This window comes from Pongo abelii, chromosome 20, assembly GCF_028885655.2.
Source record: "Pongo abelii isolate AG06213 chromosome 20, NHGRI_mPonAbe1-v2.0_pri, whole genome shotgun sequence".
NCBI lineage: Eukaryota > Metazoa > Chordata > Mammalia > Primates > Hominidae > Pongo > Pongo abelii.
This window is the reverse complement of record NC_072005.2, coordinates 38,903,993-39,192,350: the sequence shown is the minus strand read 5'-3', so window position 1 is coordinate 39,192,350 and position 288,358 is coordinate 38,903,993. Positions and strand designations below refer to the sequence as shown.

At 49.3% G+C, this 288,358-nt stretch overlaps 2 protein-coding genes and 1 long non-coding RNA gene across 14 annotated transcripts; 1 reads left to right on the top strand and 2 right to left on the bottom strand.

Moving 5' to 3' along the window:
* Window positions 1-47,183: 47,183 nt before the first annotated feature.
* On the bottom strand, window positions 47,184-66,891 carry KCTD15 (potassium channel tetramerization domain containing 15). Of its 9 annotated transcripts, none has more exons than XM_063719441.1 (8): window positions 66,409-66,615; window positions 64,186-64,281; window positions 63,248-63,364; window positions 62,446-62,538; window positions 61,643-61,818; window positions 55,904-56,048; window positions 51,402-51,707; window positions 47,184-50,158 (listed from the first exon to the last, which is right to left on the bottom strand). In XM_063719441.1, exons 4-8 carry the CDS (start codon window positions 62,509-62,511, stop codon window positions 50,000-50,002), a joined length of 852 nt encoding a protein of 283 aa, XP_063575511.1. In that variant the 5' UTR covers window positions 62,512-62,538; window positions 63,248-63,364; window positions 64,186-64,281; window positions 66,409-66,615; the 3' UTR covers window positions 47,184-49,999. The 9 variants fall into 9 exon arrangements, with proteins under 9 accessions (XP_063575511.1, XP_009230673.1, XP_054394830.1 ...); XM_009232398.4 differs by lacking the exon at window positions 66,409-66,615 and adding an exon at window positions 65,939-66,076; XM_054538855.2 differs by lacking the exons at window positions 63,248-63,364; window positions 66,409-66,615 and adding an exon at window positions 66,835-66,891.
* A 31,949-nt stretch (window positions 66,892-98,840) lies between these two features.
* On the bottom strand, window positions 98,841-251,991 carry CHST8 (carbohydrate sulfotransferase 8). 3 transcript variants are annotated; one of them, XM_054538851.2, is made up of 5 exons: window positions 251,615-251,991; window positions 206,580-206,656; window positions 185,022-185,237; window positions 100,902-100,939; window positions 98,841-100,393 (listed from the first exon to the last, which is right to left on the bottom strand). In XM_054538851.2, exons 3-5 carry the CDS (start codon window positions 185,149-185,151, stop codon window positions 99,287-99,289), a joined length of 1,275 nt encoding a protein of 424 aa, XP_054394826.1. In that variant the 5' UTR covers window positions 185,152-185,237; window positions 206,580-206,656; window positions 251,615-251,991; the 3' UTR covers window positions 98,841-99,286. The 3 variants fall into 3 exon arrangements, with proteins under 3 accessions (XP_054394826.1, XP_024094189.2, XP_024094190.2); XM_024238421.3 differs by lacking the exon at window positions 206,580-206,656; XM_024238422.3 differs by lacking the exons at window positions 206,580-206,656; window positions 251,615-251,991 and adding an exon at window positions 189,184-190,934.
* Window positions 136,832-143,263, top strand: LOC129051764 (uncharacterized). 2 transcript variants are annotated; one of them, XR_008516226.2, is made up of 3 exons: window positions 136,832-137,069; window positions 142,636-142,840; window positions 143,010-143,263. It is a non-coding gene; the product is annotated as an uncharacterized LOC129051764 (long non-coding RNA). The 2 variants fall into 2 exon arrangements; XR_008516227.2 differs by having other exon boundaries at window positions 136,833-137,044.
* Window positions 251,992-288,358: the final 36,367 nt, after the last annotated feature.

Below are 288,358 nucleotides of genomic sequence, written 5' to 3'. Positions count from 1 at the left end.
CAGGAAGATTATTTGAGGCTGAGTGTTAGAGACTAGCCTGGGCAACACAGCAAAACCCCCTCTCTACAAAAAATAAAGAAATTAGCCATGGTGGTGCACACCTGTAGTCCCAGCTTCTTGGGAGGCTGAGGTGGGAGGATCGATTGAGCCCAGGAGTTGGAGGCTTCAGTGAGCTGTGATCGTGCCACTGCACTCCAGTCTGGGTGATAGAGTGAGACCCTCTCTCCAAATAAAATAAAATCACAGCAGGGCTCCATCTCCAAACTGATTTGGGATTGTTGAAGTTAGAGTGCATGGGAAGGAGAAAATAGATTTCTTTTTTGGGAAAAAAGGTTACGACCTACAAGCTACTCAAACACCTGTTCTTTAGAAAACAATGGGCAGGTGGAAAGTTAGGAAGTCAGTTTCTTTAGGAAGTCAGTTTCTTTGGGGGGGGGGGTCTTTTTTTTTTTTTTTTAAATAAGGATTTGATGCTGGAGTCTTCAGAATCTGAGTTTATATTAAAAATGTGGAAGTGCCAAACCTCAAAGCAAGTCTGTGGAGCCAAAGTGAGTGGGATGGTAGCAGAGAAGAAAGACGCAGGCGAGGCTGTGATGCGGCACAGAGCTGGAGGCCCTGTGGGCTCGCTCATCTCGCATTCTGCACTGCGCAGGTGGTGTGGGATCGCAGCGCTTGCGAGAGCCTGTTCATAGCTTATTGCCACGGGGGAGGCGCGCGGGCAGCAGCAGCCCAGGCGTTCAAAAGATCTGCATCGCTGTCAGAGAGCTGGGGATTGGGTATCTGTAGAGACACCCCAGAGTCTGGGAAACTCCTTATTTGCAGGCAGTTTTCAGCTGTCCACTTGCTCCAACACTGCCCCCTTTTATGGGGCTGCAGTGGGAACCCTTTCTTAGGGTCCTGCTGAGCACCTCTCTTTCTGGGCGGTATATATCCTTCTGTAGCGCATTCTCTTTCTTGCTATCTGGCTCTCTCTCTCTGATATATATATGACTCACCGTGTTGATACATATAGATCTAGATCTAGTTTATTTATTTTGATTCTTCAATAGTATTCCATTGCATATCTATACTTTTTTTTTTTACCTATTGCTCAATTATTAGAAATTTAGGATATTCCCACTTCGGGGCTAACAATGCAAGCCTGGGCAACACCGTGAGACCCCGTCTCTACAAAAAATATCCAGGCATTGTGGAGCATGCCTGTAGTCCCAGCTACTCAGGATGCTGACGTGGGAGGATCACTGAGCCCAGGAGGTCAAGACTGCAGTGAGCCGTGATCACGCCACTGCACTGTAGCCCTGGGCGACAGAGCGAGATCCCGTGTCAAAAAACAAAGTAAAGGAAAAAAAACAAGGCAGTGCTCAACACATTTTGAGCACCTAACCTGGTGCACATAACCTTGAGCATTGCAGGGCAAATAGCTAAATGAAGAAATGTCAGGTGATGTGGCGATGTGCATCTTCAAATTCCCTAACTCTTGCCAAATTCTTCATCAATTTGTTCTCTGAAGATACACTACCATTAGGAACACAAAACGGATCCCATTTCCCCACATCCCTGCCAACAGCCTGTTATCTGACGATCACATTTTGCCATTTCTAATTTCTATTTTCCTGGTTGAGAGTGAGTTGACATCTTCTCACATGCTTGTGGATGATTTCATTTTTTTCACTTATGATTTGCCCAGAGATATCCCAGCCATTTTTCATTAGATTGTCTGTATTTTTCTGATTGCTTTATAACAGTTTATAAAATATTCTGGATACTAATCTTTTGTTGTTGTTGTTATATGGGTTGTAAATATCCTCTCCCAGTCTGTCGGAGTTTTTTGTTGTTGTTGTTGTTGTTGTTGTTGTTTTTTAAGACAAAGCCTCGCTCTGTCGCCCAGGCTGCAGTGCAGTGGTGTGATCTGGACTCATTGCAAACTCCGCCTCCCAGGTACAAGCAATTCTCCTGTCTCAGCCTCCAGAGTAGCTGGGATTACAGGCGCCCACCACCACACCTGGCTAATTTTTATATTTTTAGTAGAGACGGGGTTTCACCATGTTGGCCAGGCTGGTCTTGAACTCCTGACCTCAGGTGATCCACCTGCCTCGATCTCCCAAAGTGTTGAGATTATAGGCGTGAGCCACCGCACCCAGCCTGTCGGTTGTTTTTTAATATTGAGGTTGATGTCTTCTGATATGCCGAAGTTGTGAATTTTAATGTAGTAGAATTCTCTTTGTCTTTTGTGGTTTATAGTTTTTATATCTTATCCAAAAAGAACTTTCTCTACCCCCAATGGCATAAAAATATTTTTTCTTTCTTTTTTCTTTAATTCCAACTTATTGAGGCATGATTTTTACAAAATAAAATGCACCCATGCATTTTGACAACTGTATACAACCATGTAACCACCCTACACCCAAAAAAGATACAGAACATTTCCACACCTATAGCTCGTTCCCTGCTCCTGCCTAGTAGATAATCTGCCTTCCTAGCCCCTGCTCTAGGCAGTGACCAATCTGCTTTTTGTCACTATTTCTATTTCATATCAACAGAATAGTACAGCACATACTCTTTTGTTTCTGGCTTCTTTTGCCCGGCATCATGCTTCTTTTTTTTTTTTTTTTTTTAGTTCTAGGGTACATGTGCAGGTTTGTTACATAGGTAAACTTGTACCATGTTTACCTACATGGTTTGCCATGGTGGTTTGCTGCACTCAGCCTCATAATTTTGAGGCATCATTTTGTTTTGTTTTTTGATTTTTGAGATGGAGTCTTGTTCTGTTGCCCAGGCTGGAGTGCAGTGGCATGATCTCAGCTCACTGCAACCTCCACTTCCTGGGTTCAAGTAATTCTCCTGCCTCAGCCTCCCGAGTAGCTAGGATTACAGGTATGCGCCACCATGCCTGGCTAATTTTTTTTTTTTTTTTTTTTTTTAGTAGAGATGGGGTTTTTGCCTTGTTGGCCAGGCTGGTCTCGAACTCCTGACCTCAAGTGATCCACCCACCCTGGCCTCCCAAAGTGCTGGGATTACAGGTGTGAGCCACCTCTCCCAGCTGAGGCATCATTTTGAGAGATCACTTATGCTTTTGAGAATCAGCCATGCCATTGCACATATCAGCAGTTTATCTTCTTTGTGCTGAATAGTGTTCTGTTGTATGGATATACCACAATTTGTGTTTTCACTTATCTGTTGTTTGGATTGTTCCAGTTTTTGGTTTTTATGAGTAAAGCTGCTATGAATATTTGTGTACAAGTCTTGTTATGGGTATATGTTTTTCTTTCCCTTGAGTAAATATCTAAGTGTGGAATCTCTGGGTCATGTGATCAGTGTATTTTTTTTCCCCCTGTTCAACTTTATTTTTATTTTTTTATTTCAATAGGTTTTGTGGGGAACAGGTGGTGTTTGGTTACATGCATAATTTCCTTAGTGGTGATTTGTGAGATTTTGGTGCATCCAACACCCGAGGAGTGTACACTGTATCTAATGTATAGTATTTTATCCCTCACCCCCAACCCTTTCCTCTGAGTCCCAAAAGTCCATTGTATCATTTTTATGCCTTTGCATCCTCATAGCTTAGCTCCCACTTATGAGTGAGAACACACAATGTTTGGTTTTCCATTCCGGAGTTATTTCACTTAGAATAATGGTGTCCAATTCCATCCAGCTTGCTGCAAATGCCATTATTTCATTCCTTTTTATGCCTGAGCAGCATTCCATTATATATATATATATATATATATATATATAACATTTTCCTTATCATGTGTATGTTTAATGTTATAACCACTGCTAAACTGTTTGCAAAGTAGCTGAGTGATTTTACACTTCCTTCAGCCAGGGATTTGAGCTCTAGCTGCTCCACCAGAGCTCAGAATTATCTGTCTTTTTAATTTTAGCCCATTTTAGTGGGGATGTTTATTGATATCTTATTGTAGTTTTAATTAATATTTTCCTAATGACTAATAATGTTGAGCATTTTTCATGTGCTTCTTAGCCTGAGAAATGTCTGTTCAAATCTTTCACCCATTTTAAAATTCAGTTGTCTTCTTCTTATTTAATCTTTTGTAAGATATTATACAAGTCTTTCTGTAAGATCTGTGTATTGACAATATTGTCTTATACCTTTTGTGTTGACTTATTTATTTATTTATTTATTTATTTAGACAGGGCCTCTCTTTGTCACCCAGGCTGGAGTGTAGTGGTGTGATCCTGGCTCACTGCAACCTCCACCCCTCAAGGCTCAAACAATTCTCCCACCTCAGCCCCCCAAGTAGCTGGGATGACAGACATGCACCACCATGCCTGGGTAATTTTTTGCATTTTTAGTAGAGATGGGGTCTTACCATGTTGCCCATGCTAGTCTCAAACTCCTGACTTCAAGACTTTATTTTTAAAGTGCCTTTCAGAAAACAGTTTTTTTTATTTTGATGAAGGAAAAAAATTGTCAAGTTTTTCCTTTATGATTAGTGCTTTTATGTCTTGTTTAAGACATCGCCTGTGCCAAGCTCACAAAGATTGTCTCTTCTATTCACTTATAGAAGTTTCTTAATGTTATATTTTGCATTTAAGTCTACTACTCTGTTTCGAGTTAATTTTTGTGTAAGGTGAGACATAAAGGTTGAGGTTCACTTTTGTCTATGGATGTCCAAGTGTCTGGGACCATTTTCTATGAAGACTGTCATTTTCCCAATGCTAAATAACCTTAGCATCTGTGTCAAAAATCAGGTAACCTGGCCGGGCGCGGTGGCTCACATAATCCCAGCATTTTGGGAGGCTGAGGTGGGTGGATCACTTGAGGTCAGGAGTTCAAGACCAGGTTGGTCAACATGGTGAAACCCCGTCTCTATTAAAAATAAAAAAAATTAGCTGGGCATGGTGGTGCACGCCTGTGATCCCAGCTACTCAGAAGGCTGAGGCATGAGACTCGCTTGACCCCGGGAGGCGGAGGTGGGAGTGAGCTGAGATCACGACACTGCATTCCAGCCTGGGCAACAGAGTGAGACTCCATCTCAACAAAATACAAATAAAATAAAAATCAAGTAACGAGAGAAGGGTGGGTTTATTTCTGGACCTCTATTCTGATCTATATTTCAGAATCTATATTCACTGATCTATCTGTCTACTCTGACACTAACACCACACTGTCTTAATTACTATTATTTTTATTGAAAGTCTTGAAGTTAACTGCAAGTCCTCCAACTTTGCTTTTCTTTCTTAAAAACTGTTTTGGATATACTAGGATTTTACATTTCCACGTAAATTTTACAACTGGCTTGTTAAATTTGATCCCCCTCCCCCAAAAAAAGGCCTGCTGATATTTTGTTGATTGGGATTGTTTTGAACCCATAGATCCACTTCAAGAAAATAGACATTTAGTAACATTGAACATGAACATTAACTGTCTCCGCTTATTTAGGTCTTCTCTTGTTTATCTCGTTTTGTAGTTTTAAGTGCAAAGGTCTTACCTATTTTTTGTTGAACTTATTTCTATATAATTTCATTGTTTTAGACACTACAGCAAATTTTTCAAAATTTCATTTTTCAGTTGTTTCTTGCTTGTATGCAGAGAAAAAGTTGGATATATATATCTTTATATATTATATATTACGTAATATATAATATATATCATTATATATTACGTAATATATAATATATATTATATATAAAGATATATATTTATATATTATATAGAGATATATAATATATAAAGATATATATATGCTGGATATATCTATTTATATATTATCTATAAATATAAATTATAAATTTATTATTATAATATATATATTATATATATAAATTATATATAATATATAATTATATATTATATAAATATATCTATCTTTGCATATATATATATAAAAGCTTGTATCGTGAGACTTTACCAAATTCATTTATTTCTAGTAGGCTTTCAGACATTCCTTAGGATTTTCTATGTATAGTATTATGTCATCTTTGAAGAAATAAAATTTTACCTCTTTCTATAGGGTTCATATATTTTTTATTCCATTTTCTTGCCTTATTGCATTAGCTAGGATATATAGTACGAAGCTGACTAGAAGTGGTGAGAGTAGATGTCTTGTTATTCCTAACTTTAGGATGAAAACATTCACTCTTTCATGATTGTGATGTTAACTGTAGATTTTTCACAGATTCCCTTTATTGGGTTGAAGAAGTTCCTTTCTAGTCCAAAAAGAAGTTTTTGCTGAACTTGTTTTTACATGAAAGAATGATGAATTTTGTCAAATGCTTCTTCTTGCATCTATTGAGACTATCATATGAATTTTTCTTCTTTATTCTGTTAATGTAGTAAATCATATTGATTGATTTGAAAATGTTAAGCCAAACTTTTGTTCCTGAGATAAACCCTATTTGGTCATATATTATTAAACTTAATTTGCTAATGTTTTGTTGAAGACTTGTACACCTAATTTATTAAGCATATTGGTCTGGAGTTTTTTTTTGTTTGTTTTTGTTTTTGTAATGTCTCTGTCTGGTTTTGTTGTTAGAGTTATGCTTGCCTCATAGAATGAGTTGGGAAATGTTCTCCCCTTCTCTACTTTCTTAAATAATTTATGTATGCTTATGAATGACTTACTCTTTCAGTGTTTGATAGAAGTCCCCAGTGAAATCATCTTGGCCTAAAATTTTCTGGCTGGGCATGGTGGCTTATGCCTGTAATTTCAGCACTTTGGGAGGCCAAGGCAGGCAGATCACCTGAGGTCAGGAGCTCAAGACCAGCCTGGCCAACATGGTGAAACCCTGTCTCTACTAAAAATACAAAAAAATTAGCCGGGTATGGTGGTGCATGCCTGTAATCCCAGCTACTCAGGAGGCTGAGGCAAGAGAATCACTTGAACCAGGGAGGTGCAGGTTGCAGTGAGCCCAGATCGTGCCAGTGCACTCCAGCCTGGGTGACAAAGAGAGACTTTGTCTCAACAAAAGAAAATAAATTAACATAAATACATAAAATTTGCCAGAAATTTTAGAAATTATGAATTAATTAATTAAAATTTCAAAAACAGATGATGGATTATTAAGACTTTCTATTTCTTCTTGAGCCAGTTTTCTGAGCTTTTTTAAAAAAATGCTACATAATATTTTACATATTTATGGGGTACATATGATATTTTATTGAGTGCGTAGAATGTGTAATGATCACGTCAAGGTATTGGTGGTATCCATCACCTTGAGTTTTTATCATTTCTTTGTGTTGGGAACATTTCAAGTTCTCTCTTCCAGCTACTTTGCAACATACAATACAGCCGGGTGCGGTGGCTCACGTCTGTAATCCCAGCACTTTGGGAGGCCAAGGCGGGCGGATCACCTGGGGTCAGGAGTTCGAGACCAGCCAGGCCAAAATGGTGAAACCCCATCTCTACTAAAAATACAAAAATTAGCCGGGCGTGGTGGCAGGTGCCTGTAATCCCAGCTACTTGGGAGGCTGAGAATCACTTGAACCTGAGAGGCGGAGGTTCTAGTGAGCCGAGATCATGCCATTGCACTCCAGCCTGGGGGACAACAGAGAGACTTCCTCTCAAAAAAAAAAAAAAAGAAACATACAATACATTGTTGTTAACTATAGTCACACTACTTTGCTATTAGAGTATTAACATTAGAATGTATACCTCCTATCTGTCTGTATGTTTGTAGCATTGACCAACTTGTCTTCATTTCCCTCTCCTCCCTACCCTTTCCAGCCTGTGGTAAACACTACGATGGCTCATGCCTGTAGTCCCAGCACTTTGGGATGCCAAGGCGAGTGGATCACTTGAGCTCAGCCTGAGCAACATGGCAAGACCCCATCGCTACCAAAAATACAAAATATTAGCCAGGCATGGTGGCGTGTGCCTGTGGTCCCAGCTACTTAGGGGGCTGAGGTGGGGGGATCGCTTGAGCCTGAGGGGTGGAGGATTCAGTGAGCCAAGATCACACCACTGCACTCCAGCCTGGGTGACAGAGCAAGACCCTGTTTATATATATATGCAAAGAGCAACAATTTGACTTCTTATTTTCCAATTTGGATGCCTTCTGTTTCTTTCTCTTGTCTGATTACTCTGGCTAGGACTTCCAGTACTATGTTGAATAGGAGTGGTGATAAAAGGCATCCTTGTGTTGTTTCAGTTCTTAGGGGAAAGGCTTTTACCTTTTCCCCATTCATTATGATGTTAGCTGTGGTTTTGTCATATATGGCCTTTATTATATTGAGCTATATTCCTTCTATGCCTAGTTTATTGAGTGTTTTTATCAAATGCTTTTTCTGTATCTATTGAGATGATCATATGGGTTTTTTTTGTCCCTCATCCTGTCGATATGATGTATCACATTTATTGATTTGTGTATGTTGAATGATCCTTGCATCCCTGGGATTAATTTTCATGTATTTGTATAGTTTTCAAAGTTCCACTTGATCATGGTGTTTTTTGTTTGTTTGTTTTTGTTTTTGTTTTTTAAGACGAAGTCTTGCTTTGTCGCCCAGACTGGAGTTGAGTGACACAATCTCAGCTCACTGCAACCTCCACCTCCCGGGTTCAAGTGATTCTTCTGCCTCAGCGTGCCAAGTAGCTGGGACTACAGGTGCCCACCACCATGCCCAGCTAATTTTTCATGGTGTAATTTTTTGTTTGTTTGTTTGAGATGGAGTCTCACTCTGTCACCCAGGCTGGAGTGCAATGGTATGATCTCAGCTTACTGCAACCTCTGCCTCCCGGATTCAAGCGATTCTGCCACAGCCTCCCAAGTAGCTGGGATTACAGGGGCCCGCTACCACGCCAAGCTAATTTTTGTATTTTTAGTAGAGACAGGGGATTTCACCATCTTGGCCAGGCAGGTGTTGAACTCCTGACCTCAGGTGATCCTCCCACCTCGGCCTCCCAAAGTGCTGAGATTACAGGCATGAGCCACTGCACCCAGCCCTATTTTTTTTTTTTCATGTGCTGCTGGGTTTGGTTTGTTAGTATTATGTTCAGAATTTTTGCAATCGTGTTCATCAGGGATATTGGCCTGTAGTTTTCTTTTGTTGTTGTGTCTTTCTCTGCTTTTGGTATCAAGGTAATTTTGGTCTCATAGAATGAGTAGGGAGAATTCCTTACTCTTCAATTTTTTGATTAGCTTGAGGAGAATTGATATTAGTCCTTCTTTGGAATCTTGGTAGAATTTGGCAGTGAAGCCATCCTGTCTTGGACTTCTACTTACTGATTCAATCCCATTACTCATTATTGGCCTGTTCAGGTTTTCTATTGCTTCCTGATTCCATCTTGGTAGGTTGTATGTGTCCTGGATTTATCCATTTACTCTAGGTTTTCTAGTTTGTTAGTGTATAGATGTTCATCACAGTCTCTCACAATCTTTTGTATTTCTATAGTATCAGTCGTAATGTCTCCTTTTTTATTTTTTATTCTGTTTATTTAGGCCTTCTCTCTTTTTTTCTGTTTAGTCTAGCAAGTGGTTTATCAATTTTGTTTATCTTTTCAAAAAACCAACTTTTCATTTATTTATCCTTTGTAATTTTTAAGTCTCTATTTCATTTAGTTCTGCTCTGATTTTTATTATTTATTTTCTTCTATTAATTTTGGGTTTGGTTTGTTCTTGATTTTCTAGTTCCTTGAAGTACATCATTAAATTATTTATTTTAAATTTCTCTACTTTTCGATGTAGGCATTTATTGCTATAAACTTCTCTCTTAGCACTGTTTTTGCTATATCTCAAAGGTTTTGATATGTTCTGTTTTGATTTTCATTTATTTCAATAAATTTTTAAAATCTCCTCTTTATTTCTTTCTTGACCCAATGGTCATTCAAGAGTATGTCATTTAATTTCCATGTATTTGTACAGTTTTCAAAGTTTCTCTTGTTATTGATTTCTAGTGTTATTTCATCATGATCTGAGAAGATACTTGATATAATTTTAATTTTTAAAAATTTATTGAGACTTGTTTTGTGTTCTAACATATGGTCTATCCTGGAGAATGTTTCATGTGCTGATGAGAAGACTGTGTATTCTGCAGCTGTTGGATGAAATGTTCTATAAATTTCTGTTATGTCCATTTGGTCTAATGTGCAGTTTAAATCCAATTTTTTTTCTTAATTTTCTATCTAGATGATCAGTCTAATGCTGAGAATAGGGTGTTGAAGTCTCCAACTACTTCTGTGTTGGAGTCTATCTCTCCCTTTAGATCTAATAATATTTGCTTTATATATCTAGGTGCTCCAGTGTTGGGTGCATATATGTTTAGAATTGTTATATCCTCTTGCTGAATTGATCCCTTTTTCATTATATGGTGACCTTTTTTGTCTCTTTTATACTATTTTTGACACAAACTCTGACTTATATAAGTATAGCTACTCCTGCTCACTTTTGGTTCCTATGTGCGTAAAATATCTTCTTCCATTCCTTTGTTTTCAGTCTTGTAGGCAGCATATAGTTAGGTCATGTTTTTTTTTTATCCATTCAGCCAGTCTGTGTAAGTGGAAATTTAAGCCATGTTTATTTATTTATTTATTTTTTATTTTATTGTTGTTATAATTTTTTGGGAGATGAAGTCTCTCTCTGTTGCCCAGGCTGGAGTGCAATGGCTCTATCTTGGCTCACTGCAACCTCCGCCTTCCAGGTTGAAGCAATTCTCCTGCCTCAGCCTCCCAAATAGCTGGGATTACAGGTGCTGGCCACCATACCTGGCTACTTTTTTTGTATTTTTAGTAGAGACAGGGTTTCACCATGTTGGCCAGGCTGGTCTCAAACTCCTGACCTCAGGTGATCCACCCACCTCAGCCTCCCAAAATGCTGGGATTACAGGCGTGAGCCACCACATCTGGCCAAAATTTAATTCATTTATGTTCAAGGTTATTATTGATATGTAAGAGCTTATTCTTGTCATTCTATTACTTGATTTCTGCTTGTTTTCTATACCCTTTGTTCTTTTCTTTCTCTCTTTTTGTTTATCACTATGGTTTTGTGGTATTCTATAGTCATAACATTTGAGGTTTTTTTCTCTTGTTTGTGTGTTTGCTCTTCCAGTGGTTTTTATATTTTTGTGTATTTTCATGATGCTAGTATTGATCTTTTACTTCCAGGTGTAGGACTCCCTTATGCATTTCTTGTAGGACTGGTCTAACAGTGATGAATTCCCCAGCTTTTGCTTGTCTGGGAAAGATTCTATTTCTCCTTCATTTGTGAAGGAAAATTTTGCTGGGTAGAGTATCCTGGGCTGGCAGGTTTTTTTTTTTTTCTCCATCACTTAAAATATATCATCCCATTCTCTCCTGGCCTGTAAGTTTTCCCCTAAGAAATTCGCTGTAAGTCTGATTGGGGTTCCTTTCTAGGTGACTAGATACTTTCTCTTGCTGTTTTTAGAATTTTCTCTTTGTTTTTGACTCTCAGCAGTTTGACTATAATGGTACACGGAGAAGATCTTTCTGAATTGTATCTACTTGGGGATCTTTGAGCCTTGTGTATCTGGATGTCTAAATCTCTTGCTAGTCTTGGGAAATTTTCATCTATTATTTCATTAAATAGGGTTTCTAACCCTTTCATTTTTCCTTCACCTTTTGAGATACCAAAAATTTGAATATTTGCTCACTTTATACTGTCCCATATGTCATGAAGGTTTGGCTCATTCCTTTTCTTCTTTATTTTTATCTGACTGGGTTATTTCAAAAGACCTGTCTTCAAATTCTAAGGTTCTTTCTCTCTCTCTCTTTCTTTCCTCTTTTTTTTTTTTTTTTTTTTTTTTTATTAACAGAGATTCGCTCTTGTTGCCCAGGCTAGAATGCAATGGCGCAATCTCAGCTCACTACAACCTCTGCCTCCTGGGTTCAAGCGATTCTCTTGCCTCAGCCTCCCAAGTAACTGGGATTACAGGCATGTGCCACCATACCCAGCTAATTTTGTATTTTTAGTAGAGATGGGATTTCACCATGTTGACCAGGCTGGTCTTGAACTGCTGACCTCAGATGATCTGCCCACTTCGGCCTCCCAAAGTGCTGGGATTACAGGCATGAGCCACCTCACCCAGCCAAATTTTAAGATTCTTTTTCTGTTTGATCTAGTCTATTGTTGAAGTTTTCAAATATATCTTGTATTTCATTGAATAATTATTCAGTTCCTGAATTTCTGCTTGGTTCTTTTTTCTGCTTGGTTTTTTGGTAAATTTCTCATTCATATCCTGAATTGCTTTTCTGATTTATGTTGTTTTTCAGAATTCTCTTGTTTCTCATTGAACTTCTTTAGTATCAATATTTTGAATTCTTTCTCTGGGATTTCATTAATTTATTTTTGAGATCTGTTGCTAGAGATTTCTTGTGTTCCTTTGGAGGTATCATATTCATTTTTCATTTTTCTTGTGTCCTTACATTGATATGTGCACATCTGGTGTAACAATCGCTTCTTCCTTTTCATTTTTTTGAGTTTGCTTTCATCAGGGAGGAGTTTTTCCTTAAGAGGTATCTATGGTGTTGGTAGGTAGGGCACTTTGGTTTAAATTCTGGGTGTGTACAGTAGTGTAGTCTCTGTATGATTTCTTTGGCTGTAGACATTGCCAGTGGTGTCTGCAATTTCTTCAGTGGCTTAGGGTGTGGTTGTTAATGGAGGCTGTGGTGAAATTTTGTTGAGGACTGGGGTGCTAAATGGGCCAGTCTTCAGTCCCCAGTGGTGACAGCAATGGGCTGAACATGCCTGTCCTTGGGCCTCAGGGTGGCATACACTGGTACTAGTGTTAGCAGGCTGATTCTTGGGCCTCCTGCTGGCTTTCTTGGGTGCTAGGAATGGCAGCAGTCAGATGCATGGCAGGCTCTTGAGCCCCTGAGCAATGGAGGTAGCAGTGGTGAGACAACCCTCTGGGACCCAAACAGTCCACACTGGAGTTGGTAATGGCTGTGACAGGTTGGGCAGGCTGGTCCCCAGACCCACAGATGACACATGCAGATGAGTACCAACTGTGGCAGTAGTGGGAGCTTGAGTGGACATGACCTCAGATCCCAGGGGGAATGCTTAGGTGCCACCAGTGATGGACTAGGCTGGGCAATCCCTAGGACCCTGGACAGTGTGCACAGGTGATCCCCAGGTCCCTGGATGGCATGCTTGGATACTTTAAGGTGGGTGAAGACAGGCCAGGTGGACCTGTCCTCAGGCCCTCCAGTGCTGCATGGAATCTCTGGCTGTGGTAGGCAGAGGTAGAGTGATCCCCAGGCTGCTCATGGAAAGCTCAGGTCGGGACATCAGCTGCTGCACTGTGGCCTTGCTACTGGGGAGGATGAGGTTGGTTTCCCTGGCAGCAGCCGTAGGCATGCAGCTGTGGGGCAGTGTACAGGCTTTGCTCACACTCATGCCTCAGCCCTGGCAGCCCTCAGTGGCAGTGGTGTAAGCAGTGGAATTTGTCCTTGGGGTGCATGAAGATATGCTGCCGTCCCTCTGCTGGGGGTAGGGGGCTGGGATTGTTGCCTGTGGCTCCTGCCTCAGTACAGTGCCAGGGCAGGACTGAGTCTGGTGGGGCCTGTGCTCTCAAAATGGTGCCATGCTGCAGCTGCTCAAGACTCAAGAGTTGGTGGGACCCAGCATGAGTTATCTTTCTGGATTTATACCTTTGCATAGTCTCTAGGCAGCTCCCTATACTCGTCTTGGGGCCTGCAAGGGTCGAGGGGCTCTCCCTTGGCTAGGATTATAGAAGTCCACAGCAGGAATGTGGATCTAGGGTCTTTCACTTACCTTTCCCTGCATTAGAGAGCTGCTCCAGACTTCTAGCCAATCTCAGCTGAATAGGCTGCCTCATTTCTTTCTCCTCCCTTACTTTCAGTGCTTCTCTGTTGAATTCAGTGTTCTCTCTTAGATGATCTATTCAAAGTGTGATTATCTGTGGGCTATTTTGATTCCTCTCCATGGAAGAGACGAATACCAGATGTATCCAGTCAACCATCTTTCTGAGTCAGTTTTGATACTTTGTATCTTTCAAGAAGCTTGTCCAGTTCATCTATTTATTAATTTATTGGCATACATTTGTTTACAATACTTCTTTATTATTCTTTTAATGTCTATAGGATCTTTAGTGCTGACTTCTCTTTCATACCTGATGTTGGTCATTTGTGTCTTCATTCTTTTTTGTGATCATTTTAATTAGATGTTTATAATTTTATTGATCTTTTAAAGAACCAGGTTTTTCTTTCTTTGATTGTCTCTATTATTTGTACATTTTCAATTTCATTGATTTCCACCCTGATTTATATTATTTCCCTCAATTTTTTTTTTTTTTTTAGATGGAGTCTTGCTCTGTTGCCAGGCTAGAGTGCAGTGGTGCAATCTCAGCTCACTGCAACATCCGCCTCCTGGGTTGAAGCGATTCTCCTGCTTCAGCCACCCGAGTAGCTGAGACTTCAGGCACGCACCACCACACCCAGCTAATTTTTGTGTTTTTAGTAGAGATGGGGTTTCACCATGTTGGCCAGGATGGTCTCGATCTCTTGACCTCGTGATCCCCCCCACCTTAGCCTCCCAAAATGTTGGGATTACAGGCATGAGCCACCACGCCCTGCCTATTTCCTTCTACTTCTTTTGGGTTTAATTTGCTCTTCTTTTTCTAGCTTCTTATGATGGAAGCTTAGATCAGCTTAGATCAGGCCCCACTGGTGACGGTCACTTGAGACTTTGCTCCTTTTCTAAATGTTTTTAAGTTTTCCTTTAAGCACTGTTTTGGTGCTCTCAACTCCACTTTAACTGTGTACTAATAAATTAGTGTGTTGCGGTTCCATTTACTCAGTTCAAGATATTTTCTAATTTTCTGACTGATTTCTTCTTGACTCATAGATTATTTAAGACTGTATTGTTTAACTTCTAAATATTTGGGGATTTAATAGCTATCTTACTGATTTTTAAGTTAACATTCTATGGTTAGAAAACATACTCTATGATTTCAATCCTTTTAAATGTGTTGAGAGTTGTTTATAGTACAGTATACCGTCTATTTAGCAAATGATCCGTGTGCACTTGAAAAAAATGTGTATTTCACCATTATTAAGTGTAGTGTTCTGTAAGTGTCAGTTATGACAAGTTAGCTGATAATATTGTTCATGTCTTCGGCTCGGCACGGTGGCTCATGCCTGTCATCCCAGCACTTTGGGAGACAGAGGCGGGATGATCACCTGAGGTCGGGAGTTCGAGACCAGCCTGGCCAACATGCTGAAACCCTGTCTTTACTAAAAATACAAAAATTAGCTGAGTGTGGCAATGTGCACCTGTAGTCCCAGTTACCGGAGAGGCTAAGGCAGGAGAATTGGTCAAACCTGTGAGGTGGAGGTTGCAGTGAGCCAAGACTGTGCCACTGCACTTCAGCCTGGGTGACAGAGTGAGACTCCATCTCAAAAAAGAAAAAAAAATTGTTCACGTCTTCTATATTCTTACTGATATTCTGTCTACTTATTTGATCAATTAATAAAGAGGATTCTGGAAATCTCCAACCATGATTGTAATTGTATCTGTTTCTGCTTTTTAATTATGTTATTATTTGCTTTGCACATTTTGCATCTCTGTTATTAAGTGCATAAAATTTTAGGTTTTTAATGTCTTCTTGATGAATTGAGCCTTTCATCATTATATAATGCTCTCGTTTATTTCCAATAATACTCTATCCTGATGTCTACATTATAATATTTTAATATAGCTACTTCAGTTTTCTTATAAGTATTTATAGGATATCTGTTTTTCCTTTTTTCGCATTTATCTGTGTTTTTTATTTAAAGTGTTTTTATTTTTATTTATTGATCTATTTATTTTTCTTTTCTTGAGACAGGGTCGTGCTCTGTGGGCTGGAGTGCAGGAGCACAATCATGGCTCAATGCAGGCTTAACCTCCTGGGCTCAAGTGATCCTTCTTCCTCAGCCTCCCGAGTGGCTGGGATTACAGGCGTGTGCCACTATGCCTAGCTAATTTTAAACATCTTTTTGTAAACATGGGGTCCCACTATGTTGTTCAGGCTTATCTCAAACTGCTTGGACTCAAGCAATCCTCCTGCCTTGGCCTCCCAAAGTGCTGGGATTACAGGCATGAGCCATTGTGCTGTACCTTAAAGTGTTTCTTAAACAGCATATGATTTCCTCTGACTTTTTTATCCAGTTTGACAATTTCCACCTTTTGGCGTTTAGACCATTTACATTTAAATTAATTATTGATATGGTTGAGTGTTGGTGCACTGTCTTGTTTATTTTCTTTTTGTTCCATTTTCATGGTTCTTTTGCTCCTCTTTCCTGCCTTCTTTTAGATACATTTTTTTTTCTTTATTCCACTTCTATGTTGGCTGATTAGCAATACTTTTTCATTTTACTTTTAGTCATGCTCTAAGGTTTACTTTATGCATCTTTAACTTACCATAGTCTGCCTCCAAGTAGCATTATATTACTTCATGTATAGTATAATAACTGTACAATAGTATACTGTATTTACCTCCTGCTCTCTGTATACTTGCCACCATATAGTTTACTTCTGCATATTTTCTAAACCTCAAAATGCATTTTTACTGTTTTTCTTTAAATAATCAAATATATTTTTAAAGTTAAAAAAAAGAAAAGGCTTAAATTTATTTACCTATCTACCATTTCCACCTCCCTTCCCTTATTTGATTTTTATTTTGAGGGAGTGGGGGTGGGGCAGCAGGGCAGAGTCTCACTCTGTTGCCCAGCCTGGAGTGCAGTGGTGTCATCTCGGCTCACTGCAACCTCCGCCTCCCAGGCTCAAGCAATTTTCCTGCCTCAGCCTCCCGAGTAGCTGGGACTACAGGCGCCCACTGCCACGCCCGGCTAATTTTTGTGTTTTCAGTAGAGACGGGGTTTCACCATGTTGGCCAGGCTGGTATCAAACACTTGACCTCAGGTGATCCCCCCACCTCGGCTTCCCAAAGTGGTGGGATTACAGGCATGAGCCACCACGACTGGCCCTTTATTTAATTTGATCCAAGTTTCCTTATTTGATTTGATCCAAGGTGTCATATTCCTTCAGCCTGAAGAACTTTCTTTGCTATTCCTTGAGGTGAAGGTCGTTAGTGACATATTTTCTCAAGTGCTAAAAGGAAAAAAAAAGTCAACCAGTAATTCTATATCCAGCAAAGGTGATCTTTTTTTTCTTTTAGCACCTGAAGATGCTATTTCATTTTCTTTTTGATTGCATTGTTTCTGACAAGTCAGCACTAACTCTTATCTTTGTAAGCCTTGTATGTAATGTGCCTTTAAAATATTTTAATATAACTGCTTTTAAGTTTCCCTTTATTACTTGTTTCAGCCATTTAATTATGATTTCTTAGTGATTATCCTGCTTTGGGATGTCAACATTCTTTGATCTATGAGTGTAAATATTTCATCAACTCTGGGAAATCTTGGACCTTTATTTCTTGGGAAAAATCTCCCCCACTTCCTTATGTATCTCCTCTTTTACTTATTTTAGACTATTTCATATTGTCTCATATATCACTGAGACTGTTCATTTGTTAAAGTCTTTTATCTTTCTTCTTCACTTTGCTTCTATTCTATGTTTTCTGCTGCTATGTCTTCAAGTTTGCTAATTTTGTATGTTTAAAATTATGCTCTTTGGCCTGGAGCGGTGGCTCACGCCTGTAATCCCAGCACTTTGGGAGGCTGAGGCGGGCAGATCGCCTGAGATCAGAAGTTTGAGACCAGCCTGGCCAACATGGCGAAACCCTGTCTCTACTAAACATACAAATATTATGGGCGTGGTGTCGCGTTCCTGTAGTCCCAGCTACTCGGGAGGCTGAGGCAGGAGAATTGTTTGAACCTGCAAGGTGGAGGTTGCAGTGAGCCAAAATCATGCCACTGCAGTCCAGCCTGGGTGACAGAGTGAGACGCCATCTCAAAAAAAATAAAATAAAATAAAAAATAAAATAAAATTATTCTCTTTTTCAAACTTGCTGGGTTTTTTTTTTCTTGTAGACTCTAATTACTTTATTATAATTCCCAGTCCTTTTATCTCTTATCGTCTTACACCTTTGGAGCCCTTTCAAATTGTTCTTTTACAGCATTATTTTGGTCCCTTTTAATTTGTTCTTTTGTCTTGAATTCTCGGGGTGATACTACTTTGTATGTTGTGTCTGCTGACTCTCCTTCAAAATGAATTATTTCTTCACACATGTACATTTTAGAGCTGTGAGCTCATCGTCAGTGGAGATTGTCTTGTCTATGGAATCAAGCTCTGTGTACTTGGAGTTACAGCAGTGTTGCCACAGAACAGAACTATGCTTTTTTTTTTTTTTTTTTTTTGAGACAAAGTCTCCCTCTGTTGCTCAGACTAGAGTGCAGTTGTGCGATCTCGGCTCACTGCAACCTCCTCCTCCCGGGTTTAAGCAATTCTCGTGCCTCAACCTCCCGAGTAGCTGGGATTACAGGTGCACACCACCATGCCCAGCTAATTCTTTTGTGTTTTCAGTGGAGACAGGGTTTCATCATGTTGGCCAGGCTGGTCTTGAACTCCTGACCTCAAGTGATCCTCCTGCCTCAGCCTCCTAAAGTGCTGGGATTACAGGCGTGAGCCACCACACCCAGCCTGAACTATGCATTTTAATGCCAAGAAAGTCCAGAAGTTTCACTACTCTGGGCTAGGTTTTGAATCTCCTTACCTTGGGGCTTATATAATGTGCGTAGTATTAATTTGGATCCAGTACCTACACATACACATTCTTGGTTTTTATTTTCTCATGAGAGGTTGTGGGGGGTTTGTTCTTTTGTTTGCTTTGTTTTTTTTTTACCATCTAGAGGTCCAGGCAAAGACAGACTTTCTTGTTGCCTCCCTCCAGTGGTATTTCTCTAGTTTCTTCTCACATTAGGGAACAGCCTTTCCAGAGCCCCAGCTTTACACACATACTGTGGTTCCAGCTCCCCACCTGGGGTTGTCCGTGTCCTCGTCCTTTATTTCGGCAGATGTTACCCCCCAGCCCCTGGCCCCTAGCTCTGCATCTAGTCTGATAGGCTCACAGCTGCTTCAGCTTCTGCCATGAACTCAGTTCTCTGGCCTTGAGTTGTTGCTCCATTTCTGGTACTCAGGGATTTAAATTTCTTTTGTTCTTTCATGATCCGCCATGCTTTTTTTTTTTTTTTTTTTGAGACAGGGTCTCACTCTATCTCCTAGGCTGGAGTGCAATGGTGCAATCATAGCTCACTGCAGCCTCGACCTCCTGGGCTCAAGAATCCTCCTACCTCAGCCTCCCAAGTAGCTGGGACCACAGGCACGTGCTACCATGCCTAGCTAACTTTTTGTATTTTTTGTAGAGATGGGGTTTTGCCATGTTGCCCAGGCTGGTCTCGACATCCCAGGCTCCAGCAATTCACCTTCCTCGGCTTCCCGAAGTGCTGGGATTATAGGTGTGAGCCACTATGCCCAGCTGCCATGCATTTTAAAATGCTTTAGTAATTATTATTAACTACAGACTGAGTATCCTTAATCTAAACATCTGAAATCCGAAGTGCTCCAAACTTTTTGAATGCTGACATGACACTCAAAGGAAATACTCAGTGAAGCATTCTAGATTTCAGATATTTGGATTAGGGATGCTGAACCAATAAGTACAATGCAAACATTCCAAAGTCGGGAAAAAAAACCCTGAAATTCAAAACATTTCTGGTCCTAAGCATTTCAGATAAGGGATACCCAGTCTATATTATTACATTTTACCAAATGTTTCTGTATGTGTGTGGTGGGCAGGGGGTTCTGTTAGCTCAGCCCATCATGGTGCTGGGATTGAAGGCTCTATATTGGTTTTTTGACAATCATTTCTTTTCCAGTGATTCTGCTTTGTCTAGCTGAGAGCTATCTTCAGTCAAACTTCATATGTATTATTTAGTCTTTTATATGTCTCGGATTTTCCCTGGGAGAATTTTTTGATCCTGTATTCTAATTCACTGCCTCAGTTTTCTTTTTTCATTATCGAGTCTGTTGTTCACTGCCTCCTGCCTCTTTTGCATTTTATTTTTTTTATTTGACACTCAAGCTCTCTTGCATATGAAAATTCAGTGATCAGCTTTTTCATCTCCGAGAACATTTCTGTCCCTAGATTGTTCCATTTTTGTGTTTTTTTTTCTCTCATGTTTTAGATGCAATTACTTGTGAAAATTGTGAATATGAATTAGATTCTTTATAAATTTTACTCTTTCTTGCATATCTCTGTTGGACCACTGTGGGGGTCATCCCAAATCCTAAATTTGGCGGTTCCAGAGTCCAATATACTTCTTTTTTTTTTTTTTTTTTTTTTGAGACGGAGTCTCGGTCTGTCGCTCAGGCTGGAGTGCAGTGGCGCGATCTCGGCTCACTGCCAGCTCCACCTCCCAGGTTCACGCCCTTCTCCTGCCTCAGCCTCCTGAGCAGCTGGGACTACAGGCGCCCGCCACGACACCCGGCTAATTTTTTGTATTTTTTAGTAGAGACGGGGTTTCACCGTGTTAGCCAGGATGGTCTCGATCTCCTGACCTTGTGATCCGCCCACCTCGGCCTCCCAAAGTGCCAATATACTTCTTAGAAGTTTTAATAACTGCCATATAGCTCACCCTCATCCCCAGCCCCTGAAGTTCTGAGGTCTTAGCATCATTCTGCTAGTCTCTGCTATCCATCGGCTCCTCAGATGAGATTTCCCTTTGCAGGAATCATGGGCTAGTCTCATGCCATTTCCTAGTTTCTCACAGTGATGCGGAGTTTTCCCTATCATGTTAAACAGCAGATGTGATGCTGAAAATCCACGTTAGGCCTGTGACAATGCGAGTATAGATCATCCTTTTATCATCCCCACTGTCCCTACCTCCCTGCGTCCTCTCCTGTCCACCTAACTCCGAATGCCCCTCTCTTACCCACACCTCCTGACACATGTGTTTTTGCCCTCACCTGGTTTCTAATGCACTTCAACAACCAAAACAACCTCTATTCAATGTGCTCTGTAGAAGGATGGGGAATGGCCCCTCCACATCCAATACAGTGAGGACTCTGCATTGCCAGGGAGAGAAAACCCAGTTCAAACTGGCATAAGCCAATGAAGGAAACATATTTGCTCACATAAACTGAAAAGCTCAGAGGTCTTGGAGCAGGCTGTTTCAGGGGTAGCTGGAGGGCCCAGTCTCCTGCCCCAGCCCTCAGCTCTGTTTGTCTCTCCTGGGAGTCTGTTTCCTTCTTGGTCTTTCCCAGAGGTGAGAAAGTAACTGTCAGCTCCAGCAGAAGCAGGAGATCCCATGCACACAGTAAAGTTCCCTCTGGAGCTGCCTGGGTAACACTTCCAACTCTGAAACAGTCATTGTGGGTGGGGACGATGGTGACATGCTCCTAGTCACTGTCCTCAACCAGAGACAGTCCCACATTGGGTGCCAAGAACTGAGATGAGAGCACAGGGTCCTCAGAACAGGTCTGATTTATAGTTTGGGAGGCACTGTGTGCTGGGCCCATGCGAAATGGCCACTCAGATTGACGCAGGACAGGCAAGCCCCAAAGTGGAGCTTAGCCCATTAGGGCTCTTGGCTTTGCCCAGGAAATAATTCAAAGGCAAGCCAGGGACTGGGTGCCGTGACTTACACCTGTAATCGCAGCACTTTGGGAGGCCCAGGCAGGCAGATGGCCTGAGGTCAGGAGTTCGAGACCAGCCTGGCCAACATGGTGAAGCCTCGTCTCTACTAAAAATACAAAAATTAGCTAGGTGTGGTAGCGGGCGCCTGTAGTCCCAGCTACTCGGGAGACTGAGGCAGGAGAATTGCTTGAACCTGGGAGGCGAAGGTTGCCCGTCAGCCGAGATCGCGTCACTGCACACCAGCCTGTGTGACAGAGTGATACTGTCTAAATAAAAACAAAACAAAACAAAACAAAACAAATAAAACAAAGGCAAGCCAGAGGTAGAAGAAAACAGCTTTCCTGAAGTGGCAGTGTTGCAGCTCCATCCCTGTTGCAGCTCTGTCACTGCTCCTGAGAGCAGGGCAACCCCATAGGCAGAGAGTAGCAGCTCAGGGCAGTTTTGCAGTCAGATTTATACTCACTCTTATCTGCATGCAGATTAAGGAGTATTTTATGCTGAAATTTCTAGGAAAGAGGTAGTAACTTTTGGGTCATTGGGTCATTGCCATGAAAAGACAGCGGGTATCTTCCGGGTGTTGCCATGGCAATGATAAACTGACATGGCATACTGGTGGGCGTGTCTTATGGAAAGCTGCTTCCACCTCATCCCTGTTTTAGCTAGTCCTCAATCTGGTCCAGCATCTGAGCCACACCTCTGGAGTTGAATCCCGCCTCCTACCTCAAGACCTTCTACTCCTACCTCCTCAGTATCTACTCACATCTATTGTGACATAATGGAGCCCGTGTTACGTAAGTGAGAGAAGAGAGAACAGGAGGTGATGCCATTATGAGGAAGAAAGAGAACAGAGAGAATGCAGAAAATACTTCCCCGCCACCCATAGACAGGGCATAAGCCCTGAGGCTTAGGGGATGGGGTCTGGAGGCAAGAGGGCTGCCCCACCTGGGGCTGTGCCTGTGGCTCAGAGGTGTGAACAGCCCCACCTGCCAGAGCTGTGGCTTCTCTCGTGGCCATGCTGGGACAGACTCCACCGTCCCTACCTCCCTGCCTCCTCTCCTGTCCACCTAACTCTGAATGCCCCTCTCTTACCCACGCCTCCTGACACACTTGTGTTTTTGCCCTCACTTGGTTTCTAATGCACTTCAACAACCAAAACAACCTCTATTCAATGTGCCCTGCAGAAAGATGGGTAATGGCCCCTCCACATCCCCAGCACCTTAGCTGTAAGGTCTTTTCACCTCCTGCCTTTACTGAAGTTACTGAAGGAATAAACAAACTCCAGCTTGGTGTCATTTCATGTACCCATTGCTGGAATAATGCAAGCTCTCTTCCACACCTAGAGCTTATTTAGGTGACCCCTGGTATAGACACACATTAAGGCCAACACAGGCTGGGGAGCTGGGCGTCCGGGGCTCCCACTTCTCCCTGAGGAGTCCCAATGTCCTTATTCCTTACCATTCTTGTTGGGCAAATATTCATTGAGCACCCCATAGGAGTCAGGCGCCATGTAAGGACATAGAATAAAACTGACATCTTGTTCCAGAAGGGGAGCAGAGCACAGAGACAGGCCTCCCAGAGTCCAAAGTGAAGTCCTCCATGGGCTCAAAGTCTCAAACTTTATTTATTTATTTATTTGAGATGGAGTTTCGCTCTTCTTGCCCAGGCTGGGGTGCAATGGTGCGATCTCGGCTCACTGCAACGTCCGCCTCCCGGGTTCAAGTGATTCTCCTGCCTCAGCCTCCCGAGTAGCTGGGATTACAGGCATGCACCACCATGCCCAGCTAATTTTGTATTATTAGTAGAGACAGGGTTTCTCCATGTTGGTCAGGCTGGTCTCCAACTCCCAACCTTGGGTGATCCGCCCACCTCAGCCTCCTAAAGTGCTGGGATTACAGGTGTGAGCCACCATGCCAGGCCTCAAGCTCTATTTTTTAAAACTGCTTATTTTGAAATAGTTATAGATTCACAGGAAATTGCAAATAAATGTATAGGGATGTCCTGTGTACACTTCACCCAATTCTCTGCTATGGTAATATCTTATATAACTATAGTACAATATCAACACTAGGAAATGGACATTGGTGCCATGCACAGCTTATTTAGATTTGACTGATTATCCATGCCTTTGTGTGTGTGCACGCATGTGTGCGTGCAGGTAGCTCTATGCAATTTTGTCACATATGTAGCTTTGTATAACCATCATCCCAATCAAGATATTTAATTGGGCTGGGCGTGGTGGTTCACACCTGTAATCCCAGCACTTTGGGTGGCTGAGGTGGGTGGATCACTTGAGGTCAGGAGTTCGAGACAAGCCTGGCCAACATGGTGAAACCCTGTCTCTACTAAAATATAAAAACTAGCCAGGCGTGGTGGCAGGTGCCTGTAATCCCAGCCACTTGGGAGGCTGAGGCAGGTGAATCGCTTGAACCTGGGAAGCGGATGTTTCAGTGAGCTGGGATCACATCACTACGCTCCAGCCTGGGTGACAGAGCAAGACTCTGTCTCAAAACAAACAAACAAACGAACAAACAAACTTAACTGTGCCATTACAAGATTCCTAGTACTGCCCTTTTATACAAATACCCATTCCTTCTTCCCCATCCTCCTTCAACCCTAACCCCTGGCAACGACGAATCTATTCTCAATCTCTATATTATTTTACAAATGTTATACAAGCAGACTCACGCAGTATTATTCTTTTGAGACTGGCTTTTTTCAACATAATTTTCTGCAGGTTCATTCATGTTGTTGTGTGTATCAGTAGATCATTCCTTTTTATTGCCAGTAGCACTCCATGGTATGAATCTATCACAGTTTGTTTAACCATCACCCACTGAAGGATATTTGGGTAGTTTTCAAGTTGGAGCTATTATGAATAAAGCATCTATGAACATTTACGTACACACTTCTACATAAAAATAAGTTTTCATTTATCTGGAAAAAAAAATGCCCAAGAGTATAATTGCTGGGTCATATGATAAGTTCACTTTTAGTTTTCAAAGGAACTGCCAAACCATTTTCCAGAGCGGTGGAATGATTTCACGTGCTCCCATCAGCAATGTGTAAGTGATCCAGCTTTTCTACACGCCCACCAGCATTTGGTGTTATCACTACTTTTTTATTTTAGCCATTCTGATAGGTGTGCTATAGTATCTTGATAAGTTTTAATTTGCATTTCTCTACCAGCTAATGATGTTGAACATCTTTATTTGCCATCTGTATATCCTCTTCAGCAAAATGTCTGTGCAGATTTTATGCCTATTTTCTAATTTGGATTGTTTGAGAGTTTTGTTTAGTTTCATTTTTTACTATTGAATTCTGAGGGGTTTTTTACAGTCTAGATACTAGTCCTTGGTCACATATGGGATTTGCAAATAGTATCTCTTAGTCTCTATTTTGCCTCTTCATCCTGAGTCTTATGCAAAGCAAAAGTTTTTCATTTTAATGTTAATAAGGTCTGGTTTATCAAATTTTCCTTTTATGGATCATGTTTTTACAGATAATACTCAATCTTAGATTCTGAACATTTCCATATATACATATTATATATATATATTTTTTTGACAGTCTCCCTCTGTCACCCAGGCTAGAGGGCAGTGGCATGATCTCGGCTCACTGCAACCTCTGCCTCCTGGGTCCAGGCAATTCTCCTGCCTCAGCCTCCCAAGTAGCTGGGATTATAGGCACCTGCCACCATGCCCAGCTAATTTTTTGTATTTTTAGTAGAGACGGGTTTTGCCATGTTGGCCAGGCTGGTCTTGAATTCCTGAACTCAAGTGATCCGCCCACCTCAGCCTCCCAAAGTGCTGGGATTACAGGCGTGAGCCACCATGCCCCGCCTCCTCTTATATTTTCTCCTATATGTTGATAAGTATACATTTTACATTTTAGTCCATGATCCATTTTTAATCTTTGTATGAGGTGAGAGACAAGTTGAGGTTCATTTTTCTATCTATGAATGTCCAATTGCTCCAGCAGATTTAGTGAAAAGTGTATTTCTCCTCCATTAAATTCCTTTTGCTCCTTTGTCAACTGTTAGGCATCTTTATGTGAATCTACCTCTGTATTCCCTATTCTGTTTCATTGATCCATATGTCTATCCCTAGGCAGTACCACATTGTCTTACTCACTGTAGCTATGTAGTAAAATCTTAAAATCTTAACACCAGTAGAGTGTTTCCTTCCACCATATTCTTTTTTCTTTTTTTCAAAATTGCTTTGGCCAAGCTAGGTCTTGTGTCTTTTCCTATAAATTTTATTATTTTATTTTATTTATTTATTTTTTTGAGACAAAGTCTCACTGCAGTGTCCAGGCTGGAGTGCAGTGGTGCGATCTCGGCTTACCACAACCTCCACTTCCTGGGTTCAAGCAATTCTCCTGCCTCAGCCTCCCGAGTAGCTGGGACTACAGGCATGCACCACCATGCCCAGCTAATTTTTGTATTTTTAGTGGAGACGGGGTTTCACCATGTTGACCAGGCTGGTCTCAAACTCCTGACCTCAAGTGATCTGCCTGCCTTGGCCTCCCAAAGTGCTGGAATTACAAGCATGAGCCATCGTGCCCGGCCTAAATTTTGGCATAAGCTTGTTATGTCTACAAAATTCTTGCTGAGAATTTGGTAAGAATTGCATTAAACCTATAGATCATTTAGAGAGACTTGACATTTTTACTATGTTAAGTCTTTCAATCCATGAATTTAGTATGTCTCTCCAACTATTTAGGTTTTCTTTTATTTCTTTCATTACCATTTTGTAATTTTCATCATACAGATTCTGTACATGTTTTGTTAGGTTTATACCTAAGGATTTGATTTTCTCTGGAGCAGTTTTAAGTGGTATTGTGTTTTTTATTTTGATTTCCACTTGTTTGCTGTCAGTATATAGAAATGCAATTGATTTTGTATGTTAATCTTGTATACTGCAATCTTACTGAACTCACTGAACTTTTTAATTAGTTCTAGGAGTTTTTTGTAGATTCCTTGGGATTTTCCTTGTAGACAACATGTCATCTGCAAATAGAGACAGTTTTATTTTTTTTCCATTCCAATTTGTATGCTTCTTTCTTTCCCTTGCCTTATTGCAGTGGCTAGAACTTCCAATATTATGTTCAATAAAAATGATAAGAGTGAACATTCTTATCTTGTTTCTGACCATAGGGGAAACCATGCAGTCTTTTGCTATGAAGTATGATGTAAGCTTTAGGTTTTTTGTAGATGCCCTTTATGAGGTTGAAGAAGTCCCCTTCAATTCCTAGCGTACCAAGGGTTGTTATCATGAATGGGTGCTGAATTTTTCAAATGCTTTGTCAAATGCATCAATTGACATAATCATATGATTTTTCTTCTTTAGCCTGTTAATCTGGTGGATGACGTTGATTGATTTTTGAATAGTGAACCAACCTTGCATACCTGTAAGAAATTCCACTTGGTTGTTGTGTATTATTCTTTTTATACATTGTTGAATTCAATTGCTAAAATTTTGTCGAGAATGTCTCTAAGTTCATAAGACATATTAGTCCGTAGTTTTCTTTTTTTTTTCTTTTGAGACAGAGTCTCGCTCTGTTGCCCAGGCTGGAGTGCAATGGTGTGATCTCGGCTCACTGCAACCTCTGCCTCCTGGGCTCAAGCAATTCTTCTGCCTCAGCCTCCTGAGTAGCTGGGGTTACAGGCACAAGGCACCATGCCTGGCTGATTTTTGTATTTTCTGTAGAGACAGGGTTTCACCATGTTGGCCAGGCTAGTCTCAAACTCCCAACCTCAGGTGATCCGCCCACCTCGGCTTCCCACAATGCTGGGATTGCAGGTGTGAGCCACCGCTCCCAGCCTTGTAGTTTTCTTTTTTGTCAAAATTTAGTATCAGGGTAATTCTGGCCTCAATAAAATGAGTTTGGAAGTGTTCACTCCTCTTCTGCTTTCTGAAAGACATTGTGCAAAATTGATGTTTATGAATCTTTTGAAACATTCATTTTTGAATGTTTGGTACAAGTCTCTAATGAAACATTCTGGTCATAGAGATTCCTTTTTCAGGAGTTTTATAATTATAAATTCAATTTCTTTAACAGTTATAGAATAATTCAGGTTATCTATTTCATCTTGGCCCAGTTTTGTGGTTTTTGAGGAATAACCTTATTTCTTCTAAGTTGTTGAATTTATGAGTGTAAAGTTATTTATAGTATCCCATTAGTATCCATTTAATGGCTGCAGGATCGATTGCAATATCATCTGTTTCATTCTTGATATTGATGATGTGTGTCTTCCCCCTTTTTCTGTTTGTCAATCTTGCAAGAGTTTTATATATTTTGTTGATCTTTATGAAGAGCCAGATTTTGGTTTAATTTTCTCTATTGTTTTCTTTTTTTAATTTTGTTGATTTCTGCTTTTGTGTTTATTGTTTCCTTCCTTCTACTTGCTTTGGGATTAATTTGCTCTTCTTTTTCTAGGTTATTGAGAAGGAAGCTTAAATGATTGATTTGAGTTCCTTTTTTCTAACATAAGACTTAAATGTTCCAACCTCCTTCTGTTACCATTTTCTTTCTGTTTGGGGAGCTCCCTCCAAAGATAGAACCACTAACAACAATTCTCTTAGTTTTCCTTTGTGTGCGAATGACTTTATTTTCCCTTTATTCCTGAAGGATGGTTTCATTGGATAGAGGATTTGCAGTGGGAGGTTCTTTTCTTTCAGCAGTTAAAAAATGTTGGACTGGCCAGGCACAGTGGCTCATGCCTGTAATCCCAGCACTTTGGGAGACCAAGGCAAGAGGATCACCTGAGCCCAGGAGTTCAAGACCAGCCTGGGCAATATTGTGAGACCCTGTCTCCATAAAAACCTTAAAAAATTAGCAAAGTCTGGTGGCATGCACCTGTAGTCCCAGCTACTTGGGAGGCTGAGGTAGGAGGATCACTTGACCTCAGAAGGCAGAGGTTGCAGTAAGCAAGATTGCACAACTGCACTCCAGCCTGGGTGACAAAGTGAGACCCTGTTTCAAAAAAAAAAAAAAAAAAAAGTTAGGCCACTTCGTTCTGGCCTCCATGGTTTCCGGTGGGAAATTCATTATCATTTGAATTGATATTCATTTATAGGGAACACATTGTTTGCCTGGCTATTTTTAAGATTTTTGTCGTTGTTTTTAGTTTTCAGAATTTGATTATGATATATCTTGGGGTGGATTTCTTTTCATATTTCTTTAAATACTTTTTCAGTCCACACTCCCTTTTCTCATTCTGGGATTCTGATTACATATAAAAACATTATATCTTTTGTTACTGCCCCACAGAACACTGAAGCTCTTTTTCCTTTTTTTCAGTCTGATTTCTTTCTATTGTTTAGATGGAGTACATCCTATTGATCTGTTGCAAGTTTATCATTTCTATCTTGTGTCATCTCCTTTATACTATTGAGTCCATCTAGTACATTTTTAAAAATTTCAGTTATTGTATTTTTCAGTTTTATAAGATCCATTTGGTTCTTTGTTTAAATTACTGCTATTTCTTTGCTGAGAGTTTTAAACATTTTTTTTTCATTTATTTCAAGAGAATGTATAAGTGTTTGTTGAGGCATTTTTATGAGGCTGCTTTAAAACTCTTGTCAGGTAATTTCAACATTTGATTTATCTGGGTTTTGGAGACAGTTTGTCTTTTCTCATTCAAATGGTGGTTCTTTGGGATGATGAGTGTTTTGCAATTGTATTCTGGATACTGGATATTATGTTCGCACACTCTTGATCCTATTTAAATCTGTTTTAGGGCTGCGTATGTTGTCTCACACCTATCATCCCACAACTTTGGGTGGCTGAGGTGGGAGGATTACTTGAGCCAGGAGTTTGAGACCAGCCTGGGCAACATAGCGAGACCCTGTCTCTACAAATAATAATATGAGAAAAATTAGCCAAACATGGTGGTGTGCACCTGTGGTCTCAGCTACTCGGGAGGCTGAGGCAGGAGGATTACTTGAGCTCAGGGGGTTGAGGTTGCAGTGAGCTGTGATTGCACCACTGCACTGCAGCCTGGCAACAGAACAAGTCTGCCTCTTTAAAAAAAATGTTTTTTTTAATATGTTTTAGCAGGCAGTCACTCTATTTAGCTTTAGTATATAGGTTCTGACATATATTTGTAGGCATTAGTTCCAGGGACAGTTTGGTCATCATCAGAACACTTTCTTTCTGTTTTTTTGTTTTTTTTTTTTGAGATGGAGTTTCACTCTTGTTGCCCAGGCTGGAGTGCAATGGCGCAATCTCAGCTCACTGCAACCTCTGTCTCCCAGGTTTGAGCGATCCTCCTGCCTCAGCCTCCCAAGTAGCTGGGATTACAGTCATGCAGCACCACGACCAGCTAATTTTGTATTTTTAGTGGAGACGGGGTTTTCTCCATGTTGGTCAGGCTGGTCTCGAACTCCCGACCTCAGGTGATCCACCCACCTCAGCCTCCCAAAGTGCTGGGATTACAGAAGTGAGCCACCACACCCGGCCCATCAGAACACTTTCAATGTGATTTGGAACTGCTTGATTCTTCTAGCACTGCTGGGGCTGCTTCTAGCCCTGCCCCATCTCTGTCGATGTCATTGGTTAAGGCAGAAGGCACTTCCCAGAGCTGCTTGGTGTTTGTGGGCTACATTCTTCTGCTAAATGGTTTAGAGGGCCTGGGTCTTCTTATGCCACTGCATGGAGGGCAGATAGACACAGAGCTAAGCTGACGCTGCCACTGAAGGCTGTGATTGCAGATGGGTCAGGCTGCCTGCCAGTGCTTCCTTTGTGGAGGGGGCATGGGACTCCCCACTAGGCGTCTTTCGGGTTTTCCTTAAGTTGTTCTTTGTCCATTTGTCCAGAGAGAGCAAGATTTTCTTATCTTTTTTTTTTTTTTAAAGTGCTTAATGGAATTTCTAGGTTGTGGGAATCTTCAGCACCTGGTCTAGGGTATATGGAAGATTAAAAAAAGAAGACACGGCCAAGAATGGTGGCTCATGCCTGTAATTTCAGTACTTTGAGAGGCTGGGGCAGGTGGGTCACTTGAGGCTGGAGTTCGAGACCAGTCTGGCCAAAAAGGTGAAACCCCGTCTCTACTAAAAATAAAATTAGCCAGATATGGTGGCGTGTGCCTGTAATCCCAGCTACTCGAGAGGCTGAGGCAGGAGAATCGCTTGAGCCCAGGAGGTGGAGGTTGCGGTTGCGGTGGGCCGAGATCACACCACTGCACTCCCGCTTGGGTGACAGAGTGAGACCCTGTCTCAAAAAAAGAAAAAGAAAAAAAAATTTCAGGGAACTCACTACATTATTTTTCCATAGCTAGCTCACCTTTCTCTTTGCAGCTTTAAGTCATTTTTATCGCTGTCTGTTAAATAATTCCCATGATATTTAGTTCTGTTTAAAGGGGAGTGTTTTAATTGCCTCCTCTTCACCCCCTTGGTGGGGGAGGAGAGGAATTCCTGCCCTGGGGTTGTGGGAATGGTCAAACATACAACTGGTGAGACTGGACAGATGACATCAACAGTTAATAGTCACATATACTCATGGCCTGGGGGCGGAGAGCACCACACGCCCCACAGAATCACATGGGTGTTGGGAACAGAAGGAGCAGCCAGGGTCTGTGGGAGGCAGGCTTTGCAGTATCAAGAGAGTGGGGTGCTCCATGGTTTCCAAGGGAGGTTGTGACTGGTCCTTTTAGACAATTCCATGGGCTAACGGGGAACAAAACCCAATACTCAGGGACAAACAAGAACTGCTCCTAGTGTCCCTGATGAGAAGGGCTGTTTGGCTACAGGACCCTATCACTGAGAGCAGAGTGAGGAGGGAAAGTTGCAGTTAGGCCACTCGAGGCCCTCCTGGTTTTACCAGACGTAAGGTAGCACATGGGAGTGAGCCTTTATACCAAAGGGAGAAGCAAGGAAAAGTACCATCTTGTTCCAGAACCAGAACTCAAGTATTAGTTTTAAAATCCAGAGGAACTTTGTATTCTGATCCAGGCTTATTTTTATTTTTGTTTTTTTGAGACAGAGTCTCTCTCTGTCACCTAGGCTGGAGTATAGTGGCCTGATCTCGACTCACTGCAACCTCTGCCTTCTGGGTTCAGGCAATTCTCCTGCCTCAGCCTCCCAAGTAGCTGGGATTACAGGCACCCACCACCACACCTGGCTAATTTTTGTATTTTTAGTAGAGACGGGGTTTTGCCGTGTTGGCCAGACTGGTCTCGAACTCCCGACCTTAGGTGATCCACCCGCCTCGGCCTCCCAAAGTGCTAGGATTACAGGTGTGAGTCACCACTCCTGGCCACACGATGTTTTTGAAATTTGTCCATGTTGTAGCATGTATCAGCACCTCATCCCTTTTCATAGCTGAATTAAATATTCCATTGTGTGGCTATACCTTATGTTGTTTATCCATTCATCTTTTGATGGGGATTTGGGTTGTTCCACCTTTTGGCTATGGTGAATAACGCTGCCATAAACATTTGTGTGGAAGTATTTGAGGCCAGGCATGGTGGCTCACACCTGTAATCCCAGCACTTTGGGAGGCTGAAGTAGGCAGATCACTTGAAGTCAGGAGTTCGAGACCAGCCTGGCCAACATGGTGAAAGCCCATCTCTACTAATAATACAAAAATTAGCCAGGCACAGTGATGTACACTTGTAATCCCAGCTACTCGGGAGGCTGAGGCATGAGAATCGCTTGAACCCGGGAGGAGGAGGTTGCAGTCAGCTGAGATCGTGCCACTGCACTCCAGCCTGGGGGACAGAGTAAGACTTGGCCTCAAAAAGAAAAAAATTCGTTTCAGCACCTGTTTTCAGTTATTTTGTATGTATCTAAGAATGGAATTGCTGGGTCACATAATATGACCTTATCATTAGAAAATACCAGCCCAGCCCAAATTGAAGGACATTCTACAAAATAAGTGACTTGTAATCATCAAAAGTCGTAAGTCAGAGAAAGACCGAGGAACTGAAGAGATGTGACTGCTAAATGTGTTGATCCTGGGCTGGATGCTTTGCTACTAAGGATGCTACCAGGACAATTGGTAAAACCTGTATGGTCGGAAGAGCAGGTGTTAGGAATGCAGCTGTGTGATTTCCTGGTATTGATGACTGTATGTGGTTACGGAGGGGAATACCCTTGTTTGTAGAAAACACAAGCTATTTTGGGGATGAAGGGGCATCATGTCAGTAACAATATGAAATGGTTCATCAAAAAATAGTATTGGGCTGGGTGCAGTGGCTCACACCTGTAGTCTTAGCACTTTAGGAGGCCAAGGCAGGCGGCTTGCTTGAGCCCAGGAGTTCCAGACCAGCCTGGGGACAGAGCGAGACTCCATCTCAAAAAAAAAAAAAGAAGTTTTGCTTCCGCCAATATCGATAATAAAAAAATCACAATTTTGGATCAACCACTCTAGAAGAAATGCAAAATTGCTTCTCTATTCTCTCTATAAAAACATATATTATTGTTGCTATTTGAAGAAGTGATCAGGGTAGACAGTTAAATTATGTAGGAAGCATGTTTCATCAGCCAGTTTTTTAATAATATGGGAATGAAATACTAATATGGTATTGTTCTGAATTTTGTGATGTTCATAGTCTTTTATTTTTTAGAGATAAGAGTCTTGCTGTATCACCTAGACTAGAGTGCAGTGGCATGATCAACAATTCACTGCAGCCTTGACTTTCTGGGCTCAAGGGATCTTCCCTACTCGGCCTCCAGAATAGCTGGGACTACAGGCACACACCACCATGCCCCAGCTAAATTTTGCTACGTTGCCCAGGCTGGTCTCGAACTCCTGGGCTCAAGCAATCCTCCTGCCTTGGCCTCCCAAGGTGCTGGGATTACAGGCATGAGCCACCATGCCTGGCCATTTTGTGGTATTTTAAATTTGTAATATGTTGTGACTTTTCTCATTCTAAATAAATACTTTTGTTCATGGTGAAACAAAACAAAACAGTTTTGTACTGTCCTTGCAATTTTTTTGGTAAATTTGTGATTGTTTCAAAATACACCAAAATTAATTAAAAATATTTTATCAGATAATTTTCCATCAAGTGTGGTCCATTCTTGCTTCCAGTTCTCTCCTGTTCTCTCTTTCCTCCCACTCTGGAGCCACTCCTTCTCTCAACCCTCTGCTGCACCCTTCTTCCCTCTCCCAGCTTCCAAACACCGAGTGCCCAGGGCTCATCCCGGAAACTTCTTTATTTATTTATTTTTTTTTAATGTGGTTTTTTTTTTTTTTTTTTTTTGAGATGGAGTCTTGCTGTGATGCTCAGGCTGGAGTGCACTGGTACGATCTCGGCTCACTGCAGCCTCCGCCTCCTGGGTTCAAGCGATTCTCCTGCCTCAGCCTCTTAAGTAGCTGGGATTACAGGTGCCTGCCACCACGCCCAGCTAATTTTTGCATTTTTAGTAGAGACAGGGTTTCACCATGTTGGTCAGGCTGGTCTCAAACTCCTGACCTCAAGAGATCTGCCTGCCTCATCCTCCCAAAGTGCTGGGAGTATAGGCGTGAGCCACCGCACCCAGCCAGTCTCTTCTCTTCTTTTGACACTTACTGCTTTGGAGACCTTATCCAGTCTTGGCTTTGAGTGCTGTCTAACTTGTGAGGACCCTCCAATGTACACCTGCAGCCTGGACTCCCTCCTGAGTTCCCGAGTACCTACCTGTCTCCCAGTCCAGCTTTGCCAGTCCTGTGCTTAACAGGCATCTTAACAGCCTGCCCCGTCTGCCCAACACCATCAGTCTTCTCATCCCAGCAAAAGGCAACTCCATCCTTCCTTTGCTCGGGCCCAAGCCCTTGTAGCCACCCTAGGCACCTCACTGCCTCCCACATTTCACATCTAAGCAGGCATCAAGTCATGTTGGCTCCTCCTTGCAAGTGTACCCAGGATGGAACTGCCTCTCCCTATCCCCGCATCTCTCACCCTGCTCCAGGCCACCTTCAGCTCGCTCCGAAGAATCACGGTCGCATCCATCTGGTTTCCGTGCTGCTCCCCAGCCCCCTTCAGTCTATGTCCCTCCTCTCCCCACCACTGGGTAGTGGCCACTGCTCTCAAGCTCAGGAAAAGCCCAAGTCCTGGCCGGGCGCAGTGGCTCATGCCTGTAATCCCAGCACTTTGGGAAGCCAGGAGTTCCAGACCATCCTGGCTAACACGGTGAAACTCCATCTCTACTAAAAATACAAATAATTAGCCATGCACAGAGGCACATGCCTGTAGTGCCAGCTACTTGGGAGGCTGAGGCAGGAGAATCAGTTGAACCCGGGAGGCAGAAGTTGCAGTGAGCCGAGACCACACCACTGTACTCCAGCCTGGGAAACAGAGCGAGACTCCGTTTCAAAATAAAAATAAAAATAGAAGCCCAAGTCCCAAACATGGCCCTTGGCAGTGTCTTAGATTGGGATGCTCCAGAAGCCGATGCCGAGACAAGGCCTTGAACGCAGCATTCACTGAGAGGTGATTCCTGGTATATAGGAAGAGAGAGAGGGAAGTAAGACAGGGCAAGGAAGGAAGCCAAGAGAGGGAAGGCTAGTAAGGGAGCTACTTTTCTGGGCACGGCAGCTCATGCCTGTAATCCCAGTGCTTTGGGAGGCTGAAGTGGGAGGACCACTTGAGGCCAGGAGTTTGAGACCAGCCTGGGCAACATAGAAAGACCCCTCCACCTCTACAAAAATAAAAATTGGCCAGGCCCTGTGGCTCATGCCTGTAATCCCAGCACTTTGGGAGGCAGAGGCTGATGGATCACTTGAGGTCAAGAGTTTGAGACGAGCCTGGTCAATAAGTAGAGATGGCAAAACTCCATCTCTACTAAAAATACAAAAATTAGCTGGGTGTGGTGGTGCACATCTGTAATCCCAGCTACTTGAGAAGCTGAGACACGAGAATCGTTTGAACCCGGGAGGTGGAGTTTGCAGTGAGCCGAGATCATGCCACTGTACTCTAGCCTGGGCAACAGAGCAAGACTAGGTCTCAAAAAATAAAAAAATAAATAAATAAAAATAAAAAATTACCCAGGCACTGTGGCATGTGCCTGCAGTTCTAGCTACTAGGGAAGCTGAGGTGAGAGGATCGCTTGAGGCCAAGGAGTTCAGCTTTACAGTGTGCTATGATCTACAACTGCACCCCAGCCTGGGCAACAGAGCAAGACCCTGGCTCTTAAAAAGTAACAAATGAGGCAGGGCATAGTAGCTCACGCCTCTAATCCCAGCACTTTGGGAGGCCGAGGCAGACGGATCACCTGAGGTCAGGAGTTCGAGACCAGCCTGGCCAACAGGGTGAAACTCCATCTTTACTAAAAATACAGAAATTAGCCAGACATGGTGGCATATGCCTGTAATCCCAGCTACTTGGGAGGCTGAGGCAGGAGAATCATTTATACCTGGGAGGCAGGGGTTGCGGTGAGCCAAGATCATGCCATTGCACTCTAACCCCACTGGAGGCCCCTGAGAGAGCCTAGAGCAGACCTCCCCATTGTCAGACGCAAAAGGCAAGACACCTGGGTGTTTATTCGCCATCTCCACAATAGTAGAGAGCTAAGGGGGCATTGACTTCCTGGCCTGCCCCACGCATGAAGAGCTGTTGCACTCCTCGCCAGCAAAGACCCTCAGGCAGAGAGCTACAGGAGCAGTAGGAAGCCATAGGGTCTGTGTGCACCCGAAGGCAAGTGCTAAGGGGAAATCGGTGGAGTACTGGCAGCACGTTTTTCAAAGACCCTACATGATCTGACTTCCCTCCTACCCCAGGCACCCCTGCGACCTCACCTTCTGCAACTCCCCAGCCCCTCACACACACCAGCCACATAACCTCCTTCTTGCTGTTTCTCAGACACATCATGCACACTCCTACCTTGAGGCCTTTGCACTTGCAGCCCCTCTGCCCCAAATGCTCTTCCGCCAGGAATCTGCATGTCTCCCACCTTACCTTCTTCTTTTTTGCCGGGGGCGGGGATGGAGTCTCGCTCAGTCACCCAGGCTGGAGTGCAGTGACGCCATCTTGGCTCACTGCAACCTCTGCCTCCGGGGCGCAAATGATTCTCCTGCCTCAGCCTCCCGAGCAGCTGGGACTACAGGTGCAAGCCACCATGCCTGGCTAATTTTTGTATTTTTATTTTATTTTGTTTTGTGATGGACTCTCGCTCTGTCGCCCAGGCTGGAGTGCAGTGGTGCCATCTCGGCTCACTGCAATCTCTGCCTCACAGGTTCAAGCAATTCTCCTGTCTCAGCCTCCCAAGTAGCTGGGACTACAGGCGCAGGCCACCATGCCCAGCTAATTTTTGTATTTTTAGTACAGATGGGTTTTCACCATATTGGTCAGGCTGGTCTTGAATTCCTGACCTCAGGTGATTTACTTGCCTCGGCCTCCCAAAGTGCTGGATTACAGGCGTGAGCCATCCAGCCCAGCCTCCTGCCTTACCTTCTTTGGGGCTTTATTTAAATTTTACATGCGGCTCAGCGAGGCCTTCCTGGTGAAAACAGACAGCACTCGCCAATTAGTAAAGTACTATTGGCTGAGCATCCCTAAACTGAAAATCTGAAATCCAAAATGCTTCAAAATCTGAAACTTTTTGGGTGCCACCCTGATGTCACAAGTAAATTCCACAGTTGACTTCATGTAATGGTTTAGAGCCAAAACATGAGCATACAACACACAGTTTATTCACTGTCTCCAAGGAATCAAAGACTTCCCAGCTCCCATCAGCGGCAATATGTCTTTTCCACACTCACCCAGATCCCTACACAAGCACGCCCACAAAGCGTAATAAAACAGCTCGTGTTCAGGCTGGATGCGCCAACGGCAGGTTCCTCACAATGTCTCACATGGGGCCAAGACCTACGTGCATTACTCACAGTGTTCTTTTGCTCATTCTCTGCTCTGTAGTATAAAGATATGATTAAAAAGTTCAAAAAGCCCTGCAGATACCCCTCAGGGTAACAGCAATAAGAAAAAAAGGAGCATTTATGTATATCTGTAGCACAGAAAGCCAAGCTGTTGGAGAAACTGGAGAGAGATCCAAGTGTGAAACATTTTACAGAAGAATGTGGTGTTGGAATGACCACCATGTATAGTTGCTATATATGCATATATATATATATATATGCACCATGCATATGTATATGGCTGGGCACAGTGGCTCACATCTGTAATCCCAGCACTTTGGGAGGCTGAGGTGGGTGGATCACCTGAGGTCAGGAGTTCGAGACCAGCCTGGCCAACATGGTGAAACCCCATCTCTACTAAAAGTGTAATAATTAGCCAGGCATGGTGGTGCGTGTCTGTAATCCCAGCTACTCTGGAGGCTGAAGCAGGAGAATCACTTGAACCCAGGAGGCAGAGGTTGCAGTGAGCCAAAATCGTGCCGTTGCACTCCAGCTTGGGCAACAAGAGCAAAACTCAGTCTCAAAATAATAATAATAATAAAGATTAAAAAATGCAATGTATAGTAACCTTTTAAAATTTACTTTTGTAAAATTAATTTATATTTCATCTTTTTTTTTTTCTGGAATTTCTGCTGAATGCAAATATAGTAACCTTTGAATCAAAACACAGCATCGGAGGTAAGAGACTGAAAGCTTTGCCATTGTTGGTCTCTGCTGTTTAACCACTGATGCGGTATTCTTGTGATGCTACCATGCTGCTTAGGTACCCTAAATACATTATTTTTTTTCATTTTATGAATGGCATGCCAAATTTTTTACTGTTAAGTACTTGTGTATAAATAGGCGCAAGAAATGGATTACTTATTGATAGCATATAATTTCAGAGTCAGGAATGGGCGGGCGCGGTGGCTCACGCCTGTAATCCCAGCACTTTAGGACGCTGAGGCAGGCAGATCACTTGAGGCCAGGAGTTCAAAACCAACCTGGCCAACATGGTGAAACCCTGTCTGTACTAAAAATACAAAAATTAGCTGGGTGTGGTGGTGCATGCCTGTAATCCCAGCTACTCGGGAGGCTGAGGCAGGAGAATCACTTGAACTCAGGAGGTGGAGGCTGCAGTGAGCCAAGATGGCACCACTGCACTCCAGCCTGGGTGACAGAGTGAGAGTTGGTCTAAAAGAATAAAAAAAGGAATGGTGTTGATGCCAACCCACCACAGATTGTCCATCCGGGTGGCTGAGATAGGGACACCTTTGCTTTCTGCTGCTCCATGTGCACAAACTTTGTTTCATGCACAAAATTATTTAGACCATTCTATACAATTACCTTCCAGCTGTGTGTATAAGATGTATAGAAAAGAGATAAATTTTGTGTTTAGACTTGGGTCCTATCCCCAAGAAATCTCATTACATATAAATTTGCAAATATTCCAAAATTTAAAAAAAGCAAAATCCAAAACACTTCTGTCCCCAAGCATTTCCAGATGAGGGATACTCAACCTGTATTTACAAAGGTGAGGGCAGGGTATAGAGCAATCAGGGGTAATGAGTCCTGTCGGGGGTAGTATAGCCAACCATAGTTACCATCCCTAGGCTGGAAGGGGAGAATGGAGAGGTATTCTCAGAGCCAGGTGGGCTGTGTGAGAAAAGTGTCTGGCAGGGGCTGAAGTCTTTGTTATTTATTTTATTTATTTATTTATTTATTTATTTAGAACCAGGGTCTCGCTCTGTTGCCCAGGCAGTGAGCATGCAGTGGCATGACCATAGCTCACTGCAGCATCAAACTCCTGGGCTCAAGGGATCCTCCTGCCTCAGCCTCCCGAGTAGCTGGGACTACAGGTGTATGTCAACATACCCATTAAAAAATATTTCTTTATTTTTTTTTAATAGAGATAGGTTCTTGCTATATTGCCCATGATGGTCTCTAACTTCTGGACTCAAGCAGTCCTCCCACCTTGGCCCCCCAAAGTGCTGGGATTATAGGCAATAAGCCACTGGGCCTGGCCCAGGGCTGAGGTCTTTAGAGGAGTGATGAGAGAGGCTGACTTGCCTTCTGCCCTCCAGTCTCCTGAAGATGCTTCCCATCAGCCATGCCCAACAGGAAGCTAGAGGGTAAGGGAGCCCCTTCACACTGTTCACAGTGTCAGCTTCCAGGCCCAGGGCAGGGGGCGGGGTAAATGGGAGATGTCCAGCACACTGTCCAAAATAGCAACACACACACTCCTATTCCCCTTCCTTGCTCTATTTTTAGCACTATTTAACCTATGACACATTTTACTTATTTTTGTTATTGGGTTTTTGCTGTTTATTTTTTGTTTTTCTTTTTTGAGACAGGGTCTTGCTCTGTCACCCAGGCTGGAGTGCAGTGGCGTGATCATAGCTCACTGCAGCTTCGACAGCCTTAAGCAATCCTCCCACTTCAGCCTCTGGATTAGCTGAGACCACAGGTGCATGCCACCACACCTGGCTAGTTTTTTTTTTTTTTTGGAGAGATGAGGTTTCCCTGTGTTGCCCAGGCTGGTCTCAAACTCCTGGGCTCAAGCGATCCTCCCACCTGGGCCTCTCAAAGTGCTGGGATTATAGGTGTGACCCACCGCACCCAGCCTTATTTTTGTTTCTTGTCCATCTCTCTTCACTGGAGTGTAAGCTCCACAAGATTGGGGCTTTTCTGTATTCATTCACTACTACATCCTAGCGCCTGAAAGAGGGCATGTGTTCAATAACAATTGTTTGAGTAGATAAAGTTGCTACCTAGATGTGGCAGGCAGAATAATGCCACCAAATATGTCCACATCCTAAACCTGGGATCTGTGAGTATCTTAGGTTATGTGGCAAAGGGGATTAAGATTGCCAATGGAATTAAGGTGAATTAGTAGACCTTAAAATAGGGAGATTATCTGCGGGGTGGAGGGTGGGCAATGGAATCACTAGAGTCCAGAAAAACAAGGGTGAGGGGATCTAAAGGTGCTACACTTCTGGTTTTGGGAATGAAGGAAGGGACCACAAGCTATGGAATGCAGGTGGCCTCTAGAAGCTGGAAAGGACAAGGAAAGATTCTCCCCTAGATGTCCAGAAAGGAGCACAGCTCTGTTGACACCTTGATTTTAGCCCAGTGTGACCCACGTCAGACTTCTGACATCTGGAACTGTAAGATGAAAATGTATCATCTTAAAATCAGTGTTGGGCTAGGCATGGTGGCTCACACCTGTTATCCCAGCACTTTGAGAGGCCAAGGTGGGAGGATTGCTTGAGTCCAGGAGTTCAAGACCAGCCTGGGCAACACAGGGAGACTTGTCTCTACAAAAAGAAAAAGAAAAAAAAAAGTGTTTTTCTAAGCCACATTTGTGGTAACTTGTTATAGCCACAAGAGGAAACCAATACACTAATCTCTGTTTTTAATCCAGGAGCACAGCCTCTGGAGCCAGTTGAGGCTGCTTTTTGGCTCTTCCTTAGGGAGAGAGCTTGCACCTTCTTTTTCTGTGTAAATGAAACTATTAAATATTGTTTCTTCCTGGGGGAGGTGGGAAATGGGTGGTGTTAGATGTCAGGGTTTGGAGAGCTGGTGATTCATGGGACACTCACGACTCAGAGCCTGGCCTCCAGTAACCAGGCTGATTGCAGACACTCAGTAGACATTTGTGGAAGGATAAATGTATTTCATCAACTGATGTTCCATAATCGATTTCATCTCTCCTGGTTTTAGGACACTAAGGGGCCCCCTTCCTTTCTTTGCCAATAGTAAATACAATTTGAGAATCTGTGCATACAGGGGTGCTTTTGTTTTTGTTTTGAAATTAGTTTTCTGGCTGGGTGCAGTGGTTCACATCTGTAATCTCAGCACTTTGGGGAGCCAAGGAGGGTGGATCACTTGAGGTCAGGAGCTCAAGACCAGCCTGTCCAACATGGTGAAACCCCATCTGTACTAAAAACACAAAAATTCATGCTCACTTCAGCAGCACATATACTAAAAACACAAAAATTAGCTAGGCGTGGTGGTGGGCGCCTGTAATCCCAGCTACTCGGGAGGCTGAGGCAGGAGAATCACTTGAACCTGGGAGGCAGAGGTTGCAGTGAGCCAAGATCACACCAGTGCACTCCAGCCTGGGTGGCAGAGCAAGACTCTATCTCAAAAATAAATAAATAAATAAATAAATAAATAAATAAATAAATAAAAATAATAATTAGTCTTCTATTTCTTCAAAGCAAGAGCCTCGCCAGGCTGCAAGGCTGGTGCTCTCCACACATGTAATGTGTATGGTAGTCAGCTGCCTTCTGTGCAGGGCTGCTCCCTCACCCGGCAGGCTGGGCACTGCTTGGCACAGGAGCCCCCCACGTGGCTAGCCAGGCTGAGGCTGGAAGGTGGGAGTGGAGAGGAGGCAAACTAGAGGCTGTGTGGGAAGGTGCTTTGATGAATTCCCTTCTTGGGCTGGGCTTCTACACGGGTTCCTCCACCTGGGCATGAGAACTGGGGGAGGCTAAAGGGAGTGGGAAGGAGGAGTGCCAGTGATGGTGCCGGAAGCCTCTCCCTGATGCAAAAGAAGCCTTGAGGCCAGTTCAGCAGCTCAGAGCGGTGCTGGCCAGGGCGAGAGCATCCAAACCTCCCTCCCTCCTCATGCGCCTCCAGGATCTGCAGTCCGGAGGCTGCACACCACAGCCTATGCAGGGCAGTGGGGGTTTCCCCAGACGTCTGGGGAGGTGGGAGAGCCTGGGCCTTGAGAGGGCAGGGAACTAAGGAAGCAAGAAAGCAGCTGCAGCCTTCTACAGCCCGCTCTCCAGGTGGCACCCAAGCCCACCTCTGTGCGCCTGGGAGCTTGGTGCCCCTAAAACCCTCAAGGTTGCAGCTCAGAGAGGATTGGGAAGCAAAGCCAGCAGGAGAACAAAGGATGCTTTGCCGGAAAGGGAGGCACCTTCCACGAAGGCCTCCGGGGCCTGAGGAAGTGACTCACTGGGCCCGGGGATGGACCCACCCATGGGGGCTCCGCGGGCCCACAATAGACCCATAGGATAGGAAAGGGACTGTCAGCCTCCGGCCTCCGGCAGGCGCCTCCCAGCCTACTCCTGCGAGATCTGGTCTGCGTCCAGCCCGGGGCCCTTGGGGATAGGCCCTGTTCTCGTTAGGCTCTGCCAGTCGGGACCGCCACCGCCGCTGCTGCCACCTGGGGCTGTGGGCGCGGCCCCTTCCGCCAGCCCTCCCTCCCCTTGGCCCTGCGGGGACCTGGGCTCTCCAGTCCTCGGCAAAGCCACACTACTCCTCTGCCAGAGCGAAGCCATCGATGTCACCCGAAGGTGGCGTCAGGCTCTGTCCTGAGGCTCCCTGGAGGCCTGTGATGGGGACTTGGAGAGAGCCCTCGTTGCGAGCCCCGGCTTCCCGGGCAGTTGCACAACCTCCCCCAATTATGCTCCGTGTAGTGTGTGGCAACCGGGCGAGAATTCCAGGACCTTGTACCTACTCGTACCAATCTGCCTTCCCGCTGTTTGGCTGCAGGGCCAGGCGTGGCTCTGTGGGCCCGGGGAAATGGGGGTGTGTCCGCGTCCAGGAGGGCGTGGCCCGCGTCAGCCCTGGGAGCAGCAGCCCGGCCCTGCCGGTGCAATCGGCTCGCCCCAAACCGCAGCTTCCTCGGGGGCCCTGAACCGGGTCCAGGACACAGAAAAGGAAGCTCTGGTGACATCCTAGACACGGGCTTCGAGCAGCAGGCCTGGCCCAGCTACGGCTGGTGATGCCGTCCAACCCAGGGATGCGCGGCCTGGGTTCTCCCGCGGGCAGGGCTGGAGTCCTCCCGGGCCCCAGCGTGGCTTGGGCGTCCCTGCCCCTCCCAGGCTCTGCTTTTTAAGACTTTGGCCTTGTTTGTGATTTCTGTGTTAAGAAGGATCCTAGGAGGAGGCCCTGATGACCTAGCTCTTATTCCACGGCCATGGCTCCGGGTCCAGGAACAGCATTGTCCTGTGGGGCCTGGGCGCTGTCGGGACTGGCTGTTCTGTGTAATGGAAATAAAGACAAAACCCCAAATGCAGCTGACCCCTAACCCCTCTCCTTTGTGTGTCCCCGGGAGTGTGCCTGCCTCTTTCTCTGGGTCTCTCATTAGAATTTCACAGAAGCTTCCTTTGCTATGGAGACACTAGTCTTGAGGTCTGAGAGGTGGTTCTCTCTACATGCAAATCAATGCATTTGGGGTAATCCATGTTCAGTGTCATGACGAAGTGGAAAACTGCAATGTAGTCTCTCTTCCTGTTAAATTTACAGAGCTTCAAGTACACAATTGAAAGTAAACAGTTCCTGGCTGGGCGCAATGGCTCACACCTGTAATCCCAGCACTTTGGGAGGCCAAAGTGGGAGGCTCACTTGAGGCCAGGAGTTCAAGACCAGCCTGGCCAACAAAGCAAAACCCCGCCTCTACTAAAAATACAGTAATTAGCTGGGCGTGGTGGTGCACACCTGTAATCCCAGCTACTCAGGAGACTGAGGCACAAGAATCGCTTGAACCCAGGAAGTAGAGGTTGCAGTAAGCCAAGATTGCACCACTGCACTCCAGCCTGGGCAACGGAGTGAGACCCTGTCTCACAAAAAAAAAAAAAAAAAAAAAAAAGGAGAAGAAAAAAAGTGAACAATTCCTGTGCATAAACAAATGTCTGCTCCAAGCCTCATGAGCTATCTTGCCCTCCCAAGCACCTGCAGTGCTTGGCATATGCTGGTCACCAATAAATGGTGCTCTTGGGTGGTTGTGAAGATAAGGATCTTTGCAGGGAAGCAGGGACCCTTTGCAAATCAACATCCAAAGCCTCAACAGATACATCAGCGCCCCTTTCCAAATCATGACTTTTCCTCAAAAAGCAAAAACTCTGCTCAACATATCCTTCCACTGGGGGTGGAGATAACACAGAAGGTTCTTTTTCCCTGTGGGTAAACAGCTACCCCTGAGGTTGTGCCTGGATGCACAACCTCAGGGGTGGGCCCCTCCCCAGGAACGAGCCCCCAACCCTGCCTGCAGCTCCTAGGTCTGTAGACCTCACCATGGGCCTGGCAGGGCTCTGCTTGTCTAGCTTTGGGGCTTGCAGGAAGAGAGCTCCTGAACCAGATCCAGGGATTAGCCTGGGATGTGGCGGGGTAGGCTTCTCTGGGGCTGGGGTTTCCCTTCCAATGAAAGCTCACAGAGAAATGTCCCTGGGCTTACAGAGGCTATGGCTGCGAGAACTCGCTGGTTGTGAGATCCAGAAAGAGCAGGGACGCGCTCTTCTTTTCTGACCTTCAACCTTCCCTGGGGTTGTGTTCCATTTGGGTCACCTTAGAAAACTCTGGTGCTTCTAAGAGAACATCAGCGCTAGTCTTGGTGCTGGCAGGAAGCTGTCCTTAGCTGTCACCAACACTTTTTTCTTTCTCTTGGTCCACAAAGCATTACCTTACCTCACCGGTCCTCCAGAGAACATCGGGGCTGCCTAGAATGTGGTGACAGGAGTGAACTCTTAATGGAAAGGGGTTCTGGAGGGAATGTTTCTGTGCCTCTCTGCCCTAGTTGGTGAATTTAGCAGTTCAACCTAAATACAGTTGTTCCTGGATAACCTTCCTCCAAGCAGGTGCCCTAGACCATCTTTTGTCTCGGGCTTTATGTTGGACATTAGAGCTTTATCTTTGTGATGCCTTTGTAGGTTTCTCTGGATACTGACAAGAAACTTCATTTGATCTAATGAGAAACCTCCCACTAATAAATGCAGGAGCTGCTTTTGACACATATGCATTAACATCATCTTTCTATTCTTACCATTATTTTTTTTTCTGTTTTTTTGAGAAGGAGTCTCACTCTGTCACCCGGGCTGGAGTGCAGTGGTGAGACCTCGGCTCACTGCAACCTCTGCCTCCCAGGTTCAAGCAATTCTCCTGCCTCAGGCTCCCAAGTAGCTGGAACTACAGGCACGCACCGCCATGCCTGGCTAATTTTTGTATTTTTAGTAGAGACAGGGTTTCACCATGTTGGCCAGGCTGGTCTCTAACTCCTGACCTAAAATGATCCACCCACCTTGGCCTCCCAAAGTGCTGGGATTACAGGTGTGTGCCACTGCACCTGATCCTATTCTTACCATTCATTCTAAGCAGATCCATTTGTAGATAATTTTAAAATTTGTGGCAGTTAACGATGTGGGCTTTTACCCTATAGAGTGACCCAGACTCTTCAATGCAGGTAACTCCACATCAAATCTCCCATCAGAGATAAGATGGCTGCCAGCCCCTGATCTCCAGGTGAGGGCAAGCCCTCTCTCTACAAGGAAACTCCTCCTTTGGGTGGGGTTGGGGTGAGCAAAGAGAGCCACCCACATTCTCGTCACACATGTGACAAGACCAATATTACTTGGCTGACTTGAGCCTTGTGGCTAAACACATTGCCTACCCCCCTTGAGATGGCCATCAAACTGTGACATCCTACTTCCTACAACAGCTACATCAGCCCAGATGTCAGAATCCATCCAGGCCAGCGGCTGCCTTCTCTGGCCATCAGTTGTTCCTCTAGCTCTGTCTAGACCTCCCCATTGTTTTGAACAACTGAATATCCCCTGGCAGTTTCCCATTTTTGTATTTTCCACCTTGTCATCTACTTAGGAGAAATTGAGTATCTTCCAGGGCTAATGCAGCCATTTTCCTGTCTCTGGAGAATCAGGAGGGAAGGCAGGGCTTGATGGGATGGGGCCATCTTGGCAGACAGCATTCCCCCGAGAACGTGGGTTGGCCTCTAGGGAGGGGAAGTGGGCAGGCTCTGCTGGGCTTAGTCAAGTTAAATATTATCTTGGTCAGTGGCTCAATGGATATAGTTTCCCCATTTCTCACATCTGTGCTTCTTTTTTTTTTTTTTTTTTTTTTTAAGATGGAGTCTCGCTCTGTCACCAGGCTAGAGTGCAGTGGTGTGATCTCGGCTCACCGCGACTTCTGCCTCCCGGGTTCAAGCGATTCTCATGCCCCAGCCTCCTGAGTAGCTGGGACTACAGGCACATGCCACCACGCCAGGCTAATTTTTTTTTTTTTTTTTTTTTTGTATTTTTAGTAGAGATGGGGTTTCGCCATGTTGGCCGGGCTGGTCTTGAACTCATCACCTCGGGGGATCCACCCACCTCGGCCCCAAAGTGCTGGCATTACAGGTGTGAGCCACCACACCCAGCCGTGCTTTCTCTTTTTAATTTTATTTATTTTGAGACGGGGCTTGCTCTGTTGCCTAGGCTGGAGTGCAGTGGTGTGAACATGGCTCACTGCAGCCTCAACCTCCTGAACTCAAGTGATCCTCCCACCTCAGCCTCCTGAGTAGCTGGGACTATAGGCACATGCCACCATGAGTGGCTTATTTTTAAATTCTTTTGTAGAGATGGGGTCTCACCAAATTGCCCAGGCTTGTTTTGAACTCCTGTGCTCTAGCAATCCTCCCGCATCAGCCTCCCAAAGTGTTGGGATTACAGGCATGAGTCACTGTGACCCGCCCACTTTCCTTCTTTTAAATGTTAGTGGTTTGCTTCACAGATATATACGTATGCAATACCAACATAGTGCAACATGCTCATCACAGCCTGAACACTTGAGTGCAGGCTTGGGGGTCTGGAGAGGTAAAGGGAGGCCATGCCTGTACCACCTTCCCCCCAGATCTGCCAACAGCATGTGCACTGAGCGCCTAGAGACAATGCTGCTGCTCTCTGGTCGGTCCTCAAATCAGGAAGCTTTGGGATTTGGGACTTGGGATGTTAAGGTCCTACTCAGTAGCCACACCAGGTCCCAAGTGTGGGGAGTGGTGGTTCCCGAGGACCAATGCTGGAGTACCTGATTGTGGCTGCTTCCGTGAATTACAAACCAAGGGCTAGAGCTGTAATTTATAAAATATCCTTTATTTATTCTAAGGAACAGTCAAGCAGTAGCTTTAAAAAAAAAAAAAAAAAAAAGACACATTTTTTGAAAGATATTCTTAGTGTTGTGACCTGGCATTGGGCCCCCTGTGAGCGGGACGGTGGCTGAGGCCGCCTGCTGTGGCTTTGCGAGTTCTCTGCACTCACTGGCAGGGGTTTGGCGGGAAACTGGGAAGCTTTGGCATGGTTCTGTCCAGTTGCTTATAATCAAGAATAATGAGTTTTGAGGTTTACAAAGAGCAGAAATAACATTTATACTGCTGGCATTTGACAAAAGATTGCTTATAATATACTCATTCCAGGAAGTGTAAAAATGCTTTAAAGGAATGATAATTTGTACTTACTGTTTATGGGGACTAGATATATTAGAATTATAGCATCATTATGGGAACATAGTGTTTCCCTATAAATTCAGAAATTCTCTGGTTGATGTAAAATCGTACTTCCTGGTTTTACTTAATCAGTAAAGAAATAAATAAATTAGAGTAACATTTAGTCAAGTAGAGTTACTCCTTTTTCCCCTTCTTTATTAATAAATTTTATTTTTAGCACAATGATTTACCCAAAAAGAGAGTTTGAGAATGTTCGAGAATCTCTACCACTCGGTAACCATGCTGGCTGTTATATCAGAAAGATCCATAAACACACACAGCAGCGAGCTGTTTTCACAAGACTTCCTTGCTAATAAACACAACACTTTCTCCTCCACTCAGATGGGAGCCTCAGATGCCAAAACGCAGATGTGCCAACTATAGGCTCGTTGCTAAGCAGAGAAACCTACCAAGTTTGTCCAGCAAATTCAATTGTACAGTGGGATGGCGTCTGCTCTGCGGCCTTGGACAGGGAGCGGCTGGTCTGTGCTGCCATCCCCTGAGGCAGGTCGAAGCTGGTGGCCCTTAGGGGGCAGGTAAAATGGTTCTCATGGGTTAGAACATAAGGGCTTTGAGAAAAAATGCAAAAGGTCTCATTGAAATTGGAGGCCTATGTGAATCTGTTTACATAGAGGCATACTGAGATCTCATTCTGTGCTTAGGTGAACTGCAGGTCTCACGCTGGCTGCATGACTCAGTCCCCCCTGGCTGGCTGAGCCACCGCCTGCCACCTTCTCATACCATTACGTGGGGGTCTAAAGAGGACATCATCCCCAACCAAAGAACAGTGAGACAGAAAATCCCAAACATTTGAGACAGGGTTCAAAAGCACCCAGACGCCTTCTGTCTCTTTCCAAGTTCCCATCTGGCTAGGGGCTGTGAATCAGAATTCAGAATCTGTGCTGCCCTGAGGGGACAGGCACCCAAATGCAATTAATAACACCAAGCTCAGGACCCAGCCACTGACCTTCCCCCACCACCGCTGCGGGTTATTCCTCGATGTGAACTGAAGGATCCAAGGGAGGAATCCGTTCCACCCCCAAACCTCCCTGCACAACATCGAATGCGGGAGTCCGGCTGCTGCTTCTGCACAGGACTGAGCCTCCAGTCTTTTGCTTGAGAGCATCATTTATGGCATGGACTAGGAATGCAATGTGTTCACACAAACGCACGACAATTGTACATCAGCATCTTTACAGTATTAAAGGAGCCATATACAAGTCTACAGCCATTGTACACAGGATGGTGATGGCTGGGGAGCCCCGCCCACCAGTCCTCTGCAGTTTCTCCACTGGAGAACACTTGGGGAGCTGTCACAAGGCCGGGGGGGAGGGTCCATCTTTGGGCCTGTCCTGGGGGAGGCAGCAGGTCTGCAAGGACTCCTCAGGGCCAGTCCTCACTGGAATCGGGGGTCAAGAGCGCCAGGTCTGCCTGTGTCTGGGTCTCATCGGCAGGCTAGCGTAACAACGTTAATTAAAACTGTGCATATTCACATGAGAAAACTGGAGCTGGGGATGGCTCCCTGAGCTGGGGACCTAGAAGACGCTGCTGACAGATGGGCCCCTTCATGGTGGGGCCCATTCCTGAGGTAAGGTGCAGCCCTGAGGCTGGTCCGAACGGGAGGAGAATTCTCCAGTAGCCCAGGTGCCAGTCCACAGACAGGACCGGAAGCCCCAGGGCAGCAGGAGCTCAGGTGACCTGGGGAGTGCAGCCTGAGCCCCCAACGGCAGCAAAGGTGAAGGTCTCAGGTGGTTACAGAGTCACTCAGCCCTCAGGCCCCCACCACTCTCCTCCCAGCAGCCCTGCAGCACACATCCCTGCATCTGTCCCGAGAGCCCCAGCCCTGCAGGCATCTGGGCCTGAATGCCAGGCAGCTGGTCCACCCTGCAGCCATGCTGCACGTCCGACTGAGAACTGAGCACCAGATAAAGAAGCGTTGGTCCTTGTCGGCCTCTCTGACTTTTGCAGTTAGGGTTGCATCCATTTTAAATACTGTAGAAAAATAAGCCATCTCAGACGCTAGGAGACCCGCCAGAGTCTGCCCCGCGTGGAGAGGGATAAACAGCTCCTCTGAAGTAGGTGCAGACGGCTCTTCCGACCCCGCCCCAACAGGCCCCGGGGCCTCAGAGGCTGCTGCGCCAGGCTGGGAAGCTGAGGGGCTGGGAGAGCTGGCAGCCGAGTTCCCACCGCTGCATCTTTGGGTCACATCAACAGTCCTTCTGCAGGCATGCCTCCAGCATCCTACGTTCTGTTGCCATGACACCTGGGGCCCTGGCACTCGCTGGGCCAGCTTTGGACCCTCCAGCCTCACCCTCGGTCTCATGCCCACGGCCAAGTATACACAGGCAGAACTCCCCAGCACTGTTTCCAGGTCCCTGGGGGGTCCCAGGTGGGCACTGAAGCAGGGCCTAGTCCAGGGGTTCCTGCTTGATTCGAACAGCAGTGGGGGTGGGCTGCGGCCGCCGCTCCTCCCGGCAAAGCACATACTCGCTGAACTGGGAGGAGTCCACGCCGCCCCCACAGGACGCAGCCACACTGAAACCCCTCTGGAACAGCCGCTCCAGGACCTGCCCAGGAAGAAACAGAGGTCATCAAGGCCAAGCTGCAAGAGGACACCTGGCTTGGCCTGGCAGGCAAGTGGGTGCCTGCTGGGGCAGCCAGCCAGAGCACCTTCTCCTGTGACGATCTCAGTCTCGCTCACCGACAAAGGTCCCTACAGAACCACGTGCTGGGTTCCACCACCAGAGGGACAGAAGTTGCCAGGCCCAGTGACCCCTCAGGTTACCAAACCCAGTTGGACGACCCCACCCAAGCGACCATCCTGCTGCCCTCAGGGCCTTGATTCCGGGAGGCAAAAAGAGCCTCTGGGTCCCTTCTTTATTCTGTAGGGTGTAACCTACGCCCTCTCTCCAGACACATGGCCCCAAGCGTCCTCCCTAACTGAGTCCTGCCCCAATAATGGAGAGTTCCCTGTCCTTCAGCCTCTAGGCATCCACCGGCTTCCCTGAGCTGTGCATTCCAGGTGGTTTGAAGCCTGGGGGTGCATCAGCTCGTGGGAGCTCTGGAGGGAGAGAAAAAAGAGAAGTCCTCTAAATATTTGAGTCTCTGCAGGCGTCCACAACTATGTGGGTTTGTGCCTCTGTGAGGGTGAGGTCTGATGACTGCGTGTAACACCCGCCTCCTGCAACTAGCAAGTTCTGACCGACAGGCTGTGGAATGCGTGCACAGGGGGCCCTCTTCCCTGCAAAGCCCATTCCACCCTAACCCGGAAATGTGCCAAGCTCTTGGGTCTGCGAAGAGCTGTTGGAAAATAGGCCCTCACTCCATGTGAGCTGTCCAATTCTTGGACCCATCCAGGAAGAGCCGGTCCAGGGATTCTCTTCGCAGCTGGTGGGTGCCTGCGACTCCCAGGTCAGCAGGGAGAGAGAAGGGGCTCCAGGCCACCTTTCCACTCAGCCTCTGTCCTGCCTCGCCTGTTGCCTGGGTTTAATTCGAATCCAAAGTCAGACTCTGGGTGTCAAATGAAGCACGCTTTGTTGAAAATACTCTGGGCCATTTTTATAGAACATCCTTTTGGAAAAAAAAAAAAAAAAAGTACAGATCGATTTTTTTAAGCCCATCCCCCAGGCGCCATCATTTAATTATGAGAGGGACATAAATTATGCATCGACACATTGTTGCCTTTTTTGTAGGATGGCACGGAGGGCTTCACCATTTCAGGGATCGCGCCTCCCTCCAGCTCACTCTGCCCCTGGAGGGCTCCGCGGACGCCGGGGGTGCAGCGGGGAGGGGGCAGCGCGCAGCCCTCACCTGTACCGAGTTGAGCCGGCAGTAGCCGTTGAGCGGGAAGCGGATGACGTGCGTGGGGTCCTGGTTCCAGCCGGCGTTGACGGAGTTGCACATGACGTCTCCGGTCTCAGGGAAGACCTCCTCGATGAGGGCCTTCTCGCCGCTGAGTGCGATCCGCTCGCCCAAGTCGGGCGTGACGCGTACCACCAGGCAGTCACAGGCCCGGCTGCGGCGCCGCTGCTCCTGCTCCTGCTGCCAGCGCTCCAGCTCGCGCACCATGGGCTGGAGCTGATAGTAGCGCGCCTCCTCGTACAGCAGGCTGAAGTCCTGGGGACAGGCGCACAAGGTGTTGATGTAGGTGTCGGGGTAGGGGCGGTGGGGGAAGGGGGAGAGGGGAGGCGGCCTGCCGGTTCCAGCCAATTCTGCAGGAACTGCGACTCCCAGGGCATTGTGTGGACTGGGCCGGTTGCACCCATTGTACAGATGGGGCAACTGAGTGGTTTGCAAGTATAAAGAACCTAGCCTTGTCCCAAGGGCAGCCGCTGATGTGCACCTGTGCCAGCCCCCCTGAGCCCTTCCATCTGGCCCCAGGCACTGGGCAGTGAAGCCTCCCCATGGAAAGACCCGGAAGCTCCACTAAAGGACGAGGCTGTGCCTATGCCTGGGGACCTGCTGCTGCCTTAGAATCCCACCGAGAGAAGAGATCATGCTGGGCACAGAGCAGCTGGGCCTGTGCCGATCCTGGAGGAGCTCACAGCCTACCCGGAAGCAAAAAAAGTTCTTCTCCAGCCAGGCCTGCCTGGGTCAGATTTTCAGCTTCATCATCAACCTGCCCTGAGACCTCTAAACCTCTATACCTCACTAACTGAGCGTCTCAGTTTTTTTTTTTTTTTTTTTTTTTTTGAGACGGACTCTCTCTGTCACCCAGGCTAGAGTGCAGTGGCTCGATTTTGGCTTACAGCAAACTCCACAATTAACGTGCCTCAGCCTCCCGAGTAGCTGGGACTACAGGTGCCTGCCACCACACCCGGCTAACTTTTATATTTTTAGTAGAGACAGGGTTTTGCCATGTTGGCCAGGCTGGTCTTGAACTCCTGCCCTCATGTGATCCACCTGCCGCAGCCTCCCAAGGCGTGAGCCACTGCGCCCGGCCTCAGTTCCCTTATGTATAAAATGGACATAAACAACCAGCTCAGAGAATGAAAGTGAGGATCAAAGGATGCAAAATGTGCCAAGTGCCTGGCCCAGCCCCTGCCCAAACAGGCAGAGTGTGATAAAGTGTCCAGGGAGGGGAAGCCCGCCCCCTGCCAGGCAGCCCTCTTCTGGGCTGAGCAGGCTCACACAGACTGTCCCTCAGGCGCTGATAGTGGCCCCAGGCCTTGGGCCACATATGCACACCATACATGCTCACACACGCCCAATCCCCTGGCAGTGGCCAAGGTCCCATAGGTCCCATGACTCACGCCTGAGGAAGAGGCAAGGAAGCCCAGCCCCCTGACCTACAGGCCCTAAGTCCCTTCCACCTGCTGGTCCTGGCTTTTGGAACCGCCTGGAGGGAGGCCTAGATTCTAACCCTGACCTCTGGGCCTGTCATTGGTCAGTGGCCCATCCTGCCTCTCCTGCCCCATACAAGGGCTCCTCAGGGCTCTATCCTGGGCCTCTGCTCTCTCCACTCTCACTTGCTCCTGAGATTTTTATTTTATTTTTTTTAGACAGAGTCTCATTCTGTAGCCCAGAATGGAGTGCGGTGATGTGATCATATCTCACTGCAGCCTTGAACTCCCAGGCTCAAGGGATCCTCCTGATTCAGCCTCCCGAGCAGCTGAGACTACAGGCATGAGCCATAATGCCAGGATAATAATAATAATAATAATAACAATAACAGGGTCCAGGCTGGTCTGGAATTCCTGGTATCAAATGATCCTCCTGCCTTGGCCTCCCAAAGCACTGGGATTACAGGTGTGAGCTACCTCTCCTGGCCATTCGCCTGAGATTTTAAATGACAACTGCATGCCAGACAACCCCATCTTTTGTCATGGCCCAGAATTTCTCCATCTGATGCCCCACCAGCTCTCCCATGCAGGGGCAGAAACCCCACTCCCACAGCCTGGTCCACCCCGGGCCTCGACTTACCAACTCAGAATTCAAGCCACAAGCCCTGGGGCACCTGCAAGAGGCCCTTTACACTATCACAACCATGTGCTTTTGCTGCTTGCTTGCTTGCTTATTTATTTATTTACTTATTTACTTACTTACTTATGAAATCTCGCTGTCGCCCAGGCTGGAGTGCAGTGGTGCGATCTCAGCTCGCTGCAACCTCCGCCTCCTGGGTTCAAGCAACTCCCCTGTCTCAGTCTCCCAAGTAGCTGGGACTACAGGTGCACACCACCATGCCCGGCTCATTTTTGTATTTTTAGTAGAGATGGGGTTTCACCATATTGGTCAGGCTGGTCTCGAACTCCTGACCTCAGGTGATCCACCTAAATCAGCCTCCCAAAGTGCTAGAATTACAGGCGTGAGCCACCGCGCCCGGCCTTTTTTAATTAAAAAAAAAAAATTTGTATAGACAGGGTCTTGCTATGTTGCCCAGGCTGGTCTTGAACTCCAGGCCTCAAAGGATACTCCCCACTCGGCCTCCCAAACTGCTGGGATGATCAAGTGAGCCACTGTGCCTGTACTAAACAGAAGTCTGAAGTGCCACCTTGCTCCATCTTCTCTATCTCCATCCTGGTCCACCCAAAGCCTCCACCCAGCCTCCCTTGGCCTGGGGAAGGGGCCTCATTCATAATTGCCTCACTGCACCCACCCCCACCCCTCCCTCCCTCCTTCCCCACCCAACAGCCAGAGAGATCGTCCCAATTTGCAGATCTGACTGCCCTTCCCCTGCAAACACCCCTTCCACTGCATTCAGAGTTAAATGCCAGGCACTGGGCCACCCGCCAAGGTCCTGACATCAAACAGCAGCCTCCTTTCCTGACCTTCCCCTCCCAGTCCATAAAGCTCCAGGCTTGACACCTTCTTTCCAGTTCTGGAACGCATCAAGCCATCTGCCGCCCCCACCCCCTGCACCAAGGCCCTCACACCTGTTTGGCCCCGTTCTGCCTTCACCACTCAGATGAACATCATTTCTTTCAAACTCGCCCAGCCCAGGTCACATGGACTTCCAGTTCAGTATCTGTCTGCCCACTAGACTGTTCAGTGTTGTGTGGCAGGTCCTAGTGTGTGTGTTTCACTGTTTTCAGCCTGAATTCAGTGGCTGGCACCCAGCAACTGAGTTGGATGAAAAACAAGGCCCCAGGGCTACTGGTCCTCTGGATAGAGGAAGGAATGAAGGAAGGAAGGACAGACATTTGCTAGTATTAATACATGCCAGTGTACCCCAGGCCTGAGTTTCCTTCCTCCCAGAGTCCCTGACATGTGGGAGGGACTCAGCACTGAGGCATGACCCAGGGAACCAGGTCACCTGCCCTGACGGGCTCACCCTGAGACCTGGGGGTTAACCTTTTGTTTAAAGGGTATCTGTTCGGTCATCAGGGCTTTTCTCCCTGCAAATTGCCCAACACAGAACAGATTTTTTTTTTTTTGAGAGAGAGAGTCTTGCTCTGTCATCCAGGCTGGAGTGCAGTGATGTGATCTCGGCTCACTGCAACCTCCACCCTCCACCTCCCGGGTTCAAGAGATTCTGCTGCCTCAGCTTCCCAAGTGGCTGGTATTACAAGCAACCGCCACCATGCCCGGCTAATTTTTGCATTTTTTTTACACTTTATTTTTTGAAGTCTAATTACAGCCGTCCTTTTCTTTCTCTTTTTTGAGATGGAGTGTTGCTCTGTCGCCCAGGCTAGAGTGCGGTGGCACAATCTCGGCCCACTGTAACCTCTGCCTCCTGGGTGCAAGTGATTCTCCTGTCTCAGCCTCCCGAGTAGCTGAGGATTACAGGCCTGCCACCACACCTGGCTAATTTTTCTATTTTTAGCAGAGACGGTGTTTCACCATCTTGGCCAGGCTGGTCTCAAACTCCTGACCTCGTGATCCACCCGCCTCGGCCTCCCAAAGTGCTGGGATTACAGGCGTGAGCCACCACGCCAGGCCTAATTTTTGTATTTTTAGTAGAGATGGGGTTTCATCAAGTTGGCCAAGTTGGTCTCGGACTCCTGACCTCAAGTGATCCACCCACCTTGGCCTCCCAAAGTGCTGGGATTACAGGCATGAGCCACTGCCCTCAGCGGATGCAACAGATTTATGAACCTCTAACTGCTATAACCCTGGCACGCGCCCATCCTTAAACATGACAAATGTTCAGCTGGGGTACGTTCTGCAGCTTAATTGTTGTTATATACCCTGATAAATAAGCTAAAAATGTGAGAAAACAAAATTAGTTTAGAAAAACTGATTTAGCCCTCGGCTTCATCGTTTAACTTTTTATGGTTACCATGACAACCAGGGGTCCATTTATTAAGTCACAGCGTCCCCCGTGTAATGCCATCACACAGGCAGTGCAGGGGGGCCACCAGCCATGGACTTACCTTAAAGTCATCCGGAAGCAGCAGCTTGGACGTCCGCAGGAAGCTCAGGACGTAGCGGAAAATCTCCCCATCCCGGTCAATGAAATAATGTTGCTTCAAACTGTCCAGGACGATGGGTTCAGTGCCATTGAAGAGGCGGCTTATCCTGGGAGAGACAGGCGAGGTGGGATGTCTGAAGGGATGGGGACAAGTCTGCCTGTCTTCCCACACCCCGACCCCACTCCTTAGGGCCCACACGGCTGGAGGGGCGAGGGACCTGACATGGGTGACTGGAACTGTTCCAGGCCTGACAACATCTGCACACACCTGGGGCAGCCAGGCTACAGTTAACAGGACACACCACACATCCTGCCTACACCCGCAAGTCACAGCCAGAGAGGGACACACCCAGCTGTACACACCAGCCTGCCAACACATGTTATGTTACAGGCCTGGAAAGCTATAGCAAGACACAGGCACCTTACCCCCTACACACAAACCAGCTGGTCACAGGCCTGGTGCACACACCCTTGCCAGACAGACCCACCCAGAAAATGCACATGAACCATCCAACACCCCGGCCAACAGCCACACACCCAGTAAACCAGCCAGGACATACATCCTCCCCACCCAACCCATATAAACGAGTGTGAGACAACAGGCCTGTGCAACAGGCACAGGGTCACACGGTCCCTTCCTTCCCAACACACACATATCACGCAGACCCAGACACATCCAGGAAAGGACACACACCTGTCAACACCAGGCACCCAGAGACATGACAGCACAAATCTCCCACTGCCGCTCACTCAGGGAGCCCACGGGGAGAAACAGAGGCAGACAGGAGGAATGGCAAGTGTGCCACAGCACGCACATGCAACAGGGCCCTTGCACACATGCCACAACATAGGCATACACACACGCCAGTGTGTACGCACACAGAAACCGTGCACACACATGCGCCACAGTGCATACATATGTACACATATGCCAGAGCGTATGCACACCACACCTAGTAGTGGCGGATGGGGATTGGAGAGAAGGCAGGTGCCCCGGTACCCTGTCCTCTGAAGGGCAATGGTTCTAACAAATGCAAGACCAGGAGAAGGGTCTTGGGGAGCCCCTGATGCCTGTCCCTGTCCACTCCAGGGAGAAGGAGCCAGGCCTCAGAGCCAGGGCTGATACCACCTCCCCAGTACCCAGGGTGGCTGGCTCTGGTTTGGCAACTGCCCTGGCAGACCCCAGGTCAAGCTATGGATAACTAGGAACCCTAAAGAGGGGTGGGAGTAGCCAAGGGCTTGGTTTGGGAACAAGAGGGAAGTTGGCATCATTTCCCCAAAGGCAGCACCACCACATCCTTCAGCAGGCAGGGCCACACTCCTGCCCAGCAGGACCCTACCAAGGTGGCAGCTTCTCTGCACAGCTGGGAGAACAGAAGCTCCAACTTGGGACCTAGGCTTCCCAGCCCAGCCTGCACACAAGCTGGAGCCTAAGCCCCTCACTCTCTGCCTGCACCAGCAGGGACCCCTGCAGGGATGCCCCCTGTTCCAACAGCAGCCCACTCCTCTGTCCACTCCAAGTCAGCCGCCTCCAGGGCCCTGCCCCACTGCCACTTGCACCCAGGACACACTAGCTGGGCAGGAGCTGAGGGGGTCAGAGCCCCCAAGTCTGCCCTCAGGGCCTCCCGTCCACACCATCCTATGCTCTGATGGCCTGGCACACTCAATGCATCAGCCATGATGGTCTGCCCGGGTATGGAGTCTCTGGGAACATGGTGCAGGTTTCTGTCCTAGCAGGGTAGTATAAAGGGCACGGTTTAGCTGGGCACCGTGGCTCACACCTGTAATCCCAGCACTTTGGGAAGCTAAGGTGGAGGACTGCTTGAGGCCAGAGGTTCGAGACCAGCCTAGGCAACACAGCAAGACCCCATCTCTACAAAAAATTTAAAAATTAGCTGGGTATGGTGGCATGAATTTGTACTCCACTTGGGAGGCTGAGGTGGGAGGATCACTTGAGTCCATGCGTTTGAGGTTGCAATGAGCCGAGATCATACCACGTACTCCAGCCTGGCCGAGAAAGACAAACGCTGTTGCTTAAAAGAAAGAAAGAAAAGGGCAAGGCTGTCTCGTGGATGGGCATGGGGAGGTCAGAGTCTGCTGTGAGCCCGAGTCTGTGGAACCAGAGCTGCAGCCACCCAGATACAACTCATCTCGGAGCTCCAAAGGCCGACGAGCCCTGTCAGCCCCCTAGGCCTGCTGACAATGGCACTGCAGGTCACAGCCCCTGCTGGAAAGGCTGTGGGTTCCACAGCTGGCTCCAGTTACAAAGGCCCTAGGACCTGGCCTAGCAGAGCGTGGGCATCCAGATGTCAGAGTGAGGGCCACCCAGCATTCCTGGAGACAGATGGGTCTGGCCCAGGCTGCCAGATACCATAGGCAGTGGTTGGCAGGTGGCTGAGGTCCATGTGTGGCACCGGTGGGAAGTAAGAGCTACATCCAAGGTGAGTCAGCAGATCCAAACCCTCGGCCTCCCTGGGAACTCTCCCCACCCTTCCCAGTGGAGCTCCAAAGTCCATGTAAGCAGGCAGCATTCTAGGCCTGGCTGAGTTCCCAACTCTTCTGACGTCAGGTCTGGCTGAGGCTCTAGCTGGTCCTGTTGGTCTAGAAGACTCCTGATGCACCCACATTCCAGGGCTGGATGGGTTCTAGGTTGTCTCATTGGTCCAAGTTTAGAAGGTTTTCCATCTGCCTTATTTCAGGATAGGCTGATTCTAGATCTTTCCATGGTTCAGTATCGGCTCCTGGATCAAGCGGCAGCTGTACAGCCTCTCCCAGGACAGAGGCCTTTCATGCCTTCGGCGTCTGAGGCTGCCAAGGACGTGAGCAGGTTGAGGAAAGGTGAGGATAATCACCATGGAGGAGCCCCCAGCCATTCTCGCCCTGCAGGTATGAGTTCCCAGCTCTGTCAGGGGCTCCATGTTCCCTGTGGAAAACGGCCCAGGCCACCCTCTGAGAGAGGTTGCAGGGTTTGAGGGGCCGGCTTCCGAAGTCCTCCATGGAATTAGGTGGCCAGTTCACGCTGCAGCAGCTGGGACCCTCAGGGGCAGAAAAGATGCCTCCAACCACCCGCCCTGTGTGCACAAGCGGGAGCATCAGGATGGCCTTCGTCTTCTTATTTCCTTTTTTTTTTTTTAAGCTCTGGCTCCAATTTCCTGGCTGTTTCAGGCACCAGGTTTTAAGAGTTCTGAAGCTCCTGGCCATCTTCATTTGAAGCTTCCCATAGTCAGAATGGATGTCAGAGTGTGGCTGTGATGGCGGCAGCTAACGGGGGTCAAGCAGGCAGGACACCAGCAAGGGGGCCGGCCCAGGGAATCCACTCCCAGCCCCGGCTGCGCTCGGCTGTCTCGGGTGAGGACCAGTGACTGCTCCTAGGCAGACCAGAGGAGGCACCCAGCACAAGACTCTCCAGCACCCAGGCCACCCCAACCGCCGAGACCCAGAGGCCCAGGCAGAGTTCTCAGGGGAGCCGAGGGTGGAGGTCCCAGCTTTTACAATGCTGCCTAGGACAGGTCATCTCCACCATCCAGAAACCCCCTGAGGACCTTAGCACTCTTAGTCCTCCATCTCCAGGTGTCTCCTAGATCAGTGACACTAGGTGAGATTGATTTTTTCCAGAATTGGTGGAAAACTGCTTATATTATAATAATCCACTACAAGAAGGACAAGAGAGATCTGAGGGGCTCTTGCCAGCACAGCTGCCTGACCCACTTCTCAGGTCCCCCTGGCCCTGTCCCGATTGTCCTACAGGTCAGCCATCCCTGGCCTCTAGTCCAAAGCCTCAGGCCTGCAGAGTGCCCCCACGGCAGCCAGAGGCCATCCAGGCAGAACAACAGATTCACCTTGAGCCCCAGCCCTGAGGAAGAACGAACATAGACTGCCACCCCTTGGGCACACCAGGAGGGTCCCAAGTGCCAGATCACAGGGCCACAGGGGCCCTAGCTCCCCATGAGAGCACATCCCACACCGCAGAACAAAGCAACGGGTGAGCAGCACAGTGGGGCTGGGTGGGGGGAGATGGCCCCCTGCCTTCCTGCTCTCAGGCAGCAGCCAAGAGCCCAGAATGAGAAGCCTCTCCCACCCGCCTCCCCCAGGGCCTGGGCTGTGATTACTCCAGACAGGCAACTCTCCGATTTCGGGAAACACTCTTCAGAGAGGGTTGTGGGCAAAGGTTTTATGAATTTCACTCACAAACGTCGTCAACCGATTAAGGGATGATCTATCTCAAACAACTCGGAAATGCCGCAGAAGGCAAAATGGAAATTAAATAAGCAGAATCTATCTCCCATCCTAGACAGGGCTCTGTGAGTGAGCACACAGGCCAACACTGCTGACCTGGCCCCATGGCTCTTGTCCCCACCCCACAAGCCCCAAGGCCACAGGGCCCCAGGCTGAGTCTCTGTCCACCTGGGATACTAGAACACCAGTCACCATCTGTACCCTGGCTCTCTGAATTTGGAACTAGACACTGCACCCATTTCCAGTTTTTCCTCCTCAAAGGACCACGCCTGCCCCTGCACGGGTTCCCCTGCAGCCCCAACAGGCTTGGAAAGCCACCTCTGTGTACTACCATCCTCCCTGCTCTGAGGAACCACACCAGTGACAATGCAGCCTGCCGTGTATGCTCCCCAGAGATGATCCCTCAGTATCTGGGGGATTAATTAACTCCTCCTGTTATTTTAAATGCATAACACAGGGGTGATGCCCACAGCCTTGGCCCTCCCACGCTCAGCCTTCAGCAGCCCCAGGGGAGCGATGACCGCCTCTCTGTGCCAGGAGCAAACATCCTCGGCTGAGCAAGCTGCTCAAGACCCACCCTACTCGGGTCAGCCCTGCTGCCGTGCCAACAGGGAAAGCAGGTCCCTCACCCAGGAGAGAAACACCCTGCAGGGAAGAGCAGGAGAGTTGGCAGCACCCAGTACCCCGCACCTCTCACAGGCCCAAGGGCCTGGGCAGCCTGTAAGTTCAGCAGCATGGAGGGTGCCTGTGAGCCCCCAACCAGGGTCCTGGCCAGAGACCCTTTATCCACTGATGAGGTATGTGGTTCATTCCTAGCTAGTCACTGCAACACCAGCTCCAAGGGAAGCCTGCTGCTAGCCTCTAGGGCCCAGCAGTGGCCACCGAAAATGACAAAGACGGCACACTGCAGCTCACCACAGCTCCTCCTCCCTCCCCTTGTGAATTTCCCAGGGGTGGAATAGAAAATAGGATTAAATACCCACCCCCATACCCCCAAGACTTACCTACTCAGTATCACTCACAAATGACCCCCTGCAGAGGCCAGGCCTAAGTCTTGCTCCAGAGGAACCTTGAAGGTACGCGAGACTCCCCAGCCCGCTGCACATGAGACTTGAAGGCACGTGAGACTCTGCAGCACGCTGTACGTGAGACTCCCCTGCCCGCTGCCAGCAGGCTCAGGCAGGGCTGGCTCTGAATAAGCCTTAGTCCCCTGCAGGTGGGTCAGGAGCTCCACCTTGCACTACCAATGCCGCCAAGTCAGGGTCACAAGCCTCTGTGCATAGCAGCTTTCAACAGGCAGACTTGGACTCCCCAACCCTAGCTCCCTCAGGCTGTGTCAGCTTGTGCACCCTGGAGACCCTGGTGGGTGGAGTGACAGGGGGGAGAGACCCCACCCCTCAGGCAGCAGATTACAGATGCTGCCCTGACCCACACATGCCTGATGTTTCAAGGGGCTTACTCTTACCTGGAGTCAGGGTACTTGGTGAGCGTGGCCAGGCTGCTGGTGTACATGTGGCCACCCACATCGATGTGCACAGGTGCATTGGACTTGGTGAGCTGGGCTGGCAGGGGGATGCCCTGGGCAGCCAGGGGAGACACAGGCGACCGGGTGAGAGACAGCCTGGACATGTTTCCTCCCTCCTAGAGATGGAAACAAAGCGGAACACAAGAGTTTCTCCACAACACGGCCATGCACTCCCTTTATTGAGAGTGTGATCACAGATCTAATCAGATCACTTCTGCCGGTGCCTGATCACATATTCAGCTGACAAATTATGGCCACCACTGTAATTAAGTGTATTTGCATCATTTTCTTCAAAGTACCAGAGGGAAAAAGAAAGATGCTTATTAGCAATAAGAAATCAAGAAAAAAAAAATTTTTCAAGGTGTCAGCCTCCAGGGGCATAAAACAAACTGCAAAATTCTAATTAAAGGTCGTGGGCTTTTGTGTTAGATGTGAAATATCCCCTGACAAACGAATCACCAATTTGTGAATTGGGATTCAGGGGTTTTTTGCAAGTTGGTCTCAGTAACGAGACACCTCTAAATTAGTGACTTCCTCAGCACCTAAGGCGTTGAGTTTTATACATGTAGTAAATTTCACATCAAATTAAGAGCGTTTTTGTTTCAAAAATACATAATCCTACAGCCAGTCAACAGCCACCTTGAGTGTCATGGCCCCAAGGATGGACAACCAGTGAACAGGCGCTGGGGAAGAAGGGAAAAAGGGAACCCCCGGCAGGGACCCAGCCCACTCTGCAGGCTCACCGCGGTGCCGGTGCTGCCGTGTGTGTGAAGCGAGGACCCACTCGGCCGCTCCTTGCGGTGAGGCATCTAGGCTTCCATCCCTGCCCAGAGTATCTGCGGGAGGCATCGACAAAACCAGAGAAGGCTTATTCCTCATAGTCATCTACCATGGGGTCAAAGACACTTAGAATCGTCCTTTCTGCATGCTCTCTGAGACCCTGCAAGGTCCATGCAGCCTTCCCTGATTGACTCCACCACCACTATCTCTCTATCTGTCTCCACACCCCAAAGCAGGCCTCCAGGCTGTAGCAGATGACACACACACACGTGCACACACACACAGTCACACTCACACATGTGTTTTCTGGGCAGCTCCATGTCTCCTAATTCGGCTAATGACAGCACTGAAACATATGCTCACCATTATTGCCCCAAAATGTTTCAGAACAAATCAGATTTTCTTGGTATTTTTGTTTCAAGCCATGTTACCAAGCATGTCTCCTCTTGTAACAGCCTTGTGGACCAAGGCTCAGAAAACACCCCTCACCCTCCATGGGCCAGGGAACCTAGGACCTCTCTTAATACCATCCCCATGGGGATAAGATACAGCTTGCATCTGGCCAGAAGCAGGGAAGCCTTTCAGCAGAAGTCCAGGCACATGGATGAGGGCAAGTCACTTGGGAAGCCACCTCTTCTCTGTGGCTCCCAAGAGCAGAGAAAACCTGTCTTTGTCTGCCTAGTCTGTACCTCACAGTTTCTCCCCAGACTCCCAGAGTGGTGTTGTCTATGCCTAATGCATTCCAGACCCCTCAGGATCACATACCCCCGAGGCATCAGGAGATGGCCAGGAGGAAGCAGAGAGCAAGCAGATCAGCCAATGGACCCTTTCTACTGCTCCTCCCCAGAGGCACTCAGTAACTCTCCTCTCTGCCGTAGTCACCTGAAATAAGATTGTCCCTCAGTCCCTGGAAGCCACACCCAGGGGCGCTTTGCAGGCCCTATGCAGGAGGGGCAGAATTCTGCAGCCCCGTTCACTGATTTACAGCTGTCTCAAAAGGGAGGAAGGAGATTTGCACGTGAATAGTCACCCCCTTCACACATCCACAGACACTGGCTTCCACAAACCTACCCTAGACATCTCTCGAAGGTTTAACCTTTAAGAGAGAAACCACTTGAAATTCTTGGGACCCATGGGATTGCTTTTTCCCATTAAAACTCTGGGATCAAAATTTGTGCCTTGAAATTCAATATCCAATTTTAATACAACGAGAATCAAATCCTGCAAATGTAAGCAACATTGCTCTCCCTGAGTGCCCGGGCAAGTTTCCTGACATAAAACTAGGGTGGGAGGTTGCAATGGGCAGACAGTGATGTTTAATATATACCCTCACTGGGGCCTGTGCACTCAGAATCCACTGCTTTTGGCATTCTTGAGTTCTAGAAGCTTAAAAAAACAAAACCAGGTCACTTAGCTCAAGGAGTTGAGAACCAAAACAGACCTCAGGAATGGATTATCCTGCCCTAGGAGGCTCTGCTGGGGGAGGAGTCAGAAGGGAAGACGCGCTGAGGATAAACGGAACAGGAAGGAATTCTGGCTGAAATTCTATCAAAGCGGACTGCAAGATGTTTTCCCCAATACCAGGACACTATTCCAAAGTGACATGAACACCAAGCCTCTATCACAGAAGCCGCTCCACCCTGTTCTTAGCCCCTTTTCCCTCCCAAGCACAACCTGATGTTCATGGCAAACCAGAAACTTACCGCTGGAAGCCCCAGGCTTTACGCCTTGCCGTGAATCTCCAAGGTTTCCCCCAACAAGCGCATCCGTGCGGGACCACGACCCTCTTTCCGAGACCACTGCTTAAGTCAAAAGCACAAAAGTGGGTGCAGTGACAGATACAAGTTCATTCCACCAGCACCAGCATCAAACCCACCACCCAGCCCCAGTGCGCCCTGGCCCGCCTGTTGCAGTGGCCTCAGCGATAGCGGTCGGGAGGGCCCACAGGTTTCCAAACTGGCCCGGTAGTGACCCGCTTCTCCAGCTGCGGCGGGAGACCCGGGTCCCTGCCCGCCCGCCGCCGAGCCCCGCCCGCCTGATCAGAGAGAAGTGAGCAGAATGCCACGCTCATTTACACACAAAATGATTTTGTGTCCCATTGCGCTCGCAGTTGTTCGGCTCTCTGGGGGTGATTAAACTGGCTGAGCGGCGGCAGCTTGAGACGATTTCACTAAATCGCTTCTTCGTGAAGTCGCTTCTTTGCTAAGCTGTTATTTTAACCATAAAAGGTAAACAGAAGGCGCCTCTCGAGCTCCCTTCGGCTCCGCACTCAGGGCGCTGGCCTGGGGCGAAAGTCCTGGGGGCCTGCACAATTGTCCCGGGGTGGCCCCGGAGAGGCAGGCGGGCCACCTGGTGCGAGCCAGCCTCCCCACATCCCCGCTCCGCCTCCGCCGCGGAGCCAGCCGGCCGGTGTAAACTTAGGGGCGACGGGAGACGGCTGGGCCAAGGCTGGAGGCGCCGCGGGGCGGGGTGGCCGCGGCACCCGAAGCGCCGGGCTGGGCTGGGAGAGGTTGTCGCGGAGGCGGGGCGGGGACAAAGTTAAATCAAGAGGCAGACACTTGGAGACCACAGATGGGAAGCTCGCCTAATTAAGGACGTAAAAGCGCTTTTGTTCTCAAAGTTTATTGTTGCCGGGATTTAAAAAAATTAATTGAAACTAATGCTGTTATTCACTTGTGCAGTTAAATTCCTTCATGTACATTTGAGATACGGAGCGAAAACTTGAAGCTTATCTTTCTGCAGTCGGGGGTGGGGGCCGCCGGAAGACAGAAAGGCGCTGCAGCGGCGGGGGTCCGCCCCCGGGTGTGTTTACGAGCGTGTGCCCGGTGCGCGCGTCCAGGTCAGGGGGTGCGGGCGGGCAGCGGGGAACCGGATCTGCAGGCGGCTATCCCGTCTCATCGCGGCCCCTCTCCCAGCCCCATACCCTGCGCGCCCGGGACCACCACCAGCGCGACAGCCCCTCCTGCCAGGTTTCGGACTCGGGGTGGGCGTCAGAGAACGCACATCTGTCCCACTGGACACTTTCTTTCTCTGATTTTGGGCGCCAAGCCGGGCCTTGTGCACCCCGAAGCCCCAGTTGCGTTAGCCCGTTTCTGACCCCGGAAACTCGCCAGCTCTGCAGGGCGCTCGGCCCAGAACAGGGGCCAGAGTGCGGGGACCTGCACACGCGCGCGCGCGCGCGCACACACACACACACCGCACGGCAGGAAGCTCCGAGCCCGCCCGCGTGGGGAGGGTCCACCCGCGGCCAGGACCAGCCCACGTGGGCAACCCCGCTCTCGCACCAGGCCTTTGTGCTGGGTGCCCCCGTGCCGCCAGCCCCCGCCGCCCAGCAGAGGGACAAAGCGGCCGCCCCCGCCCAGGTCCGGACCCCGGCCGGGCGACTTTCTCGGTATCGCAGCCACTTCGGGGCAGGGGTGCGCGGCGCTGAGCGGTGGCCGCCTGCGCTGGGCTTACCTCGGAGCCGGAGCGGCAGATCGGGCTTGGGCGCAGCCCCCGCCCCCCGCAGCCGCCGGTCTCGGGCGCCGGGCGCAGCTTCGCCGCCTATGCTCGCTGCGCGGGTCGCTCCGGTCTCGTCCTGGAGTTACTTTCTCTCTCGCCCCCAACCCTCCCCCCACCCACCCCTCCCGCCCCGGCCCCCGCTTCGCGCGGCCCCTCGCGGCGCGGCGCGCCGGGGCCTCCCCTCCCCACCCTCCCCTCGCCTCCTCCCCTCTTCGCGGCCGCCGCCTCCGCCGCCGCCGCCGCCTCCTCTTCGCGCCGCTCTCCGTCTGCCCTCCCGCCGCTCCCACCTCTTCTCCTCCCTCCTTTCTCTCCGGCGGCCTCCCTCGTTTGCTGGAGAGAAAACCAGCCCCCCACTCCAGCCCCTAGCCTGCGCCTCGCCGCGGCCCAGCCCAGACTCAAAGGGCAGCGATCCGGCCCCAAATTACCCAGCGCGAACGGGCGCGCGCGGCGACTCCTGGCTCGGGGCTCGGCTGCGCCGCGGGGCAGAGGATTAGAGTCGCAATTAGCTCCGCGCGCCCGCGCCTGGCGACAAAAACGCGCCGTTTCCCCTCCTTTCGCCGGGCGATCCCCACCCGCCTCTCCCGGAGCTCGCGCCTTCCCGCCGGGGCCGCGGCCAGGACCCTCCAGGGAGCGGTGCGCCCAGGCCCCAGCGCCCTCCGCGGCCCAGCCCCCCGCCCCCCGCCGGCCGGCCAGCCACGCGGCGCCCGGGCCTCCTCCGGGCTCGGGGAGGGGGCGGGGAAGAGGCTGATTTTAATCATTGTCATTTCATCTGATGTAATATTTCCCCGGGCGCTTTCAGCTGGGCATAAATTTTCGGCTCCCAAATAAGTAACACAGGGCACGTTTCTCACATTTTTTGACTCCTCGGTTACAAAGAGGAGAGCAGCCGCCGCCGCGGCGCCCGGGGCTGGGGGCGGGACTTGGGAAAAAACTGGGCTGCGAGTCGGTCGGGGCTGGAGCGGAGCCGGGGGCCAGGCCGCCCCTCCCCCGCTCCCTGGCCGCCCTCCCAGGGTCCCTGCCCCGCTGCCCGTCTCCCGTGACGTCTGCGGACACGCGGTCGGCCGCCGCGGGGGACGCGCGGGGGCACCGGGCCGACCGCTCGCGGCCAGACGCGCCATTTCCTTTACGCGCGCGGCGCGATGGAGACGGCGGCAGCCAAGACTCCCCGCGGCCGAGGTCCGCGCCCCGGGCGCCCCTCCCAGTTCTCCGCTTCGGCCGCCCCTTTCTCCTCTTCTCCCACTCCCACTCCTCCTCCCCTTCCTCTTCCTCCTGTTTCCTTTGCGCCCCGCCCGTGCCTCCTCCTCCTCCTCGGCGACCATTTCCCCGCTCCTAGGAAACGGAGCGTGCGACTGGCCGGCACTGCGCCCCCGCCTGGCTCCCGGGACTCCCGGGCCGGAGACCGGCTGGGACCGCGGGGCGGGTGCGCACGGACCGGAACGGCGCCTGGGCCCCGACCGCGGGCTCTGGCCGGGTCTGGGCGCCCCCTAGCGGCCGCACTCCCGGGGTGGGGGGCGCTCGGGGTCGGCCTGGAGCTGGGGTGAGGGGGACTAGAGGTGCCAGTGGGAGGAAGGTGAAGTCGGGGGGGGGCCTTCTCCCTCGACTAGAAGACCTCGCGCGCGTGGAGAGAGCGTCCAGACCGCGCTTCCGTAACTTCTTCACGCGGGAATCAGCCGAAACTTTCCTCCTAAGGGAACGTTTTATTTATTTATTTATTTTCAAGTTCGAACTACAGGAAAAAGGGGGAAATTTTCTCATTAAAGTTACATCCCTGCAGTTAGTTCAATTACTTGATATATGCAGAAGATGTTGTAAATTTATAGATTTAAATAGCTTACAAAGATGCCGTAGGCCCCATCAGTTAATTTCCTTAATTTATGGATTTTGAGCTGCTCCTGGAACAGAAAGAGGCCCTGGAAGTAGGTCAGGGATCTGTGCAGGGGTTGGGAGGGGCTCCGGCGAGGCCCAAGGGCTGCCCACTCTGCTCCCTACGCCCCGGTACCCCCGGGCTTCCAGCTCCCAACTTCGGATCAGCAGCGCGCTCTCTGTGCATTCGGCATCCTGGCCAGGCCCTGCCCGGCCTTAGAGGTCAGCCCAGCTCTGTGGCCGACTGTCCCAAGCATGACATGGGAACAACAAAGCCCTCCATCAATGCACATCCCACTCAGCATTGAGGGACCAGACCCAAATAGAAAGTGAAGCAAGTATTCAAATACTTTGATTTCCTGAATCCACACTTAAATGCTGGCTAGAATCACAATCAGAGGAGGTTGTGTGTGTGGGTGCCCCCAACTTCATGGACAGAAACGTCCTCCCCCGCCCCAGGCCTTTGAGGAGGATGGAATGAGGGAAAATGGAGCAGGCTTCTGTTGGAGGATGAGGGACTCACTGAAAATCCGCTTGTCATGGCCCCTGTGGCCCCCAGCGCCCCTCACACTTCTTTTGTCCCTCATCCTAGGTGGCTGCGGGAACGCCTTTGTTTTGTGTTCAATATGGGTGAATATATACATATAAATTAATACTTGAAAGATCGGTATAAGCGAAACTGTTTCAGGAAGCCACATTGCAATGTGATTAGTATTGGTATTCATGATTTAACATTTATTTTCCCACTAGATGAAGTTTCTAAGATTTGCAAGGTACATGTCAAGGACGGGTGTATAAATGGATTTTTATTTATTCACAACTCCAAGACTAATTGCTTCTCTTTGCCTCAAGGCCATGAGATTGGTTTTAATATGACACTTCAAAAGTATTCATGGAACTACAGAGATACTAAGTGTCATTGTTTAAGAGACAAATCTCACCATGGTACTGATGACCCTGAAAGTAGGATATTCTACTTTATTTTAAATTCCTACGTGTTTTTTTTAAGAGTTTCACTTTATACCAATTATAATAAAAATGTACAATTTAGTGGAAACAAGAACTGGACGACTTTTATTTCCTTAATATGGCTGGGGACTTTGTTTCTGTATTCCTGAATCCTTTTATTTAAGAGCTGAGCTTTATACGTGTCATTAAGAACAGTAAGTTTGGGTCACAATTTATTCTCAAGTGTTTTAAAAGTTCCTAGCTAAATGTCACCCATCTCTTCCACTGGGAGACTTGGATATGGACAGCGATAGGTATTTAATGATCTGTGGTATATAATGCAATGGTGATGCATTTTTTAATTGAAAGATGTAGAATTTGGACTGAGAACATATTGAAACATCTTGTGGAGTACGTCCTGTTTCATTACTGTGGTTCAAGAGATGACATCGGATGTGAGTCCAATCAGAACTTGCTCTATCATTAAGAGTTGACTGGCACTTAAGCCATTACAGTTCATGGTTTAAAAAGCAGATTCAAACCTGTGCTCTCACACAGTGGGGCATTTGCAGGATGTAAAACCCATGGCAAGACCTCAGGTTTCCAGATGTTTCAAGGTGGCTTCCAATGTGATGTTGTTCTTTGTTGCTATTGCTCTTTGCAGGCTATGTTTAAAAATTAGGATCTTAATAAGGAAGGGAAAATGAACCCAAAATGAGATCACAGACTCTGCTGAACCCAACCTTCTCAGCAAGGCTATATTCAGACAAGCAGAAGAACAGACTGAGAGACCTGCCTGCTGCTGTCTCCAGGAGGGAGGACTGGGGTTTTAGCACAGGGTTGTCTCTTCCCCCACCCCTAGGCTTCCTGGGGTGCCGGTCAGTCCTTCTTAGATCTGTGCTCACCTCAGGCTCCAGAGATGGCTCCTGTACAGGCTAGGAATAAGCCAGCCTGGACAAGAGCTCACGGTCACACCCACCTGGCCTCCACCTCTACCCTGGGAATTCCCCCAATCTTCCCTCGTAGTTAGGACCCCAGAGAATCTGGAGACTAAAGGGAGTGATGAAACATGGGACTGTTAGTCCCCTCACCTGTCCCCCCACCCAAATTGCCCCTGCCCAGTCCCTGGCACCACGTTCAGTGGGCACTCAGGGCTCCTAGTGGGCAGGAAGGCAGGGGTTGCCTTTCTACCTTCTGCCAACAGCCTGGGTGTGCCATTCAGAACCAAACCAACCCTGCCGGCCCCGGGAGCCAGCACTGGGGTGAGAACGAGACGAGACCAAGACCTCCTGACCAGGAATTTTAACATTTTTGCAGCCTGTGGGGGAGCCAGCAGCCCCCTAAATTGCTCAAAACTGCATTTGAGCCTTTCCCATCAAATTCTCAAATGCTATATGGATTTGGGTGCAAGTAGCAAAGGCTGCAACAGAATAGCTTCATGATAGAACATCTGATTCACTGAATGCGCCTAGAGGTGAATCAGTGGATTGGAATACTATTCAAGGATCAGCTCTCCCCAAATTTCCTCCGCCATCCTCAGCACATTGGCCTGTTCTCATGCCAGCACTTCTCTGGTCTCAAAATGAACAGAGCTCAAAGCTTCACACCTGCCTGGACACCTATGGAAAACAAGGGAATTATCCTAGTGGCTCCCACAGCCCTCCTTGTCATGTCCTATTGGCAAAAACTGGGTCACATGCCAAGTTGCAAGCCAATGGGACCGCTGCCCTGAACCCCTGGGAGGGAAGTGGGTACTGGGCAAAGTCAGACTTTCCCTGGGGGTGGGGGTGGGGGGTGGTGGGGAGGAGAGGATGGATTCTGTGTTGAGGGCTGGGGCCCCTGAATGTTTTAAGCACAGAACCCTGAGCTGGCCTGACACTGGGGAGAGTTCAAGAGCACTCCCAGGGACCCGTAGCCCTTCTTGTGCAACAGTGCTGAAAAGATTTTTGGAACAGATTAGGCTGTTGCAGTCAAGGGATGCCAGGGAGGCCCTCTCCAGGGGGGTCAGGGGAGTCCTCCGCTTTTCTCAATCAATATAAGCCCAGACGGGATCCGTGGGAGAATGGCTTTCCATAGAGTCTTGCCCCAAGTGACTGTGTGTGGCTGCCACTCTGGCTCCAAGTGACCACCTGAGGCTCTGCAGATACATTTGCAAGGGTCCAAAGAAGTTTTTCCCATGAAAAAAGTTTAGACAATGAGAGTGGCCTTTGTTCCGTCAGAAACCCAGGGCTCTCCTTCCTTGGACCCAAGCCCAGTACATGGAGCCTAATTCCTTCTCCTTGGGCCTGCCCTGTAGTAGACAGTCTGTGCAGGGCATCAACTTGAGAATCTTGAGTGCAGCTGGTTGACCTTGGGCTTTGCCTTTCCGGTCTCAGTGTCCTCCTATGTAGTGTGGGAACAGAGATAGGACCTAACGGGTGGGGTTGCTGGAAGAATTAAATGGGAGAACACAGCAAAGCAAAGAACTCGGCCCAGCCAGTGCGAGTGCTCTGTAAGTAGCAGCTGTTGTTTAGAGCTGATGGCTGATTTCCTCTTCCAACATGCCTCCCGTCAAGCCATGCTTTCAGCCCCACCCCTCAGGTACCGTTGCCCAGAGCCCACCCACAAGAGGTGCACAGGAGCACAGGAAGCTGAGTACAGCAGAGTCCCCTTTCACTTTTTTTGTTTGTTTAAGAGGATGGGGCTGACTCCATTGCCCAGATTGGAGTGCAGCAGCATGATGATAGCTCCCTGCAGCCTCAAACTCTTGGGCTCAAGCGATCCTCCCACTTCAGCCGCCTGAGTAGCTGTGACTATAAGCATGCACCACCACATCAGGGGCCAATTTAAAAATCTTTAGTAGGCCAGGCACAGTGGCTCATGCCTACAATCCCAGCATATTGGGAGGCCAAGGCAGGCGGATCACCTGAGACCAAAAGTTCGAGACGAGCCTGGCCAACGTGGTGAAACCCCGTCTCTACTAAAAATACAAAAAGTTAGCTGGGCATGGTGGCGTGTGCCTGTAATCCCAGCTACCTGGGAGGCTGAGGCAGGAGAATTGCTTGAACCTGGGAGACAGAGGCTGCAGTGAGCCGAGATTGTGCCATTGCACTCTAGCCTGGGCAACAAGAGCAAATCGCCATCGTAAAAAAAAAAATCTTTAGTAGAGAAATGAGGTCTTGCTATGTTGCCCAAGCTGGTTTCAAACACCTGACCTCAAGCGATCCTCCTGCCTTCTCCTCCGAAAGTGCTGGGTTTACAGACACGTGCCCAGTGGAGTCCATTTGAGTGCCTCCTTGACTCCAGAATTGACAAACAAGTCAGCAAGACAAACATGCATACATTACAGGGGAGAACGTAAACTCTGCCTAACATTTAAAGATAAAATACAAGACTCCAGAGAAATGTCATGATTGCTTTGGGCTGTGCCCCTGGGGTTGGGCCGGGAAGTGTCCCCAGGCTCCTCTGTCCCCAGGGCCCTTGCAGGTGGGTGGGATGGATGATCCAGGCCCCGGAGGCAAAGCAAAGTGCGGCTCAAGGGAGGAGCCCCAGAGCACAGTGCAGAGTCGGCTGGTGAATTCTTATTTTTCAAGCTGTGAAACTCTGTACTGTCTTTTATTTTATTTTTATTTTTTGAGACAGAGTCTCACTCTCCCCCCCGGGCTGGAGGGCAGTGGCACAATCTCAGCTCAGTGCAACCTCTACTTCCCAGGTTCAAGCGTTTCTCCTGCCTCAGCCTCCTGAGTAGCTGGGATTACAGGTCTGCGCCATGACACCCGGCTAATTTTTGTATTTTTAGTAGAGATGGGGTTTCACCATGTTGGCCAGGCTGGTCTCAAACTCCTGAGCCCAAGTGACCCGCCTGCCTCAGCCTCTCAAAGTGCTGGGATTTCAGGTGTGAGCCACTGTGCCCGGCCTCCATGTACTGTCTTTTAAAAAAGTATTTAAAAATATAAATAAAGAATACATCATCATCATCATCAAAAAATAATGTATTACCATAAAATGTACAAAAGGGAAACAAAAGTCCTCTGTCTCCCCTTCCCAGAAAGAACTGTGTCAATGATTTGACGTTTGTCCATCTAGTTTTTTTTTCTATTTATATACACACAGGTGTGCAGGCACACACAGACACACAACTACACAGACTCACACAGATACACACATGCAATGGCCCGGTGTGGTGGCTGATGCCTGTGATCCCAGCACTTTGGAAGGCTGAGGAGGGCAGATCACTTGAGGTCAGGAGTTTGAGACCAGCCTGGCCAACATAATGAAACCCCGTCTCTACTAAAGATACAAAAACTAGCTGGGCATGGTGGCAGGCACCTGTAATCCTGGCTACTGGGGAGGCTGAGTCAGTAGAATTGCTTGAACCCAGGAGGTGGACGTTGCAGTGAGCCAAGATCTCTCCACTGCACTCCAGCCTGGGTGACAGAGTTTTTTGTAAAACAAACAAACAAAAAAAAAAAACACACACACACACGTGCAAATACACACAGTCAATGACACACATACAGAAACACAACTATAGACACAATTGCACAGACACAGACATGGACACACATACTAACAAATATGCAGAGACAAGGACATACAGTTGCACAGATACGCAGACACACATGTACACACATACAAGCGACACAAAGAGACACACACGTACCCATACCACACCCACACACACAGTCTACAGACACAGACATGCACAGAACCATAGGTAAAAAGACACCTACACACACACCTGAGCACACAGACGTGCACACAGGCACTCACACGTGTGCTTTTAAAGTATGGGATCAACCTATTCATACTGATTCACAGCCTGCCTTTCCTCTATCATGCATGCATTTCACAATGTAAAAAATAATGTAACAGACACCCAGATGTAACAAACCATTTTGAATATTTGCTTCAGATTCCTCTTTAAAAAACAATAAGAAATGATACAGATGTGTTAAACCCCTCCCTTCCTCCCCAGCCAGTTGTATCTCTCCTGTGCACCCTTTTATACTTTTTGCAACATTGGAATATGTTCATAAACAATGGTAACATTTGTGTAGGTTTTAAACTTGTACATGAATGGGGTGGAAGTGTGTATCCTTTTGTATCTTGTTTGTTGCCTCTTGCTGTTCTCACATCACTGAGCATGGGAGGCACCCTCCCTTGTCACTCCTTTGATCCACATGGGGCCTCCGTCTCCTGCTCTTTGTCCCCTCCCTCAACCAGCTCCCTGTCACCCTTCTCTCCCTCCTCCCTTCCCTGTCCTCTCTCTCTTCTTCTTCTCCTCCTCCCCCTTCCCTCCTCCCTCCCTCCTTCGTCCTCGTCTCCCTCCCTCCATCCCCCACCACCTCTAGGCAATGCAAGCCTCTGGCTGAAAAGCTAGAAGGTCACCCAAGGAAGTGCAAAAAAGAAAAAGCATCTTGATATGTTTCATAATATTATCGCCCTCTGAATTTTTACAGTTCTGTTTTTACATCTAGGTCTCTCATTCTTTTGGAATTAACTTCTGCCTATGGTTTGAGGTCTGCATCTAAAAAAGAATTTATTTTTCAAAATGGCTAGGCAGTCTTCCAAAGGAATCAACTCGTAACAATTGTATTTATTAGGATTTTAACTGGAATTGGGGAGAATTGAGGGCTTCTGATTTTTACTTTATTACAGAAAGAATATGGGAATACAGATACTTTGTAAAAAATTAAAACATCGATTCTTTTAGTAATTAGAACTAATTACAAATTAATCCCCCACACCCTGGCAATCTCATTTTCTTCTTCCTAGGGAACCTCTGTTTGGTGTGTGTGATAGGTTAAATTATTGATTCCAATTTTTCCCTGCCCTGTAGTACCTAGAGACAACTGCACCCTTGCCACAGCTTCGTGGTTGGCAGAAATAACTTCTCCACACCCTGATACTGGGCTTCACCAAGCGGGAGTTAGTAGGTAGTGGCTTTACGGAGAGGCTTAAAGTGTGCTTCTGTGGCTGGACTTGGAGTTTCTGCTGTGGCCATAAGAATAAGCTCCAGGCAGCTGCAGACTGGAGCCATCGAGTGGGATACACAGGGTGGGGTTGCATAAGCCTCCCACAGACACAGGAGAAATTCGTGCTTATCACTGTATGCCACTGAAATTGTGTGTGTCTTTGTCACACGGCAATAGCTGACTACTATAAACTATATATCTCTGTGTGTGTGTGTGTGTGTGTGTGTGTGTGTGTATACGCATCCATACACGAATTAGACTGGGATGATATACATGTTACTCTATTATTTATAATTATATATAATCATATGTTATATATACTATAGATATTATGTAAAGTTATGTATGTGTGTGTATTACATATCTTGGCCCACCCCTAACATTTTCAGGGCCGAAAAGAAGAGGATAAATAGAGATCCACATATCATATGTCTAAATACCTAAAAGGTGTAAATCAAGCTAGCAACTATTTAATAACATACATTATATTCTCCCACCTTGACGAATATACCTTCATAATGACCTGGAAGACCGGGTTCAGTCTGGAATTCTTGGATTCCTTGGAGTGGGGTGCTGGAATGTGCTGACTTGGGAAGAGCTGGCTGTATTAGTCCATTCTTGCATTGCTATAAAGAAATACCTGAGACTGTGTAATTTATACAGAAAAGAGGTTTCATTGGCCCACAGTTCTGCAGGCTATATAGGAAGTATGGCTGGGGAGGCCTCAGGAAACTTATAATCATGGCGGAAGGTGAAGGGGAAGCAGACACATCACATGGATGGAGTAGGAGCAAGAGAGTGAGGGGGAAAGGTGCTACGCACGTTTAAACAACCAGATCTCGGGAGAACTCACTCACTATCATGAGAACAGCACTAAGAAATGATGCTAAACCATTCATGATAAACCACCCCTGTGATCCGATTACCTCCCATCAGGCCTCCCCTCCAACACTGGGGATTACAATTCAACATGAGATGTGGTAGGGGTTACAGATCCAGACCATATCACTGGCCCTTTCCATACATGGGGAAACCGAGGCCCAGGGAGGTGAAGCAGCTCCCCCCAAAGCCCAAAGGTAAGTCCAACATGCCTTTCTCTTCCGACCTGCTGCATAGCCACACTGTTTGGAGGGGTTGGTTCATGTGTATAGTTTGGCTGCTATTGAAGAACTCTAGGAATGACTTAAGGAGGGCTAATTATTTCTTAGAACTCGTTGAGCTGAGGCCATCATGGGTTAGAAGGCATGCAGCCAGGGTCTGCCTTGTGAGCTATTTAACGATGTCCTTAAAACCCTGGTGCCTGTCCCCACGATCTGCTTTTCTGGACCTAAGTGACCACAAAGTCCCAGCCAACCAGCCCCAATTCCAGCAGGCTGTCCAGCTGACCAGGCTAAACCCTCTCTAGAGAGGCAGGGAGAGAAAAGGGACCCAGCTCCTCCAGGATTCTGGTATGCCTCTCCCTGGGGGATCTTAGAAGAAGATTAGATTATACAGCTGTCTGGGCACAGTGGCTCACACCTGTAATCCCAGCACTTTGGGAGGCCAAGGTGGGTGGATCACTTTAGGTCAGGAATTCAAGATCAGCCTGGACAACATCTCTACTAAAAATGCAAAAATCAACCAGGCATGGTGGCACATGCCTGTAATCCCAGCTGAGGCAGGAGAATTGCTTGAACCCAGGAGGCAGAGGTTTCACTGAGCTGAAATTGTGCCACTGCAATCCAGCCTGGGTAACAGAGCAAGACTCTGTCTCAAAAAAAAAAAAAAAAGATTACAGCGTCCACTGTCACAGTTGGTCTTGGAGCTGAAACAGATACTCAGCTTCTCTCCTCCTTATTATCTCTTCAGGACTCCTGCACCGTCCGCAAACAGCAACCTGGTCTCAGGGGCTTACCTGGTGGAGAAACCAGATCTTCATCCCTAAGGGGTCTGAGACTCTGGCCAACATCACCTTCTCAGGCCAGAGTTGCTGCACTTGCCCATTCACTGTCAAAACTGGGCAGTGGAGTACTGAAAAGCATCCAAGTGGACTAACCAGGCACCAAATAGATTTCTCCCAGCCCCACTGTATAATAAAAATGCTCCCTCTTGCTGATGATCAGGGCTTGTGGTCTGGCTCAGATCCTGTGGCAGGAAACGCAAACCTATGCTCAGAATATGTATTTATTCCTGACAAAATGAGTCACTACTTCTTCCAGGATGAAAGTAATCCAGTATGGTCAGCTTACCACCAAGTGAAGGGTGGGTGTCCTCATGGAATGGTGGTGCATTCCGGACTTAGCATCGGTCTCTGCTGCTGGAGAATCGGAGATCTGGCAGCAGCAACAGCAGCTAGGTCAGCCATGCTGAGTGGGAACCCATGCTGTTGGACCCATACATAGCCTCCATCCCTGTCACCACGTCCTCCTCGTGTGTGCTTTTTGTACCAGCCATGAAGAGGCCAATGACAGAAGCTGGCTGATGTCACTTAGCTAAGTTGCCAAGAGGGCAACTCGTCTTGCTTGCTGGTGTCTTAGCCCAAGCAGCCTAAAGTGTCCAGGCAGCAACCACAGCTTACAGTTCCACAGGGCTCTTGCTGTGTACATTGACAGATACATTGCTCATGTGGGAAGCAGGATTTCCAAAGCCTCAGAGCCCAAGTCTGTGGGAACAAGAAGCACATGTTCTCCAAGTGGGCAGATGAGCATGAGGGCAAGCAGGACCTCTTGCATCTACTCTTTGGTTCCCAGACCCATCTTACCTAGGACATAGGGCACTGGTTTCCTATTGCTGCTGTGAGAAACCACCACAGATCTGGTGAGTTAGAACAACATAAATCTATTACTTTATAGCTCAGGAAGTTGGAGTCCAACATGAGTCTCCCAGGCTGGAAATTAAGGTGTAGGTAGGGCTGCATTCCCTCTAGAGGCTCCAGGGAGGAAGATGTCCTTGTCTTTCTCAGCTTCAAGGGGCCTGTTGCTCCCTTGGCTCATGGCTCCCTCCATCTTCAAAGCCAGCAAAGGCTGGTTGAGTCCATTTCACACTGCATCACTCCCACAGTGACTCTCCTGCCTTCCTCTTGCAGCTAGGAGAACCCTTGTGATTACATTAGCCGCCCCTCACCCCCAGGTAATCCAGGATAATTTCCCCACGTCAAGATCCTTCACTTCATCACATCCTGTCAAGATGGTCCTCTTTGCCATGTAAGGTTACATAACCATGGGTCCTGGGAGTCAAGATGCAGATCGCTCTGGGGGAAAAGGGTGGTCATTCTGCCTACCACACCCAGGTAGACCCATGTCCACCTGTTGTTCATTTAAGGTACCTACTTTTATCTGGAGAACGGCACCTCATCTTTGCAAAAAGTTGTGATTTTTAACAGGCCCTTCCATTGCTTATCAGATTAGCAGATTCGGAGGGATACAGTAGATGATATGACCAGCCCACCCTTGCACCTCCTTTCTGTAAAGTGAGTCCCTTTATCTGATGCAATGGCACGTGGGATGCTGCGCCGTGCATCAAACACTCTGTAAGCCCTTAGGCTTGTGGTCTGGCTCAGGCCCTGTGGGCAGGAAAGGCAAACCCATCCTCAGACTTTGTGTTTATTCCTGACAAAATGAATCACTGCTCCTTCCAGGATGAAAGGGATCCAGTGTGGTGGGCTTGCCACCAAGTGATGGGTTGGTGTCCTCACGGAATGATGCTGCATTTGGGACTTAGCGTGGGTCTCTGTTACTGGAGAATTGGAGATTTGGCAGCAGCAATAGCAGCAGCTAGATCAACCATGGTGAGTGGGAGCCCCTGTTGCTGGACCCATGCATAGCCTCCATCCCTGTCACCACATCCTCCTTGCGTGTGCTTTTTGTACCAGCCATGAAGAAGCCAATGACAGAAGCTGGCTGATGTTGCGTACCCAAGTAGTTCTGCCTACTTGGTTGCTTGGTGCCTCTTCCAATGAGTGCTAATGTGAGAGACAGACATCGTCACACTTTGTGCCAAGTCCCATCCACATGACCTCCCCTTGTCTCCTAACTTCTAATCTTTCTCCTTCTAGGCTCCTGACTATCTGGCCAAGCCATTGGCCACTGCCTATGAGTCCATGTATATTCTGAACTCAGGCCATTTCCCTTTTCACCAAAGTGGATGACCAGTGTCTAAAGCTCTACCCAGTGGGAGGATTTCACTTTACCACCATCTTTCCAGGCCACTCCTGGGTGGAGCTGTGGTGCACACACCATCCACTGCTGCAGTGCAGACACCATCAGCTTTTATTTTGAATTTTTATTAAAAAAAAAAAAAGATATAGGGGTCTTGCTGTGTTGCCCAGGCCTGCCTAACTCCTAGCCTCGAGCAATCTTCCTGCCTTGGCCTCCTGAAGTGCTGGGATTACAGAGGTGACCACTGTACCCTGGTCACCATCCACTTTTTTTTTTTTTTTTGAGACGGAGTCTCACTCTGTCGCCCAAGCTGGAGTGCAGTGGCACGATCTTGGCTCACTGCAACCTCCGCCTCCCGGGCTCAAGTGATTCTTGTACCTCAGGCTCTGGAGTAGCTGGGATTATAGGTATGTGCCACCATGCCTGGCCACCATCCACTTTTTACCTGCTTCTGCACAAGCCAACACATCTGTGAAACAAGCTCTAGCCTTTTCCTCTTTCATTAGCTGATCATGCCCCTCACCATATGGCTTCAGAGGTAAACTGAGGAAGAGGTCTCAGTGCAGCAGTGGGGATCCCAAGGGGCCCAGGCTCCCTGCTCACATAGCTCACTTGTGTCCTCCCACCCTGCTCACACTAGATCCTGGGTGTACCCCTTCTATCTTATTATTACTATTTAGAGACAAGGTCTTACTCTGTCACCCAGGCTAGAGCGCAGTGGTGCAATCACAGCTCATTGCAGCCTCCAACTCCTGGGCTCAAGCAATTCTCCTGCCTCAGCCTCCTGAGTAGCTGGGACTGCAGGTGTTCACCACCAAACCTGGATGATTTTTTACTTTTTATTTGTAGAAACGTGGTCTTGCTATGTTGCTCAGGCTGGTCTCAAACTCTTGGCCTTAAGTGATCCTCCTGCCTCTGCCTCCCAAAGTGCTGGGATTACAGGTGTGACCGCTGCATCTGGCCAACTTCTGTCTTTTGATAGGAGGCTGCTGAGTCCACTTGGCCTTTTGACTTGGTGGTTCTGACATGACCCAACTCATGACGGGCAGCTATGGCTGCAGTTTCATTGAGATCCCACGGTGATATGGTTTGGCCGTCTCTCCACCCAAATCTTATCTTGAATTGTAGTTCCCATAAGCCCCATGTGTCATGGGAGGGATCCACTGGGAGGTAATTGAATCTAGGGGGCAGTTACCCGCATGCTGGTCTCATAATAGTGAGTAAGTTCTCACAAGATCTGATGGTTTTATAAGAGGCTTTTCCTCCTTTGCTCAGCACTTCTCTCTCCTGCTGCCATGTGAAGAAAGACGTGTTTGCTTCCTTTCTGCCATGATTGTAAGTTTCCTGAAGCACCCCCAGCCATGTGGAACTGTGAGTCGATTAAACTTCTTTCCTTTATAAATTACCCAGTCTCGGGTATTTCTTCATAGCAGCATAAAAATGAACTAACACAGTAAATTGGTACCCGGACTGGGGCTGTATCCTGCAAAGCCATAGGGTGGAGCTGCCCAAGGCTACGGCAGCCCACCTCTCACATCAGTGTGACCTGGATGTGAGACATGGAGTGAGAGATCATTCTGGAACTTTAATTACTGGCCTATTGGATTTTGGACTTGCACGAGACCTGTAGCCCCTTTGTTTTGGCCAATGTCTCCCATTTGCAATGGGTGCATTTACCCAATGCCTGTACCCTCATCGTATCTAGGAAGTAACTAACTTGCTTTTGATTTTACAGGCTCGTAGGTGGAAGGGACTTGCCTTGTCTCAGATGAGACTTTATATTTGGACTTTTGCGTTAATGCTGGAATGAGTTAAGACTTTGGGGGACTGTTGGAAAGGCATGATTGTGTTTTGAAATGTGAGGACATGAGATTTGGGAGGGGCCAGGGGCAGAATGATATGGTTTGGCTGTATCCCCACCTAAACCTCAACTTGAGTTGTAGTTCCCATAATCCCCACATGTCATGGGAGGGGACTGATGGGGGATAATTGAATCATGGGGGTGGTTACCCCCATGCTGTTCTCATGATCCTGAGTTCTCATAAGATCTGATGGTTTTATAAGGGGTGTTTTCTTCTTTGCTGGGCACTTCTCTCTGGTACCGCCATGTGAAGAAGGACATGTTTGCCTTCCCTTCTGCCATGATTGTACGTTTCCTAAGGCCTCCCCAGCCATGTGGAACTGTGAGTCACTTAAATCTCTTTCCTTTATAAATTACCCAGTCTCAGGTATTTCTTCATAGCAGTGTGAAAACAGACTAATAGGCATAGGCAGAAACTCTGTCTATACCAGGTCCTGGAGCATGGCAGGAGCTGCTTTTCCAAAGGTTTATAATTCTCTGCATGGAATGGCTTTGTGCCAGAAAATTAGGAGTCTGCCTTGTAATTCTTCCTTTGAGGCTTGCCAAAAACTCTACGTGGTGTCTTTCCCCAATACTGACACCTCAGCCACCATGAGGTCCTCTGGGTCGTATGGTCCAGGAGTTAGTACCTCTTGCACTACAGTCCTGCTCTGGGCTGACTCCAATCTGGCAGCTTCTCCTGTATCCTCAGATGTGGTCTAGGGAGTGTTTCCATGTGTGGACAATGCCTCCAAAACCCACAAAGGCCTACAAACATCACACTTCCTTCTTTGAGGTGGGAGGTGCAAGATGCCATTATTAATCTTTTGTTTGGGATATCTTAGCATGCTGCAGACCACAAGGGCTCCAAATATTTGTACTGATGTGACAAGACCCTGAAACTTCACTGGGCTTACCTCCCATCCTCTGGGGTACGTGGGTCTCACTAAGGTCTACAATGTGCTTGCCACTTCTTGCTTATCCTTTCTGATTAACATGAGGTCATTGATATGGCAGAAAAATACGATGTTCTACAGGATGTCTGGATAATCCAGGTGTTTTCGAACTATAATGGGACAGAAGACTGAAGAGTTAACATATTTCTGGGTCAAGACTGTAAATGTGTACTGTTATCCATTCCAAGTGAATGCAAACTGTTCTCTGATAGGGATGGAAAGGAATGCATTTGCCAGATCAATAACCAAATATCATGTACTGAGGTCCTGATAATTTGCACTAGCAAGGATGCCCTATGTGGCACAGCAGCTGCACTTTCGACCACTTCACTGAATTTCCACTGTCATCTCCAGGTTCTGTCTGGTTTTTGCAGGAACCAAATCAATTATTTCAATGGAGATATAACAAGGACCCTACCCTTGCGTCCTTTAGGCCCTAAAGGGTAGCACCAATATCTACTATTTCCACCCCCCAACCTGGGATGCAATATTGTTTTTACTTTTTATTTATTATCTTGGTAGGGGTCAGAGGGCAGTTTCAGAGGTTTCCTCTTTGCCTGTCCTACTACGAAGCTCTTACACTATGGGTCACAAAGTGAGTATAAGAATAATGACAACCACTAATATGTCTATTTCAGTTATACATTTAGGGAATGGGGAAATGGCCAGTGGGTGGAACCATGGATCTGGAAGCCAGACTTGGGCTAGCATATGCCTAACTCTAGTGGAACACCACCATGACACATGAGATCTCACAGTGTCTATATCAACTCAGACCCTCCCCAACAGTTCTAAATTTGCCTGGGTGTTCCCTGTTCCCAGTGTACCTACTGGAGAAGGACTGGAGGGTTGATTACTGTGTGTACTCGTTTTGGCATTGCAGAGTCATCCTGGTGACCCGACCTTTCCTTTGGTCACTGGGTTCCTGCTCTGAAAACTGGCTCAAGTCTGGAAACTGGGAAAGGGATCCTGACTTTTTTTTTTTTAAATCAAGGTAATTGCCATTCTTGATTTCTTTTGATTGCACAGACCGAGTAGCCTAAGTGCTGGCTCCCCATCCATTTTGCTACCTGGGAATGCCTTGTTCCATTAGCCATTTCCATAGCTCTCTGCAGCTCAAGTTTCCCTGGCTCAAGTCTGGAAACTGGGCAAGAGATCATGACTTTTTTTTTTCTTTAAATCAAGGTGATTGCCATTCTTGATTTCTTTGGATTGCACAGACTGAGTACCCCAGGTGCTGGCTCTCATCCATTTTGCCACCTGGGAATGCCTTGTTCCATTAGCCATCTCCAAAGCTCCCTGCAGCTCAAGTCTCCCTGGCTACCCCTCTGACCTTGCCACTTATTACAATAATTGTATCCCCCTCACTGCTGGTGGTTAAACGACACCCCTGGACCTCTGTTGTTTCGAGGTTCACTTTCTCTCACTGCTGCCCATGATCCAAGTCCCACGAGAGCCTCTGTTGCCAGCACCCTGGCCCACAGAAGCGAACCTTCAGTTAACCCCTCGGTGATGTCACTGCTCCCCTCACCAGCACATTCCCTGTTGCCCTGGTCAGTGGCGTATCCTGCAGGCCCCTGGAGAACAGGCCCTTTGCTTTCTTCCTGGCCTTATAGCATGGCCACTTCTTTGAGTCCTGTATCCCCCATTTCCGCCACCAACGCCACAATCCTGACATTCCCACCTCACTCAGCATGGGCCATTACATTTTCCATGCTTCTTTGTGTGTGTGTGTGTGTGTGTGTGTGTGTGTGTGTGTGTGTGTGACGGAGTCTTGGTCTGTCACCCAGGCTGGCGTGCAGTGGCATGATCTTGGCTCACCACAACGTCCACATCCCAGGTTCAAGTGATTCTCCTGCCTCAGCCTCCTCAGTAGCTGGGATTACAGGCATGTGCCACCAAGCCCGACTAATTTTGTATTTTTAGTAGAAATGGGGTTTCTCCATGTTGGTCAGGCTGGTCTCGAACTCCCAACCTCAGGTGGTCTGCCCGCCTTGGCCTCTCAAACTGCTGGGATTACAGGCGTGAGCCACCACACGCGGCCTTACATTTTCTGTGCTTCTAAGGGCTAGCCTAGCAGTCTTGCACTAGGATGGCCCACCTTCTGTGGTCCTCATCAGATATTGAATCCTGTATACCAGGGAATTGTTCTCATATTGATAAACTCTACAGCTTATTGCAGCCCTATATGCCACCCCTACTGAATCAAGCACCTTCCAAATGCAGTCCCCCTGTGCTTTCCTGGCTCCTGCTATGCATGTGGGCAAGGTAGGTCTTGGAGCTCCTTTGGGTATAGTTCTTCCTCCTTTATTGAGCCCAGCATCGCCCCTCTAATTATTGGCCTAGGGGCCAGAAAGGGAAATGGGGACAGATCCTGAAGGGGGTGCACATCGTCTTGCAGGGCAGAGACCTCTGCATTTCTTCAAGGAATGAGGGAGCACTAACCATCAAGAAAGAAGAAGGGAGCTGGGTGCACTGGCTCACACCTGTAATCCCAGCACTTTGGGAGGCCGAGGCAGGTGGATCACAAGGTCATGAGTTCGAGACCAGCCTGGCCAACATGGTGAAACCCCATCTCTACTAAAAATAGAAAAATTAGCTGGGCATGGTGGTGGGCACCTGTAATCCCAGCTACTCAGGAGGCTGAGGCAGGAAAATCATTTGAAACCGGAAGCCTGGGCAAAAGGGCAAAACTCCAACAAAAAAAAGAAAGAAAGAAAGAGAGAGAGAGAAAAAGGAAGGAAGGAAGGAAGAAAGGAAGAAAGAAAAAGAAAAGAAAGAAAGAAAGAAAGGAAAGAAAGAAAAAGAAAGAAAGAAGGAAAGGGAAAGGAAGAAGTCACTCCTGTAGGCTCAGAGAGCTCAAGGCAATTGAGACATTCAGGATTAGGGGACATATTGACTCTGATGTCCCATCTCAAATGTCAGGGTGCCATTCTTTCCCAACCAGCACCTGACCTTGGCATAGCAGGCCTGCTTAGGTTGAGAGTTTAATCTTTGGAACTTGGTCATTGTGAGGTCCTCAGCTTTCTCTGCCCTTCAACTGCAGCAGATGAGAGCCTCCTTAGATGCTACCAAGGAGGCCTTCTGGCTTCATATTTACCTTTTTTTTTTTTTTAAGAGAGTGATTCTCACTCTGTCACCCAGGCTGGAGTGCAGTGGCACAATCACAGCTCACAGCTGCTTTGAACATCTGAGCTCAGGTGATCCTCCTGCTTCAACCTCCTGGGTAGCTGGGACTACAGGCATGAACCACTATGCCCAGCTAATTTTTAAAAATTTTTTTGTAGAGACAGGGTCTTGCTATGTTGCCCAGACTGGTCTTGAACTCCTGGGCTCAAGCAATCCTGCTGCCTCAGCCTCCCTAAGTGCTGAGATTACAGGCGTGAGCCACATGCCTTGCCCACACTCAGCTGTTAATTGCTCTCAGTCCTTTGCTATCTTTCCTCAAAGTGTCAGTCTAACTTAGCAGTAGCCACCTCATTCCACTGACTTTGCATTTCCTGGAAAGTTTTCAAACACCTGATACATTGCCCCCACATCGCACTGCCTTCCAGGGGTAAACCACCTCAACTCACCAGTGGTGAAAGTTTCATCGATTATACTTTCATCTAATGATGGGACTGCCAGGGCTCCACCTACCGCTGTTGCCAGGCAGACAGGATAGTGACCAAGCTCCAAAATCTCAACGTAGCCTCTGCCTTCTCAGGCTGGTGCAGGTCAGGTTCCCTGGGAGTGCAACTTGATAGATATCGGCATGTGGGACATTATAAGGAGGGCTCCCAGGATCAGCATCTGTGGGACGGAGAGGGTCTGGGCAGTAGGATTAGGCAGAGGGAGGGGCCAGGCTCTGAGGCTGGATTAGTTTCCTCTTGCTGCTGTGACAAATTAGCACAAATGTACTGGCTTAGAACAACACAGATGTATTATCACACGGTTCTAGAATCCAGGGGCCTAAAATAGGTCAGCAGGGCTGTGCTCCTTCTGGAGGCTCCAGGGAAGGCTCTGTTTCCTTGCCTTTTTCTTTCCTTCTTAAAGACAGGGTCTCACTCTGTTGCCCAGGCTGGAGTGCAGATGGAGAGATCTCAGCACACTGCAACCTCTGCCTCCTCTGCCTCCTAGGCTCAAGCAATTCTCCTGCCTCAGCCTCCTGAGTAGCTGCGATTACAGGTACCCGCCACCATGCTCAGCTAATTTTTCTATTTTTTGTAGAGACAGGGTTTCACCATGTTGCCCAGGCTGGTTTTTTTTTTTTTTTTTTTTTTTTTTTTGAGACAGAGTTTCGCTCTCGTTGCCCCAGCTGGAGTGCAATGGCACGATCTCGGCTCACCGCAATCTCTGCTTCCCAAGTTCAAGCAATTCTCCTGCCTCAGCCTCTCGAGTAGCTGGAATTACAGGCATGCACCACCATGCCCGGCTAATTTTTTGTATTTTTAGTAGAGATGGGCTTTCTCCATGTTGGTCAGGCTGATCTCAAACTCCCGACCTCAGGTGATCTGCCTGCCTCGGCCTCCCAAGGTGCTGGGATTACAGGCATGAGCCACCACACCCAGCCGCCAGGCTGGTCTTGAACTCCTGGCCTCAAGCAATCCACCCACCTCAGTCTTCCAAAGTGCTGGGATAACAGGCATGAGCCACCACGCCCGGCCTCCTTGCCTTTTTCAACTAGGCTTCCCTCATTCCTTTGTTCCTGGCCCCTTCCTTCCAAAACTCTCCATCACTCAGAGCCCTGCTTCCATTGCTCCACCTCATTCCCCAACTCTATCCCTCCTCCTGCCCGGTAACAAGGACCCCCGTGATCCCATGGTGTCTGCCTGGATATGCCATGGCAGTGCCCTCATCCCAACATCCTTAATCACCTCTGAAAAGTCCCTTTAGGCCGGGCTCAGGCCTGTAATCCTGGCACTTTGGGAGGCCGAGGCAGGCGGATCACTTGAGCTCAGGAGTTCAAGACCAGCCTGGACAACATGATGAAACCCCATCTCTACTAAAAATACAAAAATTAGCCAGATATGGTTGTGCACATCTGTAGTCTCAGCTACTTAGGAGGCTGAGGTGGGAGGATTGCTTGAGCCTGGGAGGTCAAGACTGCAGTGAGCCGGGCCACTGCATTCCAGCCTGGGTGAAAAAGTGAGTCTCTGTCTCAAAAAATAAAAAATGAAAAAATGAAATTCCCTTTGCCAACATAAGGTAGCACATTCCCAGATTCTGGGGATTGGGATGTGGACATCTTTAGGGGGCCACGGGTCTGTCCACATAGATGCAGGCTCAGCAAAGGCTTCAGCTGATTGCACATGGAGCCTTGGAGCTGGGGCCCCCCTGTAGGGGTGAAAATACCTCCATGGCGATTAGTCATTGGGTGTGGGTGTCACCACAGGCGAGCAGCGGTCTTTAGTTTGGCAATCCACTAAGAGGCTGACAGCGGCACTCCCGGGCCTCCTGGGGGAAGTGCTTCATTCCTGTAGAGGGTCTGGGTGGCACATCGATGGCACCTACACAGCCCCTCTTCTCCAGCCCCACCACCTTCTCCGGTTCCTCGCCTGGCCCCGCAGGCTTTCAACCCAGGACATTTGCACATGCTCCTCCCTTTCCCACTTGTCCTTCTGATCTCTGCTGCATCACCACTTCCTCCAAGAAGCCTTCCCTGACTTCTCTGACAAGGTCGTCTCCATCACAGCCCTTGTGATGGCCGTGCTGCTACAGTTGCAGGTCTTACTATCCTTATTAATTAGAGTCAGACTCCCCTGGTAGACTGAGTTCTGCAAGGCAACAGATGGGGTTTGTTTTTGTTCAGTGGTGTTTTGTTTTGTGTGATTTTTTGTTTGTTTGGTTGGTTTTTTTTAGATGGAGTCTCCCTCTGTCACCCAGGTTGGAGTGCAGTGACACAATCTTGGCTCATTGCAACATCCGCCTCCCGGGTTCAAGCTATTCTGGTGCCTCAGCCTCCTGAGTAGCTGGGATTACAGGCACCTGCCACCATGCCCAGCCAATTTTCGTATTTTTAGTAGAGACGGAGTTTTGCCATTTTGATCAGGCTGGTGTTGAACTCCTGACCTCAAGTGATCTGCCTGCCTTGGCCTCCCAAAGTGCTGGGATTACCTTTGCTCTGTGTTTTATGCCCTTCACTGGGCACAGTGTCTCTCACACAATAGGTGCTCAGAAAGTCTTTGCTGAACAAAGGAATGAAAGACCCTGCTTTCTCTTTAAGAGGATACATGGTATTTGGTAGCATGGGTGGATCCTAATTTGTTCACCCATTTCCCTCTTGATGAATATTTAGGCTGTTTCCAGTCCTCTGATAGTTCACATACTTGATGCTGCACTGAATATTTTCCACCCATGTTCCTGTCCCCCTGCCTAGAGTTTCTGTAGGACAGATTTCTAGAGATGAAACTCCTGGACCCATGAATCTCCCTAGGGCTGGGGCTGGGGCTGGGACGAGGGATGGCAGCAGGGCCTATAGTGTGTCCCCATCTATGTGTCTGCCATGACACAGAAAGGCCAGAGGAAATGGATCCTCAATGCGACAGAGGGGCATGAAACAGAAGGTGCAGAGGTGAGACCGGTAGAGAGCCTTGGCAGCATTCGAGGTCCCAGGCCCTGGTTCCTGCCACCCTGCCATGTGTGTCCCCATTTTACTGGACCCCTCAGTAACTGCACTCCTCCTTCACCGAAGTTGGTGCCAATGGGTTTTTTAAATACTTGCTACCAAAGGGCACCAGCTGTAACAATTTCCAATTGTTATCATTGTTGATTAAAGACGTGGCTTTCAGATTCCCTTCTTGGGAATTCACTGAGGTGTATGTGTGCGTGTGATCTATATAAACCTTTTTTTTTGAGACAGAGTCTGGCTCATCGTCCAGGCTGGAGTGCAGTGGTATGATCTCGGCTCACCGCAACCTCTACCTCCTGGGCTCAAATGATCCTCCTGCCTTGGCCTCCCAAGTAGATGGGACCACAGATGCGTGCCACCACACCTGGCTAATTTTTGTGTTTTTTGTAGAGATGGAGTTTCGCCATGTTGCCCAGGCTGGTCTTGAACTCCTGAGCTCAAGTGATCTGCCCGCCTTGACCTCCCAAAGTGCTGGAATTGCAGATGTGAGCCACCCTGCCCAGCCTATATAAACTTTTATATATATTTCAGAGGCCTCTTATAAATGATTGATATGGTTTGAATGTGTGTCCCCTCCAAATCTCATGTTGAAATATGATCCCCAGTGTTGGAGGTGGGGCCTGGTGGGACCTGTTTGGGTCATGGGGATGGATCCTTCATGAATGGCTTGGTGCCCCCACCATGGTAATGAGTGAGTTCTCACTCTATTAGTTCACGCAAGAGCTGGTTGTTAAAGAGTCTGGGACCTCCTCCCTGTCTTTCTTGCTCCTGCTCTTGCCAAGTGATCCACCTGCTCCCCCTTCACCTTCCACCACGATTGGAAGCTTCCTGAGGCTTCACCAGAAGCAGATGCTGGCACCATGCTTGTACAACCTGCAGAACTTTATAGTCAATTAAATCTCTTTTCTTTATAAATTACCCAGTCTCAGGTATTCCTTTATAGCAATGCAAACAGACAAACACAATGATACATTCTCTACTGGCTGCAAAGCTCTATTTATGTGAAAATATACATATATCAGCTTGAGCCCATTTGTTGGCCTCGGCCCTGGAACAGGCTGGGCCTCTGTGCCTGTCTCTGGTTCCGATCATGGTAAGGAGGGAGGAATGGGGAGCAGGGGAGGGGTTCACATACACGATGGAGGTTGAAGTGGGTGAGTGCATCCAGCAGCTCAGTCCTGGGGCCAGACACTGTGGACGCAGCAGGCAGAGATGTGGCCCAAAGTGAGGGTGGGTGTTGCTACACAAAACTGCCTGCAATGAGGTTGAGGGGTGCACGGCTTCAGAGTTTGTGCAGCTTCCAGGGTTTGTGGCTAAGGCTGGCAGCAGGCTGGCATTCCTGCAGGGGCATGGAAGCTCTAGTGACTATCTGGGTGGCAGAGGACCTTGTGGGGGACTCTTCCCGCTTCTCTGTGGTCCCAGATGCTCGATGCTCAGCTCTGTTCCGAGCTGGGGGCACAAGGGTACCACCACCCAGGTCTAGCACAAGGCCTGACACGTGTGCCCGCTCTAAGTGTTGGATGGAGGTGTGCTGGTAGCCTCTTCTATGCGCTGAATGTCCCCCGACAATATTGTGTCCTACGTTGAAATCCTCAACCCCAAAGTGATGGTGTGAGGAGGTGGGGCCTTTTGGTGGTGATTAGGTCCTAAGCGTGGAGCCCTCGTGAATGGGATTAGCACCCTGATAAACGAGGCCCTGGGGAGCTCCTCACCCCTTCTGCCGTGAGTTCACAGCAGGAAGAGGGCCCCCTATGAACCAGGAAACCGGCCCTCCCCAGCCACTGCATCTGCTGGCACCTTGATCTCAGCCTCCAGAACTATGAGAAATTGTTTGTTGTCTGAGCCACCCAGTCTATGGGATTTTTGATGTAGCAGCCCAGACAGACTAAGATGGATGAAGACAGCCCCCCAGCCTCATTCTGGATCCTTCTGGGCATGGAACTTGACCGTAGTACACCTCTCCTTCAATGGTTCCGCTGTTTCCAGCACAAAATCCAATCTCCTTATCTCTTATCCAAAATCCAAGTGACCCCCGTTCCCAGTTGCCCCGTTCCGTGATCCGTAGATATCTATGTGGGGCTCACGCAGTGTTTGTGCCCGCTCCCCTGGGCTCAAGCCTGCTCCTCCTTCTGGTCCTGATTCATGTCCTGAGAGCCAGTGCTAGGAGGTCGCATGCTCCATCAGTCTTTGGGCACTCAGCGGGTGTCCAGGCCAGGGCCCCCCACCCTCAGCCGTGTTCCTTGGTCACTCTCCAGAGCCTTGGGTCACTCTCCGCTGACTGTTAGGCCAGCAACCCTGCCTGCAGTTCTACAGAGAGCCGAACCTTGAAAAATGATGACGAGCCCTTCTCCTCGTGTCATTAATCCTCTCATGACCGAGGCATTTCCCCCAGGGTGGGCACAGGCCCAGGGTGACTGATGGCACCTGCCCAGCCTCTTGAGGACTTTGGCCAGTGGGAGGTGTTGACAGCATTTCCCAAGTGAAATGCCACATGGAGATTAATGACCCCAAGCTGCGGGCTCTGGGTGGGCAAGGCTGGAGCGTAGCGGGGCCCCCTAGCCTGCCGGGTCTGTGGACCGCTTCCTGCACCCCGATCCTCCCAGCCCCTGCCAGGAGCAGTGCTGTGGGTTCGCTACATTTGCCCAGGTTCTCAGGATCTCTCAGAAATGGTTGCCTCAGCTTCACGCCTGAAACCTCAAACACAAATAATTTTCAATTTGCCTTGGAGTTTCAATCCCACAATCCGATGTTAAATAATAGATTAGCTGCCTCAGGGAGAGAAACAGGATTTAAGAAGAAGAAATAACTAAAAGGAAAAGTAAAATTCAGCACATCGGTTTGGAGAGCAAGAATGCAGCCTTCCCTCCCGGCCCAGATTTGCCAGCCCCGTCCCATCCTCCCAGAAGAGGCTTGCTTCCGGGTCTTTGGGGACTGTCATCCACACAGCGTGGTCTCCCCAGGGGCAGGCTGGAGGCGTCAGCAGTCCTGGGCTCATCTCCAGCTGGTGCGGCCAGATTGGCAGACTCCGTCTCCCACTCCCCTGCTCTCAGGCCCTGCACGCAGAGGAGGGGGCTGACCTGTAGCCCCGAAACCACCACCCACCAAGGCAGAGAGAGACAGATGGGTGCAGGTGGCCACAGGCAAACTCAGGTAGTCACAGGCAGGTGGATACAGGTTGGAACAGGTGACAGCAGTCAGGTGAGTGGGCAGGTAGCAAGTGTGAACTGATGGAGCCAGATGCAGGCACAGGTACAGGACAACCGTGTCACCAGACCCCAGATGAGGCTGAAGAGGGTCCCTCTGTGGGGCGTGACTTGTTCACAAGCCCTGGAACCGAGGTCATCTCCACCCAGGAGATCTTCATGGTGGGCAGAGGTGAAAGTCATCATCACGATCCTGGCCACTGCAACCCCTGGCCACAGTTTGCCTGTCACCACAGGAAACCACACCATCTCCAAGGTCACGGGTCCCCAACTCCCGCCTCACTTCCTCCACAGACCCCAGTGCCTTCTCTCTGCCTATCAGCCCTTCCTGTCTTGATGCCCTTCCTCATCCAGCCTTGTCCTGATTGGGTGACTATTCTCTGTGCCCTTCACTTCTCTGTCACACATGCCTAGGAGAAGCCCCGCTGTGACCTTGCTCATGCTGCAGCAGGAAGGCACATTGGTGCCCTGCACGTCCATCATAAACTGCAAATGGGTGCACAGCAATGCCTGAGACACTCCCTCTCTTTCCCCAGAGAGCTTGTCTTTCCCTTGCCCTAGTGACCATTCAATTCCTTCTCTGCTGTCGCAAAACCTCCTACCCCATTGGAACACCAGAGAGCCCGTAAGAACTGTGCACTTATGGGCACACAGAGCCAGGGCCAAACCATCAGGATCTGAATTCTGGAAGATCCCCATAATAGCTGTGTGGCCTTGAGCAGATTACTTAACCTCTCTGTGTCTCAATGTCTTCATCTGCAAAAAATGGAGGGGATGATAACCATCTTACAGGGTTGTAGTAAGGATTAAATAAGCTCATATATACGACATGCTAGCTAGGCGAGGTGGCTCAAGCCTGTAATCCCAGCACCCTGGTAGGCCGAGGTGAGTGGATCACTTGAGGTCAGGAGTTCGAGACCAGCCTGTCCAACATGGTGAAACTCCATCTCTATTAAAAATACAAAAATTAGCCCGGCATGGCGGTAGGCCCCTGTAATCCCAGCTACTCGGGGGACTGAGGCAGGAAAATTTCTTGAACCCGGGAGGCGGAGTTTGCAGTGAGCCTAGACCATGAGGGGCAGGGTACAAAAAATATGAAATACTTAGAGCAGTACCTGGTAAACTGGTAAATTCCATAGTTACTTATTACTTTAGGTGCCAAGGCAGGAGATGCTAGTGTGATAATGGCTTGGGTTAAATGACAGCCCTGGAGACGGAGAATGGACATGGATTCAGTATGCCCTTGGGAGGCAGGGCGAAAGGGACAATCCAGGCCTTGTAGGGAAGGCTGAGCCGGGAAGCCGGGAGAGGAGGGGCTTGAGGTGTGAAAGGTGTGCGGCTCAGGTGAGACGTTCAAGTGGAGACACCCGCTGGACGTGCCGACAGCTGGGGATGAGGCGGCTGGCCATGGGGGTCTACCGATCAGGGCTGCAGGGGCAAATCCGAGAGTCTAGCATAGGGGTGATGTTGGGCTCGCCCAGGGAGTGTGTAGGCAGAAGAGCGCCTGGGATTGCCAGCGTGCGGCAGTGGAAGGTGCCTTGTCAGCGGACTCTGCGGGTGGCAAGATTGGAAGGCAGGCCAGGGTGGGGTCCAGAGTGGAAAAGGAGGTGAAGCCATGGGGGCTGGGGAGGGGGGGGGGTTCTGCCAGGAACGAGAGGAGAGAAATGGGCAGACGCTACAGGGGCCATCTGGCTACGGCTTCCCGGTTTTTTAAGATGGGGCATTGACAGCTTGTCTTCTGCTGATGGGAAAGCCTGCTGTGTGTGCAGAGAGGACGCAGGTGCACGCGGGAGGTGCTTAAGGAGTAGGCTAAGGGACTGGGATCTGGTGTGTGTGTGTGTGTATTTCGGGGGTGACCTCTGGCCAGTGCAGGAGGGGAAGTGGAGGACAGGGCTCAGCGTGGGAAGTGCATGCACTTGGCTGAGACAGTGAGGGACCTTCCGGTTCTTCCCATTTATTTCAATGCAGCAAGAGGCCCCGTCCTGAGCCGTGCATGTTTCTGTGTGTTTACATGTGTGTCTGTGTGTCTGCGTGCATCTGGGTCTGTGTGCATGCATGTGTCTGCATATCTGTCTGGATGTGTGTGAGGATAGGTGTCTGGGTGTTTGTGTGTCTGTGAGTGGTTTCGTGTGTCTGTGCGTCTGTGCCTGTGTGTGTGCATGCATTTGTGTTTGCGCGTGTGCGTTCGTGTTGCGGTTGAGGTTGGAGAAGGCCTGACATCACCCTGATGGAGTGAGCAGGACAAATCCCCGGGGAGGTTGTGGATGTCACTGCTATAGGGGCACTGCGGGTGTTCGGGGGCTTAGTGTTAGCACGGGCGGGTCCCCTGGAGCTGGTGGGTTTCAGAGTAACCTCTGGAAGCCGCCCGCAGACCGTGGAGGGGCGGGAGCCCCGTGACCCCATGGTTGGGAGGGCGAGGGGACAGAGGAGCCGACCGCGCGGGGGCGAGGCTGGGGACGCGGGGCGCTCCCGAGCTGCTGCCACCTGGCGGCCCCGCCGGGGATCCCCAGGCCACTGCTCAGGAGCGGGGACTTAGCCCCACCTGGCGGCGGAGAACGGCTCTGCGCCTCTGGGCACAAAGGCGAGGGGGCCCCGCCGGCCGCTTGGGCGCAATCCCACCTCCAACTCCTGCGTCGCACAGCTCTGGCCACGCTTTTCTGTGCCTCAGTCTTCTCACCTATACAGTAGAGCGAGGCATGAGTGGACGGGGCCGCTGGGAGAGGGGCACTGGGCAACGCACACGAGGCCACAGCACAGCACCCAGCACGAGTGACCCCCGACACCCGCACCCTCGACACATTTGGGGTCCCAGTCCCTTGGTCTCCTCTTTAAACACCTCGCGCACGCACCTGCACTTCTCCACGCTCAGCACTCTCTTTCCACTTGACTCAGGCTGGCATACCCAGGTGGCGCGGCAGGGTCGCCCAGGCCCGTGACAGGAAGTGGCTCTCTCTGCCCTCTGCCCCCGCCCCCCTGCCCCCTCCCCTAGCTTCTCTTGGCACCTCCAGCTGCTCCCCTGCCCCTCCCTTCCTGAGGCCGGCCCAGGGTGAAGGAGAGGCAGGAGGATAGTCCCCTAGTAGCCCCGGTCCGGCCCAGACCCCGGGTCCCCCTCTGCTGCCATCTCCCAGCAGAGCCTCTTGTGCAAAGCGTGCCTTGGGCAGTGAGAAGGGCCAACGAGCAGCCAGGCCAGGGCGGCGGGAAGAACCCAGCTCAGGGCTCCCACGCCCCCTCCCCGAGCCTGGGCAGGGCAGTGGGGCTAACACACAGTCCTCTCCCCACACCCTGCTCCCCAGGGCACCGGCCTATTCCTCATCCAGAAGTCATGGTACCCATCAGCTGGGGGTCCCCAGAGGTAGGGGCAGTGTTACTTGAGCCCAGACTACCCCACCCCCAACTTTCACCTTTGCCCATTTCTGGATCCCGTGGTTCAACACAGCCTCTTGTGCCCAGCTCTGGGTCCCCTGGGCTTGTAGAGGGAGTGGAGGAGTGAGGGACACTAGCAGGACGCTCCCTGGGTTGGCCACGGGTGCTCCCTGAAGAGGAAGGGGCCAAGAGGAGATGGGGGCAGTGAGGTGAGGCCGCCTCCAGGCCTCAGAACCATGGGTTCCACAGGCTCCTGTCCTCCGTCGAGGGGCTCAGCCCTGAGGATGAAACTGGCAAACCCTGCCTGAGAGTAGGGGGAGGTGATGGGGGACCCTCTGTCCACTGCCTGTCTGACTTTGTCCTGGGCCCGTGGACAGGCCCTGTATGGGCCACCAAACCCCGTGGAGACAGCAGGGAGGAGGGGGCGCTGGGGGCGGGCAGAGCTGCCCGAGTTTCCCACCTGACCATCTGTGTGGATCTTGAATCCCATCTCCCGAGGAGACTCAAGGCCTTTGGGGCTCTAAGGCCCCAGAAGGGACCCTAAGCTTTGGGACATCTGTTCTCGTCACCACTCAGAGAGTGGGGCTCCCATCCAGGAGGTCTCAGCCACTCAAGGGCAGAGGCCTGGCAGGGACTTCCCTGGGGCCACCCCGAGGGGCCCACAGTGGGATCAAGCTGGGGAGGGCCCTGGGGCTTGAGCTGTTCTTCTCCCAACTCGATGGGCCTCCTTCGCCCCTGGGAGCTGCCAGCGGCCCTCTCTAGGGTCTCTAATCAGACGGCCCCTTCCAGGTGACATCCACAAAACGGCCAGCGGATGGGCAGGGAGAGACGAGAAGCAGGTGCACAAGATGGTCCTGGAGACGGGCAGGACTCAGACTGCACACAGCCCACACCCGGCACGGACATGGGCTTACACACGACGCACACCCGTCACTCCAGAAACACACACACAGACACACACGCTCCCACCGACCCCATAGCACAGGCTAGAAACACACACACACACACACACACGCTCACACCCACCCCACAGCACAGGCCAGACACCTCCCTCCCCCCACACACACCCACATAGTCACACCCATTTACCCCACAGCACAGGCCAGACACCCACACAGACACACACCCACGCAGACACACAGACCCACATTACCTGTATGCTCACACCTATCCACATAGTACAGGCCAAACATACACACACTCACACAGTACAGGCCAGACACACACAGACACACACAAACAGACATACACTTATACCCACCCACCCCACAGCACAGGCCAGACATACACACAGAGACACACACAGACACAAACACACACATGCTCACACCCACCCCACAGCACAGGCCAGAGACAAACACACACGTTCACACCCACCCACCCTATAGCACAGGGCAGAAACACACACACACAGACATAGACACAGACACACACACACACTCTCATACCCACCCGCCCCACAGCACAGGCCAGACATCCACACAAACACACCCACCCACATGAATCATATGCTCACACCCACCCACAGTAAAGGCCAAACACACACACTCACAAACACACATGCGGAGAGTATAGGCCAGACACACACATAGACATACGCGCTCACATCCACCCACCCCACAACACAGGCCAGACACCCACACAGACACCCAGACACACACACAGACACACTCACACGCGCACACATACTTCCCTACCACTGTACTGAGTCCACTCTTCCTGAGCCCTGTGAGGTTTGGGGCTGGGATTGGGGGTTGGAGTTGGGGTGGTCTCCAGGCTGGGTCTCTGGCCTTCAGTTGGAGGTCACTCTCAGGGCCGTCAAGTGGTGATCGTGGTCACTGCCTGCACCTGTCTTCTGTCATCACCACCTGCAACAAAAGCCCCCCACTGATGGATGTGTTGTGTGTCCATGTCTGTCCAGCTTGAGCCGGCATGTCTCTGAGAGATGATACAAGTGCACGCGCCTTCTCCCCACACACACACATGCAGACGCACACACACACTCACCCAGGAGAAGGGCTGTGCCATCCTCACTGTCTCCAAGCTGCTCCCAGATGCTGTCTCAGTGGAGAGTCCAGGTGTTCCCTGCTGAGCAGATGCCATAGGGGCACTGCCTCTGGCTTCACCAAATGCACCCATGACCAGGGTCACTTTCCTGCACGTGAACGTGGTCTCACGTTTGAGCACAGGGACCCAGGGCACCTCTTTCTAGGTCATCCTCAGCCAGGCACTTCCCTATCTCCTCTCACATGGACCCTGGTCCTGGCCAAGGTGCAGGGCAGCTGCTCTGGCTTTCTGGGCCCCTCAGCATCTGCTGTCTCAGCTTCCATGGGTCCCAAGAGTTCCCCAGGCCCTGACCGCAGCCTCTTCCCTGCCCCTCTGGGTCACTTCTGTCGGATGGTCCAAGCCTCTTCCAGCTGGAACCTGAGGGAGGTCTCCCTGCTTCTCAGATCTCCTGGATGGATGTTACCCCAAAGGGGCAGGAGGAAGGCTCAGTGCCTTTTTCCCCTTTGCAAGGTTCCAGGGTCCAAGGTGGAGGCAGAAAAGGAGATGGAGCAGCTCAGGTTGGTGTGAGCCTGGGGAGATTCCAGAAGCACCTCCAACTAGTAATACAGGAGCACCTCCAACTGAGGATCCAGCAGCTCCTCCACCTGGGGATCCAGCAGTTCCTCTACCTGGGGATCAGCAGCTCCTCCACCTGGGGATCCAGCGTTCATCTACCTGGGGATCCAGTCGTTCCTCTACCTGGGGATCAGCAGCTGCTCCACCTGGGGATCAGCAGTTCCTCCACCTGGGGATCCAGCAGTTCCTCCACCTGGGGTTCCGGCAGTTCCTCCACCTGGGGATAAGTATTTCCTCCACCTGGGGATAAGTATTTCCTCCACCTGGGGATCCAGCAGTTCCTCTACCTGGGGAGCCAGCAGTTCCTCTACCTGGGGATCCAGCAGTTCCTCCACCTGGGGATCCAGCAGTTTCTCCACCTGGGGATCCGGCAGTTTCTCCACCTGGGAATCAGCAGGGCCTCCACCCGGGGGTCCACCCAGGGATCCAGTGGCACCTCCACGTGGAGAATCAGCAGCATCTCCCCTAGCAAGTGGGGACAGATGGAGGACAGCCTCCTGGGAGGGCCCACAGAGCAACCCACAGAACGACCCAGGAGGGCATACAGAGGCTCCTGCAGACAGGCTGACAGAGGGCAGAGACTCCAGAGTCAGGCAGCCCTTCCCATCACAAACAAAACCCAAATGCAGCCGCACTCATGCCCACACTCAACACTCCAACAAACACCTCCTCCCAGACCTTCCCAGAACCACATTGGCTGCTGACACTTCTGGAGCCCTCTCTGGTGTGAATGTGTATGCTTTTGGAGAAGTTTCCTCTATGGCTTCTCCTCTCCTCCTCCAGAGCATATGCATCCTGACAGCCCTGAGGCGGTTTTGTCAGGTGAGTGGGGCCAGGGATCAGGGTGAGTGTCTGCAGATGACAGCCTCAGGCCAGAGTCCTGCTTGGCTCAGAGGTGCAGAAAGCCAGGGACAGCCTTGCTTCCTACTGGGAGCACCACACCCACTGAGATGCATGCCCCGTGCCCCCTGGCCCTGGCCTCAGCCCTGATTGGCAGCTTGCCTGGAGGGCTGGTCACTGCTCTGCAGTCCCCAGAGGCCCCTGCAAGGTGCACTGATAAGAAGACACCCCAGGAGGCCCCCATAGGAACAGGCCTATCTTTTCCTTTCAGGATTAATGTGCCAGGACTGAGACAGAAGCACCCCAGTTGACTGGGACCTAGCCTCAGACCCCTGCAGGTCCTGGCTGAGAGCCGCTGGGTCCTCTGTGCTCTCCTCCCAGGAAGCTGCTCCTGAACTGGACTTCTCTGCAGTGGGGCCTGCAGCAGCTGGCTCAAGCTGCCCCGGGAAGGCAGAAAGAGCCCCAGAAAGCCCAGCCCAGGGTCCACGTGCTCCCACACCACCACAGAGTACACAACGCTGCTCTGGAAACCATGTGCTTTATTTGGAACCTTAATCCAAGGAAACCTCCCCCCTGGCTCGTAGAAAAGCTGCAAACCACGTGGTTTGGTCCAAGGCAATGGCTAAGGGAGTGCGGGACATCCCTTACTGCTGGGGCCCCCATCCTCTGGGCCTCAGACTTCCCTGCTCATCGAAACTGTTGGCTGAGCTCCCGGGGTGTCTGCCCAGTTCTCAGCCTCTCCCTCAGCCAAGGAATGAGGAAACAGGTACACGCCAGGGCCTGGGGTCCCCATCCAAGGCTGGGCGCCTCTGCCCCCCACCCAGGGCCTGCTGCCTCCCACAGCGGTGGCTTCTCACGTCCTCAGAGCCCTGTTGCTCCCGGGATGAGGAGCCAGGGACAGGAGGATGCCCGGGAGCACAGGTGAGTGACCGGGGCAGGGCGGCCCCGGTCAGCTGCGGCGCCCCTCAGTACAGATCTGCAAAGGGCTTGGAGTAGTTGAACATCAGGTAATCCATGTAGTAGAAGTCGTAGGTGCGCTGCCGTTGCAGGGCCGAGAGTTGGGCGAAGTACTGGTGGGCGATCCTCGCTGTGGTCCGCGCCTCCTGCGAGTGCCGGTCCTTGAACCGGGGGAAGGTCAGGTTCCGCGGCGCGCGGATGAGGCTCAGGAAGAAGTTGGCATCGTCCTCCATGCTCTCGAACTTGCCTACGAAATCGTAGTCGATGAGGCAGGGGCTGCAGAGCCGGCTGACATGGTCCCAGTGAATGTCCATCCCCACGGGCCGGTGCACGTCCAGCAGGTACTGGACGAACTCGGGAAAACGCACCCCAGAGCCCGTCCGCAGGGCCTCCCGAGAGGCATTGGCGCGGTACCGGGCCAGGATGGCCTTGCCAAAGACCGGGTGATAGTAGCTGTTGGGGTGCTCGAACTTGTCTCGGAAGGCGGACACCAGCCTCTCGAAGGGCTCGCGGACAAAGAGCATCTTGGTGTAGGTGCTGAGACGGTGCAAGATACCCTGGCGGTCGAAGGTGTCCAGGCGCTTGAGGGCGCTGCCATAGTGGACGGTGTTGTGCTGGATGTCAGCAGTGGACGAGGCCAGGCCAGCCAGCACCATGAGCACCCGCTTCCAATTGGAGCAGCCGGCCTTGGGCACCTCGCAGTAAAGCACGCGGTGACGGTCCTCCACGAAGATACGAGACACGTGGCGGGGCGTGACGGCCCGGCGGCTGCTGCTCGCCCGGTACTTGGTGCAGGCCTCCTGCATCACCCGCTTGCGCTCCTGCTGGCTCCGGTGCAGGCTGACCCAGCGGCCATCCAGCGTCCCGGGTCCCGGCCGGATGAAGGGCGCGTCTGAGCTGTTGGCCGGGATGGTCGCCGCAGCTGGCATTTTCTTGATGAGCAGACGGCGACGGCGCTGGCGGAGCCGCAGACGAGTCCCCCTCTGCAGCGGGGGTTGAGGCTGGTCAGGCGCTGGCAGGTTGCGGCCCCTCGGGGCCCCACTGGATAAGTCCCGAGTGACCCTCTCTGTGGGTTCCTTCAAGTCACCATCCTGGGAGCCGCCTGGTGGGAGGTCCTGGGGCAAGAAGAGAAGTGGTTATCTGAGTAGAAAGGACAGCTGGGCACTGAGGGCCACACAGGTCAGACTCTCATCACCACGGCTGGGGTTCCTATCCCTCTCAGGTGAGGGAGACAGGCTGACCCTGTAGGTGAGACCCCTCCGGTCTGAGCCCTGGCCCGGCACCCAAAGGCCTCCCTCCCGCTGAGGTGCAAGTGTCATTTCGGCCACAAGATGGCGAGGTCCTCCCAGGAACCTGGGCTGGGCGAGGGTGGCGGGAATAGGTGGCCTGCAGGCAGGCTCAGATTTACGGCCTCTATTAGCACCGTGCAAAGAAGCCTTCTAACAGGGAAGAGAAATTCATGGGTTCAGAGCCCTGGGCTTTGTTCTCAAGGCTCCTGGGAAAGGCTGGACACATTTTTCTTTCCAAGAATGGATTCAACGTGAGCTCCTAATTTTCTTCCCAGCCCTCCCCAGTTTCCCAGGAGCTGTGTGCACTGAGATTTATCTGACTCTCAGAACTTACCTGGTGGGGCTGCCTTGGCCTGATGTTGAACTTTATTCCTGAAAAGCAAACAGAGGAGAGGACAGTATTAGCAGCGGATCTGCCACGTGGCTCCCAGGGAACTGCTTATGGGCTGCTGGCTGTGGACATCCAGGCTGGATGGATCTTGGGGTAAGCTCTAGGGAAAGGCAGCTTAGGGCATGGCTCAGTGCTGGAGCCCCTCCATCCCCTACCCATGTAGAAAATGGGGACGCAGCAAACATGTGGTCCCACTGGCTCGCAGCTGAGTCTCTCTTCTTTGCATCACGCCTGCCTCCTGATGTGACCTACAAGGTCTGGAAAGGCACCCTGCCCAGGTGTGCCCAGGTGTACCCACACACCTGCCCTGTGGAGCAGCCAGGACTCTCACAGGCCTCCTCCTGCACCCCACCATGTCATTAAGTCACAGGGAAAGGACCCTTCAGAAAGCTCGATCCACCCTCTCTCCACACCCCATCAGCCGTGCCCCAGTTCTGGCCACTATGGATTCTCCATGCTTGGAATATGACATATTCACACCCACACCTTTCCACACACCAGGCCTAGGAATGGAACATGCTTCTTCTCCTCTTGCTCCAGGAAGTTCCCTAACCTGGGCATTTGCTTTGTGATCCTGGCCTTCTCGGCTGGCTCTGGAGTTCTGGGGTGAGCTGAGCATATCTTGCTCGCCCTGGTCTCCCCCAAAGCCCTAAGCAGCACCCAGGTAGAGGGTAATTGTCCAGCGTTAACTTACTGATGACCTCAGGAAGACAGAGAGAGACCAGTGCATCAATGGCCATGCTCTGGAATGCCCCCTCTGCCCACCAAGGAGGCCCATGCCTGGGCTGGGGTCACCTAAGAAACAAGCTCTGGTGAGGTGAACCTTTGGCCAGAGCAGAATATTCTGTGTCATACCTTGTTTGGTCTGCTTTGGGGGAAAGTCGCAGGAGGACAAGGAGATTCCCTTTGGGCGGAATCTATTTAGAAGCTGGAGCCTCCTTCCCCAGTCCCTACCTGGCCACCGAGGAATCAGGGGCTCTTTCTGTTCTGGTACCATGTGGGTGGACATTTTCGTCCTGAGGCTCTGCCAAAAGCCATGGTCACCATCAGAGCCAGCTATCCCTTAAGGAGAGAGCTGGATCTTCTGGCTGGTGTGCCAGGGCACTGTGCCCGACCACACCTGAGCAAATCCTGGCTGCTGCCTGCGGGAGGGGGGTTCCAGTGTCCCACCACTTTCCTGGCTGTCTCCATGTCCTGGGCAGAGGTCCAGTGGCAGGAGCCCAGCTGGGGAAGGGATATCCAGGTCTTCCCTGAGCCAGAGATTCTGTGGATTTCTCCATGGGTTCCAGTTTTACAGACTCAGCCACTGCCATGCCCCAGACAGTCTAAGGCTGAGGCTGTGCCTGCACATCTCCTTCAGTCATTAGCAGGTCAGGAAGGGGATGCAAGGTCAGCCCTGGGATGGACAGCCTGAATTCCCTGAGCTTGCCTGAACCTTCATCAAGTCCCAAGAGAGGCAGAAATGCAGGCAGAACTGGGACAAATTTCATCTTTCTTCCGCTTGTCCCTTTGGGCTTGGAACAAGGGTATGCTCTCCCCTGGGCAAGGGCAGAGCGTCCACATCTTCCTGGGCACTCCCAAGCTTATGTGCACATGCGTGCATGTGGGGGATCTTTGAAACAGGCCTTCTAGACTCTTCCCTGGAGACTGAGGGGAAGCTCCAAGTAGACCTGGCTGCACCACTCAGGGTATGGGGTGTAAGTAGCAGGTGCCTGGCCTGAGAAAGGAGTCTTTAGAATCGAGCTGTTCATTGCCACCCCTCGCCATCCCCAGAGTCTATTTCCCTCCTTGAGAGCCACCCCCTCCTCTTCCCCATCCCATCATTACTGCAGCTGTCCCAGCATGAGTTTCCAGAGCTCCTTTCTCTCCCACAGCCGATGATGACAGCTCCCTTCACTAGAAGGGACCTGCTGCACCACTTGGTTTTCCTCTACTCTGCCAGATTTCCTTAATTATTTTCTTCTGGTTATGGCAGCTGGCTTTGCTAAACCACCTCTCCTCCTCAGAGTCTCAGATATGGGAAATCACTCTGCTTGTCACTCCTGTCATCTCGTCAAGGTGTGACGGTGCTTATATATTCCTTTTCTGGAGCAAATGAGTCATGCCAGATTTGGCCAAGAGTGGGGCTGAGAAGCCACTTCCAAAAGGGATCCTGCCAGTCAGGGGGAAGATGAAAGGCCATGTGCTTGTTGAGGTTGCAGCCCCTAAGGCCATGACCTCCCACTGGCACTGTCCCCACGGCCTCGGAGGGCAGTGGGCTGTGGTCTTGTTCCATTTTACCTGTGAGGACTGGACAGGGGGACACTGTCTCCTGGACCTCTGGACTCTGAGCCTAAGCTTCTGGGGCTGTCTCACTCTAATGCTCGCTGAGCTAGAGCCCTTGGCATGAACTAGAGGAATAGTTCCCTCTAGACAAAGCCTGGGGCTGGGCAAGTCTCCTGATTTCCTGTTTACATGTGTCCATAAAGCCAACCTGCCTGCAACTTCCTCCTTTGAAAGGAAAAATTGCCTTGTAGAGAATAAGAGAGATCAGTAACATCTTAAGTAGAGCCTGAGTTTGCCATAAGCTATTCCCAACCCTTAGACTTATGGCAGCTTATCGGGCAAAGATTAGACCTATCCCCACAAGCTCACTTTAACATTTTTGAAAATTTACTGCTGGGCACGGTGGCTCATGCCTGTCATCCCAGCACTTGGGAGGCTGAGGTGGGCTGATCACTTGAGTCCAGGAGTTTGAGACTAGCCTCGCCAATATAGTGAAACCCCATCTCTACTTAAAATACAGAAAAATTAGCTGGGTGTGGTAGTGCATGCCTGTTATCCCAGCTACTCAGTAGGCTGAGACATGAAAATTACTTGAACCCAGGAGGCAGAGATTGCAGTGAGCTGAGATCACACCACTGCACTACAGCCTGAGCAACAGAGTGAGACTTGTGTCAAAAAAAATAAAATAAAATAAAGAAAAAGAAAAAAAATTACATTTATTTTAGAAATAGAGATGGGGTCTTGCTATGTTGCCCAGGCTGGTCTCAAACACCTGGTCTCAAGCAATCCTCCTGCCTCGGCCTCCCAAAGGGCTGGAATTATAGGTGCGAGCCACCATACCTGGCTACAAGTTCACTTTCGAATAAAGAAGAAACATAATGAAGGAAATCTAAAGGGACCTCCCCTTTGCCATGAGCCTAGCGTCCCCACTAGGAAGAAAACTGCTCTTCCATGCACCAGTCAGATAAAGGCTGAAGCAAAGACCACTGCTGGCTCTGGGCAAGTGAAAACCAGGAGAAACTTTAGGTATCCTGGGGCAGGGGTCTGCACATCCCCAAGTGGGCTGCACGTCAGGACCCTGGACAGCTCCATGAGCACTCAGGGAAGGACAGCTAAGGGCTCACGAGGATGAGGAAGGTTTGCCACCAGGGGTCAGTGGTACCAGTGCCATGGGGGGCACTTATGGGTGGGAAGGAGTTTTGGCCTCAGTATAACCACCTCCAGCCCCTCTCCAGCCCCCAAATAAAACGTACAATCTAGATAACATCAGTGGCCTTGCAGAGCAACTCCAGCCACAACCCACCTCCTCTTCCATCCAACGCCACCAATGCTGCCACGCACCTTCCCTGCCTCCCCACCTCCACCCCTGCGACAGAATCCAAGACCAACCACGCACACCCCACTTTCGGTGTCTTGAGTTACCTCTCTTCTCCTCTCAATATAACATTCACAGTCTGTAAGAGAGCTCCATTCCCCCTCACAGTAAGAAATAAACAAGCACTTTCTCTTTCTGGACAGATGACATGCGTGGAGTGGCTGGAACACATGTGCTATGATAACAGCATCGGTGAGAATAAACAAGGCATGAGTTATGGGCACTGCCAAATGTGTTCCATGGTGTGAACTCTTCACTGGCTGAAGTTCTCAGCGTTTAGCTGAAAAGCCTCCTGATTGAGGAGAGGCAGAGGCTGATGAGTGTGTGAGACCAGTTTCTTAGTCATCAGGCCTGGGTTTGGGGCAGAGTTGGGGAGGGTGCTATACCAGCATGCCCAAGGAGAAGAGTCTCTTGCCCGCTCCTCTCTAGGCTCACAGGAGGAAGACCTGCAGGGTGCCACACAAAAGCCCCAATCCCCGCTGCCCAGGAGCCATGGAGGGTGGTAACTGGGGAGCAGCCTTTTGGTCAGGCCCTGTAGACAGGCAGCACTGACAGGTGAGGACAGGACCCAAGTGCCTCAAATGAGCCCTTGGCCTCCCCCAGCCCCAGATAAACTCTTGGGAGAGTGATGGCTGCATTGGCTGCTCATGTCCCAGCCCCGAGCCCTGATGGGCGATGATGGGAGGGTCCCGCCACTCCCATCACTGCGACAGTCCTTAAGGAGTCAAATCTGCAGAGGGACAGGCATGGGAGAGAACTGGGGAAGGAGGGCAGGAGCGGCCATGCCAGTCCCAGGTCCCTGTCTGTGGTGGAGTTTCAGTCGTGCTTCTTGGTCTTTTGGGATTTCCTGGTGGAGCCGTTTGTGTGGCCGCGTTTCCATGTGCCTGGGGCTTCTGGTGGCTGAGTCTGCTGGCAGGTTGCCCCACACCCATTGGCGCTGTCCACTCCATGTCCACTTCCATTGCCCAACAGGCCAGGGAGCCTCCAGGGCTTTTGGCTGCTTCTCTTGACTCAGGCTGGCCCGACTGGGGGCGGGGAGTTCCCTGAAGGCAAGGTCCCGACTGCATCTTGGTCCTCCGCACGTGCAGTACCCGGATTCTGAGCTTCGGCTCCACCTGGACTCCTTACAGTGACATCTGGTGGGATGAACACTGTTGTCCCGGACAGCCCAGGCTGCCGGCCTCTGCCCTGCTGCTTCCACGCCCCCATTAGGAAGAAGTGGCTCCCACACCTAAGGTGCACACAAGAAAGGCCTCTAAGCCCTGGGGCAGCCCCATGGCTGGTCACGCACCTGACCTCACGGTGCAGTGCTGAGCTACAGATGGCCTGCCCCAAGTGCAGGGTGCTGGCAGGAGAGAAGGTGGGCGGTTCGGGGGAGAGAGGCCCGAGGGAAATGCCAGGCTCCACTCCATGGGAAGTATGGAGGGTTCTGAATGGGGGTGGGGGGCGCGTGCTAGTTAGGGTTATCAGAGAGACAGAGAGCCCACAGGTGATATACATGGAGGCGGGAAAGAGACGGAGAGAAAGAGAGAGGGAAGGGAGAGGTAGAGGGGTAGGAGGGGAGAAGGAGACAGGGAAGCGAGATAGGGAGAGGAGAGAAGGAGGAAAGGAGAGGAGAAGGAAGGGGGGGAGAGAGAGAGGGAGGAGAGAGCGAGGGGGGTTGATTTTAAGAAACTGGCTTATGTGATTCTGGGGGCTGGCAGTCTAAAATCTGCCAGCAGGCTGGAGACCCAGGGAAGACCTGGTGCTGCAGCTTGCATGGGAAGGCAGTCCGAGACTCCCTCCTACTTGGGGAGCTTCACTCTTTTCTCTTCAGGCCTACAACTAATTGGATGAAGCCCACCCACATTGTGGAAGGTCACTTCCTCTACTCAAAGGCTACACATTTTATAGCAAATCACATCTAAAAAAATGCATCCCCGGCCAGGCGCGGTGGCTTACACCTGTAATCCCAGCACTTTGGAGGCTAAGGCGGGTGGATCGCGAGACCACAAGAGATCAAGACCATCCTGGCCAACATGGTGAAACCCCATCTCTACTAAAAACATAAAAATTAGCTGGGCATGGTGGCGTGTGCCCGTAATCCCAGTTACTCAAAAGGCTGAGGCAGGAGAATTGCTTAAACCCAGGAGGTGGAGGCTGCAGTGAGCCGAGATCGCGCCACTGCACTCTAACCTGGCAACAGAGTGAGACTCCGTCTCTCTCTCTCTCTCTGTCTCTCTCTCTCTGTCTCACACACACACACACACACACACACACAGACACAAAGACTGGCGTTTGTCTAAACCCTGCGGCACCACGGCCTAGGCAAGGTGACGTATATAATTAACCATCATGGGAGGTGCCTTGGTTTGTTCCTGCAGCTGCTGTAACAAAGTATCCCAAACTGGGGGGCTTAAAATGACAAAAATGTGTTCTCTCACAGTTCCAAAGGCTAGATGTCCAAAATGAAGGTGCCGGCAGGGCCACATTCCTTCCACTGCCTCTTGGGTGGGGATTGATGCTTCCTCAACTCTTCCAGCTTTCAACAGCCCAGGCGTTCCTTGGCTTGCAACAACAGAAGATCAATCTCTGCTTCGTCTTCACACGGCTGTTGCACACGTGTGTCTCTTCTCCTCTTCTTCTAAGGACACCAGTCATATTAAAATAGGGCCCACTCAACCAACCCAAATGCCCATCAATCAACGAGTGGATAAAGAAACTCTGATATATATATATATATATATACATATATGTGATGGAATAGTACTTAGCCATAAAAAGGAATGAATTAATGGCATTCGCAGCCACCTGGGTGAGACTGGAGACTATTATTCTAAGTGAAATAACTCAGGAATGGAAAAGCAAACATTGTATGTTCTCATTCATAAATGGGAGCTGAGCTATGAGGATGCGAAGGCATAGGAATGATACAGTGGATTTTGGGAACTCGGAGAAAGGGTGGGAAGCGGGTGAAGGATAAAAAACTATAAATTGTGTGCAGTGTGCACTGCTCCAGCTATGGGTACATCAAAATCTCACCAATCACCACTAACTAAAGAACTTACTCATGTAACCAAACACCACCTGTTCCCCAGAAACCTATGGAAATAAAATGTTTTTAAAAAGGGCCCACTCTAGTGGCCTCAACTTGATTACATCTGCAAAGACCCTACAAGGTCACAGTTTACAAGCACAGGGAGCTGGGATCGAGCATTTTTTGAGGGTGGGGCGGGCACCCAATTTGACTCAGTACAGACAGGGATTCATGTGATCTCACGGAGCTTTAAGAGTGTTTTTTTGTTTGTTGTTTGAAGAGACAAGGTCTTGCTCAGTCACCCAGGCTGGAGTGCAGTGGCATAATCCTGGCTCACAGCAGTCTTGAACTCCTGGGCTCAAATGATCCTCCCACTTCGGCCTCGCAAAGTGCTGGAATTACAGCCGTGAGCCACCACGCCCAGCTGGATGTTCTGAAGACAGGGCAGGATAGCCTGAAGGAGGTGAAGAAATAGCTCGTCTGCTGGTTTAGGTCGCTTGCTGATCGGTAGTGAAGGGTTGTTGGTTCTCAGTGTGTTAGGGGCAGGGCCTGTGTCGTGTCCGTCTGTGTCATTCTGGCACTATGCCCATCAATGCCTGCGGAAAGGCTGGTGCTTTCTGGACTGAGAGCTGGCCTCGGACAGGAGGAAGGGTATGGGGCTTCCCAGAAGCTGGGCCCAGGGTTCTGGCTGGAGCCTCCCAGCTGGGAAGGGCCCGCGCATCTGGGCAGCAGGTGCCAGCCCCCTGGCTAGATGTAGACGGGGGCAATCCCACTGGAGGAGTCTGTCCACCCCCAGCCCTGGCTGGGTGGCCATGAAGCCTGGCTCTGCCAGCTCCTTTCACCATCCACAGTACACCAGGCCGGGGCCATCCACAGTATGCCAGGCCGGGGCCATCCACAGTACGCCAGGCGGGGGCCTGCTTTGGGACTGGGCCACACCTTCTCTGGCTCCTCTCCCACCGGTTCAGGCTCTGCCCTTGTGAGGTCTCTGCTGGCCCAGGGCTGAGGGGCACATTGTCCCCATGGGCCTCTGACTGCCTCATTGTGAACTGCATCCTCCATCTGGGGCAGGCTCTTCATATGCAAATTAGATGCAAAACTGAAGTTTCAACACATGCAGCAATGAGCGGGCAGCCTGGACTCCTGGGCACAGAATTCGCCCGGAAAACAGCCTCACACAAGGGCTTCAATTCTCACCTGTGTTCATGGGAAAATCCAACTTCTTACATTCTCTGCTGGGTCCCCAGGGCACAGCCTGGAGACCAGCCTCTGTCACAGTCACGGCCACCTGCTTCCCTAGGACACGGGACAGGTACGTGGGGTTCCAGGTGGCAGGGCTGCCCTGGCACAGGTGCTGGCTGTTCCTGGGCCCTGATGACAGCTCTGTGGTCAGAGTGTGGACCTCGAGGGGAGGCAGCAGTCAGGCCAGACACGCCGGAGAGCTGCATCGGACTGGTCATGCATTGGCCTCTGTCCTCCGGCTTCGGCCTCGGGGTGGGGGGCTTCTTCCTCTAGGCTCTGAGATGATCAAACTCAGTCACAGTCAACTCAGACCACAGCAAAGGCTTACTCCCTCCCTCAGAGGACCACGCGGAGGACCACCCTGGAGGGTCCACGTGGAGTTGTAGTTTTTAATGCAGGCTTAGCACATCAAAAATTAGAAGACAAGCCAGGCACGGTGGCTCACACCTGTAATTCCAGCACTTTGGGAGACTGAGGCAGGCAGATCATCTGAGGTCAGGACCTTGGCCAACATGGTGAAACCCTGTCTATACTAAAAATACAAAAATTAGCCAGGCATGATGGTGGGCGCCTGTAATCTCAGCTACTCTGGAGGCTGAGGCAGGAGAATCACTTGAACCCGGGAGGTGGAGGTTAGAGGTTGCAGTGAGCCGAGATCGTGCCACTGCACTCCAGCGTGGGCGACAGAGCAAGGCTCCGTCTCAAAAAAAAAAGAGAAAACTAAGAGCGCACACACCCACTACTGTGTGACCTTGGACAAGTGCCTTGACCTTGCTGAACCTGTTTCATTGGTAAAACGGGCTAAAAATTTATTGGTAAAATGTGCCAAACATATTCATCTTGCAAATCCACAAATGTGCACACGAAATGGGGCACGAAGCCAGGCAGAGCCCGAGCCCACTGGTTGAAAGCCAGCTGCTCCTGGCATGCTGATCACCTGGTTCCCTTTGCAGGGGCTGAATCTCCCGCAGCCCAGCTCCTGCCCCTAGCGCAGCGACGCTGGGGTGCATCCGCAGAGGAGCAGAGCCAGCATCTTCCTGTCTCGGGCAGATGAGCGCCTGACGGCTCTGACCGCACTTGTTTTGTTTAGTGATTCTGTTCCCTCGCCTTCGTGATTAGGATCCACGATTCAACTGGGTGGTTCCTGTCAGCTCAGCCTTGGCCGTGAATTCCCTTGGAGCTGTCAGAGAGTCGAGCATCAGAGCTGCCTGTCAGTCAGCCAGTCAGCCGGTTAGCCAGTCTACAAGCCCAACAGCTGTCCTGCCTGCACCACATCTACCCATCTGCCCATCACTGAGTGGGTTGGGAAGGGGAGTCCTGAGCTGGTGCCCTGCCTGTCTACAGGGAGGGATCCTCAGCTCCTGCTTCTCAGAATCCCTTAGTCAGAGCCCGCAGTGACCTCTACAGTGTTCAGGGTGTGTGTGACCCCAGCACACCCGCGCCACCCACTGCATCACCCTTAGACGTGTGCATGTCACATGGGATCAGGTGTGCATGTCCTATGGTCAGTCACACCAGGCATGCTGAGGAAACGCACCACAGCACACATTTGTGCTGCACAGGTGCCTGCTTCCTGTATGTGTGATGTAGCATGCCCTGGGTGGGGAGTGTGTGGTTGTGTGCACATCCCTGTATGGTTTCTAGGAGTCCACAGCACATGACTTACAGCAGATCATGCCTCTTCTTTCCTTTATGTATCCTTTCTCTCTCTCCCTCCCCCACTTGCTTCCTTCCTTTCTTTTTTGAGACAGTGTCTCACTCTGTTGCCCATGCTGGAGTGCCGTGGTCATGGCTCACTATAACCCTGAACTCCTGGGCTCAAGTGATCCTCCCACTTCAGCCTCCCAAGTAGCTGGGACTACAGGTGTGCACCGCCAAGCCCAGCTAATGAAAAAAAAATATATATGTATGTATATTTTGACCAGGCATGCTGGCTCATGCCTGTAATCCCAGCACTTTGGGAGGCTGAGGAGGGTGTATCACCTGAGGTCAGCAGTTCAAGACCAGCCTGGCCAACATGATGACATCTCGTCTCCACTAAGTAAATACAAAACTTAGCCAGTGTGGTGGTGGAGACCTGTAATCCCAGCTACTCAGGAGGCTGAGGCATGAGACTTGCTTGAACCTGGGAGATGGAGGTTGCGGTGAGCTGAGATTGTGCCACTGCACTCCAGCCTGGACGACAGAGTGAGACTCTGTCTCAAAAAAAAAAAAAAAAAATCATAGAGGCAAGGTCTCACTATGTTGCCCAGCAACTCCTGGCCTCAAGCGATCCTCCTGCATCAGCCTCCCAAAGTGGTGGGATTACAGGCATGAGCCACCGTGCCTGGCTGCATGTCTTCCTTCAACACACGTGGGCCTGGAAGAACAAGCCAGAGCTAGTGGATGCTGCTGCAAATGAGAAAGAACGAACTGCGTGGCCCTATCTCACAATCCTGTGTCACTCCCTGGCTTGCCCTGTCTCTGCTTCCCATGTGGGATGTTGACAGAAAGACCAACTGGCTGGCCTCCACTTTGCAGCACACCACGCGGAACAGTCCTGCCATCTGCCACCATGTATCCATTCACTTCACACTGAGGGAGCACCTATATGGGCCAGTAGCATCTTAGGTACTGATGACAGTGTCTTAACCAGGAATGGGACAGTGTGGCCCCTGCCCTCATGGAGCTTCCAGTCTAGCAAGGAGGAGAGGCACTGGCCAGCAACTCCATGTGTGATGGCAGCCATGGAGGACATTGCAGGCAATGTGGGACAGTTGACATGTTAGCTAGCTCAGTGTTGCAGGTGACAGCTCCTGAAGATCGTGACAATAAATTGGCACCTGAGGGTAATGAGGACATTTCTGGCAGAGCTTCATGGCCTTCCACCATGAAAGCAAGGCTCCTGGGATGAAGGGATGGGTCCAGAGCCTGAAGGGTGTCAAGAAAAGGCAGGGCCAGGTACAGTGGTTTACACCTTTAATCCCAGTGCTTGGGAGGCCAAGACGGATGGATTACTTGAGGCCAGAAGTTTGAGACCAGCCTGGACAACATAGTGAGACCCCATCTCTAAAAAAATGAAAAAATTAGGCTGGGCACAGTGATGGGCACCTGTAGTCCCAGCTGCTCAGAAGGCTAAGGTGGGAGGATCAGTTGAGTCCAAGCGTTAGAGGCTGCAGTGAGCTAAGATTGCACCACTGCACTCCAGCCTGAGTGACAGAGTGAGACCCTGTCTCAAAAGAAAAGAAAAGAAAAGAGAAAGGAAGGAAGAAGGGAGGAAGGGAGGAAGGAAGGAAGGAGGGAAGGAAGGAAGGGAGGGAGGGAGGGAGGGGAGGAAAGGGAAAGAAAGAAAGAGAAAGAAAGAAAGAGAGAGAGAGAGAGGGAGAGAGGGTGGGAGGGAGGGAGGGATGGAAGAAAGGGCACCCATGATGGCTGGCCGGCAAGAAAGAGGCTTTACAGCCATGCAAAGGCACTAGACCTTACCTCCTAAGGCCCAGGAGAGTCTCAAAGAGCTTTAGGGTGTGGAGTTATTTTGAATTTAAGGACCGTTCTGGGATGGAGTCAAAGACACAGAGAAAGGTTGGTCAGGGGACTGCTGTCACTATCCAGGCAGAAGACTCTTGAGGCCTGGACCCGGGGAATGATGAAACAGTGGAGGGAGAGTTGAAGAACATTTCAGGAGATGGGGGTGTGCTGGGAAATGTTGAACACCTGGCTCTCTGGGTGATGGGGTGGGAGCGGGGAGCAGCCTGGTTTGCAGCGTTTGCTGATTTCCGTGGTCTGAAATCCCATCATGGCAGATTTCAAACTACTGATGTCACGTGGGGCTGGGCCCTTGGGGGCCAGGACAAGTTGGCCTGAACTCGCCACTACATCAGCAGGACCTGGGACTGGCTGACTGCAGAGGGAGACGCTGGCTTCTGACTTTAGCAGTGGTGAATGCTGATGCTATTCCCTGCACAGGAGGACAGATCCCTGTTGACTTTGAGGAGACCTGACTACAGGTTTCCCAAGTGCAGACATCCAGAGGGCAGTTGGAGGAGAGGGAATTAGGGGATCAGGGGTGGCTGGTCAGAGGTGCGGGGGCAGACGTGCCTGTGGGAGCTCATTTAGCCACCTGTGGCTCTTCTGGGCCAGTGGAGGCATGATACCAGCACTTCTCAGGTAAGAGGGGTAGAGGCAGCGGGCCTGGGCCTGGAGGCTGCCCTTCTCTGGGCCCACTGGGATCCCACCCTGGGCTCTGAGCAGCCGTGGCCACACAGCACCACGCCTGGTGGGTCAAACGGGATGGATGTCAATGCCTCCTCTTGTCTGGCTGACATGGCATGTGGTGGCCACTCTCCAGCCAGCTCTGCAGGAAGGCACCTCATGTGGTCTAAATAATGGTGAATTCCCATTGTGGGGTTACCAGCAAATAGAAGCAAGTGAGTCAGGCTGGAGCCCGAGGCTGGGGTGGCCCCATAAATGGGTTGTCTTGATGTAGTTTGGACATTTGTCCCCGCCCAAATCTCATGTTGAAGTGTGATCCCTAGTGTTGGGGGTGGGTCCTGGTGGGGGGTGTTTGGCTCATGGAGGGATCCTTCATGGCTTGGTGCCATCCCTGTAATAGTGAATGAATTCTCATGAGATCTGGTTGTTGTAAAGTGTGGCACCGGCTGCCCCCAAGTCTCACCCATTGTTCCTGCTTTCACCAAGTGACACGCACACTCTCGCTTGCCTGCTGCCATGAGTAAAAGCTCTTTGAGCCCCCCACACCCCCAGAAACCGAGTGGATGCTGGGGCCACACTTCCTGTCCAGCCTGCAGAGCCATGAGCCAATGAAACCTCTTTTCGTTATAAATTGCCCAGTCTCAGGTATTTATTTATAGCAGTGCAAGAATGCGCTAACACATGCCTGTTTACAGGAAAAGTGCCCCCTACCCACTGGCCCAGCCCTGAGACAGGCCCTCCAGGGGCAGACGTGGGCAGCACATCCTTCTTCACCCTGGAATGGAGTCGGGCAGCCAGGAGGGCAGCCTCATTACCACGGTGGCCCAGCTGCAAGATAATGATCGGTCCAGCTCCAGCTGGCCTTGGGATGCATTGTTCTGGCTGCCACGTCAATTACTGAGCTGGCCTGGAGCTGTCAAGCCTGTCACAGCTGTTGTTGTGATACCCTAAAGAGCCACAAAATTGAATCTGTCTTAAGTGATGCTTCTTTGTAGTGCCCCCCGCTGCAGGCCGCTCTGGCCTGAGGGGGGCACTGCAGACACCCTGGGGAGAGTGGGGCTCCAGACTGAAAAGGGCTACCTAGGGGCTCAGGGATGGGTGCTCTGATCCTTGGAAGAGCTCCCAGATAGCTGAGCACTGATGGTCACTGACTGTACCCACAGGGGTCCTGGAGTCTGGGTGACGGCCCTGACTCAAGCACAGTGAATGGGCAGCTACAGTTCCAGGCCCACCCCCACCCCTACACCGACATCTCCAGTGTCTTCTCTCCGGCATCTCAGGGAACACTGAGGGGCAGCTGCAGATGAGGGGTCATCCTGTGTGCCGGCCCCCCGCCCCACCCCCGGCCCCACACCACCAGAACAGAACAGAGACTCTGGCAATTCATAGATTGCAAGGACAAGTCCAGGGACTGCCTCGAGCACTCAGGGGCTCTGGCCGTCAGTCCGGCTCTTCCCTGCCGAGGGTCTGGATAGCTGCAGTCTACATTTCAGAGCCGGGGTGAATCTCCCAGGGTGGGGCCTTGAACCTGGAGTCAGGTACAGCCAAGGGCTAGGGCAAAAGCAGCTCTGGAAGGCTCTGGCCTGAGGATTACACCAGCTTCTTTGAGGGGTCAAACTTGAGCATAATACTGGCGTGGTGGTGCACATATGGAATCCCAGCTACTAGGGAGGCTGGGGCAGGAGGATTGCTTAAGCCCAGGAGTTTGAGCTCCCATGTTGAGTCTGGGCAACATAGTGAGATCCCATCTCTTAAAAAAAGACACCAAACCTGAGTATGGATGCCAATCTTGGGCTTGTCAGTGGCTGGCTGTGGGGACATCACCTCCCCTGGATACCTGTCCAAGAGCCCCTTTCTGCTCCCTTCTGAACGGCCAGCTTTTTTTTTCTTTTTCTGAGACCGAGTCTCACTCTGTTGCCCAGGCTGGAATGCAGTGGCATGGTTTTGGCTCACTGCAACCTCCACCTCCAGGTTCAAGCGATTCTCATGCTTCAGCCTCCAGAGTAGCAGGCGTGCGCCACGATGCCTGGCTAATTTTTGTGTTTTCAGTAGAGACGGGGTTTCACCATGTTGCCCAGGCTGGTCTTGAACTCATGGGCTCAAGCAATCCACCTGCCTGGGCCTCCCAAAGTGCTGGGATTACAGGCATGAGCCACTGCGCCCATCCCGAATGGCCAGCTCTTCCTCTGCCCAGCCCAGCACCCTGTAGCAGCAGGAGCCCCTACAGGGCCATGTGGGCTGGCCAGGGGGGCCCCAGACCATCATGGGAGCACAGACAGCCTGTCTTCCACTGCTCCCTCACAGCCATGCCAGATGGGGCTGGCTCCACACCCCCACACCACACTCACACCTAAACCACAGGCCCTTTGCATCTCATACCTGTACAGCCTCCAGAGCCCTGGGGTGCTGACTGCAGGGTTGGGGAAAGTGGGGAGGGCGGAGAGACTCCCGAGGGCTGCATGTTCAGAAGTCATTCTGGAGGTGACTGGGGAACTTGGAGAAGAGTGAGGCCCAAAAGGAAGTGGGAAAACAAATTCAGGTTCTTACCTTATGATGGAGGTGAGGAGTGGGGACATCTGAACTTAGGAAGGTTGGGCGGGGGTAGGAAAAGGAAATGTTGGATTTTGCAGAACAACAAAGCCAGAGGGCTAAAGGGTTTGGTGAGTCAGGGGTATGAGGGGTGAGGGTGAGGGAAATGTCTGGAGGACTCCCCCCACAGCATGCTGCCAGGACCCCCAGACAGGGAGGTCTCAGGGAATGGAGGAGCCCTTGGGGGAGAAGACCCAACCTTGGCTTATGGTGAACCAGAGACAGACTCGAGTAGCACCTGCAGGTAGCAGCTCTCAGCTGGAAACAGGACAGAGCTTGGGTGAAACTGTCCATTAGCCAGATCTGGGCCACATACCTCAGTTTGGGAGGCAGCCCAGACACACACCACGCAACCCAGCCCCGCGACTTCCAGCATCCTTCAAACAGGCCCACGTCACCGCCTAATGCCAGCCTCGTTAGCTCTGAGCACAAGAATATTAAGTAGATGTAAACACTGGAAATAGTTGTGATTTTCAAGATCTTCATGCATACTTGGAGTATTCACAGTATTCACGTTATTCAATAACATGAAGTCTTCTAAGGCAATCCATCAGCCAAGACCCAACCCCCTTCCCGTTCTTCGCTCTCCAGCATTTTGGGGGTGTCTGCTTGCTCCAAGAGGCGCCATTTGCAGGGAACTGGAAGCCGGTGTTTGCCTGGGTGGGGGTGGAGGAGCTTACTGGGCTCCTGGAAGACAGTGCCTGAGGTCCCTGAATTCCCCTTTCAAGGCCTCAAAGTCTCTGCTTAGCCCCTGCCTGCACATCTCCACCAAAGGCCCTGCAATTAGACCCGCCGGCTTTGCAAACGGAATGTGCTACCATGTAATGGCTGTTAGTAGGGCGGCTGGGGTCACCGTGAAAGGAGAGCTAAAGAAGACATCTGAGCTGTTTTCCTGCTTCCTTTGAAGTCCAACCAGCGCAGCTGCTCTTGGGACGAAGACAGCCCACCACGGACACGGAGGCAGCCCCCCCAGGCTGCGTGCATTTCCGGAGGAATTAAGGCTCCAGTCTGGAGCACCGGGCATGTGTTTTGGGAACCTCTTTGCAGTTGTGAAAAGTGCTATTCCAGGAAACAAAGAAGCCTGGCTTGTGCCTTCCGTCTTTAACGCCTGTGCGTGGTGGGGATGAGGAGCGGGCCACGTAGGTGTGTGGAGGGCTGTGTTTTCTAGAATGAATGATTCACTAGCAGGGTGAGAGGTGATTCACAGTGAGAGGTGATTCACTGCTGCTCAGCCCACCACAGCATCTTCTACAGGATTAAACGTCATTCCTTCTAATGACTTGATTTATGTCTGGAGGATTACAGCTCCAAACAAAATATGGTGATGATGGCAATAAATCACATGGGGAATGCTTACAACAGCTGCTAGCATGTTTTCTGTTTGTCTGGGAGTTGATTACACAACGAAGGGCTGCTGTGTAACAGGGAGTATGTAGCAGGGTGAGCACAGCACAGGTGTGTCAGGCGGTAGGAGCTTTGACAGGGGCATCAGAAGGTTTCCAGTGCCAGAGGCTTCTGTGAAAATCTGTGGTTGCAGACAGCAGGGATTTTGGAAATCCAGAAGTCCACAGGAAGGCACCATCCTGAGCCCCTGGGGGGTACATAGGTGGTGGGCATCCTGAGAATGTCATTTCCAGCCTTTAGCCCTGCTGCATCAGCAAGTGAGAGACTCAAGGATGGGCCAGGCTAGGGTGGTTCTGCAGAGCTGAGCTGCTTGGAAGAAGGAGGATCAGGCTGCAGACAGGTGCCCCTGGGCCGGCATCTCTCACTCAGGTGCTCAGCAGAAAGGGATCCTTTTCCATCAAGACCTGGCCCTGCAGAGCAGGATCTCAGAGGTTCACATCCTCTGCAATCAACCTCAGGGTTCACATCCACAACAGATTTGCGTAGACCCCAGCCTGGGCTCAGGAGGAAACTGGTAGCCTTGCTCTCCCGGCTCTGTTCTTAGCTGGTCTATCTGAAAGGCTGTCACTCCTGCCTCTGACATCTGGGACAGTTGTCCCTGTGAGATGTGGCAGAGGCTGGAGCTGGCGTGCAGGTGGGCAAACACTCGGGGCTGCCACACAGCACCCTGGACTGTTCCCACCAGTCCAGCTAAAGCTCCGTCCTGGTTGGAAGTCTGGGAGAGGATGAGCCTCCTCTTTGGTAAAGTCGATCGTGTCCTTGGATCAAACCAAAAGCAGAGGGAAAGGGGACGAGAGCAGGCATAGGGTTAAGATGCACGGCAAGGTCCCCTGATCCCAGCAGAACAGTCCCTTATCCTGCCTGGTGTGCTTCTTCTAGAGATAAATGTGTTCTCGGAAGAACCCCGCAGCCTAGAGTGCTGTAGCAAGGACAGTTTGCTCATAAGAGGTCATGGACCAGGGTGACTTGGGGATGCCAGGTGTGGGGATAAAGCAGTCCATTAGCAGGTATGAGGCCCCAGGCCCGGCTCATGGCACACTTGACTGCCAAGTGTGAGTGAGGAGGGGGTTTGTACCACACAAGGGTGTCTTCCATATCAGATGTGATGCACTGATGATGGGGAGATGCACACGGGGGGCACACTGATGGCAGGTAGGATGGTACACAGAGGGTAGTGGGGAGATGGTGTGGGGATGGTATATGGATGGTGGGGGATGGTGTGGGGATGGTGGGAGGTTGTTAGGGGATGGTGGGGGGTGGAGAGGGGATGGTGAGGAGATAGGGGGATGGTGGGGGGATGGAGGGGGGATGGTAGGAGGAGGGTGGATGGTGGGGGGATGGTGGGTGGTGGGGGGATGGTGGGGGATGGTGGGAGGTTGTTGGGGGATGGTGGGGGGATGGTGGGGGATGGAGGGGGGAAGGTAGGAGGATGGTGGGTGGTTGGTGTGGGGATGGTGGGAGGTTGGTGGGGGATGGGGGATGGTGGGGGATGGAGGGGTAATGGTAGGAGGATGGTGGGTGGTGGGGGGATGGTGGGTGGTTAGTGGGGGGATGGTGGGAGGTTGGTGGGGGATGGTGGGTGGGTGGTGTTGGGATGGTAGGAGGATGGTGTGTGGGTGGTGTGGGGATGGTGGGTGGTTGGTGGGGGATGGTGGGGGGATGGCAGGTGGGTGGTGAGGAGATGGGGGATGGTGGGGGATGGAGGGGGATGGTAGGAGGATGGTGGGTGGTGGGGGGATGGTGGGTGGTTGGTGGGGGATGTTGGGGGATGGAGGGTGGTGGGGGGATGGTGGGAGGTTGGTGGGGGGTGGTGGGGGAACAGAGGTGGGATAGTGTGAGGTTGGTGGGGGATGGTTAGGGGATGGCAGGTGGGTGGTGAGGAGATGGGGGACGGTGGGGGATGGAGGGGGATGGTAGGAGGATGGTGGGTGGTGGGGGGATGGTGGGTGGTTGGTGGGGGATGTTGGGGGACGGAGGGTGGTGGGGGGATGGTGGGTGGTTGGTGGGGGATGGTGGGAGGTTGGTGGGGGATGGTGGGGGAACAGAGGGGGGATAGTGTGAGGTTGGTGGGGGATGGTTAGGGGATGGCAGGTGGGTGGTGAGGAGATGGGGGATGGTGGGGGATGGAGGGGGGATGGTAGGAGGATGGTGGGTGGGTGGTGGGAGGACAGAGGGTGGGTGGTGGGAGGAAGGTGGGTGGTTGGTAGGGGGAAGGTGGGAAGTTGGTGGGGAGATGGTGGATAGATGGTGGTAAGATGATGGGAGGATAATAGGTAGATGGTGGTGTTAGAGGTCCTGACGAAAATATTGGAGATGGGGCCTAGAAAGGGCTGGGGCTGGAAAGGGGTGCTGGAGGGAGACATGGGTGGAGATGGAGAAGCTACATGCAGGCTACATAGGCAGGCTCCTGGCCGCTCCCCCTGGTGAAGGTGCAGCCTCTGGCTGTGCCGTCCCCACAGGCAAGAGTGACCTCCCTGACCTGTGTGGCCTCTGATGCCCACGCAGTGGCACAGGTGACAGTGGTGGCTCCAATTCAAATGCAAACGAGCCTTCCCCCAGCCCCCAGTGCACCCCCGTGGCTGCAGAGAGGGCTGTGGCTTCTTTCTCCACTGAACGCTGAAAGCAATCTCCAATGTCAAAAGACAAAGCCTTTGCCCACCTTTGTTGAACAAAAGGGCAAAAACAATGTTGTTTGTTTTATAAAGTCTGGTAAATTTTGATAATGAAACCATTGGAACACTAATTCTGAAACCTTTCTAATTCCAGGCAGATAAGGAATAATGGTAACGTATTTCAACTTCAGAAGCAAAAATAACCTTTTATCACCTAATTTAACAATGTTACTGGGAAAATATGTTAGGATAATGTAAAATGCTATTTAAATGATAAAATATGCTGTCTTGGATGGCAAGGATTTTAATTGCCACAATCAGAGTCCAAACACACTTGCATGCCAGCCCTGACAGACACCGCTAATGACAGGGTGTCCATAATGTGGGGCGGCGAGAAGGGTCAGATGCGACTTCCGTGACTCCCCTGGGAACCGCCTAAAACCGACAGCTGTCTGGGCTCTGCCGTGCTCTTCAGTATTGTTGCCTGTGAAATACGAGTCGGTTCAGATATGAATATTAATCGGCCAAGACATTAATATTAATCAGTTAATATATACTTCCCATGACAACAAGAGATAAAGGAATCTTATTATGTGGCAGATCAGGGAACACAGAATATCTAAGTGGATTTCCTCAGGATCCACAGCATAAAGAAGACTAAGCCTCTTAGACGTGTCATCTCGGCAGAGAGCGAAGCCCAGCTCACGCGTGGGTCGGAGAATCCCTGTGGGAGTGAATTCCTCTCCCTGGGCAGGGGGCGGTGCTTCCTCCTAGGCAGCGGGCAGGTTGGGGGAACTGCGGTTGGCATGGGCAGCCCCCACTTCATCCCAGGGCTCCCAGGCTCAGGCAGCTGGGGCGTCCAATACCCTCTAGACGGAGCCTCCCCATCGTCCTGGGGCTCAGGCAGCTGTGGCAGCAAATCTCACTCCAAGCCCTGGGCAGAAAATCTCATCCAATCCTAGGCGCAGGGTTGGTGGGCTCTGAATGGCTGGCCAAGCAGGGCCCCTCCGCTGCCCAGAAGGGGGAAACACCACGATGCCACCCCGATCCCTGACCCCTCCTGGCGCCGTTGGAGGGAAAACACTCATTCTGTCATCGTTCATTTGGGAGCTGGTGCTGCAGGCCCCATGCTGAGGGGTGTTAAAGGGTGGACAGAGAAATGATCCCACTCCCGGGGGGCTTCAGCAGGATAGGTTTTACTATCCCTGTTTGGCATGACGGCACTCACTGAGTCTCAAAGAGGTTAAGCGGGTCACCCTCATTCACATTGCTGCCCAGGTAGGCTGGCAGAGCGGGGGGTCCAGGCCCGAGCTGTCTGATTCCATGTCCTTGCTGTCACCACTCTCTGATGCTGCCTGCCAGTGCCCAGGGATGGTGGGCCAGTCAGGCAGGAGGCTGGGGGGTTCACAGAACATCTCACTATCATTAAGCTAGTGTCCACCACCAGAAAAGCTGCCAGGGTCTTGGCCTTGGGCTGCCCACACTGGGGTCCCTGGGGAGACCAGCCTGCCTGGTGGGGGCCGCTTGAGGGCAGAAGGTGACCTACCTATGCCTGCTCACTGGCAAGCTGCCGCCACAGCACAGGCATATCTGAGCACAATTAACATTTTAAGCACTAATTATTTCCCTTGGATGTCTACGTCTGAGGATCCTTCAATTTCAGTTTAATTGGAGAAAAATGGTCATCAGTTATTGAACAGCAGGAGGGCGGCTCTGTGCTTTCCAACACCGAGCCAAGCCGTGAATCCTGAGAACATATGGGTCCCTGCCGCGGCAGCTGGGCAGCCGGGCCAGGCGAGGGTGCGGTGGGCAGGCTGTGGGCACCCTGCCCCGCTATCCCCAACATCTGCTGGGAAGGCTTTTTGGCCAAGTTAATGACTTGCCTTTTTATCTTTCCTACTTTGTTCCATTTTCTGCAACAGCATCTGTTGCAAGAAAACCAACTGCAAGAGGAAATGGGATTCATTATTAAAAGGAGAGCTTGTAACTTCCCCATCACTCCCCCTTGTCCTTGATGATAATCTGAGCTCATAATGAAATCCTCAGGCCCTCCCTGGCTTGGCTGGGAGGGTTGCAGGGCTGGGTGGGGGTGGGGGTGCATCTGCCTGCTGCTGAGGGGTACCAGTGGTGAGCCTGGACCGAGCCTGGAGAGGCTCGGTCTGAAAGGGTATCAGATGCCCCAGCTAAAAGGCTTGGCCTAGGGCCCACCACTGCCTCTTCCCTCCATTGGGGGTGGGTGGCTGGTGCCTGGGGCCTTGTAGGAGAACCATGAGGCTTTGCTGATCACACTTCTGGAAAACGAAAAAGAATGCTTTATTTTGCTTTGCCTGGTTTTATTCTTTGGTTCCCTATGGGCAACCAATTAAGAGAATCAATACTTCCGGACCCTGATGGGAAACTGAGCCGCTGGTGGATGCTGGGGAGTGGCTCTCGCGTCTGGCAGCCTTCAGGGATGGCTTAGCCTGAGGCTTAGGGGTGGGGGATGCAGGGGCAGGGTGTGGGATGCAGAGGCAGAGTGGCCCAGGACACAGGGGTGTGCTAACTCTGGTGGCTTCTCCTCCTGGATAGATGGCTCTCAGATCCAGGCCCTGGGGTCCTGGGGGTAGCCCCAGAGGGGACTGAGCAGGAAACCCTGAGGTCTGTCCCAGCGTGTGCCTATGCTGGCGACCACAGCCCCTATAGCAGACAGCTAGTTAGGAGAAGCTGGAGCAGTTGAACTCAGCCAGGACCCTACTCAAGTAACAGGACCCTGCCCAAAGGTGCATCCTCCCAACCCTGCTGACCCTGCTTAACTAGCACTTGATGACCCCTGTGACCTCATGCTGTCACCACCCCCCTTAGGTCACCCACCTCTCTTGGGTTCCAGACCCCCTTGTTGCACCCCCTTGGCGAGGGGCCCTGCCTTCTCAGGGTCCTTCCAGGCCTGAGCCTCTGGCCCGTCTCTGGGTGTTTTGGTCTCCCAGCCATGCTAGCTTCCTGGACCACACCTAGCTGGGGCGCCAGGCCTCAGAGAGGACTTAGACAGTACAGCCTGTGGACAGGAGAAAGGCAGGAAACAAGGCACAATGCACCTGCCAATGGCTGCTGCACGATGAGGGCCACGACCCGGACCCTTTCATGAGCGGGGTGCTCGGTGCGCCAGCTGGACAGTGCCCAGCACGTGGCATACAACCCACCCATAGCTGAGGGCACATGTCCTTCCTCCCTTTGAAGCCTGACCCTGGGTCTCCTGGCTCAGCAGCCTGGGGCCTCAGGGAGGTGCACCCACTCACCTCTAGCACCCACAGTGCCTGGGAGGGAGGTGGGTGAGTAGCAGGAAGACCAAGGACTGCAGGACCTGCCCAAGTTACTGGTCCTAGTGACCACCCAGGGACTGAGAGGCAGAGCCTGACCCTGCCCTGTGCCCTATCACCACTGTCTTCATCCGTGATGGGGTTCATTGAGCACCCACTGATTCCAGCCACCCACGCGTTGTGAAGAGCTCATAGCATCGGCCCCTACAGAAGGCCATGAGATTGGTGGTTGGTTGGTGGGGGGATGGTGGGGAGATGGGGGGATGACGGGGAGGATGGAGGGGGGATGGTAGGAGGATGGAGAGGGGATGGTAGGAGGATGGTGGGTGGGTGGTGGGAGAAAGGTTATTATTTTGCCCCAGCTTGACACTGATGAAGCTGTGATATACACATGTTTAGCCGTTAAGGTCATACAGCTGGCCGGTGGCTGAGCCGGGGATTGAACTCAGGGATCAAACTCAGTTGTCCCTGGCTCCGAGTGTGCTCTCCTAGCCACCTGCTGCTTTCCCTCGGAGCTTTGCTCATGGCTGCAAGGCGGGACCTGTGGTGAGGTTGGGGAGCCCCGGACACAGCTGCTTTTGCTGCCGTCCTTGGGGCATGCACACCCCTTCTGCCCACCAGGGCCTCTCCTGCTGGGGGCCCCCCTTGCTGCTGTCCCTCTGGCACCACCCAGGCCTCATCTCATATGGCGTCCTGAACTCCTCTGATGCCCTCAGAGGTGTGCACCTGTGGGGTGGGAGCTTCCCAGCCTCACTCCTTGAGGCTCTCCTCCCAGTCAGCCTTCGGTCCTGATGCCTGCACCTCCCTTCTCCTCCAAGGCCTGTCACACCCTTATCCATGGTGTGGCCTCTCCTTCCTCACTGCACTGGCTTCTGGATGAAGCAAAGTAGCCTAGACACTGAGGATCTGTGCTGTGAGAGCCTCCAAAGGGCCCAGGACCAGCAGCAATTTACCTGCCTGCAGCCTCAGTTTCACTATCTGTATAATGGGAAATCAGGGCTTACTGTCCAAGGCTGTGTGTGTCTCCCGCAATAGAGGACAAGGTGAGCAGCCGGGCCTGTGGGCTTACTGAAGGAACCTGCAGGAGCCACCCCCAACACCATGTTGAGACAGTAAGAGACCCTGGGTCCCAGGTCTGGGCCAGACCTTTCATCTCCCCCTCCCCAGCTGGGACCCCGGCAGAAGCTGTGAGCAGAAGGGGAACCTCAGGCCAGGAAGGCTCAGGGGAAAGGAACCTGGGGCGACACGGCCATGAGCCTGCCTAGCAGCTCTGGCACCAACAAGCGGGTAGCCCTGTGTGATGGCCAGAGCATGGGCTGCAGGCCCCATCTGTCCTGGCAGAAGCTGTGTCTCCACTTCTCACCAGGTGTGGGGCCTCGGTCAAGTTCGGACCCATTAGGTCTTGCACTTCCGCCCTTGGAAAGTGGAGATGATAATGCGGGATGTGGAGGGTCCCTGAGCTCACCGCCATCCAGTGGAAGCAGAGTGCCTGGGCCTGGCGAGTGCCTGGGGCATAGCTACATGACTATTGATTAAGGCCCTAAATGCCGTGGATCAGACAGTGGGAACAGCCTGGCTTTGGGTGAGTGGCAGGCGGCATTCTCCTGGGTCCTTGGCAGGAGGGAGCGCTGGACGGGACAGCTCTGTGGACAGCCCCTCATCCACCTCCTCTTCCTGCCTGTCCTGAGGGAAAGGAAAATCTCCTTCCCCAGGCCATGTTCCTCCTCCACCAGAACTCATTAGAAGGGTGGACTTTGTCATCATACCCAGCAGGCAAGTGCAGGGGAGCCAGGAGACCCGCTGAGCCACCTCCTTGGTCTCCACAAAGAGCTATGAACCCCCATTGTGTGTCAGTTAAAAAAAAAATCTCAAAGCTTAAAAAGCTTCCTTAGACTTGTTTTTTGTCATGAAACATTTCATTCATGCAAAAGAAAATATATAACACTGTAAAGACGAAGAAAAAAAACAGCCAGGTATTCACCACCCAGTTTCAGAAACAGAATTCTATCAATATCATTGAGGCTCCCCCTTCGCCCCTCTTGGACAGCCCTCTCCTGCTCCTGCCGGGGTAACCACTTCAGAGAATTCTGTGTTTATCATTCCTTTCTCTTCTTAGTAGTGTGTATGTGTGTGTGTGTGTGTGTGTGTGTGTGTGTGTGTGTGTGTGGCATATGTCTATATCCCCTAAGCAACGTATTGTTTATTTTTACATGGTAGCTTAGAGCTGGATGCAGTGGGAGTATTTACACCATAGATATTGGCAAGTGCTGCAAATCACGGCTCTATTCTCTTTTTCCCTGGAGAAGGGGTTTACCAGCATGTGAATGGGTTGCAGGCCAACTCCAGGGGAAAGGTGTTGCCTTCCAGAAGAGGAGTCTCCTATCAGCTGAGGTCAGATCTCTAAGGACGGGTGCAGCTGTGAGCCATTAGCTGTCCCCACTCACGGCAGCAGGGGAAGGGCGCACCTGCCCGCTGAAGTGTGTCTGAGTGGGGCACCTATGGCTTCTACTACAACAAGTTATAGCAAGGTCCAGACCAGAAGTGACCCCACAAATCTGCCCCCTCGTTGTTTATTCTCTGGCCCATCGTATTTACAGGCCATTCCCTGGAGTCCAACATATGCTTACCAGAGCTCTCCCCAACCTGAAATTATTTATGACTTTGCATCCAGGGAGGAAAAGCAATTTTCTCAAAATGTCTGATGTCATGATATATAGTCCGTTTGACATGCATGTGCCCAAACCGATTGCTCTGCAGGTCTACCCCTCAATTACCAACGCCCTGATTTAAAAAGGAGAATTCATATTGCTTGGCAGGATGCTAACTCAAGTAGCATCCAAAGAAAATGACCAGAGCATCTTACAGAAAAATAAACGCCTTGGAAAAAAAAAAAAGAACAAAATGTACCAGTTATCTGGCCAGATCCTTGTTTTCTAGGGTCTTTTGTTAGGTGACACTGGAATGGAGTGAAGTCAGGCCCCCTGCTTCGCAGAGCTCACCTCCCACTAACTCCTGGCTGCGTGGCTGTGATTTGGTCACTCCTCCTGCCTGAAGGTCACTAAAGACAACATGGCCTGTGTCCAGGTATGCTGTGTCAGGAAACTCAAAGAACATGCCCATCAACAGGCAAACTGATAAATGAATATGGTACATCCATTCTACGGAATACTGCTTGTCTGTAAGAAAAAACCAACTACTCATATACATGACGATCATGGATGAATTTCACAAACATTACGCTGTGAAAAATCAGCCAGGCATAAAGAAACACACACCATAGGATCTAACTTATATAAAATTCTAGAACAGGCAAAATGAATCTGTAGAGATGGAATAAGATCAGTGGTTGCCGGGGGCGGTGCGGGGAGTGAGTGAGCAGGAACACGAGGGAATGTTCTGGGGTATGGGAAATATTTCACGTCTCCAATTGGGGTGATGGAATACATTTGATAAACAATGCATGTGTTTTCTTGTTTGTAAATTACACCTCAATTAAATTGATAAAAAACGATGTGAACATATTTTAGAACTCTAAGGTGCCATGTTTTTAAAAAAAATGCTATTTTAGTTTTGCAGAGATCTTGCTTGTATCTCAGTAACACCAAATGGCAACACTTGGAAGGAAAAGGCTTTTATAAAACTGAAAACTGCTGTGAGTTCAATAACACCAGCTACAATTAATTTTCAATGATCCTCGAATAAGCAAAGGAATTTGGAAAAACTGTCTCCGCCCCAGTCAAGTAAACCTCAGTCACTCCTTGTCCCATGTGGAATGGAGGAGCCAGGACAGCAGGGGCTGGGATCCAGGGGTGAAGGGTGCAGGGAGGCTGGGGTCAGGTGAGATTGTGAAATCACAGCCCTGCAGCTCGGCTGGGTCTCTCTCCAGAGAGTGGTCTCAGCTGGACAAAGCCCCCTCACCCAAGGTTGCAACTTCTCCCCTGGGGCTGCCTGCATCCAGACACTAGTTGATGTGTGGTATAAAGGCACAGCCCACTTGCATCAATTCAGGTCAATTCTGTGGGAATATCCCAGCTCCAGAGCTCCCTGTGGGACTGGCAGACTAAATCCCCACCCGGTGCACTCACCCCTGCTTCCTTCGTTCCCTTACAGGTGTTGATCAGAGGGCACCTCCCTCCCAGCCCTGTGCAATTCACCTCCTGCACTTCTTCAGAGTCTCTTTCCCAGGAACCCGATAGTCAGTGCCAGTGGGGCAGACAGAGCAGATGCTAAGATGAAATGTTAGGGGTGAATCACCTGCCAACCAGCCAGCAAGGAGGTCCCCAGCATTGGTGGTAAGTGGAGCACAGGCAGCTGTGGCACAAGGCCAGAGGCAGTAATGCCTCCGTTAAAATGTTTATTGATGATAAACTAGGATGGCGCACCAGCGGAAGAAAATGCCCTGGCATGTAAAAATAATGTATCTGGAGGCTAAGAAATATGGGGCAAATAGTAATTTAGGAACAATGGCATTGGCTGGCAATTATCTCTGTGGCAGCCTATACAGAGACTCTTACCTCCAGCAAGAGGATAGGTCTCAAGACTTAAGAGTAGCAGAGGCCAGGCACGGTGGCTCACACCTGTAATCCCAACACTTTGGGAGTCCAGGGCAGGAAGCTCTTTAAGGCTGGAGCTCAAGATCAGCCTGGGCAACATAGCCAGAGCCCAACTCTACACAAAATAAAAATAAATTAGGCTGGGCGTGGTGGCTCATGCCTGTAATCCCAGCACTTTGGGAGGCTGAGGCGGGTGGATCACGAGGTCAGGAGTTCCAGACCACCCTGGCCAACATGGTGAAACCCCATATCTACTAAAAATACAAAAATTAGGCCGGGCACGGTGGCTCATGCCTGTAATCCCAGCACTTTGGGAGGCCGAGGCGGGCGGATCACGAGGTCAGGAGATCGAGACCATCCTGGCTAACATGGTGAAACCCCGTCTCTACTAAAAATACAAAATATTAGCCGGGCGTGGTGGCGGGCGCCTGTAGTCCCAGCTACTTGGAAGGCTGAGGCAGGAGAATGGTGTGAACCCGGGAGGCCACTGCACTCCAGCCTGGGCAACAGAGCGAGACTCTGTCTCAAAAAAAATAAAATAAAAATAAAATAAAATAAAATAAAATAATTAGCTGAGTGTGGTGGCGGGCACCTTTAATTCCAGCTACTCGGGAGGCTGAGGCAGGAGAATTGCTTGAACCTGGGAGGTGGAGGTTGCAGTGGGCTGAGATCATACCACTGTACTCTAGCCTGGGCGACAGAGCAAGACTCCATCTCAAAATAATTAATTAATTAATTAATTAATTAATTAATTAATTGGGTGGGGGTGGTGGTGCACACCTGTGGTTGCAGCTACCCAGGAGGCTGAGGTGGAAGGATTGCTTGAGCCGAAGAGTTCATTTGAGGCTGCAGTGAGCTATGATTGCAGCACTGCACTACAGGGGAGAAAGGAAGAGTATCCAGCTTCTGAGGGGTGACTCTTAGCAATGGCAGGCACCTGGCTGAGAAGGAACAGGACCCTGAGAAATGCGTTGGGGACTGTAGGTCGATGCCTGTGAAAGTCTTGAATTCCCAGATTTCCTCTAATCTTCTGGGCTGCAGAAGCACGCCACCCTCTGCAATACAGGCTGGTGGTCTTCCATTAATTGAAGACACCACAGAGGTCTCTGTCCTGCAACACAACACATGCCTTCCTCAGAATCTGCCCCCACCTTTTCTCCACTAGACCAATAACTACGGTTAAATCACAGCATATCCCCACTGGGGAAGTGCTAGATTTGCTAAGGAAAGAAAGGAACTATACCCCAAAAGAAAAGAAGGATCCAGAAATCAGGTATTGGCAGGAACCAGGAGAGTACACACAGTACTCTGCTCGGGCAGAGTACCCTGCTCGGGCAGGGTGTGCAGGGTAGACAAGAGAGCAGAGAGGCTGGGTGCGGGGGCTCATGCCTGTAATCCCAGCACTTTGGGAGGCCAAGGCGGGTGGATCACCGGAGGTCAGGAGTTCAAGACCAGCCTGGTCAACATGGTGAAACCTGTCTCTACTAAAATACAAAAATCAGCCAGGCATGGTGGCAGGTGCCTGTAATCCCAGCTACTCGGGAGGCTGAGGCAGGAGAATCACTTGAGCCTGGGGGGCAGAGGTTGCAGTGAGCCGAGACTGCACCACTGCACTCCAGCCTGGTCAACAGAGTGAGACTCCATCTCAAAAAAAAAATAATGCAGAACACAAAGTTGGATAGAGGAGTAATTGATAGGGGAGGATTCTCTTGGGATAGAGGATCTGACAGTGCAGCAACGACCCCAGGAGATGATGCAGACATGATGCTAGATGACTCTCAGATACTTGCAGAAAGCAATGCCCACACTCAATGAAGCAGGGATGATAGAATTGCTGTGGTAGGCCAGGGGCGGTGGCTCACGCCTGTAATCCCAGCACTTTGGGAGGCTGAGGCGGGCGGATTACGAGGTCAGGAGATCGAGACCATCCTGGCTGACACGGTGAAACCCCGTCTCTACTAAAAATACAAAAAATTAGCCGGGCGAGGTGGTGGGTGCCTGTAGTCCCAGCTACTCGGGAGGCTGAGGCAGGAGAATGGTGTGAACCCTGGGGGGCAGAGCCTGCAGTCAGCCGAGATCGCGCTACTGCACTCCAACCTGAGCAACAGTGAGACTCCGTCTCAAAAAAAAAAAAAAAAAAAAAAAAAAAAAAAGAAAGAAAGAATTGCTGTGATAGATAGTGCAGGAAGAGATCAAAAGGCTCCCAAAGGTGGTTATGCTACAGTGGACGTGCTAAGGAAAGCTGGAAAACCCACCACTGCCTAGAAGATAACCCCACCCCTTTCTAAAGCAATATAGAACACACTGGTGAGAGGTGAAGGGAGATTAGGGACATATGTTGTGTTGTAGGACAGAGATCTCTGTAGTGTCTTCAATGAACAGAGGGCCACCAGCCTATATTGCAGAGGGCAGAATGCCTCTGCAGCCCAGAGAGTTCAGGAAGCACCAGCATGAGTGAGAAGCCCAGCAGTGCCTCTCCTCTGTAGGACAAGGCTGAATGTAGGCAGTGCCACTACAGACCTGGACACTCCGAGACTGATGGGGGACAATAGGATTGTAAAATAACAGAAGCCACATCGTGGTACTTAGCCATCATAACCAAAGTGTGCACACTTGTCCTAGTGAGTAGCAATGTTGGTGTAGCAGCCCAGAGGGGCTGATCTGCAGAGAGCTATGGAGGTGGTCACCAAAACATGGCATCCCAAAAAACAAGAAAGACAGGCGGTAGACAAGCCGATATATACAACAAAAACAAATCAAGGAGGGGTGATCAGCTGTCTCAAGAAAATGGCACAGTTCTTTGCCCACTGTTATGGTTTGGATGTTTTGTCTCCTCCAAATCTCATGTTGAAATGAAATCCCCAATGTAGAGGTGGAGTCTGGTGGGGTGTTTTGGTCATGAGGGCGCAGCCATCATGAGTGGCTTGTTGCCCTCCCCATGGTAATGAGTGAGTTCTTGCTCTGTTAACTCACATAAAAGCTGGTTGTTTAAAAGAGCCTGGCATGTCTCTTGTTCCCTCTCTCGCTATGTGACATGCCTGCTACCCCTTCGCCTTCTGCCATGAGTAAAAGCTTCCTGAGGCTGAGCAGATGTTGGTGCCACGCTTGTACAGCCTGCAGAATGATGAGCCAAATAAGCCTCGTTTCTTTTAAATTACCCAGTCTCACGTGTTCCTTTATAGCAACACAATGCAAACTAATACACCCAGTTTTCAGATCCAGTATTCAGTGACCAAAGGAGAGACCACATCCCCAAGAAGAACCCCATGGCATCATGGCAAATGCACATGGGAATGTTTTCTCAGTCTTTCCCCAACAGGACCCACAGCCATTTGTTTAAACCAGTGTACACTTGGGGAAGGAAAACACTCAGACATTTCTAGATTTTTTTTGACATTTACATCTGGGGTCTTAAGCCCCTGAGAACTGGAAGTGTTGCCATAGCACCCCGATACAGTGAGGGCACATAGGGTACCAGGTAATAAATGACCCAAGCCTGGCTCATGTTGGGTTCACAGACTCCCATCTGGTGAGCATTTCTCCCCAGTTCCCAGATGTATAATCCGAATAGATAGATGTGACAGCTGGCAAAACCCCCATGTCCTTGATCTGTGGGATAAGGACCATCACCATAGGGAATGCCAGCCTTTGACAGTGACCCTCTCCCATGAATCTAGACATTAAATCAAAGGCAATATTACTTCCTGGGGCATCACAGAGATTAGCACAATTTAAAAAAAAATCCACAGGACTCTGCTTGATAAAAGACCTCAAGGATGCAGGAGTAGTCATCACCATCAAATCACCGTGGAATTTCACCAGTCCAGTCCTACAAATCCCACCAGAATCCCATAAACTCTATCAAGATATAGCCCCAGTTGCAACCACTGTGTTGGTGGGATGGTGGTATGCTTGCTAGGGAAGATTTATGTGGCCTCAGGTACATGGTGTGTGACCACTGGTTTGAAAAATAGGTTCTTTTCCATCCCTGTCAAAGAAGACTATCAGAAACAGTTCATGTTGACTTGCAGTGGACAGTAGACACTTATATTTTTCTCCAAAGTTATTTTAACTCTTCTTTGTCATAATATAAACCCAACAAGCTTCCTGAGTGCAAATCGTTGCCTCAGTCTGCTTTCCAGGGAAGCTGACATACAACAGGCTGGAATAAAATACAGCCTTGCAGTCAGAGGCCAGTCCTTGGTCAGGGCCTGGCAGGACTGACGTTACAGGCAGAGTCAATAAAAGCAGGACCATGTAGGTACCTCAGAGCATGATTGACAGCAGCAGCAGGCCAGATTCTGGCTGGGGTCTAAGCTGGACCAAGAAGCAGAAAATTGGCAATTAGCCGATCAAAACGAGGCTGACACCACAGACAGTTCTGACCCTGACGCAGCAGCTCAGGCAACTGGAAGGAGAGGGAGTGCTGTTTTCAGAACCACGGACAGCTCCCAGTGATCTCAGCCCTCTAAGGGTTTAGCTCCAGGTTCTGTTCTCTGGGATAGGAGGACCCGGGGAATATAAGGTGTGAAATCTGTCAACACCATGGATAACCCGTGAGGTTCTGGCCATTTATATGATTAACTGAAATGACTACAATGGGGTCTCAACACCATGGACGGCCCCCCAAGATCCCGATAAGTTCAGAAACCAAGACTTGTGTGTGCACTGTCCCATATGATGCCAGTTCTGGGGGCTGATGCAAAAATAAATAACTTATCTCTAGAGAGGTTTACTCTCTAGTGGGGAAGATAGGTAGGTGGCCAGGTAATGGCCTTTAGGGCTTGCTGAACCTCCTGAAACGGAGAGCTGAAACAGAGAAAGAAGAGGCAGAGAAACTTCGTGCTGCAGTTTCAACACAGTGGTATGACAGTCCAACTTACATTGCCAGTCTGGGTCTGTTTCAGGGTGATTCTCCTTTCCCTGGGAAAGCTATTTCCACGAATTCCCTGAAGTGACCCAGTCCAGCAAGCTGTCTTTGTCCCAGATCCCACCTCGCATGGCAGATGCCACACAGGCTGCACGGCCACAGGGAAACCTGAAGATCTTCTCAGCCCAGCAGTTGCTCAGATTTCAAACTTAGTATGGCATGTGGTTTCCATGACACAGTTCTGCAAACCGATGCCCACAGCCTTGAGAAAGGTCCCTGGGGGTCACTGAAGAGCCCTCTCACCCTAAGAGATTGGGGACTTCCACAAAGACACACCACAACCCACGAGTGACGTACCCTTGGAGGGAGCTGCATGAAGTTTGCTCCTGTGAACCAGTTTGAGTTTCTCCACTTGGGGCTCCTACAGCTTGCTGAATGGCTTTAGCATAGCCTCGTATTTGCATCAAATTCCAGGACAACTTGCGGGCATCGTGGACAAATTGACTTAGAAAATATTTTAAAGTACCGACTTTCTTTTAAAAAGTAGTACGGAAAGACTCACCAGGAAAATGAAAGGGCGTCCATCCTCACCTCTGTCTCTGAGAACTGCTCTCCTCTGACCACACCAACCCGAACCATTAGCTTTTTGTGTCAGGAGGCACCACTCACCAGGATGGGGGCTGGTCTGGTTCTCTATGGCACCCTTCCTTTTCAGCAGACCTCATCAGATTCTTTGACCATCTCTTTTTGAGAGATGCCCAGAGCCTGGATGTCAGAGAAGAGAGCTCTCATTCTCCCCTCTTACCTAAGCATTCAGGGACTATTAGAAGAGACAAAAGGTGTTTTTGTAAAAAAACAGACAGGTACATGTGAGCTCTTAGGAATGATGTTTTGGGGCTGATGGAAGGAACCTTGAATTCCATTCAACACACAAGCAGATACAGTCACTCATCCACGCATTCATAAATATCAGTGAGATATCAACCACTCGAGTCGCACACTGTGATTTGAAGCAAAAAGTAAATGAGTGACTTAATTTCTGTTTATTAATCAGCTCTGAGCACACAACAGGCTAAAACAACAGTGTAATTTAGGATGAACAACTGCAAACACTCTCTGGGATATCTGAGGATGATGAAATCCTCAGGGGAGGGAGACAACTGGCCACTCAGCCCTGAAGAAAGGGGAGGAAGGCAGGGAGGGATGGCTTCCAGCTTCCATGACTTCTGCAGGGCAGGGGAAGTTGTGCTGGGGAAGTGGAGCTAATTTTCCTCTGCTTGTTAACACTTCATCTTGTGGAGGCGGGGGGAGACGGGTCAATGGAGGATGATAATAGTCATGGCTGGGACAAGGATAGGAAAGGGATTCCTTCCTGGCTGAAATTAACAGTTACAATGAGATTCTAAATCTCCCAGAACTTTCATTTTCCTCTTTCTCTGCAGGTGGAAATGGATCAAGAGTCAAGTTAAAACCGTGTAACTTTACATGGTAAACGGGTTTCAGAAGGACAGCGGGGGAGTTTTGCCTGATCCCTGTGGATGCAGCCCATACAAGGAACCCTACTGGAAGGCAAAGGATGCAGGGTCTTTCCAGCTTTAATCCTGGCAATATCCTCCCCACCCACCGTCTCCCTCTCTAGCCACAGTACAGTATGTGCACTTGCTAAAAATCTTGGACTCCGGCCGGGAACAGTGGCTCACGCCTGTAATCCCAGCACTTTGGGAGGCCGAGAGGGGTGGATCACCCACGGTCAGGAGTTCAAGACCAGCCTGGCCAACATGGTGAAACCTCATCTCTACTAAAAGTACAAAAATTAGCCGGGTGTGCTGGTGGGCGCCCGTAATCCCAGCTACTCAGGAGGCTGAGGCAGGAGAATTGCTTGAACCCTGGAGGCGGAGGTTGCAGTGAGCTGAGATCGCACCACTGCACTCCAGCCTGGGCGACAGAGCAAGACTCCATCTCAAAAGAAAAAGAAAAAAAAACTTGCACTCTCTCTCTCCAGATGTCAAAAGAGAACTAATATTTACAGCAGAATAATAGCTGTAAGGGCTCCTTTCTGGCTTTCTGCTTCATTTAGAGTCAATGACTCTTTGCTTCCGAGAGGATGGACATTTTGAAGTAATATGGGAATGTGCTTAATTAATCCCTCTCTGCCCAGGGCCTACTGGTTTGTGGTGTTTTGCTGAAAGCCCAGGGATGGGGGCTCTGAATGTGTACAGATTTGATACAAAGGACAAAAGTCCCCTTGTTTCTGCAATTGTTCTATTCTCCCAGTTAATGATTCAGTGAAAGGCAGAGGTCAAATGCTGCAAAATTTTTCCAGGCAAACATTTTCAGGGCCTTTTAGCTCAGCCAGTCCACAACCCTGTCCTCTCACAGCGGCTGATAGTGAACGGGGGTCACAGAATCCCCAAATCCACCCCTGGGGGGTTTTGAGCAGTCAGAGAATATGATATATTTATCTAGCAGAATGTTCTAGCTGCATGTCATATCCTCATCAAAAATGGGAAAAGGGTAATTGGATTTAAATGTCAAGATGTTCTCAGTGTAGGGTGGAAAGCACATATCTATTTTCTCAGCTACGGTTTTTTTTTTTTTTGGTCTTATGATAATGAAAACTGCAATGAAAACTGCAACCACTTGTGGCTGAAGATGACAGGAGAAAATTCTCTAGGGCTTGGAGATAACAGTGAGTCACAGCCTGGGGGCCAGGTACGTGGCTATCAAATGCAGAGGCAACGGGGTTGGAGGAGAGTGAGAAGTCCAGGGTTAGGCGAGGGGCATTAGCTGGGCAGAAAACACACTGGAGAAGGCTGGGGGGAGCTCAAAGGAAGGGGTGGCCAGGATGCCCATCCTAGGAGGACCTAGGAGGACAGCCATGCTTTAGAGGAGAGCCTGGCTCAGACTTCAAACTTAGTATGGCATGTGGCTTCCATGACACAGTTCTGCAAACAGATGCCCACAGCCTTGAGAAGGGTCCCCAGTAGTCCGTGGGGACAATTCCCTTCTGGGAATTCTGTCCCATGGCTTTTTTCCAGGTTTGGAAAAGCTGACAATTAGGACCTAATAGCCATTTGTCCCAGCTTTAATTATGGCCACAGTGAACCCTTAGCCCTGGTCACCAAGGCAGCCAATATCCAGTGCTAGGGACAGTTCCAAATGCATGTCTCAGTGGCCCTGAACCTGGGGATGGAATTGTCGCAGGGCAAACCCCAAAACTGGGGATCAGCCCAGAAGGCCAAGTGGGTTCTTGGCTTTGTGCAGGAAAGAATTCAAGAGTGAGCTGACACAGCAAAGTGAAAACAAGTTTATTAAGACAGCAAAGGAATAAAAAGTGGCTATTCCATAGGAAGAGAAGCCCTTAGGGCTGCTAATTGACTATTTTTATGGTTATTTTTTACTATATGCTAAATAAGGGGTGGATTATTAATGAGTTTTTCTGGAAAGGAGCTGGGAGTTCCTGGAACTGAGGGTCCCTCCCTTTTTTAAACCATATAGGATAACTTCCGGGAGTTGCCATGGCATCTGTAAACTGTCATGGCGCTGGTGGGTATGTCTTTTAGCATGCTAATGTATTATAATTAGCATCTTAGGAGCAGTAAGGGTAACTGGAGGTTGCTTCCATCACCACCTTTGGTTTTCGCGGGTTTTGGCCAGCTTCTCTACTGCATCCTGTTTTTTCATCAGGGTCTTGGGAAACTAGTCCTGCCGAACTTCTATCTCAGAATGGCAGTGACACACCACGCATTCCTTCATGAATGTTGGGGACAAAGCTGTGGGCTGCATCCTACATGGCCACAGACTCCCAACATCTGCAGTATGGGGTAGGGAGAGAGGGGTGGTGGCCATGCTGTCTGCTGGTGCTAGAAAATCTCAGGAACAGAAAGGGCATCTAAACAGAACATTTCCTGGCTGCCCCTGACACATGAGACCCCCCCCTTATTGCCCTGTGTCCCCAGAGCTGCTCACACACACTTATCTGCTGGATAAGTGGTCACCCTAGTTGGCCTGGCAGGCACCAGGCTATGCATCTTGTCTGAGCTTGAGCAGACACCGCAGAGTGCCTCGGAAGGGCCCTCTGAGGGATCCCTTCTCTGCAAAAGTGAGTTCACCATTCCCCGGGGAAGGCAGTGCTAGGCTGACAAAACAGCCTGGTGCAAATCATCCGCAGGGAGGCAGGCCTGGGAGCGGTTAGCTGGGGAGCCTTCTAAATGCCTGCAGCAAGCAACCCTACCCTTCATCCTGATTAGTAGCATCCGGGAGAGCCCAGGTGGGCTTCAGGCTGGTATAGAATCTGGCGTGATCAGTTCCTGGCTAGTCCTTCACTGTTGACCTTCAGGACAACACCTCAACTCGGAAGCACCCTCCAGTCTATCCCCTGGCCTCCTTTCTCAGTCCAAGTCTCAGTTCAACAGCATCCTGAGACTGTCCCCAGGCTGAGGGTCTATGACATCATAGTGAGGCAAGAGGTGCTTCCAAGGGCAGGCTGGGCCTGGGATCCCCACCCCATGTCTGTCTCTGTCACCATGGATTCTTAGCATCGTTGGGCTAAAGCCATCCCTGGCCTGCAGCAGGGAGCAGTCTCTTTTGTAAGGACATTGCCAGGTGGTGGGTGATGCCTTAGAAAATACACATCCTTAATTAGAAACAGGTGGAGAGGAGGCACACTCCATTTACAGGTGTGAGCAAGTCTTCTGGTAAAAGGTGGGGAACGTGATTTTGGTTTGTTTTTGTTTCTGTTTTTCTTTGAGACGGAGTCTCGCTCTGTCCCCCAGGCAGTGGCGCGATCTCGGCTCACTGCAACCTCTACCCTCCGGGTTCAAAATGATTCTCCTGCCTCAGCCTCTCAAGTAGCTGGGATTACAGGTGTGCACCAGCACGCCCGGCTAATTTTTGTATTTTCAGTGGACACAGCGTTTCACCATGTTGGTCAGGCTGGTCTTGAACTTCTGACCTCAGGTGATCTGCCCACCTTGGGCTCCCAAAGTGCTGGGATTACAGGCGTGAGCCACCATGCCCAGTCAAGAATGTGATTTTGTATGGCTGCAGTGGAGAGTGAAGAGTGTGTGTGTGTCTGTGTGTCAGAACCTAAGACCCTCTGACTGCCCTTGCAGTGGGCAGTCGGGAGAAGGGGGCAGCCTGGCTGGAGGCAGACATGGTTCCCAGTCCCATTCACACTCTCCTGCTGCCTGGGGTGCATTTGACAGCTTCCCCATCAATCTGTGAGTTTCCTCCTGAAACCTGATTGCTAACTCTGCCTGTGAGGCATTTTAAGCCTTTTCTCCAAGTGCCACCTCCCTCCCATGGAGGAGCAAGGTCGGGCCCTGAGGGTGGGAGCTATGAGCCAGCTGGGGAGGGGCCAGAGCTGACCCCCCACCACCCAACCCTGCCCTCTCTTCCATCTCTCCCCAGCCAGGCTGTTTCCAGGGATTGCCTTTGTCTCTGCCAACAGCTAGGATGTTTTGATCAAAAGCCAGGCCTGGCACTGCTGCTTGCCAACAAACACAAGCCTTTTTTAAAACCTCCTTCTTCCCTGGGCCGGGACTTCCCTATCTGACATTTGATGCAGCTTCTGGCTTTGCCCAGGCCATGGCATGGAGGACCCTCACACAGAGATCCCGTTTACCCTCTGTTCAGCTTGATGCTGGGGTCAGGGGATGTTTCAGGGACCAAGCTGTGTAGGAGACTTGGTTGTCAACAGAACCTCACCCCCAACTCACTCTGTAGTGTCTTTCCCTGTCCCCATGTCAGGAAGGTCCCTGGGGGAAGTCAGTGCTCCCAGGGTGGTATGCTGGGCCCGGTGGGAGCGGGCAGCTCTGGGATCGGGAAGGTGGGTCCTCACTCCCAACAGACCCCACTCATGAAGCTCCTCCTGGCCTGGGCACTGAGGAAGTGCTCTCTCTCCTTCCTCTCCTCTCCCTGAGCTCCTGCAGTTGGGACGACGATGGCAGGGCATTCTCCTGGGGGCTGGGGGCTGGCCCAGTGAGCTGCCACCCCATCCCTTCATATTCACCCCACCTGGGGGACAGCACCACTGTGTCACACAGTGTGGGTCCCCACTGCTGTTATAGGGAAGGGGTCCCGATCCAGACCCCCAGAGAGGGTTCTTGGATCTTGCACAAGAAATAATTCAGGGAGAGTTCATAGAGTAAAGTGAAAGCAAGTTTATTAAGAAGTAAAGGAATGAAGAATGGCTACTCCATTCTTCATTGCCCATTTTTATGGTTATTTCTTGATGATATGCTAAACAAGAGGTGGATTATTCATGCCTCCTCTTTTTAGACTATATAGGGTAATTTCTTGACGTTGCCATGGCATTTGTGAACTGTCATGGCGCTGGTGGGAGTGTAGCAGTGAGGACCACCAGAGGTCACTCTCATGGCCATTGGTTTTGGTGGGTTTTAGCCGGCTTCCTTACTGCAACCTGTTTTATCAGCAAGGTCTTTATTACCTGTATCTTGTGCCAACCTTCTATCTTATCCTGTGACTTAGAATGCCTTAACCGTCTGGGAATGCAGCCCAGTAGGTCTCAGCCTCTTTTTTCCCAGGCCCTAGTCAAGATGGAGTTGCTCTGGTTTATACACCTCTAACACCGCTGTCTGCTCACAGAGAGAGGAGGCTTGCCTCATAGATCACAGATCAATGACGGAAGTTTGTAGAGCTCTCTGCAGCAGGCTGCAGTTATGGTGGTGTGTGGGCCCTTGAGAAAGTGCTCCTAGAGGCTGGCTGTGGCTCCTAGAGGCTAGCAGTGGCTCCTATGTAGGAAGTTCTGGCTCTTATGTTGCATGTTCTTTCAGAGCTGAAGGAAGGGCCCGCAATAATCTATCTGTTACATCCCAACTTATGCAGAGAGGGGGTTTAGGATGCCATACAAGAAATGAGGGCATAAATCAGAATGGAACTGACAGATGCAAGAACAACTAGTAAAGAGATAATAAAATGGATCCCAAAGTAAGTTTGAAAGTTGCACTTCACAAGGCTGTATTCACTTGGTAATGGGCTGTGGTATCAAGAGTATATCTGGGCCAGGCATTGTGGCTCACGCCTGTAATCTCAGCACTTTGGGAGGCCAAGGCGGATAGATTACCTGAGTTCAGGAGTTCAAGACCAGCCTGGCCAACATGATGAAACCCCATCTCTGCTAAAAGTACAAAAAATTAGCCGGGCATGGTTGCGGGGGCCTGTAATCTTAGCTACCCAGGAGGCTGTTGCAGGAGAATTGCTTGAACCCGGGAGGTGGAGGTTTCAGTGAGCCAAGATCATGTCATTGCACTCCAGCCTGGGCAACAGAGCGAGACTCCATCTCAAAAAAAAAAAAAAAAAAGAATATATCTGGTCTTTGTCTCTTGGTTCCAGACACAGTGCTTCAAAAACCCTTGGAATTTCCACAGCGATAGGCATGTCTTATTATGCCAATGAGACGGGTCCTGGTGGGCTCCTAGAGAGCTTCAGTATAGGGGCTGGTCACCAGAAAGACCAACCACTTGAAGAGAGGAGGGGAGGGTGATTGGAGATTGAGTTCTGTCATGCAGCCAATCAATCATCAATCATTAATTACTCATAATCAAACCCCAATTCATAATGCAATCCTAATAAAGACTCTAGACACTGAGGCTCAAAGGAGCTCCCAGTTGAACACACTGATCTGCTTGGGAGGGTGATATGCCCTGACTCCATGAAGAAGGTACCATGGAACCTACCTTAGGGGACCTTGTGAGAATTAAATAAGATAATACAGGAATCAAGCTAAGCTCATGCTTTGTCTCTTCCTCTAAGATGCACATGCCCCACTGCCTTTCTGAGGGTCTGGTGTTGTCCTGCTGCCCACTTCGGTTCATTGGATGTGTCTTCATGTGAACAAATAATGATTGAGACGAGGTTTGGGCTCTTCACGAGGAGCCCAGAGCCTGAGAAAATTGTGTTTGGGATCCTCCCAGACCCTGTTCTATCTATGGGTATCCTTTCTAATAAAAATGCAATTTTAAGTATAGCGCTTGCCTGTGTTCTGCATCTTTAAAACAAATTTTCAAACTGGAGGGGCCCCAGCACCTACACTGCTGGCCAACTGGCTACAGATTCATAGGAACACCTGACTCTGTAGCCAGTTGGCTAGCGGTGCAGGTGGCCTGGGGACCCCACTTGCAGCCAGTGTCTGAAGTAAAGTCAGTCTTGTGGAGGGCTCTGTCCTTTACTTGTGGCGTCTGGTGCTAACTCCAGGTGGTCAGTGTCAGGACAGTATGTAGTACAGCCCAGCTGGGGGCAAAACAGAACATGGGCTTATTTATTAGGCATAAGCCTTGCAACAGCTGGTGCAGAACAACGATTCTTGGTACGAGGACCAGATAAGAGGATCTCCTGAGTGACGGCCAAATGTGCTTGACCTCATCTTTAAAGTAAGGGCAATCATGAGCCTCAGGGGGCGGCTTTTCAGAGCCCAAAAGAAAGAGGCAGCATTGCAACAGAGCACAGTCGGTATGCAGCTGAACTTATGTGGCCAAGCTCATGCAGGGCAGAGCTGGCTGGGTTGAAGTGGAGGCGCAGCTGTCCCAGTGTGAGCAGCGTGTGGATTAAGGGACTCCCTCCCCTTGCACCTCAATCTCTGTCCGTGTGGACTGAGCCATTGAGACAGGCTCTCTTGTTTCCCTGAGTCCATGAGCTTCCTGGAGTGGAAAAGAGGTCACCGGCAGCCAGCAAGGAGAACAGTGCATCCTTACACCTTTTCTCTGCCTGAGATCTTCTCTGGGCAAACCAGAGGATCTGGCCACAGCCTTGGGCACAGGCTCTGGGCTTCCTGTGAAGAACGCAAATGTCATCTCAACATTGTTTGCATATACGAAAACACATCTGTCATAGACACTGGGTAAAATAAGGCTGAGACCTACTGGGCTGCATTCCCAGGAGGTTAGGCATTCTAAGTCACAGAATGACATAGGAGGTTGGCACAAGATACAGGTCACAAAGACCTTGCTGATGAAGCAGGCTGTGGTAAAGAAGCTGGCCAAATCCCACCAAATCCAAGACGGTGATGATGAAAGTGACCCCCGGTTGTCCTCACTGCTCATTATACGCTAATTATAATGCATTAGCATGCTAAGAAACACTCCCACCAGTGCTGTGACAGTTTACAGATGCCATGGCAACACCTAGAATTTACCCTTTATGGTCTAAAAAGGGGAGAAACCCTAAGTTCTGGGAATTGCCCACCCCTTTCTCGGAAAACTCATGATTAATCCACCCCCTGTTTAGCATATAATCACAAAGTAACAATAAGTATCCTTAGTCCAGCAGCCCAAGCTGCTGCTCCACCTATGGAGTAGTCATTCTCTATTCCTTTACTTTCTTAATAAACTTGCTGTGATTATTACTATTGAGTGTCAACATGATTGGATTGAAGGATGCAAAGCATTGTTCCTGGGTGTGTCTGTGAGGGTGTTGCCAAAGGACTTTAACATTTGAGTCAGTGGACTGGGAGAGGCAGACACACCCTCAATCTGGGTGGGCACCATCTAATCAGTTGCAAGCGCGGCTAGAATAAAGCAGGCAGAAGAAGGTGAAAGAATTTGACTGGCTGAGTCTTCCGGCTTCCATCTTTCTCCGTGCTGGATGCTTCCTGCCCTCAAACATCGGACTCCAAGTTCTTCAGGTTTTGGACTCCTGGACTCACACCAGTGGTTTGCCAGGGGCTCTGGGGCCTTCAGCCATAGACTGAAGGCTGCGCTGTTGGATTCCCTACTTTTGAAGTTTTGGGACTCGGACTGGCTTCCTTGCTCCTCAGAGCTTGCAGACGGCCTATTGTGGAATTTCACTTTGTGATTGTGTGAGTCAATACTTCTTAATAAACTCCCCCTCATATATACATCTATCTTATTAGTTCTGTCCCTTTAGAAAACCCTGACTAATACACTTGCTTTCACTTGAAGAATTTGCCTTGAATTCTTTCTTGCGTGAGATCCAATAACTCTCTCTTGGGGTCTGGATTGGGCCTCCTTTCCAGTAACACATCCAATGAACTCGAGTAGGCGGCAGCATATGCCAGACTCTCGAAAAGGCAGTGGGCTATGTGCCACTTCTTTTCTTAGGGGAAAAGACCAAAGAATGAGCTTAGCGTGGTCCCTGTATTATCTCATTTAATTCTTACAATGTCGCCTGAGATAGCTTCTATGATTAACCTTACATCCACCGTACAGAGAGAGAAACTAGTTTTAGTGAAGTGTTTCTCCCAAGAGGTCTCCCTGCTTCAAACTTGCCTCCTCTGACTGTTTCTTCACAGCATCCAGTGACCCTTTTACAGTGTAAGGCAGAACATGTCATTTTGAAACTGTCCCCATGGAATTGGCAAGAATTGCACGCTGGGTTCTCGACAGGAATATACTTATAATTAAGCATCAATCAGGCTGCACTTTGGCCCACTTCCTTGTAGCAGAAAGTCACGTGGCACTAGGTCTTGACGATGCACACCCCCAGTGCTCCTATAGGTAAGACTTCTGACATGAGGGTCCTAAGACTGTTTGAGAATTGATTGGCATCCCCATTGCTCCTATAGACAGGATCTCCAACCTTAAAATCAAAACAAAAAAAAAATCAAAACCTTAAAAACAAAAAAAGGCTTTTGTTTAAGGATCATATACGATGTTTTTCTTTCAGACTGTGAATTCCAGCAAAACTAGTTTGAAGACCCCACAGAAGATGGGGATCAGCCTGAGAACACAGGTTCTTCCTCTCCCCGCCCCGGCACTTCACCCTGCACTCTTCCACCAATCGACAATCTCTATACTTCAGCCCACTCCAAAACCCTTAAAAACCCCAGCCCCAAACTCCTTGGGGAGCTGGATTTGAGGTTTTTTCCCATTTCCTTGTTCGGTGACCCTACAATTAAATCTCTTTCTCTATTGCAACCAGGTTTGGGTGTATTGACTTGCTGTATGCATTGGCCAGTGGACCTATGATGGTTACAATTTCCCTATGAAAGCACCTCAACCATACCTCACCTGCGGCAGGCAGCCTCCAAGATGGTGCCAGCAATTCCCACCACCTGGCAACATGCTCTTGCAATCCCTTCCCAAGTGGGCTGGACTTGGAGGCTAGCGTCTAACACATAGACTACAGCTACAATGATGGGCTGTCACTTCTGAGGTTGTTATACACACACTGCGACTTCCGTTTCATTTCCCTCTCCGGCTTGCTCACACTGAAAGAAGCCAGCTTCTATGCCATGAACTGTGCTATGGAGAGGCCCACGTGGCAAGGAACTGAGGGAGTTCTCTGGCCAACAGCCTGAGGTGGACTCAATCCTGCCAGTAGCCACTTGGCTGAGCTTGGAAACAGATCCTCCCTCAGTTATTGAGCCGTCAGATGAGACTGCAGCCCCAGCTGCACTTTAATGACAGTCTGTCTCCCTGTGGGCTTTCTCTGGATTTCCCTCTAAGTTCTACTGGAAACTGAGGCCTGGGGGTCTTGGGATTACTAAATTGCAGGGTATCCTGTTGCACAGTGGGGGAGTGCCCATCTCCTCTCTGCCCACGCCTGCTAGAAGCCAGCAGAGCAGCTCCCTGTGCCAGGGTCTTTCTCAACATGCCCTAGATGCTCTTCTTGCTTATTCCAAGCCCATCCCGCAGGACTCAGATGTGGTCCACAGAGGGCGGGGCCAGAAGTTAGACTAACGCAGCAGCACCCTATGGAGCTCACCTCTGTCCTCATGACTGAGTCTCCCTCACTGGGCAAGCTTGCCTTGTGTTGCGTCTTCTCCCCAGAGGACCCCAGCTCCTCCTGCCCTGGGCTCACAGGCCTCCCAGGGAGCTCGAAGAAGTGGGGTCTGCCTCCCTCTCTCCCTTCCCTGGCCTGGGCTCCCCTGCACCTCCCCGTCCTAAGCACCTGTATTCTGAGCATGTGTGGCTCTCTTCCCAGTGGGCTGGGAGTCTGCTGAGGGCAGGTGCAGGTCTGGGTGCCTGTGGCTGTCTCAGGGACGCTCATCGAACCACACCCAAATATCAGAGGCCATGCGGGGTTCTCTCTCGGGACTGTGTGAGGCCTGCAGGGCATGGTTACTTGAGGCTTGGCTGAATGTGCCCCTTTTCCTTTGCCTGGCATTGCTGGCACTGTGTTCCCCCACCTCTTCCTTTGATCTGGCAGCAACCCTGAAAGACATCACTGTTGAGGGGTGTGACGTGTAGTCCTAGGTCAAGCCTAGCAGAGACACAGCTGCTACCCAGGAAGCAGAGGGCACCACCCTGGCCACAGGAGCCGCCCCAAAAGCAGCATCTGCATATAACCACATCAGGGACATAGACGCCACCACTCGCCCAGGCCAGAGCCTGGAGAGAACTGTGAACTCAACGGGGATGTGTGAATGATGCTGAATTTGTGCAAGAAAACATGATTGGATGAAATTTACATGAAAGAGTAACTGAGTAGTCTGAAATGGGGCTGGCTGGGGTGGGGGATTTAAAAACTAACATGTGCTCTGGAAATACAGTTCTGTCTGCTCTGATGGCATGTGTGTGGACAGCCACAGGTGTGGCCGTGAACCTGCCGTGGGAGCAAAGGCGCTTGCTGGAGCCCCCAGGCTCCGCTTACCAAAGTCCCACGTTGGTGTCTCAGCTGCCCTCAGCCTGCTCTTTGGGAGCGTGGGCTGGGGCTGGGCCAGAGGAGAGCACCCACCCACAGAATGCACAACCCAGCCGAGTGAAGGGCCCAGCAGCCAGTGGAGTCCGAAAAACAGAGGCACCAGAAAGCAAGGCACACAGGTTCGTGCAAACGCCACACAGAGGCTGGCCTGGAATGCAGCCACCAGCCCACTACGGCAGGAGCCTTCTCCAGGGAGCAGATCCACTTGGCACCTGGTCACGGTAATTACTGCTGAACTTTAAAACCTAACTCAGCAAAACCGCAAATATTTAACATGTGTTCCTCCTCCTGGGGGGCCTGGAGGAAACGGGAGCAAATGGCCACATTCCCAACATGAACTCCCAAGTCAATTCACAAAACACATTAATAAAGTAGCCAGGCACAAGATGCACAGCCCCATCCAGCACTGAGGCCCCAGCCCCAAGCACGGCCTGACCACGGCAGACTCTCGGCTCCACTACAGCCCACTCTGGGACTCTGGGGCACACACATGTACATGGACACTCATGCGCATGAATGCAAGTGGCCACAGGCTTTCAGGGGCCGGAAGTACACACTCCACACACACAGACACGGGTTCACACATACGGGGACTCCTTGGGCAGTGCTGCAGCCACCACGGGAGGCTGGTCCAGCTTCCTGGGTCAGCACAAGTTGTGGTCCTGCGCTGCCTGTCCGTCCTAAGCCTGAAAGATGGAAGATTTCCAGAAGGGGATGCCCGAGGTACCAAGTTTTTCTCCTGGCAGGAACACAGGATCAGCCAGGGAGCCTCATTTGAAGAAAGGGAAGTGGTGGGAGAGGATCTCCACTACAGGATGCACCTGGGGAGCAGGACGTGTGGCCAGAAGTGGCTCCCGGGCGACTCTGGATGAAGTGCATCTTTGGCATAGAAAGGGCCGGGGAAGGGGAGGAGAAGGCTCAGGATCAGGCATCAGGGAAAGTGGCACCGAAGGGCTGGGCTTGGAAAAGTGGGTGGGACTGAGATACAAGCAGAGGAGGAGAAGGGGCAGGAGCTGGGAGGGGAGCACTGCTGGCAGAGGTGCGGGTCGGGGTGGGGGAGTGGGAGCAGCTGCACTTAGGCTGAGCACTCGGGATGGCCCTGAGGGTTGGGTTGCCAGCATGCATTGTCCCCTCAGCCCCTTTATTTGCAGCCCCTGGCCCACGTCTCCTAGCCCCTTGCCAGGGAGCCCCCTTCTTTATGGCAGTCAGGATGAAGAATCAAATCTAAACCTGTCCTCGCCATGTCTGGAGTTCAGCATTGCTGTCGAGAGGTGGGACATTTGGGTGGCTTTCCCTGCTCCTGGGACACCGATCCAGCCCCATCCTGTGAGCCACCCAGAGGGAGTTCTAGTGCCCACACCCTTCACTCCCCACCTCCCAGCTGATGCTCACACTTTTATTAATATTATTATTATTGAGACAGGGTCTTGCTCTGTCACCCAGGCTGGAGGGCAGTGGTGCAACCAGGACTTCCAGCAGCCTCCGTCTCTCGAGCTCAAGCCATCTTTCAACCTCAGCCCCTGAGTAACTGGGACTACAGGCATGCGCCATCATGCTAATTTTTGTATTTTTGGTAGAAACGGGGTCTCGCTATATTGCCCAGGCTGGTCTCAAACTCCTGAGCTAAAGTGATCCTCCTACCTCAGCTTCCCACAGTGCTGGAATTACAGGCATGAGCCAATGTGTCCAGCTGATACTCACCTTTAAAGACATCAATACCAGGTCCCAGCATGGCAAGGCCTTTAGGACCTGGTATGTGACTGGCTGGCCCTGTCCCCTGCCCCATCTACCACCACACCTTCCACTCCTGGCCACAAAGCACAGTCATCTCAAGAGGTCAGTGGCCTGAGGGCCTTCTGCCCAGTTCCTGAAGGCCTTGGGATAGAACCGGGTCAACTCAGACCCCGGTTCTTCTAGGAGGAAGAGGGAGGGTACAAGAAGCCCCTGCTGCAGCGGGCAATGACCTTCATGCCCCATCCTGAAAGCTTCCCTCTGGGCCAAGGGGAACCGGACCACTTCCAGGCGAGAGCCCTGAGCGGCCCCATTCCCAGTGTCTCCAGTGGGCAAGTCCAGCTCAGCCCAAAATACCAGCCACCTAGACCCTATGGCCAGTCTCTGGCCCAGGTCACTCTGCCCTGATCCTTCCCAAAGCACCCGCCATGACCAGATTAGAGAACATAGAAGATGGGGATAGAGATAAGGGGCTGCCCGAGGCTAAAGCCTCCAGCTCTGTTCTCTGGGCTCACCCTGGCAGCCCCTAACCCTTCTTTCATCACACCTCTGTGCCAAGACCCCCAGAGTCTCAGTGGTGAGGACTAGGGAGGCCAGAGTGGGTGGGAGAGCCAAGGCATTAAGAGTATTTTCTGCTTGCATCGTATTTGGGGCAAAGGAAGGTGAAGGCAGGAGAAGCACCCTTCTTGCTAACAAGGGAGTGAAGGCTCACTGAGCTCAGGGCAGGGCAGTGGGGAAAGGGCTGGTACTGCTGCCTCGAGGCCCCACGCAAAGCTCAGCAGGGACCCTGGGCCACTGCAGGGACCAGAGGATTGTGGCCATGGGTTTTTAATTTTCACCTTTCACAGATTTCATTACCAGGAATTTCAGATTTGGATTAGGACTTGAGGCTCAGCTCTCAGAATGAGTCGAGGAGGGGCCCACAACAGCAGGTACAGGATGCCCCTGGGGGGTGAGTGTGTGGGGAGGGGCATCAGTCTGGAGCCAAGGAGAAATGCCCTTCCCCACGGGGACCTCTTAGCCTGATCAAAGGTTTGTGATGCACAGACATAGAGTAACAGACGTAGAGACTCGGTTGTGTCCCCACAATCACATGCAGCCACGCAGCTCTGGAGACACCCTCACACTCTGTGCACACACACTTATGTTCCCTCATAACAGCGCCCCCCAGTACCTATGCTTGCACTTGCACACACAACAGTGCTGGTCTCCTGATGACAGCTGTGCGCTGCCAATGGCTCCTGGGAGCTCTGTGCCCTCACTCCCTCCCCAACCCCCAGCATCTCCTGGGTCACTCCTCCAGGGATCTGCTGGTGAGCAGCTGCGGCCTGGTCCCTGGCTGGGGTGTGCCCAGGTGTGGCCCCCCACTCTGGGCCACAGTTCACCCTTGGAGCAGGCTCTGTCAGTGCCCAAGGAGAGGTGGAGCAGCTGGGGACCTCCCCAGGCCCAACAGGGGACCCACCCAGAGCGGGCCTCTCTGTGCCACCTGGCTGGGGAGCTCCAGGGCCTGGTCTCTATGCCTGCCACATGCTAGGATGGGGAGAAAAGGGAAGGCAGGGAAGGAGAGGGGGCAGGGGCAGGGGCAGGGCCCAGGAGTGGCAGGTCTGGACCTGGTCTTTGTGCCTCTCCAGGCCTTCCGAGGCAGATGCGGCCCCAGGCAATACTGTCCAGGCTTGCGCCCTCGCAGTGAGGGAGGGCTTGTCCTCCAGGCTGCAGACGCACATTTTAATGGAGCTTCAATTATTCATGGAGCCTGGGAAGAGCAGCCCACCTGCCGCCGGCAGCCCCGCAGCTACACTTTACAGAACTGCTTACAGCTCCTTGGCAGAGCCCGGATGGGGGCCGGGGTATCCTCATCTAAAAGTGGAGGGAACACTGGGGAAGGTGAGGCCCCTAATGCAGCACCTGACCCCTGGGTGGGGGCTCGCCCAGCACCTTCCCCTTCTGCACAGTGAGAGGATGATGGAGGTCCCAGGCCCCACACCCAGGGCATGGATGCTGCCTGTGGGGCAGGGTGTGTCAGGAGGGGGCTGGGCCTGGGTGTGGGGTAACTGGTGGAGCCTGGTCAGGAGGCTAGGCTCATCTAAAGCTTGAGGCCAGAGCAGCTGCCTGTGGCTGCACGGAAGTGACTGCACAGCACCCATGTGGGGCCAGGGGCACCGAGGAGCCAGGCCCAGTGCCTGCAGGCTGAGCCCCTTAGTGCCTGAGACACAAGACCTCACACCAGGAGGAAAGTACCCACACTCAGCTTCTGTCCACCTAACCTCCCCCTTCACAACCACACCAGCACCCCTTCGCCACAGGAAGCCACTCCTCCCCACTCTCAGCCCCTGTGGTTTGGATGAGGTGGCACCACCCACACCAGGAGGGGCATGGGATCCTCCTGCCAAAGGAATTGGCTCGAGGATGATCAGGTAACACAATGGGGTGACAATGGAGGCCCAGAGATGCCAGGGCCACCCCTTGGCAAAAGGCTATCTGGGACTGAAGCCCACAAGGGGAGAAGCAGAGGCAAGGAATGGAGAAGCTGAGTTCTGACGATGCCGAGGCAAAGCCTAGATACAGCCCTACCTGATGCTGTCCCTTGCAATTGAAATGTTCCTGTCCAATCCAGGAGCCTTCTCCCTCAGACTGCCTTCCTCCTACAGGCACCTGCTTTCTCCAGTAGGAAGGGGGATGGTAGGTGAGCACAGGGTTCCACCCATCACTCCTCTCTTCTAGGCACCAGCTGAGCAGGGAGTGGCAGTGAAATGGCTCAGGGAAGGACAGCCTGCAGGGAATCCCATCTCCTAGAGAGAGGACTCAAGGGTAACCAAGGGAGATGCAGATGTTGGCATATACAGCAACACCTTGATGATGAACACAGGCCCCTCACACACCTTTGTGTAGACACACACATGCACACAAATGGTCAAACATATGCTCCTAGGTGCCTGTGCATGCACACACTCACATGGATACTGAGATCTGCATGGATGTGCCCAGACATCTACACATACGCAGTCATGCACATTCTCAAACAAATACTCAGGTACACACACACTCACAGGTATTCAGCCTCTAGGCATGCACGCACACACAAAGATCCAATCCCACCCACAGACACATTTGCTCATGAACCCAGGGCGTGCACACATTCCCACTGAGCCCCACACTTAACACAGGATCACACATAGGGAGTGGAAATGTGAGCCAGGCTGGTGCCCTGGGCTCTGCAGGAAGTGGAGCAGGGGAGCCTCTGACGTTGCCTTCTTGTTCCCAGCAGAGCCGGGCTTATCTTTGGAAGGGTGAATGCCAGGTGAAAAATGATTAGCTGTCACTCGGCACTTGATAGATGCAGACCCCCTCTTCCCCTTGCTCCTGGCAAAGGACTGACATGTTATTGATCCACTTAGTGTATTCATATCAGCAGCTGCAGAGGCTGAGCCAGGACTAACTGGAGAACATCAAAGCAGGGAGAAAAGAGAGGTAGGGGGTGGGGGATCTGGGGGTGGCTGCTAGGCTGTTCCAGCTTCCCAAGGCTCGTGATGGGCCAGGAGTTATGCTCAGGGTGGGAAACAGCTGTTTCTCCCCAGAAACCTCATCTCCATTCACATCCCCTCTAGGTTCGTGTTACCAATTGAGAATGCCCAGCCCCAGGGAAGAGGGGGAAGGGGTGCAACCAAGGAACAAAGAGGTAAGAAAGACAGGGCCAGAGGCAGCCTGATGACAAGACCACAGGAATGCTGGTGTGAGAACTGCAAGAAAATAGCTTTTGGAGATGATGTTAAGCTTTCAACCTGTTTCCTGAGAGAATTTAGTCCCCAGCAGGGGCTATGGTTCAGTCTACCAACAAATCTTTGCCTCCCCTCATGTATTTCCTTCTTTTACTACATGTACCTACCCATCCGTCTGTCCATCCAGCCATCCGTCCATCCATCCATCCATCCATCCATCCGTCTCATTCATCAGTCTGTCCACCCATCCATCCATCTGCCCATGCACCCACCCTTCTGTCCATCTTTCCATCCATCTGTCCATCCATCCATTCATCTATCACTCCTTCCCTCCCACCTTCCATCCACCCATTCATTCAGCTCATCCAGTCTGTCTACCCACCCATCCATCCATCTGCCCACCCACCCACCTATCTGTCCATCTTCCCATCTATCTGTCCATCCATCCATTCATCTATCCATCCATCCATCCATCCATCCATCCATCCATCCATCCATCCATCCATCCATCTATCCGTTTCATCCATCAGTCTGTCCACCCATCCATCCATATGCCCACTCACTACCTATCTGTCCATCTTTCCATCTATGCATCCATCCATCCAAACAGCCATCCATCCATCCATCTGCCCACTCACCCACCCATCCATCCATCTGTCCTTCCATCCATCCATCCATCCATCCCTCTATACAAACATCTATCCCTCCATCACCTATCTGCCCACACTTACATCCATTTGCCCACTCACCTACCCATCTGTCCAACTTTCCATCCATCTGTCCGTTCTTCCATTCATCTATCCATCCACCCTTCCCTCCATACATTCATCTACCCAGCCATCCCTCTATCCATTCATACATCCCTCCGTCCATCTACCCACCCACCCACACATCCATCTATCTGCCTATTCATCCATCCATCCATCCATCCATCCATATGCCCACTCACCTACCCACCCATCCATCTTTCCATCAATCTGTCCATCCACCTATCTATCCATCCATCCCTCCATTCATCCATCCACCCATCCATCCATCCATCTTCCTACTCACCATCCATGCATCCATCTGTCCATCCATCCAATCACACAACAGACATGTGTTAAGAACCTAGCATAGCAGCGTTAGGCCCTGCACACACTGTGGTGATGCAGTGTGGGAAGGCGACTGTGGGTGTTCAGAGACAGGAAGATACCCGGGCTCTGTCCTGGAGGATGCCCGATCTCAGAGGACAGAAGATGGAGAAGGACTGGGGACTGGAGGGTTGTGAGTTGGCTCAGGGCTCCATCTGCTGGTGTCAAGGCAAACGCATGCTGCTGGAGCCAATGCTGACTCCGAGGACCCTGTAATAGGGCTTCCAGGCATGGGCGTGGGCCCCCAGAGAGGGTCCTCGAGAGCACTAGCTTTCTGGTTGGGTCCATTGCCTCCCAATGAACGATTCCCTTGTGATTATATGGACTTTGATTTCCTATTTCCACAGACCAGACAGAGCTGAAATGAGTGGCCCTGAACCTGGGATGGCCAGAGGTGCAAGCTGAAGACAGCCAGGGTATCTCTGGTCAGACCAAACTGTAGCCACCCTGGCTTGGGCCAGGTCTGAGCACCACTCCTCCCTGCGTCCACGTTGGGCCAGTGCTGGTGGCCACTCTGCTTTCCGCAATGATGGACGTGGTTCTCACTGATATGGAAGCCCCTGAACTGGCCCCAGCTCCCAGGCTAGGCTGACCCCTGCAAGGGGAAGGAACTGCATAGTGGAAGGAGGATAGGGGAACGGGCGCCTGCCCTGGAGGCTCCCGACACTGCATACCACTGCCTGCCCAGTTCCCTGCCTCCTGTGTCCCCATGGTCTTGAGGGGAGAACGTCCAGCTCTCAGCAGTGTGCTCTGCTCAGCTTACTGTGGGAGCCCCAGGAAGAAAAGGGCTGCCCCTCCACTGTAAGCAGATGCCAGGGCTGGCAGAGAAGCTTTGGATGGTGGACGGAGGCCAATGGGCAGAGTGTGTGTGCTGCATGCATTCCGTGTGTGTGTGGCAAGCATATGTGGTGTGTGTGGTGTGTGCAGTGTGTATGTGTGGTGCATGTGTGTGCAGTGTGGGTATGTGTAGTATATGTGTGGTGCATGTGTGGTGTATGTGGGGTATGTGTGTATGCATGTGTGATGTGTATGTATGTGTGGTGTGTGTGTGTGCAGTGTGTGGGAGTGTGTATGTGTGTGTGGCCTGTGTATGTGTGGTGTATGTGTGGCATGTGTATGGGGTATGGGGTGTGTATGTGTGGTACATGTATGGGTGTATGTCACGTGTGCATGTCACCACCAGGCCCACACAGTCCCTCCTGTCCCTCCCCATGGTATGAGGAGCTGCCCATGCCCTTCTTCCGTGGGAGTTTCTGGGCTTACAGGGTGACTCCAGCCTGGCAGAGGAGCTGTGTGTACAGACAGCGGGGCTGCCGACACCACAGTGCTGCCTAGGAGAGAACATGTGGTGCTGAAGCTCTCCCAGAGGGGAAGCTGGAGCCCCATGGCCTTGTGTGTGGCCTGAAGCCTTTCCATTTCTATCCAGTGCCTGACACACTGAGTGTGTGGCTGCAGCAGTAGCTCTGTCACAGAGGTCACGGATGGGCTGGCTTCCCTGGCCTTTGAGAGAGCTGCTGGAGGAGACAGTGGGTATCACGCGTCATGCTCAAGTGTGAAGCTAGGCTCACTGTGCATGGTTTGGGTCCGACTGCATGTGATTTTTTTTTTTTTTTTTTTTTTTTGTAACTCACAGTAAATTGCTCCAGGTCCCCATCCCCCTCTCTAGGACCCTGTGAAGCTCCCTGGACCCAGACAGCCTGGGGTGTCTGGGGGATCTCTGCCTTCCATCCCTTCTGGTCAGATGGCTGGGAAGTCAGCCCTAGGGCTGCAGTCCAGTCTCCCTAGGTGTCCCCCCGAGTCCTGTCTCTCAGCGCCTGCCACCTCCAGGGACGGTTGCCACTCTCCAAGGAACACTCATTTTCAGCAACTCCCCATCCCCTCAGCTTTGGACGTCGTGTCTGCCTCACCTCCTTCAAAGACACTTCCCTTAGAACAATTCCTCAGTGAGCTTAGGCTTCCTAAAACAGAAGTGTCTGATGACCCAGTCCCCATCTCCCCAGCAAGGACAGAGACACCTTGAGTGGAGAAATTCCACCAGGAGTGAACATATATGGCTGTCGCCAATGACACCAGAGCCACTCGATCCTGCCTCCCAGCCCAGGGCTCCCCCACCCGGCCCACCCCATGGCTGACAGAAGGTATTTGCCTTATATCAAGGGAAGTGTAAATGTTTTACAAAACATTTTAGCAGCTTCAGCAACAGTTTAGAAAACACGTTTTATTTTGGAGATGGTAGACGCCCACCTGGGTTTGCCTGGTCTTTGGCTGCAGAGTGTCACACCTATGACATCACTGGCAGGGCGGTGGGGGAGAGGAGGCTGGGCACATCCAGTCCTGGGAGCCCAGGTCTCGGGTGGAAGCCCTGGAGTGAACAGACACCTCTCCAACAAGTCCCAAGCCCCTGTAGTGCAGAGCAAGACCTGGAGGCCTCCTTCCCTCTCAGTAGCAACAGAGATTCAAGACTTCAGGACTCCAAGGACAGATGCACAGGCCCCACCCCCAGCTCTGTCTCTCTCCCTCCTCAGCCCTAGGGGACCGTGACCTCTCCCCACTGGATCCAGCAGGGCCAGCCTCATGCTGGCTGAGCTGCCTCAACGCCTTCCTCCTCAGGCTGCGGCTCTGACCTCTTCTTGGGGAGAAGCCAGGAGGATTCTGGGTAAACACAGGGACTGAATGTGTACGTTGAGCTCATCTTTCTCCTGAGATCCCAGCATAATGACAGCGAAGGAATGAAACAGAGGGGCCCATGGTAATGAACAGAGCTAGAGAGGAACAGCAGCAGATGCCAGATTGCAACACAATTTTGGAAGATGGGAAGGGGACGGAGGGTGGGACCAGATTCTACAGGATGAAGGGGACATGCTAGCTGAGCCTGCAGAGGAGTGCGGGGAAGACTGCCTTGCCCCACAGAATGCAGCAAGGTGCAGGACTTGGAAGCACCAGGACAGGCAGATGGCAGGGGTGAAATGTGGGCTTAAAAATCTAGTGGCAGTTGTGCACAGCAGCTCACACTTGTAATCCCAGCACTCTGGGGGGCCAAGATGGTAGGATCACTTGAGTCCAGGAGTTCAAAGCAGCAGTGAGCTATGATTGGGCCACTGTAGTCCAGCCTGGGCAACAGAGCAAGAGTCTGTTTAAAAAAAAAAAAAGAAAAAAAGAAAATCCAGTGACCAGGCAACTATCCCCTACTGCACCCCTGGCAGGAGATGGAAGATGTACCTGCTGAGTAAACTGCAAATAACCTATGGACTCCAAGCTGGGAGGAGGAGCAGGGAGCACTGCTTTCAGAGGACTAACTGGGAGGCTTCAGACAGAGTGATCAAAGCCCCGGCTGCCTTCCAGTCCTGTACACACTGGGGGTCTTCGGCCAGGATGGAGACTGCAAGTCCATTTGGTATAGAATGAACTGCATTCCCCCTCCAAATCCACCTTGAAGTCCTAACCCCCAGTACCTCTGAATGTGACTGCAGATAGAGTCTTTGCAGAGGTAATTCAGTTAAAACGAGACAGGAATAATACAGGGTGGCCACAGGATAATAAAAATTCCAGGCAGTAGTTTCACATGACACCCTGAAAAACAGGGTGTGGACCAAGCTGGCTAAGACCAGCTGGGCCCAACATGGCACTAGATATGACCACGGTTTCTCCTAGGACCTCGCTGCATGCTCATTAATATCCTAACTCACTCACCCACCAGTGCTGTGACAGTTCCGAGACCACCCATGTTTGGTGTAAAAACGTGTGGCACTACAGTTCTAAGAAATCTCCACTTTTTTCCCAGGAATTTTCATGAATATTCCACCCCTGGATTAAATGAACCCATAAAGGTAGCAGCCCCTCACCCCACCACACGACTCTTAAGTCTGCCGGCACTCCTTTCTTGAGCATGTACTTTTTTTTTTTTTCTTTTTTGAGAAGGAGTCTCGCTCTGTTGCCCAGGCTGGAATGCAGTGGTGTGATCTCGGCTCACTGCAACCTCTGCCTCCTGGGTTCAAGCAATTCTCCTGTCTCAGCCTCCTGAGAAGCTGGGACTACAGGCACGCACCACCACACCCGGCTAATTTTTGTATTTTTAGTAGAGACAGGGTCTCACCATATTGGTCAGGCTGGTCTCGAACTCCCAACCTCAGGTGATCTGCCTGCCTTGGCCTCCCAAAGTGCTGGGATTATAAGCATGAGCCATCTCACCCAGCCAGAGCATGTACTTTTCACTTTGTAATAAATCCCCATACTTGTACTATTTTCTGAATTCCTTCTTGCAAGGGTGTCAAGAGCCTGGACACTGGCTGTGGTTGAGGCCCCACTGGCGTTAGAGGACCTCCCCCAGCCCACCAGTATCAAAAATGGAGTCATTAGAGTGGACCCTAATGATCCCTAGAACGGGTGTCCTTATAAAGAGGAAATTCTGATGCAGACAGGGGCAGAGGGAAAACCGTGGGAAGACACAGGGAGAAGATGGCCATCTACAAACCCAGGAGAAAGGTCCCAGAAGAAACCGACACTGCCCAATGCCTTGTTCTCAGACTCCTGGCCTCTAGGACTGTGAGAAAACACATTTCTGTTGTTTAAGCCACTTAGTCCATAATACTTTGTTACGGCAACCCTAGCCAACTAATGATTCTCCCTTGGAATCAAGAGGGCTGATTCCTCACCCAAATACCCTGAAGAAAAGCTCTTCCCCCTCCTTCCGGTTACAAAATCAGGTGGCTGGGTGTGGTGGCTCACATCTGTAATTCCAGCACCTTGAGAGGCCAAGGCAGGAGGATCACTTCAGCCCAGGAGTTCGAGATCAGCCTGGGCAACAGAGTAAGACCTTGTCTCTACAAAGATGAAACAAAATTAGCCAGGCATGGTGGCACACACCTGTAGTCCCAGCTACTGAAAAGGCTGGGGTAGGAGGATTGCTTGAGCCTAGGAAGTGGAGGCTGCAGTGAGTCGTGATCATGCCACTGTACTCCAGTCTGGGTGACCAAGCAAGACCCTGTCTCAAAAACAAAACAACACCAATCAGATGTTTAGTGCTCCACTCTCAACTACGAATGGGTAACTAGGGCTCACCAAGCATCTGAGGACAGCCTCCACCACAAGAGACATCAAATGAAGCAAACATAAAAAGATGACATCAGAGGAAGCAGAAATAATTCAGGAATAGCCGTAAAACTAGAAACAGTTTAAATATGAACCAGAAAAGAGCTGGCTAAATAAACTAATGGTGCATCTTTACAATGAACACTGTAAAGCCACTGAAATGGGTGAAAAAAATCCGTCTCAACATGGAAACAGGTTAAGAGGTCCACCCTGCAGTGTTAAGTGAAAGAAAAGAAACTGTTTTTGTTTTTGCAAATGACTCATCTATAAGAAGCATCTGGTAGACATTGGGTGACAGGCTTGCAACATTGCATGTGTTGAGAGTATCTTTCTAAATGGGCCCACACATGTGCCAGGTGCAAAACCTCTATGGACTTCCTGACCTCCCAGCTTATTCCTGTTTGACCTGGAGAGAGGGCCAGGAACTCATGGACCTGCCTGGAGAAGCTAGCATGAGGCCAGGCACACAGCAGGTGCTCAGTGACTGCTTACTGGATAAACAGATGGATGAATGGATGGATGAATAGGAGGGATAGGAGGCAGGAGCAGCTGGTTGGACATGATCGTAAGCTCATGCCGGCAGCCAGGGACAACCCAAGGCCAGCTAGCCCAGCAACGTGAAGGTCAGCCTGAGCACTGAGTCATCTGCCTGCTGAAGATCTGCACACCTCCAGGGGTCCTGTCACCTCCTGCCTGAGCAGACACTGATGCCCAGAAAAGAAGTTTAACCTGTTGAGTTGTCAAGGCAACCAGAAGCATGCTGGGATGCAGAGCTGACAGGCCCAAGGAAATTCTGCCTTCCATTTCCTAAATTACTATCCTATCAAGTTGTCTCTCAAGGTCTGATCCTATCTATCTGTTCAGAAACAGGCCCTCTGTGTCACTGATTTCTCTCCCTGACCCCAGTTTCCAGGAGAAACTGCTACCACCCAGCCAAGAGCCCCATATTACCCACATGGGTCTGAGCTCCAGCAGGGGCTGAGATCATGCTGGAGACAGCAGGACAAGGCAGGTGATGCCACGGCCAGAGAGGGGATTGGGAGCTTCTGGCATTCACATACATCCATGACCTTGACCAAACAGCAGCCCTGGGCGAGTGGGGAAGGGGAGGACCAGGGCACGGGGTGAGAAAGTGACTTGGTCAAGGGCAGGGCCAAAGTTCTTTCCTGTCTGGAGAAGTTCAGAGGGCAACAGGGCAAATATGAACAGAGCAATTGTGTGGAGGAGTGATCTTGAGGAACAGGAATGGTGGGAGAAGTGACAGTCACCATGGTGCTGGGACGGAGTCTGTGGAGGGAGGAGCTGGCTGGATCTCTCCGGGTGGGCTGCAGGGGTGTATTTGTCCATTTTCACACTGCTGATAAAGACATACTAGAGACCGGGCGATTTACAAAAGAAAGAGGTTTATTGGACTCACAGTTTCATGTGGCTGGGGAGGCCTCACAGTCATGGCGGAAGATGACAGGCTTGGCTCACATGGCAGCAAACAAGAGAAGAGAGAGCCTGTGCGGGAAATTCCGCTTTTCAAAACCATCAGATCTCATGAGACTCATTCACTATCATGAGAACAGTGCAGGAAAGACCCACCCCCATGATTCAATCACCTCCCACCGGGTCCCTCCCAGGACATATGGGAATTGTGGGAGTTACAATTCAAGATGAGATTTGGGTGGAGACACAGCAAAACCATATCAAGTGGGGATGCTGTGTTTGGAGAGACTACTATGTAGTCAGTAGGCTGCACTGTCCTCTAGGTGGGCAGGGCTACTTGGTGCCTAAGCTCAAGCTCAGAGGACTTGGGGTGGTGCTGGGGCCCTGGACTTCAGAAACCCACATCAGGGTGGGATGGGGATGGAGAAGATTGGGGGAGGGGCAAAGGGAGGACCACACCCAGCTAGGCTATCTCCCCAGAATGGACAACCCAGCCAGAGGACAGAGGACAATGAGAGGAGGAAGGAACTGTCAGAAGCTGGAAGGACCTAAGCCCAGGCTTTGTCATCTGTTGACCAAGAGTGTTCATCTGGGACCGTAGATGGGTCCCAGAAAGCATTCTCCATCTCTCAGGCTTGCTTGGGGCATTCAAGTCTTCTAAAACCAGCATTTCTCAAACTTCAACATGCATTCAAAGCACCAGAAAATCTTGATCAATTGCAGATTCTAATTGAGTTGATCTAGGGGCAGGCCTGACAGCCCGCATTTTTAGGAAGCTCCTGGGTATTGCTGATCCTATTGGTCTACAGACCACACTTTAAGTCATAGGATTCTGAATGGAAACCCTTCCTGATTAGAAATGCGGATTCCTGGGTCCCACCCAGATCTACCGATCAGAATCTGCATTTCAACAGGCAAGTGATGTGTACTCATGTAAAAGCCTGAGAAACTGAATTCGGAACTAATGGCTTTCAAACCTACTTGCATCATGGGGTCACCTGGGGAGTTTCAAAAACTTCTGATGCTTGGGGCCCTCTCCCAGAGACTGGTCTGGGGTGGAGCCTAGACACTGGGCTTTAATTTCTTTTTTTGGGGGGGGGTCAGGATCCTGCTCTGTTGCCCAGGCTGAAGTACAGTGGTATGACCATAGCTCACTGCAACCTCGACCTGCTGGGTTCAAGCGATCCTCCTGCCTCAGCCTCTGGAATAGCCGGGACTAAAGGCACGTGCCACCACATCCAGCTAACTTTTACATTTTTTAATTTTTAGAGATGAAGTCTCACTTTGTTACCCAGGCTTGTCTCAAACTCCTGGGCTCAAGTGATCCTCCTGCCTTGGCCTCCTAAAGTGCTGGGATCACAGGCATGAGCCACTGTGCCTGGCCTTAATTTTTTTGATATATATATTAGGGAGTACAAGAGCACTTTTGTTACATGGCTATATTGCATAGTAGTTGTATTAGTCTGTTCTCACACTGCTGATAAAGACATAACCAAGACTGGGTAATTTACAAAGGAAAAGAGGTTTAATGGACTCACAGTTCTGTGTGGCTGGGGAGGCCTTGCAATCATGGCAGAAGGCAAAGGAGGAGCAAAGGCACATCTTACATGGCAGCAGACAAGAGAGAATGAGAACCAAGCAAAAGGGGAAACCCCTTATCAAACCATCAGATCTCATGAGACTTACCATGGGAACAGTATGGGGGAAACTGCCCCCATGATTGAATTATCTCCCACTGGGTCCCTCCCACAACACATGGGAATTATGGGAGCTACAACTCAAGATGAGATTTGGATGGGGACACAGCCAAACCATATTACTGGTGAAGTCCAGGCTTTTAGTGTACCCATCACCCAAATAGTGTGCTTTGCACCCAATAGGTTTTTTCTTCCCTCGTGCCCCACCTATCCTCCCACCTTTGAGTCTCCAATGTCTATCATACCCATACGTCCATGGGTACCCATTGTTTAGCTCCCACTTAGTGAGAACATGTGGTATTTGACTGTTTCTGAGTTATTTCACTTAGGATAATGGCCTCCAGTTCCAACCATGTTGCAGCAAAAGACATGATTTCATTTTTTTATGGCTGCATAGTATTCCATGGTGTATATGTACCACACTTTCTTTATCTAATTCTCTCTTGGTGGACATTTAGGTTGATTCCAAGACTTAGCTATTGTGAATAGTACTGCTGCAAGAAATATATAAGGCAGGTGTCTTTTTTATAGAGTCACTTCTTTTCCTTTGGGTAGATAGCCCAGTAGTGGAACTGCAGGATCAAATGGTAGTTCTACTTTTAGTTGTTTGAGAAATCTCCATACTGTTTTCCATAGAGGACACTGGGGTTTTTAACACCTCCACAGGTGATCCTAACAAGCAGTCAAGGTTGAGAACTGTTGTTCTAAGCAATGCCTGCCCCTCCTGGTGCAGGTAGATTGAAGGAAGCCACAGTGTTCTGGCTGTTCTTGCCCCCAGCCCTGCACTCCTCAGCCAGGCTCTGTCAGGGATTCTGCAGCTCAAAAGAGTGGCAGGTTCAAAACTCCCAGTGGCTGGGTGTGGTAACTCCCGCCTGTAATTCCAACACTGGGAGGCCAAGATGGGTGCCCATTTGAAGTCAGGAGTTTGAGACCAGCCTGGCCAACATGGTGAAACCCCGTCTCTACTAAAAACACAAAAATTAGCCAGGCATGGTGGCAGGTACCTGTAATCCCAGCTATTTAGGAGGTAGACAGAGGCACTTGAACCTGGGAGGTGGAGGATGCAGTGAGCCCAGATGGTGTCACTGCACTACAGCCAGGGTGACAGAGCAAGATGCTGTCTCAAAAAACAAAAACAAAAACAAAAACAAAGAAAGCCCCAGTGCCAGCCTCCCCAGTGGCCATAACTCAGAATACTCAGGTTTTGCCTGAGAGCTATATGCTCCCAGGAGAAAGGGAGACCCTGGAGGAAAAAAGGGAAGTGGGCAGCTGCTTGGCCAACTGCCCAGGCTGCAGTGGAGTTCATGGGAATGTCACTCATCAAGCACGCCATTGCATGAGAATTGGCTCCCCTGGGAGGGCACCATTGCATCTCCCATTGCATCTCCCAGGAGATGGTGCCCTACCAGGGGAGCCAATCCTCATTCCTCCATTAGGAGATCGCGGATCTTGAAAGGAAGATGTGGCATCTCCACAGACTGCTGTGGGTGGGGAGAAGCAGCAGGTGAACTTCACCTGCACCACCCACAGAATCACACTAGGTCTTGGGATGACAGTGAGCACTGCTAGGCTACGGACCCCCTCATGTGTGTCAGGGATGGAGGGGCCTATGTCAGAGGAGGCTGGGGTTGCCTATGGCTGGTGGGGAGTATGAGTGCCAGACACCAGATGCTGGGCTCAGCACCTCATCAACGATGCCCGGCTGCTCTCCAAGGGGCGAGGGCCACATGGGTTGGCCAGCCTCCATATACATCATTGAAGGAGGAGCCACAAATGAGCCCCAGGGCTATGGATTTTGACAGCATGTCCCTCAAAGTGAAGATGGACAGACGGTAGAGACCAATATACAGACAGGCAGAGTGAGAGGGCAGAGGGTGATCAGGGCAGACACTAAGCAGGGGATCCCAGCACCAAAGTTGGGGGTGGGGGTTTTGAGACTCGGGCAAGGAGTCTCCTCCTCAACTCACTTGGCTCGAGTCAGCCCCCACTCAGGAGAGAGTGCTCTCACCCTTAGGCTCCTGTAAGACAGTCTGCTGCTGTGGTGCAAGGCCTAAAGTTAAGACCCTTAAAATTATGTGCTACCTTGACACCTGGAGCAAGTGTGGGCAGCTGCAAATGGACTAACGGCATGTTCCTCTCCCCACTGTTCCCTTGGATAAGTCCCCCAGCCAAATGACCTCCTTATCAAGGGACTAGGCACAGTGCCTGCTGATCCACAAGTAGCAGGTTTCATTCCCTGCCTGCCCATGGAATTATTCAAACAAACCCATGACATCCTCCCGCAGCAACCAGGGGTCACCTCACCTTGATACTACAAAGCCTGCCTCCCACAGCCCCTGCTTGTCCACCCTGTTTCCGAGTGCAACCCCTGCAATCCTCCTCCCCCAGGCTTGGGCATAATAACAAATAAACTGCTGTTGATCTCTTCTGTCCAGTGTTGAGTGTTGGCCATACCCATAACCATGGGTGGGAATCCCCCCTCACCAATCGGGTGAACGGGAAGTGATTAAACAGCCACCCAGCTCTAGGAGTGGGCTCTACTGGGGGGGGGGGTCAGTGCAGTGGCCAGAAAATATACATCACAATTCCAGTGACTAGCCTTGTTTTAAATAAAGTCCAAAGATGGTTTTTGTTTGTTTGTTTGTTTGTTTTACTATCCTTATTGTCTTCCCTAACAACATAAAGATCTTATAGAACTTTTCACTCCAATTATGGTTTCCTGTCTAAACTTCCACATTGTCGCTGTCCTTACACACTGGCAAAATTAGTGTTTATTATTTTTAAAGTAAATATTGGCTGGGTGTGGTGGCTCACATCTGTAATCCCAGCACTTTGGGAGGCCAAGGCAGGCGAATCATTTGAGGTCAGGAGTTCAAGACCAGCCTGGTCAACATGGTGAAACCCCATCTCTACTAAAAAATACAAAAATTAGCTGGGTGCGGTGGCATGCACCTATAATCCCAGGTACTCGGGAGGCTGAGGCACGATAATTGCTTGAACCTGGGAGATGGAGGTTGCAGTGAGCCAAGATCATGCCTCTGCACTCCAGCCTGGGTGACAGAGATTCTGTCTCACACAAAAAAAGTAAATACTTATTTACACTTAACGATGTTCCTACAATTTATTTCCTTACTACTATTTCTTGTATCCATTCTTTCTGGTTGCATTTTCTTCTTACAGAAGTACACAATAATTTATACTACACAATGACCATATCATTTATCATCAAATAAACCCACTTCTGAGAGTAAGGGGGCACTGATAATAATTACACCAGGCCACAGGTGTAAACTAGGATTGTCCCAACATACTCCACCAATGGCCGGAGGTTCTGATACCTTCTGAGGGCTCTATTTACAGAGCAGTTGCACTTCCAGCTCAGCCCTGTGGTTGAGTCAGAAACCTCATCTCCTGTCTGTGTAGACATCAAGACCCCAGTCCTAGACTTAGGGTTTCTGAAAGAGCTGAGTGAGAAGCCTGGTAGCTTCTTTCCCAAAATGAAATGACAGAACAGGAAAAACAACAACCATCACCATTTAAAAAGTTTGGGCCGGGCATGGTGGCTCACACTGGTAATCCCAGCACTCTGAAAGGCCAAGGCAGGAAGATTGCTTGAGATCAGGAGTTCAAGACCAGCCTAGATAATATAGTGAGATCCCCGTCTCAACAAAAAATAAAGAAATTAGCTGGACATGGTCGTATATGCTTGTAGTCCCAGCTACTTGGGGGGCTGAGGGAGGATCACCTGAGCTCAGGAGCTTGAGGCTGCAGTGAGCTATGATCATACCTCTGCACTCCAGCCTGGGTGACAGAGTGAGACCCTATCCCTTAAAAACAAAAAACAAACAAAAAAAAAACTCCAGAAATTGACCAAAAGCATACAACGTATCAAGAAGTGTTTATTCAAGAAAATCTACCGAACAGTGTGAGGTTATGGCATTGTAGCCTGGGGCTGCTTTCATCACCTTGCCCAGTTCACTGGGGGCTTACATTCTACCAAGGGGAATCAGGCATGAACATTGATTGATTGGAAAATTCCATGCCCAAGAGTGTTGCTGAAAATAATTCAAAAATCTTAGCTAGCCCGAGGTTGTGATAAAATTGGTAGAACCAATAGATCAGATCAGCAGATCAGACAGAAATTTAATAAGAAGATCTGGAAATCAGACAATAAAAGTTAACTAAAGCTAACACAGTGCTTAGAGGAAAATTTATAGCAGTAATGTCTATATTAGAAAAGAAGAATCTCAAATCAATAGTCTAATCTTCCACCTTAAGAAATGAAAAAAGAAGAACAAACTAGATCTGAAGCAAACAAAAGAAGAAATAACAAATAAAGCAAACAAAAGAGAGGAAAAAAGGACAAATTAAACCTGAAGCAAACTAAAGAAAGGAAATAATAAAATACAAAGCAGGAAAACAACAGACAAAAACAATGAAACTAAAAGTTGGTTCTTTGAAAAGATCAACAAAATTGACAAACCTTTAGCTAGACTTTGAAAGAAAACAGAGAGACAATACAAATTACTAAAATCAGGAATGAAAATGAGGACATCACTAGTGATTATAAGAGAATACTATGAACACTGTTATGCTAAACAAATGAGACAACTTGAATGAAATGAACAAAGCCCTAGAAAGACATGAACAAAGCCCTAGAAAGACATAAATTACTAAAGCTGACTCAAGAAGAAATAGAAAACCTGAGTAGAACTATGGTGAAGACACTGAACTAGAAATTTAAAATTTTAATGTCCGGAGCCAGGTGTAGTGGCACGTACCTGTAGTCCCAGCTACTTAGGAGGCTGAGGCAGGAGGTTCTCTTGAGCCTAGGAGTTAGAGGCCAGCCTGGGCAACATAGCAAAACTCCATCTTTAAAAAAAGTAATGTCTCACAAAGAAAAGTCTAGTCTCAGATATCTTCACTGATAAATTCTAACAAACATTTAAAAAGAAATAATGCCAATCCTCCCTAAACTATTCCAGAGAAATAAGGTAGGAGGAGGAAAAAACACTTCCCAATTCATTTTAAATCCTGTATTAATCTGATAGCAAAGCCAGATAAAGACATCACAAGAAAACTACAACTATCCCTTAAAAAAAAAAATCCACAACATAATTTGAGCAAACTTAATTCAGTAACAAATAAAAAGGATTATACACCACGACCAAGTGAGATTTATCACAAGAATGTGAGGCTAATGTATCAATATAATACACCATTTTGACAGAATAAAGGATGAAACAACATAATCATCTCAATAGATGTAGAACAAGTATTTGACAAAATCCAACACCTATTCATGGTTAAAATTTTTTTTCTAATAAACTAGTAATAGAAGAGAATTTCCTGAACGTCATGAAAGTCATTTACAAAAATCCTAGAGCAACCATTATACTTATTGGTGAAAGATGGAATGTTTTTCCCCTAAGATCCAGAATAAAGCATGAATGTCTACTCTCACCACTTCAATTTCCTACCATACTAGAGGTTCTAGTCAGTTGAATCAGGCAGGAAAAAGAAATAAAAAGGCATTCAAGTTGGAAATGATGATGTAAACACCTCATTATTTGCAGACAGCATAATTCTGTATGTAGAAAATCCTAGGGAATTTACATAAACTATTAGAATTAACTAACAAATTACAGGTTCCAAGATAAATATCAAAAATCAATTGTATTTCTATATATTAGCAATGAATGATCCCAAAATTAAATTAGAAAAGCAATTCCATTCACCATAACATCAAAAAGAGTAAAATACTTAGGAATAAATTTAACTAAAGAAAGATAAGACTTGCATACTGAAAGCTACAATATAATGGTAAGAAGAATTAAAGATGATTTAAATAAGTGGAGAGACATTCCATGTTCATGGATTGTAAGATTCAATATTGTTAAGAAGACAATTCTCTCAAGTTTATTATTACAGTCAATGCCATGCCTATCAAGTCACAGCAGGTGTTGTTCTTTTTGGCAGAAATTGACCAGCTGATCCTAAAATTTACATGGAAATGCAAAAGACTCAGAATACCCAAAATGATTTTGAGAAAGAACAAAGCTGAAGGATTTACACTTCCTGATTTCACAACTTATTATAAATCTATACTAATCAAGACATTGCACTATTGGCAAAAGAATAGACATACAGATCAATGAAATAAATTGAGATTCCAGAAATAAGCTCTTAAATTTATAGTCAATTTATTTTTGACCAAGGTGCGAAGGCAATTCGATAGGGAACAGATAGTCTTCAGCACGTGCTGGAAACTGGGATAATTGGATATTCACATGCAAAGAGAAGAAGTCAGACCTCACACAATACACAAAATGTGGCTCAAAATGGACCACAGACACAGATGTTAACAGCCAAAACTTAAAAACTTAGAAGAAAACATAAGAGGAAATCTTTATGACTAAGATTAGGAAAAAATTTCTTAGATGCAACACAAAAAAGCATAATCCATCAAAGAAAAAAAATGATGAATTGCACTTTTTCAAATTTAGAAACTTTTCCACTCCAAAAGACACCATTAAGAAAATGAAAAGACAAGCCACAGATGGGATAAGTTATTTGCAAATCGAATAATACTTATATCTAGAAAATAATTACAACACAATAAAAAGATAAATAAACCAATTTTTAAAATGGGCCAAGCCTTGAATATATTTCACTAAAGAATATATCCAAATGGCTAATAAGCACATGAAAATATGCTTAATAGTAGTCATTAGAAAGATGCAAATTAAAACTACAATGAGTCACCACTTCACACCCACTAGAATAGCTATAATTAAAAAGACAGATAATAACAAGTCTTGATGAGAATGTGGAGCAATTGGAACCTTCATATCCTGCTGGTGAGAATGTAAAATGGTACAGCAATTTTAGCCAACAGTTTGTCAGTATCCCTTAAATTTGACGTAAATTTACTATTACAACCTAGCCATTCTACTCCTAAATATCTACCCAAGAAAAGTGAAAACATAGGTTTACATAAAAACTTTCAAATGAATGTTCATAGCAGCATTAGTCCTAATAGCCAAAAGTATCAACAATCCCATATCCATCAGCTGGTGAACAGATCAACCACAATTCCATGTAATAGAATAACATTATTTGACAATAAAAAGAAATAAACTGATATGAGTAAATATCAAAAAATATGACTCTCAAAAACATTATGCAGAGTGAAAGAAACCAGATATAATAGACCACACAGTGTATGATTACATTGATATGAAATGTTCAGAAAGGGTAGCGCTATAGTGATAAAAAGGAGATTCGTGGTTGCCTGGGTTAGCCACAAAATGGGGTGGAAATGGGGAGTGATTGAAATGGGCACAAAAGATTTAGTGGCGGGGGCAATGGAATTATCCTAAAATTAGGCCAGGCTAGGTGGCTCACGTGTGTAATCCCAGCACTTTGGCAGGCCAAGGTAGGAGAATCACTTGAGGCCAGGAGTTCGAGACTAGCCTGGGCAACACAGCCAAGACCCTGTCTCTACAGAAAAATTGAGAAGTTAGCCGGGCACAGTGGCACGTGCCTGTGGTCCCAGCTACCGGGGAGGCTGAGGTGGGAGGATCGCTTGAGCCCAGGAGGTTAAAGCTGCAATGAACTCTGACCTGCACTTTAGTCTGGGAAACAAAGCACCCTACCCCTGCAACACCGCTAAAATACCTGCTTGGGAGGAGTCAGGGTGGACCCCAGAAAGTCCCCATCACCTTACTCACTGTGAGGCCCCATTGGAGCAGGGATCTTTCAGTAAACGTCTCTAAAATAAATGAGTGAAAGTGGAAAACTTCCCCGGCAGGAAGAACCCACCTCCTCCCGGCCTGTGGTCCTCCCACAATCACGGCCTGTCCTTTTTACTCCCCAGTGAAGGGACGAGGCCTGCACACATTTTGCAAGCCCTGTGTGTTGTACACGCTTGACGCGCACAGTTGATTTAAGCCCAGAAAATCCTTTAATTACTGCCGCTACTTCTGGCTGGGTTCTGGGAAGGAACTAATTCAAGCAGCGATCACTCGACCTGAAATATTATGAATGTAATTTCATTATTTGGTCTGTGCGGGTCGTGGGCAAGGGGTTACAATAATTGGCTTTGCTGAGTGCCTGCTGGAATGGCAATTTGTCACCCAGTTCTCTGGCTGACAACCGACAGACAACTCACCCTGTGGGGCCCAAGTCATTTGCCCCTGCCTGGCCCATGACCTGGCAGGTGACATTGTCAGGGTATGCTCACAGCAGCCAGCCCAGACTTCAGGGTGAAGTGCTTTCCACATGAGCCGTAAGGCACCTGTCCACCCATGGGTGTATAGTAATACTGAGGTGAGCACACATGCTTGTACACAGCTAGGATTATGGGTGAGGGCCAGATGCACACACACATGCACACACATGGGCACCTGACTCTTCATCAGGACACACACACGTGTGCACAAGAACCAGAACATGTTTGCTGTGAGCAGGAATGAAGCACACCCTGATAGTCTGCAGGGCAGTGCCGTGCAGCCCCCCAGCCTCTAACCCAGGCTGGCCCTCCAATGCCATGCATCTCATAGCATGGTGCTTGCTCCCAGCCCTGAGTGGTTGTCAGGTCACCAAGAAGACTTCAGACTTTTGGGATCTGAGGAACCAAGTTTTACTTCAAGCACTGACACTTCCTGGCTGTGTGACCTTGGGCAAGTGACTTTGCCTCTCTGTGCTTCAGTTTTTTCATCTATAAAATAGAGACGGGTACAGCGAGGCTCCGGCGTGAGGATATTGGTAAAGCATGTAAAACACAGTGCCTGGTACACAGTAGGCCCTGAGTGCTCACACCATCATCACTGCCCACACCACACCCCCAGATGCCACCTCCTCGAATGCTCTCAGGACTCTTGGGTCCCTCTCCTAGTCCCGGGGACATCGCTGGGACACAGAGGCAGCGGGGAAGGCGAATCTGCAAAGACTCCCTTGCTGGGCCGGGCCAGGCCCCTCTCCAAAGGGACCCTTGCTGGGTGTGGCTGCCATGGTGCCCTAGGGGGGCAGAAAGGGAGCCAGGGTGGCCATGCCTGCCACACCCCATCACTGTGGGAAGCAGGCTGCCAAGTCAGAAATCCTCCTCCATTTACACCCACAGGCACCCACGCCCCCATCCCCAGGTAGATACTGGAGAGAGTGCCCACTCGCAGGAAAGCTTTGCTTGAAATGATTCTTCCTTTGCTACAGCAACAGAAGCTTGCCAGTGGGTGCCAATATTTGCACGTGAGTAACTGTGCGTAAATGAAGGAGGTTTTAATTAGGTGCGCTCCCCAGAACCCCACTCTCTGGCCCTTGCCTTCCCTGTATCTCTGCTGACCAGTCACTTCTCCCAGCCCCCCAGGTCCCCTGCCTGACCTGAACGGTGAACAGGTATCTGGCAGGGCTCCCGGCTGCTGAACCAAACAGTGCCACTGAGGGGCTCTGTGCAGCCACTGTTGGTCAGCGGGGCCCAGGAGACGCTCTGCTCATGGACCGCTTGGGGTCTGGCTTCATGGGGGTCCTATGGGGCTGGAAGTAATTCTTAGAGTCCCCTTCCCACCAGGAAACCCACCTCCTCTGTGTCCTCCCAGGGGGCACAGGGAGAGCAGGCACGGAGCCAAATAGGGCCTAGGGGGCAGGTCTCAGCCCCACGGGGGTTTAGGGTATTGGAAAGATCCAGTCCTCCCAGCTCATCTAACCAACAGTAGGTGCCAAACATCACCTATTATCTAACAATAAAAAACGCATTCCAAATTAGAGCTGCCCCTTTAAAATCAGGAGAATCCACATAAATGTATGTTACCGATTCTTAGCTTTTTTTTTTTTTTAAGACAGCGTCTCGCTCCGTCGCCCAAGCTGGAATGTAGTGTGTGATTTCAGCTCACTGTAACCTCCACCTCCTGGGTTCAAGCGATTCTCCTGCCTCAGCCTCCTAAGTACCTGGGATTATAGGTGCCCGCCACCAACTCCGGCTAAATTTTGTAATTTTAGTAGAGATGGGGTTTCACCACGTTGGCCAGGCTAGTCTTGAACTCCTGACCTCAAGTGATCCACCTGCCTCGGCCTCCCAAAGTGCTGGGATTACAGGTGTGAGCCACTGCACCTGGCCAGATTCTTAGCTTTTTTAAAAAACAAAACAAAAACAAAAAGGATGACCTGGCCACTCTGGACCTACACTCCTGCACAGAGCTCTGGGCTGGAGCAAAGCAGCGGTGGCCCCTGGCCCTGGGGCCTGTCTGTCCACTTTCCCCTCACCCTCTCCGCTTCCCCCCATCCTCTGTCAGACCTACTGTCTGATGGATTCCAGTGACCCCACACAGTTCCCATGGACATCGCCTCATTCCCTTCCCTCCAGTGCAGACCCAGACCCTGAGGGCAAAGGTCAAATGCACTCACAAATGGCTGTAGCCTTTGGAGGAGGTGGGATGGGGTCTTGGGACTCCATCCAGGACCTGAGGAACGCCGGGAGCAGCCTTCCCATGGTGAAGCACCTTTGGACACAACCAGAATGTAGTGAGGGGCTCACGGATCATCATCCCTGCAGTCCCGCCCTGGTGGAGAACCAAGACCACGCACAGAGCTCGGTGGGGAGCTGGGATGGGGCCAGCCTACCCTCTCAGAATTCTTCAGGCCTTTTGGGGAGGGCTGAAAAATGCCTCAACCAGGCCTCGGGGCAAGATGACAGGCAGCCCCTCAACCACGCCTCAGGGCAAGATGACAGGCAGCCCCCGACTTCCCTCTGGGACCCCAGACGCGAACATGAGAAGCCCCCAGGAGCTCCTCCACCCCCCACTAGGAGCCTGCGCTGTGCAGGGACTCCCCAATAGCAGCTGTCAGAGGGGACAACTGAACCAATTTAAGCTCAGCTATTTTCCCCACATAAAATACAATTTCAAAATGAGCGACTCTTTCACTGACTTCCACTATGATTCAAGTCAAAACTGCAGAGCCACAAATCCTGGAAAATAAGCTTCATAATGAAAACATCAGCAGGCATATAATGGTGAAGCTTTTTTGGCTTAAATGAGATCTGCCCAGCAGCTCCCAACTTCTGCAAATATTGTGAGGAGGAGAGGGGGATCTGCAGTGACCCTAAAGGCACCACAAATGGTGTCGACCTTAATGCAAGAGCGGAATAACCCCACGGGCAGGCAGTTGGAGCCCAGCAGAAGGTGCGTCTAGCCCCAGGGTATGTGGGCCCGCGCCCACCCCTACGGACCCACCCATTTGGCCTCCAGAACCGGACCTCCAGGCTTCTGTTGTCATAACTACCACCACAACTTTTTCAGAGTTTTAAAAAACCAAGACCCACGCAGTGGCCATGGAGAAGGACAGCAATCGTAGCAACAGCCCTGTCCTTGGAGCGTGGGTGGACTCCTCACCACTTCCCTGCTGCCCGTGTTAGCAACAGGGGCTCGAGGACATCAGGAGGGTTGCCACACAGTGGGACCCCACCGGGCCCTTCTTCATGCTGGCAGTGGGTGTGCCCTGTTTCAACCTGCTGGATGTCCCCAGGCCCTCCCCCTTGGCCCTGAGACTCCAGGCCAAGTGAGGCTGGGGGAAGGGGACAGAGCCGGGCAAAGGGCCCCCTACCTCGGGCCCCTTTGGAGCCTGGTACCACTTGGGGAGTGGAGTCTCCCCTACCCTCCACCTCTCCACGGCAGCTGCCCTGGGCTGTGCGGGAGGCTTGGCTCTGATGCCAGGTGACTCTCACTGAAGACGCTCAGGCAGTGAATGGGAACAGAGGTGGGGGAGGCAGAGGCACAGGGGGAGGGAAAAGAAGTCCAGCCATGTGGCATCCCTCCCCAGCCCTCAGCCTTCAGTCCTCCTTGGGCTCAATGCCTGGCCCTCGGAGCAGTCCCAGCACTCCAGACCTGAGGTAATCCTGAGGCATCTCATGCACAGATTGTGACCTCCGCTTCCTCCTCCCCCGGTCCCTCCAATGCATTCTGGGCCAGGCAGAGTGGGAACGGGGTCACCCCACCCCTGAGACCTGCTCTGGGCCCTCTGGGCTGTGACTCACAAGGCAGATGAACAGAGCCAGATTCATCCCCCTCGGGGGTCCTCTGGGGAACAATTGGCCACTGTGGAGACGCAACCCAACACTGGGGCTACCTGGGGACGCAGGACAAGCATCGGAACCGCCTGCCCCTCCTGGACCCTGCCCAGGCCCCCACATAATGGGAGACCCAGTTTTCCAGTTGGACTGAAATTTCAGAAGGTGTCTTTGTTGTAGGTTTTATTAATCCAACCAATGGAAGAGCCTTGGGGCTTCGGTTTGGGGAGCTGACAGTTGCCACAATCTGCTGGGTGTTGGCAAGAAATGTCCTTTGAGAAAAATGGTAGACTAACATCAGAAAAGAAAAGAAATATCCAGGAGTTTGAGGCTGCAGAGAGCTATGATCGTGCCACTGCACCGCAGCCTGGGTGACAGAGCAAGACCCCTTACCTTAAAACAAAACATAGGCCGGGTGTGGTGGCTCACGCCTATAATCCCAGCACTTTGGGAGGCTAAGGCAGGTGGATTCCTGAGGTCAGGAGTTCGAGACCAGCCTGGCCAACATGGTGAAACTCCGTCTTTACTAAAAATACAAAATAAACTGGGCATGGTGGTGCATGCCTGTAATCCCAGCTACTCAGGAGGCTGAGACAGGAGAATCGCTTGAACTCGGGAGGCGGAGGTTGCAGTGAGCTGAGATCCAGCCTGGGTGAAAGAGCAAGATTCCATCTCAAAAAACAAAAACAAACAAACAAATAAACATATAGACTGTGACATTAACTAGTAGCAAAAGGAAAGAAGGACAGAGAAGGGGGAGCACAGGCTTTGGAATCAGGCAGATCTGGGATCAAATCCTGGCTGAGCCACGCAGGCTTCAGGACTTTGGGTAAATGAATGAACCTCCCTAAATTTCAGTTGAGGATAAAGACGCCTGCCGAGGAGGCGAAGGAAAATAGAATGAGTACCACGTGCCAGGCACCCAATAAACAATAACCCTGACTACATTTCATGCACATTGAAGCTTGATTACATTGTCTCATTTTATAAATTACCATCATACACGTGCGTGGAGCTCTGCGGTTTTCAAAGCCACTTTTGTCCATGACTTCATTAGATCTCCTCTTCTATTTTTAGCATGTTACTGTAGTTCCTTTTAAAACATAAGTCTCACTCTTATTGGACATGATCGTCCCAATTTTCTATTCTGCTCTCCTTTTTAATTTCCCCACTCCTAGGAACCTTTAGCATAACAATTCTGGGACCGTTTCTATTAATATCAATTTTCAGATTACAGCGATGTGATGTCTGTTTCCTAATTTAATTAGGTGGTTCCTGTTATTAGTTCCTACATGCTCATTATTTTTCATTTAGCATATTTTAATGCACCAAAGGAAAGTGAGGCTCTGGCTAGAGACCCCTAGGGTGTCTTCTGCAGGAAGAGGCAAATATTCACTCCAATTGCAGGGGGTGGAGGAACCCAGGAAATCGTGGCCACGTAGAAGACTGGGAAGACACAGGTTGGGACCACTACAGGGAACGGCCCAGGCTCGGGTGAGAGAGGCTTGAGACTGAGAAACTTTCACTGCAGAGACAGGGTCCACAGTGGGCTTCCCCTCCAAATCAGGGCCTCCCAGGGAGTGTGGCAGTGAAGGTCCTTCATGAACCCAACCCTCAAACAGCAGAATCCAATGATGGTCCCAAAGCTAGCACCGCCCGGACCCATCAAACCCACTAGGCTCGGGGTATCCAGACCTGAAGTTTCCATGTTCCGACCCTGCCTATTTCTAGCACTTGGGCAATCACCACGCAAGGAGCGCTCCATGTCCATCCCTCCATCAGTACTGGTCTTTGCACAACTCCAGGGGGCACCCTTCACACTGCAATCTATGTGAACCAGAATTAGCATAAAGCACAGTGTGGGTGTGTCCCTGCCAGGTGCAAAGTAGCAACTGGGGCTTGGCTTTCTGTGCCCCTGGGCTCTGGCCACCCTCTCTGCCCCTCCGCACCTCCAATTGTGCGTAATGATGGCTGGCCTGGCCTAGAAGGAACCCCCACAAAGACATTCTGGAGTTTATGAGAAAAAAGGAGGGCAGGATTTCCAGAGCCACGCTTGGAAGGAACACTGTGACAAGCACCCCACCCACAGCCCTGAGGCGGAGAGCCTGGTGCATTAGGTGACAAGGAGGAGGCACTCCAGGAGTACTGAAAACCCAGTAGGTGGCTTTCCCTGGAGTGAAATTGTCTGCGCTGTGGCCCAGGAAAAGCGAGGCATGGGAGAGCGAGGTGGCCCTTGCCAGCCTTGGGCGCTGTTCAGGAAGAGAGTCTGAAGCTGCAGGTGCATTGTTTAGAAACACTGGGTTCTGAGAGTCCCAGCCCTGCTGATTTTGAGATAATGTATTGCCAGCTACTTAACAGGATGGATCACTGCAATTACATGTCACTTCTGATATTCACAGTCACAACAAGGATGTGTCAGCCTCGCAAGGTTTGTAGGAAATATATACGATGTTCCGCAATGCCGTTAGAAAATGGTTTCAGGAAACAGACTCAAGAGGGTTCCAATAAAACCCACCTGCCCGGGGAAAGCAGCTGGCTCCATGGAAACTGGAGGGGCGGGTACCAGCCCAGGAAGGAGTCTGGGCTTAGACGCCCATCTGCGCGAGGACCGGACTCGCTCTGAGAGGGCCAGTAGGCTTATTTCCCCTGCAGCTAACCTGGCCCAGCTGCTCAGAGAGGGCAGGCAGGGGTGGCTGCTGCACTTCGGTTGCCTCTATCACCCTCCTTTGGGTGAGCTGTTGAGAGCCTTTTACTTAGCAGGCTTCCCTGTGGTCCTTGCCCACCCATGACATTTGTCCTGGCATTTGTCTCAGAGCTCCAGGGGGACACACTCAGAACATGACAGTCACTGTAGGAGCTGGACAGACCTTCTGACATTGCAGTTTAGTCCTCCGCACAGGCACAGGCAGGGCAGTGTGTCCCTGGTAACCCTGGGACCCAGAATGAGGGCCACACTTTCTCCAATCAACACAGCACTGCCTCCAGGAGATCAAAACAAGAGCCCTGGCATCAGGCAGACCCGCGGGCATTGGACTTCTGGCTCTGTCCATTTCTAGCTGTGAGATATTGGGCATGATGCATAGCAGCATGTGCTCTGGAGGGAGACCCCTGGCTCCACTGGAATCTCACCCAAGCCCGCTTCACTGCTTCCACTGAAGGTCAGCACCTCCTGTTCACTAGAGAGGACAAACAAGCAGCCCACAGTTCCCCTCTTCCAGGAAGTCCTCCTGACTCCTCCAGCACTCACTCCTCAAGAAAGGTTTACAACCTGCCTTAAGTGTCCCCCAGGCCCCGCTGAGCCAGGGCCAGGTCTCCCCTCCACTGCCACAAGATTGGAACCCTGCAGGGAAGGGCCTGGATAACCTCCTTCCTTGACCCCACAGATCGTGAGCTCTGGAGAGCAGAGCCCGAGCTTCCTCCTCCAGTGTCTCCATCTCCCTGTGCACCCCTCCCCTGCCTCGGTACAGCTAAGCAGCTGGGCTTGCAGGGCTTTCACACAGATGGGCACGTACAGATCTCTCCCTGTGGCTGGCAAGCCCAGGGACCCAGGCGTGGAGGTCCCATCCCAGGACAATGTGAGGTTTGGGCCGAAAAGCATGAATCTCCATGCTGGCATCCAGCCCAACAGGGAGCATGGACAGCTTCCAGGATACTGGTTTCCTGGCCTGGAAATGTGGAGTAGATGTGAGTCCAGAGCTGCCAGCCCCTCTCCCAGGGCAAGGCTCTCCCATAGCCCTCCCCACCCTGCATGGTGCCAGCGCCCAGGCCTGGGGTGTATGAGGGTAAAGGAGTGAGTGTGTCAACCTGTGAGTGGAGACGCAGGTGCAGAGGGGCTAGGGCATGGTGGGGGCTTCCTGCCTGTCTTGCCTGGTCCTTCATTCTGTGGGGGTGGACACCCCTCGGTGGAGGAGCTACAGGGAGACTCCACGCACCCTGCCAAGCATCTCAGATGCCATAAGCCCCAAATGGAACCTGTGATCTCCTGCCTCCTCACCCCAACCTCTCCCCATCTGGCACATCTGCCCCAGTGAATGGCACCCCCAACCTCCCTCCTCTAGAGCCAGAAACCCGAGTCCCCCTGAACCAAGACCACTGCCCTCCCCGCCCTCCTCACCTCCTTGTCCTCTCACTCGAAAGGTCTCCAACACTGCATGCGATATCCTTGGCTGCCCCGAATCTCCTTGCATTTGTCGCGTCTCCCTGTCTGCTCTCTGCCCACAGCCACACAACAGGCAGCCACCAGAATGAGCTTGCTTGCTTTATTTCTTTCTTTTTTTTTCTTTTTGAGACGGCGTCTCACTTTGTCGCCCAGACTGAAGTGCAGTGGCACGATCTCAGCTCACTGGATAAAGGATTGCAGTTGGCGTGATCTCAGCTCACTGGATAAAGGAGTGTAGTTATTTTAAAAGAACTACAACCTCTGCCTTCTGGGTTCAAGCAATTCGCCTGCCTCAGTCTCCCAAGTAGCTGGGACTACAGGCCCATGCCACCACGCCCGGCTTATTTTTGTATTTTTAGTAGAGGCGGGGGCTGGTCTCTAACTCCTGACCTCAGGTGATCCACCCGCCTCAGCCTCCCAAAGTGTTGGAATTACAGGCATGAGCCACTGCGCCTGGCCCAGAATGAGCTTTCTGATGCACCACTCCCTACTCCGGGGTCCCCATAGCTCCTTGTTACCAGAGGCCAAGGCTGGCTCTTCTACCACACTGCAAGGGCCTGCTGGGCCCAGGGCCAGCTGTGTCTTCAGCCAGGAGTCTAGATCCACAGGTCATGCTGCAGCCCCTAAACCACTTAGAGTTCTCCATGTGCCACATTCTCTCAGGACTCCAATCCTTTATCCACACTGTTCTCTCTGCCCAGGCTCTGCTCCAGGACCCGAACACAACAATACTGGGTGCCCCAAGTGCTGGGGAGACAGCGTGGTGCAGCGAACAACAGGCAGCCGACCAGGCCACATCCCAGCTCTGAAGCCCAGAAGCTGCGTGGCCTTGGGTATGGTTCTTAGCCTCTCTTACCTCAGTAGTCTCATTTTTCAAAGAATGTAATAATAATTAACTCATGAGGGTTTTAAAGTATTAAATAAGGCCGGGCACAGTGGCTCACACTGTAATCTCAGCACTTTGGGAGCCCGAGGTGGGTGGATCACTTGAGGCCAGGAGTTTAAGACCAGCCTGGGCAACATGGCGAAACCCCATCTCTACCAAAAATACAAAAGTTAGACGGGCGTGGAGGGGGTGCCTGTGGTCCCAGCTACTCAGGAGGCTGAGATGGGAGGATCACTGGAGCCCAGGAATTCAAGGCTGAAGTGACCTGAGATCACACCACTGCACTCTAGCCTGGGTGACAGAGTGAGACTGTATCTCAAAAAATAAATAAATAAAAATAAAGAATTAAATGAAGAGAAAAAAAAATAATCCCATCAAAAAGTGGGCACAGGACATGAATAGACACTTCTCAAAAGGCTCACAGGCTGGGCACGGTGGTTCCCGCCTGTAATCCCAGCACTTTGGGAGGCCGAGGCAGGTGGATCACAAGGTCAGGAGTTCGAGACCAGCCTGGCCAACGTAATGAAACCCCATCTCTACTAAAAATACAAAAAATTTAGCCAGGCATGGTGGCAGGCGCCTGTAATCCCAGCTACTTGGGAGGCTGAGGCAGGAGAATCGCTTGAACCCAGGAGGCGGAGGTTGTGGTGAGCCAAGATCATGCCATTGGACTCTAGCCTGGGCAACAAGAGCAAAACTCCAACTCAAAAAAAAAAAAAAAAACTTAAAAAACAATAATGTTGGCATGGATGTGGTGAAAAGGGAATGCTTTTACACTGCTGGTGGGAATGTAAATTAGTACAACCACTATGGGAAACAGTGTGGAGATTCCTTAAAGCAGCGGTCCCCAACTTTTTTGCCACCAGGAGCCAGTTTCATGGAAGACAATTTTTCCACGGTCTGGGGAAGGGAGATGGGGGTGGAGAGGTGGTGGTTTCGGGATGGTTCAAGCACGTTACATTTATTGTGCACTTTATTTCTATTATTATTACATTGTAATATATAATGTATATACATGGATATATTATTACATGTAATATATCCAGTGACAGATCATCAGGCATTAGATTCTCATAAGGAGCGCACAACCTAGATCCCTTGCATGTGTAGTTCACAAGAGGGTTCGAGCTCTTCTGAGACTCTAATGTGACCGCCGATCTGACAGTAGGCCGAGCTCAGCTTCGATAGCTCGTGCACCACTCACCTCTTACTGTGCAGCCTGGGTCCTAACCCAGGGGTTGGAGACCCCTGCCTTAAAAAACTAAAAGTAGAACTACCATCCAATCCAGGAATCCCACTCCTGGGTATCTACTCAGAGGAAAAGTCATCATATGAAAAAGACACATGCTCATGCATATTTATTGCAGCACAATTCACAACTGCAAAGATATGGAACCAACCTAAGTGCCCATCAACCAATGGGCGGATAAAGAAAATGTGGTGGCTGGGTGCGGTGGCTCACGCCTGTAATCCCAGCACTTTGGGTGGCTGAGGCAGGTGGATCACCTGAAGTTAGGAATCCGAGACCAGCCTGGCCAACATGGTGAAACACTGTCTCTACTAAGAATACATAAATTAGCCAGGTGTGGTGGTGGGCACCTGTAATCCCAGCTACTAAGGAAGCTGAGGCAGGAGAATCGCTCCAACCCAGGAGGTGGAGGTTGCAGTGAGCTGAGATTACACCACTGCACTCCAGCCTGGGAGACAAAAGCAAAACTCCGTCTCAAAAAAAAAAAAAAAAAAGAAAGAAAGAAAGAAAAAGAAAATGCGGTATATATACACAATAGAATACGACTCAGCCATAAAAAGAAACAAAATAATGTCTTTTGCAGCAACTTGGATAGAGGGAGAGGCCATTATTCTAAGTGAAGTAACTCAGGAATGGAAAACCAAATACCGCATGTTCTCACTTATAAGTGGGAGCTAAGCTGTGGGGATGTAAAGGCATAAAGTGATACAATAGACTATGGGACTCGGGGGACAAGGCTGGGAGGGGGGTGAGGGACAAAAGACTACATATTGGGTACGGTGTACACTGCTTGGGTGATGAACGGGTGCCCTAAAATCTCCTAATTTACCACAAAAGAACTTATCCATGTAACAAAAAACCACCTATACCCCCAAAACTATTGAAATTTAAAAAGTAGTAAATGAGTATTAAATACACGTAAAGTGCTTGTGATTGTGCCTGTCTCATCTTGAGGGCCTGACAGCGTTAGCTAGTATTAGTATTGTTGTTGTTTCTGTGTCTGCCCCAGGGAGTGCTGGCACATTGTCTCAAACTAGACATCGTTTATTTGTAAGAATTATACCTAGCCAGTTGTGGTGGCTCACACCTGTAATCTCAGCACTTTGGGAGGCTGAGGCGGGAGATCACTTGAGCCCAGGAGTTTAAGACCAGTCTGGGCAACATAGTGAGATCCTGTCTGTATAAAAAATAAAATAAATAGGTGGGTGTAGTGGCGTCTGCCTGTGGTCTCAGCTACTCAGGAGGCTCAGGTAGGAGGATCACTCAAGCCCAGGAGGTCAAAGCTGCAGTGAGCTTTCATGGCAAGACTACACACCAGCCCGGGCCACAGAGCAAGACCCTGCCTCAGGAAGGGAATGGAAAGGGAGGGGAGGGGAGGGGAGGGGAGGGAAGGGAAATTATATGCATTAGAACATGTAAAGCTGGGCGTGATGGCTCACGCCTGTAATCCCAACACTTTGGGAGGCCAAGGCAGGTGGATCGCCTGAAGCTCAGGAGTTTGAGACCAGCCTGGCCAACATGGTAAAACCCCATCTCTACTAAAAAGATAAAAATTAGCTAGGTGTGGTGGTGCACAGCTGTAATCCCAGCTACTTGGGAGGTTGAGACATGAGAATCGCTTGAACCTGGGAGGCGGAAGTTGCAGTGAGCCAAGATCATGCCGCTGCACTCCAGCCTGGGCTACAGAGTGGGACTCTGTCTCAAAAGAGTAAAGTTCTCAGTACAAGGCCTGGCCCATGGTAAATGTTCAGTCAATATTCATTATTATCTTCATCGTTAAATTTCCCTGTGCCCTGCAGGAGTGCCCGGAGACAGGCCACAGACCTAGGAGTCATCGGGGGCTGCCCAGTCCCATTGTCTGTGCCAGGGGTCCCTGAGGGGGATCTTTGCTGTCCACCACAGCTGCCTCCCCACTGGGCACCCCAGAACCACCACCCACAACTCCTTGACTCCAGGAAAGGCAAAGGGCTCTGAAACATGGGGTGGCCCCACTTAAAGAAAACTCACTCTGCAAAAGCCAAACATTAAAAGAACGAACTGTTTACAGTGTGCTAGCAACAGAATCTGTATGGTAACATTACATATATATATATATATATATATATATATATATATATATATATATGAATAAACTACAACAGAATCTGTATGGTAACATTGCATTTATATATATATATATATATATCTATGAATAAACTACAACAGAATCTGTATGGTAACATTGTAGTTTTATATACATATCTATGAATAAACCAATCAATCCACACCACTCATTTTGGCTTCATGGGTCACTGACAATGACTCACCTTGCCCCATTAAAACAAAATCCATTCCACTTAAAAGAATGAAGAAGGAGTGATAAAATCAGAACATTGCCACGGTGTAACCCCTAATGAATGGCCGGATCTAGGCACGATCTCTGGCGGCTGATAACACAAGACAGCCAGGCAGACAGGAGCCTCCTGATGGAATAATACAGAACCACCCGTGAATTCCTACCCCCCAAAACTTCCCTAGAACAAAACAAAAACCAATCCAAACCTGTATCTGATCAAGCTTCAAGAGTCACCTAATTTACTGGGACAACAAAGAACAGAGAACAATGTGAATCCTTATCAGACAGGCCCAATCAGCCAAATCCCAACTTACAGAAAGTTCTATAGGAACCGTGACCTGGTTTCCTCAAATACATAGTGGGAGAGAATACAGATGGAGAAGGAAACTTACAGATTAAAGGAAATTTAAAAGACTCATCCACCAACTGCCATGTGAGGACCTTTTCTGGATATTGGATGGAACAAATTGGAAATAAAGGTAATTATATTTGTGAGACAGCTAGACATTTGCACACTGACTGACTATTTGATGCTATTGAGGAATCATTAAATTTGATGTTATCAAGGAATGAGTTTAGTGGTGATGTCAATAAAACAGTTCTTATCTTTTAAACTGAGAAAATATATTGAAATATTTATGGCTGAGGCCGGGCACGGTGGCTCATGCCTGTAATCCCAGCACTTTGGGAGGCCGAGGTGGGCAGATCACCTGAGGTCGGGGGTTCAAGATCAGCCTGACCAACATGGAGAAACCCCGTCTCTACTAAAAATACAAAATTAGCCAGGGGTGGTGGTGCATGCCTGTAATCCCAGCTACTCAAGAGACTGAGGCCAGAGAATTGCTTGAACCCAGGAGGTGGAGTTTGCGGCGAGCTGAGATTGTGCCATTGCACTCCAGCCTGGGCAATAAGAACAAAACTCTGTCTCAAAAAAAAAAAAAAAGAAAAGAAAGAAAGAAAGAAAAAAGAAATAGTTATAGCTGAATTGATAGGATATCTGGTATAGACTTCAAAAATCACATGAAAGGAGGGAAGTGGATGGTGCTATGGATGGGGCCAGCCTGGTGTTGGTGGGGGGTGCTGGGTGCCGGGTATGTGGTGTTCATGGCACTATCCTACTCCACCACTGCGTGTGTTCCAAACTCTTTATGATAAAACATTCACAAAGAAAGCAGCTCGTAAAATTCAGTTTGCTCAACCAAATGTGGAGTCAGCCTTCTGCAGCCCCCAGAGCCAGTACATTGGGAGTTTTTTGTTGTTTGACACAAAGTCCGGCCCTGTCACCCAGGCTGGAGCGCAGTGGCACAATCAGCTCACTGCGGTCTCGACCTCCTGGACTCAAAGGATCCACCCACCTCAGCTTCTTAAGTTGCTGAGACTACAGGTGTGTACCGCTACACTCAACTAACTTTTTTGTAGAGACAGGGTCTTGCTATGTTGCCCAGGCTGGTCTAGAACTCCTAGGCTCAAGTGATTTTCCCACCCAGACCTCCCAAAGTGCTGAGATTACAGGAATGCGCCACCACACCTGGGCACTGGTGTTTGTTATTCCTGGTTCTGGCCTGGTCTCCAAGTCTTTCTCTTGGAGAAGAGGTGAGTCTTGTCTACTGGGTCAAAAAGCAAATTTCCTGAAAGCAGAAACTTTGGCCTCAGGGCCTGGCAATCCTGGAGACCAGAAAAGAACTATAACTGGAGAGGTGAATTCTCTGATACACAAAACCTCATCTTCGAATTCGGATAGCTTACCGGGTAGCTCTTCCTTGTTTCCAAAGATTTGATTTGGACTGTAGTAAAAAAAATGTTTAAAATGGGGTTTGATTTACAAAAGTTTGGCAACCCCCTACAATTCCATCTACTGCCTGAGCCAGGTGAGCTTGGCTGGCCGATCCATGTAAAGTTCAGATGCTGTTAACACCCGGTGGCTGTGTGGGAGAGACGTGAATGAGGCCAGGCCCCAAGGGACCTCAAGCAACAGATTTCCCGCCACTCTCCATCCCCTTTCCACATTTGTTGTGCCACAAACTGCAGCTCACAGAGAACTCCGTCTCTAGAACGGTTCACGCCACAGTGTGGAATTTCTTCCGTTCATCTCCACTCCCAACCCTCCACCCCAACACCTGCCTATCTGCCTGGTCAGGATGGCAGTGCAGCGCCCAGAATCTGTTCCTCCCACCAACAGAAATTCACAGGGAGAAGGCTTGTCAGGGGCCCTTGGGGCCACCCAGCCATGCAACTGGACACATACACTTTGTAAGCACTGGTTTCCAACAGATAAATGTAATCAAGGTTTATATGCTCAGAGAAGCCAACAGGATGGGATTGTTTCACTTGAAAGATCAGAAGAAAATTGTAACTAATGTTGTGGAAAATTACTTTGATATTGCTTTCTTGGTACCGAATCACAATTAGGCTGCCGTGAGAAGTACAGGGAAGGAATAAATGAATAGTAACAAATCAACACAAACAGCCTGTGTCAGAGGCACTTTGCTCAGGGAAAGTAACGTAAGCATTACTTAAAGTTTATGACTGTGTTTGGTGTGATTTACCCAGACCGTCAAGTCTGCCCATCACCAGGCACGTGGTGAGGGTGGTCTGGCTGCATGGACCATCAGAAGACCCACGTGTGCTCCTTGCCAGGTCTGCCAGCTGCACAGGGATGATGGCCTCGGCTCCATGCCATCTGACACCCCCTGCCAGCCTGAGGCGCCGATCTTCCCAGAAATCCCAGCCATCCCCTGGGTCCCCAGCCCACCTGTAATCCACACGTATGTGCACTCGGGAAGCTGGGCAGGGCAACAGGGACCTGCGCAGCGAGCACTCTGGCTGCAGCAAGGCAGGGCACTAGCCAAAGCCACCAAACCACAGTCCCATCCAGGAGTGTCCTACCGATGGGTCCAGGCCCTGGTCCCAGGTGGGCATCACAGGCACACTCATGCCTCCTCTCTCAGGCTCCTCCTGCAGAATGTGGGTACTGGCCGCCTGGACCCTCTGCCTACATGCACCCCCAACCACGCACACACCAAGGACACACCCAGTCAGCGTTTGCTCGCCCTTCTTCCTGAGTTTGCTTCTATGCAGATAACACACGACCATAGGTACCAGCTTGCTGTCTGCCTTGGTGGCACTGTCCTGAGGGGCCCTGTTCTGCCAATGCAGTGTCATGAGCTGTTCTGAGGCTCATGTGAGGCTGCAAAGCTCCCACAGGAGAGCCGGCTCTGCTGTGCACCTGCTGCTCCAGAAGCCTGGGAGCGGCCAGACCCACTTCTGACAGCCACCACCTGTGGGGGTCCGGCACAGGCGTGAGTCAGCACCGATGACTCGCCCACCATCTCCTGGAGGCCACCGCCTTGGCTGCCTCCCTCTGACTCTCAACTCATCTGGCTGCCCATGGGGAGCCTCTGGCAGCTGCCAGACCCAGCGTCCCAGCTCTGGCCTCCTTGTGCTCTTTTTACCTTCCTTCCTGGTGTGCACGGGCCCTCAATCTGCACTAAGGGCCACACATCATGGGTGCTCGTCCACAATGGGGGCAGAGGGGTTGCGGCATCCCTTCCTGTGCTCTGGGCTTCCGGCAGGGATTTGTGCAGGAACCCCTCTGCCTACACCTCTGGCCCCCTTCTCTTTCATCCTGTCTCTGGCTCACAGCACTGAGCAAGCAAGAGAGAGTGAGTAGGTGTCCCTGCGGAGGAGCGGTGTCTCTGGGGGTGCACAAGCCCGTCCATGCCCTACAGCATGTGGACTGTGAGTGTGTGGCTTCATGGAATTGCCCCTAACAGGGGCCACTGTTGAGACACCTCCCCTCCTCTCCCTCCAAAGCAGAGAGCTCCCAGGCCTTGGCACCCTGCCAGCTGACCTCCTGTCCTTCCATATCTCTGGGGATGGGGACCGTGTCCCGGCAGCAGAAACCTTGCCTGAACTCCCTCTCCACACTCCATCTGCCCTGAGATGCCAGAATCACCCTTCCTGCTCTGGCCTCCCTGCCATACCACCTGTTCCCAGCAACCCTCTGTGACTCCAGTGGGCCACCGGGCAGGGGTGGAATAGAAGCAGCAGTAGGGGACCGTCGGAGGGGGTCTTGGCCTCACAAAACCAGGAGGTACCCTGACCCCCTTTGTCCAGACCAGAGGGGCTAGATTCCCCAGGGCTGGGCAGGGAAACTGAGTCTTGCTTGTGGGGCATGGGCTCAGGGAGAAGTTGTCTACTTTCTGATGTCCCTGACAATGTGGAAGAGGCCTGAGAGGTGGCGGAATCCTGTTTAAATCTGAGTTTCCTCAAAGGCAACAACTGGCTCAATAGACAGCAGCCTTGCCGTGACCCCCAAGAGAGGCCACCCTGCTGCTAGGCACTGGCTGGAGGTCTTGCATCAGGTACAGCACTCCCACATTGAGACTGATGCCTTCCCCGGGAAGCCAGGACTCTGTCTGCCGGGGGTCTTGGCACAGACTTGCCCCTTTCCCCCAAGCCCAGCACACCAGGGCAGCCATGGAGGCCTGAGCTTCAGGCTGGAAAGCTGGGGGCAGTGATGGCAGGACTCAGCGCAAAGACTCACCGGGCGCCTGCTGGGGGGCGAGCTCCGTGGGGTCCTGCAGGCTGATGAAGAGGAGGAGGCCTGCAGCTCCGAACAGCAGGACGGATGAGAACATGCAGGCCAGCCGCATCGTTCCAGGTCGCAGGGTCATCCGGGGCTCGCTCAGGGGTCACCTCTTGGGTGTGGGAGGCACGTTCTTCCCTCATCGTCCACACCAGGCGTCCATCAGGCCGAGATCTATGGGGCAGATGGGGGACAGTCATCACCGAGGCGCGAGGCACCCGAGCAGATGGAGGCCCCGCACACTGCAGCAATCCAAGTGCAATCCCCGGACACCTCTGCCCTCTACAAGTTACCCAGGGGTGCCCTTTCCACCCTTTCACACCCGGGAGGCTGAGGGAAACCTGTTTCCACCTGTGGCTGTCTCCTATATCTGTGCCGCCAGACAAATCATGGAATGAGACACCCTCTGGCCCTGCCTTGAGGAGCCCAGGTGGGAACCCGCAGGCCCCCAGTCAGTAACCAGCAGCCACCCCCTGCACTGTCCAGGCCTCCAAATAAGCATGTGTGCTCCCAGGGCGGGGGCCTAGGTACTGGCGGGAACCTGGGTCCTTGTCCCTGGTACCCGGCCCGGTGGACGGAGAAGCTCTTGGATGTGCCTCCACCCTGCTTCTCTCTGTAGGGCACTGGGGAAAAGGTCTCCATAGAGCAGGCAGCTCTGAGAAGAAGCCTGCTAGGCTCAAAGGATATTCAAGCACAGACGGACTCCCCTATGCCAGCCAGGGCTGTCCTCACTGATGGACTGACAGATGGGTTGGTGGATGGCAGTCCCTCTGGACAGTCACACCAGAGGGAGCTGAGGCTCTGGCCAGACCACTGGAGTCCCTGCGCTCGAGGCCCTTGGCCTGGAGCGGAGGTGGGGCAGCTAGACCTGTGTCCAACAGACTCCAAGCTCAGAGGCGCAGAGGCTGGGTACTAACACCCCCCCTCATGTTCCTGGGGGTGGGCACTAACTGCTCCGGCCACTGCAGACCCAGAGTATATCCACGTGACTCACCCTTTACCCCGCTTCCTCCTAGAGGGCAGGGAGAGAAATTCCCCATCCCCCACATACCAGCCAGTCACGCCAAGAGGGCCAGGCTGTGCATCGAGATGGGGGCACCCCAAGGCCATTTGCCCAAAGGAAGAATATAAGTTCCTGCAGTAGTGGGTAGAGAGGGCACGGGCAGAGTACAGGGGGAGGGAGGCACAGGCAGCAGGCACCCCAGGGACCCCCCACTCCTTTGAAGGTCAGTCACTCTGTCCCCTTACTTTCCAGCGGGCCTTGCTGGCTAGGCCCGGGAGATCACCCTTTTTCCACCCAAGAAGCCCTGGAGGGAACTTCCCCACCCTGGCACAGGTCAGTGCCTGAGGGAGGTGAGGCCAGGTGGGCAGCTCCCAGTAGCCTCTGAGGCCACAGCTGGGTGGCTGGTTAAGCCCCAGGTCAAATATGCTGCTCGGCCCAAGGACATTTCCCTGCCCAGGGACAATACTTCAGCCAGGTGACTCCTCCCCAACACGGACCCAGGCACTGGGGAAAGAAGCCCCCACACCCAGTCCATGGAGCACGAGAGATGAGAAGAGGCACTCTCCCTGCTCCCCTGCCCCCAGCTCCCCATGACCAGATTGTTCTGAAAAGCTCAAGGGCTAGGGAGGGTAAATTGCAGGTTTGGGTTTCTTCCCTCTGCAGTCTCTGTAATTATTTTTTCACTCAGTTAACTTTAATTAACCCGCCCCAGGCCTCTCCGTACCGGGAAGGCACCTGACGCTGGGCTCTCTGGACTGTGCCGAGCAGGCGGTTCCTGCGGCCTTCCTGCTTTTTACAGAATCACTGAGCTGGGCCTGTTTTGTCTCTGGAGCTGGCTCCGGGGTGTCAGCTGGCCCCAACCTCACTGCAATGGCCTCTGCCCCAAAGATAAACTGCTGCTTCCTGTCATCCACCAAGGCCACCCCTGCTTTGCCTGCAGAGGGTAGAAATGGACAGTCATGTGTCCCCAAGGGCTCAGACTCAAAGCCCCTTGTGTGCGGCTGGGGCTTCTCCCTCCATGGCTGCCCTGGATGAGGCCATCCTGAGGACCTGGGGTTCACTGCCTTGCAAAGACACAGATGCAGCAGTGCAAGCCCCACAGCAGGCTGCGATGCCCTACTGTTCCCCAAGCCCTTCCCTCCGTGAGGACAGCACTGCACTGCAGAGTCCCAGCCCCACCGGGGCCAGCCCCAAAGCCTCAGGAGAGAGTGAGCAGCTGACGAGGCAGGCAGAGCTGTTCTCTCCAGCCTCACTCGGGGGAGCCCCAGGCAGTCATAGAAAGGAGTTAGAAGAATGGAAAAGATGTCACGCACCGACACAGGGGGGCCATGGCTCTCAGATGGGGACCAGGAAGAACGTGCAAGGTCTCTCGGGAGCAGCTGCTATTGCACGGTCATGGGGACGGTGTTCACATGTGCACTGCACCCACGGACCTAAGCAGACGCGGGTTCGATAACACGCATATGCATACATGCCCGGGTGCATGCCGACCAGTGCCTGCACACACACCATCAATGGTCCCCAGCAAGGCCCCAGCTGGAAAGCAACCGTCACGAGCTCCTGAGTAAGCTGGCCACGGTGTGGGCACACTCCCTGCAGCCTCCTGAGTCAGACACCAGGAAGCCAGTTTGACCTAGGGTAGCCTCCAACATCAAGACATTTTGGAAGGAGGGAGAGAGGAAGGAGAACAAGTTCATGGCTAGCGCGCAGAACTTGCCATGGTAAAACAGCTAATAAGGGGTCCCTCAATATCAGGCTCTACCTGATGAACAAAGGGGACTCGGGAGCATGTGTGATCATCATCTCATTTGTTCAGTAGCTGGCGCTGCAGAATGGTTACAAGAGAGCTGCCCAGTCCTCTCTTCTCCCCAGTCTGTCTCCATTCGAGCCAGTACCAATATCCACTGTCAAGGACTAAATGGGTCTGCTGCCAAGACCTGTCCTCGTTTCTGAACCTCCCCAAACCAAACCCACCCCATGATGCCTGGCTCCAGCCACCCATGTGCCTGGGAGCCAGGGCAAGGACCAGATCCATGCCCCCAAATCCAGGAAGGGGAAGAAGACACAGACCCAGGACCACACCTCCATGGTGGTGGAGCTTCATCTGTTCACGTTTCCCCTTTCAAAGACCCTGCATTTGCTGGCCCCCAAGAGAACACGAACACCCTCTCTATATCCAGGGAAGCTGGCATTGGCGCCATCTGTGGCTTCAGGGTTCAGCCCCTAAGCCCCAGACCCCAGCTTTTCCTCTGGGACCCTCAGCTCTGTGTTTGTTCTCACTGGGGACCATCTGACCAGCTAACTCCCTGCTCCGTGCAAACAGGAATCAAAAGGTCAGCGTGCCTCCCCTCCTGGGTAACTGGCCATCAGTATGGCTGGCCAACTGGACTCTATAGAACACTCTTTTCCCCTAAGGTATGGAAAGGAAGGGTGGTCACCGACAGACCCCCGGGCATTCCAGGGGGTGTAGAATCCTCTGTTGTTCCTCGGAGGACCCCAGGCTTCAAAGTTGCACGTTGTTTTCAAGGCAACAGTAGCTGCTGGTCTAAGAGCTGTCTGTCTCCCTCTCCTGGGAGTCCAGCTGCTGGCTGGGGAGTGGACACCACCATCTGTCACAGGCTGGGGCCTGGAAGGCTGGGGGGTGGGGCATAAACACAGTCACAGGCCTCAGCCTTCACCTGGGACTGTCCCATCCTCATCACAGACTACATCACTCTCAGCTCCGATGACAAGGGCAAAACCTACCTTCACCTGCCTACACCCATCCCAAGACCAACAGACAATAAGAAAATCCAGCCTGCCAGGGGCAGAGAAGAGGGAGGATTCAGGCAAGAAAAATAAACAGCCCCAGCGAGTTTCCAGCGGCTCCTGCCTGGCCTCACAATTCCTAGTCCTCCTGGTGACTTTTCTCCCCCAGGCCTGAATGGCGTCACCAATTTTTACTTTAAGAAAAAAAAAAAAAGATTCAATTAATCTTATAAACACCTCCTGGGACACAGGGCAGGGCGAAGGATTCCTCCCATTTCCCTATTTATTTGATTTAAAAATGTGTCTCTTTGAAGAAATTCACTTCAGGGCACAAGCAAGGACTTGGGAATTCAGCCAAAACACACGCACCTCCAGTGGCGACCGGCAGCAGGCGGACAGACGCATGGACGGCTCCAAGGACACGCTTGGCTGCAGCTGCTTCTGGGCCTGGACGCTCCCTCCAGCCGCCCAGAGGATCCCCTGTGGCCGTGGGGACCTGTCCCCGTGCCTGGCTCCAGGCAGCATGGGTGCACCCACGTGGTCAGCGGACCCCGGGCTCGGGAAAGTTCTCTGTCCGGTGGGTCTCCTTGCACCACACGGGCAGGAGAGAACAATGACGTCCCTCCCGGCTGAGGGCTCCCGGAGAAGCTGCTTGTTGAGAGAGAGGCTGCTATGGCAACTTGAGGAGAATGGAGCCAGGCACTGCCGTCACCTTGAATCCGGCACCGTGCCTTCTGCCGCGGTGGCAGCAGCGAGGACTCTGCACCGGGCGCTGGTCCCTGAGCCCCGGCTTCCCTCCTCAGCCTCCTGGCCTCGGGAACTCATCTGCTCGTCACCGATCGATCGGTGGGAGCCCACAGCCCGGTCCCCCGAGAGCACCACCTCCTTCTGTTTTGTCAGACTAGTTCTTCCCTGCGCGCGGCTCTCGCTTACTTCTGAGATGGGGCTCGTCTTGATTTCAGCTCATTAAAAATCCTGCAGCTAATTAAAACCGCTCTAATGGCAGCGGCGGCGGCGGCAGCAAACTCTGGGACGAGTCCCTCCAGTTTTTATGCGTAGGCATAAAGTTGCAATGCTCTGCAAGGATGACGGATGGGCGCGAGTGCTCAGACTTCAAGGCGGGGCTGCAGACTTTCAGGCTGGCTCCTGCCCTGCTGCTGAGGAGCGCTGGCCTGGGTCCTGAAATCCCCAGTGCCTGGCCTTGGCACACCCAGGCCCCCGTCGGGCTGCACACTACTCCCGGGGGAGGCAATTTACCTGCTGTCCGCTGCCCTGTTACAAGGCAGGGTTCTCTCCACTTCCCCCAGCCCCATGCTCTGCAGTGGGGAGAAAGGGCGTCCTGAGGTGGAGATTACCGTGTGAATCAGGCTCACAAGGTCCTAAAGCTTGCCCCCATAGCCCTACTAGGAGCACCACAGCCCGGCCTCCCACCATTAGGGACACATTGCCAGGTGGAGTATGAGGGGCGCCTGCAAACACACAGCCACAGCGAGGGGGGCCTGAGAGCGTGGCCAAAGACTGACAGGCCAAGTCAACCGACCGCACCCTGGACACTATCTCTGCCCAGGGCTTCTTACATGTTGAGGACATTTTACGCCAGTGGGGCAGGGCAGGGGACAGTCATTCTGCATGTAGAGAAACTGAGTCCCCTCCTCCTCCTCATCCTGGCAGAGTCCAGAATGCTGACTCAGTGCCCTGAATTCCCTGAATGTGTGAACCTTGGTTCCCCGAGAGCACCATCGCAGTGACAGCCCGTCCCCCACTGTGGGAAAAGCATTTGCCACCTGCCTCTGAATCGGGAATCGCATCCAGGCCTCTTCCTGTCTTTGTATTCCCAGCACCTAGCACAGTCCCAGGCACAGGGAAGGTGATCAATAGCCTCTGCTGCACGTTGAATGAGCACGAGTTAATAGATGGAAGTGTTTGGGGCCATCTGGAGAGAGGCACTCCATGAACCTGGAATTTTAAAAAGGTCATTTATGTTTCAGGGAGCTGAGGGTTTGTTTTCCTCAGAGCTGCAATGGAATCAGGTCCAAAGAGTAGCCCAATCCTATGACAGGAGGCAAGGAAGAGGCAAGGAAGAAATGGTCCCCAGAGAGCCCGATGGAGCCTTAAAGCTTGAAATACCCAAGGCCCGCTCGCCACCAGGACCTCGCTTTTGCCTCCTCATGTCAGTATGACAGACTTCAGATCACAGAGCTTGAAGACGAATATACTTTTAAAGACAAATGTTGATTCTCTCTCTACATATACATGCATATTAACAGGTGCAATGTTTACACAAAAGACACATGCCATTGAGATGCCACGAAATTGACTGATTGTCCCATGACATGGTTTGGATACGTGTCCCCTCCAAATCTCATGGTGAAATGTGATTTGCAGTGTTGGAGGTGGGGTCTGGTTGGAGGGGACTGAATCACAGGGTGGATCCCTCATGAATGGCATGGTGCCATCCCCTTGGTGATGAGTTGGTTCTCATTCAGTTCATGTGAAATCTGACTGTTTAAGAGTCTAGGACCTCCCCCCCATCTCTCTCTTGCTGTTTCTCTTGCCATGTGACCTGCGTCCTCCCATTTCGCCTTCTACCATGATTGTGAGCTTCCTGAAGCCCTCCCCAGAAGCCAAGCAGATGCCAACACCATGCTTCCTGTACAGCCTGCAGAACCACAAGTGAATTAAACCTCTTTTCCTTATAAATTACTCAACCTCGAGTATTTCTTTACAGCAACACAAAAGTGGACTAATGCATCCCCAAACCTTTAAAATATATTGTGATGCTAGGAACCCCCCCAAAAAATTACAGCTTGCATGTGTCAATCAAAAAGTCAATGATAGCAACACATGCTACAACATGGGTGACCCTCGAAGACATCATGTTAAGTGAAACAAGCCAGACACAAAAGGACAAATACTGTATAATTCCACTTGTGTGGAGTACCAGGAGTAGTCCAATTCATAGAGACAGAAGGTAGAATGCAGGTTACCAAGGACTGGAAGGAGGAACAGGGAGTTGTTTAATGGGTACAGAGTCTCTGTTTGGGATGATGAAAAGGTTCTGGAGATGGATGGTGGTGATGGTTGCCCAACAATGTGAATGTATTTAATGCCACTGGACTGTACACTTAAAAATGATTATGAAATGGGTGCATCACTAGAGGTCAGGAGTTTGAGACTAGTCTGGCCAACATGGTGAAACCCCATTTCTACTAAAATTACAAAAATTAGCTGCATGTGGTAGTGCATGCCTGTTTTCCCAACTACTAGGGAGGCTGAGGCAGGAGAATCGCTTGAACCTGGGAGGCAGAGGTTGCAGTGAGCTGAGATCGCGCCATTGCACTCCAGTCAGGGCAACAGAGCGAGACTGTCTCAAAAAAAAAAAAAAAAAAAAAACCACACACACCAGGCATGGTAGCTCACGCCTGTAATCCTAGCACTTTGGGAGGCCAAAGCAGGTGGATCACCTGAGGTCAGGAGTTCGAGACAAGCCTGGCCAACATAGTGAAACCCGTCTCTACTAAAAATACAAAAATTAGCCAGGCATGGTGGCAGCCACTTGTAATCCCAGCTACTCGGGAGGCTGAGGCAGGAGAATGGGAGGTGGAGATTGCAGTGAGGCGAGGTCATGACATTGCACTCCAGCCTGGGTAACAAGAGCGAAACTCCGTAAAAAAAAAAAAAAAAAAAAAAAAAAACCCAAAACCCTCAGTGGAAGCAGCTTGAACAAGACATCTGGATGTCACAGGGTAGCCATCAGGCTCAGAGCGGGGCACCCCAGGTTCAGGTTCTCTGGCCTGACTTCCCCTCCACTTAAGTCTGATCTTCAGGACTTGAGTTTCCCTATCTCAGAATCAGTCCTCATCCAAAATGTCTGCTGTAGATGAGTTCCCAAGTTCCCTGCAGCTCTGGTGTGAGACAAATGTCTTGAAACAGGGAAGCACCTTGTGAATTTCATTTGCATAGGGTTACTTTCAAGCATGCCAGGTGGGCTTCAGTCAAGGGCACCCCTCACCCACACCTGCTGCCTGTCCTTCACCAGGGAACTGGGTCGGTCCCATGACATGGCCTCAGGGAGGCTGCCAGGGCTGTGCCCCAGAGTTCTACACTCTAGGAAGGCCTGTTCCAGGGATAACTGGGCCCCTGTGGCCCACATGAGCCCAGCCAAGCTGTTTCCCTTCTTGACAACCCTGTCCTTGTTTGAGGGATCAAAGGCCACACTGCAAGTGTCAAACTGAAAACTGTTCTCAGGTTCTTTCTGATGTGCAAAGCCGTGCTCCCCTGAGGCCTCCCTGGCTGAGGTGAGTTCCACCTGGGCTACTCCTGACCTAGGGGACCATTCCTCTGTGTGAACTCCACTGAGCCCAGCTGGGACAGTGCCTCATTTAGTGATAGCTATTGTTTCAAGGCAGAAATCTAACAGGGTCCTTTTTCCTTCAAAAATCTTTAATTTTTAAAGATCCGAAGAAAGCAACATGAGGATCCTTGTGGGGAAGGAAATGTTCTCTATCTCGACCGTATCAATGTCAATATCCTGGTTTTAATACTGTTCTACGGTTTTCCAAAATGTTACAATCGGGGGAAGGGTGTAAGGGATATATGGGATTTCTCTGCATTATTTCTTACAACTGTATATGAATATACAATTATCTCAAAATTAAAAATTTAATTAAAGAAATCAAAACTTACAAATAAAAGTAACTGGCCTTTCAGCTTATGCAGAATGGAAGCAAATTCTAATGTTGTGCACGTAAATAATAGATAGTCATTTCCATGGATCAGCTCCAGCCCCTGTTGTATAAGAAACATTTTAAAGTTAAGGGACTATGCCTTTAATAGGAAAATTTGATGTGTTAGCAACTACTGGTTGATCTTTGTGCACTTTTCAATTGCAAATTGCACTTTAAAAATGCAAACAATTATTAATATTGATTTGGACTAAAACAATATTGAATATCAATATATTTCCTGCTCTTTTATGAATTACCCTGTGGATACATGGTGATTATGATAAAAGAGTATTTGCATGCTCAATTTCTTTTCAGTGAGGAACCTTGAAGAGGGCTGATGTGATCCATGGATAATGAACTTCACAGGGACAAGAATGGCTCTGAAGCCATCAGCCAGGATCTCAGATTTAGCTGCAGCACAGATTTTCAGGGCCACTTGCCTCGCTGGGCTTTTTCCAAACCGATATTACAGAGCACAGGTTAGGAACACCTGCTCAAGGCCCAGAATGAGATTTTGAGTCACAATTTTTAGGGAAAGAAAAGAAAAAGGAATAGGTATTTATCATTATTTGTTAACGTTCCAGGCACGATGCTGGATACTACATAAACATCCCATTTAGCTTTCACACAATAACCTTTTGAAGTAAAAATCATTATCCTTATTTGCTACAGGTTTGGTTCTCTGTAAGGAGATACTGAGATGGAGTTTGGGGTGCAAGATGTTTATTAAGGATCGATACCTGCAAAGGGAAAAGGGAGGAAGCTGGAGTGGGAAGAAGTGGAATAGGGATGTAGGCCTTGATGGTGGGCTCCGGAGTGGATTCAGCCTGTCAGAGTGTCCTGCAGAAGGAAGATAGGGCTGGACACTTACACCTCCCCCTTACTCAGTAGCTGGATGTGGGTTGCCCAGAGAAGGGTGTGATCTCAGATGAGGCAGTTTGCTGCAGATAAGGCAGCCCCTCGTGGAGCTGAGGACTAGAGGCTGGCTGCTGATCACACAATCCCCAGGTGGTCAGCAAATCCTTCTTGGAAGGAAGACCTGGGCAGCCGATCTCCAAGCCCACCACTCTGTTTTGCAGATGATGAAATGGAGACCCAGAGAGACTAAATATGGCCAAGGTTACACACAGGAAATAAGCGCCGCCCCAGTTCTGACTCTAATCCTCTCTCTCTCCACTCCAGCCACGCTTTTCCAAAACAAAAGCTTAGATCAGACTGTCCTGACCTTCAGTTACTGAGACACGAAGGTCTGACAGTCTCCAGAGGAACACGCAGAAAGTTTGGCTGTGTAAGCAAATACACTCACTTCGCCTCCTCTGCTAATGTCCCTGCAACAGATACGCATGCGTGTGCACACTCACATGGATACACACTTACTTCTTGGCAATTATCTCGTTGCTAATGGAAGAAGGTGGAAACATGAATTATTTGGGTTAAAAGTTCCCTCGACAGTACAGCCTGGAGAGCATCTCTCCCCAGCTGAGATCCCGGATCCTGCCAAGAGCACCTGGGGATGTAGGATGCGGCGTGGCCAGCTTCCTTTCGCTTCTAGAAAGCACTGAGCTATTCACATTTTCCAGCAGCTCTGACATCCGTAGCCACAGCAGGGAAAATTACAGGGAGGAAAAAATTGCATATTTACTTCTCAAAATTGAAAGTTGGGGTATAATATGGACAGAGAGGAGTCTGTGAGTAAACCCGGAATGCCCCAGCCCCTGGCAAGGTGCAGAGACACAAGGCAGTCCGTAGACTTCTGCGGAGGAGAGAATGGCAAGAAGGCTTGGCTGCCTTCCAGGGAATCTCTCTCCCTGTGGCTGGCACAAGGAGGCCCCAGAGGACTTGTCTTTGTGTTTCCAGCTGCCAACAGTGCCTGGCACAGAGCAGGTGCTTGAGCAATGTGTGGCGAATGAAGAGAAGCTAGTAAAAGGACAACGAAGGTGAAAGGAAGCTCCTGCACTGGAGCCAGCTGGGTCCTTCGGGCTGGGGGTCACGTGGAGTCCAGTGGCTGTGCTCTGTGGGTCCGCTCAGCACACAAGCATGGCCATACCCTTTGGAAGCAGGCTGGCTTCCAAAGGGTAACCTCCAATATCTTTTTTTATTTTTATTTTCTTAAAGACAGGGTGTCACTCTATCACCCAGGCTGGAGTGCAGAGATGCAATCATGGCTCACTGCAGCCTCAAACTTCCGGGCTCAAGCAATCCTCCCACCTCAGCCTCTTGAGTAGCTGGGACTACTCAACTTAACAGTGCCTGGTTAAACGTTTAATTTTTTGTAGAAGTGGGGTCTCACTATGTTGCCCAGGCTGGTCTGAAACTCCTGGCCTCCAGTAATCCTCCTACCTTGGCCTCCCAAAGCACTGGGTTTACAGGTGAACCTTCACAGTCTTGACCTCTACCAGTCCAGCATGATTTCCCCTGGAGCTCATCTCAAAACAGGCTGGTCTCTTCCAATGTGAAGGCTCAAGACAAAGAATATGGCAGAACAAAAGTCTCTTGGCCCTATCCTGGATGCTCTGTGGAAAAACAGGTCTCATTTAGGCCACCAGGAAGTGACCGGGGCTTTGAATGACCTGGAAGCACTAATGAGTGACTGTGCATGGGACAGGAACGTGCCTTCTCCATTAGTCTCTGCCTCAGGTCTCCTTCCAGCTAACATCCTGTGTTCCAAGTCTCCTCCACCCCAGTGACCCCTTGGTGCCCTTCTTTTTCCCCACAGGGTGTTGGAAAGCCAGAAATGTGGGTCCAGACTAACACTTCTTCCCTCTCCTGACACCTGAGTGCAGATCTGGCCTTCTGAACATGTGTGCTGTCTTTCTTTCCCAGTCCCTCGGTGCGGCTCTGATTCAGCACCTGTAGCCTGGACAGCTCCCCATCTCAACACCTGTCCTGCAATACATCTGTGGTCACTCCCGAGCCCCCCAGGTGCCCAGTGACCCAAGTTAAAATGTCTCAGCATGGTCCACCAGATCTGTGAATATCCTGCCTCTGCCAACCTCCCGTGCCCAGTCTCATCTCTCACCATCCCTTGATGGCCCCCAGGCCAAGTGAGGCACCCTCCTGTGTGTTCCTCCGACAGAGGGGACTGCAGGAGGGTAACACAGAGGAGACAGCACTCAGCATTCAATGTTGTCACTGGGAGATTTTGGGCATCCTCATGTTATATATCTGGGCTCCGTTTTCCCAGCCAGTAAGGAGGTCCCTGGTGGACTGGTACAATGGAGCTATTTGAGAAGATTCCTGCAGTGGTGGGATGCTGCCCTGGGGTGGAGGAAGAGGCTTGGGTCAGGTGGAATGGGCTGCCGGGTCCCAGTCCTCTCTGCAGGGTGCCTGCTTCTCCACGGCCGGTCTCACCATCTTTCCATATGGCTCTGCTGAATTATTTGCTTATCTTGAACAACATCCAAGGGAGTCTGGTTTCTCTGGTTTCTTTCCCTAAGCCTGCAGCCTCTTTTCTACCATCCTGGGTTCCACATGCCCTCATCGCTCAGCCTCAAGGACACAAGCAGAAGAGCTGTAAACCATTATGATCCCTGTACATGGGGCTCCGTGGCATCTGTCTGCCAGGCGGGGGCAGGTGGGGCAGAGATGTGGGCAGCACTCGGCTAACTGGGAGCATCTTAAAGCAAAAGAGCATCCACACAGACCCCACGCTCATGCCCTAGTGCCCCCCTGCCAGCTGATCACACAAGGGGCTGCTCGAGCCCTGACATCTTATGTGATTGCTCTAAAGAGGAATGAAGACAAGCGTTTTTATAGTGGGACTCAAAATGTCAGTCATTGGTCTTTAGTGAGCAGCTGTTTGAAGCAGCTCATTTCCTATAATAACCACATGACACTTTCATAATAAAAATTATGTTTCAAATGACACATCCAATGACCCTTGGTAGCAGATCAAGACCTTCAGATCTTCCTATTTGGAAACCTGGATATTTTTTTTTTCTTTTTTAAGAGTCTGGATCTCACTCTGTCACCTGGGCTGGAGTGCAGTGGTATGATCATGGCTCACTGCAGCCTCAAACTCTTGGGCTCAAGTGGTCCTCCTGCCTCAGCCTCCTGAGTAGCTGGGACCACAGGTACATGCTATAACACCCAGCTAATTTTCAAAAATTTTTATAGAGATGGGGTCTCACTGTGTTGCTCAGGCTGGTCTTAAACTCCTGGCCTCACGCAATCCTTCCACCTCAGCCTCCTAAAGTGCTGGAATGACAGGTGTAAGCCATCACACCGGGGCAAAAATAATAATAATAATTATTATTATTATTATTATTATTATATTGAGATGGAGTCTCTCTCTGTTGCCCAGGCTGGAGTGCAGTGGCACGACCTTGGCTCACTGCAACCTCTGCCTCCCGGGTTCAAGCGATTCTCCTGCCTCAGCCTCCTGAGTAGCTGGGACTACAGGCGTGTGCCACCACGCCTGGCTAATTTTTGTATTTTTAGTAGAGACGGGGTTTCACTGTGTTGGCCAGGCTGCTCTCAAACTCCTGACCTCAAGCGATCCGCCTGCCTCGGCTTCACAAAGTGCTGGGATTACAGACATAAGCCACTGCACTGGACCCAAAATTATTTTTTAAATGACACATCTGATGACCCTTGTAGCAATGCAGACCTTTAGACCTTCCAATTTGGAAACGTGGATTTTTAACTTGACATTTCCTGATTCTGAAATTGGCAAGCAATGCACATTTAAAAAAACTTACTTGAGCCTTATGTCCATGCTGGATTTGGCCTGAGGTCCACCACCCATTGCGCCCTCTATGATGAAAGAGGACTCAAGTGATCCTCCTGCCTCAGCCTCCTACGATGAAAGAGGAGGCAGTGGGTGGACCTCAGGCCAAATCCAGCATGGACATGAGGCTTAAGGAGGAGCCTGGATTGGGGAAAGGCAGACGGTCCTGCTGCGCTGCCACTCTGGAGCTCCCCCAACCCAGGAGCCTGGACTGGGGAAAGGCATGTGACCCCTGGATGAGAACAATGCTTCCCAGTTTAAGGACTTTTGTGCAAAATCAGCTGAGGGAGAAAAATCCTCTGGGAGGAGAGGCTGCTACAGCCTCACTGGTCAGAAGCTGGTTCCTACAGCTCTGTGACCAGATGGCACTTAAACATGGTTGTTCAAGCCCCCCAGTCTGTGGACTTTGTTACGGCGGCCCCAGCTGATGACTTCAGCCCCTGTGCCAGGAAGGCTCAGCCCTGACCTACAGGGCAGCCTCCTCAGTGGGGCAGGAAGGAGGCTGGGGTGTTGCCAGGAAACCAGCTCTTGCGTGGTTCAGTGGTTGCCATCAACCATGTGCAGTGTGAGACCACGCATTGGACACAAACTCTGCCTAGACCAGGATGTTTTTGGAAGTGAGAAACAGAAAACCCAGCTCATCAGGAAAATCGAGGCTCCACAGTGTCACTGGGGACCCAGGCTCTGCTAGTGGCTCTGCTCCTCTGCCCTTGGGGCAGGTTTTATCCTCAGAGAGCTCTCTTCATGGTTCAATGGCTACAGACATAGTCCAAGCTACAGGCATCCTCATTATGTCCAGTAGAAGGGAGGCAGCCCCCTCTGCAACCGGGGAACAAGCCCCTGGATCCTGAGCCAATAGAACTTCTTGACCCAGTGTGCCTGGGGCTGAGGGGATGCTCTGTGTTGGGGGTGGTGCAGGCCTGGCTGCTGGAAACAGTGGGATGAAACTGCCCTGGGGTCAGCTCCTCCCAGCTCAGTGAGTAGGAGACAAGAGGGATGGGGACACAGGGATAGCCACAGGGCCCACTACACATTCACTCCTTTGCTCCTGAGTGGACATATGTACACACATGTGTGAGCATGCAGGTGTGTCTCTACAGCTCCATCCTGTGTATCTGTGTGCCTGGGTGAGCACATGCTATAGACATGTGTGCACACATGTATAATCATTTCAGAAACTCCCACTCCTCTGCCTGGGGCCACCAGCTGGGAGTAGTCCAGCTACAGCCAGAACACACCCAGCTCCTGGCCAATGGGATAATGACCCTGGCAACCTTCACCCCAGCTCAGCAGGTCTTCCTCTTAGTTGCTGCCCAAGGTCAGGTCTGCTTCCTGGCAGAGGAAAGTGAGGCTCCCTTGTCTATGCAGCCTGGAGGGAAGGCGGTGGGAGGGTGGCCTGTGGTTGGGGGGACTCTGGAGTGGCGGCCCAGCAGGACCATCTGCCATCTGTGCCTCCCGCTCCTCTCCCTGCTCCATCCCCTCTCCACCCGCTCTCCGCCTCAGGGTGCATCACTCTGGAGACCCCTGGGAACTGGAAGCTAATTTTCCACGATCATTAGTGATGGAAAGACCTCAGGTTCTGCCTTTAATTAAAGTCAAACGTGGGGCTGAGGAGAAGTGCTGCACTGCATGCAATCGTCCTCTTCCCACTTGTAAAAGCCATATGCAAATAATTAAGCCAGGCATGGGAGCCGTAATTAAAAATTTCACAGACCCCTTCATTAGCTGAGCAGTCTGCACAGAGGAGCGAGACCCAGCCCCTCCCCCATGCCGATGGCAGCTCCTGCAGATGGTTAATTGGGGCTGGGGGAAGTAGCAGGCCACATCTAGCAGCGCACCTGGCAATAAGCTGACAGGGCCCCTTCCCAGGCCGGCAGCGATGACTTCCCTCCTCTGTCCAGGAGGCCTCTAGCCAGGGCCAGAGCTCCTGGGGTGAAGTGGCTGAATCCCTCCATCCCTCCATCCTAGTGTAAGGAGACCCTAACCAAAATCTCCTAGCCTCCCCTGGCCCCAGCCCTGACTTGTGCATAGCTGGGACCTGCTGACAGAAGTGAGGAGAAAAGGCTGGGTGCGGTGGCTCATGCAAGTAATCCCAGCACTTTGGGAGGCCGAGATGGGCAGATGTGAGGTCAGGAGTCCAGGACCAGTCTGGCCAACATGGCGAGACCCCATATCTACTAAAAATACAAAAATTAGCCAGACGTGATGGCGCGAGCCTGTATTCCCAGCTACCCGGGAGGCTGAGGCAGGAGAATCGCTGGAACCCGGGAGGCGGAGGTGGCAGTGAGCCAAGATCATGCCACTGCACTTCAGCCTGGGCGGCAGAGGGAGACTCTGTCTCAAAATCAAAAAAAAAAAAAAGAGTGGGAGAAGGGTCTCAGCTAGAGCCTAGAGACCCCTCCAGCTTGACCTTCTTGCAGCCCCTCCTCCCAGCATGCCCAGGAGGAAGGTGGGTTCAGCAGACCCATGCATTCTTCCAGCAAGTGCATGTCCTGGGGCCCTTCAACCCCTTCCACACACACAGACGTCCTCAGGCCTGGTGGCCACTGTGCAGGGAGTGCCACACTTGAAGACAAAAGCCCCAGACAGACAGGAGAGCCTCAGAACTGCGGGGGGGCGGAGGCAGGGAAATGTGTCTGACCACACTGTCCTACACGTTCTCTGGCCTCCACCACTCCCCCTGCCCCACCCAGGGTCCCCGGCTCCCACCTTTGGTCCCCGCCAATGTCTGGTTCACCTCATATCTGGAATTGATCCTGCCAGGCAAGTCACTACAGGCATCATCTCCAGTTACTCACTGACATTTCCAAATGAATATTCACTCGTCCCAATCACAGCTACTAGTTTTCCATCTGGCCTGATCAATGGGACTCCTCAGAAGGAGTCACGCTCACCAGAGGCACTGATCGATGTCTGGGAGGCTGCTCGGCGGGCGCGGGGACCAGCTGTGTCCTCCCAGCCATGACACCCGGACATTGGCCAGCTCACCTCGCCCACGGACCACACGGCCCTGGGCTGGGCCAGAGCTTCCACATGGCCTGGACTCCTACTCCTTCCGGTTATATACATAAACTGGAAGTGATTGCAGACCCAGGAAGTGGCTCCCCTTCTGAGGATTCAGGGGATCTCACGGGGTCACAGGAAGTGGTGGAGCTCGGCGTGTCCTGCCTGGGTCCATCCTCAGCCACAGCGTCACCCCACGTGATGTCTTCATCCAGGTCCCTGAACTCAGCCCTTCCCCATTCAGGCCTCTTCTTTCTTGGCGACTCAGAAAATGTCATTTCTCTTTCTTCCTCTCCTCTGTCAAACAGAGAGATGCAGGCTCCCCTGCCAAGGGTGGTCAGACATCCACGCCAAGCGTCCTGCTCTCAGAAGCTGGCCCAGGGCCGTCTCATCCTGGCTGACTCTCCACCTCATTTCTCATCGTTCCCCAACACTCTTGCTTTGACAGTCAGCTCCTCCGGTCCTGTGGGCCCCGACTGCCCGGCCAGTCAGAGTCCCTGCCCAGCTTCTCTTCCTGTTTCTCCGCATCTTCCCCATCGCAAACACATCTGCCTAAGAACTTGCACTTTCCGTCGCTGACATGAGATGGTACACAAGATGAAAAAATACTTTTGATGGGGGCCAGGCACAGGGTCTCACATCTGTAATCCCAGCACTTTGGGAGGTCGAGGCAGTTGGATCACTTTGAGGTCAGGAGTTTGAGACCAGCCTGGCCAACATGGTGAGACCCCATCTCTACAAAAAATACAAAAATCAGCTGGGTATGGTGGTGTGCGCCTGTAATCCTAGCTCCTGGGGAGGCTGAGGCAGGAGGATTGCTTGAACCCAGAAGGCAGAGGTTGCTGTGAGCTGAGATTGCGCTACTGCACTCCAGCCTGGGCAACAGAGTGAGATTCTATACCCCACCACACACACACACAAAAAGAGAAGAAATACTTTCAATGGAGAAGAGGATTCCACCACTTACATAAGCCATACATCTCTTTTACTTTTTGACCCTGTTTGATTTTTTAAAATTTAATATGAAACATTTCAGATATACAGAATATATATATGTATATATATATGCACGCACATATATATACATACATACACATACATATAGGTAAATAACATAAAGAAGAACCAGCACATTCATCACCCAAGCTTAAAGAATAAAACAATTACCAATACTTGGGGTTCCCTTTGCAACCCTCCTCCCCTCTGGAGGTAAACCACACATGTGGTGAATATTTAATGAGCACCTGCTACATGCCTGGCATTATTCTAGGCAACTGGGATCCATTCAGGAACAAAACAAAGATCCTGCCCTCATAGAATTCCACTCCAACCAGGAGAAAGGCAGATTATATATAACCTTAGAGGGTGAGAAATACTAAGGACAGAAGAAAAACACAGCAGGGGGAGGAGGACTGGGAGAGCTTGAGGCCAAAGGCGAGTATGTGGGAGGAGTTCTGACTGAGAAGGTAACACGTGAACCAAGGGTTATAGAGGGAATCGGCTGTGCAAGGGCCCTGGGGTGACAGCACTCTTGACACCCAGTGTGTCTGGAGAGACATAAAGAAGCACGAAAGAAGATATGGTCAGAGAAGCAATGGGGGGCAGTGATGTGGGCCACTCCAGTGATTTTGGCTTTGACTCTGAATGAGACAGGAGCGGAGGGAGGACACTCTCTGACCTGGACTTCGGCAGGACCCCTCTTGGCCTTGGAGGAAGAGGCCAGGCAGAAACAGGGTGGCCTGGGAAGAGACAACAGCAACAGGATCGGTGAGAAATCTCGGGCCAGGATGTGGAAATCTGTCCACTGTTCTCATGTGAAAATTGGTGCTTTTCAAAGAAGGCTTTATTTGGATGTTGAAAATTACATAGTTTTTACTTTGATGCTGTGATATCAACATGTGTTGATATCACACTTGCTGGCCATGAGCTTTTCTGATGTGGATATTCTGGATCTTGAAAAAACTGTAATTCACTCTTCTCGGCAAGCTGGGCCCCCGCTGCTTGTTGTCATATCCAGAAACTCAGGAAACTTAGCTGCTCATTATATGTGAGTGAAATGGAAACAGAACAAAGGAACATATAGTGATGACTGGGAGAAGGAGGCTGGAACTGCCAGGATGCCTGGGTCCAGACTCTGGCTCCACCACTTACCAGCTACATAGGCTACTTAACCTCTTCATGCCTCAGTTTCCTCATCTGCAAAATGGGAGTAATAGTATCTTGTGGCTACCTTGCAAGGTTATTATGAGGACAAAATGGGCAATAAGGGAGCAGTGCCTGGCATACAGGGAGTGTCGCTCATGTCAGTGACTACTTTGGGGAAGATGAACAGAGCCCCCCGATGTGCTCTCTCTCCGACAATTCCATCAACCTGCAGTTGGCAAAGGCTGAACACCTGCAAGTAAGGGGAGCAGTGGAAGCTTCTAATGGAGGTCTCTAGGAAATGTCTCAGGAGCTTGGGCTGCAGGAAGACCCACAGAAAAATGTGACGCTCCTGGAAAGGGCTTCCAGAAACTGGCCTGTAATCACTTCATCAAGAAGGGAAAATGAGCAGCCAATCTTGGCACCATGCCTTTGCAGCCAGCGCTGGCCCTGGGCTACCACTGCTGGTGTGCGTCAGGACAGGTGATGGGGTTGGTATTTTATGTTTACACTCTGTGTCTGCAAAACTATTTCAATCATGTCTGCTGAGTATGCCAAGCACTATTCAGAATGATCAATTTTGAAAGTTTGGTGCAGTTGGTCTTTTCTCAGATGATTAAAAATATGGTAAACTTCAGCCCATAGACTCACCCAACATCTTTGACAATTTCAGTTCCGATCAGAAGAACCCAGTGTGCAATTTGAATTCACTGATATTCAACTTCACAGAATCAGGAAAACAGCAAGGCATTCAATGCATTGGGGTTTTGTTTTCGTTTTTGTGGGTTTTGTTTTTTTCTTTTCTTTCTTTCTGCTTAATTACTTTGCTAACAAGGTTGAAGTCTTCTAAAAAACTTGGCGAAATACTAGAAGCTGATGCTTGGCAGGAAATTATGGAGTATATTCTGCAAATATCTGTAAGGTTTCCCCTTGTATTCACACACATAGAAACACACACAATCCTTGTCTTGAATTCGGCATTTCTGGAACATCCCTAATGGAAGTTTAATATTATTTTCCAATTCGGCTCACTTAGAAGAAATTTGACTCCAGTTCAAAGACATAATCAATTCTATAGTTAGTCACCAAAGCTTAAGAAAACAGCATTTCCTCAATGATAGCATCTTCGGCCATGCCTCATGCATATCCACGTTGGTTCCCTTCATCATCCATTCATCACAACTAATAGTCAAATAATAGATTTGGGCTTTTGCAAAACTTGAAGACTGCCACCCTCACTAAGTTAACAGTTTGGCACTCCAGGCTGCCCTCACAGTTTCTTTGCCAAGTTAAGGTCTGGCTGCCCTCACTGCAGGTTTCATGGAAGTTTTCCAGGAAGGTGAGGATTTGTCTCCTCCAGGACTGCCAGGGTTTTGCACAGATGGGTGGCAGGCGTTTTGGATCCTGACGAGGTGTTTCATTGCTAATTTCTCTCATGTGAAGCAGAGAATGGAGCTTTGCAGGAAGAAATAAAAACCACAGGTTTTAGAATAAATTTCACATGATCTCGATCCAACATTATTTAAGGCACGAGAGTGGTTTGGCTTCACTGCCTGGAACTTGCCAGCACCTCCAGGAAGGTGCACGTCGCCATCTTTGCAATAGACATAAATCCATCTTTGATATGAGCTGCAAGTATCATTTTCAGCTACACCCACAAGGGACAAAGAAAACAAAAACGAGAGTCCTAATGTTCATGTTTGGTTTGCAGACGGCAATGTGAACTCTGTGACAACGTGAACTCTGTGGCCAGTAGCCAAAGGGTGATGGGGCAGGTCAGGCATCCAAGAAGCAGGCTCCAAGAAGCAGGGCTCCAAGAAGCACCCGGGCTCCAAGAAGCAGGAATGCGTGTGTGTGTCTGTGGGTTTGTTTAGCACAAAAGGTCATGAGCACAGTGCACTGGTGCCTGTGGCTGATGGGAACGATTCTGCTTAGGGGGGGCCCTTTGATTTCCCTCTCATAACATTAGAACCAACTTCAACTCTTGGAAAGGGTAAAACTAAGGATGCAACACAAATACATTTCCCGAGGCTCACGGACCCATTTTTGTGCTACTCTGTTATAAATACAAAAATCAAACTTTCTTCCTCTAAGCATATCCTCACATTCAAACAGAAAATGCTTGTTTTTGACCAGTGAGGGAACCACAGTATAAATGGCGACACACACGCACAAGAGTCCGTATGTCCTAATACGAGTGTCACGAAGCAAAATCTCAGAATCTCCAAATCTCTTTTATTCAAAATTCAGCAGAGCTCTACCCCCAGGAAAAAGACGAAAAGCCTTTATTGTTATCATTTGATTACAAAAATATAACTTTATATTTTGAAGCCCCCCACAAAAAAAGCCTCTCCAATTATTCAATATTCAAGTCTTACAACTCTTCCCTTCCCTCCTCAGAGATTCTCATACACTTGCCAGAGGGTCACCTGATCTGTTCTTCCTCCTCTCCACCTCCCTGGAGAATTGCTGCACTTCATGAACACTTCTGGGGTAGGTGGTAAGATGATTCCCCTATTTTTCCAAACCCTAATTGCTCGGAGGCTATCTTTCCCCCCTCACAAAGCCCAGACACCTCTTCCCATTTGACACATCTTTGGACAAGCTCAACATCCAATATGGTGGAGGTTGTATGTTCCCCCAGCTCCATGATGAAAGCCAGCGAAGGCTCTCTCAAGGAGGGCAGAGTGTTAGGCAGTGTGCATGGCATGGAAAACCCAGGGTCCCCAAGCTATACAAGCCTCCACCCCCTGGCAACAATCACACAGATGCAATTTAGTTAATTCCCTTCCACACCATCTCAACATTCCTGGCAGCCTCTCAAATAAATACAATAGCAGAAGGGGCAGAGTTATGGGGATGAAAGGACCTTGGGACCATTCTTTCTTCAGCAGAGACAATCAAAAACGGAGTGTCAGATGTGCTGTCTGACGCATTCATTCGGGGTTAGGCTCACTCTCATTCTTTTCCTCAGGCCCTGTTGTTTTAGGATATGAAGTGACTCTAAAAATGGCCGATATTTTTCCCCCGACACAGGGGCATAAATCTACGTCTCCGGCGCTTTCTTTGTGGTATCGATTCTTCTGAGAATGAAGGCAGATGGTTCCGATATGGCATCATCTAATATTCCCTCAGCTTGATTTATAGATTTCTTTGTGCATTACCTGAACATAAACGAGTCTTGCATTATTTCTTGCGTACTTGTCAAATTAAGGTAAGATATTCTTGTTGACCTTTAAACCTAAAAAAAAATAAATAAATGTGTCTGAGACGTTTTCCAGCAAGCATTAAAATGAGCTGGGCTCTCAAATGCCCATTAAGAGGATGTAATTATGAGGGGAAGTGTCGTCTGTGCTGCGGGTAATGATTTAATTTTAGTTTTAATGCATTCGCTCAATGGAGGAAAAGAAAACAAGCTGGTTACGAATCATCTCGCAAAACAGACAAGAACAATTTGGCACCGTTTGTTCCTTAATTTACCAGAATGGGAAGGAGCTGGGGGAGCTTGCCACCCCAGCCTTCCAGAAGGAAGGAACACTTCTTGAAAGGTGCAGAGAGAAGTGGCAAAGCAAGAACCAAAATAGAGACAAGGTGGCCGTTTGCTGCGATGTTACCAAACAGAGCCAGCGCCAGCCGTCGGGCTGCGCGAGGGTGTGAATTGGATCTGACTTCAAGCAGGGGAGGAAATTCCGTTTGGGGCTGCAGGAAGGCTTTCTCCTACGTTATTTCTCCCACTTCCCTTCCCACAGCCAAACCTAGACCCAAGGAAAGGGTCTCTGGGCAACATCCACTTGTGGCTGACCACTGTTGGCCAGCACACAGGCAAAGGGGATGAATGTGCCCTTCACCCTCCGTCTGCAAACCCCATTCTTCAAGGTGAGGTGATGCCGGCTGCAGCCTCACTATGTGCAAACCTAGGTGCCTTCTCATGGGCACTCGATGCACACACACGCCTGTGATCACACAGGGGCTGGCCCCCAGGCTGGCTTTGGCATCCCTGGGGTCCTTTTCAGAAATATACCACCTAACTGTAATCCTAGCACTTTGGGAGGCCGAGGCAGGCAGATCACTTGAGGCCAGGAGTTCAAGACCAGCCTGGGCAAGGTAATGAAACCAGTCTCCACTAAAAATACTAAAATTAGCCGGGCATGGTGATGTGCGCCTGTAGTCCCAGCTACACGGGAGGCTGAGACGGGAGAATTGCTTGAACCCGGGAGGCGGATGTTGCAGTGAGCTGAGATCACACCACTGGACTCCAGCCTGCGTGACGGAGCAAGACTCCATCTCAAAAAAGAAAGAAAGAAAGAAAGGAAAAGAAAAATACCACCTAACAACTACTCTCTAATTAAGTCTATCTTCAAATCTCACTAACAAGAGGAATTCCACTGGTCATCCCACCAATACCCCCTCCTCCCACTCTCCCACCTCTCCCGGCACCCTCTTCCCTGATGCGCAGCCTCTGGGCTCCATCGGTCACCTTCCCCAGACCCTCCCACCTTCCAGTTCCTTCTCTTCTCTGCAGTGTAACTCTGCTGGTCTCCACGTAACCCCGTCCCTTCTTCCTGGACCCGTGAGCTCTGCCTCCTTTTTGTCATCACTGTGACTCTAGAAACGCAAGGCAGACAGATTTCTCCCGGTGAGGCTGGGAGGAGGAGACAGCGGAGTCCTTGTCTGCTAATGACTGTTTCTCTGCCACATCTATTTTCAGGGTCCACACACATGTACACACACACACACACGCGCGCACATGCTCACACTCAGCCTGGAGGGCTTCCACGGGCATGGAGGGGAGAAGAAAGTGCATCTTCCCTATGGGTACCCCCTGACTTTCACAGTCCTGTGGGGCATGAAGGGCTCAGTTCCAGATAAGACTGCTCCATCTCCAGCCACGTGACTAATTAGCATGGCCTACTTCGACAGGCACTAATGGGCCCTTCCTGTTGTGCAGCCAGCGTTGCTTCTTTCTCAGACCCCAAGGCACCTGCACAGACGTGACCCAGGAGAAAGCTGTGTGGGGCACAGCCGTTTCCGACACCCTGTCCCGGAGCCAGAGGCCTGCCTTTCGGCCTCCAGCTGCAGGGACGCCACTTGTCCTCTCCCAAACCTGAGGATGTCATTTTGTCCTTTGTCCACCCCAGTCTGACCTTGTCTGCTGCCTGCCCAGAGCTGGGTGGGTCAGTGGGGCCCTGATCACTTTCCCAGATGCCCACTGAGTGTGAATCATGTGCAAGCTCAGGCTTGAGGAAGGCCTGCCCACCCCCTCCACCCTCCACCCATCAGGAGTCACAGACGAAGTGTTCCTTGGGGGACCCTGCTCCTGGGTTCTGCAGTCCCAGCCTCACCCTGGTCCAGCAGGAAGAGGCTACAGGATTGTACTTGAGAAAAGCTTTTTTTTTTTTTTTCAGTTTTGAAGATACTCAAACAATCCTTTCAACACGCTAGCTCTGATTAAATGTCCAACACATTTCCATTTGCCATCTTCCTCCATTTCCATACCCATCTGTGTCTTGCAATCCATTAAACCAGTGTTCGGCAAACTGTGGCCCGTGGACCAAACCCGCCAGCCACCTGTTCCTGGAAATAAAGTTTTATTGGAACACAGCCACGCCTGTTCTGTATCATCTGTGGGTGCCTTCACGTTATGATGGCAATTGAGTGATTTCCACAGTGACCTTTTGGTCCATGAAGCCTAGAATATTTACTCCATGGTCATTTACGAAAAAGTCTGCTGACCTCTGGCCTAAACTACGAATATAATTCACTCATAAATAGTCTGTCTGGCATAACAGATGCTAGTAAGGATATGGAGAAAGGGGAACTCTTGTACACTGTTGGTGGGGATGTAAATTAGTACAGCCACTATGAAGAACAGTATGGAGATTCCACAAAAAACTAAAAATAGAACTGCCATATGATCCACTTCTGGGTATATAGCCAAAAGAAAGGAAACCAGCGTATCACAAAGATATCTACACTCCCACGTTTATTGCGGCACTAGTCACAATAGCCAAGATGTGAAATCAACCTAAGTGCCCATCAGTGGATAAACGGATAAAGAAAATACGGTACGTACACACAATGGAATAGTATTTAGCCATTAAAAAGAACGAAATCTTGTTATTTGCAGCAACATGGATGGAACTGGAGACCATTATGTCCAGTGAAATAAGCCAAGCATAGAAAGATAAATATCGTTATGTTCTCACTCATATGTGGGAACCAGAAAATTGGATCCCATGAAGACAGAGACAAGATTAGTGGTAACCGGAAGCTGGGAAGGGGATGGGGCAAGATAAAGGGGGGAAACAAGCAAATATATTCCCAACCAATTTTAGAAAATAATTTGAGATATTTAAGTACATGCATAAAAATGGCAGTATAATTTTTTTAAAATCATCTGTCAAATAACCTTTTGAGATATCCAGTGAACTTTTTTGGGTAAGCCACTTAACATAATCACTCAAAGAAATAAAAATGAAAATCCCAGAAGCTCAGGGTAAACCATATAGATTCCCAATTCTAAATCCATATATCTCTTTAAATTACACAAGTACACAGGAATGCATTCTCATAGGAAAAAACTTCAAACAATACAGTGGACGCAAAGATTCCTTTGAAAGTCGCCCCAATCCAGTCCACTCTGAACTGCGATCATTGGCATAATTCCTTTCAGACTTCTAGATATGAACTTACAAATATGTAAATAGAGGACATACAGTGTGGCTTTGTGTGTGTTTTCGCCATAAATGGTGTATATATGTACATATTGTGCTACGGTTTGGTTTTTTTCACTTAACAATACTGTTTAGACATCTTTCCCAGCAGTGCATATGAACCTACCTTATGCTTTTTATTTTACTTATTTATTTATTTATTTTTTGAGATGGAGTCTCACTCTCTCACCCAGGCTGGAGTGTGGTGGCGGGATCTCGGCTCACTGCAAACTCCACCTCCCAATTCAAGCGATTCTCCTACCTCAGCCTCTCAAGTAGCTGGGATTACAGGTGCCTGCCACCATGTCCTGCTAATTTTTGTATTTTTATAGTGACAGAGTTTCACCATGTTGGCCAGGATGGTCTCAAACTCCTGGCCTCAAGTGATCCGCCTGCCTCTGCCTCCCAAAGTGCTAGGATTACAGGCGTGAGTCACCGCACCTGGCCCCTCCTGCTTTTTAAATCTTTTTGGGGGACAGGGTCTCACTATGTCCCCCAGGCTGGAGGCAGTGGTGCCATCACAGCTCACTGCAGCCTTGACTTCCTGGGCTCAGGTGATTCTCCCGCCTCGGCCCCCTGAGTAACTGGGACCACAGGCAGGAGTCACCAGGCCCAGATAATTTTTAAGTTTTTTGTAGAGACAGGGTCTTGCTATGTTGCCCGGGCTCATTTCGAATTCCTGGGCTCAAGCGATCCTCCTGCCTCAGCCTACCAAAGTGCTGGGATTATAGGTGTGGGCCACCTGATGCTTTTTAACTGTCCAGAATATTTCAAAGTGTGGGTGTTGCAAAGTCCAATCTCCATGCACATAAACATCTGAAGCATCCATAACCAGCTGTTCTTCCCAGGAAGAAGGATCCTTTGTCCATGGGTCACTTCAGAAAGTGACTTTTCAGTGGATGGACGGCAGGCTCCGGCCACGCATCCCGTCCATTTGAAGATACCTCCACTCTGGTATATCAGAGAGTTCCTTGGTCTTCCTCTACAACTCAGACACCATCACGGGGTCTTTGTGTGACCCTGAGCCTTTCCTGGCAGAGTCCCTAAGATCCATGACTCCACACGCCCCATGCAAAGCAGTCTTTGAAAGGAGAATCACTGTGAATATAAATGACTGTCTCAGAAGCTTGACTTTTAAAAAAGGAATGTGGATCTGGCCCTTGCAAATATAAAACAGATTGAGAAGCTGAGCTTTGTGGAGTGACTTAAACAGGCATTCTGAGTTGGCACCCACTGGGAGCAGTGCAGCAAAGGTTGGCGTTCGGGAACAGGCAGAACCCAGAGCTGGGCTCGGGAACAATCCTCCCTGCCACCTTTTCCTCTCCTCCTCTTCCCCTCCTCCCTTCGCCACCTCCTTCCTCCTGCCCCTACACCTTTACCTCATCCGTTTGTTCCAGGAACCCTCACTGAGCACTCACTACGCGCTGGTCAATGCGTAACGCTGGGACTCCAGGCACCCCCTCACAGCATTCCCAGTGGGGCAAAGATAGTCCCTGAGCCAGGGACCACAGCATTGCCCTGGTCTGTGCCATGGAAGGCCCCCGTGCCAGGACAATCAAGGTGAGACCTAGAGTGGAAAGGCAGTAGGCAGGGGAGGGCACTTCCAGGCAAGGATGTAGCTGGGTGGGGAGTGATGTATGAAATTATCCTTTCAAGCTGGGTGCAGTGGCTCACACCTGTAATCCCAGCACTTTGGGAGGCTGAGACTGGCAGATCGTTTGAATCCAGGAGTTTGAGACCAGCCTGGGCAACACAGTGAAACACCATGTCTACTAAAAATACAAAAAGTAGCCAGGCATGGTGGCGCGCGTCTTAGTCCCAGCTACTGGGGGCTGATGCGAGAGAACTGCTTGAGCCCAGGAGGTTGAGGCTGCAGTGAGCCGAGGTCATGCCGCTGCACTCCAGCCTGGGTGACACAGTGAGACTCTGTCTCAAAAATAAATAAATTTTAAAAAGAGAGAAAAAAAGAAATCATCCTTTCATTTATTTATTTTTGAGACAGAGTCTCACTCTGTTGTCCAGGCTGGAGTGCGGTGGTGCAACCCTATCTCACTGCAGCCTCAAACTCCTGGGCTCAAGTGATCCTCCTGCCTCAGTCTCCTGAGTAACTAGGACTACAGGCACACACCACCATACCCGCCTATTTTTTTTTCTTTTCTTTTTTTTTTTTTGTAAAGATGAAATCTCCCTATGTTGCCCAGGGTGGTCTCGAACTCCTGGCCTCAAGTGATCCGCCCACCTCAGCCTCCCAAAGTGCTGGGATTAAAGGCATGAGCCATCGTGCATGGCTGAAATTGCCCTTTTAAAAACGCCTCTTGGACTGCTGGTGAAGAACAGGTGAGAGGCAGCTCCTCTGCCCATTCAGGGGGAGCCAAAGGAGCAAGGGTCCCCGTGCAGTGGGGGCAGGAACTGAACAGCCTGCAGGGCGGAATGTGGTGAGGCAGTGGGCATCACCTCTTTTCTGATGGTCCAGCCATGGGGGGCTGGGCCACCCACTGTGCAAAGGGCTCGATGGACCCTCCATGGGGAAAGACAGAGGGGCTCCGTGAGTGCGGAGCTTTGCTTACAGAAGTTACCTCCATAAAGGTGACCTCCACAAGGGACCAGAGACAGAGGACTCGGGTGAAAATCCCACTGGGTCGCATACATGAGCTCAACCTCAGTTCAGGGCTTTGTTGTGAGAAGTGAAAGATAACACAGTGATGTTTAACTGCTCAGAATATTCCAAGGTGCAGGTGTTGCCAAGTCCAATCTCAATGCACACAAACATCTGAGCATCCGTAACCTGCTCTCCTTCTTCCCAGGAAAGGGGATCCCTTGTCCACAGGTCACTTGGGAAAGTGAGACTACAGGTGCACACCACCACATCCAGCTCATTTATTTTATTTTATTTTTGTGGAGACAGGGTCTTCTGAACTCCTGGGCTCAACCCAATCGGGTGCTGGGCATGTCAGCCAGCCGGTCAGTGCACCAAGTCCCTGTGCCTCTCAGACAAGAGGGGGCATAAGAAGTCTCTCTCCAGAACCCAACTCCCAACCCCAGCCCACCAAACACACAGGCCAGGCTGCTAGTGATGCAGGACAGGTGGGCCCCAAAACTGGGGCTTAGCCTGGGAAGGTCTTTGGCTTCACACACCCTTGAAAAGAATTTAAAGGTAAACAGGTGGTGTTAGACAGCAATCTTATTGAACAGTACTGCTCCTTGTGAAGCAGGGCTAACTCACAGGCAGTGCACCTAAGGCATTGGCTGTTGACAACCGTATTTATATGCATTTATACCCACTTTCAATTGCATGCAAACTGAAATTGAAAGGAGGCAGGTTAATGCAAATCAAGTGGTGGGTTATTTAGAGCTTTGCAGGAAAGGGGCAGTAACCTCCGGGTTGCTGATGTGAAAGGGGCGGCAACTTCCGGGTCATTGCCATGGCATTCGTAAACTGTCATGGCGCTGGCAAGTGTGTTTTATGCTAATGGGCAATGAGGGCAGCCAGGGACTGCTTTTGTCACCATCTGCTGGTTTCCACCAGTTTCTTCACTTCAACCTGTCTGGACCAGATCTTGTTTTGGTCAGCAAGGTTGTGACCAGAAACGAGTCCTGCCCATCTCCTACCTCACAAGCACCACCAGCTCTCTGCCCCCACAAAGGGCATCAAGGGGGCTGGAAACATTCTTTCCTTCCAAGAGCGGCGCAGGAATGGACAACATTCACCTCCAGTAAGCGTGAGGCTGGAGCTAAGGAAGGAAGTTAAGCTGAGTAGTCAGGAAAAGAACTTCCATGCCTAAAAAAGCAGCTGCAGAGGGGATCTAAGAGATGGTACAAATGGCAACTAGCATCATTGATTGAATCACTTTCCCTCCCAAATTTCCACCAAAAAGAGCAAAAAGATATAAAAATGGGGTGAGGGGTGGGGCCTGTATCCACAGAGGACAGCTGGTCAGACACAGCAAGAAGCCCTGCAGGCTACCACAGACAGCCTGTGAGGAAGGCTGGGCAGCCCCTCAGGGGCCAGGAAGCCTGGCAGAGCCCAGAGCCCAGTTGTGAGGTCCCCAAAAGCTTCAGGAGGATTCCAGGGATCAGCCCCGTGGAGTGACTGCCATGAAAAGGCACCTGTACATCTCACAACATAGCTTCCAAGTCTACAAAACAAACAATTAGGGCAAAAGAAGGGGACTTGATAAATCCCGACACATAAAGTTTTTAACACTCTTTATTATTATTATTTTTTTTAAACAGGGTCTTGCTCTGTCACCCAGGCTGGAGTGCAGGGGTACGATCACGGCTCACTGCAGCCTCCACCTCCCCAGGCTCAGGTGATCCTCCCACCTCAGCCTCTTGAGTAGCTGGGATTTCAGGCACAAGCCACCTTTCCTGGCTATTTTTTTAAGTTTTTTGTAGAGACAAGATCTCTCCAACTCCTGGGCTCAAGCAGGCCTCCCAAAGGGATTACGGGTGTGAGCCACTGTGCCTGGCCTTAACACTTTTTAAATGAACAAATTGTGCAAACAAAATTGAGATTATTAAGGATTCAACAGACAAAATCTGGCACTCCCTCTCACGTTTTTGTGCTCAGCAAACAGAATATAGTTTACTTACAGATTATTTAGCAAAATGGACTTATATTGGACTACAGGAAAAAAATCTCAATAGAAGTCATTACCTGGCTGGTCGTGGTGGCTCACACCTGTAATCCCAGCACTTTGGGAGGCTAAGGAAGGTGGATCACCTGAGGTTAGGAGTTCGAGATCAGCCTGGCCAACATGGTGAAACCCTATCTCTACCAAAAATACAAAATTAGCTGGGTGTGGTGGCACTTGCCTGTAATCCCAGCTACTCGGGAGGCTGAGGCAGGAGAATCGCTTGAACCCGGGAGGCAGAGGCTGCAGTGAGCCGAGATTGTGCCACTGGACTCCAGCCTGGGCAACAGGAGCAAGACTCCATCTCAAAAAAAAAAAAAAGTCATTACCTAACCATGATGCAATAAAAATAGAATCTACCAAAAAAAGAGAAATAAAATTGTTGGCTACAGCATTGTTTTTAGTAGAAAAGTATAAATTTCCATTAGAAGAAGAATAGTTAAACAAACTATTAAAAATAATAAATGTTTAAATGAATAAATCCACACTTTGGAATCCGAGGCAATTGTTAAAAAGAAGCACCCCATTCATCTAATATGGAGTCCTAAAAGAAGAGAACAGGGTTCTGGTAGAAAAAGTAATAAACTGAGAGGACAATGGCTGAGAATGTTCCAGAAAAATGTACACAAACTGCTAAACAGTAAAAATAAATTTGTAATCTTAGTAAAACTCCAGAATATCAAAACAAAGAGAAAAACCTCAAAGTTTACAGGAAGAAAAGAGAGACTTACCAACAGTTAGAACAGCTGTAAACATTCTGGCATCAAGAGATGCCCAGGAGACAATGTAGTAATATAATATTTTTATAAAGTGCTACGGGAAAGTAAAGGTCATCCTACTCAATTATTCAGGAATGAGGGCAAAATAAAGACATTTTCAGACATCCAAAACTAAGAGGGCTTTCCCTGAAATTGAATTTTAAGGGATACATTTTGGCAAGAAGAAAAATGAACCCACAGAGAAGGAGTGAGATTTAAAATACACGAACATTGGTATAATTTATAAGTACATTTAATTAACTATCTACTGTAAATATGGGTTATTTTGGGACGGAGTTTCACTCTGTCACCCAGGCTGGAGTGCAGTGGTGTGATCTTGGCTCACTGCAATCTCTGCCTCCCGAGTTCAAGTGATTCTCCTGCCTCAGCTTTCCAAGTAGCTGGGATCACAGGTGCACACCACCACACCTGGCTACTTTTTGGATTTGTGATAGAGACAGGCTTTTACCATGTTGGCCAGGCTGGTCTCGAACTCCTGACCTCAGGTGATCCACCCATCTTAGCCTCCCAAAGTGCTGAGATTACAGACATGAGCCACCACACCCAGCCCTACTGTAAATATTAATGATACTTTTTTGTATTAAGGTGGGAAAAATTCTCAATTATAACAATAAGGAAGACAAGAGAGAATGCTCAGTGTACAGTTCTGGTGTGCAAAGGTCCTTGCTTGTTTTGGAGGATAACAGAGATAATAACTTTAGAATTGCTAAAAAATTTATAGTTAAGTATGTATGTTGGCTGGGCACAATGGCTCACGCCTGTAATCCCAGTGCTTTGGGAGGCAAAGGTGGGAGGATTGCTTGAGCCCAGGAGTTTGAGACCAGCCTGGGCAATATAGTGAGACCATGTCTCTGCGAAAATAATTAAAATATTAGTTGAGTACTGTGGTGTGTGCCTGTATTCCCAGCTATTTGAGAGGCTGCTGTGAGAGGATCCCTTGAGCTAGGAGGATGAGGATACAGTGAGCTATGATTGCACCACTACATTCCAGCCTGAGCAACAGAGCAAGACTTTGTCCCTTAAAAATAAGTTTGTGGCCAGGTGTGGTGGCTTATGCCTGTAATCCCAACATTTTGGGAGGCTGAGGTGGGCGAATTGCTTAAGGTCAGGGGTTCGAGACCAGCCTGGTCAACATAATGAAACCCCCATCTCTACTAAAAACACAAAAATTAGGCAGGCGTGGTGGTGTGTGCCTGTAATCCCAGCTATTTGGGAGGCTAAGGCAGGAGAATTGCTTGAACCTGGGAGATGGAGGTTGCAGTGAGCTAAGATCGTGCTACTGCACTCCAGCCTGGGCAACAGAGCAAGAGTCCACCTCAAAAAAAAAAAAAAAAAAAGTGTGTATGTGTATGTGTGTATATATATGTGTGTGTGTATGTGTATATGCGTGTGTGTTTGTGTATGTATGTGTATGTGTGTATAAGTATATGTGTGTTTGTGTGTGTGTATGTGTGTGTGTGTAATAAAGCAAAAAGTGGCAATCACAAGGAAAATTAACAAATCCACCATCAAAATGGAAGGTTTTAACAGGTCTCAATGCAGTAATAGAACACCCAGCAATGAGACTTGAAAAGCACAATTTCAACACTGATTTTACATAGGCCTGTGTGTGATATGCATATATAACATATAGAATGCATAGAAATATACATATTCCTGTAACTAGCAAATATAGAAGATAGATTATAAATGATAAATAATGATACATTATAAATAGATAAACGTTGTTTCACGCACCTATAAAACATTTATAAAAACTGACCACACATGTCTGTAATCCCAGTACTTTGGGAGGTCAAGGCAGGAGGGTCACTTGAGCCCAGGAGTTCGAGACCAGCCTGAGCGACACAGGGAGATGCCATCACTACAGAAATATTTTAAAAATTAGCCGGGTGTGGTGGTGTGCGCCTGTGGTCCCAGCTATTTGGGAGGCTGAGGTGGGAGGATCGCCTGAGCCCTGGATTTCAAGGCTGCAGTGAGCCATAATTGCACCACTGCATTCCAGCCTGGGTGACAGAGCAAAGCCCTGTCTCAAAAAACAAAACAAAAACCAAAAAAATGAAGCTGACCACATATCAAATACCAGGTTACAATGTATTTCAGGGAACTATTACAATACAGATCACATTCTCTGACCGCAATGCTCTCACACTGATAGACAAATAATCTCCCTATTTCACACATTCTAAGATGTACTTTATTTTTTCACATCATCTCTGAAACCAGAATGATTCTTATAACTGACGGGATGTTACAGTTTAACGAGCAATGGGTCTTTTTTTCCCTTTCTTTAGCGGTATAAAAAATAATTGGAGTCCATTACAATCAACAGCATTTTAGATTTTATGAAAATATGGTAGTTTTTAAAAAATGTATGGGATACATTACTATCTAACTAGAAATTAATAACAAAAGAAAAAATAAAAAGCTTTAAAGTACCCTCCTGAATACCTCTCTTGTATCAAGGAGGAAATAAAATGAGCAATTTTAGACTACAAAAAATTATGCTAATGACAATTTATGCATACCAAAATTTACGGGATGTGGCCAGAACTGTACTCAGAGGAAGCGTCATCAGTTCAAATGTTTTATTCGTAAAGAAGAAAGATAATACATGACCTGGACAGACGTTCAACTTAAACAATTAGAAAAAGAACAAGAAAATAAGCCTTAACAAGTCATTAAAGATAATAGGAGGAAGTCCTGATTTTTAAAAGAGTTTAACAGCAGGATGAATAAATAAATTCAACAGCTGCTTCTTAGAAAAGGCCAATGAAATCAACAAATCTCTGGTAAATTCTAACCAAGAAAAGAGAAAAAAACAACATTAATGAGAAGAGAGATAAGTAAAGATGCAAAAAAATTTATTAAAATATAAGAATACCACATAGAATTCTCTGCTAATAAATTTTAAAATCTTGATTAAATGTGTGATAGTCTAGGGAAGCAAAGTGATACAAACTGATTTAAGAAGTAGAGAAGCTGAATGGAAAATATATGTGGAAAACAGTCCTCCCCACCCCCAAAGGCACTGTCCTCAGACAGTTTCAAACCTTCAAGGAACAGACATTTTCTATGCTATTTAAAATGTTCCAGAGGATAAAGAAAAGAGAAAAACTTCCTAATTAATTTTATGAATAACACATAACCCTGGTACCAAAATCTGCCAAAGATGAAACAAAAATAAAATCACAGACTAAATCTTGCTTGTCACTATAGATGCAAAAATCCTAAATAAAAGGACATGGAAGGCTGGGCGTGGTGGCTCATGCCTGTAATCCTAGCACTTTGGGAAGCTGAGGCGGGCAGATCTCTTGAGATTAGGAGTTCGAGACCAGCCTGGTCAACATGGCAAAACCCTGTCTCTACAAAAAATGCAAAAATTAGCCAGGCATGTTGACAAGCACCTGTAGTCTTAGCTACTCAGGAGGCTGAGGCATGAGAATTGCTGAGGCGGAGGCTGCAGTGAGCTGAGATCAAACCACTGCATTCTAGCCTGGGCAACAGAGCCAGACCCTGTCAGACTCCTGGGCTCAAGTGATCCTCCCACCTCAGCCTCAAAAAGCACTGGGATTACAGGTTTGACCCACCATGTCTGACCAGATAAAAATCATTAGATACAAAGCTAAGCTTCAGGAAAGAAAAGGAAATCCTCAGAGGCATGAGCTGGAACAATGAACTGTCAGCAGGTGCTCCAGAAGTCCTGAGCACAGATGGCAGACCCTAGAGGTCAGGGCCTGGGGCATTGGTGCCCACAGGAGATTCAATCGGGGCCCTCATAAGATGAGGAACTGGAACTGAGTTACTGTACAAAGCTAGGGCTCTAGAAGGGCTCACACCTCAGTGAAATGGAAGCCTAGAAAACTCAAACCCTGTCTAAAAGAAAATATTTTTATATTTTCATTCTGGGAGGCAGGGGGAAGCGCCCCAGAATGAAAAGAATCCCAAGCCTGAACCGTGGCTGTGGAGTTCAAATTTACGTAATCAATATGGAGCCAGAAATAGTAGGAAAAATAAGTCCCAAACTGATGCACCCATGGAGGCTCCCAGCAGAAACAATTTTTGAAATGTTCTGAAGCAACATCTCCACAACCTAGGAAGCACAGGGCTACCAATGTTTAAAAGTCAACAATCTTAAATTAGTTTGGATAATTTTTGCTTCCCTAGAATATTGCACAGAAATTATAATCTACCAAAGGAAATGATTCGCCATGAGGAAAAACAAGCTGATAAACAAGCAGAAAGACTAGAATCCAAGATAAGGGAGAAACCTGATTTATGCTAATCTATCTATTGTTTATGTTAACATTTATATTTTAAATTATAAAATGAGTAAAATAGTAAAACAGGCATGAAAGAACAGGAAACTACAGGAAACACGCATGTAGATTTCAACACTCTCCGTAGAATTCCAGGAGATGAAAAATATAGTGATTAAAATTAAAAACTCATTGCTAGGATTTCAGAACAGATTAGTAAACTAGGAGATATGGTGATCCAGGGGGTGAATCTAACATAATCACCCAGAATGCAAACATGGAAAAACATGAATCTGAATTCCAAGGAAGAGAATAGAATGAGAGGGTCCAAAATAAAACTGATAATCATAGACTCTGGCCGAAATGCATCCCCAGGGACTAAAACAAAGGCAGGGTCCTTCCGGATCACTTACACTAATGACTTCTAGGCAACTGTGTCAGTGTCAGTACAGAGTCTCTAGGGCACTCAAGAGAACATTAATCACCAAGGCTTACGTAGAGCTGACCATGTGCCAGGATCCATTTTAAACACCTTATATACATCAACTTATTTAATTCTCACAACAACCTAAGAGTTTGGTAATATTATTATCTCCATTATATAGATGAGTAAACTGAGGAACTGAGTTTAAGTAATTTTCCCCAGCTGTTAAGTGTTGGAGTAGAAGTCAGATGCAAGAAACTGTCTCCAGAGTCCGTGTTCTTAACCACCGTGCTTTACTGTCCTTCATACATGTGACTTGCATTTCAAAGGCTAATATTGAGAACAGGGTCAAGGAACTGTTTGAAGAGATGATGACTGAAAAAATTTGCAGAACTTAAGAAAGCCATGAGTCCTAACAGTGAATAAGTGCCTCAACTTCCTAGTAGGAAAAATAAAACTATACACCTAGAGTTAACTCAGTGAAGCTGAAGAATATGAAACAGAGAAAAGTCACAAAAATAACCAGAAAGACATTATATACAAAGGACTGACACACTAACTCTCATCTTCTTTGAGGAGCAGAGGGGACCCAAAAACAATGAATAAGGCTTCAGAGAGCTAAAGGAAAATAACTATCATCCCAGAATTCTATACCCAGCTCAACTATGCAGGGAAAAATAATATTTAAATGAGCAAAGTCCAAGAGAGTTTACATAGGACTTCCCTGAAAGAACTACTAAGGGGTTATGTGAGGCAGTTGAAAATGGAACTCTCACACACACAAAGAAAAGAGTAGAATGCAATAAGCAAGAGTGAGAAAAGAAATTGGTAAACAGCTGTAAGTTGAAATAATCAACATTAATAATGATTTTTTTAAATTGGGGAGTTTATAAATAATATGGTACTATAATTAGACAACAAAAGATACAGGATGGGAGTATGATCAGAATTAAAGTGTTCCAAGATCATTATGTTGTTTTGAAGGAAAGTAGACATTTTTATTTAAATCATATTGTGTTAAACCAAGTGTGTATATTAGCAACATACAGGTAAACACTGGAAGAATAAAAAATAGAAAGTGTAACTTCCAAACCAGTAGAGGGACTAAAACAAGAGTAAAGTACATACAATCAATCCTTTAGAAATCAGGATAGATTTTAAAAAGAAACAGTGAAAAAACAAGTTAAGTAGGAAACACAAAATAAAACAGAAAAAAGAAAAAATATAGTCCGGGCTCAGTGGCTCATGCCTGTAATCCCAGCACTTTGGGAAGCTGAGGTGGGCGGATCCCCTGAGGTCAGAAGTCCGAGACCAGCCTGGCCAACATGGTGAAACCTCATCTCTAATAAAGATACAAGAATTAGCCAGGCGTGTTGGTGGGCACCTGTAGTCCCAGCTACTCAGGAAGCTGAAGCAGGAGAATCGCTTGAACCCAGGAGGCAGAGGTTGCAGTGAGCTGAGATTGCGCCACTACACTCCAGCCTGGGTGACAGAGCAAGAATCTGTCTCAAAAAAAAAAAAAAAAAAAAGAAAAAATATAAATAAACCAGTAACCACAAAAAAAAAAAGAAAACCAACTAAACTTACTAGAGAGACACTTTCAAAACATGATGACACAGAAATGTTGAAAGTGAAGCGACATACCAAAGATAAACCAGACAAAAGAACAAAGACAGAGTTGTTTTGTAATATTAATATATGGTAAAATAGAATGTAAGGCCAAAAAAAAAAGCATTGATGGGATTTAAAAGAGTTATTACACAAAGAAAAAGGAAATAATTCACTAGGAAGGCATAATCATCTTGAACCTATATGCACCTAATAACATTGCTTTACAAAAAAAATAGTCAAAGTTGATAAAATTACAAAGAAAATGAACAAATTCATAACCATATTGACAGATCTTAACACATCTCACTCTGATGTTGATAAATTAAGCAGCCAAAAAAAAATTAAGAATATAGAAGATACAAACAATATACGAGACTGAGCTAAAGAATGTATATAGGTACCGATCTATATAGAATTCTGAATGCAACTATTAGAGGAGACATATTATTTCCAACATAATGGGACAGAAAAATCATCATACGCTAACCAGGACACAAAGGAATTCTCCACTAAAATTAAATAATAGCATGCAATTTTATCACATTGCACCACAATCTCTGCAATTTTATCGCATTGCACCACAATGCAATAAAATTAGAAACTTGTTTTTTCAAAAACAGAAAAGAAAAAAATGCTCTTGAAGTGTTTGCATCCAAATAATTCATGAGTCAAAGAATCACAAGGAAATGATAAAACCTATTGGCTATTGAACAAGCAATATGATGAAATAATTATGTACACCAACAAATTAAGATTTAATTCAGAAATGCAGTACGGAATGGCTTAATATTAGCCATATTATAAATATTAATATGGTTTGCTGCATAAATAGATCAAAAGACAAAAAAACCACATTTATGTCTATAGATTACATACATTTGGGGGTAAAAAGAGTCCTCAATTATTTATAAACACTAGTAACATAGGACACTTTTTTTTTTAAGTTTAAAAGATCTCATCCCATAGATACAATCATGATTAATGGTGAAATATTAAAGTCAGGAATACAACAAGAGAAGCCCACTGTTATTTAACATTGTCTAGAAAATACGTGCCAATTTACCTAGAAATGAAAATTAAATAGAAAGCATAAATCTGTAGAAAACAGAAAGGAGAAAATCTTCATGACCTTAGGTGGGTCTAGACTTTCTTAGACACAATACCAAAAGCATAAGCAATACAAATGAAAATAAGATAAATTGGATTTTATCAAAATTGAAAACTTTTGTACTGCAAATGATACCATCAAGAAAATATGGCAACCCACGGAACAAGATAAAATTTGCAAATCATATATTTAATATGAAACTTGTGGCCAGGTGTGGCGGCTCATGTCTGTAATCCCAGCACTTTGGGAGGTTGAGGTGGGCAGATTACCTGAGGTCAGGAGTTCAAGACCAGCCTGGTGAAACCCCCATCTCTACTAAAAATACAAAAATTACCCATGCATGGTGGCACATGCCTGTAGTCCCAGCTACTTGGGAGGCTGAGGCAGGAGAATTGCTTGAACCCAGGAGGCAAAGGTTGCAGTGAGCCAAAAATCACACCACTGCACTCCAGCCTTGGCAACAGAGCAAGACTCTGTCTCAAAATAAAACAAAAACAAAAAAATTAACCAGGTGTGGTGGCGGGTGCCTGTAATCCCAGCTACTTGGGAGGCTGAGGCACGAGAATCGTTTGAACCTGGAGAAGAAAGTACCAGTGAGCCAAGATCACACCACTACACTCCAGCCTGGGCAACAGAGAGACTATGTCTCAAAAAAAAAAAAGAAAGAAAGAAAAAGAAACTTGTATCCAGAATACATTTAAAAAAAATCCTTCCAACTTGATAATTTACAAAATTTAACAACTCAATTAATTTATGGGCAAAGGATCTGAGTAGATCGTCTCTGAGAACCAAAAAGAAAATCCTAAGCCCCCCAACTGAATAACCAGTCCCTCTCTTGGCCAAGAGGAACCCAGAGAAACCTTAAAAACTGTGTTCCTGGCCATGCCGGGACGGGAGGTTGGACATACACCTCTCCCTTGCTAACCACCATTAGGCTTCCTCTCCTAAGAGTGACTACAGCAGGACTCACAACCCTTTTGTGGTTTAGACACAACAACTGACCAGCATGAACATTAACACAGAGATCATAAGACTCACAGAACAGACTCTTTGTGGCAGTAAGACACCAAGTTATAAACATTACCTAAGGCCATGCCAGGCAATGATAAAGTCACACACCCCTATACTTTTTATACTACTATTTATAAAAAATAAACTATGCTCTAACTGCCACAGGAGTTTCTTCTTCTCTAGCAGCTAAACAAGCACTGGTTTGGAGATAAACAATACTGAAACAATTGCAGCTTACCCACCGCCAGGCACTAACTGACCCCCTACTCCTCTGATTTACCAGCCATAACTGCAGCTTTGATTGGACAAGAGACTGATTTCAGTAACTTTCTCCTGATAAGAGACTACCCACCATGGCCTGGTTCTGGCCGGTTTACAGAGGCTGCTGTGCACTGAATACCTTCATGTCCTTTTGACATGTAGGGTCTAACTGTAATGCATTTAAATGCAAAGTCTGCTACCCAAGGTAAACAAGGTAAACATGGGACGCATGTAACATGCATGTTTGTTCAGTATGTATGCGTCCAGAACCCCCTCATGAATGTTCGTAGTTCTTCCTGTAACGTGCTGAATATGTGTATTTGGCCAGCCCGTTCAGCATAAATTCCTGTTCCACCCTGCCCTCCCTCGAAGTGCTTGCTTTCGGTTTTCAGGTGGAGGCTGCGCTTCCAGCCTGTAGGTTGTGAACCCCTTCTTAAGAAATAAAGTTCTCCTTTCTAAGTCTACAAATTATGTGTTTTTTCAGCTGACATCTCCAAAGACATCCAAGTAGCAAATAAGCATGTGAAAAGATGCATCCCCAATGAGATACATCATTACTCATTGGGGAAATGCAAACCCAAACCACAGTGAGATACTAGCACACAAACACTAGGATGGCTGTGATCAGAAGGATAGACAGGCCGGGCACAGTGGCTCATGCCTGTAATCCCAGCACTTTGGGAGGCTGAGGCGGGCAGATCAATTGAGTTCAGAAGTTTGAGACCAGCCTGGCCAACATGGTGAAACCCTGTCTCTACTAAAAATACAAAAATTAGCCAGGCGTAGTGGCGGGCGCCTGTAGCTACTCGGGAGGCTGAGGCAGAAGAATGGCGTGACCCTGGAAGGCGGAGCTTGCAGTGAGCCGAGATCATGCCACTGCACTCCAGCCTGGATGACAAAGCGAGACTCCATCTCAAAAAAAAAAAAAAAGTACTTTATTCCTTTTTATGCCTGAATAATATAGCACTGTACAGATATACACTTTTATTATTATATTTTATCCATTCATCTATTGATGGATATTTGGGTTGTTTCTACCTTTTGGCGATTATTAGTAAAACTGCTGTGTACACATTCGTGTACAAAGTCTTTGGGGACATATATTTTCATTTCTCTTGGGTATACACCCAGGAGTGGAATTGCTGGGCCATTTGGTAAATCTATGCTTAACCTCTTGAGGAATTGCCAGACCGTTTTCCAAGAGTGCTGGGATTACAGGCGTGAGCCACCACGCCCGGTCAACTTTAATTTTTTTAATTTTTAATTTTTTAGAGATGGGAGTACTTTTAATACAACACGGCCGAACCCTGAAACCATTACTATGCTAAGTGGAAAAAAAGAAGACCATGCATTGTAGGATTCAATTGACATGAAATGTCCAGAATAGGCAAATTTATAGAGACAGAAAACAGATTAGTGTTTGCCTAGGACTGGGCAGGAAGGAATGGGGAATGACTGTGAATAGCACAGGGTTTCTTTCTGGAGTGATGAAAATGTTGTGGAATTGACTGTCATGATGGGCGCACAACACTGGGAACATACTGAAAACCATGGAATTGCACACTTCAGGTGGGTGAATGGTGAGGTATGTGATTATGTCTCAATAAAGCTGTTAACAGAGAGAGAAACACAGAGGAGAGAGAGAGAGAGGACTTCTAGACCCTAGTGACCATATTTGCATCCACTGTTCTGCCCTCCCAGCTTTGACCCTAGGAGAATTGTCTGTGCTTCTACCTATAGCCAATCCCCCACATCCACCAGCTCCAATACTCTAAGCTTCTCAAGGACTGGGCTCAAGCAGTTCTCCCCTCTGAACTACCTGTTTTTCACATTCTATTCTATCAGTCTCATCAGCATACAGATATGCTGTGATTTCTCCAATCCTAAAAAAAAAATAAAAACCCCCAAAACAAAAACCTTTCAATCCCTTTTCCCTCAGCACTTATCTCCTCATTTCTTTTTTATTTTATTTTATTTATTTATTTATTTTGAAACAGACCATCACTCTGTTGCCCAGGCTGGAGTGCAGTGGCATGATCTCAGCTCACTGCAACCTCCACCTCCCGGGTTCAAGTGATTCTCCTGCCTCAGCCTCCCAAGTAGCTGGGATTACAGGCACACGCCACCATGCCTGGCTAGTTTTTGTATTTTTAGTAGAGACAGGGTTTCATCATGTTGGCCAGGCTGGTCTCGAACTCCTGTCCTCAAGTGATCCACCCGCCTCCGCCTCCCAAAATGCTGGGATTATAAGCATGAGTCACCGCACCAAGCCTATCTCCCCATTTCTTTGCCCTCATTTGCAGCAAAACACCTTGAATTATCCCTATTCACAATCTCCAATGTCTCTCTTCCCATTCTATCATATACTCACCAAAATCAGACCTTTGTTCCACCAAAGCCATTCTTGCCTGCAGCACATTGCAGAACCCACTGATCAGCCCTTGGTCCTCGCCCACCTGGCCTGCCACCAGCCTTGGGCACAAGGGACCATGCATTCCTCTGCAGTGCACTTTCCTCACTTGGCTCCCAGGACGTGACAGTCTCCTGCTTTCTTCCTGTCTCATTGGTCACTTCTTGCCTTGTTTTGGGTCTTCTTCATCTCCCTGGAGTCTTCGTGTTGGAATATTCCCGCTCTCAGTTATTGGTCCTCTTTGCGTCTCTATTTGCACTAACTCCCTCGCTGACCTCGATCAGTCTTCAGGCTTTAGAAACTATCTATATGTTGATGACTCCCAAATGTATTATCTCTGAAACCGCCTTTGCACCTTTGTAATACGACTGCGAGAGAAATCTGATAGCTGACTCCATTTTGCTCCTAACCTCACAAGCTGTCTTTGTTCATTCCTGGGCATAGGCCAAGCTAACTGTGGGAGGAATTTAGTTCATAGTTTAACTTTATTTTATTTATTTTTATTTATTTATTTTGAGACAGAGTCTCACTCTGTCGCCCAGGCTGGAGTGCAAGGGTGCGATCTTGGCTCAGCGCAACCCCTGCCTCCCAGGTTCAAGCAATTCTCCTGCCTCAGCCTCCTGAGTACCTGGGACAACAGGTGTGTGCCACCACGTCTGGCTAACTTTTGTATTTTTAGCAGAGACAGGGGTTCACCATGTTGGCCAGGCTGGCCTCAAACTCCTGGCCTCAACCGATCTGCCGGCTTCAGCCTCACAAAGTGCTGGGATAACAGGCGTGAGCCACTGCGCCTGGCCCATAGTTTAACTTGAAAACAAAGATGACAATAGTCCCTTCCTGAAACTAACCCCCTCCTTGCTCAGGGACTAAAGCCACCTTTGTGAAACTAACAAATTAGCCACAAGGTCAGAATATTTTACAACATCCCCAACTGATCCTATAGATAACATCACTATTGTAAAACCTACGACTAGTGTTTGAGATATCTTTCAGACCTTGCTTTCCGATGGACCAGCTGGTGCCACCTAAACCAGTAACCCATACCAAGAAACCGGCTCAAATGGTCTTGTGACCCCCACCCAGAAACTGACATAGCAAAATAAATGAAGAAGCTATAACTTCTACCCTCTATAATTTCATCCCTAACCCAGCCAGCCAGCATTCCCCATTCCCTAGTCCCCTGTCCACCAAACTATCCTTGAAAAACTCTAGCCTCCAAATTTTTAGGAAGGCAGGTTAAGAATTTATCTCCCAACTACTGCCAGGATTGCCTTGCAATTATTAAACTTTTGTTTTTTTTGAGATGGAGTCTCACTCTGTCTCCCAGGCTGGAGTGCCATGACGCCATCTCAGTTCACTGCAGCCTCAAACTCCTGGGCTCCAGCAATCCTCCCACCTCAGCCTCCTGAGTAGCTGAGACCACAGGCATGTACCAGCATGCCCAGCTAATTTTTTGTATGTTCTGTAGAGATGAGGTATCGCCATGTTGCCCAGGCTGGTCTTGAACTCCTGGCCTCAAGCAATTCACCCACCGTGGCCTCCCAAAGTGCTGGGGTTAGAGGCATGAGCCACCACACCTGGCCCTCACTAAACTCTTTTTCTGCTGTAATACTCCTGCTCTTCTCCGTGTATTGGCTTTTCTGGGCAGCCAGTAAGAAGAATCCATTGGGGTATAACATCTCCAGCTCTAACTTCTCTCCATAACTCCAAACTTGTATATCCAACCAAATATTCAACATCTGCCATTGCACGTGTACTGGACATCCTAAATCCTGTATGTCCTTCACCGAATGTTTAGCCTAAGCCCCTCCAACAGCTGTTCCACCGACTCTTTCCCACCTCAGTTGTGGGTCACTCCATCCTTCTAGGCGCTCAGTCCAAAAGCTATCTCTTCCTCACACCCCATCTAACCCATCAGGAAATCTTGTTGGCTCTGCCTTCAAATATATCTAGAATCAACCCATCTGCTCACATCCACTGCCAGCATCTTGGCTGGATCATCCTCTCCCACTGCCAGGCCTCTTTGCCCCTTATCATGGCAGCAACAGGGAACCTGTTTTAAAATATAATTTCAATCATTGCACTTCTCTGTTCAAAACCCTGCCGTTGCTCCCCACGCACGCAGAGTAAAGTCGAATTTCCTACTCTGTACTCTGCTCTGCAGGGCCCACATCCTCTGTCCCCCGCCCCCATACAGCCTCATCTCCAGCAGCCCTGTCCCCCAACTCCCGACTTCCTCACCGTTCCTTTCACTGGGTGCCCTCTCTGCCCACACCCATCTTTACCCAGGTCAGAATTTCTCAACCTCCACACTACGGACATTTGGGGCCAGATGGTCCTCTGTCATGGGGGCTGTCCTATACACTGTAGAGTGTTTGGCAGTGCCCCTGGGCTGTAGCCACCAGATGCCAGGAGCATCCTTGAGTCATGACCATCAAAAATGTCTCCAGCTGTTGCCAAATTCCCCCAGGAATACAATCGCCCAGGCTGAGAACCACTGGCCTGGACCCTCTGTAAGGTCCACATCTTCCCAACCTCAAATCTCATCTCACCTTCTCAGGGAGGCCCACCTTGACCCTTCCCTTCTTCCCTCACCCCACACTTCCAATCCCTCTTAGCCTACTTGGCTTTTCAAAGCAAGTGCCACATTCTAACACTACATAATTCATTTATTTTTAATTTTTTTAGAGACAGGGTCTTGCTCCATTGCCCAGGCTAGAGTGCAGTGGCACAATCATGGCTCACTGCAGCCTCCACCTCCTGGACTCGACTGATCCTCCCGCCTCAGACTCTCAAGTTGCTGGGACTACAAGTGCACACCACCATGCCTGGCTAATTAAAAAACAAATTTTTTTTTTTTAGAGATGGAGTCTTGCTATGTTGCCCAGGCTGGTCTCAAAATCCTGGCCTCGAGAGATCCTCCCGTCTCGGCTCCCCAAAGTGCTGGAATTATAAGCATGAGCCACCACACCCAGCCATCATATACTTAAGTATATTAGTGTTCACTGTCTGTTGCCCTTACCAGAACGTTGACTCCATGGGGGCCGGGATTCACCTCTGTTTCATTTCCTGCTGTATCCCCCAGTGCCTAGAACAGTACCTGACATGTACCCAGCACACATTTTGTTCTCCACAAATATTTGTTGAGTACATGGATCAGCTCAGAAGACCCAGTATAATAATAATAAATACAGTAAAGCTGGCCACAGTGGCTCATGCCTGTAATCCCAGCACTTTGGGAGGCTGAAATGGGTGGATCACCTGAGGTCAGGAGTTCGAGACTAGCTTGGCCAACATGGTGAAACCGCATCTCTACTAAAAATGCAAAAATTAGCCAGGTGTGGTGGCAGGTGCCTGTAGTCCCAGCTACTCGGGAAGCTGAGATAGGAGAACCGCTTGAACCCGGGAGGCAGAGTTTGCAGTGGGCTGAGATCAAGTCACTGCACTCCAGCCTGGGTGACAGAGCGAGACTCCATTTCAAAAAACAAAAAATTAATAAATAAATAAAGTAAAGGAGTCAATTTATCCTTATTTGTAAGGATAAATTGTAAACTTATCCTAAATTTATGTGTAAGTGAAACACTATCCTAACACTAATCTTCGCTAGATATTATTTGAAATGTGACGCTCTATATCCAAAATAATAAAAATGTGATATCACACAAGAATCATAATAGAGGGGATCTGCCCCCTAAGATACTAGAAATGCGCTCCTAAGCTACAATAATTAAAATCGTGGGTGCTGGGACTAGAAGAGTCAGGCTAGAACAGAAGAGTATAGAAGAGGCCCTAGTTAATACAGGAATTAAGCAAATGGTCAAGGTGGCACTTAAAAATCAGCAAGCAAAGAGTGAATGTTCCATAAATGATGCTGGTACAACTGGCTGGCCATTTCGCACCTGCGGCATATGTGTGTTATTTAGAAATATGGAGGCAGAACTGCAGCGCCTGCTGGGGAAATGGCTAGAAGAGTCATAGGTGGCTGCCTCCAGAACACAGGCTCAGGAGAGCTGGGGAGGGAGGGAGCAGAGAACTGGTAGATTTGTTAAAAGCCTTTTATTATTATTATTATTTATGCCTTCTTAAGCTATGTACATGCATGACTTTGGTAAAAATAAAATGTATGTTAAAAAGGCAATAATCACACCCCTCTTTAACCTATCTAATTGACACAGATTTAAAAAATAAAAAATGAAGATTCCCAGTGCGGTTGTGATTATGAGAAAAAATAGGCCCGCTCACGCACCGCTGGGTCTTTCTGGAAGGTGATTTGTTGGGAAGTACTAAAAGTTTTAAAGACGGGCATACCCTTTGAGACAACTATTCCACTTCTAGGAATTTATGCTGGGATGGCACAAAGGAATACTGCAAGGTTCATGTCAACATGCTTTAAAATTGAAAAACAAAAATGAAAACCCACAAAATGTCCAACAGGGAACCAGTTCTATAAATTATGATAAATTCACGGGAAGGGATGCCGTGTAGGTGTCAAAAGCAAGACAGAAACAGATTCATCACCATGGAAAAGAATTCATGATATGCAAAGTGATTAAACAGGTTATGTGTGGTAGGCATAAAGATTATTGCATTTTGATAAAATGAAAATGATTTACGAGTTTACATATATAAAGCGATAGAGACGTAAGATAGCCCCTTCTCCGGGACAATGTATGCCAACACCAGAGCCAGAAGGATTCAAAGGATGGTAAGACTTTAATCTTCTTTTTGCTCTTGCAAAGGCATTTCCGCAGGGAATCTGTAAGACTCCTGGCTGGGCGCAGTGGCTCACGCCTGTAATCCCAGCACTTTGGGAGGCTGAGGCAGGCAGATCACTTGAGGTCAGGAGTTCAAGACCAGCCTGGCCAACATGGTGAAACCCCATCTCCACTAAAAATACAAAACTCAGCCGAGTGTGGTGGTGCATGTCTGTAATCCCAGCTACTAGGGAGGCTGAGGCATAAGAATTGCTTGAACCCAGGAGGCAGAGGGTGCAACGAGCCAAGATCGCGCCACTGTGCTCCAGCCTGGGCGACAGAGACCCTGTCTCAGAAAAAAAAATAAAAAAGACTTATGAAGGTGGAAGCTAGAATGCTGAGGCCAGATTCCTTGGAAGTGGGAGGTGGAGTGGGGGGGTCCTCCATAGGACCCCTCTGCTGCCTACTCATCCACGGGGTCCTGGGGGGGTGGGCCAGACTCCAGATGCTCACAGAGCCCAGCCAGTCGCCCACCCATCTGCAGTCCCAGAGGCGACGGCTTTGACCCCTTCCCAGCAGACAAGGATATCCCAGAACAAAGGCCACAGTCAGTGGGTGCTGAGCCCCACAGCCCTGCAGCCATGGCCTGTGGTCTTGGTGGTTCCTGTCCCTTTCCAGGGCTCTGGCGAGATACTAGGCCCCAGGCCCTCATCCTCCAGGTGGAAATCATCCACCTTGTCAGTGAAGTTCTGGACTCCAAATTCTTCAAGCCCAGAGGCCAAAGTAATATACAGACATGTGGTTTGGTCAGTGCAGGACTTTGGTTTTAAATTCTGAATGACTCTCCAGACTTCAGAGGGGAAGCGATTTCACATAAAAATCGACCTCTGTTCTTGAATATTTGAATACCCAGCCACCCTGGAAACCCTCATCCCTTTCTGTCATGACAGCGGGAGTCCCACTGTCCCCTTCCAAAGCAGCAGGTCCTCCATCTCCACACACCGCCCCCGGCATCCCAGACCATACCCCTCTCTTGCCCTGAGGCCTGACTCCAAGGGTAGCTAAATTTTCTACCCTGGGCTGTCCAGAACCCCCTCATTTCTGGGCTGTCTGAGGCTCCCTCCTTCTCCCTACTTTACCAGCCCCCTTCTTCCCTTCCATCTTCAGCTATGGGAACCAGTTCCAATACAACACCAATCCCCAGCCGGTGTTCCACCTTGCCCCTTGGGGAGATAGAAGTTTCCTTGCAGAAAACTCCTCACCCAGGGCTGGAAGCCTGGCCCACCGCACACTGAGGTGTGGCAGCTCAGATCTGGGGGAGCCCTTAACCCTGCTGCTCCTCGAACCCTGCCCAGGGGGTGCTGGGGCGGAGATCTAGGCTGAGACTGAGAACCTGGTCAGTGCCTCACCCCCAGTCCTGACCTCAAGAAAGGGTCTCAGGGCAGAAACAGCAATCCTGTTCCCCAAGGACTCTGATCCTGGCAGAAGAGGACTCACCCAGCCGACCACGGGTTTAGGAACAGGTAAGTCCCTAAGAGCCAGGATCTTGGGCTGAGTTCCCTGGATGCTCTGGGATGGACGGTGCAGACGGGTTTGTAGGGGAGGGCTCTTGGGACAGCCACCTGAGAGGAGCTGAGGAGGGCAGGACCAGGCAGAGAGAGAAGCCGACAGCAGTGCCTCTCAGCTGAGGACTCAGCCCATCCCATAGGTGCTCTGGCGCTGGGAGAGACCTTCAGGGCAGTCCCAAATGGAGACAAGGGGCTGGGCCTTTGTGATCCCACAGCAGTAGCAGTCCCTGGTGTTGGGATGGGGTGTGACTTTGGGCAAGGAGTTCCCTGGGGCCCGGGGCAGTTCCCATCCTGGGGCGCCCCTGGAAGCATCAGCAGCAGATATTCCCGGCAGCCCCCGCACCTGGGCAGAGCAGCACCTTGGCCATCACCCAGGGGCCAGCAGAGAGGCGTCATGGAGCACCCCACCTCGCTGGAAGGAGGAGGCAGTTTCCTTCTTGGGCAAGACCACCCGGGAAGTGCCAGAGATGCAAGAGGAGAGTGCGCTGAAGATTCAGTCACATCCCCGGCATTTATTGGCAACAGAACATTAATTCCGACTGTCATTAGAGTCCATTTCAATTTTGTAATAACATAAAAAAGTTAAGAGTCTAATTTATTCGTACAAATCTTGTTAGCATCCAACTTCCACATAATGTAACATATTCCTTAGAAAGCTGACAAAGCAGGAGAAATTAAAAACATAAAAGACATTCATGGGCTCTCAAAGCCACAGAGCCAAAGGTGAGTGAGAGGTTGGGGAGACCAGGGCAGCTCCAGAAAGGGCTGGAGGCTTGGAACAGGAACGGACAGACCTGGAGAGGTGGGCTATCCACCCAAAGGAGCCACAGCTTCCACCACATCCCAGACTGAAACCGTCCCCACAGGGTTGGCAAGAATTGCACGCTAGGTTCTGGACAGAAATATAGTTATAATTAAGCATTAATCAGGCTGCACTCTGGCCTAGTTCCTTGTGGCAAGGAGTCACGTGGTGCTAGATCCTGGCCGTGGTCACCCCCATTGCTCCTATAGGTAAGATTTCTGACATTACGGTCATAAAATGGTGTAAGAATTGATTTGCTTTGCTGGGGGAAGTGGCTTATGCCTGTAATTCCAGCACTTTGGGAAGCCGAGGTGGGCGGATCACGAGGTCAGCAGTTCGAGACTAGCCTGGCCAGCATGATGAAACCCTGTCTCTACTAAAAATACAAAAAAAAATTAGCCAGGCATGGTGGTGCATGCCTGTAGTCCCAGCTACTTGGGAGGCTGAGGCTGGAGAATCGCTTGAACCTGGGAGGTGGAGGTTGCAGTAAGCCGAGATAGCGCCACTGCACTCCAGCCTGGGAGACAGAGTGAGACTCCGTCTCAAAAAAAAAAAAAAAAAAAAATTTGATTCGCTTCTCCATTGTCCCTATAGACAGGACCCCTGATTTTAGAATCATAAGGTTTTTGTTCACTTAAGATGTTGAAAAGACCCCAAATTGCCCCCAACAGTTTGAGGACCCCCTACAGAGGATGGGGATCAGCCTGAGAACACAGCTTCTTCCTCTCCCGGTCCCAAGACTTTACCCTGCACTCTTCCACCCATCAATGACCTCCACACTTCACCCACTCCAAAACTTACAAATCCTAACCCCACATTCCCCAGGGAGATGGATTTGAGGTTCCCTGCCATCTCCTCGTTCCATGACCTTACGATTAATCCTCTTTCTCTGCCGCAACCTGGCATCTTAGCACATTGACTTGCTGTGTGCATCAGGCAATGGACCTGTTACGGTTACAAGGCTGCCCCGATGCTGAGGGGCTCCTCCTCGCCACCTCTGCAGCCCCCACACCGTCCCAGTGCCATGGCCCTGCCCCTGGGCTCCAGACAGCACCCTAGCGCTTCCCTCAGCAAATTCATCCTCGAGCGCTGTAACTCCTCTTAATTACACGTCTGCGGTGTTTGCATTAGATAGCTGTCACCCTGTAATTTACCCGTACACGGGTTTTAATTGTACATTAATCTCTTCTACATGCCACTCCCCTGCTAGAATCTCGAACGGCAGCAGTTTGAGCCATTTTGTTTATTCCTCAGCCAAAAATAGCTGATGAATGTAATCGCATATTGTACCTCCTCTTTTTTTTTTTTTTTTTTTTTTTGTCAGGATCACCTGCTGTGTGCTGGGGCTAGAAAGAGGCTCCTGTCACCTACAAGCCACCTTTAAGCACAATATTTGACTGTTTCCTGGCTGACAGCAATTTTAGAAGAAAGGTCAGCAGCAACAAGAAATCTTCTGATCCCCAGCCATGCATTCTCTGGGCGCCCCCCATCCACATCCTCTCCCTCAAGCTCTTGCCTGATGGACCAGGGAGCACTCACTTGGGGAGCAATCTCACCAGGGGATGGAGGACAACGTGTGAACCTAAAAAATCCACCAGCATGCAAGTTCCAAGGTCACTTGGAGAACCACGAAGGTGAACTATAAATTACAAAGCCCTGGCTGGCTGCCAGGGGCCCCAGGAAGCTACATTTAGCATATCATTCTCCCAGCAGCAAGAGGAAGCCTTAACTCCCTTTCCGACGGAATTTGAATGGAATTGGTTACAAGAACATTGTGATTGAAATATCACCAATTGGCTTTTCATGACAACTCAGCGATAGATTGCAATTGCTGTGGAGAGCGTGTGTGTGTTGAGGGGTGGCTGTTGTGCACTGCTGCCGGCCAAGGTGGCAATGAGGGGTCCCATGCAATATTTATGAAATCCAGATGAAGTCCTACACTGGCAATGAGCTGATATCATAACACAGATTTCAAAAACACCTTGACATTTGCCTGAGATCAAATTTCCCCTTGCGAAAACCCACAAGGCTTTGTGCTGACAGCGGTCTGCGCGCTTCGCCCCCACCTGCAACCTTCCTCGTTTAAGCTTGGGTAATTAACCCTGCCATGGGAGGAGGCTGGAGGGGCTGGAGCTGCAGATACAGTAGAATAATGCCACACAAGTCCACTTCTCCTTTGAGGAAAACATTAGCGGTGGTGTTCGGTGGTGAAAGACAGGAGTTTTGATAATTTTTATTGTTAAACACTTTCCGACCAGCAAAACAAAGCTCGAGTGATATCCTGAAATTGGTGAGGCTCTGACAGCATATTTGGATGGAGACAGCTATGCAGGGAAGATCCATCACACAGTCGCCCAGGAAACAAACATGTGAGCAAGAAATCTATATCCTTCGGGCCAAAGATCTCATTTGGGCACAGCCTTTATTTCCTTTTAGGGCAGCCTTGGAGAATCTGTTAGGAAGGGGATGTTTGAGCCTTCCTGGAAAACAGGGCATGCTGCTTCAGATCCTACACTTTGGGACTTTTTTTTTTTCTTAAGAGACAAGGTCTTGCTCAGGCTGGAGTCCAGTGGTGCCATCATAGCTCACTGCAGCCTCGAACTTCTGGACTCAAGCGATCCTCCCACCTGGGCCTCCCAAAGAGCTGGGATTACAGGCGTGAGCCACCACGCCCAGTGAAAGGTTCACTTTCGACTGGGCACGGTGGCTCACGCCTGTAATCCCAGCACTTTGGGAGGCCGAGGCAGGCGGATCACAAGGTCAGGAGATCGAGACCATCCCAGCTAACACGGTGAAACATCGTCTCTACTAAAAATACAAAAAATTAGCCGGGTGTGGCAGCGTGCGCCTGTAGTCCCAGCTGCTGGGAAGGCTGAGGCAGAATGGCGTGAACCCGGGAGGCGGAGCTTGCAGTGAGCTGAGATCGCGCCACTGCACTCCAGCCTGGGTGACAGAGCGAGACTCCGTCTCAAAAAAAAAAGAAAGCGAATCTTTCTTTAGGTATCTCACACCCCACAGGGATCCTTCTGTCAGAGGCGTGTGAGCCAGAGCAACTCCATCTTGAATAGGGGCTGGGTAAAATGAGGCTGAGACCTACTGGGCTGCATTCCCAGATGGTTAAGGCATTCTAAGTCACAGGACGAGATAGGAGGTCAGCACAAAATACAGGTCATAAAGACCTTGCTGATGAAACAGTTTGCAGTAAAGAAGCCAGCCAAAAGCTGCCAAAACCAAGATGGTGACGAGAGTGACCTCTGGTTGACCTCACAGCTACAATCCCACAAGCACCATGACAGTTTACAAATGCCATGGCAACGTCAGGAAGTTACCCTCTATGGTCTAAAAAGGGGAGGCATGAACAATCCATCCCTTGTTTTGTGTATCATCAAGAAATAACCATAAAAATGGGCAACCAGCAGTGGTTGGGGCTGCTCTGTCTATGGAGCAGCCATTCTTTTATTCCTTTACTTTCTTTCTTTTTTTCTTTTTTGAGACTGAGTTTCGCTCTTGTTGCCCAGGCTGGAGTGCAATGGCGCAATCTCGGCTCACTGCAACCTTCACCTCCCGGGTTCAAGCGATTCTCCTGCCTCAGCCTCCTCAGTAGCTGGGATTATAGGCGTCAGCCACCACGCCCAGCTAATTTTTGTATTTTTAGTAGAGACGGGGTTTCACCATGTTAGCCAGGCTCGTCTCGAACTCGTAAGCTCAGGTGATCCGCCCACCTTGGCCTCTCAAAGTGCTGGGATTACAGGCGTGAGCCACTGCGCCCGGACTGCTTTCTTAATAAACTTGCTTTCACTTTACTGTATGTACTTGCCCGAATTTTTTCTTGTGCGAGATCCAAGAACCCTCTCTTGGGGTCTGGATCGGGACCCCTTTCCTGTAACACTTCTACCTCTAACTGTGGTTACTGGAGACAAAGACTCACGCACTCACGCACATACCAGGACCTGTAGTGGTGAGACGTGAAATACTGCATAGGACCCAAGCCTGAAGCCGCCAGATTGTTTACAAGTCAAGGCAAGGGCGATTTAGGTGGTTTTTGATAAACACTTCATATTCCACATCCTAAGAGAAGCAGAATACTTGTCAAGCATGCATCTTTATGAGCTGTCTGCCCATAAACCTTGCGCGAGAGGTCCGTGCTTAATGTTGGTTTGGCAGTAAATTGGCACGATGCACAGGTCTGCTGCATCAAATTAGCATCGACCCGTAAAACGTTACTGAATGATTCCTCAAATCTGCCAAGTCTTCAAATCAATTTTGGAGAAAGCGTCAAGAGGTTTTTTTGTTTTTTTTTTAACTTTGATAAACCTTTCATATTAGTTATCACAGAAAAGCATAAACCTCTCTAATCTGTCTTCCCACCAAAAAAAAAAAAAAAAAAAAAGGTGTTGTTTTTCCCAAACTGCTTTTAGCTCTTCCATCTTTGTGCGCCCGCCTCCACATTGCATAAACAATGTGTGTGCCATGGATTCATTTTTGCCCTATTTTAAAGCAAACGGTAGTTGGCTCACACTGTCCATGCCCCGTAGTCCCAAAGCTTGGAGAGAATTTCCACTGTACCCGGATAAAGTTCTCACCCCTGGCCTTTGAGATAAGCAATCCCCAGCTCGCCTCCTCCAAGAAGCCTTCCATAGCTCTCCAGTGAACCCTGACCATTACCTTATGCCCTTGTGTGTTGGGTCAACTGGACCGCAATATCTCCGGGGAACTAAGCCCACATTTTTTCCACTGCTGGCCCTCAGGGACGGAGCTCATGCTGAGTGGTTCATGAGGTGTTGTCACCTCCCCACCCATCTTTGAGGCCTAGCCTGGGCCTCCCTCCTCTGTGGAGGAGGTGCCATCATAACTCACTGCAGCCTCCAATTTCTGGGCTCAAGAGATCCTCCTGCCTGGGCCTCCCAAAGAGCTGACATTACAGGAGGAATCCCAGCCAGAATCCCTTGCCCTGCCTTCCCACTAGCTAACTCAGGGTTGTGTATATGAAACTGCCTCCCTCCTCTTGGGGCAATGACTGGGTCTCAAAACCACCCAAAGGGTCTGACCCAGAGCTCTCCTCCCCCAGGCCGTCCTGCTTTCCCAATAGCTCTGCTAGACTTGAGGAGGGAGGGGCAAGCCACACCCAAAGAAAGGAGGCTTCACCACGGTCTTCATGAAAACCCTGAGGGGCAGGAGTGGAGCAGCTGATGACAGGCATGGCCTTTCTGCCTTAGTTTGACCAAGGGCACATCAGCTATGAAAAGACGGTGTTGGAAAAGCTCAGGGGGCCGCATGGTGCAGGGATGGATTGCTCTTCTTTTAGGGGGATCAGGGGGCTCCTAAGCTTCTCCAGAGGGACCCAATAACAGATGCACCATCAGGGAGGAGGTCACCCAAGGATGCTATCAAATGGCCAGTGCCTAGAGGACTGGGGATCAGCAAGGCTGCTGGGGGCACGGCTGCAGCTCTGTTGGAAGTTGGCTTTGGAGAAGGAGGAGGTCATTCAGACATGGGACACCCCCCAGCGAGCGAGAAACCAACTTCCAGAGCCCTCACCACGGCAGCCCAGTTAACTAACGAGTCCCCGCCAAGTTAGCTGCGGTGGGAGAGGATGGAGACAACAATGGGAAACCCTTCACCCCAGCAGGCCTGCCCTGTGCAGGACTATTCTGGGCATTGTGACACAGCTGTGGACATGACAGACAGGGCAGCATCCACGCTTTTTTTTTTTTTTTTTTTTGGTCTCCTGACAAGAAAAAAAAAACAGCCCTAGAAGGACCAATGGGTCAAGGGCTGTCTGATGAGTCCGGGGCTGGGCCAGGCCCCAGCATCTGCATCTCTGACCAGCAACCCACGTGATTCTGGGGCAGGTGGCCAGTTCCCCAGACTCATCCAGAGAAACTCCTGTCTACTCCATCCCTTGGCTTCCAGCCTGGGAGATTCAAACCCGCCCAGAAGAAATCAGAAGCACCGCCAGACGTTTCCACAATGTGGGGATGGAAGTGAGTTCTACAATTTGGGGACGAAAGGAAATTTTCAAATTTGTTGAATAATGTTTCCAGGTCCAAAATATCCTTGGTAAAAAAATGAACTGCATTCGTCATCTGAGAAATAAAATTAAAACCACGGTGTGATACCTCTGCATACTCATAGAATGGCTAAAATGGGAAAGATTCACAACGCCAAGTGTTGGACAGGACGTGGAGTGGGAGAGTTACGTATGGAACACTCATGCATAACTGGTGAGGAGGTGGAAACATCAGTACGACCCCTTTAGAAAACAGTCCAGCATGGAATTGGGAGTGGTGGCTCACGCCTGTAATCCCAGGACTTTGGGAGGCCAAGGCGGGAGAATCGCTTAAGCCCAGGAGTTCGAGACCAGCCTGGACAACATGGGGAAACCCTGTCTCTACAAAAAATAACAACAACAACAAAAAAAGCTGGGAGTGGTGGTGGTGCACACCTGTGGTCCCAGTTACTTGGGAGGCTGAAGCAGGAGGACCACCTGAACGTGGGAGTTCAAGGCTGCAGTGAGCCATGATCACGTCACTACCCTACAACCTGGGCAACAGAGTGAGATCTTGTCTTAAACACACACACACACACACACACACACACACACACACACACACACGAAAAAGAAAACTGTTCGACAGTAGCTGCACCCTGGGGCCCAGCAATTCTCTTCTAAGTACCTCAGGAATGTACAGGAACTGGACATGATGATGCACACCTGTAATCCCAACACTTTGGGAGGCCAAGGCAGGAGGATCACTTGAGCTCAGGAGTTCAGGACCAGCCTGGGCAACAAAGTGAGACCCCCATCTCTACAAAAATAAAAATAAAAAATTAGCTGGCATGGTGGTGCACACCTGTGGTCCCAGCTACTTGGGAGGCTGAGGCGAGAGGCTGGCTTGAGCCCAGGAATTCAAGGCTGCAGTGAAATGTGATTGCGCCACTGCACTGTGGCCTAGATGACATAGCAAGACCCTGTCTCTAAAAGAGGAAAAAATGTGTATGTATCACCAAGAGACACACACAAGAATATCCATAGCAATACTGTCCATAAAAGCCAAAAACTCTAACCCAAACGCCAATCAACAAGAGACTGGATAAATAAATTAGGGTCTACCCACATGATGGAATCCTGTACAAAGAGGAAGGAACAAATAACAACTCAAAACAACATGGATGAATCTCAGAAACCAGATGCTGACCCAGACACGGGAGCATACATACTGCATGATTCCATTTCTATTAAGTTTAAAAACAAGGGGCCAGGTGCGGTGGCTAATGCCTGTAATCCCAGCACTTTGGGAGACCGAGGTGGGTGGATCACCTGAGGTCAGGACTTCAAGACCAGCCTGGCCAACATGGTGAAACCCCATCTCTACTAAAAATACAAAAATTAGCCGGGTGTGGTGGCATGCACCTGTAGTCCCAGCTACTCGGGAGGCTGAGGCAGGAGGATCACTTTAACCCAGGAGGTGGAGGTTGCAGTGAGCCGAGATTGCATCACTACACTTCAGCCTGGGCGATAGAGTGAGACTGTATCTCAAATACACACACACACACACACACACACACACACACAAGGAAAACCAATCCATATCATTAGAAGTAAGGGGAGCAGTTTTCTGTGGAGGAGGGAAATGACTGGAAGAGGTCATGGGGGAGTTCTGGGGTCCTGGTCATGTTCTGATCCCTGCTCCAGTGCTGGGTACACAGCACTCAGTTTGCAGACATTCACTGCATTGTATACGTAGGATCTGTTCGCTTTTCTGTATGTGTACTACACTTGGAATAAAAGGCTTAAATATGTACAATGGTGCATGTAGGACAAGAAGAAGACATCTAAGCAGTTCTAAGCAAACTGCTTAGAAAAAAACGATTTGGCTGGGTGCGGCAGCTCACGCCTGTAATCCCAGCACTTTGGGAGGCCGAGGCAGGTGGATGGCTTGAGCTCAGGAGTTCAAGACTAGACTAGGCAACATGACAAAACTTTTTCTCTACTAAAAATACCAAAAAACAAACAAAAATAGCAGGGCATGGCGATGGGAGCTTGTAGTTCCAGCTACTCGGGAGGCTGAGCTGGGAGGATTACTTGAGCCCGGGGGATGGAGGCTGCTGTGAGCTGAGATCGCACCACTGCACTCCAGCCTGGGTGACAGAGGGAGACCCTGTCTGAAAAAAAAAAAAAAAGAGAGAGAGAGAGAGAAGAAAAAGCAGAACTTGAGGGGACACTGGCCAGTGGGGCTGCCTGCCCCCTAAGCCTCTGTCACATCACCAGGCAAGGCCCTTGACCAATATGCTTCCTGACACCCAAGATAAAACGGGAGTAGTAATAATAATAGTAATAATAGCAGTAGCAGCTGCCACTGATTGTGGGCTCTTAGGCACAACAGCTCTAGGAGGTGGATTCTCTTGTTAATCCTGTTTTGTGGATGAGGAAACTGGGTCCCTAGCCCACACAGTGACCGAGTGGTAAGGCTAGGATTGAACCCAGGTGGTCTGACTCCAGGTCCCAGCTTCAGCTGCAACCTAGAGGTGGCTGCCTGGGGCGGAGGGAGGGCGGAGAGTGGTTGCCATGGCTGTGCGCTGACACATTAACTCGTGGAAGAGGGAATCAAGAAGAGTGAAATAATAGGCATAGATTGCGCTTTCACAGGGATGAATGGTCATGAAATTAAATTTGCAGATGAGGCCAAACCTCATGGGGCCCCAAATCTAAGCAGGAAACAGCAAGATGGCCCCAACCAGGAGAAATGCAATTTACCACGCACACCAAGGTGGTAATCCTCGCTAAATGACTTTTGTGAGAAAGAGGCGTGTGAGTGGCTGTCGCGAGGGATGGCGAGGTAGTGATGACCACTGACAGCAGGTAGCCTCTGCACCAGCAGCAGGCCCAGCCCCAGGCACAGCAGCAGGGAGGGGAAATCCAGGTGCGATCCCGGTGCCACTCCCAGCCCATGTCAGCCTCTGCCAAGGAGATTCAAACAGACACACGAAAGCTGAGTCTTTGGAAGTCAGAATCAAATCAGACCCAGATGTCTTATAGGAGGTGTAAGGAAGAATATTCCCGGGAGAAAGAATCACATAGGAAAAAGGGAAGGCGTCAGAAAGAACCAAGAGCTCTGGCCTCAGCAAGCCAGAGAGAGGCTGGCCGCATCACCCCCCGGCTCAACCTGTGTGGGCAGATTGCTGAATCACATGCTGAGCCCAACCAGCATAGACAGCGCCGGCTTTGTGCACTGGCTCAATCAGTGTAGACAGCCTGCCTATATCACATACTGATTCCAACCAGTGTAGACAGGCTGCGTTGCACACTGGGCTCGACCACCCCAGCTCGGGGAGACAGAGCCTGATGGACCTGGCCAACATCTGAGGGGAAGCCCGGACCCGGGCTGAGCTCAGCCACAGGAAAAGCCACTGAATCTACAGAGTTTGAGAGCTCTGAACCTTGTGCAAAGACCCCACAGAGAGTGGGGCAAGCATAGACTACATGGAATGTTCTAGTGCTCATGCCCTAGACTCAACCAAGTGTAGACAGACTGTCTGCCCCATACTCTGGCTTAGCCAGTGTAGACAGACTGCCTGACCCACGCACTGGCTCCATCAGTTAGACAGACTGCCTTCCCCACCAGTATAGACAGACTGCCTATACCACGCACTGGCCCCACCAGTGTAGACAGACTGCCTGACCCACGTGCTGGCTCCGTCAGTGTAGACGGACTGCCTGCCCCATGCACTGGCCCCACCAGTGTAGACAGACTGCCTGCACCACACACTGGCTCAGCCAGTGTAGACAGACTGCCTTCCCCACGCACCAGCTATGCTAAAGTAGACAGACTGCACAGTTTAATGCACTCCGCCTGCCCACAAGCAATCGCTCAGTATCTTCTCCATGCCGAGCTCCTCCTGGCCAACACAACCAGAAAGAGCAGCATCTGCACCAACACTGTAACCTGCTTGTGTTTGCTCAACTTCTCCAGGGCCAGGTGTACGAGGCTCTGCACATGGCAGGTCAGGGTCAGTGTTTGCTGGGTGCCTGGATGCGGCACAGGAAGCAAAGCTCCTGCAGCTCAAGGCTGGAGGAGGGTCTCAGTGCTGCAAGCCTAGGCTGATGAGTCTTGTCCCAAGAGATGAGTCAGCCCCCAAAAGAGGCAGCCTCGAAGGTGGGGACGACTTGTCTGCCACGCGCGAGTCAGTCTGTGCCCGGGCTAGGGGCTGCTGACAGAGGGGCTCTCCTGTGTCAGTTTCCCACTGATAAGTATCTGGGCATGTCCAGGGGTCCACGGTGGTGAAGGCAACAGACAGAATAGAGTGGCCAGGCCAGCCCAGGAAGGCTTATCTGGAGAGGCCGCCCTCTGGGCAAGGAATCAGCCCTGGGAGGGGGCCTAGGGGACCAAGGAGTAATGTGTAACTCCTAGCATCCTCTGCTTGGCTCTCTTCTCTCCTGTCCCCGAGTCTGGCCCAGTCCGGGAGGAGCTGGCTCAGGCCCAGGCAGTGAGGACAAGGTGATAGCGACCTGGGCTGTTGCCTGCAGCTCAGCGGCCACTCAGCTCAGGGCCTGCAGCCAGCAGCGTGGGCACAATGGGAAACGGGGTGACTCACAGACCTGCTTCCCCGCTCCCCAGCTCTGGAGGACAGAGCTTGGTAGATCGGGCCGATGTCTGCAGGGAACCCAGGGCCCGACCTGTGCTGCAGACAGCCACAGGAAATTCACCAACATCAGAGGGCACTGCGGAGCTCCCAGCCTTGGGCAGAGCCCCTCACAGAGGGTGCAGCAGGTAGAGACTGGCTCCCTTGGGGAGGAGGAAAAGGAGAGAGGGCTGAGAGTAAGAAAAGGGTATAAGAGAGGATTCTTTCTGGGGCAGGTGCCAGCCAGCTGCCAGGTTACATCAAGCGGGTGGCAGGTGAAGGAACTCTAGGGGTCCAGGAAGCTAAGTGGATGAAACACACATGGAAACCACCACTGACCAGCACTCAGCTCCGGAGGGAAGTGGGCATCCAAGCCACAGTGGGTGGTTAGCTCCATTCCCCCAGTGAAGGCCCATCCTCAATAAGTCAGGAGGCAAAAGTTGGGCCAGGACCATGGGTCTGGCTGTCGAGCAGCTTGTCCCCACCATGGAGCCATGGGCACTAGGCTGTCACTTGCCGAGTGCCCTGGACGTGCTAGGGCTGAATGGTGAGCAGACAGGAGAGGAAGGCAGTGGAAGAACCAAGGGCTCAGAGCACAGTGGGGCCACACAACCAGCAGCCTGGCCACCCAGTCCTAGGAGGATGTGACCCAGCCAGAGTGGACAGGTGCTTAGCACTCCAGGGGGCGGCCCTGTCTCAGGGAGTAGACAACTCCCAATAGCGTCCCACTGGTAACCATCCTGACCACTCCTTACCACGTCCCCTCCCACACCTAATCCAGCCGGGTACCAGTTTAGACAGAATGACTTGCAGAATGCGCTGGTTCGACCAGTGTAGACAGAGGCGTGAATGGTGTGCTGAGATCCACCAGTATAAACAGATGGCCTGCATCATGAACTAGGAGCTCAACCAGTGTTACAGTGCCTGCTTCTTCGTGCACTAGCTCAACCAGCGTAGACGCACCGCCTACACCGCCCACTAGTTTCAACCAGTGTCGACGCACTGCCTACATCACACACTGGTTTCAACCAGTGTAGACAGACTCCATTGCACATTAGGGTCAACCACCCCAGCTCCGGGAGACAGAGCTTGATGGACCAGACCAATGTCTGAGGGGAAGCCCATTCAGTCCTATTTAAGGCCACAGTGGTCTTTCTCCAAGATTCCTGCAGCTCCATCCTCGCTGGCCTTCCTACTCTGCAGCAGTTCATGGGATAAAGTCCCAAGTCCCTCCCTGGTTGTGAAGACCCTACACAGATGGGTCTCCAGCCACATGTCACCTGCTCCTTCACTTTGCTGGCCACATGGGCCTTCCCACAGCTCCTGGATGGTGCTCCTCACGCCCTCTCACACATTCCCTCCACAGGAAGCCCTTTGCATGCTCTTGCCTGTGCTTGCCTAGCATGCTGGATTCTCTCTCTCCATCCTTTCCTCTCACACTCCCCACCAACCCTGCTTAGTTCCCACTCCTCCTTCAGACCTCAGCTGAAGGGCCACCTCCTCCGAGAAGTCCTCCTAACCTCTCAGTGCAGGTCAGATTGCTCTTTGGTAGGTCTCATAGCACCCGAGTGTTTATTTCCTTATATTCTTTATATCCTTATCACAGCCTAGAATCACACATTAGTCATTCTTTTTATTAATGTCTTTGTCCGGCAGAAAATGAATTAGTGAATGAGGAATAAATGAGGAGGGTCTCCATCCCACCCTCTATAAACTCACAAGGGCAGGGACCACCCTTAACTTTGCTCACCTCATGTCCCCAGGGCCTGGTACAGTGCAAGACACCTAATACCTGCTCCATAAACATTCAGGGGCAGGGTGAGGGACAGTGACAATGGGCCTGGCACCAGGAGTGTTGGACTGAGAATCATTTGGCTCCAGGTTTCAATGCTGATGATTCTAATTTAGTTCAAATAAATGTCACTCATCAGGGCCAACACTGGCCATGGCTTGGCAGGGAAAGGGCATCTTGCCCTCAGTCACCAGCACCAAGAAATACTATTTCCCAGAAATGTATGGTGTTCTACATGCGGAGTGTGGATGTAAGACCCAGGCCACCAACCTGGGAGGACAGCTATGTCTGCTGCCCCCAGCCCCAGGCCTGCATACAGACTGTCTTAGTCCATTTCTGTTGCTGTAAAGGAATCCCTAAGGCTAGGTAATATATAAAGAAAAAGGGTTGGGCGCACTGCCTCACGCCTATAAACTCAGCACTTTGGGAGCCCGAGATGGGCAGATCACTTGAGGTCAGGAGTTCGAGACCAGCCAGGCCAACATGGTGAAATCCCATCTCTACTAAAAATACAAAAAAAAGAAAAGAAAAAAATTAGCTAGGCATGGTGGTGCGTGCCTGTAATCCTAGCTACTTGGGAGGCCGAGGTGGGAGGACTGCTTGAACCTCGGAGGCAGAGGTTGCAGTGGGCCGAGATCACACCACTGCACACTCCAGCCTGGGTAACAGAGCGAGACTCCATCCCCCTACCCCGCCACCCCCCCAAAAAAGAGGACAGGCGTGCTGGCTCACATCTGCAATCCCAGCACTTTAGGAGACTGAGGCAGAAGGATTGCTTGAGGCAAGAAGTTCAAGATGAGCTTGGACAACATAGGGAGACCCCATCTCTACAAAAAAAAATTAAAAATTAACGGACACAGTGGTGTGCATCTGTAGTCCCAGCTACTCAAGAAGCTGAGGCAGGAGAATTGTTTGAGCCTGGAAGTTCAAGGCTGCAGTGAGTTATGATGGCACCACTGTACTCCAGCCTGGGCAATAGAGCGAGACTCTGTCTCTAAAAAGAAAAAAAAAAAAAGGAAAAAAAAGAGGCTTATTTGCCTCACAGTTCTGCAGCCTGTACAAGAAGCATGGCACCCGCATTTGCATCTGGTGAGGGCCTCGTGCCCTTCCACTTAAAATGGAAGGAGAAGAGGAGCCGGTGTGTTCCGAGATCACAGAGGTTGGGGGTAGGTGCTAGGCTCTTTTTAACAACCAGCTCTTGTGGGAACTAATAGAGCAAGAACTCACTCCGTGCCTCACAATAGCACTAATCTATTCATAAAGGGGCCACCCCATGACCTACCTCCCATCAGGCCCCACTTCTAACACTGGGGATCACATTTCAAGGCAAGATTCACAGGGGACAAACATCCAAATTATTGCACAGATACTCTCCGACTTCCTAAAAGGTGGCTTTGGCAATGGGGCCAGGGCTGCTTCTTGGTGTCAACCCACCGGCACGGAGGCTTCCCCAATCTCTCGGTGGCCCAGGCTGCATTGCTGAGTTTCTAAGGGCCCAGGAATGAATCCGGCCAGTGCAGGCTAGAACACCACATCACAAATGACAGGTAGTTTTGTACAGGGTAAAAGTCACAACTTTTTTCCATGACCAATTTGTAAGCCTCACAATCTGCCACGCTGATTTACTGACCACAGGGTCACACATCCTCCAGCTGATAAGATATGAGATGGCGTCTGCCGCATCCTCTGGCACCTGAGCTAATGCAGCTCTGTCCCCGGGTTGTCTGGGTCCATGGGTTTCCTCCGGAGGGAACGCAGCCGCTCTGGAGTCAGATGAGCCCTCAATATGGTGCCAAAGACAGCACCAAAGAGCCTACTGTCACCACGCTGTCACCATGCAGACTGCTCATGCCCAGCCAACTTTCTGACGTTGAAGGACACTGATGCCATATCTACATCCAGGCACCAACCTCAATTTAAAAAAAAAATTTTTTTTTTTTTGAGACACAGTCTCGCTCTGTCGCCTAGGCTGGAGTGCAGGGGCATGATCCCAGCTCACTGCATCTTCTGCCTCCCAGGTTCAAGTGATTCTCCTGCCTCAGCCTCCTGAGTAGCTGGGGCTACAGGTGAGCACCACCATGCCCGGCTAATTTTTGTCTTTTTAGTAGAGACTGGGTTTCACCATGTAGGTCAGGCTGGTCTCAAACTCCTGACCTCAAGTTATCCACCCACCTCGGCCTCCCAAAGTGCTGGGATTACAGGCATGAGCCACTGCGCCTGGCTGATTTTTTAAAAACATATTTACTTATTTATTTCATTTTTTGCTGTGCCACTGCTGGGTCACATTGATCTCCTTGGGCCAGCACGATATAAATCTCCTGTTTATAACTCATCACTTTCTGGTTAGCTGAAAGGCTGGCCACTCGTTCCACATGGTGTTTATTGGCTCTGATTGCCACGGTTGCTATTAAAGAGCAGCCATGCCGGGCGCGGTGGCTCACGCCTATAATCCCAACACTCTGGGAGGCCAAGGTGGGCGGATCACGAGGTCAGGAGATCGAGACCATCCTGGCCAACATGGTGAAACCGTGTCTCTACTAAAATACAAAATTAGCCGGGCGTGGTGGCGCATGCCTGTAATCCCAGCTACTCGGGAGGCTGAGGCAGGAGAATTGCTTGAACCCAGGAGGCGGAGCTTGTGGCGAACCGAGATCGCAACATTGCACTCCAGCCTGGGCAACAAGAGTGAAACTTTATCTCAAACAAAAAAAAAAAAAAAAAAAAAAGCTGCCATAATCCTGTCTCCTCTTTCCTGCTCACAGGCTCCCCACTGCCCCACGTTTCTCCAGTGTGGCTGCCATGCACCAGTAAATCGGGGACGGAAGTTTTTCCAAGCTGCAAAGCAGCAGATGTGGCTAAGACAGGGATCTCAGACTCCAGGCCAGGCAGCAGGCAGGAGATGGGGACATCAGCCAGCGACCTCAGCTCGGGCCACACCTTCCCCATCAGCCCCTTACAAGCACGGCCGCACTCACTAAAAATTTCTCCAGCCAGACGCATCAGCAATGATCAAAGCTCCCCTTCCTCTCTTCCATCAGCAAAACCACAAAAAGCCTATCAGGCTGCCTCTGGCAGGAACTCAGAGCTCAGAGCAGGGGAGCAGCCTGCGCCAGGTTTCCAATCAGGCAAATCTGACTCTCCCCTTTTTAAGAGAACTGAAGGCAAATTCTGAGAGTAGCCCACCAGGCACACTTTCTCAACAACCATACGGCAAAAAGTAGTTTCTGAACTTTCCCAGACTTATTAGCTTACATAAACAGAGATTTGAATAAATGTTTAAAAAATGAAATTCCCTGGATACCCTGTAATCAGTAAGTGTTCATTATGGAAACACAGCAAATATGCATGAAATTTCCCAAGTGATATTCTGGCTACAAGATTAAAAAGGCATCTCTAACAGCAGGCTGAGTTACAAAGCATCCTCTGTCGTCAGTTACAGTCCGAAGGGCATGTTCTACCAAGCCCAGGAGGTCAGACGAGCCTGCTCTCCTCTCCCAACTGGAGCCAAGGAAAATCAAAAGATGCTCATTTTGCCTGCTCAGGCAATTTATAAATGAGCCCCCACACTGCCTGATGGATGCCTCTCGATAAATAATTAATCCTTGACCTTGCTTTAAGAAAGCCTTGACTTTTTAATTTGGGGTCTTTTTAAAAATCAATACCCGGGAAACATAATTCACTCTTGCCGAGTCTGATTCCAGGTTAATAAATAAATAAATAAATAAATGAGCTGCACTGTTTGTGTGTCCCAGGGCGACTGGGCCAGGCAATGGGTCAGGTTCCGGCTTTGAGGTTTTCTGTGTTCAAATGCTATTGGATAATTGATCAGCCAATCCCACTGGAACCAACATTCAGACAGACCCTCAAGAGGTCCCTCTCTTCAGGGTTTCAATGTTATTCCTCCCGTGGATCACTTCACAGAGGCTAGTCTGCTGAACGCTCCTGAATGAACTTCCACGCCGCCTTCTGTGCTTGGGGTGTCCTGATTAAAATGAAAAGAGGATCCCCTGCTGGGATGAGTGTCCTTCCTGTGGACTGTCTGCCTTGCCTTTGGGACAGGGCACAGGGTGGGCAGGAAAGGTCACGACAGCTGGAAAATGTTAAGGGCTCTGCCACACCTGCTCCAGCGGGTGCCCTGTCCTAGGGCAGGACTTAGGAAAAGACTTCCCCACAGGCAGGCGAGGGTCAAGGTGAACTCAGAAGAGAAAGGTTACCCAAGAAAGTGGCCTTGGTATTGTAGCTCCTGGGCCCCTTGGGCGGCGGTGGGAAATAAAAGGGGGTTGATCTGCCTCTTACCCCTCTGTCCCCCGCCCCCTCCACCATCCACTCCAAAGCAGCTACTACCTCCCCGCACCCAACGCCTCTCCCACGTGCTCTGCTGCTGCGCCAGATCGCGCCAAGCAGATGGAGAGGGGCCGGGACGCCCGTTCCCCTTAACGGAGCTGATTACGGCTCCTGAGCCAGCGGGAGTGGCCCAGGGACGCAGAGTCCTCTGGGACGCCAGAGACGACTGCAGGACAGAGAGCCCCAGGATCGGCGCCTATTTCTCGGTTAAAACAGCCAGCCGGGCAGCAGCGCCCACAGCCGAGGGCGCCGCAGCCGCTTCAACTCCGGGTCGGGGTCGCGGGCCTGGAGACAAGATGTACGCCAAAGTTAGGGCGGCGGGAGTCCCGCACTGGAGAAGGAATCGGGGTCACCTCAGACCCAAGCCCCAGCATCGGGCACTGCCAAAACCCGCGATCGCCCTCCTGGCCCGGCCGGCCTCCAGCGAGGCCAGTGCGGGTCTGCAGAGGCGGTAGCCGGAGTTGCAGCCGCCGCCAGAGCTCGGCTCGGTCCCGCTGCCAAACGGATCCTTTCCCCGCCCCCTGGAGCCGCCCCAGGCTCCGACTCCCGCACTCCCGACACACGCACGCACACACCTTCACACCATCGCTGACGCACGCACACTCGCCTCCAGCACTCACAGGCCGGTGCCCTGGAGAGTCGCGGGTTGGGGACGCGCGCGACGGAGCCGCTGGGTAGGAAGCCAAGGCCACTTAAACTTCCCCCACAGTCCCTGCCCGCCGCAACCCGTCCGGAGTCCCGGCTCCGAGCGCGCCAGGAAGCCCCAGCGCCCCGAGCGCTCCTGCCTGGCCCTCTGCGCTCGCTGCTCCGCACCCGACGCCGCCTCCCCGCGGGCAGCATCCAGGGCCGGGAGGCGGAGCGGGAGTCCGCAGGGACCGAGAGGGCCCGAAGGACGGCAGTTCACAGAAGCGCGGCAGTGAGTGAGATCCAAGGAGAGAAAGTCTAATTAAAGTTCCCGCTACCGGGGCCGGTCCCCAAAGTGCAACCAGACCCGAGCCCCGCGCGCCCCACCTCCGCCCGCAGCTTCGGACTCCCATTCGCGTGCGGTGGCGGGGTTGGCGCGCGGTGCAGTCCGGGTCCCGCTCGGGACTCCTTCCTGGCGTCTCTGCAGGCCAGGAGCCTGCGCAGGGCGGGAACAGAGGTGGGGCAGGGGCGCAGCCACTTACCTGGCGCAGCGGACGCACCCGAGGCCGCGGGCGCCTCCAGTCCGGGCGCGGTTCTCCGCGGCGGATCCTCTGCTTGGGGCACGCAGGCGGCGGGGAGGACCTCCGCCCCAGCTCGGGCCCGGTGCCTCCTCCCGCTCCAAGCGGAGCCGGGTGCGATCTGTGGACGAGCAGCGTGGGGCCGACAGCCGGAGCGCGCGGGGAGCTAGAGGGCGCGGTGCGGCGTTCGTCTTCGGCCCCAGGCGCGATCAGTCCCCCACCTCCTGCTGCCGCGGCCGCCTCGTCCTCTCTCCTTCCCGCAGCACTGCCGGATCCGGCTTGCGCGCCGGGAAGGCTCCCAGCGAAGTGAGAGCGAAGCCTCCGGCAAGGCTGGAAATAGCGCCGCGCCCGCCCGGCGCCCCGCCCCCGGCCCGTGCCCCGCCCCGCCGTGGTGGCGGCTACGGCGGTGGCCGGGCCGGGCGGGGATCGCTCCAGCGATGCACTCGGCCCTCCCGGGGGCTCACGGGCGCCGCGCCCACGCGCGCTCTGCGGCTCCCGCGGCCCCTCTGGCCGCGCGCTCAGAAGGAGTCGCTGCTGGGCGCGGTCCGGCGGCCGCGGGGGTGGGAGCGGTCGTGGCTGGGGCTGCGCGGGTCTCCTGGTTCAGGAGAGCCGAACTCTGGCCTGACGCTAGGCTCCAGACCGCGGCCAGTGCTGCCACTGCCTCGGTGGGTCGCACGCGGCGCCAACCCGGGAAAAGGACCAGGCGTCACCGGGGCGAGCCTTGACCACAGCGGGGCAGGGGCGCGCGCCCGGGAACCGAAGCTGCGGGGGCGCAGGGCCGGCGAAAGGCGGAAGATTGATCCTGAGGAAGATTCTGGCAGATCCCTGGGCTTCAGCTCGCGTGGAATTCCGTCAAGGCCGCGGGCTGCCTCAGGCCCGGGTGTCCGCCTCCATCCCCAAATCCCTGGGGCTCCAGATTCTGCTGAAAGTGCCCTGGGATCCAGGCGCTCCCTTCAGGACTTCATCCTGGAAGTTTCCGTCGGGTCACCAGCCTGAGAGCGGGGCCAACCGACCCTCTTCATACACACTCGGGAAAACAGCGTGGAGGGTGGAACCGGCCCACGGCCACACAGCACCGGGACAGAGTAGGGACAGGAACACGGGGCCCTGGATTCGGGTCCTTGTTCTTCCTGAGAAGAGGCAGCCCCAGCCTGCAGGGGACAAGCAGGCCTTGGGAAGGAGGGCAACTGCTTTCTCACAGGAGCTCGAGGAAACTGTGCACACAGTCACCTGTTAGTCTTGAAGGGACACTCAGTATTTTCAAACAACTGCAGAGAAGCCTTTAATAAAGTGAAAGACCCTTACTCTCCCCTCTCTAATGGTACCTGCTGGCTGGTTGGCCTGACTCCTACCAGCTGACCCAGAGTGAGTGATGGAATTGGGGAGTGAGCTGGGCCCATGGGTCTTGACTGACCAGAGTGGGGGACACCAGGCGGAGAGCAGAGCCACTCCTGGGGACGGCCAGGGAGCCCCTCAGCCCCAGGGCCCTGAGGCCTCCTTAATGCCCCAGGTAAGCTCAGAGCATCCAAAAATAGACCAGGACAGATAAGAAGACAAATAGAAGCATGACAAAGAGATCATGGTCTTCCTTTAATTCTTGCAGCAACAGAGTGGACATTATCACTCCCGTATTACAGACGAGCGAATTGAGATGCAAGAATGCCACCAATTTGCTGGACTCCACGCATCTGGAGAATGGCCCAGGTGTGATGATTCCAAACTGGGATAGGCTTTGTTCTGGGGTTCCCTCTCCAGGACTTTAGGCTTGGAGTGACCCAGGCCCGGGGCTGCGCTGGGACCCAGGCACGCTCCACTGGCTGCACGCATGAGGGGAGTGTGTGTGTGTGTGTGTGTGTCTGAAATCACCCTCCTCCACCTCAGTCAGGTGCAGATTGGAGAAGCTGAGTGCAAGGGCCAGGGACTCAAGTGTCAGGAAAAACAGGGCAGTGGAACCCTTATTCATCCCACATCCTAAAGCTGTTGGAGCAGAGCAGGAGGAGAGAAGGCAGGAACAAAGAGAGGGGAGAGTGGAGTGAGCAGAAAGCCACTTGCCGGACTAACTCAGTGCAATGACCCCATCCCTGTCCCTATGGTCCCCTTACCCCACACTTGCAGCCCCTCTTGACACCCAAGGTCCTGACCATAGCTTGGCTGGGCAGCTGCCCATGAGCTCCCTGTCTGCAGCTAGGCCTGGAACAGAGCACACAACTTTTGCCACAGAGGCCTGATGGTCAAGAGAACCTCTTCAGTACCATGAACCCATGAACACTCCAGAGGGCAAATGCATGCGCGCACGCACACACACACACACACACACACACACACACATACACACACACACGGAGAGGGAAAGAGAGACTTAACTGCAATGGGGAGATAATGCGAGCTCCCATTTCCAGAGCCCAGCCTCAAAGCTGGAAAGGGGGCTCTGGACCATGAGTGCTTCCATGGAACGAGTCTACACCGGCTTTATTTCCCTGGGATGCATCTATACAGGCTTTGCCGTGACCAGTGAGTGGAGCGAGCCAAGCCATCTCAGCAACCCTGTGCATCTGTGTGCCGTGATCCTCCTGGGAAGGATGGTTTTTCCATTAGCTTTCCCAACTGTACTTATTAGCACTTATTTGCATCTAATATTCAGGCAGGCACCACTAGGAATCAATAACGCTGCATTCCTTTGACATTCTCTCCATATTCCATTTTTAACTTAGACTTCCTTCTTGTTTTGAGAGGCTGTGGGGGAAATCCCCAAAGGGGGTCTGAGGCCCCTGGCACCAACTCGCAGTGAGTTTTCCTCCGAGATTTGCCAAGGGCTGCGTGCCCTTTTTTGAAAGTCAGGCTCAGCCTCTGCAGCGAGGGAGGAGCAGGAAGGCTGCAATTCCCGGCATGAAGCCTTGTGTGCTCACTTGCGGTTTTTGATATGTGTGTCTCCACCGAAAGATTAGTGGCAAACTTGTCTCTTTGCATCCCAACTAAGGTGAAAGACATTTTTAGTGCATGGCCCCATGCGCCCACAGCCTAAGCCCCAGAAGGGCTAATAGGTTCAGATGCCAATCTGTTTGCTGCAACAAGGATACAGGAAAGAGGAGGGGGCTTGGCTCTGGGACGCAGGCAGACCCCCGCTTCCACCGGCTCTGGGCTCCCTTTCCTCAGGCCGTTCCTTCAAGTGAAGGTTCCTGCCCATTCTTTGGGCTGGGGGCTGAAGGTGGCACAGTGGGAAGCCGAGACTGTCTCACATTGTGTTTGGCAAGACTGAGTCTTGAGTCCTAAACCTTCCATCTGTTGCCATGAGAGGAACCAGAGCAGTCTGGGTGTGGTGGCTCATGCCTGTAATTCCAGCACTTTGGGAAGCTGAGGTGGGCGGATCACTTGAGGCTAGGAGTTTGAGACCAGCCTGGCCAACATAGCAAAACCCCATCTCTACTAAAAACACAAAAGTTAGCAGGGCATGGTGGTGCTCACCTGTAGCCCCAGCTACTCAGGAGGCTGAGGCAGGAGAATCACTTGAACCTGGGAGGCAGAAGTTGCAGTGAGCTGAGATCGTGCCACTGCACTCCAGCCTGGGTGACAGAATGAGACTCTATTAAAAAAAAAAAAAAAGAAGAAGAGGAAGAGGAAGAGGAAGAGGAAGAAGAAGAAGAAAAGGGAGAAGGAGAAGGAGAAGAAGGAGAAGGAGAAGGGGAAGGGGAAAGGAAAGGGGAAGGGGAAGAGGAAGAAGAGGAAGAGGAAGAGGAGGAGGAGGAGGAACAGGAAGAGGAAGAAGAAGAAGAAGAAGAGGAAGAAAGAAGAAGAAGAAAAAGAAGGAGAAGGACTTGTTCCACAGAGGAGTTTGGGAGCCATCTATACTGGCAGGTCGGGAACACCTCATCTGTCTCCCTGCATCCCATGGGAGGAAGAAGGGAATGAGGGGATGGGCCAGGGGGTCTACTTCAACTCTCCCAGGTGCCAGCTAGGGGGTCTTGAACTTGTCTCCTAACCCCTCAGAGCCTGTTCCCTGTTTGCAGAAGGACAATCGACTGTCCCTGCAGAGGGAAGGTGAAGGGTGTCATGGCATTTTGGGAATTGGAGTCCTGTGACCAAACTGCCCTGAGCCACCCACAGACTAGTCACCTCAGGGTATGACCTGGCCTGGCCTTGCTTCCACATCCAACATCTGGCCCTGTAATAGCCTCTGCAATATTGTGACCCCAAGGCTTCCTGAAGTCAGTTCAACACACAGACGGGCCAGTGACGTGCTGATCAGAGCGCCGTCCAGGTGGGAGACTTCTCCTGGGAACGGACCTGCCTTCCCCAGCTGCTCTCTGGGGCCTGTGTGGGCTCCGGGCCACACCTTCCCTCCCCAGGCCTCGACCTCCCCATTCGAAAGATGAGGGATGGGGGCCCAGGATCTGAAGCCCTGCTTCCAGGCCTGCTGTGCGATTCCATGATTCCTAAAAATTCCTCACCAGGGAAGGAGGCCCAGACCCATTTCCAGCCAATGTGGGATGAATGTTCCTTCTCAGTCCTTTTCCTCCTCTCTCCTTTCCCCTTTTCTGTCACCTCTTGGGTTTTCAAGGAGCTGGAGGGTCGCTTTGTTTCCTTCTGAGTTGAGTTGCCTGAAATTTCCTGATGTCAGCATGCCTAGGTGGGTATCCCCTGCATGAGCAACATTCTGGGGGTTCTGGGCATCCCCGAACCCCATATACCTGTCACAATTTCTGAAATTTCACCATCATTCCTCAGGGTATAAGAATGGTTTCTCTTGGCTGGGTACAGTGGCTCACGCCTGTAATCCCAGCACTTTGGGAGGCAGAGAAGGGCAGATCACGAGGTCAGGAGTTCAACACCAGCCTGGCCAACATAGTAAAACCCCATCTCTACTAAAAATACAAAAATTAGCCAGTCGTGATGGTGCACACCTATAATCCCAGCTACTGGGGAGGCTGAGGCAGGAGAATTGCTTGAACCCAGGAGGTGGAGGTTGCAGTGAGCCGAGATGGCGCCACTGCACTCTAGCCTGGGTAACAGAGCAAGACTCTGTCTGAAAATAAGGAATGGTTTCTCTTTAAAGAGAAGCTTTTCTGGGGCAGGCTAAAGTGACACCAGTCCTTAACATAGAAGAGAGTTGGTGAACAGATGTGGTTTTCTAGGTAGTGCACAACAGAAACTATGACTAACTTGCAGAAAAAGGGGAGACTTTATTTTTTTGAGACAGGATCTCACTCTATCACCCAGGCTGGAGTGCAGTGGCATGAACTTAGCTCACTGCAACCTCAAACTCCTGGGCTCAAAGGGTCCTCCCACCTCGTTCTCCTGAGTAGCTGCGAACACAGGTGTGCACCACCATGGCCAACTAATTTTTTATTTTTTATTTTCTGTAGAGACAGGGTCTCACTATGCTACCTAGGCTGGTCTCGAATTCCTAGGCTTGAGTCCTCTTCCTGCTTGGCCTCCCAGAAGTGCTGGGATGATAGGCGTGAGCCACCATGCCCTGCCAGACTTTCTTAAAAGGACACTGGGGAATCGAACAGAGCAGAGAGGCGCTGAGTACCCAGGAGGGAAGAGGGCAGGAACCAGGGAACAAGGTTCGAGTACCCTGGGGGCAGCCGTTTGGCTCTCTAGAATGGGTCGCCGTCCCTAGAGCTGCAGACCACTCACTGCCTTGGTGGCCCTGATGCCCTCCCCACAGCCTGAGGTGGGCAGGCCTGCAGGGGGCTTTGCTGACCCCAGAGCCCAAGAAAGAGCCATGCCCAAGCCAAGTCCAGCCCCTCCATGCAAACCAGGCTCGGAGCCAGCTTGGGTTCTCTGTTGAGGTCTTGCCAAACTCAAGTTCATTTTGATGTTTCTGAATTAAAAAAAAAAGATCTCCACTGGACTGCCTGCTCCTGGTCACTCCTTCAGTTCCCAAGTATCCTTGAGACGGATGATCCTCCAGTGGCGAGGATCCTTCTCCAGGCCTGCCCGTGGTGGGGCGAAGGACACTGTCTAAGGTGATGATGAACTGCAGGAGGGGGTCTAAGATGCTCTTGACAGAAATAGTAGAGATTCTTCTTTTTACTTTCGGGATAAAGAGTTTAAAATTCTAGAATATGTCTATGTCACAATTCAGTAAATCCTATTTCATTGGAACCAAACTAATTCAGCACTCATGTCATACAGGGCCAGGCTGAAGTTTACTTTTTTACTGTCAGTCAAAGGCAGTGGGAATAGGCTTGCAGAGGGAACATCTCCCCCACCTTGTATAGTAAATGGATTTTGACTTCTATTAACATTGGAGTACTTCTGTGCATCTATCTGCATTCAGATACGAATGAGCTCATTATAAATAGTTCTCTCTATTCAGTCAAGTTGGCTGGGCTAACCTTGTTTGGTTATATGTTGTTAGTCATTAACTGGGGTAGCGACTAAAATAAGGAAATTACTATATGACCTAAATAAACAGCACTTCTATTTAAATGCTCCCTAATTTGGAGAGCTCTCTGGCTTAGTTCAAATTGTCCAGGCTCAGCACCTGCTACTGGCTTCCCAGAGCAGAGTGGCTGTAGCTTGCTCAACTTTACTCAACCTCTGGAGTCTGAGTAGGGCAGCGGGGCCTCTGAAGTCTGGATCTCCTTTCCAGAATCAGAGCCCAGAGTGCATTTTCAAAACTCCTCTGTCCTGGCCGGACGCGATGGCTCACGCCTGTAATCCCAGAACTGGGAGGCCGAGGCGGGCAGATCACGAGATCAGGAGATTGAGACCATCCTGGCTAACACTGTGAAACCCCATCTCTACTAAAAATACAAAAAATTAGCCGGGCATGGTGGCACGCACCTGTAGTCCCAGCTGCTCCGGAGGCTGAGGCAGGAGAATCGCTTGAACTGCGGAGGCGGAGGTTGCAGTGAGCTGAGGTCATGCCAGTGCACTACAGCCTGGGCAACAGAGCAAGACTTGATCTCAAAACAACAACAACAACAACAAAACTCTTCTGTCCTTTCCAAGTGTCTTTCCATCATGTGGTAGGAAAGTTGGGCTTAAGTATCTTCTGAGTTCCTGACGTACTTAAAAGCATTTTTTAAAATCCAAACTTGAATTCTATTCTAAATTTAATGCTTGGTTTTAAGGATTGGGTTTGGAGATTTTGGGAAGAAAGAAAGGATCGCTTTGAAATGAATAAAACTATTTCCACAGGAACACTGCAGAAACATTTATCAGATGCCACTGGAGGCATGCCATTAGGTGAGGAAGTGCACTCTGAGACTTCCCTGCCCCAGGGAGGTTTATGAGCAGATGGGCTTAGAAATGTGGCATCAAGGACACACCAGTGGTAGTGTCATAGCCAGGCTAGGGGGACTGCATTCTGGAGGAGCCTCAGGTCTGCATCCCCAGAGCTAGAAAGCAAAAGGGTCACCAAGCTCGGTACTAGTTATTGCCTGCCCAAGACAGACACTCTAAAAAAAAAAAAAAAAAAAAAATCTCCCAAACGTAGTTGGTAGGTTTCCAGGTTTACTCAGTCCCTTTTAGCATAGGCAAGTTGTGCCATAAACCACGTGGGCGGCCACAGCAGAGATGGAAAAACAGCAGCAGGTATGGCCTTTCTTCCCCAGGCAGTCCTGAATAAGTGTTATTTTCACAATGCGCAGGAGCCCACACAGTGCCTGGCAGTATGAATCTCTCCACTGGGACTGAAAACAAAAGCCTCACAGATGATGCATCCAAGGAGACAAGATCGGGGGAGCTCACCCATCAGGCAGGGTGCCCCTCAGAGGGCCATCCGAGAGCAGCAGACCCAGAGCGCCAACCCCATGTCCAGCACCCGACCTGGGCCCCTGAAGGGCAGCCTCTGCCATCCATTCTCCTGTGGGAAGATGCATGTATTAGTCTGTTCTCACGCTGCTATGAAGAAATACCCAAGACTGGGTCATTTATAAAGGAAAAAGGTTTAATTAATTCCCAGTTCCGCATAGCGGGGTAGGCTTCAGGAAACTTAACAATCACGGTGGAAGGCACCTCTTCACAGGGCGGCAGGATGGAGTGAGTGCAAGCAGGGGAAATATCAGACGCTTATAAAACCGTCAGATCTCGTGAGACTCACTCACTATCACGAGAACAGCTGGGGGGAAACTGCCCCCATAAGCCAATTACCTCCACCTGGTCCTGCCGTTGACACGTGTGGATTATGGAGATTACAATTCAAAATGAGATTTTGAGTGGGGAAGCAGCCCAACCATATCAGTGCAACAGGAAATTTACAAGTTAGCTTTGGAGGGATGTGCTCAAATCCTTATTTTACAGGTCCACAGAGGTGAAGGAGAAACTGGAAAAACCTAGATGCACAAAATTTTTTCCAAATTGGAAGCAGGTAATACTAAAATGTACTGTCAACTGATTCTGTCCCTGGCTCAGCAAGTGACAGCCAGACAGCCAGGCTCCCAGGAACCACCCCCTTTCCAGCTTTGCTAAGCCGTCCTCCAGTGCAGAGAAGGTGTCAAGGTCAGCAGATGGCATGGCCTGCAGGTTTATGGAGACATCTCCGGCTTTCCCAGATTCCTGGGTGCAGAAGTGTGTTCTGAATGGACACCCTTGGACATCTGGAAAAATGAAACTCTCTCACCAAAAATAGAAGGTGGTTGGGGCAGAAACTGAGACCAGCAACTGCCATTTTGTGGCTGGGTTCTCCCAGCGCCCAGCAAACTTCATCCCTCAGGCACAGCCTGGGATGCCCTGGAGTTGAAAGCACTGCCCAGTGGCGTCCTGTCTGTAGCTATGGAAACAGAGAGACAGTCGCCTCCCTGTTGGCTTTCATGCCAGAGACATCTTGCTGTCAGTTGTGTTTAAAGTTAGCTTGAAACAACAAGACGATGCAAGTCTCCTCTTTTGACATCATGCAAGGGGCCCTATGGCACGGAGGCAGCCATGAATATCCCAGTGTGGAAACTGTCACACTCCGTCCCCCATCCCTGTCCTCAGACAGAGCTTCCTGTATGCATTCTTGTTGCAGTGATGACTTGGGCTCCGATGAGTGCACCCTTCACGCCTGTTCCTGCATTGGTGCCTTGTCCCAAGATTCAGGGGGACACAGCATGGGCCCGGCTCAGCCCCAGTTACAGATGTGCTAAGACGGTGCCCAAGCCCAAGCCCTAGCTGGAGGCAGGCTCGGAGGCAAAGCCCAGCTCCCTTTACTGGTGTCTGGGCCATCTGCCTTCAGGCACAGACTGTCCAGCCAAGGTCTTGCTGAGGAACTGCAAGGGACAGGTTGTAGGGGGCAGGCGGTGGGCAGTGCAAAGGGGTAATGCAGCTCACCCTCAAGGAGGAAGGCTGGAAGACAGATAGACAGACAGACAGATAGACAGGGACAGAGAGACTTTAACTAGAGTGCAAGGCAGACTGGAATGGAGCCATGAACAAGGTGGCTGAGTTGTCTGCGCTGGGAATCAGGGATCGAAGGTGGCATTTGCCCTGACCTAGTCTCACCTGGCATGGCCTCACTTATAATAAGACTCTCAGTCACAAAGAACCAAGGAGACAATGATTCAACACGTATTTTGTTAAACACAGAGGATACCCTGACACCTACAGATAAAGGGATCTCACTTCCGTGCTCAGAAAAGAAAAAAAAGAAAAATAGAACCTGCAATTAGAAGGTAAGATTGCTGAATTCTGGAAAACAAACCTAGCATTTAAGAAAGACAATGTCTGGGGCAGGCCACTAATCAATCAGGGCCTCTGGAGGGAATTAAATAGAGTATAGACAAGGAAAGATAAGCATTTAATTTATGTAGACTAAACAGATTTCTCACCAAAGGTCATTAAAAATATTAAGCTGCCGGGCACGGTGGCTTGTACCTGTAATCCCAGAACTTTGGGCAGCCAAGATGGGATGATCACTTGAGGCCAGGAGTTTGAGATCAGCTTGGGCAACATAGTGAGACCCTGTCTCTACAAAAAGTACAAAAATTAGTCGGGTGTGGTGTAGTAGTTCCAGCTACTCAGGAGGGTGAGGTGGGAGGATAGCTACAGCCCAAGATTTTGAGGCTGCAGTGAGCTATGATTGCATCACTGCTCTCCATCCTGGATGACAGAGCGAGACCCTATGTCTCTCTCTCTCTCTCTCTCTGTATATATATATATATATATATATATATATATATATATATATATGCACATATATATATATTTTATATATACACATATATACACACATACATGCATACACACACTCACACACATTTATATATATATATAAAGCTAACATTATTCCATTTTTGAAAATCATAAGCAGATTTCATGTATTAGTCTGTTCTCACATTGCTATAAAGAACTACCTGAGAATGGGTAATTCATAAAGAAAAGAGGTTTAACAGCTCACAGGTCTGCAGGGTGTACAGGCTTCTGCTTCTGGGGAGGCCTCAGGAAACTGACAATTATGGTAGAAGAGGAAGCAGGCACATCTTACTTGGTGAGAGCAGGAGGAAGAGAGAGAAGAAGGAGGTGTTACACACTTTTAAACAACCAGATCTCATGAAAACTCTATCACGAAACAGCACTGGGGGATGGTGCTAAATCATTGGAAACCACCCCCATGATCCAGTCACCTCCTACCGGGCCCATCCTCCAACAGTGGGGATTACAATTCGACATGAGATTTGGGTGGGAACACAGAGCCAAACCACATCATTACACTACATGAGAGATGCTTGAATCAGGCCAGGCTATTGGAACACAACTTGGTGTCTACCTTGGGTTGTTCCCCCAAAAGGAGCCAAGAGACAAGCACATGTGTTCAGGCAGCTTGTTTGGGAGTGATCTCGGGAAGTATAAGGCAGGCTGGCAAGCTTTGATGGTACCAGGGAAAGTCTCTGGTAAAGAAGAAGAGAGATGTAGGTGCTTGAGATTAGAACTGCCTCCTGGGGTTGAGCTCGGGTGGGCTGAGCAGATATGGGCAGCCATCAACAAGATCTGCTACAATGTCATAATCAGCACAAGACACTCTATGCAAACTACTGTTTACATACTTTTTCTCCTCCGGTTTGGTTGTTACAACGCATTCCTTAAGGATGTTAAATTGTCAATATTGAAGTTCTCCCTGGGGTGTTTTTGAGAAGATGGCAACAGTGTTAGGGGCATCATTTTGAATATGCCACTAATAAAAAATAGACAAACTAGATAGCAAAACCAAAAACCTATGGGAAACACTCACAATAAAACTAGTGGGCAATGCATCCCCTAAAACACCAAAATATTTGTGGGTAGGGACTGCCTATTTTGTAACTAATAGTTATTAAACTGGCATAGTATTAGTATGCATACAGAAGGAATCAAAGGGAAGAAACAGGGTGTTTGTCATCTCTAAGAATAGGAAACTGCAGTTTGGATGTGATTTGTTTGTCCCCACCAAAATTCATGTTGAAATTTGATCCTCTATGTGGTGGCATTGGGAGGTGGGGCCCAGTGAAAGGTGTTTGAGTCATGAGTAGATTAATGCCCCCTCCAGGGAGTGAGTTCTTGCTCTTGAGGGAATGGATTAGTTACAGTGAGAGCAGGATGACAAAAAGAGTCTGGCTTCCTTGGTTTGTCTCCCGCTTGCTTACCCCCTTGCCATGTGATCTTTTTGTGCATATCCCCACTTCCCTTCCATTTTAGCCAAGAGTTGAGGCAGCATGAGGCCCTCACAGATGTAGCTGCTCAGTCTTGAACTTTCTAGCCCCAAGAATCATGAGCCAAATAAACCTCTTTTCTTTATAAATTACTCAATATTCTGTTATAGCAACACAAAATGGCCTAAGACAAGGAGTAACCCCAAAGAGGAAATAGGTATTCATTCACTGGAAAGCACACAGATCCAGCTTCACAACAGGAGCTGAAACGGGAAGGGTTTTGCTCACTCCATTAGTGTGTAAGTACAAAGGGCCTCATGTAAAAAGATGAGAAGAGGATGGAGTAGTGTAGCCCCTGTGAACTCTTGAAACTGACCAGCCAGGTCATCCTTCCAGGACAAGGCTGCACACCAAGAAGAAACTGCTGAAACAGGAAACAAAATTGAATACAGCAGGAATGATAGAGGGGAAGGAAGCAGAGTATCCAGATAAAAGTAGAGACATTTTTATAAGAACCAGGAATCTAAAAAAATAAAATAAAATAAGCTGCCATATTTTTTAACAGTGCATGAAAACAACAAAAGAGAAAGCTTTGTGAAGTTATGAAAGCTGTCTTGAACTCAACCCCATTTTTAAGTTCAGAAAAAATTAATTTCACCTTTACAAAAATGAGCAGCAGGCAAAGATCAAAGTCCTACTCTATACAGTTTTTTTTAAAAAGAATAAGAAATAGAATAACATCTTCACAGATAATGAAAAACATGCCAAAAGACATGCCTGCAAAACAAAAAACTATAACCTACTGTTTTAAGACAAGCTAGAAGCAATTATTTAAACAAAATAAGATGCAAAAAAAAACAACATAAATCAGAAATAGAAAAACTCAGAAATTAAATAACAAATTTAGGGGGGGAAATGGGTTTAAAAGAAAAAAAGTTTCAGAAATTAAGACTAACCTAGAAAGAATGCAAGAGTGAATAAACACAAGAGATAATTCCTTAGAAGAAACAGAAAATGAAACAAATGGAAATTTTTAAAAATCAAAGAAATGAGCGAGGATATAAAGGCTTCAGGAGAAAGTGACAAACCTCGAAGTTAGGTAAAGAGGATCCAACATACAGAGAACAGGGTTCCCTGAAGAAAAACTCAAAGCAGGGATCAGAACACATACTAGAAGCTACAGTTCAAAAAGGTACTATGTTATTTAGAAATAAAAAGTTTTCAAACTACATATTGAAAAGTCACACCATGTTCCTGAGAGTACTGACCCAGAATGACTAACACCAAGGCATGAATTTAGTGAAATGATAGAACTTCAAAGGAAAAGAAAAATCTTTTGAGTGTCTAAGCAAAAATAGCCCATGATTTGTAAGGGATTGGAAATTGGATTATCATCAACTTTTTGACTGCAACATTTGTGCCAGAAGAAAATTGAGTAACATATTTAAATAACTCAAGAAAATAAAATGTGAGCCAAGGATCTTATATTCAGGGAAACTGACTTTCAAGTATAAAGGGTACAAACAAACTTATCAGTATGTAACAGTTCAGGAAATATTGTTCCCATGATTCCTTCCTGAGGAATTCACTAGAGAATGAACTTCAGAGAACCAAAGTGTCTAGACAGACATCAACATAAGGTGGTGAACATTAAATATATAATTTACAGAATTAAGAATAAGTGAAAATTTTTAAAAAGCATAGTATATAATGGTTATATTCTCTGACAATATAGATATAGTACAGTTATTTATAAATTGAGGGATAAGAGAATAAGAAATGCATGCAGAAAAAAAGCATACTGAAAAAAATTTTAACTGTTTTCAATAATGATGTTGATGGAAGTAGTATTGGCATTTTATACTCAGAATGCTGTGTGTGTAATATGGGATAAAGGAAATAAGTAATTGTTGTGTATTTCAATTCTGTCATCTCCTGGGCCCTTGAGAACTAGGATTTTTTTTGGTGAGAAAAGGGAATTCAGGAAGAAGAAAGAATTTAAGTAAACATCCAATAATTCCTTTACAAATTTTTTTTAAGGTAGAGATGGAGTCTCACTATGTTGCCCCGGTTGGTCTTAAACTCCTGGGCTCAAGCAGCCCTCTTACCTCAGCTTCCCAAAGTACTGGGATTATAGGCATGAGTCACTCCACCAAACCTCCAATAATTCTTAATTTTTTTTTTCATAGAGATGTACATTTTGCTATGTTTGCTGGTCGCGATAGAACTCTTGGGCTCAAGAAATCCTCCCTCCTCCACCTCCCAAAGTGCTGGGATTACAGGAGTGAGCCACTGTGCCTGACCAACACCCAACAATTCTACATTTGAATTGGAAGAATCAATATAGACATATGAGACATTTTACATTTATTTATTAATAGAATTTATTTTTAGAGCAGTTTTAGATTCACAGTAAAATTAAGTGGCCAGTACAGAGAGTTCCCATATACCCCCTTCCCATAGGCACATACAGCCTCCTCCACCATCAGTACTCCAGATCGGTGTGGTACATCTGCTGCAATTGATGTACCAACATTGACCAACATCAACCAAAGTTCATAGTTTACATTATGGTTCACTCTTATTGTCTGTGAATTTTGACAAATATATAATGACATGCATCTGTCATTACAGTATTGCACAGAATCGTTGCACTACCCTAAATATCCTCTGTGTTCTGCTGATTCATTCCTCCCTCCCCACAAACCCCTGGCAACCACTGAGTTTTTTACTGTCTCCACACTTTTGCCTTTTCCAGAATGTCATAGAGTTGGAATCATATAGTATGCAGCATTTTCAGATTGGTTCCGTATACTTAGCAACATGCATTTAAGTTTCTTCCATGTCTTTTCATGGCTTGATAGCTCATTTCTTTGTAAATTTTGGTTAACAGTTCTCTATTGGATATATCTTTTGAAAAAAAAATTTTTTTTGAGACAGAGTTTTACCCTGTCACCCAGGCTGGAGTGCAGTGGCGGGATCTCGGCTCATTGTAGCCTCTGCCTCCAGGGTTCAAGCAATTCTCGTGCCTTAGCCTCCCAAATAGCTGAGATTACAGGCATGTGCCACCATGCCCGGCTAATTTTTATATTTTTAGTAGAGATGGGGTTTCACCATGTTGGCCAGGCTGGTCCCGAACTCCTGACTTCAGGTGAGTCACCCGCCTTGTCCTCCCAAAGTGCTGGGATCTTTTGAAATACTTTCTTGCAGTCTATGGCTTGTCTTCTCACTCTTTTGACATTTTTTCTTTTTAAAAAATATAGATAAACAGATACACAGACAGAGAGATGATAGACGGATAGATAGATGATAGATAGATAGATAGATAGATAGATAGATAGATAGACAGATAGATAGATAGATAGATTCTCTACTGATTGAAACCAGGACTTCTTGGAAAAATGGCTGATTACAGGTCTAGAACAGGAAATGTGTAAGATAAGCCTGGACATCTAGTCATGCTAGATAGCAAGGAGGCTATCAGAGACTAAAAGATCATGTCAAAAGGACACGGGAACCATCTGCAAGAGGCTCCCACTGGCCAAACACAGAGCCATTTGAGCATCAATAAAGATGATAATTGTGATGGATAAAAACCCATAAAATATGTTTAAATCTTCAATTTACGAAACTACTTAAAACATTGTCACCTTCAGAGGATGAGGAACAAATTCACTCTCTTAAAAACAGGTAAATAAAGAGGAAAGAATCGCACATTTATCCTGCCTCTGTTTAATATGTGAACTGTACCACTGGGTAAGTAAATGGTGGACGACTGGAAGCATCTCTTTATAAAAGTACTCAAGTTAATATGTGAGGAAGAAGTGACGGAATTAGAATATCACCATTTTGAAACCCCTAGTGAATTAACAGAGCTAAGCATTGTGCTGCAACAGCTGTTAACATCACACAAAAAGAGATAAACCAGATATTATGTGCCTCCTAACGAAGCAATGCAGCACCTCTGGTCCTGCCAAAAGGACAGAAGGTGAGTGTGATCCAACCTCCGGATCCAACTGCCAATTTGCAGGAGATAGGGAAGAACATCTTGAACGACACCAAGAGTATCAATCAGCAGAATCCCGACAGCAGGAACTCTGTGGATCAAAAGGCTTTGGTTCCTCGATAGAGAAATTGTAAAGAAAAGAAGTGGGAGGAAACCTGCGGATTGAAAGAGACTCAAACGATAGATCGCATTTTTTAAAATGGCACAACTACATTATATGTCTTGGAAGGCACACTTAGGTGATGAAAGATGTTACCAGAAAGCGGGTCCTGATCTAGACCCCAAGAGAGAGTTCTTGGATCTCGTGCAAGAAAGAATTCAGGGTGAGTCCACAGTGCGAAGCAAAAGCAAGTTTATTAAGAAAGTGAAGGAATAAAGAATGGCTACTCCATAGACAAGAGCAGCCCCAAGGGCCGCTGATTGCCCATTTTTATAGTTATTTCTTGATAATATGCTAAACAAGGGGTGGATTATTCATGCCTCCCCTTTTTAGACCATAGAGGGTAACTTCCTGCGTTGCCATGGCATTTGTAAACTGTCATGGCACTGGTGGGAGTGTAGCAGTGAGGACGACCAGAGGTCACTCTCATTGCCATCTTGGATTTGGTGGGTTTTGGCTGGCTTCTTTAGTGCGACCTGTTTTATCAGCAAGGTCTTTATAACCTGTATCTTGTGCTGACCTCCTATCTTATCCTGTGACTTAGAATGCCCTAACCATCTGGGAACACAGCCAAGTAAGTCTTAGCCTCATTTTACCCAGCCCCTATTCAAGATGGAGTTGCTCTGGTTCAAACACCTCTGAGAAAAACATAAAGACAGAAAAGAGGTTACTGTAAAAGTCATGTGAGGGTCATTTTTGCAGGGAGGGTGGCAGTTCAGACTAGAAGGAAACCCAGGAGGGGCTTCCAGGGACAACAGGGACATTGGCAAAGTTCTATTTCTTGATCTGGGTGGTGGCTGTAATAATAACTCCATAAGCTATACATGTGTTTGACTTATTTTTTCTGTCTGTTTTATTTTACAACAAACATTTTTCTTTCTTATTTTATTTTATTTTACTTTATTTTCGAGACGGAGTCTCGCTCTGTCACCAGGCTGGAGTGCAGTGGCATGATCTCGGCTCACTGCAACCTCCGCCTCCCGGGTTCAAGCGATTCTTCTGCCTCAGCCTCCCAAGTAGCTGGGACTACAGGCACGTGCCACCATGCCCAGCTAATTTCTGCATTTTTAGTAGAGAAGGGGTTTCACCATGTTGGCCAGGATGGTCTCGATCTCTTGACCTCATGATCCACCCATCTCGGCCTCCCAAAGTGCTGGGATTATAGGCGCAAGCCACCACACTCAGCCTCTTTTTTTTTTATTTTATAGACAAGGTCTTGTTCTGTTGTCTGGGCTGGAGTACAGTGGTGTGATCATAGCTCACTGCACCCTCTAACTCCTGGGCCCAAGTGATCCTCCTGTCTCAGCCTCCTGAGTAGCTGGGACTACAGGCACATGCCACCATGCACAGCTATTTAAAAAAAAAATTGTAGAGATGAGGTCTCACTATGTTGCCCAGGCTGGTTTGAAACTCCTGGGCTCAAGCAATCCTCCCGCCTTAGCCTCCCAAAGTTCTGGAATGATAGGCGTGAGCCACTGTGCCCAGTCCCTCAATCTTCACTTTGAACACAAATTTAATGATGCTTCAGAGAAGTTAAGGCAGTGCCCAGCCATTTCCCCCACCCTGCCTCGGGAAAGCATTTGCCATGGCAGCTGCTCAGGAGAAGCAGTGACATCTGTGGACTCTGGGGCTCAAGATGGGTTCATCCTGAACAATGCTTCAGGGAGAGACAAGCACAAGCGGGTGTGTGTGGGCCTCTGACACTTCTGCTTCCCATCCAGGCTTCCCACTCCAGCTCACAGGGCTCCCCCCATAACATGGGGTTCTAGTGCACCCTCATGTAGACACAAGGTACCACCTGCGTCCTTGGAGATCCAATTTTGGGCTGTGTTTAGAAGGTAGCATCATAAAGGTGATTTCGATGAAATAAGGTCTACATCAAACTGCTGAGAATAATGGCTTCCCATAGCCCCCACCATCCTGGTTTACGCCCACTTAACAGATGGAACAGCAGAGGCTGAAAGATCAGTACTTATCCTGGTTGGAGATGAGTAAGGGCTCTTGAGGGTGGTGCTGCTATTTTCCATTTAAAAAGCATTTACAGCAAAGGCATGGAATCAACCCAAATGCCCATCAATAATAGATTGGTTAAAGAAAATGTGGGACATATACACCATGGAATACTATGCAGCCATAAAAAGGAATGAGATCATGTCCTTTGCAGGGACATGGATGAAGCTGGAAGCCATTATCCTCAGCAAACTAACACAGGAACTGAAAACCAGATACCACATGTTTGCACTTACAAGTGGGAGCTGAACTATGAGAACACATGGACACAGGGAGGGGAACAACACACACTGGGGCCTCTGGGGGTGGTGGGGGAGGGAGAGCATCAGGATAAATAGTTAATGCATGCAGGGCTTGATACCTAGGTGATGGGTTGATGGGTGCAGCAAACCACCATGGGATGTTTACCTATGTAACAAACCTGCACATGTACCCTAAAACTTAAAACAACAAAAAAAAGCATTTACTGAGATTTTCCTGGGCAGAGATGGTTTCACCCTGGACTCTGCACATGTACCCTAAAACTTAAAACAATTTTAAAAAGCATTTATTGAGATTTTCCTGGGCAGAGATGGTTTCACCCTGGACCCTAGCCTCCCCAGCTCAACTGAGGGAGGGAGGAGCAGGTGGTTCACAGGACAGGAAGCAGTTTTCTCTCACCTGGTGTTTACTTGCTCATTATCTTCTAAGGCCACAGATGCCTCTCACGCCTCCACCCACACATTTACCTCCTTCCCAAAGGACAAGTTACAGAAATCCCAAGGACCCCAATTCCCTACACTCGGGTCTCTGGGCCAGCTCTTCCAGAGCATCACTCCCTGTGATTCATTCTGATGCAGGAAGCCAAAGATTCCTTCAACTTCATCATCCCTGTGATGTTTAGGGGCAGAGCAAGCAGGGCATGCCTGGGCCTATACCTCACAGAGCCTCAGCCTGGCCCACAGACCTGAAAACGTCTGCACCTCATGATTTCCAGAAGGGGATAGAGGCTCTCTGGTCCACAAAAGGAAAAGACAGGGATTAAATCATATTTCTCTCAGGTAACCCACTTCACCACCAGTTTAAGTACAGTAAACCCATTTTAAGAGCATCCCCCAGGAAGCATAAAGTTTATTTCATTGTATCATATAATCCCCTGTAATGGAAAACCAGTAATGAGGATGCCAGCAGCAGGTGCAAAAGGCGGTTTTACATCAATAGAAAATTCAATTCTCATTAATCTCTTCACAGCCAACATAATTGAGTCTTCACGGGGACCACCGGACTCACCCTCACCCCCACCTCACCGTTCCCTTCTACAGGCTTGTCTTCCCATCGCTGTGCTGGAATTTGTCTGGAAACAAAGAGAAAAACATCGCTGATACCATCTCAGGCGATGTGGGTTTGCAGTGAGTCTCTTTATTCCCATCACCAAGTTATTACTGACATCCAAGGCGCTGAGTTCAGTCTCAAAGGCCTTCCCTCACTATGTAAATAGCATCCTGCTTTGTTATTTATTTCTTAGCTTTCCTCTTTCCTCTCTTGCCCCCAGGGTTTTTTCTTTCTGAAGATATCACAAGGGCCACATGCCTCTTTGCTATTGCAGCGTTCTCTGTTTTAGCAGCATGAGAAAGAATTATGATCCAGGCAACAGCCCGTGCCCTGTGTGTGGGTGTATGTCTTGTCGGCCTCCCCATCCTCACAGGTTGGGGTGATAATTCATGCGGGGGTGACAGCCGGTTTAAGAGCGATCACTGTGGAGCCACTGGAAAATACACAGACTTCATAAACTCCCAATATTGCCTCATCTGATCTATTTCTTTTATTGCTTTCTTCTCCCCCACGTTAAGCTGTGATCATCCTTAGCGTTGAGTGAAGTTGCACCAGCCTGATGTTCAGGCCAGCTCCATTAATTAAAACACTGCCTCTGCATCAATTGCCAATAGGCTCTCTTTCCAGCAAGGGCAAGCACATGAACATTAAGCCAGGCCAGGCATGCTAGCTCACGTCTATAATCCCAACACTTTTGGGAGGCCGAGGTGGGAGGATTGCTTGAGGTCAGGAGTTTGAAACCAGCCAGATCAACACAGCAAGACCCCGTCTCTAAAAAAATATTTAAAAATTAGCTGAGTATGGTGGTGCATACCTGTAGTCCTGGCTACTCCAGAGGCTGAGGCAGGAGGACAGCTTGAGCCTGGGAGGTCAAGGTTGCAGTGAGCTGTGATGGTGCTACTGCACTCCAGCCTGGGTGACAGAGTAAGATCCTGTCTCAAAAATAAATAAAGCCAAAACCAGACTTAGATTGCTTCTTCGTGCAGACCATGAACCATAAGCCAAGCAAAGATGGGGCAGGGGTATGGTCCATGAGCCAAGGTCTGTCATGGAAAGGGAAAGCTGCAACTTCAGAGTTCTCCCTTGAAGCAGGGCTCATAACCCCATAATCAGAGTAAGCAGTTGCCAGGATGAGTGGTCTCCTACCTCGTTCAGGGTCTGGGGTCTGTCTTGGATGCTTAGGAAAACTCTGCTCCTTCTATTGCCAGAGATAGCTCTGGGTTTTTTCCCTTTTCAGGTGAAGTGATGAGTTTTGCCAACTGAGGCTGAGGCACTGTCAGGTGTGGGAAGAGCAGCCTTGTCATTCAGCAGCCTGTAACTGCCCAGTGGGTTCTTCTTGCCTGCTGGTTGGATAGAGCCAATCTACTGAGACAGCATTATTGCAATAGAGAAAGACTTTAATAAACGCATAGCCAGATAAACAGGACACTGGAGCTTTATTACTCAAATTAGTCTACCTGAACATTCAGAGACTAGGGTTTTAAAAGGATAATTTGGTGGGCAGGGGGCTAGGGAGTGGAGAACGCTGATTGGTTGGGTTGGTGATGAAATCACAGGGGGACTTAAGTGGGGTCTTGTTGCTGTCTTCTGTTACTAGATAGGATCATAGAACTAGTTGAGCCAGTTTATCAGTCTGGGTGGCACCAGCTGGTCCATTGGAATGCAGGGTCTGAAAACTGTCTCAAACACCAATCTTAGGTTTGATTAATGTGATGTTATCCATAGGAGCAACTGGGGAGGTTAGGAATCTTGTGGCCTCTGGCTGCATGACTCCTAAGCCATAATTTCTAATCTTGTGGCTAATTCCTTAGTTTGACCTAGGTGGTCTGGTCCCCAGGCAAGGAGACAGTTCATTTCAGGAAGGGGCTATTACTATCTTTGTTTCAAAGTTAAACTATAAAGTAAGTTCCTTCCATAAGTTACCTTGGTCTATGCCCACAAATGAACAAGGGCAGCTTAGAGGTTAAAAGCAAAATAGAGTCAGTGGGTCAGATTCTTCTCATTGTCATAATTTTTGCAAGGGCTATTTCAAAGCATCACCTGCATCCCCATGAGACACCCTGGTGCCAGCTGCCAAGTCAAAGCCCCCAGCCAGGAATCCCAGGCTGGGCTTGGGCAGAAAATTGGGGTCTATCCACTGCCTACCATCATTCTTGGACCTTAATGTCCCAGAAGCCAGGGACACTTGCATTGCTTTCATCCTTATGAAAATAAAGACAACTGGGGCAGCCAGGGCCAGTTGGAAGCCCAGCAGAGCCAGGATATGGCTTGAGAGTGGGGTCTAGGTAGGCCCCCCACCACAAGAGCTTGGGTTCCTTGGTGGAACCTGGGGTCAGAGGGACAAAGGTCTTTCTGCTGGGCCTTGTCCTCCCCCTGGGTGTTTCCCTCTAGGACTTTGAGGTGTCTCCATTTCTCGGGTCAAACCTCTTTTTTGTTTTTGTTCTTTGTGAGACAGAGTCTCACTCTGTCACCCAGGCTGGAGTACAGTGGCATGACCTTGACTCACTGCAACCTCCACCTCCCAGCAAACCTCTATTTTTAAACATGCACCCAGCTGTGCACAGTGGCTCAAGCCTGTAATCGCAGCACTTTGGGAGTCTGAGGCAGGCAGATCACTTGAGGTCAGGAGTTTGAGATCAGCCTGGCCAACATGGTGAAACCCCATCTCTACCAAAAATACAAAAATTAGCCAGGCATCATGGTGCACACCTGTAATCCCAGCTACTCGGGAGGCTGAGGCAGGAGAATCACTTGAACCCAGGAATTGGAGGTTGCAGTGAGCTGAGATCACTCCACTGCACCCTACCCGGGTGACAGAGCAAGACTCCATCTCAAAAAAAATGCACCCCACTGCCCAAACTCATCACAGAAGCCCTGCCAGCTCCCATCAGCCCATTCCCCTCTCTGCCCCATGAAGGCTGCCCCTTCTCTCCCTACCTGCTTGCTCCTGCCCCTCCTTGTTGCTCCTGCTAGGAAGAGTAGCTGCTCCCTCCTGCATGGGCCTGGGCTGGCTTCTCCTCTCACAGTTTCCAGATGGAGGTTCATCCTCCGGCTCCTCTTGCTCTTCTGCTGCTGAGGTCCAGCCATCTCCATCCACCTGTTGATGACCACTGTGCTCCCAGCCCCATATGGGGCTGAGCCAAGGAAGGTCAGATAACAGAGACAGTTGGGGGGAAACTTGACTACAGAAAGACGAAGTTGAGTTATCACCACTGATTTGTGAGATGAGTTACACTGAAAGCTGGGGCCACAGCCCTTTGAGGCCTGAACACTTGGATGTTTCTTTGTTTTTATTAACAGACAGGGTCTCTGTCACCCAGGCTGGAGTGCAGTGATGCGATCATAGCTTACTGCAGCTTGGACTTCCTGAGCTCAAGCAATACTTTCACCTCAGCCTCCCAAATGGCTGGGATTACAGGCATGAGCTACCATGCCCAGCTGAAAAAATTTGAGTTTTTATGCATTGCTATTTATTTTACATCCAAAAACCAATAACAAAAATGAAACCCACAAAACCAAGGCACAGCTTGGAAGTATAAAGTGAGAATATAGACATTCTTTTCCAGGGTGAGACAGGAAGGATCACAGAGGTCGCCCTTGGGGCCAGCCATCGGGGAGGGCCTGACATCAGACGGAAAATCGCTCGGTCCTTGCTTCACTTCTTTAGGAAGAAGCATGAACTTGCTCTCCACATGTGCAGGGCCAGAGGGGTTTAAGATAACACTAATCTCCATAGAATCTCCTGGCGTCTTCCATCACAGCCGCACTCAGCTCCCATCCTCAGCACCTCTCCTTTAATGATTCGTAAGGACTTAATGGGTCACCCTTGTCTGGGTCCCACCTCCCTGTAGTCACCTCTACCTGAGCGGTCCTTCTAAAATATGACCTGACTTTGCCAGTCTGATGCTCAGAAAGCACTAATAACTGTTCACCACTTACCTAATCAAAGGCGCAACCCTCACTCTGTATTGAAACCATCCTTTCCTTTCAATGGAGCATTCCCTAGACATGACGTGACCGCCTTCCCTCCGGGAAACACCCATTCACATTGCTCTGCAGGCACACTCCCTGCCACCCACTGCCATTCCTCAAACCCCCTCTTAGAGCCACCATTGCCCGTTATTCAATATTGCTCCGAGAGTCTTAGCCTGTGCAATTAGTCAAGAAAAAAAAATAGATATAATGATGGAAAAAGAGAAAAGAAGGCAATTATCTGATTTCAAAAAATTAAATGAATGAAAAACCATTAGAATATCACTAAAAAAAAAAAGGGGACTGAGATCTGTAGTTTTCCCATATAAAAAAATAGTAGCTAGTTAAATATAACAAGGACTGGTCACTGTGGCTCATGCCTTTAATCCTAGCACTTTGAGAGGCCCAGGTGGAAGAATGGCTTGAGGCCAGGAGTTCAAGAACAGCCTGGGCAATAGCAAGACCCTGTCTCTATATAATAAAAAATATTTTAAAAAATAACAAATAAATAAAAATAAATATAATGGGGTAAAAAGATTCAGCATAACAACAAAAATATAAAATATCCCAGAAAAGAATATCCAGGAAAAGAAATTTGCAACACCTTTATAAAATTTAAAAATCTATAAAACTCTATCATGGGAGATAAAATAAGAGCTTAATAAATGAAGAGATGTGTTATGGCATAGGAATACTTGGTAATAACAATATTTCAATTCCTTCTAAATTAATCTGTAAATGTAACCCCAATAAAGTTCTCGGCAGGATTTAGGGAGAAGAACTTGATAAAATTCAATGGGAAGAATTCCAACGGACCAAGATGAACTAAAAAATGATTTGAAAAAGAACAATGAAAGTAGACTTGGGATGCTGATTAAAAGTTGAAATAGACAAGTAAGACAACAGAACAGAAAGTAGACCCTTTCATATGTAGAAATTTGGAATTACTGACAGTAATAATAGGTACTTACTGGGCACCTGCTATGGACTATACCCTGTTCTAAACATGTTACATGTATTAATTCATTTAATCCTTACATCAACCCTATGTAGGTTACCATTACTATCCCAAGTTTATAGATGAGGAAATTAAAGCACAAAAAAGGTAAATAATTTGCCCAAGTCGGGGGTGATATCTTGTGCCTGTAATCCCAGCTACTTAGGAGGCTGAGGCAGGAGGATCACTTGAGCCTGGGAGGTCAAGTTTGCAGTAAGCTATGATTGTGCTACTGCACTCCAGCCTGGGTGACAAAGCAAGATTCCATCTCTTAAAAAATCTTTTTAAAAACCTGCTCAAGGCTGGGCACAGTGGTTCATGCCTGTAATCCCAGTACTTTGGGAGGCTAAGGCGGGTGGATCACCTGAGGTCAGGAGTTCGAGACCAGCCTGGCCAACATAGCAAAACCCCATCTCTACCAAAAATACAAATATTAGTCAGGTGTGGTGGTGCATGCCTGTAATCCCAGCTACTTGGAGGCTGAGGCAGGAGAATCACTTGAACCTGAGAGGCGGAGGTTGCAGTGAGCTGAGATCGTGTCACTGCCCTCTAGCCTGGGTGACAAAGTGAGACTCTGTCTCAAAAAATAAACAATAAAAAATTAAAACCTGCTCAAGGGCACACACTGTTATTTAACGAAAGAGGAAGATAAAGTTAGTATAAGAAGAATAGTGTATAAAATACATAGGAATAAGTGGAAGAAATGAAGTGAAATTTCCTACCTCAAACCACATACAAAATTGAATCTCAGATGTGGAAATGATTTCAACGTAAGAAGAATCAAAAGAGTACTGGATGCTCAGAGTGGTGCTATTCATGATAGCCAAAAGGTAGAAGCAACTCAGATATCCAACAGATGAACAGCCAAGCAAACTGTCTTATATCCATGTGGTGGAATATTATTCAGCCATAAAAAGGAATGAAGCACCGATACCTTCTTCAACATGGATAAATCTTGGAAGCATGATGGCAAGTGAAAGAAGCCAGACCCAAAAGGCCACGTGTTGTATGATTTCCATAGAGAAACAAAACAGACTGGTGGTTGCCAGGGGCTGAGGCAGCAAGAAGGGGAGAATGGGGAGTGACTGCCTAGTGGGTATGGATTTTCCCCTTGGGGTGATAAAATTGTCCTGGAACTAGATAGAGATGATGTGGATCGTCTCTTTAAATTATACCCTTTAAAGTGGTTAATGGTTAATTTTACATTATGTAAATTTTACCTTAAAAAAAGGTAGTAGGGCAGGGCTTGGTGGCTCATGCCTGTAATCCCTGCACTTTGGGAGGCCAAGGTGGGTGGATCGCCTGAGGTCAGGAGTTCAAAACCTGCCTGGCCAACATGGTGAAAACCTGTCTGTACTAAAAATATAAAAAATTAGCCAGGTGTGGTGGCACGTGCCTGTAATCCCAGCTACTTGGGAGGCTAAGGCAGGAGAATCACTTGAACCAGGGAGGAGGAGGTCGCAGTGAGCCATTGCACTCCAGCCTGGGTGACAAGAGCAAAACTCTGTCAAAAAAAAGAGGTACTAGAAGACTTCATAGAAGAGTGAATTTAACATCTGGGTGTGTTAGATTGTTACAAGAGTGGCATCCAATAAGTCACGCCTCCCCGTGCCCATTCCCCTTTGCAATGTGGCTTTGTTATTCTTTCCATCGAGAAGTGAAGTCAACAAAGATGTCATCCCTTGGAGCTAGGCTGGCCTCATGACCTGCTTTGACCAATATAGTGCAGGAGAAGCAATGTCATGTCAGCTCTGCAGCCTCTACCTTAAGAGATGTTGCAACTTCCACCTGTCCCTCTTGGAGCCCTGAGACCACTATGACACAAAGAGGCCAGTCTAGCCTCTTAGAGGATGAGAAGCCATGTGGTGCAGAACCGAGGTGCCTATAAGGGAGAGAAAAACATGCCTCTACTTCCTGAGGATTCAGTAATTGTGTCTGTGAAATAAACTGACAGTGGTCAAATTGACAGGAAAAAAGGTATATCAATTTATTATATGCATGGGAGCATTGCAGGAAGGAAAAGTGAATATTCTCCAACCCAGTGAGATCTAGAAACATATATACCCTCACCACAGGAAAGAGGGGATGTAGGCAGCTTAGGGGAGAGTAAGTGATTTTTGGGGAATGATGGATGACCCTTCAGAAGAACAAGTGATAGCCTGGGACAAAGTGTTGACATACTGTTGACCTCCAGCTTCCTCTCCTGTGATCTGAGTTAAACAGCCTTGACTGATGAGATTCTTGGGGAGGAAATTCATGACAACTGAGTTCCTTTAGAAGGCTCTGTCTTCAGGCGGATAAGGGAAGCTCAGAGGAATCTCCTTCCTGCATTTGCTCTTCCCCAAGTGCCCTCAGTTTGAAGTTCAAAGTGGCTTATTTTGCGATGGAATTTCCGGAACTCCTTCATGCCTCAACCCAAAGCCAGAACCAGCTGTCAGCTTTAGTTGTGTAAGTGATCGGTGAGACCAGCAGGAAAACCACCTAGCTGAGCTCCATCTAAATGCCATCCAGATAATTGAAACAAGTAGTATACTGCTATTGTTTTAAGTCACTATGTTTTGAGAGCAGATTGTCGTGCAGCAATAGATAACTGATGAATTTGGGCTGAGGAAGACTCTTTTCTTATTGCAGTACTAAAGAATAAAATGACAGAAATAGGACAAATCTGACTACATTAAAAATTTAAAACTTCTGTTAGGCAAAATACAAACAAAACACTACTAATCAGTGGTACTCATCCTGGGGTTATGTCAAAACTGCCTGGAGAGGTTTTTTTGTTTTTGTTTTTTTGTTTGTTTTTTTGTTTGTTTTTGAGACAGAGTCTCGCTCTGTCGCCAGACTGGAGTGCAGTGGCGCGATCTCGGCTCACTGCAACCTCCGCCTCCCAGGTTCAAGTGATTCTCCTGCCTCAGCCTCCCAAGTAGCTGGAACTAGAGGCACGTGCCCCCACGCCCAGCTAATTTTTGTATTTTCAGTAGAGACGAGGTTCCACTATGTTGGCCAGGATGGTCTCGATCTCTTGACCTCAGGATCCACCCACCTTGGCCTCCCAAAGTGCTAGGATTACAAGCGTGAGCCACCACGCCCAGGCTGCCTGAAGAGTTTTTTAACATGCACATACCAGCTTCATCCCAAGCAAACTTTGCAGACTCTTCAGGGTTTCAACTCAATACATGTGGCATTAGGACATAGTTAGGACAAGGATTCTGTGGCCAGTCAATGAGTTTGGATCCCATTTACTGATTGTGTGCCTTTGGGCAGTTATTTAATCTCTCAGTGACCAGGTCAGAGCTGTTGCTGTGAGGATTAAAGAATTTGATAAATTAATGTATGTGAGACAATTAGAGGAGTGTCTGGAATATACTAAATATTTAGAAAATTTAGCCAGCATGTGTATGTTGAAAATTTTCCAGGTGATTCCTATATATCATCCATAAAACCAGAAAACAAAATTTTACCAAGACAGTGTATGTAGAGAGTCATTTGCAACACTCACATTTTTGTATTTGCTCATATTATGCTCATATATATTTGCTCATATTATGATGAGAAAAAGATCATTGTCCTTGTAATTGCCCAGTGGGTTATTCTTGCCTGTGGCACAGATAAAGCCAATTCACTAAGACAGCAGTATTGCAGTAGAGAGAGTTTAATAATTGCAGGGCCAGCCAAGTGGAAGTATGGGAGTTTATTACTCAAATAAGCCTCCCTGGAAATTCAGAGGCTAGGGTTTTTCAAGGATAGTTTGGTGGGAAGGAGCCAGAGGAATGGGGAATGCTGATTGGTAGGGTCAGGGATGAAATCATATGGGGTTGAATGATTGTTGACTTCAGTTGACTTAGTTTCTTGGTATAGTTACCAGTCTGGGTGGTGGCAGCTGGTCTATCAGAATGCAGGGTCTGGGAAATACCTCAAACACCAATCTTAGGTTTTACAATAGTGATGCAATCTCTAGGGGCAATTGGGAAGGATAGGAATCTTGTGGCCCCTGGCTACATGTCTCTTAGCCATATGTTAACCTTGTGGCTAATCTGTTAGTTTTACAAAGGCAATCTTGATCCCAAAGCAAGGAGGGGCCGGTTTTAGGAAGGGGCTGTTATCATCTTTGTTTCAAAGTTAAACTATAAACTAACTGCCTTCTATAGTTAGCTTGGCATATGTCCAGGAATGAATAGGTACAACTTCGAGGCTAGAAGCAAGATGGAGTAAGCTATGCCAGATTTTTCCCACTATCATAATTTTTGCAAAGGTGGTTTCATTCTCAACATATAAAGAGCTCTTAATAACCAATAAAAGAAGATGAAAAGACAAAGGCAATCGATTCCAAAAGAGGGGATATGCAATAGCCAATAAACATTAAAAGACATTCAACTTCAGTGACCAACAGAAATGTATATTAAAACAATGTTTTGGTCTATCATATTTGCAAAGAGTTAAAAAGGAGGATTGCCAATGCCTATGAGCATGTGGAAAAACAAGAACTTTCAAACGCTGTTAGCTAAATTCTGAATTATTACCATCTTCCTGATACCAATGTGGCAATATATATACACACTTGCAATGTGACCCACTTCTTAGAATTCATCATAAGGAAATCATCAAATAGATTAAAAACAATATATGAATAAAGATGTTCATTACAGCACTCTCTATAAAAGTCCCAAGTTAAAACAACTAAGATCCCAATTAATGGAGATCCATAAAGTAAAGGGTATTGATAAGAAACAAAGCAGGTTTCAGAGCAAAGGGAATATGGTATGACCCATTTTTGCAGATATGCATGCAGGGGGCTGTCACTAACCATTGTCCCAGCTGGTGAGGAGGGAGTTGGTGGTGGGGTGTAATATTAGGAAGTCCAGGCCAGATATAGTGACTCAGGCCTGTAATCCCAACACTTTGGGAGGTGGGGAGATCACTTGAGACCAAGAGTTTGAGACTAGCCTGAGCAACATAGTGAGATCTTGTGTCTACAAAAAATTTGTTTGTAATTAGCTGAGTGTGGTGCTGCATGCCTGTAGCACCAGCTGCTCAAAAGCCTGAGATGGGAAGAAGGCTTGAGCCCAGGAGGTCGAGGCTGCAGTGAGCTATGATCACACCATGCACTTAAGCTTGGACACAGAGTGAGACTCTGCCTGTATAATAAAATATATATTTTTATTACATATAATAATAAACTTCATATATATACATGATAAACATATATAATAAACTTCATATATAATATAAATATACACATATAAACTTCATATATGTTTATATATGATATAAGGTATATGTTTATCATTTATTACATATACGAAGTTGTTATATATTATTATACATAATTAAAATATATACTTATATATAACATATAAATATTTATTATATATGATAAATATATTTATATGTATATTTCCTTATATGTATATTAGGAAGCCCAACAGGCAACAGGGGCTGCAGATCCTGTTAGCCTCATCAATGCTGACAATTTCATCTCCATCTGTCCGATTACTGTATTTTATTTTTCAATCAGTTCAAAACATGGTGGGGAGGGAACAGTATTGTTTATTGCACACCTCAAACGCCAACAAATTCCTCATCTTCTCTTGTTCTTTCACAATATGCCTGATTGGATGAGCCATTCAGCCTATCATTTAAGAACAAAAAACCTGATTACCCTTTTCCCTCCAGGGCAGGAAGGGCTTAATTTTGCAAAGCTTCCCAGGAGGAGAGAGGAGATATTTGTATTCTGTCTCTCTAAAGCAACAAAAAAGAGAAGAAAGATCAAATAGTTTCCAGTCTCTAATAAAGCAAGGTGAGCATTTATATTTGGCTGCCACAAATATGTAAAATTTATTACAAAAACGGGGACATAGCCGGGCGCGGTGGCTCACTCCTGTAATCCCAGCACTTTGGGAGGCCAAGGCAGGTGGATCACCTGAGGTTGGGAGTTCAAGACCAGCCTGACCAACATGGAGAAACTCTGTCTCTACTAAAAATACAAAATTAGCTGGGGTGGTGGCACATGAGCATGCCTGTAATCCCAGCTACTAGGGAGGCTGAGGCAGGAGACTTGCTTGAACCCAGGAGGCAGAGGTTGCAGCGAGCTGAGATCGCGCCATTGCACTCCAGCCTGGGCAAAAAGAGTGAAACTCTGTCTCAAAAAAAAAAAAACCGAAAAACAACAACAACAACAACAAAAAACGGGGAAAAAAGACTGTTAGAACGTGTACCCAAGGATGACGTGGAGGAGGGAACGGGAGGGTTGAACAAGTTCAAGTCCAGCCTACGCAACATAGCGATACCCCATCTCTAAAAACTGAAACAAAAAACCACCCTAAAACCAAGGTATTAATAGTAATTGTCTGAGCAGATGGTATCAAGGGTATTTCCTGTTTTCTTTAATCTGATTTTTCTGTCATTTACAGATATTTCTCTTGAAATAGAAAATACATCTTGGCCAGGCGCAGTGGCTCACGCTTGTAATCCCAGCACTTTGGGAGGCTGAGGCAGGCGGATCACGAGGTCAGGAGATTGAGACCATCCTGGCAAACACGGTGAAACCCAGTCTCTACTAAAAATACAAAAAAATTAGCCGGGCATGGTGGCAGGCGCCTGTAGTCCCAGCTACTTGGGAGGCTGAGGCAGGAGAATGGCATGAACCCAGGAGGCGGAGCTTGCAGTGAGCCGAGATCACGCCACTGCACTCCAGCCTGGGCGACACAGCGACACTCTGTCTCAAAAAAAAAGAAAATACATCTTATACAACTATACCTCAGAAATATTGCAGGTTCACTTCCAGACCAACTCAATAAAGCAAATAGTACAATGAAGCAAGTCACATGAATTTTTTTGCTTCCCAGAACATATAAAAGTTATATTTACATGATACTGCAGTCTATTGTGTGCAATAGCGTTATGTCTAAAAAAATACATACACTTTAACTTAAAAATACTTTACTGCTTAAAAATGCTAATGATCATCTGAGCCCTTAGCTAGCTGTAATCTTTTTGCTGGTAGAGGGTCTTGGCTCAATGTTGATGGCTGCTGACTGATCAGGGTCATGGTTGCTGAAGACTGGGGTGGCTGTGGCACTTTTTTAAAATAAGACAAAATGAAATATGATGCATCGATTGACTCTTTCTTTCATGAAAGATTCCTCTGCAGCCTGCAATACTGTGTGATAGCATTTTACCCACAGTAGAACTTCTTTCAAAATTACAGTCAATCCTCTCAAACCCTGCCACTGCTTTTATCAACTATGTTTATGCAATATTTTAAATCCTTTATGTCATTTCAACAATGTTTACAGCATCATCGCCAGGAGTAGATTTAAGTGACCACTTTTTCTTCTGTCATGCATAAGAAGCAACTCCTCATCTGTAAAAGTTTGATCACAAGTTTGAAGCAATTCAGTCACATCTTCAGGCTTCGCTTCTCATTCTAGTTCTCTTACTATTTCCACCCCACCAACAGTTATTTTCTCTACTGAGGTCTTGAACCCCTCAAATTCATCCACGAGGATTGGAATCAACTTTTTCCAAACTTCCATTGATGTTGATCTTTTGACCTCCTTCTCATAAATCACAAATGTTCTTACTGGCATCTAGACTGGTGAATTCTTTCCAAAAGGTTTACAGTTCACTTTGCCCAGATCTATTAGAGGAACCGCTCCCTGTGACAGCTGTATCTTTACAACACGTGGCTCTTAAATAATGAGACTTAAAAACCAAAATTACTCCTTGATCCATGGGCTGCAGAATGGATGTTGTGTTGGTAGATGAAAGAGCAAAGGACATGCCATCTCAAAATATTGATTATTGATTGGTATAATGATTATTATACCAATCACATCTTGGTATATTGATTATTTTGGAAACATCAAAGAAATTATAATTGCAGAAAGGGCTAGCTGACCTCTTTCTGCATTCAGCAAGCCATAAAGATTCCTCTTGGAGACTGGTACCCTCACCTATACCAGGGCAAGAAAACAGCCCTGATCAACAGAGACTGGGATTTGCTGGCTACAATGGACTTGAATAAATAGATTTAACAAAGTAACTGTTATCTTCCACTAGTTTCCCTCCCCGTATCTTCTAGTGACCCCTAGAAAATTTACTGCCTCTGCCAAATTTTCTTTGTCCTGTCATTTCTTCTCAAATTCATTGTTCTTTATCTAAAAAGTATGAAAAGATCTTGCTTTGGCCACTTCTTCAGACTTCACTCTCTTGTAAAGATCCCCATGTACATGTAAAACTCATAACATTCATATGCTTTTCTCTTGTTCATTTACCTGGGTGTCCATCGGTTTCTACATCCAGCCGAACAGCCCACATAAGAGCTCAAGGGAGTGTTGAAGGTGATCTCTGACTCCCCTACACAGGCATGAAAACAACATTAATCCCTTGTACATCTGCATCAGAGTTCTTGGGTGACCAGGTTCATTGTCAATGAGCAGTAATATTTTGAAAGGAATCTTCTTTTCTGAGCAGTAGGTCTCAACAGTGGGTTTAAAATATTCAGTAAACCACCCTTTCAGCTGCAACTGCCATCTTCCAGTAATTCACCAAAATGACGAACACAAAGGGAAGGAGGAGAAGCACCCAATATATGTTCTCTAGGCCTTTTAGAAAACACGGAGTTGTTCCTTTGGACATGTATATGTGAATCTATAAGAAAGGTGATATTGTAGACATCAAGGGAATGGGGACTGTTCAAAAAGGAATGCCTCACAATTGTCACCATGGTAAAACTGGAAGAGTCTACAATGTTACTCAGCATGCTGTTGGCATTGTTGTGAACAAACAAGTTAAGGGCAAGATTCTTGCCAAGAGAATTAATGTGCATATTGAGCACATTAAGCACACTGAGAGCTGGGATAGCTTCCTGAAACACATGAAGGAAAATGATCAGAAAAAGAAAGAAGCCAAAGAGAAAGGTACCTGGGTTCTACTGAAGTGCCAGCCTGCTCCACCCAGAGAAGCACACTTTGTGAGAATCAATGAGAAGGAGCCTGAGCTTCTGGAACCTATTCCATATGAATTCATGGCATAATACATGTTAAAACAAAAAGACCTCTGGACTGAATATATATATATATATTCAGTAAACCATGCTATAAACACATGTCATAGGCTTTGTTGTTCCATTTACAGAGCACAGGCAGAGTAGATTTAGCATAGTTCTTATGGGCCCTAGGATTTTCAGAATGGTAAATGAGTATTAGCTTCAACTTAAGGTCACCAGCTGCATTAGCCCCTAACAAGAGAGTTAGTCTGTCTGTTGAAGCTTTGAAGTCAGGCATTGACTTCTCCTCTCAAGCTCTGAAAGTCCTAGATGGCATCTTCTTCCAATAGGTGGCTATTTTGTCTACACTGAAAATCTGTTGTTGAGCGTAGCCACCTTCATCAATGATCTTAGATAGATCTTCTGGATAGCTTGCTGCAGCTTCTCCATCAGTATGTGCTGCTTCACCTTGCACTTTTATATTATGGAGACAGTTTCTTTCCTTAAGCCCCATGAACCAACCTCTGCTAGCTTCCAACTTTTCTTCTGCAGCTTCTTCACCTCTCTCAGCCTTCACAGGATTAAAGAGAGTTATGGCCTTGCTCTGGATTAGGCTTTGGCTTAAGAGAATGTTGTGACTGGTTTGATCTTCTATCCAGACCACTCAAACATTCTCCATATCATCAACAGGCTGTTTAGCTTTCTTATCATTCAGACATTCACTGGAGTAGCACTTTCAATGTCCTTCAAGCACCTTTCCTTTGCATTCACAGCTTGGCCAGCTGTTTGGCGCAAGAGGCCTAGCTTTCGGCCCATCTTGTCTTCTGACATGCCTTCTTCACTAAGGTTAATCATTTCTAACTTTTAATTTGAAGTTAGAGATGTTCAACTCTTTTTTCTACTTGAACACTTAGGGGCCATTGTAGGGTTATTAACTGGCCTAATTTCAATATTGTTGTGTCTCAGGAAATAGGGAGGCCTGAGGAGAGGAAGAGAGAGGGGAGAATGGTCAATTGGTGGAACAGTCAGAACACACACAACATTTATCAATTAAGTTTACTGTCTTATATGGGCATGTATGTACACTTACACATAGTAATATGTACATAGTTACTATGTACATACTATGTACATGTGCATAGTAACATCAAAAATCACTGATCACAGATCACCATAACAGATATAATAATAATGAAAAAGTTAGAAATATTGCAAGAATTACCAAAATGTGACACAGAGACACAAAGTCAGCACGTGACTGGAAAAAATGACACCAATATACTTGCTCAACACAGGGTTGCCACAAATCTTCAATTTATAAAAAAATGCAATGTATGTGAAGCATAATAAAGTGAAATGCAATAAAATGAGGTGTGCCGGTATATCTTTAGGTTTTTGTTTACCTTTTGGAGATGTCTTCTCTATTCATACAAGTCTCTAATCCCAGCCCCTTATTTTGACAATTGTGCTGGTGTCCATTCCATACAATATCATCCTACCTGCTCCCCAACCCTAACCCTACCTCCATCCTGGCCTATGAAGTTTGAACCAAGAGTAGTCATTATCCCAAACTTGGCCAACAGAGATTCCCCTGACCAGAATTTTGGAATAGAGCTGGTAAAGTCAGCCCTTCCTGTGGCTAAACCAGTGACTTAAATAGTCAGGAAAGGGGCCAGCCATGTTCTCAGTCATGTGGTAATGGGAGTCCAGGCTGAGTCACAGATTTTCCTGAAACCTGGCTGGATTCCTGTTCACAGATTCTGCATACTTTAAAATACAACAACAACATGTTTGTGTCTAAGCCTATTCTAGTCGAATGAAATAATCAGAAGAATATTAACAAAGATCAACTTTGGTACCAGAAGTGGGGTTATGAGTAAACTGTTCCTCCCTCAAAGACTGACTGAGACAGGATGGGAGTAAGGAAATAAGTCAATAGTGAAGGTGTCCCATCGAACACTGAGAAATATCTCCCCTGGTTATGTGAACCCCAAATATCTGAGTCAGGTCTCAGTTAATTTGGAAAGTTTATTTTGCCAAGGTTGAGGACGTGCATCTGTGACACAGCCTCAGGAGGTCCTGACAACACGTGCCCAAAGTGGTCAGAGCACAGTTTGGTTTTATACATTTTAGGGAGACATGAGACATCAGTCAACATATGTAAGATGAACACTGGTTTGGTCCAGAAAGGTGGGACAACTCGGAGCAAAGGCAGAACAACTCAAAATGGAGAGGGGGCTTCCAGATCATAGGTAGATAAGAGAAAAATGGTTGCATTCTTTAGAGTTTCTGATTAGCCTCTCTGAAGAAGGCAATCAGATGCATTCATCTCAGCCCACAGAGGGGTGCTCACATTAATAACAGCATTAATCCGTTGACTCTGCCATCATGGCCTTATCACCTCTCTTTTTAGGCCCCACCTCTCAACACTTGCATTGGGGATCAAGTTTCCAACATGTTGCTTTTGGGGAGACACGTTCAGATCATTGAATAGAATGGGAGGCAGGTTTGCCCTGAGAAGTTCCCAGCTTGACTTTTTCCTTTAGCTTAGTGATTTTGGGGGTCCAAGATTTATTTTCCTTTCACATTTATATATTAGAAATGTAATTGACGGGCTTATTGGCTCTTGGCTATAAGAGTAGGGACCAATAGAGAGTAAGGCTATAGGAAATCCCTATAGTTAGACAGCTCAGGTTTTTATAAGAGATGTAGTACCAGAAAAAAGAAAATCTGGCTAACAGGGGGCTTGTGATTCTCAGTCCCTCAAAAAAGCCACAGTTTTGTGTTCAGGCTCTAAGTGGGAGTAAATCATCATGGTGGTCAGCCCTTTCAGGGGATTCCCCACAGTGCTCCTTTCTGGATGTCCCCACAGGACACTGGATAGGGAATTCTCCCCATTACAAGCAAACCCTGGGGTGACTGCTGGTCATGGAAACAAGCCACCAAAGAATTACAGAAGGTAAGAATTCACTGGAACCATCACTGCCTTATTCTCTCCGGGAAGGAAGAAATGGTATCTGCTTTGGACTGGCAACCAAGTAGGGTGCAGTTCTATTCTAGAAGGCTCTTAACATGTTCTCTCTTCTAAATGAAATTGGCTACCATCCATGGGGTGTGTTGGGGAAAATTTCATTATCATTCAGCCTACGGGTGGCACAACGAGGAAGGCAGGCACAGATGGAGTGGAGTGGCCTGCTTTCTCTGAAAAAGAAGTATGCTCTAAGGAGACGAACCTTATCCCTGCCTGGCGAGAATGGGCAGGGTCAGGTGGGTTTCAGGCACTTTCTACTGGGAGAGAAGTCCTCTGATGTAGGATGGGAACAGCTGGATAGGCAGGAGGGGGTATCCTATTAGCATCCTTCATTCCACGCATCTCCACACTGGCTGCCCTCCTGGCTTAGGGCTCCAGGGTGATCACTGCATCCTTCAAAACATGTGTCCCTTTATGTTCAAGTTAGATTCAGTTGTATTTTGTTACTTGCAACCCACAGAGTCCTAAATTTTTAAAATTCACTTAAATTTTACTAAAAAGCTAATGACCGAATATGACAAAAAATTCAAATAGATCACAGAATACTCAGTGAGAAGTAATTCCCTTTCCACTTCAGACCTCTGGCCCTCTGTCAGGAGGCAACCACTATCAACTGTTTCTACAAAACTTTATAGAAACTGTCCATGCCTATAGACAGCCTTATATGTATGTTTTATTTT

Coding starts and splice junctions, on each gene's coding strand:
- CHST8 (XM_054538851.2), bottom strand. CDS start 185,151: ATGACCCTGCGACCTGGAACGATGCGGCTGGCCTGCATGTTCTCATCC. Junction 100,940..185,021: donor CGCCCCCCAGCAGGCGCCCG/GTGAGTCTTTGC, acceptor TTTGCTTTTCAG/GAATAAAGTTCAACATCAGG. Junction 100,394..100,901: donor GGCCAAGGCAGCCCCACCAG/GTAAGTTCTGAG, acceptor TTCTTGCCCCAG/GACCTCCCACCAGGCGGCTC.
- KCTD15 (XM_054538855.2), bottom strand. CDS start 62,511: ATGCCTCACCGCAAGGAGCGGCCGAGTGGGTCCTCGCTTCACACACAC. Junction 61,819..62,445: donor ACGGCAGCACCGGCACCGCG/GTGAGCCTGCAG, acceptor TTCCATCTCTAG/GAGGGAGGAAACATGTCCAG. Junction 56,049..61,642: donor ACCAAGTACCCTGACTCCAG/GTAAGAGTAAGC, acceptor TGTCTCTCCCAG/GATAAGCCGCCTCTTCAATG.